The sequence below is a fragment of the Sebastes umbrosus genome, chromosome 13 (assembly GCF_015220745.1).
Source record: "Sebastes umbrosus isolate fSebUmb1 chromosome 13, fSebUmb1.pri, whole genome shotgun sequence".
Taxonomy (NCBI): domain Eukaryota; kingdom Metazoa; phylum Chordata; class Actinopteri; order Perciformes; family Sebastidae; genus Sebastes; species Sebastes umbrosus.
This window is the reverse complement of record NC_051281.1, coordinates 3,026,876-3,315,233: the sequence shown is the minus strand read 5'-3', so window position 1 is coordinate 3,315,233 and position 288,358 is coordinate 3,026,876. Positions and strand designations below refer to the sequence as shown.

Genomic DNA, 288,358 nt, shown 5'->3' with positions numbered 1-288,358 from the left:
GTCCCTTCCACACAGCAGCCCTGCAGTCTTTGTCTACATGGTCCGAAGACGATGATTTCCCTTTTCACCACCCTGTCATGCTGTTAGGTCTTTTATTAAACCTGTTAAAAAGAACTGGATTGAAGTAATTGAAATAAATTGATATCAAAATATTTGTTTACCAACTCTCACATACTTTAATCAAAAAGTAAGAACAACTGAAAGTCAAGTATATACCTCTCTGTAGGCCTATATCCCAATTGAAAATAACTTTAGACTTACAGTGTTCATGTGACCGCCATTACACGGATGTGGAACTTAAAAAACAAAACGTGTTAGTGGTGGATGATTTTTGTACAAGATATTCTCATCACCTCGCAAACTTGTGACTTCCTCTTTTTTTAAAAAAGAAGAAATTATAACCAACCAGAGTTTCAGCATTTACATGTAGTCTGTGAGAGCTGACCCTTTAGGAAACAGTTGGCCACCTTATGAGCGATGGAGGAAATATACGCCAATGTTGAATATGAGAAGCCTGTTGACCCAGGACCTTCAACCAATCCCACAGGTAAGACTGTTCAGTCAGTCTGTGTATCATCATCTGATCACTTTTGACTGTATTTCTCTGTGTTCAGGTCGCAGGAGCTCAGAGAGGAGATTTCATGGAGCTGTTGTTCTCTGTCTGGGTCTGCTGAGTGTTTTCCTGCTGGCTGGACTCATCGGCCTCGGTGTCCACTGTGAGTCTAAATCACATTCACAAGATAAAGTCAGACTGAACTCGTGCTTATAGAAGCATCCTTCTACTCTGAAAGATGTACATGTTTTCCCTAGATATGTCTATCACTGTTAGGACCGAACCTGCCAAAATAAAAATTAAATGAATACAAAAATGACTCGATAAATAAATCAATATGTCAATAAATGCAGCAAGGATGATATAAAAAAAAATGTAGCCATTAATTAACTGATAAAATGTGACATAAATTGATATTTATGTTTTAATTTGCTTCTTTATTTATTTATTGTATTAATTCCGTTATTTATTTAGTCTTTGTCTAATTTTTTAAATGTAATGATTTTTAAATGTATTTAATTATGCAATTACTTTTATTTATTTATATATTTATTTTATATATTTTTTTAAATAAGTGTATTTATTGATGCATTTACGCATTTATTTATTTATTTACGCATGATTTTCCCTTTGGAAATAAATACATATATACAAAAATAAATATAAAATAAATAAAAGATAAATAAGTAAATTTAAAAATAAATAGAAATAAATACATTTATAAATAAAAGGGAAAATTAAACAGAAGAGTATATAATTAAGGGAAATTAATGAATGGCTACATTTATTTTGAATACTATTTTTGTTACATTTAATGACATATTTATCTATTTATTGAGTCACTTATTTATTTATTTATTCTTTTTTTATTATTTTGTTCCATCTTGTGCAGTACATTATAGACATGAGTGCAGCAGGTGTTTTGAGTTTCTGAGAAATGTATCTTGATTAATTTTAGACTCACGACGTGATGCAGATCTGTCCACTATCAAAGCCAACCTGACTGAGCGTCTCCAGGCCAGTGAAAACAAGCTGTCCTCCGTGTCTGCAGAGAGAGACCTGCTGAACGCCAGCCTCACTGAAAACACTAAAGAGTTGGACAAGCTTCAGAGTTTGTCCAAAGAGAGTGAGTGCTTGCGTGTGCCGTATTTATTTATTTTTTATCTATTTATTTATATGTTCATGGACAATTCCCCTTTAAAATTAAATACATACATACAAAAACAAATAAAAAAATAAATGCAAAATAAATAAATAAAAGATGGAAATTAAACAGAAAATTATATAAATAAGGGAAATTAATTAATGGCTACATTTATTTTTAATATTATTTTGCTACATTTAATGACATATTTATCTATTTGTTTAGTCATTAATTGATTTTTTTTATTATTATTTTTTTTTCCATCCCGCATATTTTTTCACTTTTCATTTATTTGATTTATCTGTCTTTTCTCGTTTTTCTCTTTTACGTTTTGCTTTTTTAAAGCAGTTTTGTTTTCAATATTTTAGACATAAAAGAAACCAAACAGCCAAATTAACAAAACAAGGACTCATTTCATTTTGGTGGTGTATTCAAATTGAATTTGGTGCAGATCATCATCACAGCATTTATCCAGTATCAACTTATCATGGGGCAAAATAAGGAAATGTAGTCTTGTGCAATACATTATAGACATGAATGCAGAAGGTGTTTTGAGTTTCTGAGAAATGTATCTTGTTTCATTTTGACTCACTTCGTGGTTCAGATGCAGATCTGTCCAATATCAAAGCCAACCTGACTGAGCGTCTCCAGGCCAGCGAAAACAAGCTGTCCTCCGTGTCTGCAGAGAGAGACCTGCTGAACGCCAGCCTCACTGAAAACACTAAAGAGTTGGACAAGCTTCAGAGTTTGTCCAAAGAGAGTGAGTGCTTTCATTTTGAATTAATAGTTTACATGCAAAGATTAACTCAGTGAATACTTTATGTCATTTGCATAGAGATGCGCCCTCTAAATGTATATGCCCTCTCAAAGTAGTGCCATGATGTTGGATTTTACAGGGACTGTGATAAATGATTCAAATGTAGATCCCACTGTTCTGTTTGCAGAAAAAAAGTAAACTTTTTTTACTCAGATTTTATGCATATGGTGGTGTGTTCTTTATACCTTGACAGTTTTCCTAAAATTAGATTTTAAAAAATCGCAATATATCGCCTTACTTACAGTATCGCAATATATCACAACATATCGTATCGCCAGATTTTTGCTAATACACAGCCCTAGACTCTACAGTATATAGAAAGATGGACGACATGACAGCTCCCCAAAAGTGAAGCCAAAACATCTGGATCGCCCCCTGGTGGCTGGCTGCAGTATAGCTCATAAATCCCGCCCCCTTCCATGTTAGCAGATGGGACATGGGCCAAACTAAAAAGGATAAAGTACACGTCAGACACATTTTTCCCAAAGATGGTTTCTGTCATTTTAGTTAGTAGTTCTTTTCATGCTGATGTATGTTCAAGTGTTACATTTTCTGGTAAGTTTGGTTTTAATTTATTTGATGATATAATAAAAAGGGGATGAGACATCTTGATTGACAGCTTGATTGAGTCTTGTTGATCTGTATTGAATCTTGTTTGTATCTTACAGAGAAAACATGTCCTGCAGGATGGACGATGTTCAGTTCAGCCTGTTACCTCCTCTCTGGTGGGACTGGTTCCTGGGATAGAGGCAGAGAGGACTGCAGAAACAGAGGAGCACATCTGGTGATGATTGACAGCGTTAAAGAGCAGGTGCAATGTGTCTTTGTGTATGTGTGTGTTTGCAAATTGATATTGAAATATATATATTTTTTTACCATTATTCTAAAAAGGATTTATTTTATAAATTAAATTTCTAGAGAGAAAACGTAAGTTGCAGTTTAGTTGTATGGGAACGTGATATTTAAGAGACCATATATCTAAACAAATTAATAATTACTTTATCTCACTGTGGACAACGTAAAAACAAACCATTTTCTTTTCTTCTTCATCTTCAGATAAATACGTAAACTGCACATATTGTGATTAAAACTAAAATATAATGTGAGTTTCTTTATGTTGAACAGACGTTTGTTGCTGGGCTCACCAAGAAAAGGACTTAGATTGGTTTGAATGACAAAGATGTGGAGGGGACCTGGAAATGGATCGATGGAACTCCACTGACTCTGATGTAAGCCTTTACTTTGATATATAATATAGATATTAACATATACAGCTATCATTTTATATTTTTGAGGAACTGTATTTCTGTCAGAGATTTACAGTATTGTAATTCTTTGTTCATTAACCTGTTAGGAACTGGGAGTTGAACGAGCCGAATAATGGTGGTAGATATGGTGAAGAGGACTGTGCACATACCATACCTGAAACCACTCGGTGGAATGACCTGTCGTGTGAATCTGCTATGCCGTGGATCTGTGAGAAAATAGCTTAATGTTGGTTATATGTTAATGCAACACAGTCGCACAGCAGTTCGTGAAGTAGTCACGAAGTTTACTGATTCTTGTACTTAGATACGAATTCCTCATTTTTTTCAGGATGGTCAACAAGAAATCAATTCGTATGTAATCTACGTAATTGCGAGTCAGAAAGTATACCAAGTGGCGAACGCAGCATATGGAGGAGGTCGGGGTAGATGGGTGGGTGGAGAAAAACACAGGACTTTCACCCAGGAGACCGCTGTTGGTGTCCTGTGTGAAACTACAAGTCAAAGTTGATTTATTTGTCACTTAAGTTACAGCACTTCTGGAGTTATTTTAACCAAAACCACGATCTATTCCTAAAACTAACTAAGTAGTTTTGTTGCCTAATCCTTACCAAGTCGATCTATTCCTAAACCTAACTAAGTAGTTTTATTTTTAAAAGACTGGAGAGGAAATTAACATGTGCGTCAAAGCACAAACAATACGTTGTTGAAAGTCGTGCTGAGCGTCACGAAAAAAAAGGGAAATTTGTGTCTATGTACACAAATCAATTTTGCAACTTTTTCACGAACTGCCTTGAGACTGTGTTGGTAGATGTAATTGTTAATTAAAAAACGCTTTCTCCATCTACCGTCTCTAAATGGAGCACTTGAAGTAGTTCAGCATATTTGATGATGTTGATGTATTTGCATGATTCTTGCACTTTTTGGGGGTTTTACCAAAATGGTTGAATGCACTTAATGTAAGTCGCTTTGGATAAAAGTATCAGCTAAATAAATGTAACGTATCCATAATAATTTATTGTGGTGTATTATTTGATTATATTTTGCATTATTAATCAGAATCTGTAGCTATTGTACTAAGTAACTAGTAGCTAAAGGTATCAAATAAATGTAGTAAAAAAGTAAAAAAGTACAATATTTGAATAGAAGAAGAAGAAAGTAGCATAAAATGGAAATAAAGTACATCAAAAGTATACTGAATTACAGTACTTGAGTAAATGTACTCTTACTTACTTTCCACCACTGGTTTTGTCCAACTAGCATGAGAAGCTGGTTGTTTTTCAATATATTCTCCTCTATAGATATCTATGCTGTATATGTATACAGTGTGTACTGTATAAATCTTTATCACATGCCTGCACGGTGAACGGAGAATCCAAAAATGTAAAAAATTCCTGATGAATTGATGTAAATTCATATCAAAATCTTTGTTTAGAAACTCTCACACACTTTAATCAAAAAGTAAGAACAACTGCAAGTCAAGTATATACCTCTCTGTTGGCCAATAAGGCAAGAATACTTCATTATACTTTTCTTAAGTATATCTCGATCAAAAGATTGCGTACAAATATAAGCCAAGTAGACTTGTCTGTGTACTTGTCTGTATAAGCTGAGTATACTTAAGTATATCTCTGATAAGTACATACAAAATAAACTAAAAGTACAGTTTAAAATAAGTATACTAATAGCACACTTGAATAAACTTTTATTTGGTAAGGGGTCGTAGCTCCTGTTGAGTTCTTTCAAGGTCAGCAATCCGTTTTGAATCCCAATTGAAAATAACTTTAGACTTACAGTGTTCATGTGACCGCCATTACACGGATGTGGAACTTACAAAAAAAAAGTAGTTTCAGTGGTGGATGATTTTTGATAAGATACTTTCACCACCTCATAATCTTGTGACTTCCTCGTTACTTTTAGAAAGAAAAAAAGAAGAAATTATAACCAACCAGAGTTTCAGCATTTACATGTAGTCTGTGAGAGCTGACCCTTTAGGAAACAGTTGGCCACCTTATGAGCGATGGAGGAAATCTACGCCGATGTTGAATATGACACGTCTGTTGACCCAGGACCTTCAACCAATCCCACAGGTAAGACTGTTCAGTCAGTCTGTGTATCATCATCTGATCACTGTTGACTGTATGTCTCTGTGTTCAGGTCCCAGGAGCTCAGAGAGGAGATTTCATAGAGCTGTTGTTCTCTGTCTGGGTCTGCTGAGTGTTTTCCTGCTGGCTAAACTCATCAGCCTCGGTGTCCACTGTGAGTCTAAATCACATTCACAAGATAAAGTCAGACTGAACTCGTGCTTATAGGAGCATCCTTCTACTCTGAAAGATGTACATGTTTTCCCTAGGTATGTCTATCACTGTTAGGACGGAACCTGCCAAAATAAAAAAATAAATAATATTTAAATACATATAAATAAATTACTCGATAAATGAATAAATATGTCATTAAATGCAGCAAAAATAATATTAAAAATAAATGTAGCCATTAATGAATTGATAAAATGTGACATAATTTCATATTTCTGTTTTTTATTTATTTATTTATCTTTGTATTAATTCAGTTATTTATTTTGTCTTCATTTAGTTTTCCCTTTAATTTATTTATGTTTCTTTAATTCATCTTTATATGTATTTATTTTTGCATTTACTTTTATTTATTTATTTTTACATTCATTTTTTGATTTATTTTATACTTATTCTAAATGTGTGTATGTATTTATGTTCTCATTTATTTATTTATTCATTCATTCATTCATTCATTTATTATTTATTTATTATTTATTTATTTATGCACAATTTGCCTCTAAAAATAAATAAATACCTAAATAAATAAATTTAAAAATGTAAAAAATAAATACATAAATACATAAATACATAAAAGGGAAAATTAAACAGAAGAGTATATAAATAAGGGACATTAATTAATAACTACATTTATTTTTAATATTATTTTGCTACATTTAATGACATTTATCTATTTATTGAGTCATTTATTTATTTATTTATTCATTATTTTTTATTTTGTTCCGTCCCCCATATTTTTTCAATTTTACTTTGTTTAATTTGTCTGTCTTGTCTCGATTTTCTCACTTACATTTTGCTCTTTTGAAACACTTTTGTTTTCAATATTTTGACATAAAATAAAAAACCAAACAGCCAAATCAACAAAACAAGGGCTCATTTCATTTTGGTGACATGTTCAAATTGAGTTTGGTATAGATCATCATCACAGCATTTATCCGGTATCAACTTATTCGCTTTTTGTGTAACAGGAGTATCATTTAAGACATATGCAGCGGTGGCATGTTGTATCGCTACTGTGAAAAACCTGCAGCTCTTTGATATGTTGCTTCAGTGTGATCACAATCATGGGGCAAAATACGGAAATGTAGTCTTGTGCAATACATGATAGACATAAATGATGCAGAAGGTGTTTTGAGTTTCTGAGAAATTTATCTTGATTTATTTTAGGCGCACTTCGTGGTTCAGATGCAGATATGTCCACTATCAAAGCCAACCTGACTGAGCGTCTCCAGGCCAGCGAAAACAAGCTGTCCTCCGTGTCTGCAGAGAGAGACCTGCTGAACGCCAGCCTCACTGAAATGACTCAAGAGTTGGACAGGCTTCAGAGTTTGTCCAAAGAGAGTGAGTGCTTGCTTGTGCCGTATTTAGATTTACTTTCTGTAACATTTTTTTCTCAGGTTGGTTGCACAAGAGTCACACTGCATGATATGATCACTGGTAGATGATATAATCTATATGGTGCAAAACTTTTCTTTCTGTTTTTTACTTTTGTCTTGTTCAGTCAATCAGGTTAAAAGTTAAAGAAAAAACAAGCAGAAAAATTTCGATTTTGAGTCTCAAACTGTCCGACAAGGTTACACCAAACACATGATCATCATCATTAAAGGGACATTCATTGAAAAAGTTGACCTCTACAGAACTAACTTCAGACACATTGACATGAGTCTTGTTGATCTGTTTTGTATCTTGTTTATATCTCCCAGATAAAACATGTCCTGCAGGATGGACGATGTTCAGTTCAGCCTGTTACCTCCTCTCTGGTGGGACTGGTTCCTGGGATGAAGGCAGAGAGGACTGCAGAAACAGAAGCGCAGATCTGGTGACGATTGGCAGCGTTAAAGAGCAGGTGCGGTGTGTCTTTGTGTATGTGTGTGTTTGCAAATTGATATTGAAATATTTTTTTTTTTTACCATTTTTCTAAAAAGTATTTATTTTATAAATTATATTTCTAGAGAGAATACGTAATTTGCAGTTTAGTTGTATGGGAATGTGATATTTAAGAGACCATATATCTAAACAAATGAATAATTACTTTATCTCACTGTGGACAGCGTAAAAAAAACATTTTCTTTTCTTCTTCATCTTCAGATAAATACGTAAACTGCACATATTGTGTTTGAAAGTAAAATATAATGTGAGTTTCTTTATGTTGAACAGACGTTTGTTGCTGGGCTCATCAAGACACACACTTGGATTGGTTTGAATGACAAAGATGTGGAGGGGACCTGGAAATGGATCGATGGAACTCCACTGACTCTGATGTAAGCCTTTACTTTGGTATTTAATATAGATATTAACATATACAGCTATCATTTTATGTTTTATTTAAATAAATAGATGGATTTATTATAGATATTATATTATGACTCACCTCAAGCAGTTTCTTCCAATGCTGAACTTTTAACGTTTCTAAAACTGCAGCTTTCAGATAATAAAGAATAACTAAAGAAAATATACACAATTTTCAGATTAATTGTTCTCCGTAATGTTTTCTTGTTACCAAAACACTGTTTTCCTCACACACACAGGCCCAAATGCATGTATGCACAAACAGGACCTATATATTTACATTATGACTGCCCCAAGAGTTATTATGAAGTCAGTTGATTATATACAACAGATTTGCTCATGTGTCAGGCACTGGCTTTTTTTTTTTTAATGAAACCCTGTTTTCCTCAGTGGAAGTGTAATTTATTTCTGGGACATAATAATTTTAAACCATTGATCAGCCAGTAACAGAACAATTAGTCTGCAAAGTGATATTCATGTAAGTAAAATGATCATGGGGAATTGCGTGTTTATGTAACTATAGAAACAGCTCTAATGCTTCACTAGTAGCTGTGGCAGCATTGTTGCTATTTGTGCAGCGTGCAGTTTACTTCAATGGTGACTGTCAACTGGGTGAAAACTATCACAACATCTTCATGTCTTAATACCACTAGAGGAACGTGAGAAACTTGTTTTGTCATTCGGTTGAACTGCTGTTAAAACAAATGGTTAGCAGGCACTTCTTCGCCACCTAATTTTAACTTTTCACACTGAAGTAGAGACCACATACAAAGAGGTCCTTCCTCTTTTCTCAGTAATAATGTTGGGTTGTTTTTCACCTTTGAGTATGTTGCAGTGTTACAGCTTGTGGTACAAAGCGCAGTCCTGCGTTCTTAGACCAACAATTCACTGCAGATATGACACCTGAGTATCAACCTAGAGAGCCTTATGATCCACTGAGGAACTGTATTTGTGTCAGATATTTACAGTATCATGATTCTTTGTTCATTGACCTGTTAGGAACTGGGCGGAGATCCAGCCGGATAATGGTGGTGGAGATGAATATTGGGGTGAAGAGGACTGTGCACATATCAGACCTGAAACCACTCAGTGGAATGACTGGTCGTGTGAAACTGTTCTGCCGTGGATCTGTGAGAAAATAGCTTAATATTGGTTATATGTTAATTCCTAATTTTCTTCGGGATGGTCAGCAAGAAATCAATGTAATCCACATAATCATAAACCAGGAAGTATAAAGAGCAGCTAACGCAGCACTTGAAGTAGTTCAGCATATTTGATGATGTTGATGTATTTGCATGATTCTTGCACTTTTTGGGGGTTTTACCAAAATGGTTGAATGCACTTAATGTAAGTCGCTTTGGATAAAAGTATCAGCTAAATAAATGTAACGTATCTATAATAATATATTGTGGTCTATTTGTTGATTATATTTTGTATTATTAATCAGAATCTGTAGCTACTGTACTAAGTAACTAGTAGCTAAAGGTATCAAATAAATGTAGGAGTAAAAAAGCACAATGTTTGCTTGTGAAATGTAGTAGAGTAGAAGAAGAAAGTAGCATAAAATGGAAATAATAAGTGAAGTACCTCAAAAGTATACTGAATTACAGTACTTGAGTAAACGTACTCTTACTTACTTTCCACCACTGGTTTTGTCCAACTAGCATGAGAAGCTGGTTGTTTTCCAATATATTCTCTTCTATAGATATCTATGCTGTATATGTATACAGTATATACTGTATAAATCTGTCACATGACTGCACGGTGAACGGAGAATCCAAAAATGTAGACAATTCCCGATGAATTGAAGTAAATTCATATCAAAATATTTGTTTACAAACTCTCACACACTTAATTAGAACAACTGCAAGTCAAGTATATACCTCTCTGTCGGCCAATAAGGCAAGAATACTTCATTATACTTTTCTTAAGTATATCTCGATCAAAAGATTGCGTACAAATATAAGCCAAGTAGACTTTTCTGTATACTTGTCTGTATAAGCTAAGTATACTTAAGTATACTGTATCTCTGATAAGTACATAAAAAGTAAACTGAAAGTATAGTTTAAAATAAGTATACTAATAGCACACTTGAATAAACTTTTATTTGGTAAGGGGTCGTAGCTCCTGTTGAGTTCTTTCAAGGTCAGCAATCCGTTTTGAATCCCAATTGAAAATAACTTTAGACTTACAAGTGTTCATGTGACCGCCATTACACAGATGTGGAACTTAAAAAACAAATAGTGTTAGTGGTGGATGACTTTTATACAGGGTGTTTTCAACACCTCAAAAACTTGTGACTTCCTCTTTTTTTAAAAAGAAGAAATTATAACCAACCAGAGTTTCAGCATTTACATGTAGTCTGTGAGAGCTGACCCTTTAGGAAACAGTTGGCATTCTCATGAGCGATGGAGGAAGTCTACGCCGATGATGAAAATAAATAATATGTAAATACATATAAATAAATGACTCGATAAATAAATAAATATGTCATTAAATGCTGCAAAAATAACATTAAAAATTAATTTAGCCATTAATTAATTGATAAAATGTGACATGAATGGATATTTCTGTTTTAATTTGCTTCTTTATTTATTCATCTTTGTATTAATTCCATTATTTATTTTGTCTTCATTTAATTTTCCCTTTTTATTTATTTATGTTTTTTTAATTAATCTTTAAATGTATTTATTTTTGCATTTACTTTTACTTTTCTTTTTAATTGTATTTATTTATTTTATACTTATTTTTAAATGTGTGTATTTATTTCTTTATTCATTCATTCACTTATTTATTATGCATTTACCTATGCACAATTTCCCTTTAAAAATAAATTGAATACATTTAAAAATGTAAAAAATAAATACATTTATAAATAAAAGGGAAAATTAATGTGATAAACCTGCAGTAGAAAATATGCTCCACTTATTGAAATCTGCAGCAGAGTTTCACTGTACGCTCTCTGATATGTTGCTTCAGTGTGATCACAATCATGGGTCAAAATACGGAAATGTAGTCTTGTGCAGTACATGATAGACATAAATGCAGAGGGTGTTTTGAGTTTCTGAGAAATTTATCTTGATTCATTTTAGACTCAACTTGTGGTTCAGGTGCAGATCTGTCCACTATCAAAGCCAACCTGACTGAGCGTCTCCAGGCCAGCGAAAACAAGCTGTCCTCCGTGTCTGCAGAGAGAGACCTGCTGAACGCCAGCCTCACTGAAATGACTAAAGAGTTGGACAGGCTTCAGAGTTTGTCCAAAGAGAGTGAGTGCTTGCTTGTGCCGTATTTAGATTTACATAGAGTAACATTTTTTCTCAGGTTGGTTGCACAAGAGTCACACTGCATGATATGATCACTGGTAGATGATATAATCTATATGGTGCAAAACTTTTCTTTCTGTTTTTTTACTTTTGTCTTGTTCAGTCAATCAGGTTAAAAGTTAAAGAAAAAACAAGCAGAAAAATTTCAATTTTGAGTCTCAAACTGTCCAACAAGGTTACACCAAACACATGATCATCATCATTAAAGGGGCATTCATTGAAAAAGTTGACCTCTACAGAACTAACTTCAGACACATTGACATGAGTCTTGTTGATCTGTTTTGTATCTTGTTTGTATCTCCCAGAGAAAACATGTCCTGCAGGATGGACGATGTTCAGTTCAGCCTGTTACCTCGTCTCTGGTGGGACTGGTTCCTGGGATGAAGGCAGAGAGGACTGCAGAAACAGAGGAGCACATCTGGTGATGATTGACAGCGTTAAAGAGCAGGTGCAATGTGTCTTTGTGTATGTGTGTGTTTGCAAATTGATATTGAAATACATTTTTGTTTACCATTTTTCTAAAAAGTATTTATTTTATAAATTATATTTCTAGAGAGAATATGTAATTTGCAGTTTAGTTGTATGGGAAAGTGATATTTAAGAGACAGGGTTGTTGTATATATTCAATTCACCCATATACTGTATCTAAACAAATTAATAATGACTTTATCTCACTGTGGACATTAAAAAAACATTAAAAAGAAACATTTTCTTTTCTTCTTCATCTTCAGATAAATACGTAAACTGCAAATATTGTGATTAAAACTAAAATATAATGTGGGTTTCTTTATGTTGAACAGACGTTTCTCTTTGGGCTCACCAAGAAACATACTTGGATTGGTTTGAATGACAAAGACGTGGAGGGGACCTGGAAATGGATCGATGGAACTCCACTGACTTGGATGTAAGCCTTTACTTTTATATTTAATATAGATATTAACATATACAGCTATCATTTTATGTTTTTGAGGAACTGTATTTCTGTTAGAGATTTACAGTATTGTGATCTTTGTTCATTAACCTGTTAGGAACTGGGCGTTGAACGAGCCGAATAATGGTGGTGGAAAATCAGAGTGGGGTAAAGAGGACTGTGCACATATCAGACCTGTAACCACTCAGTGGAATGACCTGTCGTGTGAAACTGTTCTGTCGTGGATCTGTGAGAAAATAGCTTAATGTTGGTTATATGTTAAGCCAACCCAGTCGCACAGCAGTTCGTGAAGTAGTCACGAAATGTATTGATTCTTGTACTTAGACATGAATTCCTCACTTTTTTCCTCACAAGAAATTAATTCATATGTAATCTACGTAATTGTGAATCGGAAAGTATACCGAGTGGCAAACGCAGCATATGGAGGAGGTCGGGGTAGATGGGTGGGTGGAGAAAAACACAGGACTTTCACGCAGGAGACTGCTGTTGGTGTCCTGTGTGAAACTACAAGTCAAAGTTGATTTATTTGTCACTTAAGTTACAGCACTTCTGGAGTTATTTTAACCAAAACCACGATCTATTCCTAAAACTAACTAAGTAGTTTTATTTTTAAAAGACTGTAGAGGAAATTGACATGTGCGTCAAAGCACAAACAATAAGTTGTTGAAAGTCGTGCTGAGCGTCACGAAAAAAAGGGAAATTCGTGTCTATGTACACGAATCAATTTTGTGACTATTTCATGAACTGCAGTGAGACTGTGTTGGTAGATGTAATTGTTAATTAAAAAACGCTTTCTCCATCTACCGTCTCTAAATGGAGCACTTGAAGTAGGTCATCATATTTGATGATGTTGATGTATTTGCATGATTCTTGCACTTTTTGGGGGTTTTACCAAAATGGTTGAATGCACTTAATGTAAGTCGCTTTGGATAAAAGTATCAGCTAAATAAATGTAACGTATCCATAATAATACATTATATTTTTCTGAATTACAGTACTTGAGTAAATGTACTCTTACTTGGTACTATGGTTAGCAGGCACTTCTTCACCACCTAATTTTAACTTTTCACACTGAAGTAGAGACGACATAAAAAAGAGGTCCTTCCTCTTTTCTCAATCATAACGTACTCATCATTTGGTTGTTTTTCCCCTTTGAGTATGTTGCAGTGTTACAGCTTGTGTTACAAAATGTAGTCCTGCGTTCATAGACAAACAATTCACTGCAGATATGACACCTGAGTATCAACCTAGAGAGCCTTATGATCCACTGAGGAACTGTATTTGTGTCAGATATTTACAGTATCATGATTCTTTGTTCATTGACCTGTTAGGAACTGGGCGGAGACCCAGCTGGATAATGGTGGTGGAGATCCAGAATGGGGTGAAGAGGACTGTGCACATATCAGACCTGAAACCACTCAGTGGAATGACCGGTCGTGTGAAACTGATCTGTCGTGGATCTGTGAGAAAATAGCTTAATGTTGGTTATATGTTAATGCAACACAGTCGCACAGCAGTTCGTGAAGTAGTCAAGAAATTTATAGATTCTTGTACACAAATTTCCATTTTTTTTCAGGATGGTCAACAAGAAATCAATTCGTATGTAATCTACGTAATTGTGAATCGGAAAGTATACCAAATGGCGAACGCAGCATATGGAGGAGGTCGGGGTAGATGGGTGGGTGGAGAAAAACACAGGACTGTCACCCAGGAGACTGCTGTTGGTGTCCTTTGTGAAACTACAAGTCAAAGTTGATTTATTTGTCACTTAAGTTACAGCACTTCTGGAGTTATTTTAACCAAAACCACGATCTATTCCTAAACCTAATTAAGTAGTTTTATTTTTAAAAGACTGTAGAGGAAATTGACATGTGCATCAAAGCACAAACAATAAGTTGTTGAAAGTCGTGCTGAGCGTCACGAAAAAAAAGGGAAATTCGTGTCTATGTACACGAATCAATTTTGCGACTATTTCATGAACTGCCGTGAGACTGTTGGTAAATGTAATTGTTAATTAAAAAACGCTTTCTCCATCTACCGTCTCTAAATAACTTTAAAAAAAAAACGCGATGTTGTCCTGACCTCGATTTTGCGGACCTGTCCATCACTGCTCGGGAGAGTGGAGGTGACAAGACCCATTGGGCACTCGTTGCGAGGCGCTTGACTCTGTTTTAGCAACACTATGTCTCCAACCTCCAGGTTCCGACGTGCTGTGTGCCACTTGCACCTTGGCTGAAGAGTATGGAGATACTTGCTTCTCCATCATGGCCAAAACTCATTTGCTAGTGGCTGCACCTGTTTCCGCTGACAATTGAAAAGATCCTTTTCATAGAAGCTGCCGGCTGGAGCAAGTACACCTGGTTTTTGGGTTAGGAGCATAGCAGGCATCAGCAGCATTGGAGAAGAGGGATCAGTGGAGACAGGGACTACAGGTCTCACATTGACAGCTGTTTCAGGATCCACTAGTTTGAAAGACTCATGTGTTTCAGGCTGGTGTGGTTTGTGAAGGAACTCTGGTCCTGTAAACCACATGGTGTCAGTGAGTGTTGATGCAGGTACAGACCTGTTGGCGATCCAATAGTTTTGCTCATCTCTCTGGACCTCTGCTTGCATGATCTCCAGAAAGGTTTCATCCTCGAAAGACAAGGCAGGTTTGTTGTCGTTCTTTGTTCTCACAAGCACAACTTGTCCAAGTTTGTCTTTAGCAGGGACACCAGAAGCAGGACAGTTGGACAGATGTGTGGGGGTACAGTGTCTGTGCTCCCCGCCGTAGCCTACTCTCTCCTTCACGCTGATGTGATTCTGACAGGGCGTCAGAAAAGATGGACGTCCATTCTGCAGGACATTGGTCTTAAAAACAGATGCAGTGGGCTTGTAGGCACTGTCGATGCAAACCTCCCCTACAATCACCCACCCTAAGTCCAAACGCTGGGCAAAAGGGGCGTTGTGGGGCCCATTCATTTGTTGTCTCACCTTGTGAACACGTATGAGGTCTCTCCCCAGTAGGATTAAGATCTGGGCTTCAGGATCAATCTCTGGGATGTAAGGCACCACAGACCTCAAGTGAGCATGGGAGCGAGCGACCTCTGGTGAAGGGATTTCTGATCTGTTGCTCGTGATCTCGTTACATTCAATGAGTGGAGGTAAGTCCAAACACACTTCACCATTCATTGCTTCGATCTGAAAACCGACTGCCTTCCTTCCAGTCATTTCAGTGGTTCCAGCACAGGTCCTCATCAGGTAAGGTGCAACGCTACCATTGACATCAAAGAGCTGGAAAAACTAAGATCCGGCCAGCGAGCAATTGCTCTGGTCGTCGAGGACGGCATACATTTTGACTGAGCGTTCTCGTTGCCCTTGTGGGAAAACTCGCACCAAACATATCTTTGCACACGATCGCGCTGGGAGACCTTCTCCGCAGACCTCAGTGCACCTGGAGGTTATCTCTGGAGGAGAGCTGTTTTGCCGCTCTGTGTCTGACTCCGTTGCAGGAGACACTGTAGGTGAGATGGTAGTATCTGGGTGCATGGCTGTGCAGTGTTGATTACTGTCGCACTCATTGCATTTCAGCTCCACTGGACATTCTCTGGCCATATGAGTAGCAGAGCAACACCTATAATAACGTCTGTGTTCTTTTAGTAGTGTCTTGCGTTCTGTCAGTGGCTTCATTGTAAAGGCTCTACATTTCTCCAGAGGATGAGATGTATCATGAAGTGGACAGAACTTGGCTGGATCAGTACTATTTTTCCTGTCTGTTGATGTTCTGTGCATTGAGCTTGAATCTGCTGTTGCTGACACATCTGTCATTTTCACAGATATAGCTGTCTTCACACCATCATTCCTAGCTGTGGGCCTTTCATTGAGGTAATGGCTGCGGTTGCTGTTCGTCAAGACGAAGCTAGGATCATTTCTGGCTTTTGCCTGACGTCTGACAAAGTCACCAAAGAAAGAGAAAGGTGGAAAGGAAACCCTGTATTGTTCTTTGTAATGTGAACCAGCAAAAAGCCATTTTTCTTGTAAGCCTTGCGGCAGCTTTTCAACAATGGGGTTAATTCCTCGAGGTGTGTCAAGATAGCTCAGTCCTAGAAGGTACCCATCCTCCTTGGCTGAGAGTAGCTCCAAGAGCAGGTCGCTAAGTTCTCTTAGCTTGATGTTATCTTTCGAAGTGAGATGAGGAAAGCTGTCCAGTCGCTTAAATAAAGCACTCTCTATCATCTCCGGGGTAGCGTAGCACTCTTGGAGTCTGGTCCACGATAATTCGAGTGCAGCTTGAGGGTTGGTGATGTGGACAGCACGTATTCTTTTAACGTGTTCAGATGACTCCTTTCCAAGCCATTTTATAAGTAGACTTAACTCCTCACTGGCTGTTAACTCTAAATCCTGAGTGGCATTAAGGAAGGAGAACTCCCATGCTCTGTAGCTCTCAGGCTGGTCATCAAATTTAGTGAGCCCTGTGGTTACCAACTCCCTGCGGGCGAGATACTTAGCAAAGTCTACCATGTTAGCAGCTGGAGCAGTAGAATAGTCCTGTGTGTTGTTTCTTGTAAAACTGTTTGGATAGCTTACTTGTCTAAATGAAGGAGAGCCCTGCTCCAAATATGTTTTAAAGGAAGACTGGGGGTTCTGAGGGTGTGAGCTTGGAGGCTTAGGCAGATGTGTCTGGTGCTCAGGTGCTGGAAAGTACTCACTCTGCTGTGTATCTCTTGTGGACGTGACATCACAGTGGTATGCAGGGGTTAATTCAGGGGCTTCCTGCTTTGTTAGCGGCGTTGCCTCTTTAAGGAGAGGAGGGGCTTTAACTGGAAGGGGTGTGGCAGGTTTAAAGCTGACCTGAGCCTGATGTTCCAAATAGGCCTCTGTACGTTGTCTTATTGCCTGTGGTGAGACGCTACTCTTGGCGCTGCGCATATCCTCACATCCTGTCCCTGCTGCAGCTTCTAAAACTTCAGCCTCTGCGTTGGCAGCAGCGGCTGCTTTCTCCAATTCTAGTGCTTCCAAGTCTGCTTCTAATGTAGCCTTTTCCAAATCCAATTTGGCTCTTTGTTTTTTCAAATTTAACTCCTTTTGTGCGAATGTGACCCTGGTGCGGGCAGCTTCAGCTTTTGCTCTAGCTTTAGCAGCAGCGCTGGCTACAGAAGACTTGGAGGAGGATGTGTATTTGGAGCTGGACACTGATGTCACCTTCTCGTCTTTTTCTGTTGCTTGAGCTTCCATAACTGCAGCTGATGAATCCTTCTAATTCATGGCTTTTCACTGTACTGTTCTCTGTATGTGTTTTACTTCCAAAGTGTTAACATAAATAAACAGCCAGCCAAACTCCTTTTCAAGAGCCAGGAAGTGAGCGTGCTTGCTCCTTTAATGACTTCTTTCACAGCAGGTCAAGTCAAGATGACACATTGAATTGGAGTGAAACTAGAAAAGAAAATACAAAAGATGTACTTAATGAACTGCTATTACAAAAACAGGTAAATATAAACAACATACCATTAACTTATAAATTCCATAGGTATGTAACAGGTAAGTATAAGCGGTAAAGTTGTCTTATGAGCATTAACACATAAAGTTATTATATTTCTACAATCTTAGAAAAATGCCCGTCAAAGTCATTAATATCAATTCTCAAGCATGTAAAGAACATATATCACTTACAGCCATTGCTTTCTGAGGGATTCATATGCAGGATTACACTGGATTCAACATGAGAAACTATACAACTGCACCCATGTTCTCTCTCTGTTTTCAGGTCTCCTCTATACTTCCTACTTCCTGTTACCCGCTTCCTGTTTACACTATCTTTCCAGCCTTCAAAATAAAGCTCAACAATCTTTTCTGAGAATAACAATACAAACACATTTTTAACAGTCAACTTGGTCTTTTCAGCATTTTAAATGCACTCAGGGCAGAACAACATGCCTGCACGGTGAACGGAGAATCCAAAAATGTAGACAATTCCCGATGAATTGACGTAAATTCATATCAAAATATTTGTTTACAAACTCTCACACACTTAATTAGAACAACTGCAAGTCAAGTATATACCTCTCTGTCGGCCAATAAGGCAAGAATACTTCATTATACTTTTCTTAAGTATATCTCGATCAAAAGATTGCGTACAAATATAAGCCAAGTAGACTTGTCTGTATACTTGTCTGTATAAGCTAAGTATACTTAAGTATATCTCTGATAAGTACATACAAAATAAACTAAAAGTGTAGTTTAAAATAAGTATACTAATAGCACACTTGAATAAACTTTTATTTGGTAAGGGGTCGTAGCTCCTGTTGAGTTCTTTCAAGGTCAGCAATCCGTTTTGAATCCCAATTGAAAATAACTTCAGACTTACAGTGTTCATGTGACCGCCATTACACGGATGTGGAACTTACAAAAAAAAACGTGTTAGTGGTGGATGATTTTTGTACAAGATATTCTCATCACCTCGCAAACTTGTGATTTCCTCTTTTTTTAAAAAAAGAAGAAATTATAACCAACCAGAGTTTCAGCATTTACATGTAGTCTGTGAGAGCTGACCCTTTAGGAAACAGTTGGCCACCTTATGAGCGATGGAGGAAATATACGCCAATGTTGAATATGACAAGCCTGTTGACCCAGGACCTTCGACCAATCCCACAGGTAAGAGTGTTGAATCAGTCTGTGTATCATCATCTGATCACTGTTGACTGTATGTCTCTGTGTTCAGGTCCCAGGAGCTCAGAGAGGAGATTTCATGGAGCTGTTGTTCTCTGTCTGGGTCTGCTGAGTGTTTTCCTGCTGGCTGGACTCATCGGCCTCGGTGTCCACTGTGAGTCTAAATCACATTCACAAGATAAAGTCAGACTGAAGTCGTGCTTACAGAAGCATCCTTCTACTCTGAAAGATGTACATGTTTTCCCTAGATATGTCTATCACTGTTAGGACCGAACCTGCCAAAATAAAAAATTCAATAATTTGTAATTATATATAAATAAATGACTCGATACATAAAAAATATGTCATTAAATGCAGCAAAAATAATATTAAAAATAAATGTAGCCATTAATTTACTGATAAAATTTGACTGATTTGAATTTATTTAATGTATTAATTACGTTATTTATTTAGTCTTTGTTAAATCTTTTTAAATGTAATAATTTTTTTATTTATTTATTTATGCATTTACTTTTATTTATTTATTTTATATTTATTTTTAAAAGAGTGTATTTATTTATGTATTTATGCATTTATTTATTTATTTATGCATGATTTTCCCTTTAATAATAAATACATACATACAAAAATAAATATAAAATAAATACAAAATAAATAAGTAAATTTAAAAATAAATATATATATATAAATAAAAGGGAAAATTAAACAGAAGAGCATATAAATAAGGGAAATTAATGAATGGCTACATTTATTTTGAATACTATTTCTTTTTACATTTAATGACATTCATCTATTTATTGAGTCATTTATTTATTCTTTTTTTTATTTTGTTCCATCTTGTGCAATACATTATAGACATGAATGCAGAAGGTGTTTTGACTTTCTGAGAAATGTATCTTGATAATTTTAGACTCAACTCGTGGTTCAGATGCAGATCTGTCCACTATCAAAGCCAACCTGACTGAGCGTCTCCAGGCCAGTGAAAACAAGCTGTCCTCCGTGTCTGCAGAGAGAGACCTGCTGAACGCCAGCCTCACTGAAAAAACTAAAGAGTTGGACAAGCTTCAGAGTTTGTCCAAAGAGAGTGAGTGCTTTCATTTTGAATTAATAGTTTACATGCAAAGATTAACTCAGTGAATACTTTATGTCATTTGCATAAAGATGCGCCCTCTAAATGTATATGCCCTCTCAAAGTAGTGCCATGATGTTGGATTTTACAGGGACTGTGATAAATGATTCAAATGTAGATCCCACTGTTCTGTTTGCAGAAAAAAAGTAAACTTTTTTTATTCAGATTTTATGCATATGGTGGTGTGTTCTTTATACCTTGACAGTTTTCCTAAAATTAGATTTTAAAAAATCGCAATATATCACCTTACTTACAGTATCGCAATATATCACAACATATCGTATCGCCAGATTTTTGCTAATACACAGCCCTAGACTCTACAGTATATAGAAAGATGGACGACATGACAGCTCCCCAAAAGTGAAGCCAAAACATCTGGATCGCCCCCTGGTGGCTGGCTGCAGTATAGGTCATAAATCCCGCCCCCTTCCATGTTAGCAGATGGGACATGGGCCAAACTATAAAGGTCAAAGTACACGTCAAATAAATATTTCCCAAAGATGGTTTCGGTCATTTTATTTGGTTGTTTTCATGCTGATGTATGTTCAATTGTTAATTTTTCTGGTAAGTTTGGTTTTAATTAGTTATTTGATGCTATAATAAAAAGGGGATGAAACATCTTGATTGACAGCTTGATTGAGTCTTGTTGATCTGTATTGAATCGTGTTTGTATCTCCCAGATAAAACGTGTCCTGCAGGATGGACGATGTTCAGTTCAGCCTGTTACCTCCTCTCTGGTGGGACTGGTTCCTGGGATAAAGGCAGAGATGACTGCAGAAACAGAAGCGCAGATCTGGTGACGATTGACAGCGTTAAAGAGCAGGTGCGGTGTGTCTTTGTGTATGTGCGTGTTTGCAAATTGATATTGAAATATTTTTTTTTTTTACCATTTTTCTAAAAAGTATTTATTTTATAAATTATATTTCTAGAGAGAAAACATCATTTGCAGTTTAGTTGTATGGGAATGTGATATTTAAGAGACAGGGTTGTTGTATGTATTCATTAACCCATATATCTAAACAAATTAATAATTACTTTATCTCACTGTGGACAACGTAAAAAAAACATTTTTCTTTTCTTCTTCATCTTCAGATAAATACGTAAACTGCACATATTGTGTTTAAAAGTAAAATATAATGTGGGTTTCTTTATGTTGAACAGACGTTTCTCTTTGGGCTCACCAAGAAAAGGCCTTGGATTGGTTTGAATGACAAAGATGTGGAGGGGACCTGGAAATGGATCGATGGAACTCCACTGACTCTGATGTAAGCCTTTACTTTGATATTTAATATAGATATTAACATATACAGCTATCATTTTATGTTTTATGTGTTTAAATATGTATACATAGATTTATTATAGATCATAAAATATGACTCAACTGGAGTTACCTGTTAATGTAACTATAGAAACAGCTCTAATGCTTCACTAGTAGCTATGGCAGCATTGTTGCCCAAATGTGCAGCGTGCAGTTTACTTCAATGGTGACTGTCAACTGGGTGAAAACTATCACAACATCTTCATGTCTTAATACCAGTAGAGGAACGTGAGAAACTTGTTTTGTCATTCAGGTGAACTGCTGTTAAAACAAATGGTTAGCAGGCACTTCTTCACCACCTAATTTTAACTTTTCACACTGAAGTAGAGACGAAAAAAAAAGAGGTCCTTCCTCTTTTCTCAATAATAACGTTGGGTTGTTTTTCACCTTTGAGTATCAGAATTAGAATCAGAATCAGAATCAGAATCGTGTTTATTGCCAGGTGTAAGAGGTATGCACTAGGAATTTGCTTTGGTTATGTTGGTGCAAGTCAAACAGTATAATAACAAAAGAATAGATAAAAACGTTAGAATAAAAATAAGAATAAAAAAAATTAAATTCTACCAACATACAATATACAAAATAAGCTATAAACAAAAATAATCATGATATAAACAGATAGTGCAAATATTGCCGGAGTGCAAACAATCAGGTATCAGAGGGAGAGAGAGGGATACAGTAGGGGGGTGGTATTGAGAGTGTATGAAAGAGGGGGAGAGCCAGTGTCGGCGGGGCAATAGTGTGTGTTTGAGAGAGAGAGAGAGAGAGAGAGAGAGAGAGAGAGAGATAGTGTGGGGGGAGTGGGCAGTAGTGTGTGTGTGTGTGTTTGTGTGTGAGGGAGAAAGTCACAGGGGGGCAGAGGGGCTGTTCGAGAGCCCAACTGCCATGGGGAAAAAACTGTTTTTATGGCGTGAGGTTTTGGTCCTGATAGACCTTAACCTCCTGCCAGATGGCAGAGTCTGAAAGTGATGGTGTCCGGGATGGAAGGGCTCGGCCACAATCTTCCCTGCCCTCCTCAAGGTCCTGGAGGTGTAAAGCTGCTGGAGGGAGGGAAGGTTGCAGCCGATCGCCCTCTCTGCAGCACGGATGACCCGCTGCAGCCTGGCCTTGTCCCTGGCGGTGGCAGCGGCGAACTAGACGGTGATGGAGGAGGTGAGGATGGACTCGTTGATGGCCGAGTAAAAGTGCACCATCATGGTCTGTGGCAGGTTGGAGCTCCCACCTGAGTTCAGGTTTAGCTCCCACTTGAGGTCCTGGGCGATGGTCGTGCCCAGGAAACGGAACGACTCCACCGTGTTAACTGGGGAGCCGCGCAGGATGAGGGGGGGGGGGGAGCGGGGCTGAGTTCCTCCTGAAGTCCACTGCCATCTCCACTGTCTTCAGAGCGTTCAGCTCCATGTGGTTCTGGCTGTACCAGGATGCCAGATGGTCAACCTCCCATCTGTAGGCAGACTCATCACCTTCGGAGATGAGGCCGATGAGGGTTGTGTCGTCTGCAAACTTAAGGAGCCTGACAGATTGGTGTCTGGAGGTGCAGCCGTTGGTGTACAGGGAGAAGAGCAGTGGGGAGAGAACGCAGCCTTGGGGGGTACCGGTGCTGATGGTCTGGGTGTCGGAGACTTGCTTCCCTAGCCTTACGTGCTGACTCCTGTCTGTTAGATAGTCTGTGATCCACCTGCAGGTGGAGTCAGGCACGCTCAGCAGGGAAAGCTTGTCCTGTAGCAGAGCTAGGCTGATGGTATTGAATGCGGAGCTGAAGTCCACAAACAGGATCCTGACATAGGAGCCAGGGGAGTCCAGGTGCTGGAGAATGTAGTGGAGAGCTATATTTACTGCGTCATCTACAGATCTGTTGGCTCTGTAGGCGAACTGCAGTGGGTCCAGCAGGGGGTTGGTTATTGTTTTGCAATGTAACAGCTTGTGTTACAAAGCGCAGTCCTGCGTTCTTAGACCAACAATTCACTGCAGATATGACACATGAGTATCAACCTAGAGAGCCTTATGTGCCACTGAGGAACTGTATTTGTGTGAGAAATTTACATTATCATGATTCTTTGTTCATTAACCTGTTAGGAACTGGGCGTGGAAACAGCCGGATAATGGTGGTGGAGATCCAAAGTTCGGCGAAGAGGACTGTGCACATATCAGACCTGATATAACTCGGTGGAATGACGTGTCGTGTGAATCTGCTATGCCGTGGATCTGTGAGAAACAAGCTTAATGTTGGTTATATGTTAAGCCAACCCAGTCGCACAGCAGTTCGTGAAGTAGTCACGAAATGTATTGATTCTTGTACTTAGACACGAATTCCTCATTTTTTTCAGGATTGTCAGCAAGAAATTAATTTGTATGTAATCTACATAATTGCGAATCGGAACGTATACCAAGTGGTGAACGCAGCATATGGAGGAGGTCGGGGTAGATGGGTGGGTGGAGAAAAACACAGGACTGTCACCCAGGAGACCGCTGTTGGTGTCCTGTGTGAAACTACAAGTCAAAGTTGATTTATTTGTCACTTAAGTTACGGCACTTCTGGAGTTATTTTAACCAAAACCACGATCTATTCCTAAAACTAAGTAGTTTTGTTGCCTAATCCTAACCAAGTCAATCTATTCCTAAACCTAATTAAGTAGTTTAATTTTGAAAAGACTTGAGAGGAAATTGACACGTGCGTCACGTGTTGCTGGACATTCAGGAAAGCACGAAAAATAAGTTGTTGAAAGTCGTGCTGAGCGTCACAAAAAAAAAGGGAAATTCGTGTCTATGTACACAAATCAATTTTGCGACTATTTCACGAACTGCAGTGAGACTGTGTTGGTAAATGTAATTGTTAATTAAAAATCGCTTCCTCCATTTCCTACCATCTCTAAATGGAGCACTTGAAGTAGTTCAGCATATTTGATGATGTTGATGTATTTGCATGATTCTTGCACTTTTTGGGGGTTTTACCAAAATGGCTGAATGCACTTAATGTAAGTCGCTTTGGATAAAAGTATCAGCTTAATAAATGTAACGTATCATTAATAATACATTATGGTTTATTTGTTGATTATATTTTGCATTATTAATCAGAATCTGTAACTACTGTACTAAGTAACTAGTAGCTAAAGGTATCTAATCAATGTAGGAGTAAAAAAGTACTATATTTGCCTGTGAAATGTAGTAGAGTAGAAGAAGAAAGTAGCATAAAATGGAAATAAGTAAAGTACCTCAAAAGTATACTTGAGTAAATGTACTTTACTTACTTTCCATCACTAGTTATGTCCAACTAGCATGAGAAGCTGGTTGTTTTTCAACATATTCTCCTCTATAGATATCTATACATGCATATATGTGAACATTTTTATTGTTGATTACAATCTCCCGTAACGTTTCTCAAACTCCCAAATCCCCAGAAAAAAAGACACACAGGCACATGGCCTCAATCGCCTCAGTGTGCATGAAATCAGTTGTTCCTCATTGCACTCTTCATTCCCAACTCAGCTGACCGGTTTGTCTTTGTGCCCGGATGTGTGCATGAATCCACAGATAAAGGAGGACAAACTGGAGCGAAAAGCAGGAATTTATACCCAATTTATTTAAAATGAAACGTCGTATTAGACCTCTTCTTTTTCGTCAAATAGTAGTCAGTGATTCCCTGTGAACCAATTCAAAAAGACTGAGTTCTGGGGTCAAACCCGCTGGCCGACTAGGTTATCTGGCTTCGTCCTACAGTCCAAAGATGTGCAGGTTGACCCTAAATTAGGCGTGAATGTTGTCCGTCTCTATGTGTCAGCCCTGTGACTGTCAGCTGGGATCGGCTACAGCTCCCTCCGTAGAGGACAAGTTACAGATTAATGAATGGATGAGTAAAAAGACACACCACAAGACCAACAATATCAGACAATCGGCACAAGACGTAACCTCGACCAAACCGATTTCAAACGGCTGGGCCCTCATGACAAGCCCGTATAAAGTTGCAGTCCTACAGATTCAGACTCATCAGTTCACTCTCCGCCGAGTGAGCACCCATCACACTCTCAGGAGGAAGAAAGCTGCTTCATCGTCACCATGAGGACTCTCTGGCTGCTGGCCTCTACTCTGATTGCCGGACTGTTTGGCTCTTTATCTGCCGCCCCCTTCCCTGTCCCTTACCATGCTTTCTGCCATTCAATCTGGTAGGTAAAGCTCTCTGATCTACTGTAGAGGTTTTTTGTGTCATTAGAGAGGATTTTAAACGTGAAAGTGTCCAAACTCTTTTCTTCTAAAGGCTCATTGCCGAGCCTTGTGCAGACGTCGGCTCCAGACTGGTGCAACAGATTGAAGCCTTCAGCCTTCTGAGAGGCTGTGACGACTGTCAGTACACGGTAAGAACCAGTCTTCTGTTAACCCTCCGAGACCCACAATAGACCAGCTTTTAGTCTTTTTTTAGGGGGGTACAGGGGGTCTTTAGGGGGAGATAGCAGGTCAACAGTAGATGTCACATAGAAGTGGTGTGCATCATCTGAAAGCTGAGAACCTGAAGTTCAGATTTCAGATGCAGCTCAGCTCTGTGTGTCAAGTTGTTCTAGTCATAAATCAGAAATAAACATAAATTACTTACTTAATTAAATACACAGATTTGGTGCTAAATTTAACCATTTTTTACAACTTGAGAATTGATAGAAATGATCAATAATCCCTCCAAAATACCACATTAAGAGACCAAGACCTTGGGGACACCATAGAAAGAGCCATGCTGTGATTTGGTTTAAAAAAACTTTTGACATTTTGGAGATTTCTGCAAGAATTGCATTTTTCGGCAATTAGATGGCGAACACTTCTGTTGTCTAAACTGCTCAGAAACCCCCTTATTGTCAATCTAGCTATGAAAGCCATCCATCCTCTGAATGCTCTAGGTCTCTAGTTTGATCCATCCATCCTCTGAATGCTCTAGGTCTCTAGTTTGTGAATGTAAAGTTTCACGAGGATGTGATTATCCTAGAGGTCACCACAGGTCAATTTTATAGAGTGAGGTCAAGTTTCACTACAATGAAATGGCTCCTATGGGGACTAACATCATCGCACATGAATACAGTTGAGCTCATTGGATCCACAAGAATCTCAGCTTTACAGTGATACCCAATTTATGTAATTCCAACACTGTTTAGGGACCCCAGTATGCAGAAATATTCAAATATACCATTTTTAGAATAGACGAGAATAACATATTTATTCTGCATTCAAAAAAACTGCATGTGATTATCATAAAATGGGCATGTCTGTAAAGGGGAGACTCGTGGTTGGTACTAATAGATTATTTAAGTTTGCTAGTTTCATATGATATCTGTACCTTCACTATAGCTCTAAAACTGAACCTGCTACAGCCTCTGAAAGACAGTAAAGTCGGTCGGAATTGCAGGTCTCAAGGCATTACTGTACAGTAAATGGTGTTATAGATGATTAATTAATAATATGTATGTTGTTGTCTGTTCCAGCTTGTGTCCGTCACTCCTCTGAACATCAAAGCCAACCACACGTCCCCAAACAGCCTTCAGGCTGAGACTATAACCCTCACCTTAAGTCCCACCATGCTGCCTGTCGGCTGCCGTGTGTCTGTAAGTATCAGTGAAGCTCATTTTATAACAATGACCTTGATTATTCAAGGAGAGAAAAAAGAAGGAAAACATAATACAACATTTTGGCAACAGGGCATACTTATAAAAACTTCAATAACTTAATAGTTAATAAATTATATAATAACCATATGGATGATGCTGACATTATTTCAGCATTTCTTATGAAAAGAACAAATCATAAGTTTGTTCGTCTCTTTCAGAAACAAATAAACTTCCAGACTTCCTTTCTTCCTTGGAGATGTAAACCTCTAAAATCTGGTCAAAATTATAAAGTTTACATTTTTTTTAAAAAGGCTCAGTCATTTTTTGAGCACGGTAGTTTTTAGCAAACATTACTCAAACTGGAGAAAATAGTGCACTTGTTGAGAGCCATCTGCAGCTGTGGATTAATACACATTTTAGTGCTCTAGTGAGTGGGATTTAAAAGCTCTTTTCAATAGTTTTTGGACAACAATGGAGCTAAATTATACAGTATATTTCTAGACTTTGGCTACACTTTGGTTTCGAGAATTAATTCATTGTTGGTTTTGGTCTTTTCATGGGATTTACTAACATACATATATAAAATAAGGCATTAATTACTGCATAATGTTGTATTATTTAAATATTTTATGTGACTGCAGGCTTAATGGTTTATTTTAGAGTGTGGGATTACAATCTAGCAGCTCAAAATTAAATTTTATTCAAGCATATAATGGTAGATGAGCTTCTGATGCGGCTTAAAAAAAAAAAGACAATAGGTTGACAGCAGCCAAGGAAATCCTGAGCTTAAATGTGGATTTGCAACACAGCTATGGAGGACGGAACCTAAATAAAAAACAAAAATAAATGAATAACGTTGAGTGACAGCTCCCTCATTTGCATAATGAGGCAGAAATGCATAAAGAAAGGAATACAGGAATAAATATGTTTGGGGAAATAAAAAAGGGGTGAAATACAAAGGGAAAATTGTGCAGAAATAAATAAATGCATAGATACATAAAATACTTACATACATTTAAAAATAAATAGAAAATAATGGAAAATAATTGCAAATTTTTTTTAAAAATTAAAAAAAAAAAAATGCAGAAATACATAAATAAAATGGAGAATTAAACAGAATAAATAAATAACTACATAAGGAAATTAATAGATAAATACAGCACATAAATAAATAAATTAAAACAGAAATATCAATTTATGTCACATTTGATCAATTAATTAATGGCCACATTTATTTTTAATATTATTTTTGTTACATTTATTTATTTATTTATTTATTCATTCATTCATTTAATTTTTTATTTTGGCAGGCTCCGTCCTCGCTACACAGCATATATATTACTTATTTTTAAAGCAGTTATAAATGAGTTGGGGATCATGAATAAAATCAGTTATGGTGTCTGAATGCCCTCAAAAAAAGTTTAATTCATGTATTTATTCATTAGGGTCAGTCCGTTTCCCTCAGTTGGACCAGCCATCTCGACGCTAGCCTCAACTACTGCAACCTATACAACCTGATGGCAGGTGAGTTTACAACCAGGATTTTCCTCTTTTTTTATCTTTTGTAAACTTCACTGTCATCTTATTACTGTCATTTTGTTGTTGTCTTTTTGTTTAAAAAAACCCCCAATAAATAAATAAATAAATATATAGATGAATAAAACCAGTATGCTGCTCTGTGTTCTTTATACAAGAATAAGGAACATTTGGTCTGAATGTGTGAGGATCTAATTTCCATCCATCTGTGTTTGTGAATGAATGTTTTGGATTCTAGCGAGCGGACTCAACTCATCACCAGGCTTCATGGAGATGACCAACGAGTGGGCTTGCGTTGGCTACTCGCTCTCCACCTGTAATGCCTAACAAGCTCAGAGGATCAAATGACTTCTACAAATCTGGAGACATTTTACCTGCATTTTCATTTCTTGTTATTTCTTGTTATTTCAACTGCTGTAATTCCTTAAACGCTGTTGTTTAATCAGTCTTCCTGATCTCAGCTGCACAGTTACACATAGGCTGCTGCTGATTTTGAACCCCGCCTTAAAAATTTTACTGTACTTTGGTTAACTTGTATTATTTTTAAATGAGCAAACGTGATACTATGAAATAAAAATTACTTGGCTTGACTTGAGAAAACACGGCATGATTTAGATATTTGAATTGCCTTAATATGAGTAACAGGCATGGATGGATTACTGAATAGGCCTACCGGGCAGAAGCCCAGGGGCCCATTGTGTCAGACCACAAAGAGACACAAAACGACTACAAAGAGACACAAAGCAACTAAAGAGACTCAAAGCAACTAAAGAGACACAGAACGACTACAAAGAGACTCAAAGCAGCTACAAAGAGACTCAAAGCAACTTAAGAGACACAAAACAACTACAAAGAGAGTCAAAGCAACTTAAGAGACACAAAACAACTACAAAGAGACACAAGGCAACTACAAAGAGACTCAAAGCAACTTAAGAGACACAAAACAACTACAAAGAGAGTCAAAGCAACTACAGAGACTCAAAATGACTACAAAGAGACACAAAGCAACTACAAAGAGACTCAAAGCAACTTAAGAGACACAAAACAACTACAAAGAGAGTCAAAGCAACTACAGAGACTCAAAATGACTACAAAGAGACACAAAGCAACTAGAAAGAGACTCAAAATTACAACAAAGAGACACAAAACAACTACAAAGAGACTCAAAATGACTACAAAGAGACACAAAACAACCACAAAGAGATGCAAAGTAACTACAGAGACTCAAAAGCACAACAAAGAGACAAAGCAACTACAAAGAGACACAAAGCAAATACAATGTGACTCAAAATTACTACAAAGAGACACAAAGCAACTACAAAGAGACACAAAGCAAATACAATGTGACTCAAAATTACTACAAAGAGACACAAAGCAACTACAAAGAGACACAAAGCAAATACAATGTGACTCAAAATTACTACAAAGAGACTCAAAGCAACAACAAAACAGACTAATATATCTGAAACAAACGATGAGTGTGGTGTTGTCATTTGGAGACAGATAGACAGACAGGATATGGGTTATTCTGATAATAATGTTGCAGAGAGTTGCCATAAAGACTACTTTCAGCACCTCTGAAACTTGTGACTTCCTCAAAGGGCAAAGCGTTGAGAAATTGAAACCAACAAGACCTCAGTCATCATTTACATGTGCTGTAGTTTGTGCTGCAGAGCCGACCCTTCTAGGAAACAGTTGGCATTCTCATGAGTGATGGAGGAAATCTACGCCAATGTTGAATATGACAAGCCTGTTGACCCAGGACCTTCAACCAATCCCACAGGTAAGACTGTTCAGTCAGTCTGTGTATCATCATCTGATCACTGTTGACTGTATGTCTCTGTGTTCAGGTCGCAGGAGCTCAGAGAGGAGATTTCATGGAGCTGTTGTTCTCTGTCTGGGTCTGCTGAGTGTTTTCCTGCTGGCTGGACTCATCGGCCTCGGTGTCCACTGTGAGTCTAAATCACATTCACAAGATAAAGTCAGACTAAACTTGTGCTTATAGGAGCATCCTTCTACTCTGAAAGATGTACATGTTTTCCCTAGATATGTCTATCACTGTTAGGACGGAACATGCCAAAAAAAAAAAATGAATAAAAAAATGACTTGATAAATAAATAAATATTTCAATAAATGCAGCATGGAAAATATAAAAAATAAATGTAGCCATTAATTAACTGATAAAATGCAACCTAAATTGAATTTATGTTTTAATTTGCTTCTTTATTATTTATTGTATTAATTGCGTTATTTATTTAGTATTTGTTTAATTTTTTTAAATGTAATAATTTTTAAATGTATTTATTTATGAATTTACTTTTATTTATTTATTTTATATTTATTTTTAAATGAGTAAATAAGTAAATTTAAAAATAAATAAAAATAAATACATATATAAATAAAAGGGAAAATTAAACAGAAGAGCATATAAATAAGGGAAATTAATGAATTGCTACATTTATTTTGAATACTATTTTTGTTACATTTAATGACATTAACCTATTTATTGAGTCTTGTGCAATACATTATAGACATGAATCCAGAAGGTATTTTGAGTTTCTGAGAAATATATCTTGATTTATTTTAGACTCAACTCGTGGTTCAGGTGCAGATCTGTCCACTATCAAAGCCAACCTGACTGAGCGTCTCCAGGCCAGTGAAAACAAGCTGTCCTCCGTGTCTGCAGAGAGAGACCTGCTGAATGCCAGCCTCACTGAAAAGACTAAGGAGTTGGACAGGCTTCAGAGTTTGTCCAAAGAGAGTGAGTGCTTTCATTTTGAATTAATAGTTTACATGCAAAGATTAACTCAATGAATACTTTATGTCATTTGCACAGAGATGCGCCCTCTAAATGTATGTGCCCTCTCAAACATTCACAAGATAAAGTCAGACTGAACTCGTGCTTATAGGAGCATCCTTCTACTCTAGAAGATGTACATGTTTTCCCTAGATATGTGTATCACTGTTAGGACGGAACCTGTCAAAATAAAAAATAAATGTATTAAAAAATGACTCGATAAATAAATAAATAAATATGTCAAAAAAAGCAGCACGGATAATATTAAAAATAAATGTAACCATTAATTAACTGATCAAATGTGACATAAATTTATATATATGTTTTAATTTGCTTCTTTATTTATTGTATTAATTCCGTTATTTATTTAGTGTTTGTTTAATTTTTTTTAAATGTAATAATTTTTAAATTAATTCATTTTTGCATTTACTTTTATTTATTTATTTCATATTTATTTTTAAATAAGTGTATATATTTATGTATTTCTGCATTTATATATTTATTTATGCATGATTTTCCCTTTAAAAATAAAAAAAATATTTACAAAAATACATATAAATTAATTAAAAGATAAATAAGTCAATTTAAAATTCTAGTCTAAATCAGACATTTTAGGAGCATTATTCTGCTCATGTTTTATTAACATTTCTATTTTAGTTTTTCATTTAAGTTTTGTTGTCCTGCCTTTATACCCTTATTGTCTCCTTGTATTCTTAATGTGTTTTTGGTCTTCTTTTCTGGCTCACTTTTCTCTGTTTGTTTGTTTGTTTGTTTGTTTGTTTTCCATATGAGTAACGAAGTACAAATACTTTTTTATTTCACCCCTACATTTTAACACTAATCTGTTACTTTATACTCCTTACATTTTCAAAACAGGCTTGTTACTTCAGTTATAATACATTCGTGAGACATTATTGATTTTTTTTTTTTTTTTTAGGGCTGTCAAAGTTAACGTGATTACGTGTTAATACAAATTTGTTTTAACGACACTAATTTCTTTAACGCAACTTGTGATTTTTATGTTGTAGCAGGCTCAGTTTTAAAGCTATCGTGAAGATACTGGTATCATATGAAACTAGAAAACCCAATGAATCCATTGGTACCAATGTTTTTTTTACTCCTCTATGTAGTAAACTGAATATCTTTGAGTTGTGTACAAAACAAAACATTTGAGGACGTCATCTTGGGGCTTTGGGAAACACAGATCCACATTTTTCACCATTTTCTTGGGGTGTAAGAAACACATGAGTATCGCGATATTATGTTAATTGACCTATTTAGTAAACTGAAAAACCTAAGGAATCCATTGGTGCCAACCATGTCATACTAGCTTGTTGTGAAGGAGGTTAAATAACGCTCCAAAGTTACGCTAAATTTTGGCGAGGAAAAACTGTCATGGCCTATTTCAATGGTGTTTATAGCGACCGATAACGCCTATTTAATAGCCTGAAAACAGTCTAATCACCTCATATGATGCTAATTATCTGGTTCTGAGATCCTGTGATAAACATCAAACATGTCTCTTGGTTTATTTTAGACCACGACTCCATACGGCGTTCAGCTGCAGAGCTCGCCGCTATCAAAGCCAACCTGACTGAAGAGAGGGACCGGCTGAATGCCAGCCTCATTGAAACAACTAAAGAGCTAAAGAACAGTAACAGAAACAGTCTCAGCTAGTGAAAATAGATCTACATCATGTGGGAATCGGTAATTTCAGTTCTGCAAAATATATCTAAAATCAACAGGTGTGACCTTGTTTTCACATTTTGACTGTTCAAAATCACTCCATCAAAGTGAAACTAAAAATCTTATTTGCATCTGATTTACAGCTAGTTTGTTGTGTTGAACCAGTCTTTAATATGATTTTTGTCTATCTTGAATACTACTGTAGAACGCTGACATCCTGTTTATCATGATTGATCTGTTTACAGGAGGGTAGGGGTGTTGCGTGGCTTTGTTGACACGTGTGACACCTTGTAGTCATGAGACAGCTATTGGTCTATTTGTGTTTAAGTACATTCACTGTACTGGCAGCACTGTTAGCCACGATGATTCACAAAGCCACAATTAATAATGAATTACATATCTGCATGTATAAATTGAAAATCACCAAATGTGCATGTTACTGTATCTTTGGCACTTAACTCTGATTTTTAAAGTTTCATTGTTTCCTCCAGAGGGAGTTTGTCCTGCAGGATGGAGGGGGTTCAGTTGTGCCTGTTATCTCCTCTCTGAAGAGTCTGGTTCCTGGGAAAATGGCAGAAAGGACTGCAAAAAAAGAGAAGCAGATCTGGTGGTCATCGGCAGCTCTGAAGAACAGGTAGTGTGTAACGCTAACTTTTATACACAAATATATTAGGGCTGTCAATCGATTCAAATATTTAATCGTGATTAATCGCATGATTGTCCATAGTTAATGGTGATTAATCTCAAATTAATCTCACATTCACAACTGTTCAAAATGTACCTTAAAGGGAGATTTGTCAAGTATTTAATACTCTTATCAACATGGGAGTGGATAAATATGCTGCTTTATACAAATGTATGTATATATTTATTACTGGAAATAAATTAACAACACAAAACAATGACAGATATTGTCCAGAAACCCTCACAGGTACTGCATTTAGCATAAAACAATATGCTCAAATCATAACAATGCAAACTGCAGCCCAACAGGCAAAAATGGCCTGCACAAAATTCAATACAAATACAAATACAATATATCTATAAACAAATAAAATCTAAATACTGTGACATTATGTGTTTTGTGTTGAACAGATGTTCCTGTCTAACTTCACTGAGACAGAAACTCAGGCTTGGATTGGCCTGACCGACAGTGTCGAGGAGAGGAAATGGATGTGGATCGATGGAGCTCCGCTGTCTCTAAAGTAAGGCAGAAATGTGCTTCACTTATATGATATAAACAAAAATACAAATATTACTGGAATGTATTTGTCACTATATATACAGTATATACTGTATGATGCAATGAGACAACTCTGCCACTTTGCTGTTATATATTTTACCCAGTAAAACCAACAGATGGTGCAGTGGTTCTTTTAATCAGGCATTTTTCTGCCATCTCCAGTCAGGAGGCAGTGATCTCCACATATACACACAGCTTTAGAGATGTCATTGAACATAATTAACATAGAAACATACTGTATAAACAGCTGTATTTTAATTTTCAACTGACCATACTGGATGACTGAGACACAGTGTTGTAATACAAATACACAGCAGTTTGAAGACATCTCAGTGAATCACATTTACAGTATTAAAGGTAACATTTAAGACTCCTTCAAAAGAAAAAAAAGAAAAAAGAAACAGGATTTAGTTTTTGTGGTATTTGTGTACAAATATTAAAAAATGTAGAGGAAATATTCAAAATATTAAGAAACATCACCAGATATTTAAGTGTCTTAAAGCAACATTTATTTATTTATTTATTTATTTGTTTTATATTAAAAAACTCTTATTAATTTATTCATTCATGTATTTATTTATTCTTGTATTTATTTATTTATTCATTCATTCATTTATTTATTCATTTATTTAATTATGTATTCATGTATTATTGAGTCATTTATTTATTCATTTAATCATTCATTTATTAATTCATGTATGTATTTATCTATTTATTCATTTATTCATTCAAGTATTTATTTATTTATTTATGCTTCATGCTTCTCGATACCAATCCGATACCACGGTAAAAAACAAAAGTGAAACAACAAATCCCATTTACTTCAACATCCACTCCTTTATTACATACTGGTTAGTGTTAGGAAGTTAAACAGGTCATAATTCTCTCTCTATTATCTGTCTTTATACTGCTGTGAAAACATCTCCTTCAAACAACTTTCTCACCAACAACTACATTTTACAAGATTACATTTGAACACATCATAGTAACGTTACAATTTACCTTCACTCAATACTCATTTTTACTGAATAGAGCCTGCATGCATCATAATGTAAATTAATGGCACGTCCTGTTAACAAACTCTTGTCCTGCTGAGTTCAACATTTATTTTGATTTGTTGTTCACAATGTAGCCTCATCGATAGTGAGTTTACTGCGTCCCAAACAGTCTACCTACGGTACCGTCATTTTTATTATACCAATATTGCGTCGGTATAAGAGCAGCGTAATGTAATGTAAAAGATCAGCTGTTTGGCAATCATCAGAGTAGAGAATAAATTAGTGGTAAAGTTGCCTACATGGCGCAGTTTCACATTTACACTTCACAGAAACAGACCTGCTAAATGTCAGGCGTCACATATGCGACCAAAAATGGTTGCACTCTGGAGCCCTGAGTTGTGTTTGTTACCAACTAATGAATTTAACATTCGCTTGAATTGAGCTAAATGTTCCACTCTGTTCACCAGCTAGTCACTAACTTTGACTGTGTGATGTTTGGTGCTGAGCAGGTAGTGTACAGTCTGTGGGTTTATGACTGCAGTGGCTGGAAACGATGAACTGAATCCTGCTAAAACACTCTATAGAGCTGAGGGGAACTGAAGAGAGAACAAAAATATTGATGAATGCATTTTAAAACTTACTAGTACACATCCCAGCAGCAGTCCTGCTGAATAGATATTAACGACGTCCTTATTGTTGACCTGTTAGGTGCTGGCAGAAAACACAGCCTGATAACGGTGGTGGACACGGCACGCTCGGGGAAGAGGACTGCGCCCATATCATAACTGGAGGGAACAATTTCAACAACTGGAACGATTTGTCTTGTAACACCAGAATGAGATGGATCTGTGAGAAAATGGTTTAGCATTGGTGCAGAATTAGTTTTGAGAATAAACGTTTGTAAATGTATTTTAGGATTGGAGACTAGAGAGAGAGAAAGACATCATGGCTCAGTGAGGAATATCCTTTATAATTATATCATCAAACCACGCTTGTCGCTTTTTCATAAAACTTCTACCTATCTAACGAATGTTGTTATAATAATGATAACTTTATTTATATAGCACCTTTAAAGGCCCAGACGCACCAAATCAACATCAGAGAACTAACGGCGACAAAGGCCGACCCTTGCGTCACCTCACGTCGCCGTGTATTGGAAAGCAATAAACAACAAAAAAACGATAAAAGGATGACATCAAATAAAAGCAAATCTGTAAAAATGTGCTTGAAGCAGTGGACAACCTCCGGGGTCTGAGAAGTGAAGCTGAAGTGCCTTAAACTTGCATTCTCTCTAACAGCCAGCAGGGGGCGACTCCTCTAGTTGCAAAAAAAGAAGTCTGATTGTATAATCGGAATTAGAATGATCTTTATTGTCATTATACTCATTTTGCAGGCTTCTCTCATTGTAGTTAAGAATAAAAACAAATAAATACAAGCAGATTAAAAACAGTAAAAGCAGCAAAAAGATTAGAATTAGTTGACTTAAATTTAAATTTACAAATTTACAAAGGTTAAAAATAAAATATATAAATCTACCTCAGTAAACATCGTAAACATGAGTTTATGGTCTCAATCGCTAGTTTCAAGTCTTCTTCAACACAGCATGATGTTCATTTCGTAAATTATGGTCCCATTTAGAGTCAAATAGACTATAAAAAAAAGCCGAACTCGAGGCTTCAAAACGGCAGTCCACAAACCAATGGGTGATGTCACAGACTCCCTATTAATTTGCGATTAATCATGATTAAATATGGACAATCATGCAATTAAATATTTTAAACGATTGACAGCCCTAGTTAAAACCAGTTAGAAGCCTACACTTGTTAAAAACATTGCTAACATATCTTCATGTGAATCCTCTTGTCTCTCGGGTTCTATCAAGTAGAAATCTGAGGCTGAAATTTTCCCCCAGGCTTCCGAAACCACGTCGTCCACACTGTCGTTGCTGTCACATGTTCTATTAAATGACTGTTCATTATCCTTGATAGCAAGAAGGTAGGGCGTACAGATTACTTTTGCTCTTTCTGTTGCTATATTTGTCAGCTCGTCTTGCAAATGGCTACTCACTTGCTCCGCCAGAAGATCTTCATAAACCATCTTGTAGTAAGGAGGAGAGCTCGGCAGCTCCCGTTTGGGGCAGCAGCGCCATGTCTTGTGTCTTCCACAACAGAGCTCAACAAAGCTCCAAACAACAATAAGAGGACCAATTATATAAAAGCCATATTCCTGAAAAAAAAAGAGAAAAGGGTCAACTTTAAGAGAGATGTATTTAATAATTCGAACACAAAGCACAACATTTTTCAGTAAATAAAATTGTTTTGGTTTAATATTCGATTGCTGAGTGTTGTTACTTACAAGTGATGTAGATTTATAAGCGTTTTTAATGAGGTTCTCCTCGTAGCTCAGCTCGTCTTTGCAGGGAATCCCAGTCAGAGAGACGTTGCGGTTTGTCATCAGGCAAAAGTACCAATCTCCATCAAACATAACAGTGGCTACCCATACAGCAGTCAGACTGACATAGCTGATCACCAACTTAACAAAAAAGCAGCAGCCGTTGTTTTGAAAATGTCTCTGCCATCTGGTGAAAATCCTCCTTTTGTGGAAAGACTCAATGAGGGTGACAACGCAGATGAGGATCAGTGGAGGCACCAACAAGTACAGCACACCATTCGGATGGATATTCTTGCCTGTAACTGTTGTGCACGAGCAGACAAAATCCATGTCGAATATGTACTGCAGGATGTAGAAGATGACTAACAGCAGAAGCGTACTCACAGCAGTCGTTATTAGTTCAAACATTTTTTGAGGAAGATTATGACCAAAGTGAGTCATGATGGCTGAAAAACAACGGGTTCAGTGTGAGATATTCAGTCGTAGGGCCGCTCCAGTTGAATTATCTTCTTACTCTTCTTCAAAAAGGTGATGCTCTCTCTTCCACCGGCTGAGTGAAACGGTGTCAACCAGAGGAACAAATACTGTAGGACATGTTCCTCTACACATCTGATCACACAGTGGTTAACCACAATGTGCCACCCTGCAGCACTTTCATATTGATGGAACTGTATGCTTTCACTTCTCAAATAACTGAGGAGGATTTTCCCACATGCATTTTTATTGTGCATAAACGTCTAATAATTTTCACAGTTAATTTTTGTAGTTAAGGGTCAATATATACTGGAAAAACAAAGTTTGGAAACTTGTGTTTGGTTTACCATTGACGGAGCATTTTGGCAAATTTTTCTTGGGCGTTACCCACATAACCAGCTGTGCTGCTCATCCCACAAATGCATGATCCTTACAAGTTGGACATCATTGTGAAGGTAAATAAACAGGCTTTCCAACGATGTAAAATACAATGCCAATTAGCATTGTAACAACAGAGAAATAATCCACCAAACACAAGTTTCCAAACTTTGTTTTTCCAGTTTAGTTCAAGAAAAAATAAAGTAGCATGGGTGACAGTATCTATAATGAAGAGAATTCAATTTTTTTGTAAGGGACCATTTCAACCTTTTGGGAAATACACACTGAGATCCACAATAGACCCGTTTTTGTCTTTTTTTAAGGGGGTACGGGTCTTTGAGATGCAGCTCAGCATTGTGTTTCATGTTCTTCTAAAGAAATAAAACATGAATTACTTACTTGATTAATTAATACACAGATTTGGTGCTAATTTTAACCATTTTTTACCACTGGAGAATTGATAAAAATTAACAATAATCCCTCCAAAATACCACATTAAGACACCAAGACCTTGAGGAACACCATAGAAAGAGTCATGCTGTGATTTGGTGTCAAAAAACCTTTGACATTTGGAAATTTTTTCAAGAATTGCATTTTTCGGCGATTGGATGGCGAGCACTTCTGTTGTGTAAACTGCTCAGAAACCCCCTTATCGTCAATCTAGCTAGGAAAGCCATCCATCCTCTGAATGCTCTAGGTCTCTGGTTTGTGGCTGGAAAGTTTCATGAGGCTGTGATTATCCTAGAGGTCACCACAGGTCATTTTATATGCAGCTCAGCACTGTGTGTCAAGTTGTTCTGGTCATTAATAAGAAATAAACATTAATGAATTCATTATAATAAATTGTAGAAGTGTATCAGGGTTTAGAACATTATGATAAAAGTATATGATGGCCATTCCCATGCTCTATTATGTCTCATAAGTTGTTGCAGCAATTTTTGTGTTGATTTATTACAGGGCTTTGTTGAATACCCAATTCAACCTCAGCTCCTATAATATAATATTCTATAATAAACCAGCCAAAATACACTAAAAGTTCTGTGACAGAAGTGTCTTTACGGGAAATTAGCTCTCCGTCTGTGATCAGAATAAGGAAACTGAAATAAATGCCACTTCTTATTTCACACGGTCGTATTGTATCATGTACTTTTGTTTATATCACAACATCTGTCACATGCAGACTTGATGGTTGGCAGAAATCTGTCTGTGATTATTGGGGGGGTTTCTGTCCCTGGTTTACAATGCCCTCTCATGATGATGAAGTCTGTTTCATTTCTCTCTGATTTTGCGTACATCAGACCGGCACATACGGGAACTTTTCAAAAAGTCAAGGCCACGCCCCCTTTTAGGAGGTAGAAAACCGAAGATCACATAGACTTCAATGCATTTTGTGATTATAATTTTCACATTTCATATGCATTCATCTCTTGTTGTGATAACATTTGTTTTATACACATGTTTAATAATTATTTTGTGATTGTGCCTGAACCTGATCGTTCGTGATACCTTAATAAAAGAAGGTTGATCGCATCCATGTCCCTTCAGTCTTTCCCGTCCAACACAGTGGACGGATATTGCTTATCCAGACTTCTCTACATATCTGATTGAGTCACGTCAGGCTAAGTGCTGTCTGTAAATAACCAGCCAGTTAATAACCAACTGTTTGATCTATAGGCTGAGATTTAATTGGAGACGACAGTCTGATGCTGCTATAACGTTAATGTATGACTGTATTACTGCAAGCTAACGTTATCTAGCCATGCTAGTCACTGCCACCAGCATCATTTAGCCCACTGACAGTGAATATTAACGTATCGTATGAGCCTCAGATCTCAGTGTGAAAGCCTCGGTTAACCCGCTACACCACAGCTTTTCAGCATTTTCTCTCCTGTGACAGCGAGTTTCTTTAATCAGAGATCAGCGTTTTGGGATTTATTGTTGGTGCAACCAACTACACAACAACTCTTCAGCACAGCGTTATTACTATTATCGGTTTGTTTAAAGTAGAAGTTTGGAGACATGTTTCAACTTCTTCTCTTTACGCTGTTACCGTCTATGAGGGACATGGGGTTGGTTTACAATGGTCAAGCGAGCCTACTCTGGATGACGTATTGCCGGTCTGATGTATTCCTCAAAACAGTATAAACAGACTCAAAAAATTAACAAGATCAACATGGATTTGGACAACAAAAACACAGTAATTTTACCTTGCTGATTGTTAAAACACACTTCAAACTCGATAGAAATAAAATAAAACCATCTTGGTTAGTCTTTCCACTGTTCCAACAATCACCAACTCTGGTTTGGTCAAAATAAACCATCAATTCACAGAGTTAGATGTGAAAATAGGATCCTTCCTTGACTTTGAGAAACACCTATTGAAATGTACTCCACCTTGAGTAAATAGTTGGAGGAAACCCAGGTGGTACTTATCATTCTTTTGCCATTAGGTAATATGCCAAATGTCACTCTGGGAAACAGGCTGCTGAATTGGATCCAAATTTCTCTTGGTAATTAGCAGCTTGCACCTTTATTTTGATAAGATAAATAAGCTACTGTGACGACACGTCAACAAGTATGGAGCACACGCCTTAAAGGTAATATTTACTCTTGGTGTTGTGTGTCCTGTGAGGGAGGCGAAACAGCAGACAGTCATTCTGTGGAAGTAGAGGAAGTCAGTGTGGATTAATTCTGGAGGAATGGTGGATGTTTAGGAGGAATGGCATGACTGGACCTTAGACTCGAGCAACAGGATCGAATCTTCTGTTACTTCTCGAGAGGTTTGGTCGGCAGACATGGCGACCCTCGGACAGATCATCTTCTACAGGTGTGGCCGTGAGGTTTGATTGTGTTCTCGAACATTTAAGAAAGTAACTAAGTACATTTACTCAAGTGCTAAGTGCAATTTTGTTGTTACCTGTACTTTTTCTTCAGTATTTCTGTCGTATTCTAACTCTACACTTCATTTCAGAGGGACATATTGTACTTTTTATCCACTTTTTTGACAGCTACTGGTTTCAGATTTCAGATAATAAAATACAATGCATTGTTAAATATTAAACCAGTGATGTGACCCATTGTGAAAAAGCCTAGTAGGGCCCTTTGTCACATTTCAGATGTCTATGAGCTGTTTTAGACTTATAAGACAGTTTCATTTAAACAACAGTTAAAGGCCCAACGAGGTAAAATAATCCAATATTTCACAAAAAAAGGCAAAGATTAGAAATTTCTTTAGCAGATCATATATATTCGTCCTCTCTCATTAATCATCTCACAACCCAACAGATTCATTTTGTGACCTTTTGCAGGTGGGCCCGTCCCCTAGGTTGGGAATCACAGGACTAAACTACCAAACTTTGTATGACAATCTAAAAATAATGTAATATATAATAATATATTAGGGGATTTTTATGCAGAGCGTTTGTTGCCAAGGGCTGTCAAAGTTACACAATAATAACCATGCCATGTCATACTAGCTTGTCGCGAAGGAGGTTAAATAACGCTCCAAACGTTCGCTAAATTTTGTCGAGGAAAAACTGTCATGGCCATTTTCAAAGGGGTCCCTTGACCTCTGACCTCCAGATGTGTGAATGTAAATGGGTTCTATGGGTACCCACGAGTCTCCCCTTTACAGACATGCCCACTTTATGATAATCACATGCAGTTTGGGGCAAGTCATAGTCAAGTCAGCACACTGACACACTGACAGCTGTTGTTGCCTGTTGGGCTGCAGTTTGCCATGTTATGATTGGAGCATATTGTTTTATGTTAAATGCAGTACCTGTGAGGGTTTCTGGACAATATCTGTCATTGTTTTGTGTTGTTAATTGATTTCCAATAATAAATATATACATACATTTGCATAAAGCAGCATATTTGTCCACTCCCATGTTAATAAGAGTATTAAATACTTGACAAATCTCCCTTTAAGGTGCATTTTGAACAGATACAAAATGTGAGATTAATTTGCGATTAACTATGGACAATCATGTGATTCATCGCAATTAATTATTTTAATCGATTAACAGCCCTACTGATGATACTTCTCTACTTTTACTTAGTTGTTAAATGCAAAACTTCTACTTCTTAAAGAGTATCTTTAATGTTGTATTGATACTTTTACTTATATGCGTTGTTGATTTTAGCACAAGCTGGCAGTGTGTCTGTTTCCTAACTCTCCTGTGTTTGTGTGTCTCTTTCTGTGTAGCATGATTACCCTCATCGTCATATTCGCGGCCCTCATCATCCTCATCTTATCCTTGTCCTTCTCAGGTAAGACGACCATACATAATGGGTCGAGGTTGTGAGATCAGGTTTGCATTATGATGGCAGATAACCCTCTGTCAGGCCTGAGGGGGAAACACGGGTGTGTTCAGCACTTTGCTGTGTTTGTCTAAACTAAAAATCTGTTAATTCACGTGGTTGACAACACACCATCATGTGTTTACAACCCTGTGTATGTGTTTTAGTTTTATGTGTGATGTTCTATATGTATTTCCATCTTAGATAAATTATTTTGTAGAGACATCTATTCAGGAACTTTGGCACAAGGAAGATGAAAAAATACCCCCATACTGCTTGTTCCTGTTTATTCAATGTAGATATGATTGACAAGGTTTTGACCACAGATGGTAGAGTTAGGTTCAGGGTTCAGGGTTCAGGGTTCAGGGTTCAGGTAGAGTTACTGTAGGAGGGTTACCCCTTCTCCTGACACAAGGAGGGTTAGGTTGCTCGCCAGCGAGTTAAAGCCAAACCCAGATTCACTCTCGGTTTGAGAGCTTTGTCCGCTTTTGTTTTTTTCTGCGCTGCATCCACCATTTTTGTAGCTTCCTCTTGGAACAGTGCTTATAATCTGGCACCTGGTTGCCACGTTTTTATAGAGGTCGACGCAGAGAAGCGTCCCAAACACAGCAAAATAATAAAATCCAGGCAGAGGGCTGTAGGGTCTCTGCAGATACAGACACCGCCACACAAAAGGGTTATTTTTGTATGTGTCTATACATTGTGTTTTAGTAGAATCCTACTCATTCTGCCTTTAAGTAGTGGGATTAATAGTTGATGAGAAAATAGTGAAAATGTAAAAAAAACAACTTGCTAAAACAAGGTTCACTATTCGATATCCAGAGCATTAATATAGCAGCAAACAACTATTGTCTATGTAAAGATATTGAAGAGTAATGTCTCCCTGCATGAGTTCAGAGCTTCTCTGTGCTGTGTTTATATCGCCGGGCCGCCTGTGCGAGCTTTTAGTGCATGTTTGCGCATGTGAGCGTGCCCCACATGGTTAGCTCATGGCCGCCGCTCTGCAGTGCTCTCATACGGCGGTTACAGCTGATACAACACGTTCTAATCCCAACTCGTCACATGCTGACGCTTTGTCAGACCCCTCTCTCTTTTTTTGAGTTTGTCAAATCGAGTCTAAAGTCATCAAAATTGCAACTCGAGTCCACACTTCTGGAATTTTGTCCTATGAAGATGGTAATTTTTGGAAGATAGACGCTTGATGAGACCAACTCAGACCGCTGAATCCTCAGTGTAGCTTTGGCTGAACAACCCATCTCTTACATCAGAATCACGTTGGGAAGGGATCAGTTCACAGCCAGTGTGGACAAGAGGAACAATTACTAATAGACTAATAGCTTTATAGCCATGTGAGTGAGTATTGTTTTCACAACAGATTTGAAAACAATGTGAACCTATCCTTAAAGAAATCCTTTAGTTATCTTAGATTTGCGCCAAAAATGGGACTAAAATATCACTCGTGTTGAAGCTAATAATCAGGATCTCCATTATGAGTTTGTGTCCTGGTCCCCACAGGCACCTTGTCCGAGCTGATGAGCAGCAACACGTCGCCCACCGCCAACCTCGGCGAGGATGTGCTCCTCAGCTGCATCCTGAACAAAGAGAGTGGACAGACCAAACTCAGCAAAGTGTCAGTCACCTGGATGAGGGGCCTGACGGAAGAAGTTTACCGGTACAAGAACGGAGGTCCGGCTCTTGACGACCAGAACTCACAGTTTAAAGGGAGGGCTCAGCTCTTCCCCGATGCTTTGGTCACGGGGAACGCCTCCCTGCTGCTGAGGGACACGAGACGCAGTGACGAGGGCATGTACACCTGCAGCTTCAGCTCCTCTGGTGGCGGAGGATGGATCAAAGTTCACCTCAGAGTAGCAGGTACGATGACTCGTCTTTCCAGTTTCACTGTTTGCTTTGAGAATGAATCTCTCTGAGAACATTGAAACCCTTTACTTTAACCATCACTATTACTTATTACTATAAGCAGTATATAAACATAAGATAAATGATTTCTAACACACTATAATGTAGTTGTAAGCCGATATAAGCACAAAATATTTGTTAACAATTGTTCACTTCAGGTAATGTAAGAATTGTGACTCGTGGACCACCTTCCCAAATAACTGCCTGCCATGATGAATCCAAAGTATTCAGGGTCATATTTCCTCACCACACACGCTTTGGAGCTTTTACTGGTGCAGGATTGTCTCCAACATTACTCTTTCCTTTCATAAATCGCTCCATTTCTCCATTCATGCTTTTATTGTCTCAGCCTTTTCAGCCCCCACATTTAAATTCTCCAATGGCGTCCTGACTGCCGAGGCGAGCAGGTGGTTCCCTAAACCAAACGTGACCTGGACGGACTTTGAGGGGAACGTCTTGAGCGGAAGCACGAGCTTCGCTCAAAATTCTGCGGGGATATTCAGCGTAGTCAGCACGCTGCCGTCAGTAAACGTCAGCGACACCTACACCTGCACGATTCAAAATGACCTGGTGACCGCCGTCTCTGCAGCATCCATAACAGCAACAGGTAATCTAGTATCATCATGTTTTTACAAGGATAACTGTATATCTATAGAGGCACTTAAATCTAAATCTAATCTAATCTCTTATATTCTGCTGCCAGGTGCACAGGTAGAGTCTATTCTATTCTATTCTGCTGCCAGGGGCACATGTAGAGTCTATTCTATTCTATTCTGTTGCCAGGGGCACAGGTAGAGTTTATTCTATTCTATTTTGCTGCCAGACACACGTGTAGAGTCTATTCTATTCTATTCTATTCTAATCTATACTATTCTGTTGCCAGACACACAGGTAGAGTCTATTGTATTCTGCTGCCAGGTGCAGATGTAGAGTCTATTCTTTTCTATTCTATTCTGCTGCCAGGGGCACAGGTAGAGTCTATTCTGTTGTATTTTTCATTCAGACATTTCTACATAATAAAAAATCCAAATATATTCATTGATATAAACAGATTTTGTCAAACTGCAGTGCACACAAGGGTCAAAATCCAAACATAAAACCTAGACAAAAATTCAAAATCAGATCAAATAAAATGTAAAAAATAAAGCAAAGCTGATTGTATTACATTTAATCTCCTTACATATTTTGCAGACCCTGGTGTTTCAGTAAAAACATACTTCGTCTACAGCGCTGCATCATCCCTGCTGGCATCAACGTACCTGAGCATTACGACCAGCATCCTCTGCATCTATTATCTCATCTAATTATCTCTTTGTGTGTGCATGTGTTGCTCTTCGTTTTTTAATTAATTATAATGGGTGTTGTTACCGTGTAACAGAAATTTAACTCTTGTGGTGCATTTTCTCAATCAACATTTTCTTTTTACTTTCTCGGATGTATGTGTCATGTTTTAAGTGAAGGCATCTTGATTATTTATCAGTAAATGTTTTTAAATTCTTTTCAGCTTGAGTGTTTTTTATTCATTTATTATTTATACTTTCTGTACAACATAAAATCGGATGAATCGCCATCTATGTGGAGAAACCGCAGAAAAATAAGACAAATATAAAGAAATTAAACAATATATAACATTTCAGCGTATATAATGACCTTATGAAATTAGTACCCTACTGTTTTTGTTAATTAATAAATACAATGAATTTGAAATTGAATTCTGAAGTGGGTGGATTTGTTTCAAAGTTTGGGGTGTCAAAGGAGATAATGCAACCTATAAAAATAACAAAACATTAATATTAATTACCACCAAGGTGTTGGTGTGATTTTTTTTTTTAATTTTGAGAAAAGATACTTTAACTCAGCGTTGGTATAACAATTTTAGATTATTATTTCTTTAAGTTTAGGCAACAAAAAACTACAACTTCTTTAGGTTTAGGCAAAAAAAACTACAACTTTTTTAGGTTTAGGCAACAAAACTACAACTTCTTTAGGTTTAGGCAACAAAACTACAACTTCTTTAGGTTTAGGCAACAAAACTACAACTTTTTTAGGTTTAGGCAAAAAAACTACAACTTCTTCAGGTTTAGGCAAAACAACTACAACCTCTTTAGGTTTAAGCAACAAAACTAAAACTTATTTAGGTTTAGGCAACAAAAAAAAAATTTCAGAATAAAATATTTCAAAATATTTTCAGCATTATTATTTGCACTTTTTTATATATATTTACTTGTAATTGAGCTGTGAGTGGGACTACAAACAGACCACTGAGTGGGAGGGTGTAGGGGCCGGATTGGAACTGGGCCTAGGTCTTTGGACCACCCCTGAGGCTTCCTATTGGTCTGGCAGTGAGAGAGGTGTCGTATGTCCCAGGCAGCAGTGAACGCAACGAAGCACAACTTCTACTACGGGAGAAAAGTGAGACTTTTAATCAGTGAACCGGTGAGTTAAAGCCTGTTTGTTGCCACAGCTGGTTTAGTTTCATGCATTATGCAGAAGGAAGGTTCCGGAGTAGTTTTCCTCCTCTCCTGACCGGATTAGTGGAGTTTGTGGGACCAAAAACAAACCATGTCTCGGTGCGAACAGAAAGGAAAGTTGGAGCAGCCGACGTTAGACTCTGAGCACGAACAAAACGGAGTCCCGGTGAACCGGAGAGCGGTTTGTAACGCGTGCAAACGGTTGTACCGGGACCCTAAAATCCTCCCGTGCCTGCACACCTTCTGCTCGGACTGCATCGGCCAGCTGGAGCCCTTCTCCGTGCGAAGCCGCGTCGCTCCAAAGAACATCCCGAGCGAAGCGGCAGAGGGGGAAGAGGAGCGAACCTGCGTCACGGTGCTCTGCCCAGACTGCGACTCCGAGGTGGACCTCCCTCCGTCTGGACCTGGAGGGCTCAGCACCGACCACCTGGCGCTGGACGAGGTGTTCCTGGAGACCCTGGAGACGAACGGTCCGCTGGGATGCGACCTGTGCGGCGAAGGAGGCGCCGAGAGCCGCTGCGACGTCTGCTGCGTCAACCTGTGCGCGTTCTGCTGCCAGGCGCACAGGTAGAGTCTGTTCTACTCTATTCTGTTCTATTCTGTTCTGTTCTATTCTATTCTGCTGCCAGAGGCACACAGGTAGAGTCTGTTCTACTCTATTCTGTTCTATTCTGTTCTGTTCTATTCTATTCTGCTGCCAGAGGCACACAGGTAGAGTCTGTTCTATTCTATTCTGTTCTATTCTGTTCTGCTGCCAGAGGCACACAGGTAGAGTCTGTTCTACTCTATTCTGTTCTATTCTGTTCTGCTGCCAGGCGCACAGGTAGAGTCTGTTCTACTCTATTCTGTTCTATTCTATTCTATTCTATTTTGCTGCCAGGCGCACAGGTAGAGTATGTTCTATTATACTCTATTCTATTCTATTATGTTCTATTCTACTGTAAGGCCCACAGGTAGTAGAGTCTATTCTATTCTATTCTGCAGCCAGGGGCACAAGTAGAGTCTATTCTATTCTGCAGCCAGGGACACAGGTACAGTCTATTCTATTCTATTCTGCAGCCAGGGACACAGGTACAGTCTATTCTATTCTATTCTGCTGCCAGGTGCACAGGAAGAGTCTATTCTAATCTATTCTGCTGAAAGGGCCACAGGTAGAATCTATTCTATTCTATTCTATTCTGCTTCCAGACGCACAGGTAGAATCTATTCTTTTCTACTCTGCTGCCAGGGGCACAGGTAGAGTCTATTCTATTCTACTCTGCTGCCAGACGCACAGGTAGAGTCTATTCTATTCTATTCTATTCTGTTCTATTCTATTCTATTCTGCTGCCAGTCACACAGGTAAAGTCTATTCTATTCTATTCTCCAGTAAGACGCACAGATAGAGTCTATTCTATTCTATTCTATTCTATTCTGCTGTCATAAGCACAGGTAGAGTCTATTCTATTCTATTCTATTCTGCTGTCATACGCACAGGTAGAGTCTATTCTATTCTATTCTATTCTATTCTATTTTGCTGCCAGGCCCACAGGTAGAGTATGTTCTATTATACTCTATTCTATTCTGTTATGTTCTATTCTACTGTAAGGCCCACAGGTAGTAGAGTCTATTCTATTCTATTCTGCAGCCAGGGGCACAGGTAGAGTCTATTCTATTCTGCTGCCAGGTGCACAGGTAGAGTCTATTCTATTCTGCTGCCTGGTGCACAGGAAGAGTCTATTCTAATCTATTCTGCTGAAAGGGCCACAGGTAGAATCTATTCTATTCTATTCTATTCTGCTTCCAGACGCACAGGTAGAGTCTATTCTTTTCTACTCTGCTGCCAGGGGCACAGGTAGAGTCTATTCTATTCTACTCTGCTGCCAGACGCACAGGTAGAGTCTATTCTATTCTATTCTATTCTGTTCTATTCTATTCTGCTGCCAGTCACACAGGTAGAGTCTATTCTATTCTATTCTCCAGTAAGACGCACAGATAGAGTCTATTCTATTCTATTCTATTCTATTCTGCTGTCATACACACAGGTAGAGTCTATTCTATTCTATTCTATTCTATTCTGCTGTCATACGCACAGGTAGAGTCTATTCTATTCTATTCTGTTCTATTCTATTCTATTTTGCTGCCAGGCCCACAGGTAGAGTATGTTCTATTATACTCTATTCTATTCTATTATGTTCTATTCTACTGTAAGGCCCACAGGTAGTAGAGTCTATTCTATTCTATTCTGCAGCCAGGGGCACAAGTAGAGTCTATTCTATTCTGCAGCCAGGGACACAGGTACAGTCTATTCTATTCTATTCTGCTGCCTGGTGCACAGGAAGAGTCTATTCTAATCTATTCTGCTGAAAGGGCCACAGGTAGAATCTATTCTGTTCTATTCTATTCTGCTTCCAGACGCACAGGTAGAGTCTATTCTTTTCTACTCTGCTGCCAAGGGCACAGGTAGAGTCTATTCTATTCTACTCTGCTGCCAGACGCACAGGTAGAGTCTATTCTATTCTATTCTATTCTGTTCTATTCTATTCTATTCTGCTGCCAGACGCACAGGTAGAGTCTATTCTATTCTATTCTATTCTATTCTGTTCTATTCTATTCTGCTGCCAGTCACACAGGTAGAGTCTATTCTATTCTATTCTCCAGTAAGACGCACAGATAGAGTCTATTCTATTCTATTCTATTCTGTTCTATTCTATTCTGCTGCCAGTCACACAGGTAGAGTCTATTCTATTCTATTCTCCAGTAAGACGCACAGATAGAGTCTATTCTATTCTATTCTATTCTATTCTATTCTGCTGTCATACGCACAGATAGAGTCTATTCTATTCTATTCTATTTGTATATCTGTTGTCTCTCCTGTCTGCAGGCGTCAGAAGCGAACAGCGTCTCACTCCGTCCAGTGTCTGGAGGAGCTGAAGTCTCGCGGTCGTCTGTCCCGTCCCGTCCTCTGCCCCCTCCACCCCGGCCAGGAGCTCCGTCTCTTCTGTCAGCCCTGCGACCTGCCCGTCTGCCTGGAGTGCGCCGCCACGCTGCACCGCGACCACCGCTGCCGCCCCACCCGCGACGTCATCGACCGCCACGGAGACCGCATCCGAGAACTGGTCGCGGCGCGCCTGCGACCTCGCATGGAGCGTCTGAAGGACTCGCTGCAGAAGGTGCAACAGAGTCTGTTTGTAACATAAATTATTTACTTTTTTTTTATAAATATCAAGTTTCTTATATTCAAACAGGATTCTTTCTTTCTGCTCTGTTACAGGTGGAAGTTTCCCAGGATGCTTTGCAGGCCCGGGTGGATGCAACAGCCAATGAGGTGAGGGTGTTTGCGCGAGCCTACGCCAGCGTTGTGGAAGCCCACTGCCTGTCTCTGCTGCACCGCCTGGAGGAGCTCCGGGTCCAACGCAGGTACAGTACGACCAACACAGCTACCGACTAGTAGGCCATGTACTGATGAACAGTCTTCTGTGGTTTACGGTGCAGAGAAACCTCTCATCGAGTGTGCGGGAGATGCTGCTTGTCCTTCACTCCCGTCTTTGTCCAACAGGAACCAGCTCCACCTGCAGAGGGCGCAGCTGCAGCAGGCTCTGTTGGACGTCGGCGGCGGCGTGGAGTTCGCGGAGCGGCTGCTGAGCTGCGGCTCAGACGCCGAGATCCTCAGCGCCAAAGGAGTGACCCTGAGAAGACTGACCAGCCTGGCGGAGAGCAGCTACGACCCTGACCCGGCAACCGTCACCCCCGACGACGGCAGCGGCATCGGCTTCGTGGCCGGGGAGCCGGCGGGGGAGGTGGAGGGCTACCCGCTGGTCGGGGTGATCACCTCGAAGACGGTGGACCTCAGCAAGTGCACCATCGAAGGGGAAGGTAAACCAGACCTAATGCAACTATATTCAGATTTAAGAACGATGTCAGGATGATGTTGGCAGGTGTTTATATTTCGTATTGTCACCACGAAAAGTGTCGCAACTGTGCAAGATGCAGTCACGAAACATTACAGGTGTGTAGTTGAGATCAAAATGAAGTCCGAGCTCGAAGATGGGTGTGGTCTTAGTAAGGGGGGCGGAAGTAGAGGGGTAGGAAGTGCGGAAGGAGGCCCCCCTCATTTTACGCCCCTGGCCCGATTTGGCGTCGTGGCTGGCGTGATCCCATCACAAGTTGGTCTCTAGTTCTTAGCTGTTTCTTCTCTTTTTTGTAAACCACTAAGGATAAAAGTGTTTTATTAAAATGTAAATCATGTGTTCCAGAGATTTTCAGTAAGTGCTTACAAATCTATTTTATCTTCATTAGGTTAATACAAAAGTTAATACTCCAGAATAAATTGCAAAATTAAGTATTTTCAGGATCAGGTGTTCATGAGTGTTGCACTTTTTCTAATCCCTTCCAATTTTCTGTTATTTAATGAAAAGACCACAACCAACAATGACTTGATCTTACTGTACAAACAAGTTTTGTCTGTGTAGCCTGTTATTTATTATTGTTCTGTGCTATAGAGCTCCACTGTACAAAAATAATTACAAACACATCAATGATACACACTGTTGCACTAACTGATATGTTTTTTTTATTACCATGAACATGGCCACTATAGTTTATCTTAAGTAAATCCCTCATACAACATACAACTGCTTTTTTGTTGCCCGATCGGACAGAGCGTTTTTTTCAGTTTGCTGCATCTTTTTATTTTATATGTTGCTAAGCAACCACTAAACGAGTGCTACTAACGTTACCTTTTTACAAATGCGACCCAAGTAGTTATTAGTACAGTTTAAATCAATGAAAACAACTTACCTGAAATCTCAAGTACCGCACTAATTTGCCTCCTGCTGTTTTCTGTTCAGATCATGGTAACTACAGATGGTAAAGTCATAAACCTCCGGGTATCCAGCAAAAGTCACCACAATGAGAAAAAACGCTGATTACGTCAGGTGCTTTTCCGCTCTGATTTGAATTATTTTTCAACTCGAGGTGTTCAGGGCGTTCCAGTAAAAACGTGAGGCGCTCAGCAACGCGAAAGCAGCGCGCAAAACGCCTCACTCTCATTGAAAAGAATTACAAAAGTGTGCGACAAATGCGTATTGCGTGACTGAAAATCGTTCCAACAAATACTTTATTTACTCCTGTTTGAGTAACGTTTGTTTAAAACTGTTTTAGAGATTTACATCTTCAATAGGAACCAATTGGCAGACTGGGTAGATTTGTTGACAGCAAGAAAAATATAGAATATCACCGGTATTATCCTTAAAATCTGCTCCCTTTTCCTCATCATTATGGTATCCACTTTATTATTAACAGGTGTATCATCACTTCAGTTATGTTTTCGGTTTAAAAGCTGTGGGAGCATCAGTGATCCAGAGCACCTATTGTGTTAGATATTTATTTTCTACAGTGCTATTTAGCCACAACTATTTGTAGAGATCACCCTGTGGGAGTAGTTGCAGGCAGGCTGGTGGAGAGGTGGAGGGGGTCGGGTAAGGAGGATGTGGGGGAGGTCAGGGTCCTCCTGGAACACTTAAAGACTATTGTTAACCTTCCTGGGTGCTTTAGCTCAAAGACTCACTGAATTCCTGTGGCACCGGAGGAATGTTGAGGTGACTCAACAGGCCTGAAGGCAGCGAGAGCACTGAGGGGATGTTTACACACTAACACAGATGCTGTAAAAGAGAGAGGAAAAGGAAATACCTGCTATGACATTGCATTGTGATGGTAATCCACAGTATCACTACATCGGCTAAAGCAGCTTTGAGTTGTTTGTCCCTCCGAAGTTAACGTCTTTACGCAGCGTTAGAGACTCTTTCATTTCTAAAGGCCAGACTTCTGTGTTGACTATTAGAAAGCAGGAATCACCCAGGCTTTACTGGCGATTATCCCGTCCTCTCTCCGTGTGATAAGAGGGTTTGGACCAGAGCACAGATTACATGTGGGCCAGAACAGCTGCGTCTGTAACGGTGACAGCTGCTGCTGCGTATACTCGGCTTAGCAAGCAGACACACACACACACATGACAGATATTTCACAGCCATTAGTAGCAGCAGTGATAGTAGTAATAGACTACTAGTCCAAATGGTAGTAATTGAAGTAGTAGCAGGAGGTTTTAGTGATGGCAGTGGTAAAAAAAATCCTCCTTTATGTATAAAAAAAGGAACAACCCCTCCACACACACTCGGGTGTTTTCAGGTTGAAGCTATGTAGAAAACATATGAGCAGTTCAAATGATAAAAGTGTAATTTGCTCCATCTTAAGCTAACAGGAGAGTCCGGTAAACACACCCTGAACACACCAACACCGCCCCGAGAGCAGCTTTGATCAGCCAAAGTAATTAAAGAAGTCACCTGTGTGGGTGAACAATGAATAAATAAATAAAAAAAGATAAAGATTATTGTATTACTAAACGAATGGTCCTCTCCCGAGTGTTTAAATATGACGTCGTTAATGTCAACAACCTTTTAGTGTTTTAATATTATAGTTAGGGCTGCAACTAGTGGTTATCATATTCATATTATTTATTATTTTCTATTGATTGTTTAGCCTATAAAATATTACAAAATAGTGAAAAAGGTCTTGTTTGTCTGACCCATATTCATAAACTGAAAAACTGTTTTAAAAAAGTGATCACATTTGAGAAGCTTTTAGTCTTTTTGCTTGATAAATGTTAAACATTATTGATTATCAGACATCTATAAATTTATTTTCCGTCTATCAAAAGAAATCATTTTAGCTCTAATTGCAGTCTTGTTCATATTCTGCATCTTTAAAGCCAGCCTGTGTATCTTTTGCTGCACAGTGACACTTTTTGGGATAATAATAGACCTTTTCATTGCCATACTGTTGCAAGTGCAACAGCTTTGGTCCAAGTTCACTTCCTGTCAGCTATTGCATTAACAAACACTGCATTATTCTCGTAATGTGTCCATAATACTCTGTAGTACATTTGCTCTTTGGCCCTCACTGCATTAGACGTATATACTATATACTTAGACTATAAACTGTGTTACCTTCATCACAATGATCAAATGTTTTACGGCTCCAGACAGATTTTTTTTTTCTTTGCCTAAAATGTCTCTTTTGATAGTAAAGGTTGCTGACCCCTGTAATAGATGGAGTAGAACAGGATTAGTAAATGTAGTTTAGCAACAATAGCAACTCCAACAGCATCTAAACAGATCCGCCTGTAGCTGGTGGAAAACACTGAGTAATAACAGATGAATCCACAGTGCAGGATCATTACTTATTGAGCGGCTAATAGAGTCTGACAAGAAAACGCAAAGCAACATAAATCACTGATATGAACACAAATGATGTTGGCTTGTAACACGACAACAGCTGATGAATATCTTCAGCGGTCGTGTCCCCGGAGCGCCGCGGAACAAGTTAATGAAACACTAAAGTAATGATGTTAGAGGTTCTGGAAAAAGTCCGGTCAGCAGCACCGAAGCCCAGCTGAGCCCGGAGTCACACCACCACCACCAGATGTTCAGGGGGAAGGAGGCTCACGTCAGCGCTCAGTAGGAGGTTGTTCTGAGGGTGAGATGGTGCCACTGTAGTCTGTAGGGTGCACAAGACAAATGTCCAAGTGTCTCCATTATGAGGTGTGTCTGAATGATGAAGAGCCTCTTTTAATGTCAAACTTGGAGAGACGAGTCCTTCTGCCCTTCTAAGTTTGTCTGACTGCTTCTTGTTTGAGTGTTTGCTAAGTGTATGTATGTATGTATAGGTGTGTAAAAAGAGATTTTTCTGCCTTTAGAAGTGTCTTGATCTTTAACTCCGGCGAGTTTCAGAGGCTGTAGTAGGCTCAGTTTTAGAGCTAGAGTGAAGGTTAAAGAAAAACTGTGTAAACCTCCCTGTATAGAATGACCTCTAGGATAATCACAGCCTCATGAAACTTTACAGCCACAAACTAGAGACCTAGAGCATTCAGAGGATGGATGGCTCTCCTAGCTAGATTGACAATAACGGGGGTTTCTGAGCAGTTTACACAACAGAAGTGCTCGCCATCCAATCGACAAAAAAATGCAATTCTTGCAGAAATCTCTAAATGTCAAAAGTTTTTGATACCAAATCACAGCATGGCTTTTTCTATGGTGTTCCTCAAGGTCTTGGTGTCTTAATGTGGTATTTTAGAGGGATTATTGATCATTTTTATCACTTCTGGAGTGGTAAAAAATGGTTGAATTTAGCACCAAATCTGTGTAACAAATCGTATCAACCCAAAAGTTGCTGCAACAACTTATAAGGCATAATAGAGCATGAGGATGGCCATCATTTACTTCTATCATAATGTTCTAAACCCTTAAACACTTTCACATTTATTTTAATTAATTAATTATTTTTTATTTCTTATTTATACACTTTTACAATTTATTTTAATAAAGTAATTATTTTTTATTTCTTATTTATACACTTTTACAATTTATTTTAATTAAGTAATTATTTTTTTATTTCTTATTTATGCACTTTTTCAATTTATTTTAATTAATTAAATAATTCATGTTTATTTCTGATTCATGACTAGAACAGCTTGACACACAGTGCTGAGCTGCATCTCAAATTAATCTTCAGGTTTCCAGCTTTCAGATGATGTACACCACTTCTATGTGACATCTACTGATGACCTGCTATCTCCCCCTAAAGACCCTCTATACCCCCCTAAAAAAGACAAAAAAAACTGGTCTATTGTGGGTCTCAGAGGGTTAAAAGCAAAAAGCCCCAAAAAAGAATCTTAAAAAAAAAAAAATACTGTATATGTGTTTGTCAGCGCATCGTTGTGGCCTCTAACCTCTGACCTTTAACCCCCCTGGTCACAGGTCTACAGAGGGGCACGGCGGGTGAGCAGGGCCACTTCACCCTGGTGTGTCGAGACTCGTCCGGGGAGCAGGTGGAGCGAGGTGGAGATCACGTCCTGGTCAGCATCGTTCACCAGGAGAAGAAGAACTGGTGAGTGTCAGCGAGGCCGGTCTGCTGTGTCAGCATTTTGACTTTAATCTACCAGACAAGAAGTGTCCCGGAGCAAGGCGCTGATGGCTCTATATCCACGCTGGTGAAGTGACATTCCCACAGGGGGCACAGTGAGGTTTTATTATTCTCTCAGTCAGTTGGAGAGTCATTGACAGTCCAGCGGCACGCTGCAGGTTTGGTGTCGTCGCGGTTGATCAAGTTTTTCACCGTCTGCCACCCAGCTGCTCAGAGCAGGTCAACAGAGCTCTCCCCACCTGTGTACGCTGCTATTTCTGTCCCTTTGGTTGGAGGAGCTGCACCCTTAAAGACCTCTCCAAAATCAACCAGCTTGCATGCACAAATGCTGTTTAGTGTATTGACTCTTACAGCCACATGAGGGCGGCATATATGTTCCATCATAAAATAATAATAATAAATCCAAGAGAACTGTGATACACCGCATCAAGGGTTGAGGGTTTAGGCAGCAGCATGCATGTGAATTACATCTGCAGAGTAAAGCACTGATAGAAATGTTGCCTGTACAATCTGCAACCTACTGCTACAAGTGAGGCTTTTATTTGTAAAAAAGGAAGGAAATGTAGTCAGTTCTTCAACATGAGTTTTAAAAGATAATTGTTCATCTAACCAGATACCCGGGTACTTATAACCTGGGACTTTTTTTTATTTGAGCCCCAGTTATTGTACTGATTTTAAAACTTTTCATTTGGGATCAGTTTCTGATGATTTCTTTTCTTTTCCTTCAGCACGGTGGAGACGACAGTGGCCGACAACAGCGACGGATCCTACAGAGTTTCATACACACCCGAAGAGCCGGGAGCCTACTCCGTGTGGGTTTGTGTCAAAGCTCAACATGTCAAGGTACCAACACATCTCATTATTATTTATAGTTATACGGTATATATAAATAGTAATTAATTATGTGTTGCAGCTGAGGACGGCATGTTAGAATAGCTGAATATGAAGTTGGACTGAGCCGTGGTGTTGCCAGCAGCTCACAGCGTTCCGCCTCGGGGCTGTTAACATCATCCTGACACATTAAATCAATACGGACGAAATGAAACTGGCTGCCTGTGATAACTCTGATGTTACGTTTACCTACTGGGATGTTTGATAAATATAAAACAGTTTGAGTTGTCAGACTGCGGCCTCTTTTCTGTTTTTATTCAATGCGTCTCGCCCTGCAGGGTTCTCCGTTTCCTCTGAACGTGAAGAGGAAGTTGAGGCGTCACGGTGGGACGTTTCACTGCTGCTCTTTCTGCTCCAGTGGAGGAGCCAAAGAGGCTCGCTGTGGCTGCACAGGAACCATGCCAGGTAAACAGAAGATATCTTCAAACATGTCTGGTCAGAAGTGCAGTTTTCATTCAGTTTCTCACAACAAACAAACAAAAACAAAAACGGTACACTTTGTTTTTAAGTAGAACACGGAGACAGAACAGATGGAGGAACAATTTATTACCATCATCTGTGCTTTTTGAGTGGAATGACTTCTGTTTTTTGAGGGAAACAGGTTTGTTATTATGCGATAATCTGATCTCTTTACTCTCCTCGTGCAGTTCATTATATTTAAACAAACATCAGAGATGCTTAAGATTCAATTACACTTCTTTAAATAACTCACGCAAGGTTTTTTTTGTCTATTTTTTATGAATCATGCGGCCACAAGACATTTTGAGAAAGGAGGCGCAATTTTCTCACTAAGAAACTCCTACTGTCGTTATCGCAAACATCATTTCTCTCTCCATCTAAACCCAGCATGTCCACAAAGAGAGGGATGAGCAGAGAAGGAAGGATGAATTGGAAATGGCAACATACATTACAGTTCTTCAGAGCTTGATGATGATACACAACATTATAAGAATATTTGAAGCTGTAATCGTTCAACTGTAGAAGTCACCCTGTTCACTGCTATGAAGTAATTTACAGCTTCGTTGATATATAGTGAGTGATTAAAACATATTGAGCATATCAAGATTATAATTATACTTTATTTGTGTGTTCCCTTGTGTAATACTTTAAGACCGGTCTTTTTTTAACTGGCACCTGTTTCTACTTTCCAGATGTGGAACAAGTATTCAGATCTTTTACTTAAAGTAATAATCTTGAAGATTTTCATTTAAATAAATGTCCTCAATGTAAGTCACTTTCTTTCATATTTCTATTTATATATATATATATATATATTAGTGATGCGTTAATATGTAAGCATTAATTTTGCAGCTGGTAAAGGTGGAGCGGATTTCAGCTGCTTTGTATACGTCGATTAATCCATAAAAATACATCATAATGTATTAGTTGATTCGTATTTTGTATTAATATTCAAAATCTGCAAAGAAACTAGTAAGTAATACTGTCAAATAAATAGTAGTGGGGTAAAAAGTACAATATTTGCCTCCAAAATGTTATGGAGTAGAAGTAGTTGCATAAAATAGAAATACTGACTGATTGATTTTATTTATGGATAATCAGACAAAGAAAACTATCCAAAGGACAACATGTTAACGTGAACGCACTTATTTCCAACATGGTCCCAATATGTTAGAAGACAAAGAAAACACAACAAAGTATTATATATTCAAAACAAAAACTAGAAAAAAACAATGCTGAAATCTCAAAACACGTCACCACAATTCAAGAAAAAAACAAATTAACTCCCACAACAAAAAATAAATTAGTGCAAATTTCACTATAAATTTGTTATCCTGTTCCAAAGAAAAGCCCTACTCTGACCTCTATAGGCCCCTAAAGTAAAGTACAAGTACCTCAAAATTGTACTTAACAGTACTTGAGTAGATGTACTTAGTTACATTCCACCACTGCTACTTTCTGACTGCATATAAACAAGATACTGATATAAAACATATCTGCTTTAAATGATTAAAGTTTTATCTCAACACTGTCCTACCCCGGAGTTGTTCTTGATCTCATATCTGTCTGTCTTCCTCCCTGTCTGTCTGACTGCAGGAGGATTTAAAGGCTGCGGTCACGGTCATAAAGGACACCCGGGGAAGCCCCACTGGTCTTGTTGCGGCAGCACCTCGGAGCAGTCCGAGTGTTTGCCTCAGAGCGTGTTGGCTGCGGTTTCGCCCCGCGGACACCTGCGGACCGTGGAGCTCTGAGGTGACGCGGAGTACACGAGAGACCTGTCCAGATGATGCAAGTTAATAGAGGATGGTGGCAACCGAAAGGTTAGAGCAGCGGGGGGAGCACACTTTAAGATTGTTGGTGTGAATCTTAAAAAGGTCAGACGAGGAAAGTGAAGCTCCGAAGACACGGCGACTGGGGCAGGACATCAAAAGTCTCCGTGTCCTGAGAGCGATCACCTCTGCCAGACGGCGGTGTAGCTGTGAAACAGCAGCCAGCACAACATTAGAGACAAAGTGTGAGCTAAAGGCTCTGAATATAAAATGCCTTTTGTGTCTAAACTCTGCCTCCTATGACAAGATAGAAGAGAAGGAAGATGAAATGCTCCAATCACAGCAGCATGTACGGAAGCCCCGAGAGGCAAAGTGAGGACAAAACTAATTCTGGTGATCCATTTTCTGATCTAGATTATTTGGTAATGATTGTTATATAGAAACATTAACATCAGGTACTTACTTTTTTTACTATTTACTGCACCTAATATGATATTATTTCATGATACATTTGATTAGAAAATAAATAACAATCAATACTTAGTAAATATAACGTAATGATTATACTAAATTGATGAGTATAATATGGTGCCACACACTGTTTACAAATGAATTCCCCTGCTCTCTGAATCAAGACACTGTGCCAGTAAATAATATGAATCATAAATGTAAACCATAACATTTGGCTTTTGCTCCGTGCACGTGAAGACTTTACATATCAGTCTGGAGTGCTAATTACCGTTTTTAATGAGGAGAAAGTCCATCAAATGTGCACAGAATTGTGTTTTTTTTACTTCAGTTTCATCAGCAACCCAACTGGACCGTGCCTTCTGGTGAGGAGGGAAAACACTGTGACCTAGAAGGTGCAGCAGTCAGCCTCCTCTTTGAATACAAAGCTGTTCCTCTCCAGAGGCTGCGTCACAGCGCAGCGACAGGGAACTCACGATGAGCCAATTAATGCCTTTGTGTATTTTCTGTATTCTGAATATGACTTTTCTTGAGTGTGAGTGCAAATACATGTGTTTTTTACTGCTGATGAAAAGTAAAATAGACTTATACAAATACTTGAGGGTACATGGGGACTAATCTTTTTGATTTGTGGTCCAAGATCCAAGAATTGACACGTTGCTGCTGTTCATGCAGATTAAAGGAATAGTGTGTAACATTTTGGGGGATCTATTAGCAGAAATGGAATATAATATTCATAACTATGTTTACATTAGTATTTAATCACCTGAAACTAAGAATCGTTGTGTTTTTGTTAGCTTAGAATGAGTCCTACATAAGGGTACCGCCAACCGCTGTCTGACTTATGTTGCTCTTAAAGTAGTGTTATTATGGTAAGGATAATTTCTGAGCGAGGTGAACGGCGTTACCACGGTTTTGCACTCGGCGGGTCACCTTAACGCAGTCTTGGAAAGGGAGGAGTGAGCGGAGGGGTACTCAGTTGGTAGCAATCTGCAACCATACCACTAGATGCCATCAAATCCTACACACTGTCCCTTTAATCTAAGTAGTGCTTTATCCATTTTCACTGAAACATTTAAGCCTGTACAATCAAAATAAACACACTTATTCTTCCACAGTTTTTATTCATACCTGTCTGGAAAAAGTCGGAAAAATAAAATGTCGGAAAAATGTCCGGAAAAAGTCTGGAAAAACGTCAGAAAAATGTCAGATAAAAAAAAGTCCGAAAATTGTCCGAAATAAAAGTCAGAAAAAATACTGTAAAAGTCTGAAAAAAAAGTTTGAAAAATAAAATGTCTGAAAAATGTCTGGAAAAAGTCTGAAAAAAAATTCTGAAAAAAGAATTCTGGAAAAAAAAGTCTGAAAAAAAAGTCTGAAAAATAAAATGTCAGGAAAAAGTCTGAAAAAAAGAAATTCTGAAAAAAAAAGTCTGAAAAACAATTCTGAAAAATGTCCGGAAAAAGTCTGAAAAAGCAAATGTCTGAAAAATGTCTGAAAAATTTCCAGAAAGAAATTCTGAAAAAATAAGTCTGAAAAACAAAGATTCTGAAAAATAAGACTGAAAAATAAAATGTCTGAAAAATGTCCGGGTAAAGTCTGAAAAAAAAGTCTGAAAAATTAAATGTCTGAAAAATGTCCGGAAAAAGTCTGAGAAAAATAGTCTGAAAAATGTCTGAAAAATGTTCGGGAAAAGTCTGAAAAAGAAAAGTCTGAAAAATAAAATTCTGAAAAAATAAGGCTGAAAAAAACAATTCTGAAAAATGAAATGTCTGAAAAATGTCCAGAAAAAGTTTGAAAAAAAAAAGTCTGAAAAATTAAATGTCTGTAAAATGTCCGGAAAAAAATTCTGAAAAAATAAGTCTGAAAAAAAAAAAGTCTGAAAAAGAATTCTGAAAAATGTCCAGAAAAAGTCTGAAAATAAAATTCTGAAAAATAAGTCTGGAAAAAAAGTGAAAAACAAAATCTGAAAAAAATTCTGAAAAAAAATTCTGAAAAATTAAATGTTCTGAAAAATAAGGCTGAAAAAAAAAAGTCTGAAAAAAAATTCTGAAAAATGTCCGGAAAAAGTCTGAAAAAGAAATTCTGAAAAATAAGTCCGGAAAAAAAGTGAAAAACAAAATCTGAAAAAAAAGTCTGAAAAATTAAATGTCTGAAAAATGTCCGGAAAAAAATTCTGAAAAAATAAGGCTGAAAAAAAAAAATTCTGAAAAATAAGACTGAAAAAAAAGTCTGAAAAATTAAATGTCTGAAAAATGTCCGGAAAAAAATTCTGAAAAAATAAGGCTGAAAAAAAAAATTCTGAAAAATAAGACTGAAAAAAAATTCTGAAAAATTAAATGTCTGAAAAATGTCCGGAAAAAAATTCTGAAAATAAATTCTGAAAAAAAAAAAGTCTGAAAAAAAATTCTGAAAAATGTCCGGAAAAAGTCTGAAAAAGAAATTCTGAAAAATAAGTCTGGAAAAAAAGTGAAAAAAAAAATCTGAAAAAAAATTCTGAAAAATTAAATGTTCTGAAAAATAAGGCTGAAAAAAAAAATTCTGAAAAATAAGACTAAAAAAAAATTCTGAAAAATTAAATGTCTGAAAAATGTCCGGAAATAAATTCTGAAAAAATAAGTCTGAAAAAAAAAAAGTCTGAAAAAAAATTCCGAAAAATGTCCGGAAAAAGTCTGAAAAAGAAATTCTGAAAAATAAGTCTGGAAAAAAAAAATCTGAAAAAAATTCTGAAAAATTTAATGTTCTGAAAAATAAGGCTGAAAAAAAAAATTCTGAAAAATAAGACTAAAAAAAAATTCTGAAAAATTAAATGTCTGAAAAATGTCCGGAAATAAATTCTGAAAAAAATAAGTCTGAAAAAAAAAAGTCTGAAAAAAAATTCTGAAAAATGTCCGGAAAAAGTCTGAAAATAAAATTCTAAAAAATAAGTCTGGAAAAAAAGTGAAAAAAAAAATCTGAAAAAAATTCTGAAAAATAAGTCTGAAAAAAAAGTCTGAAAAATTAAATGTCTGAAAAATGTCCGGAAAAAAATTCTGAAAATAAATTCTGAAAAAAAAAAAGTCTGAAAAAAAATTCTGAAAAATGTCCGGAAAAAGTCTGAAAAAAAATTCTGAAAAATTAAATGTTCTGAAAAATAAGGCTGAAAAAAAAAATTCTGAAAAATAAGACTAAAAAAAAATTCTGAAAAATTAAATGTCTGAAAAATGTCCGGAAATAAATTCTGAAAAATAAGTCTGGAAAAAAAAATCTGAAAAAAATTCTGAAAAATTTAATGTTCTGAAAAATAAGGCTGAAAAAAAAAATTCTGAAAAATAAGACTAAAAAAAAATTCTGAAAAATTAAATGTCTGAAAAATGTCCGGAAATAAATTCTGAAAAAAATAAGTCTGAAAAAAAAAAAGTCTGAAAAAAAATTCTGAAAAATGTCCGGAAAAAGTCTGAAAATAAAATTCTAAAAAATAAGTCTGGAAAAAAAGTGAAAAAAAAAATCTGAAAAAAATTCTGAAAAAAAAGTCTGAAAAATTAAATGTCTGAAAAATGTCCGGAAAAAAATTCTGAAAAAAAATTCTGAAAAAAAAAGTCTGAAAAATGAAAAGTTTGAAAAATTAAATGTCTGAAAAATGTCCGGAAAAAGTTTGAAAAAAAAAAGTCTGAAAAATTAAATGTCTGAAAAATGTCCGGAAAAAAATTCTGAAAAAATAAGTCTGAAAAAAAAAATTCTGAAAAATAAGACTGAAAAAAAAGTCTGAAAAATAAAATGTCTGAAAAATGTCTGAACAATGTTCGGGAAAAGTCTGAAAAAGAAAAAAATGAAAAAAAAGTCTGAAAAATAAAATTCTTAAAAAATAAGGCTGAAAAAAAAATTCTGAAAAATGAAATGTCTGAAAAATGTCCGGAAAAAGTTTGAAAAAAAAAAGTCTGAAAAATTAAATGTCCGGAAATTTTTTTAAAAAAAATAAGGCTGAAAAAAAAATTCTGAAAAATAAGACTGAAAAAAAATTCTGAAAAATTAAATGTCTGAAAAATTTCCGGAAAAAAATTCTGAAAATAAATTCTGAAAAAAAAAGTCTGAAAAATGAAAAGTTTGAAAAATTAAATGTCTGAAAAATGTCCGGAAAAAGTTTGAAAAAAAAAAGTCTGAAAAAAAAGTCTGAAAAATTAAATGTCTGAAAAATGTCTGAAAAATGTTCGGGAAAAAATTCTGAAAAAAAAATAGTCTGAAAAATGAAAAGTTTGAAAAAAAAAAAGTCTGAAAAATTAAATGTCTGAAAAATGTCCGGAAAAAGTTTGAAAAAAAAAAAGTCTGAAAAATTAAATGTCTGAAAAATGTCCGGAATTTTTTTTTAAAAAAATAAGGCTGAAAAAAAAATTCTGAAAAATAACACTGAAAAAAAATTCTGAAAAATTAAATGTCTGAAAAATGTCCGGAAAAAAATTCTGAAAAAAAAAGTCTGAAAAATGAAAAGTTTGAAAAATTAAATGTCTGAAAAATGTCCGGAAAAAGTCTGAAAAAAATGTCTGAAAAATTAAATGTCTGAAAAATGTCTGAAAAATGTCCGGGAAAAGTCTGAAAAAAAAGTCTGAAAAATTAAATGTCTGAAAAATTTCCGGAAAAAAATTCTGAAAAAAAAGATTTTGAAAAATGAAAAGTTTGAAAAAAAAAAGTCTGAAAAAAAAATTCTGAAAAATAAGATTGAAAAAAAATTCTGAAAAAATAAGTCTGAAAAAAATGTCTGAAAAATTAAATGTCTGAAAAATGTCTGAAAAATATTCGGGAAAAGTCTGAAAAAATAAATGTCTGAAATATTTCCGGAAATAAATTCTGAAAAATGAAAAGTTTGAAAAAAAAAAGTCTGAAAAATTAAATGTTTGAAAAATGTCCGGAAAAAGTTTGAAAAAAAAAAGTCTGAAAAATTAAATGTCTGAAAAATGTCCGGAAAAAAATTCTGAAAAAAAATTCTGAAAAATAAGTCTGAAAAAAAAATTCTGAAAAATAAGACTGAAAAAAAATTCTGAAAAAAAGATTCTGAAAAATAAGTCTGAAAAAAAAATTCTGAAAAATAAGTCTGAAAAAAAATTCTGAAAAAATATCCGGAAAAAAATTCTGAAAAATAATTCTGAAAAAAAAGTCTGAAAAAAAATTCTGAAAAATGAAATGTCTGAAAACTGTCCGGAAATAAATTCTGAAAAAAAATTCTGAAAAATAACTGAAAAAAAAAATTCTGAAAAAAATTCTGAAAAATAAGACTGAAAACAAATTCTGAAAAAAATTCTGAAAAATGAAATGTCTGAAAAATGTCCGGAAAAAAATTCTGAAAAAATAAGTTTGAAAAAAAAGTCTGAAAAAATGTCAGGGAAAAGTCTGAAAAATAAGTCTGAAAAAAAATTCTGAAATAAAAAAGTCTGAAAAAAAAAATTCGGAAATAAGATGTCTAAAAAAAAGTTTGAAAAATAAAATGTCTGAAAAATGTCAGGAAAAAGTCTGAAAAAAATAATTCCGAAAAAAAAGTCTCAAATAAAAAAGTCTGAAAAAAAAAATTCTGAAAAATGTCCGGAAAAAGTCAGAAAAAAAGGTCAGAAAAAAAGGTTAGAAAAATGACTGAAAAAAAGTCTGAAAAATATCCAGGAAAAAAGTCTGGAAAAACGTCTCAAAAAAGTCAGAAAAATATATTCTCTAAAATAACGTGGCAAATTTACAAGAAAAAACTCACAAATTTGCAATATTATAAAGTCGTAAATTTACGAGAAACAAAACGTAAAAACCTATTTTAGAAAAAATATACAGATATGGATTCGTTTTTTTATGTTGTTGAAACCAATTTTAAAACATATTCCTATATTTATGTATTACTTGTAAATAGAGCCAATACAACTCAGCAAACGTACTAAATCCAGAAGTGCAATATCTTACTGTTTTTATAGGTCACAGCCATACATATTTTCTATTTATAATATATATATATTTCTACTTTTCTTTATGTTTATTACTGTACTATATCTGTGTGAATGCACCGTCAGGATTGCCAGTTCATTTTTTTGTATTTTGTGCAATGACAAGAAAGGATTTCTATTCTATTCTAATGTAAATTTATTTTTACAGAAGAGTGACATGCGAGTAATTCTCCTCCAGCGGTTATAACTCTTTGTTTCTATGTGTGTGGCAGTGCAGTCAGTGAGTGATTATAGCTAACATCTGGTTTTAAATCTAAAACAAAGTGCCAAGTTTCACTTTTTTTTTTATAAATACGTAGTTACAGACTTTGCAGAGATTTTAGTGAATAAATTAAAACTGAAACTTTAAAAGTGATTCGGACAAAAACAGGACAACTTCCCGCCACATCCCCAGTATAAATTACACTCTGACCTGCATTATTAACTCAAATTTTGTAACTCATTCATAGAGATTTGCAGAAAACATGGTACTAAACTGCATATTTTAACACTTCATGGAGGATTTTTACAGATCATTGAGCTTGATAATCCCTCTCTAACCCTCCAGGTGTCAGGAGAGAGCTTCTCTTTTTATTTAACTGTCATCTCCCTCTCTGCCTGTGACATTAACTTTTTCTTGTTCCTACAAATCATTCATAATCAGAAAGCCGTCTGAGCTAAGAGGCTCCTGATGAATTCTGCAATATCATGAAAAATGTCTTAAGCGGCTCAAGATCGGCTCTCTTTATATGAATGTTTGATGAGGAAGAGGAGGTTACATCAGCAGCGTTGGCACTGCTTAATATAACACACACACTTCCATTACGTGAGGGCAGGAGTGGGTTAAATATGATGGAGTGGTTAAAAAAACCCTGCTTTTATGATTGATTTCTCATCTCCAGTAGGAAGTAAGCCCACTAACACACACACACACACACACACACACACACACACACACACACACACACACACACCATTAAACAATGACAGTGTCAGGATGCTCACGGCGGCTGTGAACCCCGGAGAGAAGGACTGATGCCAGACATCATAAACCTCCTTCACCCACCATTGAGTTCTCCACTAAAGCAGCTTGTAATCGAGAGAACCAACGATCGTTATACAATATTGTCTCACAGATATCTTTTCCCTTTCGTTTAATATTTTACATTTGGTGCTTTTTATGTTTTTTTTCTGCCTGTTATGCTCATCCAGAGAGAGTTATGGAAAGTTCAGCTGCAGAAGAGACCTAGATTTGGCTTCCGTCGTCCTAACAGGCGACCAAAAGGAAGGATACAAACCATGTGACACAAACCAACATCAGATAATAATAATAATAATAATAATAATAATAATAATAATAATAATACCTGTTAACATTTCTGGCATTTTCATTGTTTATATTTTGTTTATTTGAACTCTTTCCCACTTTGTTCTGCGACTGCTGCACAACAATTTCCCTCAGGATAAATCAAGTTATCTTATATCTTATTATATCTTATCTTCTTAATAATGCACATATGAATTTATCATGTATATCTTGTTGATGATGTCACTGATTGCAGATTGTCAGGTGGTGGATGTTTAATTAACGTCCCAATCACACTGAGACTCGTCGCTAGAAACGCGTCGCCCGCAAAACCATTGCTTTCCTACGGTACGGCACGCCTGCGGTGCGTTCCTCTCTGGTGCTACACATCAGGGTTTTTTCTAGTTGCTTTTAGGCGCACATAAAACATTTCAGCGCCAGGCGCGGAGTTGCACCACTTGTACATGTCCACAGCCTCCGTCCTTTCCACGTTTCCCATTCATTGTGTATGTAAGCAGCTGTGCAATGCAATTCGAGAGATGGGGGCGTCACGTCGCCGGCTCCTCATTTGCATAAAGTTGAGTTCTAGGCTACTTTATGCAAATCAGGGGGCATCCGACACGACTCACCGCCTCTGAAAACTCCCGAGAAACTTTTAAACTAAACGTTGTTGATCCAAAGACAGATTGAGCACATTCATCGCTTATTTCTCTCATAAAATGTTTTCAGAAACACATTTCGTTGAACTATATTCGTAATATAAGAGAAGAAAGTTTCCAAACGAGTTTCCGCCATGTTGGTTCCAGTGTGAAAGCTATAGGAGCAGCAGCCCACGGAGGGAAAGCGTTCGTACCAATCAGGTGTCTAGTGGCAGCCCATCAAGCGTCCTATGCTGGGAAGTGAGGCGATCCCTCGTGATAAAAAACGCTCCTGTGGACACGAACCATGTTGGCCCGGGCGTTTTTTAAGCGATTGCATCTGTAGCGACGCGTCTGTCCGATCGGGGTAGCTGACACTTATGTTAAACTATGTTAATCTGTGTTGATGACGGAGATGCAGGTAACGGCATCATGTCTCCTCAGATCCAGAGTTGTGACAGCACCTGACATCTTTCTCTGGTCGACACTTTATCTCCGAGCTGCAAGAGAGCAGCGCTGGTCCATCATTGTCACACAACACACACACACTGTACACTGAAGGTCACCTGAAATGCACTGTGGGAACAGCAGCTCTAAGAATATGAACACACTGTTGGAGAATCCCTGTATGTGTCGAGTTGTGAATAATTCATCTTGATTTGTTAAAATTAGTGTGGGTGTCAATAATTAATGGGCGTCACAGATTCTAGTTTCCACAGCGAGTTATGTAACAAATGAAGCAAAACCTCCACCAGCACCAAAAGCAATTCTATTGTTATTCTATTACTGCTAACCGGTACATTTACTCAAGTACTGCACTCACTACATTTATCTGACAATGTTAGATACTTCACAAATTAAGATGTTTGTATATGAAACATATGAAGAAATATGAGGTTTTGATATAAATTAAACTACTCAGGAGCAGTGTTTCAGGGGATCTATTGGCAGAAATTAAATATAATATTAAAAAGTATGTTTTCTTTAGCGTATAATCACCTGAAAATAAGAATCGTTGTGTTTTTGTCACCTTAGAATGAGACGTTTATATCTACATACGGAACCGATCCTCTTTACGGAGCCAAACGTTTTCACAATTTTGCGTCAGCCACTGCAGTGCTCCAACACGCTTGGCACATGGGTGAAGTTTCAGTTGGTTGCAATCTGCAACCTCACCGCTAGATGCCACCAGATCCCGCACACTGCACCTTTAATATGGCAGCAACATAGCAAACTACTGTCTAAGTAAAGATATAGAGGAGTAATGTCTACCTGAGCAGAGAATGAAGTCTCTCTGTTGTAATCAGAGCTTCTCTGTGCTTTGTTGACATCGCCGGGCCAGCCTCGCGTGCCTTTTACTGCACTGCTCTCATCCAGCGGTTACAGCTGATTACAGATATGTGAATTTGTCGACCTCTTCCGTGGCTGGTCCCCCGACTGTATATCTTTTTTCAGTGCTTTTTTCATGCTGAATGACTTATTTATATGAAACTTATGAGCACATCTCTGGTAAACACCAAATTTTAAGTGGTGCTTTTGTGTGATTCTTTGTGGAGAAACTCAGTCTTACAGTTTTTTATATCGCTGTGAAATTAACTAATCAATTAGTCAACAAAATTGTGTTAGTCGACTACATTTTCTTTGGCTGAGGACCTAGGTATTAGTACTTAAAGTTAAGTAAAGAATGTGAATACTTCCTCCACTGCTGCTGACGCAGAAGTACATAATAAATCAGAAGCGTTTGTGACTTCAGAATGAGCTTGCAGTCAGTGTGTGTGTGTCATGCAAATATTTTTTCGCAAGTTATTTGTTCACCACGCAACAAAACTACGGCAACGTTCGCTGTTAGGTTTAGGCAACAAAACCATTTAGTTTTCCTAAACCTAAATACTTAAACTTAGTACATTACGTACGGAAACAACTTAAGATAGACACTGGAAAAACACGTAACAAATGTCCCCAACGTAACACCGGTCTCGTACTTAAAAGTCGTGTGTTTTGTTGGACCCATCCACGTCGCCACCTGCGCGCCATAAGCGGCCACTCTCACTTTTTAGTCTACGTCACTAGCTCTGATAGCAGATTTACGTGTAGCGTTTACATTGCGGTCAGTACCGACGACATGACGTACAAATAACACGCCCAGAAACAAGGAAGTCGTTCTTATTGCGTGCTAAATACACTTTTTCGTGCGAACGGGCTGCTTCAGAATAAGCCTCCAGTGTGTGTGTCTGTGTACATGCATGGCTGTGTGATCAACAGAGGCTGAGGGACTGCAGGTCATTCAGGTTGAACACTGAGTAACCTGATTATAGACAGAGACGTTAGGCCACAGTCACGACAGTAATATACTTACTGGGCTCTTAATGGAGCCTAACCAGCTCCCACTGGAAAATAGTGAAGTTGGTAAAAGCCAATGAAGCTTGTTTGTTTGGAGCTGCTGCTGTCTTTTAAGTTCACCAACACACTGCCGACGGAGCAGTACGAAGAACATCCACCATTATAAAAAGATTACAGCTACGTGAAACAAGCAAAGATGCTTTCTAAAGCTAAAACACTCACCGCCCGCCCGCCTTTGTCCTGAGCCTTGACTGTGGAGCTTTTAGCAGCATTTTGTTGCCAGACCTGAGGAGTCTTGGTACACAAATTAGAGGATGAAAAGATCAGAAATATATAAAAGGTGCCAAACCGTGGAGGGTTTAAAACGTAACCAAAAGAATCTTAAACGTGCAGCGTTACAAAGAGGATATCAACACCGTTCCTAATGCAGATGGGTTCAGCAGTATGAGAGATTAGCTGCGGACAGACGGACTGATACACACACTGACACACGACTGAACAAACGCATTATCCCCGCCAGACGTAATAAGTTTGACCGTTTAATGTAACATCTGTTTCCTGCAAGAAAAACTTGCAAAATATGATAAAATGTTAATTTACTTCTGGCTGGCTGCATCACAAAATATGGAGAGTCTGCAAAATAAAGTGAGTTTAAATATTTAATTGAATGCAAAGTAAACTTACAAAAAGCAACTCCAGAAAGTTACTGAGTCTAATGAGATTAAGTGTAATTTGTCCTTCCACCTTTAGCAGCCTATGAAGCCATACATCACTGACAACATGATAACCTTATCTCACTCTGGTTCCGCTACATTTTAAAGATATTGGAAAGGTGATATTATGGGTGAGGATGTGTTTTCAAATGGATATGTATCGTTTTCCAATAGAGAGCTGTGGTGCAACAGGAGTGATTGATCACAACCCGCCTCGGAGCAGAAACCAACAACAGACCTGATAAAACACAGTGATGCAATAAGAGGAGCTGTGTGTGATGATTTAGACGGATCAATATATTGTAGATCAAAGACAGATACCTATAAACAGACCGGAGGGAAACTGGGAAAAGAGGATGTTTTTGCTACTGAATTCGTTTTATTCATTTATATGTTTTGGTTTCTTATACCTAGCTCACCTGAATCTCTGCATGACACCTTCATTTTTTCCTCTTTTTTTATTATTTCAGGGTGTGTTTTTGAGTCACTTTGGGGTGTCTGATCTGCACAGATTGTATTTGAGTAGTTTTATTGCTAAATGTTGCTGCTATCAACTGAAAAATGATGGCTGGTATGAAGGTACAATTTACTTTTGCATGTTGTTGAAGTCACCGCGTTTACAAAATTGCAGCATTACAGCAAATGTACAAGTTTCTCTTCATCAAGCTAGTGTTGATGTATAATAATTTTGGCACTTTTAGAGACTTCTGAACTTTATTTTGAATTCTAGTGAAGTTTTCCCAAATATTTATGAAATAATATTAAAGGGCATGTGTACAAAATCATGCACAAGACATCAATCATTTTCCATTTAATGCAATAGTTCAGGCACACAAAATTATAATTCAATACTTCACTCAAAAGTGTGATAACGATTCCATGAAACCCATGAAAGGGAGATACTACAGGTGAATAGGGTTGAAAAAAAATGACTAATACATATCACCATGAAACTTCCCCAGTTGATTATTTACATTAAGATAATTATTTTTTGTATTACAAGTTTTCTGAAATGTTATGTTTAAATATACAAATGAGGCGTTCTCTAATGCAAAATTTTGGTGAATTTAGGAGAAATCTACAGACGCAAATAAACACCTAAATGTGTATTTTGGATGTTTTCTTTTCAACCAGTCTGAAAGAAGACACATATTCTCATACATCATACATTGTATGATATCTTACGGAAAACTTATTCCTCCTTTTTCTTTCGTTTTCCTACGAATGTCCAGCAACACGTGTCAATTACGCTCGTTACATACATACAGTCATTTCAAAATAAACTTCCGTCTTTGCAGGAAACAACTTACTTAGGTTTAGGCAAGAAAGCTACTTAGTTAGGTTTAGGAAAAGATTGTGATTTAGCTTAAAATAACTCAGGGAGTGGCGTTACTTAAGTACATAACTTGCGTTACAAATTAATCAACGCTGACTTCTGGTTTCACGAGGGACACGAACGCCGGTCTCCTGGGTGAAAGTCTGGTATTTTTAGACCCATCCGTCCACCCCCACCTCCTCCTACAAACGTTGTATGATACCAGCCTGGAAGAAGACATGTTAGGGAAGCAAAATAGTGCAAAATCTCAAAATTGACCGGTGTATGAGAAAAATATGTTTTTGTCTGGGGTGTCTCCCCTTAACAAGAAACTAGGAATCTTTATTTCAGTTAAACCTAAAATTGATTAGAGCTTTGGCGTTATCTGTCCCACAGTGACTGAGACGGGATCATCTCTCTGTATCATTTGTTAGATAGGTAAGTATCCATACGCTACTGCACAGAGCTGTGTTTATCTACCCATCATGCCACGCTGCCTGCAGGGAGTCGTGACCACTGCTCTTGGCGCTGCGTCGCACCATTAACTGGAATGTCAAAAATCAGGAGTGTGTCGTATAGAGCCCCCCGTCTCAGCACTATATGCAGTTATCGCCGCCAGAGCGTGGGATTGACACTTCACACACATTTCCTCTATGGACGCGCATACCAATGCTGCTGCCCACCAGAGCCCGAGGTTGCAGTTGACCTTGCCCGTGCTCTGACAGCCGGCTTCCCTCAGGTTCTCTAGGCGCGGCGCGTCATTCGTGTCATAATTCACCGTGTGATCCTGTCAAGCAGGGAGCTGAAGGACGGGCCGGCTTTTTGGTGGTTGTGTTTACCAGCTGAAATACAGCATCTGGTGTCACGCCGAGGCCTCCTGTAAAGATTTTGTGTCCCCTTTTTGTTTTGTTTTCTGCTGATTCTCCCTCCTTTCCACAAAAAGGTGAAGAATGAGTGTTTTGTCTTTGCAGCATTGTTCCTTGTGGGTGTGAAATGTGCGATAAATCCTTTCCCAGTCCAGCAATCCATCCCTCTGACAACGATGATCAAAGATGCATTGAAGCAAAGGACACCACACACCCTCCTTCTCTGAAAACTTGGCCGTGATTTGGGAGCTGTCAGCTTTTTTGTGTCTGCTCAGCTCTTTTGGTTTTTTTTTTTGTGTGTGGTGTCTCCTTTGCACCCACACCGGCGCTGGCATCACACCCAACCGGCGTGACTCATAGTGATGATGCCGCTCCGACGGGAGGACTTCACAGTGATTACGACACTGCACGCCGCAGCACTGCCGCTAATTCACTTGCTGAGGGGTGTCCTGTAAATCATACGTCCCGGCGGTCATGCTGTTGGTGCTGAGAGGAAGGCTGCAGCCGGTGGCAGCTCAAGGACCAGCTGATGGACTCGGCTGGCTGGCTGTCTCCACACTCAGCAAAAACTCTAGGACTGTCTTTATGGTTGAACTTTATACGTGGATAGATTACCTCAGAGAAAAGCTCACTTTTGTATGTGGGCTGACAGTGTCACAGTACCGACTAACTGCCTGCTAAGCTCTACTTCAATATGGAGCGCTCACTGTGAAAGACAAAGGAGAAGAAATACAATCCTCCATGAGTTATGGTCTCATTTGTTAAGATTGAGAAATAATAACGCAACAAGGTAACGCAACAAGGTAACGCAACAAGGTAACGCAACAAGGTAACGCAACAAGGTAATGCAGCAACGTAACGCAGCATCGTAACGCAGCAACGTAACGCAACAACGTAACTCAACAACGTAACGCAATAATATAACTACCATAAATAAATAGCAACCGCCCTTCACAGACTTTCTTACGTAACAAACGTTTACATTGTAAACATGAGTTTATGGTCTCAATCTCTAGTTTCAAGTCTTCTTCAATACAGCATGATGTTCATTTAGTAAATTATGGTTCTATTTAGAGACAGATAGACCATAAAGCAGGGGATGCTTTAGGGCAGGGCTACCTTGTGATTGACAGGTTGCTACCACGGCGTTGCCCGGTCTGGGAGTTGTCCGTGTTTTCAGTTCATGGAAGTTAATTGTGACATTTTGGTCACCCAGAACTGTACTTAGCTCCATCCTCTCGTGTCACTTTTGGTTGCAAAAATCCAAGATGGTGACGACCAAAATGCCGATCTTGAGGCTTCAAAATGGCAGTCCACAAACCAATGGGTGACATCACAGTGACTACATCCGCTTCTTATATACAGTCTATGGTCTAGACCAAAGTGGTCGATTGATCAACGCTGCCATTCCCAGAGCCACGATGCTAGCATGGCTTACTGCAACAGCAACATCTCTTTCCAGAAAGTGTTCCAGCTCCTCTGGATAATCTAGTTTTCACTAGAATTACTTTCTACCAAAGAAATAATCCCTTTGAAAACTGTTCAAAGATCACCACAGTGGTGTTACAACAGTACATTTGCTTTTCTTACACACCCACTCAACTCTGCCTAAGGCCTGCAGACCTTCTCATGCTCTCAATCATCCATCTCTGTATAATATGTACTTATGTTGAAATGGTGGGTTGTATGTTTATGTGGTCGCTTTGTGCTGCACACACTCGTTCTACCGGAGTGAGAGACGGAAGTTTGGTGCTCTAAGACTCAACGCTGTGGAACAAATCGTGGTCACCTTTGTCGGTGGCGTGTCTTTGAGAGTTTTGTGGTTCAGCCAGGTTCGTGGCCCTCGCCCAAGTAACACCACAGGAAAGCCAGCCATTCAGCAGCAGGAGAAGTGTCATCGTTGAGGTTTCTAACAAATTACACCCTTCACTTGCGGAGAAAGCCGAGCGAGCTTTTGGCTGGGAGTGTTGGCCGGGGGGGAGCGAAGAGGAAAACTGCTCTGAGAGTTGAAGAAACGCTCCTGAAAGCAAAGTGACACCTGTCTCACATTCAGCGGTGTGTCTCTGCTAAAACAGAAGATGGAGTACTCGTCATCAGTGCCAAGAAAAGGAAAGGAAGGTCTCTGCAGACACCGGGGGACTGATATATGATCAACTGTGTCCTTCTGGGCAGCACGGCTCAGGCTGCATTTGATAAAGGAGAGTGCATTTGATAAGATTTTTCAATTTTGTGCAGCAACCATTTATGATGTATATATTCAGGCTCTGTAGTGAATACAGCAGGGCGCTGCTGCTGCACTTAGTGAAGCTGCCAAAACATGACTAAGACATCAGCTGAATCTCTCTCTGATGTCTCATTTTCTTGTTTTAGTTCATCTGGTTATTTGTCTGATTATTATTCTTTTGCTTACGGATTTATGCAAGTCACTTATGTCTGTACTTGACTGTAGTGATACAATATATGCATGTCTTCAGCTTGGTGCTTAAGCCTTCACTTAGGGTGTATTTGATGTAAAGGTTAAAGGGCAACTTCGGTAATTTTCAATCGTATAAATATAATAAGCGTTTTCAGTCCAAAATGGTGGCAGCGGCTGTTGTCAAAAAAACACTTGAGTTTCGTCTCTTTGTATACTCTTTGACAGGGCAATGCTAACTTACGGGTTGGCCTACAAAAAAATACGTCATATGCAGCACTCTATTCTGGACTTGATAAATATGATTCTTACAAATGGAGTGACTTAACAAAAATATTAGAACTTAAAGGGGTACGACAAAAAAAATAATAATAATCAAAGCAGCAGTCAAGATATTTTGGCTTTTAGTCCCTGGTGCCCTGAAAACACTGAATCCTGAATGAGATTTTCATGTCTTTTATATTATAAAGCAGGTTTAAGTTCTATATAAATACTGTTAAACTATCAAAAGGGGAGGTACAGTTGATCCTACAGCAGGTTAGGGTGTGACATTTTTTTTTTATAAACCATAATAATACAGTAATTCTTCTTCTAACGGAATTGTTAGACGGTCCCTAACTCGGGCAGGATGAGTAGTTGATGCTGGATCAGCGAGCAGCAGCAGCCTGCAGCCTCTCAGTCAGTCCGTCTCTCATCAACAGCAGCAGCATGCAAGTATGCAAGTAAAAGTATGCAAGTATAATTAGGGAAAATACTTGCATACTTTTACTTGCATACTTGTATACTTAAGTAAAAGTATGCAAGTATAATCAGGGAAAATGCATACATGTATACTTGCATATTTGCATACTTTAGGACTTTTGCAACAGAGTATTTTTGAAAGTGTGTTATTACTGTAGTACTTGATAATCTAATGAACAGTCACAGGGGACATTTTTATGTATTGAGTCCTTTCACTTTATACGTTAAGCAGCCTATATTTTCTTTATTATACTTACAAACCTTTACTTAAGTAGCATTTTCAATGCAATGCATTTGCAAAAGCGTAATCCTGCAGTGAGTACTTTTACCTAAGTAAAGGATCTGAATACTTCCTCCACTCCTACATAAGGGGTGCATAATTTGAGCAAATTAAGTTAATATATGCACAGCATCATTCCAGCATTATAAATTATTAATAGTGATTTAAGAATGCAACAGAGTATTTTTACAATGTGGTATTACTGTAGTACTTAATAATTTAATGAACAGTCACAGGTCTCATATTTATGCATTGAGTGCTTTTACTTTTAATACTTTAAGGGCATTTTCCTGATTATACTTGCATACTTTTACTACATTTTCAATGCTGGACTTTTGCAAGAGTATTTTTAGTGTGGTATTAGTACTTTTACTTAAGTAAAGGATCTGAATACCTCCTCCACCACTAGGGAGGGCTACATCATTTGCATGCAAAAGCAGCATTACAGCATTATACATTATTCCCTCTACAGAGTCTTTCAAAGCACAGCTCAAGACCCACCTCTTTTCTTTGGCTTTTGATTGTGCTTGAATTGTGATTACTAATTGGCATTTTATAATGCTCATTATAACAGTCTTTTACTCCTGGATTTTATCTTGGTCTCTGTCTGTGGATGTTAGAGATTTTGCTGTCTGCTCTGTTGACCTGTTTTTATTCTGTTTTTATTCTGCCTATGTCTGTAAAGCACTTTGGTCAGCTCATGTTGTTTTAAATGTGCTATAGAAATAAATTTGACTAGACTTATAAATAATCTTAACTAATTCAAGGGGAGGTACAGTTGGTCCTACAGCAGGTTAGGGTGTGACATTCTTATAATAAACTATAATAATACAGTAATTCTTCTTCTAACGGAATTGTCAGACGGTCCCTAACTCGGGCAGGATGAGTAGTTGATGCTGGATCAGCGAGCAGCAGCAGCAGCAGCAACAGCATGCAAGTATGCAAGTAAAAGTATGCAAGTATAATTAGGGAAAATACTTGCATACTTTTACTTGCATACTTAAGTAAAAGTATGCAAGTATAATCAGGGAAAATGCATACATTCATACTTGTATACTTGTATACTTTTACTTAAGTAACACTTTCAATGCAGGACTTTTACTATCAACAGAGTATTTTTGAAAGTGTGTTATTACTGTAGTACTTGATAAGCTAATGAACAGTCACAGGGTACATTTTTATGCATTGAGTGCTTTCACTTTTAATACGTTAAGTAGCCTATATTTTCCTTATTATGCTTGCATACCTTTACTTAAGTAGCATTTTCAATGCAATGCATTTGCAACAGAGTAATTTTGCAGTGAGTACTTTCTGAATACTTCCTCCACCACTAGGGAGAAACTGTGCATTTGAAACAAGCCGTTAGGATTTCTGTCCATTTGTGATGTCACAAATGCGGTGCGATGCGATGCGGTGTGGTGCGGTGCGCTGCGCTGCGCTGCGGTGCGCTGAGGTGCGTTGCGCCGAGGTGCGTTGCGGTGCGATGAGGTGCGTTGCGGTGCGGTGAGGTGCGGTGCGCTGAGGTGCGGTGCGGTGCGATGCGCTGCGCTGCGCTGCGCTGCGGTGCGCTGAGGTGCGTTGCGGTGCGATGAGGTGCGTTGCGCTGAGGTGTGGTGCGGTGCGGTGTGGTGCGTTGCGGTGCGATGCGGTGCGGTGCGCTGAGGTGCGTTGCGGTGCAATGAGGTGCGGTGCGTTGCGGTGCGTTGCGGTGTGGTGCAGTGTGGTGCGGTGCACGAATAGCAGACAAGATGAGTGATGGTCGGAAACGAAGCGGCATGTAAAATTACGGTATTCTGGAAATTGTAAGGTTTAGTATAATTATATTGAATAATTTAAGTGATATATGTGCAGAATTACTAATCATAGGTCAAAACATCGCTAAATTTAGCTGAATTATAAAAGGCAGAAGTGAAGTAAAAGGAAGAGCCGTTTGGGAGCCGGCTCTTCTCTTCTTGGTGAGCTCAGCCAAATGAACCGGCTCACTAAAAAGAGCCTGAATTCCCATCACTAGTCTGCACAGCATCATTACAGCATTATAAATGATCACCACTCATTCAAAGGGAGTTCATCCTACAGCAGGTTAGGGTGTGACATTCTTATAATAAACCATAATAATACAGTAATTCTTCCTAACATAATTGTCAGACGGTCCCTAACTGTGTCAGGATGAGTAGTTGATGCTGGATCCTCAGATCAGTCCTCCTGCAGCCTCTCAGTCAGTCCGTCGCTGCAGTCCTTCAGAGCGGACTCTCTCATCAACATCCTCTCATCGTCCGCGGAGCTGCTGCTTCATACCGCTCCTCTGTGGCTCTGAAGAAGCTGCTTCAACCGGGGATAACGGTCCAACCGGAGCCAGGAGACTATGAGGACACCTGCTGCGGCTACGGAGACAACCTCTCACACCGGGAATCCCGACGACTGGCCTCGGTATTCACCGAGCAAATGAGAAAAGGTGATGCAGCAGCAGCTCAGACAGCAGCTCCTCTCTGCTAACATTAGCATCCTTTAACCAGACAGCTACAGGCTATAATGAAAGACCACAGTCTCTACCACATATATAGCTTTTAACCTTCAATATCAGCAAACAGAAACATGCATGTTTGAGTATTTATTCATCCTCTGGTAGTTTATTGTTCGTGTTTTCTCTGCAAGCCTCCATTAGCTGCTTGTTAGCTTGCTATGTAGCATTTTGTTGTATCAGAGACAGACAGACTGGCTCTGTGAGGATGAACTTGGTATTCTGGTGTGGACACGCAGAGACATACAGATGGAAAACTACCACATTAAAAACATCATGTTAAAAAGCCTTTAGTGCATTAATATATACCTGATTATGTTGCATCATTTTGCATGCATCCATGTCTTTCTGCACAATATGTCCTGCACCTTTATGATAGAAAGCCACATATGTGGTGTGAGGATTGAGGAGTTGAGGAGATGGGATGTGCACAAGATACTGTTATGTGCATGCAGTGTTATTTAGCTTGTGTTGCTGTTTTAAAGGGCTATTTGGCATCATTTTGCATCCATCCATCCTTCATATTATCATCTCTTTCTGCACAATATGTAGATATAAAGCCACATATATGGGTGTATATGTGCAGTGAGGATTGAGGATTGAGGAGATGGGATGTGCACAAGATACTGTTATGTGCATGCAGTGTTATTTAGCTTGTGTTGCTGTTTTAAAGGGCTATTTGGCATCATTTTGCATCCATCCATCCTTCATATTATCATCTCTTTCTGCACAATATGTAGATATAAAGCCACATATATGGGTGTATATGTGCAGTGAGGATTGAGGATTGAGGAGATGGGATGTGCACAAGATACTGTTATGTGCATGCAGTGTTATTTAGCTTGTGTTGCTGTTTTAAAGGGCTATTTGGCATCATTTTGCATCCATCCATCCTTCATATTAGCATGTCTTTCTGCACAATATGTTGATATAAAGCCACATGGGTGTATTTATGTGCAGTGAGGATTGAAGAGTTGAGATGTAATACAGAACAAGATACCGTTATGTGCATACAGTGTTATTTAACTTGTGTTGGTGTTTAAAGGGGCTATTTGGCTTCATTTTGCATCCATCCATCCTTCATATTATCATCTCTTTCTGCACAATATGTAGATATAAAGCCACATATATGGGTGTATATATGCAGTGAGGATTGAGGATTGAGGAGATGGGATGTGCACAAGATACTGTTATGTGCATGCAGTGTTATTTAGCTTGTGTTGCTGTTTTAAAGGGCTATTTGGCATCATTTTGCATCAATCCATCCTTCATATTAGCATGTCTTTCTGCACAATATGTTGATATAAAGCCACATGGGTGTATTTATGTGCAGTGAGGATTGAAGAGTTGAGATGTAATACAGAACAAGATACCGTTATGTGCATACAGTGTTATTTAACTTGTGTTGCTGTTTAAAGGGGCTATTTGGCTTCATTTTGCATGCATCCATCCTTCATATTATCATCTCTTTCTGCACAATATGTAGATATAAAGCCACATATATGGGTGTATATGTGCAGTGAGGATTGAGGATTGAGGAGATGGGATGTGCACAAGATACTGTTATGTGCATGCAGTGTTATTTAGCTTGTGTTGGTGTTTAAAGGGGCTATTTGGCATCATTTTGCATTCATCCCTCCTTCATATTAGCATGTCTTTCTGCACAATATAGCCCTCTGCACCTATTTTGATATAAAGCCACATATATTGGTGTATTATGTGCTGTGAGGATTGAGGAGTTGTAATACAAGATACCGTTATGTGCATGCAGTGTTATTTAGCTTGTGTTGCTGTTTTAAAGGGGCTATTTGGCATCATTTTGCATCCATCCATCCTTCATATGAGCATGTCTTTCTGCACAATATGTTGATATAAAGCCACATGGGTGTATTTATGTGCAGTGAGGATTGAAGAGTTGAGATGTAATACAGAACAAGATACCGTTATGTGCATACAGTGTTATTTAACTTGTGTTGGTGTTTAAAGGGGCTATTTGGCTTCATTTTGCATGCATCCATCCTTCATATTATCATCTCTTTCTGCACAATATGTAGATATAAAGCCACATATATGGGTGTATATGTGCAGTGAGGATTGAGGATTGAGGAGATGGGATGTGCACAAGATACTGTTATGTGCATGCAGTGTTATTTAGCTTGTGTTGGTGTTTAAAGGGGCTATTTGGCATCATTTTGCATCCATCCATCCTTCATATTAGCATGTCTTTCTGCACAATATAGCCCTCTGCACCTATTTTGATATAAAGCCACATATATGGGTGTATTATGTGCTGTGAGGATTGAGGAGTTGTAATACAAGATACCGTTATGTGCATGCAGTGTTATTTAGCTTGTGTTGCTGTTTTAAGGGGCTATTTGGCATCATTTTGCATCCATCCATCCTTCATATTAGCATCTCTTTCTGCACAATATGTTGATATAAAGCAACATGGGTGTATTTATGTGCAGTGAGGATTGAAGAGTTGAGATGTAATACAGCACAAGATACCGTTATGTGCATACAGTGTTATTTAACTTGTGTTGGTGTTTAAAGGGGCTATTTGGCTTCATTTTGCATGCATCCATCCTTCATATTAGCATGTCTTTCTGCATAATATGTCCTGCACCTTTTTTGATATAAAGCCACATCCAGGGTGTGTTATGTGCTGTGAGGGTTGAGGAGTTTAGATGTGCACAAGATACCGTTACGTGCATGCAGTGTTATTTAGCTTGCATGTCCTCTCTCTCTCTCTCTCTCTCTCTCTCTCTCTCTGTTGCCACACAACTGTGAATTGTCATTCTGGTCGACTCCTGTGTGTGTGTGCAAAGAGGATCGGTGATGTGTTGCTTTTCATCTCTTGTTATTTTATCATGTCTGATAGCAAAGCTGCTCTGCAATGCAATGAAAGGAAAAATAGAGAAGCTGGGTTTATTCTGCAATGTTAGGGATGCGCAGTTGAAGTGAAGGTAGTGATGGTGGTCATAGATAATATTGCTCTTCTTGATACCTTAAGCTTCTGGAAAAAATGTCATTTTTGTGTTTTGTGCAGGGAATGAAATTAGCACCTGCCAAATACAGGGTAAATGTTGGTTGTGGCAGGTAAAAATTCCAGGTCACCTGCCACCATACAATACACTGCAAGCTAAGTTGAAACTGGGAAATCTGATTACTTTTGATGAATTTAAAACATTAATGAAAGACGTAGAAGCAGAGTCAATCGGGAGCTGTTTGTGTTTCTGAATATTTTCACTTTAACGTTGTTTTCAAACACTTGATTTTAATGTGTTTTGTATGATATTATGCTATGTATTTATTTTGCATTTGTTTTGTGTTGTGGCGTCTGAAACTTTAATGTATGTTTAAATGCTGCTGTCTTGGCCAGGTCTGTCTTGCAAAAGAGATTCTTAATCACAATGAGTACTACCTGCTTAAATAAAGGTTAAATAAATAAAAAAATTAAAACCATGGCAGACAGATTTTCCTTATATTAAGAAATCTTTTTTTTAAAAAGCAACTCTAAAGCCTAAATGAAATATAGTCATGGATTAAAGTTACATGATATATTCCATAATTCTACGGTGACTCAGTGTTTACAATTTTAAAGCGTTCTACCTAGATTTCAGAAGTGGCAGACAAAAAAATTGAGTGGCCGGTAGAAATGTTCAGTGACCTGCCGACGTGGCAGGTGAGGAAAAAGGTTAACGTCAGACCCTGGTTTTGTGTCTCTGTGTGAGAGATTTATTTTTTGAGATGACATGTTATTAAAGTCACCATATAGCATGTGAGAGGATTGTTTATCGCTCTAATGTTTCAGCTATATCACTCGACACATTCTTGATTTGTCACACTACATGTTTTGATCGTAATTCAGTGCTGTTAGCCTGTCGCAGAGAGCGGTTTGGTGTGATGATAGTAGTGGTTACAAGGGACATGCTGTCAAGGTGGAGACATGACAACTAAAGGAAAGCGTATAAAGGGGTATCATCTCCTCTATTCTGACATAACACAGTAGTGACTGTGTTGAAGTAGGGTGGTTAAAATGAAAGGAAAACATCAGATTTTTAAAAAATTGTGGCAAGTCTTTGGTAACTACTACGCTTTAGTTGATAGGGATGCACCGGTCCGACTTTTTCAGTCCCGATAACGATCGCAATACCTGGGCTGATGTGACCAATAAATAGATATAAATGTATTTAATTGTTCTTTATATTTAAAATAATAAATCGTACACCAGCAACTTGGTAAGAAATCTTCAAAATTAACAGGAATTACATTTTTTAATGCAGCAACTGGATTAAATAAAATAAATTAAATTCCAGTAAATAAGGTATATAGTATAAAAACATAACATTGAATTGAATAGATCGGTACCTGATCCAGCTATTTGAATCCGTATCGGCCCGATATCCGATTCGGTATCGGTGTATCCCTAGTGCGCATGCCACTTCCCACGCAAAAATTGTGATCTACAAAAACAAACTTGATGGGAGAATGTGTGCACCTGTACGGAAACTCTGACCCATGCGTACGCACATTATTGAAGCAGGTGAAATTGGCGACGTAGATGGGGAATTGAAGCCAGATTGTATAAATTAAATGTGAGAGAGGCATCATTATGCGTACTGTATAATGATGCCTCTCACACATTTAGTTTTGCATCATATCGCCAACGGCAACGTTTAGTGTTGATTCCACGCTCTGTTTTATAAATGAGACCCCTGATCTTTCTAAAATGGTGGCAAGTCTCTAGTAACTACTACGCTATAAATGGATTTCTTAGACATAATGGTAACTCGCCATCTCGTCATTCAACGCTAACTCTTTGCCTGTAATGTCCCTTTTTTCAGAATCGTCATGACCGTTTTCCTGCTGGCCAGTCACTCCTTCACTGAGGGACCTCGGCCCTTTTTGGTTTCTGGACTTATCAAAGCAGGGATGAGATAATAAAGTCGACCAGCTCGTGCATGCTGCTACAACAACACCTGTGGCACTTGTAAACCCACCTAGCCCTGCCCCCTCCACCCCCAACCCCAACCCCCTCCCCAAGCTAAGTTCAAGTCAACAATCAAAACATGACGACGCCGGCTCTCCTGCCGCTGTCGGGCCGCAGGATACCCACTCTGTCGCCGGGCGCCTCCTCCTTCCCGCACCACAGGGCTACGTTGAGGCTCTCCGAGAAGTTCATCCTCCTCCTCATCCTCAGTGCCTTCATCACCTTATGCTTCGGGGCCTTCTTCTTCCTCCCGGACAATTCCAAGCACAAGCGCTTTGACCTGGGCTTGGAGGATGTGCTCATCCCTCATATTGACTCGCCCAAGGAGGGGAAACACGCTTCTGGACAGGTGGTCATACATGGACAGGGAGGACATGACGAGCACAGACACAGGTAAGGACCAAGTGTTTTTTATATTATCTGGTATGTGATACTACGACGGAGTATGAGGACCACATTGAGGAAAAAAACATAAATCCGACATGTTGAGAATAAAGTCATAATATTATGAAGTAGTAATTTTACGTGTTATTTTAGAGGGGAAATAGAGCAGCTGTGTGAAAATGAGGAACATGGAGCATCTCACAAATAACAAAATACTTAATCTTTTGGCACATCAACACCACATTATCATAAGTATCAGGACCTTGAAAAGGTTGTGCAAGGAACTGTGTTTATTCCAAAGAAAGAACCACACGGACCTGATGGGGAAATGGCCTGTTTTGTGGCGGAGGAAATTACTTTTTTTCTCGTAAAGTTATGACTATTTTCTCGTAATATTACAACTCTTTTTTTTCTTAAAATAGTATGGCTTTATTCTCATTAAATTACCTCTTTTTTCTCGTAATTTTATTACTTCATTCTCGAAATCTCCATTTTTTCCCCCCCTCAATGTGGCCCTAATACTGCCCCGTCACATTTTAAGAGATTATTTTTTTTTCTTAGAAAGGATTAACTATTTAATTACTAGGTTTATTTTTGGTTCTTTTCCCCAGTTACATCACACTCAGATATATTCCTCTAGGCGATGAAAGCAGGTGTACTGACACTCATCACTTCTTCAGCAGCCTGTTGTGACACCCCGGGGTGTTGCGGAGGTTGTAGAGTGGTGCACTGTCTCTTGAACGTTTAGATACCCGTCAGCACAGGTGTTTTTTTTTTACCTTTTGTGCAGCTGCTGTTGCTCTGAATACTCCCACCCATTGTGTTTCCATTGGGTGTAATTGTTTAAGTTCTTGTTCAACAGAAATTTGATCACCTTGGCCAAAGTATTCTCGTATTGTCCCACGGGCAAGCACGGTTGAACTTGATGAGCTAGAACACACAGACTGTTTGAAAAGCTTTAGTAACTGCTTAAACAGGCTCGGAAATTACTGCCCGCCACGAGCCAAATGTTGGTGAATTTTGGCTGCAGCGTTTACATTTTGTTGTTTGGTTTGTCCAACCTCTTTTTATCTGGTAGCCAGCCATCGCTCGGAGGCTCTTTTCCACCTCTTAAATCAAATTCATATTTGCTTATATGGCTAAGTGTCTTTGGAACCACTGTGCTGGACAAGTTTCATGCCCTGCTACCAAATGTTATTCTCAACTGACTCGAGTTACTTTAAAGTGCTTTCTATCATATTTACATCTTAATACATTTTTAATTACTTACTGTAAGCCAGTAAATAAACACTGGAGGCTATTTTGTAATGTAAAAGCCACATAGCTTAAATTTGCATGATGATCTAACAAAATGGACATTTTGAATGTCTGTGGGTGTTAAAAGCCTCTATTTGTTTATAAGCAGTTCATTACATACACACTGAAGAATTCAAAAATATATGTTTTTTTTTCTTATTACTAGGGCTGCCAATCGATTAAAATGTATAATTTTGATTAATCGCATAATTGTCCACAGTTAATCGCACATTTTTTTTATCTGTTCACCTTACAGGGAGATTTGCCAAGTATTTACTGCTCTTATCAACATGGGAGTGGGCAAATATGCTGCTTTATGCAAATATATATATGTATTTATTATTGGAAATCAACTAACAACACAAAACAATGATAAATATTGTCCAGAAACCCTCACAGGTACTGCATTTAGCATAAAGAATATGCTCAAATCATAACATGGCAAACTGCAGCCCAACAGACAACAACAGCTGTCAGTGTGTCAGTGTGCTGACTTGACTATGACTTGCCGAAAACTGCATGTGATTATCATAAAGTGGGCATGTCTGTAAAGGGGAGACTCGTGGGTACCCATGGAACCCATTTTCATTCACATATATTGCGGTCAGAGGTTAATGGACCCGTTTGAAAATGGCCATGCCAATTTGTTTCTTGACAAATGTAGTGCGAGTTCAGAGCGTTATTTAACCTCCTTCGTGACAAGCTATTATGACATGGTTGGTACCAATGGATTCCTTAGTTTTTTAGTTTCATATGATACCAGTATCTTCACTCTAGCTTTAAAACTGAGCCCACAACAACCTAAAAATCAGAAGTTGCGTTATCACATTAACTTTGACAGCCCTACATATTACATACAGCACCATTTGATTGGCATACTTATATGAATCATACTGCACTTGCGTTTGTGTTACCTTGTGATGACAAACTACTCATGGCTGAAATAAAATGCACAAAATGCCAAACAGTAGGTGGAAAGGATAATTTTATAGGAAAGGTCTCCTCCATGCTGGTAGGAGGTCATTAGTTTTACTGAGTGCTGGGCGAGGTGTTAAAAGCAATTTCTCAAACAGTTTCACAGTGGGTACCATTGAGTGTTGCCTCCACGTCCCCCGTGGTGCCACTCATTTTTCCAACCTGAAAGCCTTCTAGAGGTGGGGCTTCTGCCTGCTTGAAATAATTATTTTTTAGTCCAGCGACTCAGAAGGAGCAGACATGGGCTCAAGTGGTGCTGTGAGTCATAGTCGGAACCATAAGGTTTTTTCTTTTTTAAAGCATAAAGGCAGGAGGCTTGGAGATGTTTATGCTTCTCCAAAGGTGGTGGTTTATAGCACTGATGGAATACAGGAGTAGTTCGAGCAAATCGTGACCAGGTTGCATTTTTGGACACTTTCGGACTCAGTAGTGTGATCCCTGTCTGTTTTCAGTAAATCCCAGACAATGTCCTTTGCACACTTAAGTGAGCTGTCGTTGTTCTTGCCTTAAAGGAACAGTGTGTAACGTGTGATACCCAATTTATGTAATTCAAGACTGCAGAAATATTCAAATACACCATTTTAGAATAGGAGACAATAACACATTTATACTGCATGTTAAAAAACGGCATGGTTTTTGCCCCGAAGTGCATGTGATTATCATAAAGTGGGCATGTCTGTAAAGGGGAGACTCGTGGGTACCCATAGAACCCATTTACATTCACACATCTAGAGGTCAGAGGTCAAGGGACCCCTGTGAAAATCGCCGTGCCAGATTTTCCTCGCCAAAATTTAGGTTTAGGTTTTTGAAAATTGAAGTTTGCTGCGTTATTTAACCTCCTTCTCGACAAGCTATTATTACATGGTTGGTACCAATGGATTCCTTAGGTTTTTTAGTTTCAGATGATGCCAGTAACTTCATCATATGAGCCTGCTGCAACCTCCAAAAGATCGAATAGCGGCCGGGCCCGACGGCGGCGGCGGCTTTTGACTGCCGGTCAATTAAAAATCAAAAGCGTTTTGGAGAATCGATACAGTATCTAACAACATAATATCACGATACTCATGTGTATCGATAATATTTTCTTACACCCCTAATTTCTAGAGTAGTACAGAACGGACAAACCAAACACTGGCTCTAGAGAGAGCCTTTCACGTTTTTACTTTACCTGAAGGCCACCGTAGTTCTCCGACACGCTTGTGAAACTGCGGTAGCTGCAGAGTGAAAAACCGTGGTACCGCCAGCCACCGTCTGACTTCCGTTGCTCCTAAAGTAGTGTTATTATGGTAAGGATAGCCTCCCAGCAAGGCCAATGGCGTTACCATGGTTTTGCAATCGGCGGCTCACGTTACCATAGTCTTGGAAAAGGAGGAGTGAGCGGAGGGGTACTCAATCTGCAACCGCACCATTGTACCTTTAAGCATCCATATTTGTACACGATGTACTAATAGGTTCTGGCATAGAGGTGTTACTCAGGTAGGCAGCAACAGATAGCGGAAGGTATTTCTTCCTGTAAATAGGTTGGATCTGATTAGTTTTACAGCTCCTCTTTAGCTTTGTCATCTACTTCATGTATTTTTAATTGCAGGTTGCAACCAAAGCTCACCTTCTTGACATTTATGACATGCAATTCAATTTATTAAAAATAAATTAATATGGCTGGTATTATGATGTAAATTCGTGAGCGTGTTCATTGAGTTCAGTTTTCAAGGATGCAACAAGTCATCACGAATATCTCAGTACATGTCTGATTGAATTTAAGAGTTATAACTTATGGTCCAAAGTGGCTTGTTAAAGTGAGATAAAAGACGAAGTTACTGTCCCTGAGATGACAATTCAAGGGTTTGAGGAGGGGAAATAAAACCTTTGAGATCTCTTGAAATTAGTTTTATGCAAATGTAGTCTCGAAAGGCTCCCTGTGCATTTAACCTTACGTAAGCATTCATGTGATGTTTTTATTTTATTTCATATAGCGGCTTATGGAAATGTGTTCAATTTGCTTTTTTGGGTATGGCTGCCTCAGCTGTTCTTAAAGTCATCATTGTGTTTCTCCAGAGGACCAGGGTTCAAACAGCCCCCGGAAAATGAGGCGCGCTAGCATTTAAAGAGACCCTCAGGAGCACAGGCAGCCTCGTAATAATTTCACCTTTACTTTATTTGGCCACAGAAAAGCCCACAGAACCAGCTCTGTGTTCACAGGCTCACCCTGTTAATAGTCTTATGAAAGCTTTTCAGAGAGCAAAGGTTATTATTCTATTTGCCACGGGCTAATCCATCTATTCTAGTTAATCCCTAATTCACAATAATTTAAAATGACTGAGAATATTGTTAAAGGACATTGCACACATCTGGCCTGTGCTGTTTGGCCGTACTGTACTATATTTTCATTTTGTAGTTGACCATCTTTTTGTGTTATGAGTGGTTGTTTTTAAGAATTAGAGGCTGTTTACTCTAGCTGATACAAGGTTTTGTGTTGTGTTTTAAACATGAGCAGTGTCACACAGAGGCAGAGTGTAACACTACTTATCACGTCCTAATTTCTTGGAACATTTTATAAATTATTATGTAAAATTAAAAGACAATATCTCCTCACAGCTCAGATAGGAATTCACTCATTCTGTTTTTCAGTCACTTACTCTTTCTCAGGCTGTCAACATTTTAAAACTGTCTCTCTGTGACATTGTTTTCATGGTTGCTTGACGTATGACGTTGTCTAGTCCGAATCTGTTGTAAAGATCTCTGAAGATGCTCGCCAGGAATTTTTGTCCTTTTGTGACTACGTAACATGCAAATGGGTTGTTGGTTAAACTGGTTTTACTAGATACTTTACATACTTGCTAGCCTTTTAACATTTAAACTATGTAATACAGAAAAAACTCAAGAGTTTCACTCTGCGGTTGTGAATACATAAATGTCTAGTCCTTGAATATCATATAATCCCCACTATTTCAAACATAATTTCAAATAAAACATCATATATTTGGGCCAATATGGTGTTGCCTTTAAACTAAATATCAGCTTGCAAAACAACTATGTTTTCCAACGACAGTAGTGTCAGTTTCTTTGGGGAGGTTTTGACATGTCCAATGCTGAGGTTGCCAATCTAATACAACAAAGGTTGATGTTATTTGGTTTGTGTGTTTTGTGTAAAATCCATTTATTCAAGATAATCCTCAGACCTCCATTGCCAACCATCCTTATTGAGAACAATTTTCTACTTGAGTATGACCGACAACTGAGTATTTCTGCACAGCAGGAGGTATTGGAGGAGTATGAGTGCTGGAAAGTGATCTTCTGTGCAGAGATTATTGCTACTGGCTACTAGCCATGTATTCTCTGACTCTCCTTCTTTTGGGATGGCAACAGAAATCTCTGCGTGAGAGATCTCAAAACCTCTTTGAACCAAGCTGAAACTATCTGCATTGCTTGATACCACACGGGGTAGGTGGGAAAATGTACAATAAGATCAATATGTATCACCTGATTGCAATTCATCAACACTGGAATGATTTAGCAGTAGTGCTTTCTCTGATGTCGTCTATTGTTCAACGCATCAACTGGTTCAGTGAATGTTATTGAAATTCACAGCAGGCAGGATTATGATATCCATACAGTATTGGCAATCAATGAAAGTGACAGATTAGATGGAAATATACATATAGACTAGCTATTACAGAAGTTCCACATGTTACTTAATGCATATTCAGAATGAGAACGGTTTATTGTACAAGGTTTTCAAGTACAAGGAATTTACTTTGGTGTATAACCCTAAACATGATAAGAGAAAAATAAAAAATAAATAAAAGTAAGTACAAAAATCATGAAAAATAGAAGAAAATTACAATAAAAATACAAAAAATACTATAAAAAATTACAATGAAAGATGTATAGGAAAGACTGCAATGGAAATATGAAGAAAATACTAAATATGTACAATATCTGAATTAAAATGAAAGACCTGTTTAGTTTTTAGAAGTGGTAGCTTTGTACAAAAATCAAGAAAGAAAATCAGAAAATTACAATAAAAGTATAAAAAAATACTATAAAAATATCTACACAATATCTGAATTAATATGAAGTTGATGAGTTGTGCAGTTTTTAGAAGTGGGAGTTTTGTTTTATATTAAACTACTGCTGCATTTTTGCTCCATATTTCACAAGAAAATTTGATAAATCTGTTAACTAGTTGCTTAAATGTGACCATTTGTGTGATTAGATTGGTGCAACATTCAAGGTAATGGTTTGCATTTGTGTCTATATGAATGTGTATTAAGGGTCTTATACCTTGGCTGCATATAATTATTGGAAGGATGAAAGGCCAGGATACTATAGTCGCCCTTTAATGAGGTGACATGAAATGAATCCCCTTTGGATGGCTGTCTGCCCGGGGTGCTAGAAATCATTGGGTGTAATGCTCTGTCTAGCTCAACATACCGTGAGGCCATTAATGATTCTGCCTCAGTTTTGTTTTGGTCTGACTCAAACAAATAAAGGAGTAGCCAGGAGCAGTACTCTTCATCTGAGAAGGGGGGCAAGTTGACGTGTTGACAGAGGCAGTGACATTTCAGTAACAGAATAGCCATAGGTGGTGGCGGGTACAGCAGCAATAAGGAAGGCAGACAAAAAAAACCCTTATTACTACTATGAGGATTTACTGCTTTTCTCTGTTTACCAGCATTATACATTAAATATCTTTGGATTGCTGGTTGGTCTAATTTGCAGATGTCACCTTGGGCTGTGAGAAATTGTGATGACTTTTTATAGTCTAAAAGATTAATGGAAAAAGTAATTATTCATCAGAATTAATCAGATTAATTCATAATTAATGCAATTGTTAGTTGTAGCCTCACATTTGCCATATTATGATGCATCCACATTGGAAAGTTCATTAATATAATGCTTGAAATTGCAACCATATCACTCAGCCTTACATTGGTCTGAAAATCCTATATAAAGCATTGTTTCTTGTATTCTCTGACAATACAGTTACTTGTCCATTCAGGCTTGCGGCCGTCAAAACGAAGATGTCTGAATCGTTATTCTGTCCAGGTTTAGGAATGACAACATGAGCATTCATGCTGGGTACTTGCCAAAGTGCTCAGTAGGTTCGACAGGCGTGCCATCTGCCACCAGAATTAATCACAATTTGGCTGTTTAGTTGTGCTTTTCACTGAATCCGTGTGTGTGCGTGTGTTTTCTTTCACAAGCACAGGAAAATATGCAGTTTCATTGTGATGGAAGTTTTTTCTCTGCGGTGCAACTTCATTTGTGGGTTAGGGATTTTATACAGCACTGAAGTATTTAGGATTCTGTCTGGCTCATCTTCAAACCTGAGGGTAAAAAACATAGATACAAAACAGTAGATGCGACATTACATCATAACTAATGGAATAATCATCCGCCGTCTTATTGTTTACCATTGCTTCCTATGGGCAGAAACTGGTTGTCAGCTGTTCAGCATCTAACTGCTTTACCAAAAGAACCAAGGAGACCAGGGAGGCTGGCATCACTTTCCACTCAACAGTATGGAGTAGATGAGAGATTTTTTTTTTTTTTATGGGTCAACTGAAACTACAAAAACTTAGTGAACTGCAGGTAGATTAAAGTAATCCAGTCGGAGAAAGGAGATTTGTACTTCAGCAGTTCAGGTCAAGCTTGCAAGTTAGCAAAGTTCTCGCGATTTCTCTGCATTATCATCGTAAAATTAATTTCTATGAGAATGAAAGACAATTGCGACAAGTCTATCAGGAGATCTGGTGAAGGCATTAACAACTTTTCTAAACAAAACCTACTTTATAAACTAAATTAACTCCTCATTTACAGTTCGCAAGGCTCTTCAACCTCTCCTCTCATCATCCAAACAAACCAGTTGACCGGGCAAAACGGCAAAACAGGAAGTGACTGATTGTAATTGCCTGCCTATAATACCCATAATACTGAATCTATTTGGGATCTCTACATAAAAGATGCTGCTTAATGTAGTATATTAGCTAATTAGAATACCAAAGACAGTTCTTACATATTAAGTTCAGGCAAAATTGAAAGAATAAAATAATTGTCTGCAATATAAATGCACAATTATGAGATTATCCTCATGATTGAAAGCATGATTTGTTCTCTTGGCGCTATAACAATTAAAATTCTGCCAAAATCTATGTTGTTTTTTTATTCATTTTAGACAGACACAGTTGTCTTACGCTAATTACCTTGAATAAAAAACAGTATTGGTGTATTGGTTAAAAAAAATACAAGAACTAAAAGGACAACATAATAAGCCTCTTTCACCATAGGTTCCAATTACAGCAAGTTTAAAACTGGACCCAGGTAGGATGGCCGCACCAGTGTTTCGCCTCTTTGCTTCTATACTCTTTGACGTCACATCGACTGTTTTATATCTTCAGCCTCTTGCTGTTCAGGGATCGCGCAAGTCAATACTGCAATATCCTGTTTTCTGAATGATTATTCGGCCTCATGGTCCGATAAATATCAGATCATCTACCAAGTGGCAGAGTGAACTTGAGTATGAATTGCTCATGCAAGATGTAATAGTTGCCACTCTGCTCCTTCCTATCTGAAAAATAATAAGATGCTGATGGAGACTCTTGTGTCTGGAAGGTTTGAGAGTACAATATGTGAAGACTTTTCCTATCTCCCCTGAAGCTTTCAATTATTCCACCCAAAACCTTTTGTAGAAATTTGCCGCTCTGTCTTTACCAACATGTCTTAACCTCCTCACATCACATGACACCCGACTCTTAGCTACTGGCTAGACAGTCTCTGTGGAAGCCCAGGCCTTGTGCTATTAGATGAGCAATTTAAGAGAAACTAGCTTTGAGCAGTGTGACATTTGATACCGGAAAATAAGCTAAAAGACTTTTTTTAAATAAAAGCTGATGGCACTTTTGCTTTAGTACGCAATTTGACATTACTGTCAGTGAACCTTTTTTGAAAGCGAGACAAGTGGAACCATTGCTGATGACACTTAGAGCCATTATATTAATGTGCTTCTGCGGTTTCAGTGCATCCATGTTAGTGGCACATTAAGTGGTATACTACAACAACTGCCTCTGCAGCATTCATAACCATACTATCAGTATTATGGGTTCAATGTTCTGCTGTGGTGACCCATGTGTTAAGTGTGTGCACTGTAGTGTTGTTTGCTTGTTTTTTTTTGACTGTGATGAAAAGTGAGTCATGTTATGTTCAAACAGCCAGAGGTAGAGGAACCTTTTCACACTGCATCCCTCTCATAATGAAGTTTAGTGCTGTGACCGCAAATAACCTGGTTTCACTACTTATTGCCTTGCCAGTTATTGTTAGCGTCGCAGGGTCCATAGCTTTGCTTTTGCGCTGTGATATGGCCATAAATCAGCATCAAAGCCCCACAGATTGTATTTAAGGCCTGGGCCAACATCAAAGTGTGCTTATTTATCATATTTAGTGTGATCTTAGATATCATTTCTGTGTCTTCACGCTTCATTCGCCTGTCAGCTGCAAAGTAAATCTCGGTTGAGCCTTGTTTGCGTCTTGTGTGTGTGTGTGTGTGTGTTTCTCTATGTGTAAGAACCTCTGTGCTAATAAAGGAGCTCCAGCTTGTACGTGCACCTCGCCCTCACACACAAGCACACACACTGTCAAGCTAGCTCAACCTGAAAGAACACCAAGGCGCTGCAGTTGGTGCAGAGGGCTCATGAAACCCTCCATACCGGTTTGTAGAATCAACAGGGGAATAGCTATTTAACACCTGCCTGTGGTCAGAGCAAATGGAGGTGTGAATGTACCTCACCTACACAAAAGAGGCTTTTAACACATCCATCACCACTGTTGAGCTTTTTCATCTAAAGTCAGGTTATGGGGCTGAATGTATCAAGCTCGGGGTTGGAGTTTTGTGAACCTAAAATGGAGCTTGTAAAGGATAACATCGCTGCTAGTTCAGCTTGGCCCATCACCACGATTGCTTTTAAAGAAGTCTAACCACAGCGGTGCATTTGGTTTTTCTTCTATTCTGAAAATCAAAAGGCCCCTGTTATTTCCTAAAAAAAAAAAAAAAAAAAAAAAAAGGAACAAGGAATAAAAATGCTGTGCAGTCCCTCGTAAAGTGGGACACGTGGTGACCCCAGTCAAATCATCGCCAGTGACCCGCTTACTTGACTTGAAATTCTTGAAGTTTTTTAAGAGGCTAGATCTATGAAGAACATTGTGCTCTTGTAAACAAATGAATCATACACACATTGGTTGTATAGATATGAATGGTGATGACACAGCAAAAAAGTCACACCCAAGCATGGTAAACAAGACGGCGTCTGTGTGTCAACATGGGTCGGGCAGTTTGCTGACCTCGGTACAGACCGGTCGCAATGAGGATAGTCGCGCCGGGACCCACGTCCTTCCCCGCAGGGAGAGAGGGAACAGCGAGCACCACAGCCCTGGGAAGCACGAGGTCCGAGCGAGGGGTGCTGCAAAGCTCACGGTTGGAGCCGCGAGCCACCTTCACTCCAGGCCTTTCCAAGCCCAAAGCCAGTCGCGGCGCACCACGGCGCCCTCGCCCTGACCCACAGAGTTGAATCCTCTGGGCAGACTGCGTGGACCTCACCAGTTGAGAAGTGTAAAAAGATTTTCGTTTCATTATGAAACTGTGGCGAACCGCATTTGACCGCATTTGACTATGTAAACGTGTCAACACTGAAACTCAGGCCAGTGAATATGAAGAAAAATACGAATAATCAAATCTTGGTATTGAACAGCCGAATTTGAGTCAAATCAAAACATTCTGATTCGGGTACAGCCTTATTAAAAACCTCATACTTCTGCCTTGACACATGCTATTAAACAACATTTAAATGCTGCTAAGCCTGATTGCTACAAACTGCGAGGACTATCTTCATACTCACATTTGTAGTTCACTGTAGTTCATTGGGCAGGCCATGAAACAAATATGTTTTTCCCGCTGGGCTGGTAAATTATAAAAGACATGGTCCTTTTTTTGCTGTTTTACCTGCCAGCTAGAGTTTGAGAGGAGTACAGGGCCTCCAGATGATGTCTGGTTGCTTGCCCAAATGGCTGGCAGGGTACTCTAAATTCCAGCTGCACCAAGGACTTGGCTTTGGGTAGTTTTTCTTTCCTCTTTCTGGTGGTGTTACCAGCTGCGACAGCTATGCTGGTATTGTTTTCACTTATTGTGAGTCTGTGTGTGTGTGTCATCATGGCAAAATGAGGTCCTGGAGACACCTACTGTAGCAGGAACGACCACAGAGGAGGTTTAGAGTTCTTTATGGACAGATGTTGTCACTGCGATAGTGTCACAACCGTCCAAGTTGCAGTCACGAAACTTTACAGGTGTGTAGTTGAGTTCATAATGAAGGCTGAGCTTGAAGATGGGAATGGTCCGAGCAAGGGCGCCTGAAGTAGGTGGCAGGAAGTGGGGAAGGGGCCACGGTGCTTTACGCCCCTAGCTCGATTTGGCATCGCGGCTAGTGTGATCCCGTCACAAGATGGTCTCTAGTTTTACTCTGTTTTTCAATAGTAGTGTTCAGTGCAGTAGTTTCTGATTTGCGGCCAGTGAGTTTATTTCCAATAACTCAAACTTTGCCAATAAATGCCCACACATTTTAACTTGTTAAGTCAGAACATTTGAGTTACACAAGGAATGTTTCATTTTAGTGACCGTCTTCAGATGCCTGACCTTCTAAACAGATTGTCTTGGTGAATACAAAGGGAATTTTGAAAACATAATTGCTGGGTTTAAAACTTTAAGCACCAAGTGCACATCCAAGTTTATAAAGAGTAATTATAAAAAGAACAAAAATCACTATTACTGCAAGGCCTTTTTCCTAATCTGTTAAGAACCAGTCCTTATTACTATGCCCATTTCAAATCTTCTGTTGGCTTCAGAATAGATATCACTACATGCAGAATAAGATATCAATATAAATCCATCTTTCAGATCCATGTTCATAGTAATTTCACTAAGACTCATCCTAATTAATTTGCCTGTTGTCAGGAGATTTCATCTAGTACAGTCGGTATTAGAGCGAACAGCCGGCAGAATGAGGAGTGGACTTCCATCAAGCATAATCTCCTCATTAACACTGCTGCTTTTTTATTTATTTATTTGTTTTAATCAGATCTGCTCTCTCTATGTGTCTCATTTCCTGTCTTTCTTTCTCTTGTTTTGTTTCCATCTTTTTCATGTGATCATAATGTTGTTCTCTCTGACACAGCTGCAGCTGCTCACATTGGCTGAATAGACATATGTGTGTGTGTGAGAGAGGAGATAGAGTGCATGACATGTCTTTGTGTTTAGTTCTTGAACCAGGGTTTTTGCTCGTGCTTAGGTTTCAGAGGCAGTGCAGTGCAACAGTATAGGTTTTCATTCATTCTGTGTTTTCACACCAAAGAATAGAGTTTCTGGTTTAACTGATTAGTCTGCATTAAGTAAAACAGGAGGAACAAGTCGGTAAATCCCCTGTAGGAGTGTCCAGTTCAAACAAAAGTCTGTATACATTTAACTCTTCATGACTCATGGTTTTACAAATCTGTTGGGAATGAAACTTCAGTACTGACTGGATCAAAAACTGCCAGGTTTTGAAGGTTGTCTTGGTATTAATTCATCACCCATTAAAATTAAAATTTAGTTTGTTTTACACTGTGTTATGCAATGTAATAATCAGTGGGCAACTCCATGGTCTGAAAAGTGAAGCCAATGCAGAAGAGCCTTAAACTTGCATTCTTTCTAACAGCCAGCAGGGGGCGACTCCTCTGGTTGCAAAAACAAGTCAGATTGTATAGAAGTCTATGAGAAAATGAGCCTACTTTTCACTTGATTTATTACCTCAGTAAACATTATAAACATGAGTTTATGGTCTCAATCTCTAGTTTCAAGTCTTCTTCAATACAGCATGATGTTCATTTAGTAAATGATGGTCGCATTTAGAGTCAAATAGTGTGTCTTCAGTTCGTGAAAGTCAATTATAACCTTTTTGGTCACTTCTGGTTGGAAAAAAACAAGATGTGAACTACAGACTTCAAAACGACTACGACACTACGTTCACTTCTTACCATTAGTCTATAGTAATAATACAGTTCAGTGTTATTGAAGCAGTTTGAATCAACTTTTAACATTGATGCATTTCTGAAGTTTGACTTTTATTTGCAAAATGAAACAAAAAGGAATTTGTCTCGGTGAAATGAGACATCAAAGAATGGTATAATTCTGTACCATATTGGAATGAGTTTTGGGAAAAAAGTTTCAACAATACCAAGCCATTCCTTCCAAGTAGGGGTGTGCTGATGTATGATGTCATCAAGGTGTCACTTTTAGGCCAATGTTTTGCACCACGGCGATGATTTAACATAAAATTTACTTTTTGAAATGTACCCATTAGCCAGAATGATAGAATAAGGCTCTTAACCTTGTTCAAGGAGAGAGTAGTTGTGGCTGTGAATGAGTATTTTTTTACTTCCACTTCGCCCCACCAAGGTGTAAAAATAAAAACAAAAACATAAGAACTGGGAGAATAAACTTGGCTAAGAGTATGACAAAGCTTTAGTGTGAAAAGCAATATGTTTGGGCTGCAGTAGCCTTCGTCAGGGTTCAGATGAGCTCACCAGTCACTTTGGCAAGCAACCAACCATCATTTGGAGGTCCTGTTCGGTTTTAAATAAACTATCACTGATGCCTCCATTAATGAAAGAACAAAAAACACATTTTGATATTTATCAGACAGCGAATCCAGATGGTAATTTGTGTTTTGGGGTATTTATCAAGGTTAAAATAAAGTTAGGTGGCTGTAATATGGGGCTTTGACGTTGTATTTATACTTTGTTATTCTGGGAACATCAGGGCAGTGGCTTTAGTGCTGCAACAATTAATCGAGTAGTTGTCAATTAATAATTGTTAGTTGCAGCCCTACTTGGCTTACGTCTGACCCATGATGAATGGATCTCTCTCCTCTCTGAAATGCAAACTAGGCAATTTTTTTTGCCAGCTGGCTATTTAAGATGGTAAACACCAATATAATTCTAGTTATTGATTGTAATGCAATAATTAAACTACAATAATTGACCATACTTGCAACATGCTTTTAGTTCTTAACATGTTTAAATCTTTGTTTTTGTGTTGCACATTAATAAACCCCAGCTTACTGTGTGTTTGTGTGCATGACTGTCAAGTCCACTACAAGGACTTCATCCTCTGCTTATAAAGTCAGGCCTCCAGTACATCAATGCCTTAGAGAATGTAACTGTAGCAGCGAATTCTTCATACAACACAAAACTCCTGGGAATTGGTATGAAATTCCTAGATACTGAGATTGGAAAAGACAAAAAATCTCTCTATTTTAATATTTATGTATACAGTATAAAGAAGTAGAGCACTTTGATGTATGTACATACAAATGAAGATGTGATAGAGCAATAATGATTTGTGCCTATATACTATTTTGCTGCATTACATTACATTTATAGAAATAATGATGCAGGAAGTGACCCAGAACCGAGCGGAGTGAGCAGGAAAAAGTCAGTAGTGCATCATTATATCTCCATAAGGACACTCTGTCTGATAACTGTATGTGTTGTTGTGTGGGCATGTCACAATTCATTATCTGCGGTTAGTCACAAGGTCGTGGCATTTCTTCCACACGCTGTAGACGAGATCAGATGTCAGTCTGTTTTAAAAGAAATTCTAAAGCCATGTCACAACAAGGTATTGAGAAATAGACACATGATACATACAACACAAAAATACTGCTGAACAGAAAACTACTCTTTAGATTCCCAGTCAAAGAGAATATACAATAAGAATCGATGGGAAATGCAATCTGTGGGTGTTTCTGTCTGTGTAGTAACACTATCTGTAACATTAAGGGTTGTGTTTCAAAGTAATATCATGCCTAGTCTTAAAAAGGTTAATAGCACATTAGATTGTTCTGAAAATATAATAGAGACTTAATAATACCACAATCTCCAAATCATTTCGTAAGGACAGATTGTTTACTTTCTGTCCTTCAAGGCTGTCTGCTGAAGCGTCTAGTTTTACAAAAACACACCTTTGTCTGTCATCAAAAAATAAATAACAAGAGAGTCTCAACCTTTGTATACAGTATTTACATTTGGGTTATTTCTGCTACCAATGATCTTTTGAAAACAGGCAGACCTTTAAGTCTTACATTAACTACTTGGTATTTTATTAATGTCAAATGACAAACTAGTTTTTATTCCTGATCAAATTGAAGTCATCTTTGAACACCTGCAGTGTTGGGCATGCATGCTACGGCTGTGCAATTAATCACATTTTAATTACGATATTGGCTTCAAAAGATTATGAAAACAAGACAATCGCCATAAAAACATTATTGTGCCACGTTCTGTTTTGCTGTGATGCTCTTGTTTTGTCTTGTGTTATAAATCCAGCGCACCCCTCTCCTTTACAGCGGCGCACTTTCGCCCCCCTTGGTGGGTCAGAGATAGACACTCAGTGTGGGATGATCGCCTCGTGGGAGCTCTCCCTGGCGCCGGCTGGCCCTCGTGCGGCCCTCGCCTGGATGTCGCCGCTTAGTGCTCACTGTGCCCTCTCTCCTTGCGGGGAGGGACGGAGCTCCCTACTCTCGGTGATGTTGGCAACCCACCTGACCAGTCTTGAAAAAACAGACCCCGTCTCGTTAACCATGCTTTGTGGGTGTGACTTTTTTTGCCGTGTCATCACCATTCATATCTACACAACCAATGTGTGTGTGTGTGTGTATGATTAAATTGTTTACAAGAGCACAAAGGTCTTCGTAGATCAATCTCTCTCTTAATTTTGCTCTCAAATTGCACCAGATTGATGCATTTAACTTTAAAATGTAGTCTAAAACATTTTCTTTATAAGTGCATGATGTTTCCAAAGTCAATGAGTAATCGTGTTAAATAATCATGATCTCAATATTGACCAAAATAATCGTGATTATGATTTTGCCATAATCGAGCAGCCGTAATGCTTGCAGATGTTCCCTAAATACCGTATTTTATCACCTTTATTTATTGTTTTGCCATTAAATAGTTTAATTAATGAAGAAATATGATTGAAAATGGCAGCAATAAAATATATACTTAGGATATTTTTGGTATATAGGTTTTCAGGGCTCAAGTCCTTCATACTTTGTCCAAATAAAAGTAAGAACAATAATACTAGTCACAAACTTAATATAACCAAGATCTTGTGACTCTCATGACCCTTCACACAGAGGAGAACCCTGTAATTGATTTTAGCCGGATTTCCTGACTTAATAAGACGATGATTAACAATTTAGCCTCAACAACCATGACCATGAATGGCATCAGCTGATCTATGCTGTCATTTATAAAAAGAAAAAACAGTTCATTCAGCAAGCCTTGCAACACCATGTATGTTAAATCCAAAGTCCGTTGAGAATAAGCTAATCAGAGCTAACAGAAAATGTAAAAGTTGTTTTCTATAAAAGAATTGGGCTTTGATTTTCCGTATGTGGGACTGAACATGCAACACGTTCGGTGCCGTGTTACTGTTGTGACAGCGGCAACTGTGATGTTATCTCCTGCTTGACAGTTTCACTGTGTGCGTTAGAGATGTCGAGACGTCTGTTTGCAATATCATTTGATCTTTGAAGCCGCTTTGTGATCACTCACAGGGGCATGCGGCGGAGGGAGATGTATCCAGAATTGGGAAGATAATTGCAGATTTTGCAAGGCGTAACGGGATAGAGCAAGATGTAATGAATCACTGCTCCTGGTAAAATTACTTTTATAATGAGTTACACACTGGTGTAGAAGAAGGAAACTGCATGGGTAGCACCTTGACGTCAGTCATTCTCTTATGCGGGGAAATATATGGAAAGTAGTTTGAGAACAAATCCAGATTAGTGATTGGTTTGGAGCCTGAAACGGCCGTCTCTAATAGGCTAATCACTGCAGCTCTTGAGATTGAATTGGTGCACTATTTCTGGCCAGCGATTACCCCATAACCCCCAGGAAAGAAGTGAAGGGAGGAGAGAGGTGGGGATGAAGAACAGATGAACAGAAAGGAGAACAGAAGAAGACTGTTAGGACTGGACTATGGACTACTTGCTGTGAGCAGTTGTTATTATTAGGGCTGTTAAAGTTAACACGATAATAACGTGCTACTTTTAAAGCTACATACTGGCATCATACGAAACTAGAAAACCAAATGAATCCATTGGTACCAACCATGTCATACTAGCTTGTCATGAAAGAGGCTAAATAACGCTCCAAACTTACGCTAAATTCTGGCGAGGAAAAACTGGCATGGCCGTTTTCAAAGGGGTCCCTTGACCTCTGACCTCCAGATATGTGAATGTAAATGGGTTCTATGGGTACCCACGAGTCTCCCCTTTACAGACATGCCCACTTTATGATAATCACATGCAGTTTGGGGCAAGTCATAGTCATGTCAGCACACTGACACACTGACAGCTGTTGTTGCCTGTTGGGCTGCAGTTTGACATGTTATGATTTGTGCATATTCGTTTTATGCTAAATGCAGTACCTGTGAGGGTTTCTGGACAATATCTGTCATTGTTTTGTGTTGTTAATTGATTTCCAATAATAAATATGTACATACATTTGCATAAAACAAGCATATTTGTCCACTCTAATGTTGATAAGAGTATTATTTACATTTTGAACAGATAAAAAAAATTGTGATTAATCACGATTAAATATTTGAATTGATTAACAGCCGTAGTTATTATTAATTGAAATAATAAACAAGTGAGTGTCATCTTTGTTGGTAGCCCGTTATGTGTGCGTGTGAGAGAGAAAGTGTGTCAAACAAACCAGTAGTGCCCATTAGGAGTGTGCCTCTCCCTGGAGTGCAGCAGTGGTGACAAGACCTCTTGAAAGCCAGAGAAAAAGGAAAAAGAGACACTTGTTTGAATTGGCATGAGTGCCACACAGTATGTTTTTAGAGACAGAAGGACAAGAAGAGACCCAAAAATCAAGAACAAGAAAGCGGAGAGGGAATGGTAGAGAGGTAGAGAAGGACAGAGCGAGAGAGGCTCTCAGTCCTCAGGGACGATGTGACCGTGGTTAACTACAAAGCTTCTCACCAAATCCCATCCCTGCCAAACACTGGAGCTGCAGCCTTGCTCCACAATGGCTCCCTGTCAGTTAGAGCAATGGGATCAAAGTGAGATCGCTCAACGGCAAATTAAGAATTGGCCTTCAGGTTTCTGAGGCTTGAATTTCAAATAAACCTTTCTGAATTCCCAGGCGAATCCAACCCCCCCTCTTCTCCGAAGCCGGCACAGCCACACAAGCTGGTATTAGAGCCATACGGGCCGATAATAAATGTGCCTTGTACCAGAGCTGTAGCACGCCGGCTGTTGGATTTATGATTGGCCTGGGGATGGGAAATGGGATCTCTGTTCTTATGGGGATTTTTTTCCTCTCAGTGTCATGACTCTTTGGAAACGTTTTGAGGCAAATGCCTGCATGATGGCGGTTTACTAAAGAAGGACAGAATCAATGGGAATAATAGAGTGAAGTGCTTAATATTGTGTTAGTTATCAGTTAATGCTATTGCGCACCGGGGGCACTTTTTTCCTGCGTATAATTTGCACGTAAATATTTTTTTTGTCATGAATACTTTCACAGAGAACACGAATACTATGCGATGAAAAATACACCCTTTTTTCCGAAACAAAAAAGATTTTTCTGAGCATTTGCACCGCAAATAAAGGCATCAACCGGTTAACTGGAACCGGTTAAGTTGCACCTATATTTATGAAACAACAACAAGGAGGCTCCGTAGTCCGAACAGACCTCATCCACTCCTTCTGTTCTTACCTTTCACAACAAAAGCCCTAGGCATATAATATTTTCAGGCGATATTTGACATTTTTATTTGTCATGCCCCCGGTGTGTAAAAGGTCTTAAGTCAACAGTTTTGGGACCATTTTGATCTACATTTGTTCTGAATAATATCTACTAAAATATTTTTGTATGTTATTTTAAAGTTGCCAAAGCATCTGATGATTCTTTAAAATTGCATTGTGATTATTCACAACTGTCTGTAACAGCATTTAAAGAAAAAGATCAGTTTGATGGACATTATTGGCCTTTTGCAGCAGCCAGAAGTTCCTGGATATAATCAGGAAAAATGTCTCTTATGGCTTTTATTGCAGTCCTGTCTTCTAAAAATGACCTTCCCATACAACAAAACTACATTGTGAATTAGGCTACATTTCCTAGTGAAACATATTTTGTTTACTTGTTAACTTATTCATTTTAATGAACCTAACCAAGTAGTTTTGTACGAAGTAGGCCTAGTTTTGTTGTGTTTTTCATTTTGTTTTGTTTCAATTTACAATAGTAACTATGTGTTTAAAACTGCGACTATGATCCAGGGGAAAATACGTTTCCCTCGAAACGTAATTGAGAATGCAGTTTAGTTGTATGAGAACATCATTTTGTAGGAGACAGGATTGTTTATTGTTGACAAAATTGCTTTTGTGTTTTATTTTTGTCGGGTAGAAATGGGAAAACGGGAGCATCTTTATGGATGTTTCTCTCTAAAGGTTTTGGTGATTGAACCTCTCAATCATCAGACTCCTTTCCACCCTTGGAAAAACCTTATCTAGCTGGGCAGCAACCAACCGGGCTTAGTGCTTATTTGTTTTATGGCCGGCCTGTGCTATATAGCTGCAGGAGATTGACTCCTGTGTTTGGCATGAAGGCATTAGTCAGCCAGCCATGATGTAGGTCACAAGGGCTGGTTCGGGAACATGGGAACATACCGAGGGCTGTCAGGGCTCAGGTGTTTACCTGAAACATACAGCATGGAAGATAGATACATTATGTATGGCTTTATGTGAGAGAGAGGTACACAGAATGTACTGTAGTATGCATGTATTCATGGCAACTAATGCAGCTTGGTATAGTTTACATTATGGGGTTTGATGAGTCTATTTTTGCCTTGACAGTATCCAGATAATTCATACACACAACACTTGACAAGTGGGTGGAAAGAGGTTTGGACCAATAATTAGAAAAAGAGAAAGGAGGGAGGAATGCTAAGATAATGCAAAGATGGATGAGACAGCTAAGAGTAAAAACAGGAGACAAAGAAGTTGTGAATACACTTAAAGAGAAAGGGGGTGTGTGTGTTTGTCATCGAGAGGTTGTAGCTAGCTAGCGGGAGGAGGTTGTTAGGGCAGAGAGAGTATTGAAAGAATAAGAGAGGCAGGATGCTATTACATGTACACACCCACAGCTAAGCTTGGGAGAGCTGTTACACATACAGCAGTGCAGCTTCCATCTGAGCCAAGTGGGTCATGGGAAAAAAAAGCAGGACATGGAAGGAAGCTGTCTGATGGCTCGTGTTGAAGGGAAACCCGGGAGCTACAGCTCACAAGAAAATCCTGCCGCCTTACCAACCTCCAACACGGGCCTCTTCTCTCCACTTATGGTGTTTATGGGCTCGCAGGAGGCCAACTTGAAACTCAGAGGGACTTTTTCCCTCATGAGAGCTCTCGGCCTTAGAGATGCTTGACCTTTATCTAAGAAGCCCACCTTCATGCACTTGTCCTGATTAGGTTGTATACAGTCAGTGGCAATGGTTCTACTACCCCACCTTCATGCATTTATCCTAGAGGTCGACCGATTAATCATCAAACATCACTGTTTTGCACAGAGGCTACATACATATACATAATGAGGCCACTTCTGTTGAGAAGCATCTGTGTGCATGTGATCATAATCTAAACAACTGTTAAAGACCCAATGAAATGTCACTCGTACTTCGAGACTGGCGGGTGCTGGCATGCACGACAGACTTTAAATTATGTTTTAGATATTTATTTTTTAGATAGTTTGAGATGCTGTTTTTTTTCAGAAAGCAATTCGTCGGCAAATGTCGGCTAAACCTTTTCGATCCCGGGAACAGCTGGTTTTGCCGTCCCAGTGAACAGCTGCTTTTACACCGAGCAGACAAGTCATATCATATCTGACCCATTTTCAATTTATTCCTCCCCACAAAATGTAGCTCTCGAATATATACATAACGCAGCGCTGTCAGCTCTTTGTCCACGATACAAGACAGGCAGACCGGGAGGAAGATTAACGAGAGGAAAAAACTGTTAACCTACTTAACAATTTGGTGGCACGTAACCGCCCATTCATGATATGAAATCGCACTTTTTAGGATCCTCCTTACCCCGGTAATATGCACGAATATTAATGGTTTGTAAGAGTGGCATTTTGGGACGTGCAACAGAATTAATCGTGGCTAGTCATAAACCACAAAACAGCATCGCCCATTGCAAATAAATAGAACATATACCAACGATGTAATCCAAGAATGGACCTCTAATTTATCCTGCATTAAGACTGTATACAGTGATATATAGCTTTTTGTAGTTCTCCTTTCAAGGACTATCTGTTTGCATTAGTACTGTAGACTGTTTTGTAATAAGAGAGCAATATTTGTTTCTTATTATGTTCATTTGTCCTAGATAAGTCATCTTAGAATGACATGAATATTGTTTTTTCGTCAGAGGATTGTAGAATGGTATTCAAATGTTTTTCATTTGTGTTGAATGTGGCAGTCTTAAGCAGTTTTAATCAGCTGTGTGTAGTACTGATTGACGGGTAGGCGTTTATTAAGGACAGTTACCATGGCTAATCATTTTGTATGGCTAATCATTGTTTGCAGTGCCAGTTTATTAAATATACACGTTGTCATATTAGTCAATCTAAATCAGTTGCTAATCTAATCTGGCAAAGTTTGGCTGGGATACACCAATGTGGCCGTGGATGTTTCAGCTGGCGTTGTCCTTCTATAATAGAGTAATACTGCATTAAAGATTCACACCTTTTTCCCTATCTTTAATCCATAATTTAACATTACAATTAAGTCTACAAAAATATAACCTGGCTTTTGATTTAATCTTTTATTGTATATTGGAGTGGCGTACATTTTCAGGCAGGAACCTCAGATTTAAAACTACTAAAAAATGACAAAAAATTAGGAATGCAAACATTGAAAACAATAAGATTAATTGGATGTAAAAAAATATTAGCTGCTGAACTGCTGTCAAAAAATGTATTTCCTTGATATGTTCTTTCATTGGAATGGTGACGTGGGAGTAGTTCAGCTAATATAAAAGGTGGGACTTTTATGTTGGCAACAGACGGGCAATTCGAGCACAGTCAATTTGAATTAGTTACTCAGGTTCAGTATGAAAAGAGACTATTGCGTTTTTGTGTAGTCTTAAACAAATCTTCTCCAAATGGTCAAAGATCACAGATTTATGAAATCATTCATTTTTTAACCTTCAGCGTGTGACGTCTTTGCACCATTTTGTTCCATCCTAATTTCCATCTGCAGAGAAGAGGATGCCGATTAGCCCGCAGAGCACCTCTCAGCATTTTAAAAACGTCCCTCCCACCACTGGCTTTTATTCATTTATTCTCCTTTCAAGAGCAGATATGACTGTTGATGTGTGCTGATGGCACCAAGACCGCTCTACCTTTTGTGCTCAAAACACACGAGACAGAAGAGCTACAGCTGTGAAACCTCATCAGAAATCAGTTGTTGATTTAGTTTTTCGTTGGTTTGTCAAGGAGATGAAAACCTGTGTGACCGGTTGAAACGATAAATGATTCAGCAGAGGCCTCGGATCCTGTACACAAGCCCTCGAGGAACATGATATTCCGTGTGATTCAATACGGCTCATGTTTTGACAGGACAATGTGGGAAAATATATGTGATAAGGCTATTAAAGTCCATTTAATAATCGACTTTATCAGCTAATTAACTTCATACAGACTGTTATTCTTTTCTTTGGGCGTCTCACAATAAAACCATAATGAGTTGTCTGTGATAATGACAGTATAACCAAGTTCTGTGCGATATATTGCAATTATCTGTTCTGAATAAAGAGGAAATCATACCCCTAAAATGGCTCAATAAACTGTCAGTAAGCAAAATCAATTATGGACAACGGCCGTTGTCTCCTTAGATAAGACCCTGTGTCTCCGTCCCGTTGTGAGCCGAGTTGAAGAGGGGATAAAATATAATAATATAAAGATATAAGATGGCACTGGAGAGCGGGAATGACCTTTTGTGATAGTATTGTAATGACATAGTCGGCTGTAGTTGGATATATCCAGAGGATGTGGTTGTGTGTCTTGATTATAAGGGACACAATGTTCCTCATTGCATTTCATTTTGATACAAAGAAAGATCTAAATACTACTTTACTTAACATATTTCACATGTATTTCTTTGATGTAAAGGGTCTTCAGTTCAGTGTTATGTGATGGATTTCTGACCTTAGTGGGTGTTTTGATGTTGCCTCTGCCACCGGGTGGTGCCTGTGGGTCAACTCATCAATACTTGAGTAAAATACATACTGTGCAAGACTTTCGTAGAGCAGCCCCCTAAAAGTCCCAAGTTGATTCTCATGTTAAAAACGTAAACTCAAAAATTGCATATACATTCAGGTACATACATGAAATTTGACCTCTGCATTTAACCTTAAGCGCAGAGAGCTGCTGTAAAGCACCCGGGGAGCAACTTGGGGTTCAGTGTCTCGCTCAAGGACACCTCGGCATGCAGACAGTGGGAACCGGGGACTGAACCGCTCTACCCACTGAGCTACAGCTGCCTTGGGGTTGTTGGGTTGTTAGCTGTTGCGTCATTGTAAAACTACACAACACAGGATAAGAGCAGAGGAAGGTTTACAGAACTATGTTATCTCAGAAATACTTAGCTGTAATGGAAATAAAGAGAAGGGTGATGGACTCTGTGCTTTCTTCACCCTCTGCATGCTGCTCTGGCCACATTGTTTTCATATGCTGTTGCTTTTTCAACTTTAATTACTTAAATGCCCTCACATTTTCTAATCTGTCTGTTGCCAAGGTAGAAACTGATCTCTCTAATAGTTTATCCTCCTGCGTGAGCGGTGAAGGTTAGATGACGGCTAATTACGGTTAGCAGAAGGCTAAGCTATATTAGCAACGTTTTCTCTCTCCATCTCTGAAACACTTCACTGATATTGTAGCTGGCTATAGGGCATCAAATCATCAATTTGTCATCTCAAATGTATACAGTGTCAATTCTGGCACCCAACAACACAGCAAGACGACATGTTTGATGTGTAACTTTAGCCCACTGCTCTGAGGTGATCCGTGTTTGCATCCAGTCTTTCCTTTGTTTTGCCTCCAGCTAACACCGTGACGTAATCATGACGTCGGCTGTAAAAAAGGTTCCATAACCCAGCGGTCTTATTCCCTTGCATAAATGACTTGATTTGCTGTCTATGACCTCCTATGTCTCTGTTTGTTGCCATGGTTACGTGGCATCTCGCCTGCGCCGCTCTCCCCCCGAGCCTCGTGTTTCCACGGCTTCTCTTCGATACCCCACCAGGCAGACGGACAACTGCTGCTTCTCTCCGGTTGCCATGGAAAGGGCCGGCTTTTGTTGAGCAGCAGATTTCACCACTGAAGAAGAAATTCCAGTGGCAAGGCAGGGAGGCTGACACGGCTGAAACAACTAATTAGGGAGGTGGGGTTTTCCTTGCTTCTGTCAAATTTGGGGAGAAGATGCAAGTGAGCTGAAGGTGTGGTCACCTGGGTGCTCTATAGCGGCGGCCCACGCTCGTCTTCGTCGAGGTAATCGAGTCAGGCAGCTGTTGATTTGCTCTTAATTGCATGTTTGACATTATATGAGACTCGAAGGGGAATCCTAGCGATGCTAGAGTGAGTCTGATAATGGCTCGGAGGAAGAGAGACTCTCAAGAGTGACGTGAGACTAAAGGAGAAGGAGGAGGAGGAGGAGGAAGAGGAGGAGGCATGCACAGGGAGAGAGGAGAGGGTGCAGAAGGCTAATGCATGTTTGTCTGGGAATAAATTTTCACCAGATTTGCTGTGTACCGCGTTGAAACCTGCACATTTGCGTAATATGCATGACGGAGTTTGCGTTTCCGTGACAACGTGCTGACATACACATACATGGAGCAGAGTCAGCACCCATTAGGGATGATGGCGTCAGCTTAACCTCCTCATTTGCTTTTGTCATGCTCCCTCGCATCTCATAGACACACATATATGCAAAGACACGCATATACATCAGCACCATCTAAATATCACATTTAAATGCATGTTGCTGAGGGCACACGTACTCACAGAGGCGCAGAGGATGGCATACAGAGGAGGCGTGACACCCCCTGGGTGTAGACGCTCTCACGCACATATACACAAATTGCAAGATTGCACACAGAAATCTCATCACAGACCTCGAAATAGAGGACACAGATATGCACACACATTCAACACAGAATAGAAAGATGTATTATACACACGCACTCACATTGACGCACAAGCTGCACCACAGGCTAGGACATGCACTACACACACACAAGCACTACACATAAAGATAAAATCCCCACAGAGTAAAATACAGCACATTTGAAACATCCATACAAATGCATGCATTCACTGGCACTGCCATCTTGGTGTTGCAAAATATGTTTTCTATCAATTAAAGTCAGACACGCTGAGTTGGGATATGAATATTTATGAGTGGTTTCCAGGGCGATGTTGCGTAACTCGGAAGCTGTTTATTTTGGTCTCTGTTGGCCCCACATTCAGCGTCATGATAGAATTATAAAATGGATGCACATTGTGTTGTGTGAAAGATAATTAGTATAAAACGTCTGTCTCTCTCTTTCCTGTTTGTCTTGCGCATTCATTTCTGCGTCTCGTCGGCTTTCTGTCACAGTCCCAGTTCTTTATCTCACATTGCATTTCCTCATTATTCTATATATCTTTTACACATTCTTGTTGCTGCTCACTCACTGTGACAGACAGGTGAAATGAGCTGGGCTTACTCTGTCTCTTGCTCAGTGCATGCTGGGGAAGGCTGCAGCCCCAATTGAACCTGAACAGGATAAGCAGTAATAGCAAATGGATGGTTGATGCATGCTGATCACACATCGTCTTTTCCAGCTCTCTTCCTCTGGTTGCCCGTTCTTTGTCCTACATAATCTTCTCTCCATTTCTTATACATAATTTTCTCAGTTTTTATCTCTTTACTGCTTCCTCTCTGCTCTTCTTGCTGCTTTACTTTTAGTCCTTTTACTCTATTATATTCTGCAAAATCAGACATACAGTCACTGTTACAGCAGTGGTACATGCACTCACACACACACGTACACAATCCTGCATTCACACTAGTGTTGTCACAATACTGGAATTTCTAACTTCGATATGACACCCTTAAAAATATTGATTTTTGATACCACGGGCAAAAATTGACATTACATTGAATGCATGAAATTTGTATTAAAAGACAAGTATAACAAGCTATAACATGACAATAACAACTTTTCTTTTCTTAGCTAGTAGCAGAAAAACATCAGAATGACTGTAGTAAACATCAACAATTAGTAAAACGTTTTATTATTGAACGTAACTCTAAAGAAATCTAGTTGTAGTCTTGTAAATAGTGACCCTGCAAGATCCCCAGTCTTTACAAAATATTTTAGTCTGTGACTAAAAACTCTGAGACTAAAGACACATTGTCTTTAGATGTGAGAGGGGGTCAGACTTTAGTCTTTTAAAAGTCTTTTCAAAGTCTCCTAGTGTATGGTAGGGATAAGTTTCATCTCTTATCTACAACAGCTTCCGTGCATGAACACCTTTACTTTCAGTTGATAAACTCCCCGTACAGTCATCTGAAGGCGTCAGTCATGCTAAATCACATGCACCTGTTATTCAACTACTTCTTTTTCATGTTTGCTTTCCGGTGAAGTTGGCTCAGGCTGCACCATATAGGCTAGTCTTATCATACCAGGTCTACAATAAACACATCTGCTCCAATGTAGGCTGACTCACACCTCTCACTCTACCGCTCCCTCCCTCCTACCTTTTCTTCTGATCAGCAGTAATTTTAGACTGTGTATGGATGTACACGTGTGCATGTAAAACACGTTAGCAGAGGGCAAAATATATAAATCCAGTACAGGAAAAAAGCTTTGATGAAAACAAGAATCCACACAGGCTAAGAGCTGGATGGTAAAAGTTGAGTAAATAGATAATAATAAGTATGCACATGCATAACACATTGTCATTTTGCCGATTTGGCACAATTTGTACAGAAACTGAAGGTGGGATTGCACCTATAGTTTCTTTGGTCTTGCCACACCACATAGTTGAAATGTACAGGTATTTATTTCTCTGGTCTACATGCCAGCCCAGAAAACATTAACACATATTTAATAACATAAGCGCCCACAAAACCATCTGTTTTAATTCTTTTTTTAAATTAGATTATATTGCATTCTTACGCCTAACAACATGTTCTCTTGGAAGAGGACCGAGATTCACGTACATCTCAAATCCATTAATGGGTACAGTCTGAGTTAAAACATGCACACTCACATCCTCAGTATTGTTTTCTCAGAGATGTTGAGCTGTGTTTCTCTGTGGAGGCTTGCAGCTCTGCAGCTGAGTCCACATGGATCACAGCAGGTCGACGGTTCCTCCCACATTTCCTGTGTTTATCACACAGAAGGTCATTAATAAACAGGCTCACGTGTTCGCACTCAGATGACACACTCGGTTAGTTTCAAGATTTCCCATGTTTCTTGTACTCTGCAACTCACATCTAACACATTTTATGTTGTACATATTGGTCCTTGATATTTCACAGTAAGGGTAATTTTGGAGTTGACAACTTCAGCAATACAACAGGGTTGATGAGAACTTTAGGGACTGACTCAAGTGTCGAGGGAAATTAATCTTCTGTTTGTGTCCCCGGTTTCTTTCTTCCCTGTTCAGTTCATATCATGTAGATGTTTGGTCATTTAGTGTGTTGCCTTTTGCACGAGATCAAACACACGTTTACACTTGAAGGCGCAAATAAATGTCAGCTTCACTGACATCGACGAAACAAAAGCCATGTTAACATTCATGTCCTTCCACCCACGCTGCACCTGTCTCCTGAATGGCATTAATACAAAAGGTATGACCTACACATATAATGATGGTTAGTTAAAGGTGCAGTATACAGTACAAAAAGATGTGTACTCTAATATTTGTGTCTTCAACAGACATGGGGTGATATACCCAGCCTCCTGCCCTTCAGCAAGCTCATCAACCTGGAGCACAGCTGACATTGGGCCTCATGCAGGAAGCCACATAAGAACAAATTTCCTCTTAGTTTTGTTCATTTCCACAATTTTTTCTTATTTTTTAGTACCCATCTCATTTCTTCTCTTAGTTAAGAGAACATTTTACTTGTGGTCGAAAGCACTCTAAACAAGATAAGAGAAAAACATCTTGTTTTCACAGTCCACAAATTGTTTGTCCAAGGCAATGAAACATACATTTTTCAATTTGAGGAACATTAAAAAGCACATGAATATCATATGTTTACATTGTTTAAGTTTATTTAACAGTACCTCAATTTCACTACTACTGAAGTTCTTCTTCTACTTACAGCATTTTTTTTAGTGGCATCTCTCCAATTCTTGGGCATGTGCACAACACCTGCCCTTATGTAGTGTTTTAGGGCGTTACCCAAGCTAATACCTGCCCTTGCATTGTGTTTAAAGGGCGTTACCTACGCTAATATCTTTCCCTATATAGTGTTTAAGGGGCATTACGTATGCTATTACCGGCCCTTAAATAGTTTTTAAGGGGCGTTACCTATGTTAATACCTGCCCTTAGTGTTTAAGGGGCATTACCTATGCTAATACCGGCCCTTAAATAGTGTTTAAGGGGCGTAACCTATGCTAATACCTGCCCTTATATCGTTTTGAAAGGGCGTTACCTATGCTAATACCTGCCCTTCGTTTTTAAGGCGCATTACCTATGCTAATACCGGCCCTTAAATAGTGTTTAAGGGGTGTTACCTATTCTAATACCTTTCCTTATATAGTGTTTAGGGGCGTTGCCTGCCTATTCTAATAATAAACAATCGGCCACATGCCTACAATATATGATCAATTATGATTAATTTATGATCCAGTGGGATTCATCATTCAGCACACCTGGGTAAGAGCAGATTTGGATGGTTATGAACATGTGGTGCATCTGGAGTTGACTTCTCTTATTTTTTTCTCTTAACAGAAAATGAAGAGAATAAATAGAAGAGAAGTTTAAGAGAATGTTTTCTGCATGAGGCCCGTTGTGTATTATTTGTTATACGCCCACATAACAGCCAAGCAAGATGGAAAGCTGATTTTGAAACCTTTCTTCCCTCAGTAACGGCAGAAGAACCGTACAGCGTCGTCGCCCTCCTGTCACCTTTTGCTTCAGCATCCCGCTGCGTTTGTTTTTCATTACTGACCCACATCCTCATGGGGTAGAGCTGTGTCAACATCCTGGGGCTTGTTACCATCATGTGAACCCAGAGATGATGTTTCTCATTCTGGCACTTGTGGCCTTCTCATTGTGTTCCTCTACACCTGTCCTATTTCCTGGAGCAGACACAATTGCAGAGTAGTGGGATGGGGTCGGGGGAGTTGGTTTCCCATTAGAGACTGATGGTTTTATCTTCTCCATAATGATCAGAATTAGAGGTGGTTTATTGTGGAGTGACCTCCTCTACTAACATCATAATAATTTGATATTTTTTAGACCTTCAGTGTAAAAAATTGGCAGAGGTGCTATTTCACACAGCAAACACATGTAACATTTCCTTGTTTTCATCTCCAACACAGTCTATCATCTATTCCCCAGAGCTACAGTGTCTGTCTCAAAGTTCATATTTAATTAATTTAAAAACCCCGCTGCACACCTTTCTTCCCCAAAACAGTCAGACTTGTTTAAAATAACTCTTTGATGGTTCACCCGGGGAAGACTAGCAACCGCTTTGTGGAAGCTATTGGGGTTCTAAACAAAGAATGTAATAATAACAATAATAAACTCACCTCCTGTCTTTTTACCTGCCTCCTACAGGGAGGAGGAGGAGAGCCTGCGGGACAAGATTCGGGCAGACCACGAGCGAGCACTGCAGGAGGCGAAGGAGAAGCTGAGAAAGTCCCGTGAGGAGCTGCAGGCTGAGATTCAGACGGAGAAGAATAAAGTGGTGGAGGACCTGAAAAAGAAGGATGCGGGGCCTAAACCTCTGCCACCCGTCCCAATGCCCAAAGTGGTCGGCGTCAGTGATGGTGAGCCACCAGAGCCCGACGCCAAAGAGAAACGAGACAAGATCAGAGAGGTAAGATAACCAGTTTTTTATTTACTTCTGTGGTGTCATTTTGGACCGCGTACACGGTAACCAGGCATTCTTTAAAATAGCCAGCAGGGGGCGACTTGTCTGGTTGCAAAAAGAAGTCTGATTGTATAGAAGTCTATGAGAAAATGAGCCTACTTCTCACTTGATTTATTACCTCAGTAAACATTGTAAACATGAGTTTAGGGTCTCAATCACTAGTTTCAAGTCTTCTTCAATACAGCCTGATGTTCATTTAGTAAATTATGGTCCCATTTAGAGTCAAATAGACCATAAAGCAGGGTATGCTTCAGGGCGTGGCTACCTTGTGATTGAGAGGGTCGCTACCACGGCGTTGTCCGGTCTGGGAGTTGTCCGTGTTTTCGTTTTAGAACTTAAAAAATATCTTATTCAGCGTTCAGTTGTACTTAGCTCCACCCTCTCGTGTCACTTCTGGTTGCAAAAAAACAAGATGGTGACGGCCAAAATCCCAAACTCAAGGCTTCAAAACCGTAGTCCACAAACCAATGGGTGACGTCACGGTGATTACGTCCACTTCTTCTATACCGTCTATGATATGAACCCATCATGGGATTGACGCAGGTTATTTCACTGCTTCTTACTGATGGGGTCGGCTACACACTCCAGGGACTCGTATTAGTATGAGTGCAGCAAGAGCAGTCAAACACTGTGATAAAACTGCACTTACACTAAAACTGCAAATCATAGCCGTAGCCAGCTCCTGATATAAATATAATTTATTATTGTCAGTAAATCTATCAGTATCTGCTATCTATTATCATATAATAAGGACCTCTTCTTTTGGCGTACTACTCATCTGAACTGTAGAGCTTTTAAATCTTTAAACTCCGCATCCTTATTTACATATCTGCACGTTGAGCAAAATATCTAATGAGGGAAACTGATGAGAACTAATGGCTTTTATTAGAAAGAAAGTGCCGCTAATACTTTGTGGATTTCATGAGAAAAGTGCCATTGATATTTTGTACATTCAGTATAATAGGGCTGGAACGATTCACCTATCTCCCAATTTTATACTTTCACAATACTTGAGTGTCGATTCGATATGTATTGTGATTTTTAAGTATTGCGATTTTATTGAGATTTGTTAACTTTTATAACACTAGACCATGGGAAAAAGTTGAATCATACACTTCTAGGGACTTTTACTTTAGAAAATCTCTAAATGAATACAGTAAAAATGTTTGATTTCCAGCATGTATGTGGTCAGAGATGTCCTGAAGTCAAATATATCTGTCATTATCAGGAGTTATTTATTAAAATCTTTGCAGCAACCCAGAATAAAGACATTTCCCTCACAAATTAGTGGTATTTTCTTTTTAATTTATAAGGGACATGTAATGTTTTGTACTTTTGGTGAATTTAATCCAATCGATCTTAAATCCATATAATATTTAGTATATACAATTCCCTTTGTTAACACCTTATTTTGAAAACCGGACGTAGTCACTTGTGTCTACTTCCTCTAACTTCTCCAAGGTGGTCTCTAGCTCTGCCGTCAGCTCCGTTCTCTTTATACATCCATGGTCAGCTCCATCGGGGCCGTTTCAATGCATTTAACATAAATGTCAGTATATGGGTGCTCTACATTCGTAGCGTTGGCCCGTTTGACCACAGAGATGAGAGAGACGGCTGGCTCCACCGCACGTTACTGTGATACGATAACGTTTCCTGTCCGTGACAGAGTTAGCGTGCCGCTTTAACCGTGATGTCTAGCTCTGCCTTTCCTGACAATGTGTGAAACCCAAAGTGTTTCCATCCTTTACTGGATGTGTAGTGTTTACCACTTTGGGTTTAACATGTGAGGGTGCAGGTCGTACCCACGCAGACCCTCCGCCATTTTTTTACTTTCTCGTTTCGGCTCACTGTGGTTTGTTTTGGTTGACGGATACGGAACGGATATGACGTCACAAGTAATAACTTCCTTCTACGTCCGCATAGACTCAAATGAAGCAAATATATGGATTCTGGCATGAAGAAGTCTATTTCAAAATCGTGATACATAGGTGAATCGATTCCCCCCCCTAACCCCAGTACATATAACAGCATGAGACATGTAGGAATCTCAGGATTTGGGGCATTAGTCCACTGTGATAGTTTGCCAAACATCAGTGCCATCAGCTCCCCATTCCCATTTCATTCTATGAAGGCCATTTTACAATAAAGTGGGGTGAAAACTTGTTGCCACACAGTTGGTGAAATATAAATCCCAGCATGTGTGTGTGTGAGGGCCAGTTTGAGCTTCACTGTACTGTACGTCTGAATTGTGCTGTCTGTCTCGGCGGCAGCTTTTATTGAAGGCAACGGCGAGCCAGACGGACCGTGCCTGCGCTGAATGCAGATGGTGCTATCTGGTCCCGCTCTCTATAGACACTCGGCCAACCCCAGCCTATCGCCCTCTCGCTGCTCCTCTCCTTCCTTTCTCTCTCTCCCCCCTGCAAGTTCTCCTGCATAATTACCTCATATCGTCTCTCTTGAAACAGCACTTGGAGTCAGAACACTCGCCGCGCATGGGAGCTGGCCCATTCACTCCAAACCCGCCTTTGTCTGTAAATGCCCCTTTTGTTCCCTTCATAATTACCATTCAGAGAGAATGCCATACACTCCCAAATGAGCAAGAACGTAGCAGCTGTATGGGCTACTGCACAGTACAGCACACTCCCCTTCTCCTGATTGCCTTGTGGTTCCAAGGAGAAATCATAATCGCACACTGGCACACAATTGTGACTAAAGACTGGAGCTTTATTTTTCTTTTTTTTAAAACGCTGGCTACAGGCAGACGTTTGGCCTGCATTTCGATGCTGTAAAGTCCAGGGAGGAGTATCAGCATCCATCTTCTTGTCATCATTTATGTTTCATGTAGACAGTAAGATGTAATTCAGACAGTGGTAGTTGTTGAGCCAGTCTGTTACCACATTACTTTCCATTATACCATCTGTCTGACACTGTTTTAGGGTTATTTTGGTTCTGTTACAAATTTGGCCTCGTGCACAGCTCATCACTGTGAAGGATCAATGAGTTGCTTCTAGTTATAATGATTGGAGTGGGGTTGAATGATCAATTTAGATTATTTCTTAATTTTTTCTAGCTGTGAAGGCGGTTTTGTAGCTGTGCGGTGGCGCTGCCATTAAATAACAGCAACAAACACACTACATGTAGCAACACTGTTTAACAAAATGATGGAACAAATTGTACTTCTTTCAAAGTGCAAATTAAAAGTCAACCAACTCAAAATAAACCTTTCACACAGGCTATCAACTCTTCTTCTCTTTAAATATATGTAGTGATTTCAGTTATTGATTTTGACTGTGCAGAGCTGTTGCCACATTTTTGACAAGTTCTTCATATTAATTAGAAAATCCATATCGAGTCCACAGTTATTATTCGTAAGCAGTGTTGCATTGTGTTTTTGCTTCTGTTGGTTTAGTTTTTTGTCATGTCTATTCATTGTTTAAAGATAGTATTTCTGCACAGTAGCAGATAAAGATCAGGCTACACTAATATTGACAGTATTATACTGTTTGTAGAATTATATTTCAGTGGTGGCTGCCTAGGATGTTTTTCCGACTCATGTGATCCAAACATTTCCAATAACTCCAGATTGTTGTAAAGTTCAGAAGTCAAAATTTATAGAAAAAAAATCCAAAATATTCCCCAAATTATTCCAAAATTCACAACATGTTTTTATCTAACAAAATATTCAGTTTCGATCCATATTTGTTGGCGTTTAGCCTTTCAAAAACTAAACTTTCCCTGTGGTCAAAAAACATTTGCATGCACCGGTATTAACGCGGCGGTCTTGCAGCAATCTAACAGAACTATAAGTTACATTTACATAACAACAAATCTATTTTCTTCCATCTTTTAGGGTGAGGACGTCATACAATATGACGACAGAGAGTCGAATCATCATTCGAAAACCCCAAAAATGACATTTGGTAGACCTCTACTGTTGGTTGAGTTGTGCCAAAACATTTTGAAGTTGAAGGAAGATTTTTTTTTTCAAATTGAGGTGTGATCCAAAATATGTTAACCTTGAGTAGATAGTACAAAGACATATACTTGCACGAAGTGAAGACTAGAGGTATTTTTCTTATTTCCCAATATTTGATTCTTGGAAACTGAATGAAATGAATCTTGATCTTGTGATCAGTAGTTATGAGTCTTAATAACATTATTTCATGACACCTTTGCGTCTCTATATCAGCATCTTTTTAGTCTTCATCTGCACTGGGATTTGTAAATGAAATAACTGCTGGTTGCTGGTTAACCGTGGAGAGAAATCAGAGAAATCAGCAGGATACATTTGCTGCTCTGTGGACCAGTCATGCCACTCCGGCCCCTTTGTTCCTCCAGAAATAGAAATGACCGCTTTTATGCCTTCCGAATACATATTTCATAGACTGTACAGCACACAAAAAACCTTCCTTTTTTCCTCCACTTCCAGCTCTGTGCTCTTTTGCTATTCTGCTAATTACGCGACCCGACCATTAGTGCCCATTAAACCTTCGTCTGGAGATGGAGAGAGCTTTAGGGCAATAAAAGAAAAGGAATGGAATTAATTTGACTATTAACCGTTCCAATACTATTCACCTGTCACATCATGAAGCATGGCTGGCCCAGAGCTGTTGAAACAAGCTGGCTGTTGCAGTTAATGGGCCGTGGTACAAAGGCAGAGTTCACTTTCAATAAGGTTTGTTCATCAATAACGTTGGAAAAACACTAGTTAGTCTAGACCATTTGTAGAGTCGGTAATGCAGGAATCAAAGGAGTGTTTAATCTAATGAGAGAAGGTAATGCTTTCCTCAGGTTTTCATTACTTTTCAATGGAGAATTCTTAATATAACTTCATTGTTTATGCTCTATCCTCTCGTGTCTATTTGAGTCCAGCATGCTTTGTCCCTGCTTCAGGATAAATGCATAACCTCTTGAAGTTAGAAGCTAGATTGCTTATTGAAAAACACTCAACTGATGCGTCAGTGTCTTTTTGTATTTTGTCGAAACTGTTTTGACATTTTTGTAGGATATAAGTGATTGGTTGATCATCTTTAAAAGAAAGTACCGACATTATAGGTTAAGAGAATCCACACAAAAGAGTAGAGAAGTAGGTTTCACCAACAGATCCAGAGGCCTTCAGTAATGTGATTCCAGTGATCATACTTGCTTACTCTGCATCTTATATGAACTTCCATGCACTGTTGCACACAACAGGCACGTTGATAAATCTAAAGATACAGTTTAAGAGTAAGCTCTTCTCTAAATACGCTTGCTTAATGTGCAGTCTTTTTTTTTATTTAAAGGCAGGGTTGACGATGTTCTCCAGTCTCCACTATTTGTTATATTGGTTGAAATGGTCTTTACACCCCGACAGCGATCCATTACTGATGAGCTCTGAAAAAGGACCGGAAAAGAGCTGTAGCTGCTGTAATCCTGTAAAAACGTCTACCAATCACTGCCTCGAGGTCCGCCTGGAAAGAACCAATCAGATGCCTCCCTGCCTCCCTTCCATGTTAAAAAACGATGTCAAAAATGTATTATGCAAACTCTCTCCGACGTTGGCTGGTCAGGTATATTTCCTCAAGCTCTAGGTGACCAGCTGATCAGCTCTAGGTCAGCTTGGAAACCCCGGGGTAAAGTTGGCACGTTGCAGCCCTCTTGGCCTGGATCTCGTTGCTTAGTGCTCGCTGTGCAACTGTCAATCAGGACGGGCTGTCCTCAGTGTCTGCAGTGATGTCGGCAAACCGCTCGACCCATCTTACGCTTTGCGGGTGTGACTTTTTTGCCATATCATCACCATTCATATCTATTCAATTCAGCACCTCGATGCCCAGGCAACACAGACAGCTACAGCTTAATGAGAGGCCAGAGACTGCCTGCTATTTTCTATCTGTATGCGTGAATGCAGCGTAAGAAAGGAGGACCCCCCCTCTTCAGAAACTCAAACATCCTTAATGATGTATTGCAGGGAGATGACGCAGACTGCCTTCGACTGACAGCTGATCGGTAATTGCAGTGCAGAATCACCACAGACTTGAAAAGCAAAGAGGAGACTCTCAGATCTCAGTCTCGTGGCCTACTTTGGCTCGTCGGGAATCGGTACAATGTTCAAAGGGCCGTGAAACTGTCTGCCGACTTGGCTCGCCAATCACTCAGCTGTGACTGTTGAGTGATAAGCAAAAGATTACTGATTTGTAGCTGGCGTTGGAGAGAGAGAGAGCGCGGGTGTCTCCCTACAGAGAGCTATGGACTGTGGCTGTAAAGCTCAGATAAATCGATGGCCAAAGCAGTCCTCTTTAAGTGCGATCTAAATGGTGCTGCTATCCAGATGTATTGGCCCATAAAGACACAGCGAAGGTTTCCAATGGATACGTGGAATATCTGCAGAGATGGGCAGTGCCTATCCCCTCCTACATCTACTTAACTCTCTCTTTTTCTCTCTAGCATCGTCTCTCCCTCTCTCACTCCCTCTCTCCGATGCCTTGACAGTGCTTGGCAGATGGCCTTGTGTGTTGATTGCACACCAGGCCCATACAGTATGAGTGTGAGTGTTTGTAGCACAATCGCCTCCGGGGTAGGGCACAGCTCAGCTTTCATCATTCCCCTGCACTCTGTCTCTTTTTAATTCTCCCCCCTCTCTTGCCTTTTCTCCTATCTTTGTATTTAACCCTTTCTCTCCCTCTCGCTTGCTCTTCGTCGTGTCACTCTTTTCAATTTTCTTTCATGTTTTATTCCTAAGTATCTCTTTCTCACCATCCCCTCCTTCTCTTGCTCTCTGCAGCAGTCTCCTCCCTCAAGTCTCTCTTAGGGTTGTCAAAATGGGCCAAAAATGGTGTTTGAATATTTGTTCTAAAGAAGCACATAGGTTCGAACTATCAATTCAAATATTTAATAGAGATTAATCACGATTGTCCATAGTTAATCCTGATTAATCGCAAATTAATTGCAAATTTGTATCTGTTCAAAATGTACCTTAAAGGGAGATTTCTCAAGTATTTAATACTCTTATCAACATGGGAGTGGACAAATATGCTGCTTTATGCAAATATATGTATATATTTATTATTGTAAATCAATTAACAACATAAAACAATGACAAATATTGTCCAGAAACCCTCACAGGTACTGCATTTAGCATAGAAAATATGCTCAAAACTGCATGTGATTATCATAAAGTGGGCATGTCTGTAAAGGGGAGACTCGTTTTCCTCGCCAAAATTTAGCGTAATTTTGGAGCGTTATTTAACCTCCTTCATGACCAGCTAGTATGACATAGTTGGTACCGATGGATTCATTAGGTTTTCTAGTTTCATATAATACCAGTATCTTTACTCTTAAAACTGAGCCCACTACAACCTAAAAACCAAGTTGTATTAATGCCTTAAAGAAATTAGTGGCGTTAAAACGCGTTATTATCACGTTAGCTGTGACAGCTGCAGTGAGACATTTTGAGCTGAACTTTTGTCGGATGTCATGTTTCTATTTATTCCTGTCGCTCGCTTTGAAATCGCCGCAATGGCCGACGTGTGGCAGATTGGTGAAGTTGAAATGAGGGAGTTATCTGATACGATACCTACTGCTGTCACGGTCGTTATTCCTCTTTCAGCTTGACCTAACGTTTTAGTTCTTTTTCAGTTAATGAAAGTGACGTTGTGTGACTCCCGTCATGCGATGCATTCAGTGCGCGCGAGGCAGACAGCCGCGGTAGTGCTGCTTTTTGTTTCTCTTTCACAATTGAATATTAATTTTCTTATTCAAATATCTGTAGTTGTTTTTTTTAGCTATTCAAATATATACAAATTTAAAATATTCGTTGACAGCCTTAGTAAGCTCAGTGTCATTTGGCAGACTTCCTCATCCAGCCACAGTTACAAGGCTCATAAGATCATCTGTTTTCATAAGGATTGCTGTATTGATTTGTGCTGAACAATGAGCACTTCTCATCCGCAGAAAACACAGAATGTAAAAGGTTGGCATTGTTACATCCATTCCCCGGCTTTGTGTTGTTATTGTTGTTTATATGTTTTACGTCCTTTTGAACATGGATTGTGGCCTCGGCTACAAATGATTTTTTTTTGTGAGGCAATCATGTTTGGTCGTGTCATGCTTGATAGTCTCTTGTAAGCCAGCCTTTCATACCATGTGGAGGAACCAGAGGTGACATTTGACAACCAATCCCTTCTGCAGAAGCCATTAAATAGTTCTATACATTATGTATGATGCTATATGTCAACTGGGCTCCCAGCGGCTAAATGTATTCCTGAATACAGGTATTAACCTTTTAAGAAAGTGGACTTGTATAATGTGATCTATCCAGCGGGTTTGCATTTTTCACATTAGAGGTAAGATTACAGTAATGCTGCGTTCATGTCATATTGTTTAGGCCGTAATTAAGAGCAGCTCAGAGAGAAAAAAATGTCATATCAGAGCTGCAACGATTAATCGATTAGTTGTCAACTATTAAATTAATCAGCTACTGTTTTGATAATCGATTGATCGGTTTGACAAGTCTAAGTTCTCTGATTCCAGCTTCTTAAATGTGAATGTTTTCTGGTTTATTTTCTCCTCTGTGACAGTAAACTGAATATCTTTGAGTTGTGGACAAAACAAGACATTTGAGGACGTTATCTTGGGCTTTGGGAAACACTGATCCACATTTTTCGCCATTTTCTGACATTTTATAGACCAAACAACTAATCGATTAATCAAGAAAACAATCAACAAAGGCGCCAGGGGTCTGCGGCGATGTCGACAACCCACCCGACCCGTCTTGAAACATGGACCAAGGAGTCTAACGCACGCACGAGTCAGAGTGTACAAGCAAAACCCTGTGGCGCAATGAAAGTGAGGGCCGGTGCGCGCCGGCTGAGGTGGGATCTCGGCCCAGCGGGGTCGGGCGCACCACCGTAAAGTGGTATTGGTGCCGTTGTATCGGAGCTGTTTTGCGAGTACAAGTATGAGTATATGAAAACAGTATCGGACCCGATACCTGATACTGGTATCGGTATCGGTGCATCCATAGTTAGTTGCAGCCCTAAACTACAGTAAAACTACAACAAAGCCACCATCACTGGCATTTACATCTAAACGACACACAATATTGACGCTAAAACAATAAATTCAGATAATTTAAATGTTTGTTTGTATTTGGTTTCACTCGTTAACAAACCGCCATAAATAGGTAACACAACAAAAGTAGCTAATAGGCTATTTAAATGGCGTGACTACAAGGTTAACAGTGGAGGTAAACATCTTGGAATAATGCATGAACAGCTGGAGGAACTGTCTGCAGGTGTCCTCTTTCTTCCCCAGTCTGCACCTGCTGCCTGAATGCAGCATTAGGGCATTGTTAGCGAGTGTTACTCATATAAACCATATCACAAATAATCAAAAGAATTATTGATAAGGTTCAGAGCCATAATTAGAGACAACTTTAAGCAGAGCTTTTGTGAGATCATCCAGAGACAGCCGGAGAGAAATTGAACAAAAGTTCAGAAAGAATAAGGAAACACAAGGAGCTGGAAAGTAGAGCACATAGATCTCAAGAACGCAAACAGTTTTTTTGAAGGCTATTGTCCTGAACTTTTCAAGCTTGTTGTGAAACTGATTCAAAGGACTGAGCACGTCTTCTGCAATCTTATCAAGTTACGATCTGTACCTGTCCTATTAATCACACTTTTTTTTTTTTTAACCCTCTTATCTTATTTGATGGATAAAATGAAAGTACAGAAAAGTTGAAAGGCAGTTACACTTTTAACGTCACATTCTTCACAAAGTCTTGACCAATTATGTTCCTAAATGGTTTTCCTTTTTGCTCCATTATGTGACTTTTCTCTTCTCAACATTAAAGTGAACCTCAGCTGCCTTACTGTATTAAATCATCTCTCTCTGCTGTATCTTTATCCATCTTAAATATAGGAAAGTACTCCTTCCTTTCCCAGCTCTTTTCATAGTATTTCCATCCCTAGTCTTTCTCAATTACATGGCCATTCTAGGGTGACGGGGATATTATTTACAGCTGGTGTCAAGTATCCTGTCACTCAGACTTTTGATACACCTGCCAATGTAATGCAATCCAATGCAACTACACCACAAACTACTGCCTAAAAAACGACATAAAAGTGTCACCAGAGGCCCCACGATACCATATTATCACGATTTTAGACATTTTGTGATATGCTGAGTATTGTGATAAGATATATTGAGATATATTGAGATTTATTACCTTTTTTTCTACTGCAAATTATGCAGTTTGTCTACATCTGTTTTATCCAATAAGATAGTTTTCACTCTGTATCATATCTTAAGGTCAGAGGTCAGAGGTCAGAGGTCAGAGGTCAAGGGACCCCTTAGGTTGTCAGTTTTTCTTCGTCAAAGTTTAGCGTAACTTTGGAGCGTTATTTAACGTTCTTCATGATAAGCTAACGTGACATGGTTGGTACCAATGGATTCCTTAGGTTTTCATCAGGTTTCATGAAACCAGTATCTTCACTCTAGATTTAACACTGAGCCCGTTACAACCTCTGAAAGACAGAATAGCGGTCGGGTCCGCTGGCGGGCTTTTGCATTGTTGAAGAGGTTTATAGTTTATATAATGAAAGATCGATACTTGGCATCCGTGATACAATATCGCCGCACATAATATTGTGTTACTAAGCTTTATCAATGTTTTCCCTTACGCCTAATAAATAATACTGGAGCCCCCATTAACGTCATGGATTACACTTGTTAAGTAAAATGACTTGTCTTCCTCAGCTGACTTGCATCTTTCCTCCATTACAAGGAGGAACGTTTCTTTCTGGCATGAGGGAGACTGTGAGACTTTGCTGTGGATGCACCTCAGTGCACGCTAACAGTGATGCTGCTTCTGGGCTGATGCCAGATCAGTCTTATGACTGTAAATGTGTATGTGCACAGTCATTTATTGAGCTCAGTCTTTCTTTATTTTCTACAATTTCTCAACCCGGCGTTGAGAGTGTAGCTGTCAGACGGCAGCAGTTCTCTGTAAGCACAAACTGCAGCAGCATTAACCGACAGTTAATCACTGACAAACTAAGTAAAGTGCTATGATTATTCTCATATTCCAGAGGAAGACGCAATCTAAATAATTAGTTAATAACGTGTTAACACAAATTTTGTTTTTACGCCACTAATTTCTTTAACGCAATTATGCAACTTGCGATTTTTAGGTTGTAGCGGGTTCAGTTTCAAAGCTAGAGTGAAGATACTGGTATCATATGAAACTAGAAAACCTAATGAATACATTGGTACCAACCATGTCATACTGGCATGGCCATTTTCAAAGGGGTCCCTTGACCTCTGACCTCCAGATATGTGAATGAAAATGGGTTCTATGGGTACCCACGAGTCTCCCCTTTACAGACATGCCCACTTTATGATAATCACATGCAGTTTGGGGCAAGTCATAGTCAAGTCAGCACACTGACACACTGACAGCTGTTGTTGCCTGTTGGGCTACAGTTTGCATTGTTATGATTTGAGCATATACGTTTTGAGTATTAAATACTTGACAAATCTCCCTTTAAGGTACATTTTGAACAGATACAAAATATTAAAATGAACTTTATACATAGACTTTTGAACATCCACCCCAATACAATTCTTTAACCCCTTATGAATGATTTGTTATTTGTTTGTTTATACCTTTTGAGATATCTGATAGTAGGACAGATCTATCAGCTAAATCTAAAAGATTCAGTGTTTGACTGGAGAACTGGTGGTAAATTCCTTTACTTGGTGCAAGAGAGAGAGCCTCTCAGTCGTTTTAAGTACAGGAGAGGCGTAATGAGCCTCAACAATTAGAGTTCAGGTGATGGAGAGAGAGAGAGACAGAGGACAGGATCACCTTACAATGTCTCTCTGTCCCTCTGGGCTGCCGTCGCACAAGAACAGCTCTATCTCCAGCTTTGTTTCTTTTTCAACCACTCGTACAACAGATTAAATTAAACCAGGGCCGTCCTTTCATCCGCCTGGATCAATGAGCGAGATCACAGAACTGACAGCGAGATGTCTTATCTTCCCTGTTTGCAAAATGTCTATCTGTGTATGCAAGTGTGCACCTGAGTGTGAGCATGTGTGTCTGTATATCAGGAATTAATGGGATGTTCTGCCTGACAGCTTTTGTCATGTTAACTGTGCAGCGCTGCAAGAGATATAGTAAAAAGCAACCCGCATGCAAGGGCATCGTAGATCAAGCTATATATTTTCTCTCTCTCTCTCTCTTTCTCTCAATAGGCAGGGCAGAAAACATTTTTATGCTTTCAATAATTCTGACGTTACAGAATTGGCTGTCAGAGAGCCAGGTGGAGGAGCTGCTATGTGGGAATGAGTTTCTGCAGATCCTCGGGCCCAACAGAAACGTTGCATGTGTGTGTTTTAATATTTGATGTGCTATGGACGTACAGTATGTGAGGGAGTGAAATTAAATGAAGCCAAAACTATGTTAAAAGCAAAACGTTTTATTTCAATACTTTTTTAACTTTAGCGCAACATGAATTTAGATGTTTATTCAGGAGTTCACTTTGCGTGCGCTGCATTTCAATGTGAACAGGTTGATGACTCAACGATTGCCTTGCCATGTGCTTTCTTGCTCTAAAAAGAACCCCATTTTTTTTCCCTTTGAATAAGCAGAACAAAACTGACTTTGAATGAATCCCAGCCTCCAACCCTTTTTTGTTCATTTTCATCTGTGCAAGGACCCCTGTTGCAGAAAATGTTGCTCTCAAGCAAAAAAAAGCAACTGACAACTAAAGTTATTGAAATGCTTTGAATCGTGAAATAGTATTTCTTCAGTTCACGAGATGCTTCTGGTCAGTCTCTTCTCCAGCTTTTTTACACTCTCAATAACAGTGCTCTAAAAATGCTGTTTTTATGCAGTTCTGTGCTGATTGCAGACTTGTTGCCTTTGACAATGATTGTGTGTGATTGGCGCTGTCTTTCCATGCAAAAATGTTGTTTGCATGGCATTTGCTATTTGCATATACTCAGTAAGAGAGGGACAACAAACATCAGGAAAACCCCTGAAATCAGCAGTGTGGGTGTATTTTGGATAATGCACATGTTCAATTTGCAAAACATGTTAAGCACATTCAAACTGCCAAAACATCCTCAAGTTCACCATCAATTCTTGCTCAAGTTGAAGTGGTAATCTAAGTCGAGGGGAAATTATATTTTTTCCAACATTTGTAAATATACTTTCATGCAGGGTCCCTATTTTTTCGTGGAACAAAAGAAATGTGAAAAAACATATTAAAACTTAAAATGATTAAATAATTGTTTCTTAGTTTGAGAAAGTGAATAGAGACAATAGCGTATGTACAAAAACAATTTTTTCCCACCTCAAGCTAATGTAAGATAAAATAATATGATCTTTATTAGTCCCACAGCGGGGAAACTTGCAGTGTTAAGGCATTTCCACACCAAGGCCGTATTTTTTTTGTCCGAAATTGTCAGATGTTTAAAAGTAAATACATCCTCATGTCGTGTCAACCACATTTAAGCACCAACTCCGAAACTTTTGTCCGTCATTAAAGTTTCAAAACAAGTTTGGTTTTCTGCGTTTTTTTTTGCATCTGTCAAAAAGGCAAAAGAGGGTTGTTTGACCACTCAGAGCCACCGTCCGTGCAAACGTCATCATCCAAAATGGCATCTGATAAACATTCACTCCGTCTCCCAGCACAAAGCACTTTACCATAAAGAAATAAAAGTATACAGCTGTGCTGAATTTAAAGATAGATCGTGGCAGGTGGTTGCAGAACAGCTTGGAATCATAATTTTTGCAAGGAGTAGGATGATAAAACGCATCGGATTCAATGCAAGGTTTCTGTGCGTAACGTTTTCTATCTGAAACGCAAACGAAAAAAACAGACTTTGTGTTCAAATACATTTACAGATATAATAAGTAAAGATATCATATAGATAAGTAAGTAAACAGTAAAATTAGTAAGTAATTAAGTAAACAGTATTGGTTGAGATCTTAAATACATTTATAATATAACATAGGTAAAACCACTCAAAGCAACAGGATGCACTCAGTGATACCAGTGATGTACATGAACCCAGAATTCACTTTATATGTGTGATGACTCATCCTCTACCTTTCAAATTGGCTCACTGGGAAAATATCTTATTTTAGTTTGCAAAGTAATTGTGTGATCTCATCTTACACAGAGATGGATTGGATGAGTCATTTCTACCATATTCAGCTGAGATAAACAGGATGGAGGGATGTAGTATGAAACCCTTAAAGACGGCCTAGAGTCTTTGATGACCAGAGAACATCGATACGCTGCGTTATCGGCAATATACATTCTTCGGCACAATGCTCGGAGACATCTGCCACAAACACCGCTGTTCAGGGGGAGAGGGACCACAAACTTAAAACTTAAACTTAATAAAAAAAAAACTTAAACTTAAATGTGACTTTGAGGTACGTCGACACTCGCACACCCCGGCCGAAGCTTCAAATACTCGCTATTGACTGCTACTGAAGCTCCGGAGCCCAAAATATGGTCTTCGGGACAGCCCTAAAATCCCATGTACTTCAACATACACTCCTTTTTTATTGTTTTCATACAGTTTTTTGCAAATGTATTATTAACCCCTGATGATCCGCCTCAAAAATACAATTTTAATCCACTGTAACCATAACGTGATCCTGCTCACTGATATGAATTTCATCCACTATAGCAGGGATAAAGATAGATACCGATTAAATTGTGCCTCCTGCAAAACACAGTTAAAGATATTTATTTGATCCAGAAACTGATAGAAGTGACATCATGATTGGAGTAGCGATAGATTTGTTTGTAGGTTTCATATCTTCCAGCGCTGTGTGTCATTATCTGTTTGAACTCCTGGCTGTGGAGCTGAGCAGAAACAGCCTATCTAGACTCTTTTACTGTCTCCATTTCACGGGGAATTTATTGCCACCCTCTTGCCTAAGTGCCATGAATGTATTTACTGCAAGAAGAAATTCAGATGTCACACTCTCGCCACCCTCGTGCATCTTCTGAGAGGCCTTTCCGTTAAGCCAGATAGGAAGCCTCCATGGGGTGAGTTGGAAGGAGATGAGAGAGACGAGGGCGGGCGGACGGGCGCTTTAAATCAGTCAAACTGACTCTGGAGGTCACTCGGAGCGGCAAATAACTCCAGCTCAGCTCTCCAGCTCCCCAAACCTCCAAAAGCTTCTCACTGTGTGCCTCTTCTGTGGGAGCTAAGCTGATTTTTTAATTTTTTTTTTCAAACAATGGCGAAAGTAATGGCCTTGCTCTCTCAGCTGCTAGCTCGAAGGGGATTTATGAATATTTCACTGCCCTGTGGATGTGTGTGTCCGTACATTGTAATTTTCTGTGTGTGTATGAGGCACATCAGGGATAAGGGTGCATGAATCACGGCTGTTGGTCCTTTGGGGAAAGAGATGGCTGGGAGCAGATTGTGCTTCTTCTCCAGAACAGGCAGTAAGCAGACAATTGGTTGCCATTGTGAAGGTCACGGCTCCTAATAGACTGTGCAATCTTGTTGGACATCAAGAGGGAGGGCAACCTGTCTGAAAAAAGTTAGCTGATTTTATTTTAAAGGTATATTAAAGATCTGAGTGCTATGCATAAAATATATGCAAGAAAGCACTATTTAAATTTGCATTAATGCACAATTTTCAGCCTGTTCTCAGTCAACGCACCGGGCTTTCCATTTACTAAAATGTAAACCCATCCACGACAACAGTAAACGCTCAAGGATACTGCTGTGGTGATGTAGTTTAAAGAGTCCAACTTACACAAGGCTTTCATCCAGGAGACCTCTGTTTGTGTCCTGTGTGTTCAGTGACACTTTGACGTTATCATCAGCTTTTCTTTTGTGTCACATGTTCACGTCAAGTCATATTTTCACTGTACAAACGTAGTAATCTTAGGCCCAACCATGTTGTTTTCCTAAACCTAACTAAGTGGTTTTGTTGCCTAAACCTAAGCAAGTGTTTTTGTTTAATTCACAAAGTTAAACACATGTTTACTGCGACCAAAAAGTGACGCCAAGGGGTCTGACAAAGCGTCAGCATGTGACGAATCAAAGACCCGGCCGATGTTGATCCTAGTGTTAACTTTTCCTGCTTCAGCATCCAGACAGTGGTCAGAAGACACAGGAGACACCGTAGTTTTGGTCTCCTGGACCGGAGTCGATAATGTTACTCGCTCCAGAGTTAACCCCCGTTACTTCAACACTAGTTTTCGCCCGACATCGGTCACATTCCTGTTTTGCAAGACGTGCTTCACTCGATTTAACTTTGTTTTTTTTGTGCTTCCATAGAGTTTGTGTTGGAGTCTGAGTGATGGTGGGGGCAGGTCGTTTGTTTGGCGTAGTGCGCTTGACGTCACATCCGTTAGAAAATGGGCCCGGGTTCTTCACATTAAAAGCAGTCTACAGGCTGATAGAAGAAACCCAGAATGTCGCGGAAGGTCTTGTGTTTTAGGTTAAGTTACAACCTGTTCACACATTGGCAATAAAAAATGATTTATACATGTAGAAAGTTACATAAAGTTCCTTGAATGAAGCCTGCGTTGAGTGTTTACCACAGGTTGAGTGTTGTGTTTGTCCCTGGGAGCATTAAGCATCGAGAGATTTCAGCAAAGCATCAGTAAATATACGACCTAACTCATGCTGGCACATTATTGCACCATTCTGGCAGACTTTTAAATCAGACTGCACTTTTGGACTGCATTTGGACATTTTTGGAACCAATGAAATGGAAATAAAAACAAATGTTTTCGGTGGGCCGGCCAAGAGAAATTCATCAAATGAGAAACGCTGTTGCCTTCCTCATAAAAACCCAGCACCATATTTGAGGCTTCACTTTTCGCTCTCAAAGCTCGTCAGTCGATGGGGAGAGGGAGGCGAAGAGTGTTTTTTTCATCTCTCTCAGACTCTGACCTTAATAACACAGGGCCACTTCTGGGCTGCCAGTTCGTTCCAAAGCGAGCTCGAGCGTATAATGTGGCATGATTAATACATTTACGGTGGAAATATAAAGACTGGGCCACATGGAAATAAGCAGATTGCCATAGAAGGTGATAACGTACTTTTATAGCGACAGCCTTCCCAATCCTTTCGGGCACAGAATAAGAAACAATACATGATTTATTAAGTCCTCAGATACAGATACCACATGTGACTGAGTTTATGTGAGTTTATGTGTTTTAACTGCGACAGACGCGATTGAGAATGACTGATGATGATACAATGGATAACTCTGGGATCACCTCCAGATGTCAAAGATAGACTTCTCTTACACGGTGTCCTACCTGGATGTGAGCGTCCGACTATCACGCCACATCATGTAGCATCGGATGCTCTCTGAAGACGTTAAATATGCACTTCTGTTACGTCATGTAAACAAGTCACGTAAATATCAGCTGTGTGCTCCATATCAGACTGGAGATGTTACCGGATGTAACAACTTAAAAGATGGGTTAGTAGTACTTGCTACGGTTGTACTTTTTAAACAGGAAACACACGTTTTGTATTGTGATGATTACTGGAAATAACGTACAATACAGCCCGCCGTGCATCTTGCTCGTGCCCGGGATGCGACAACACCACAGGCAGTGACACAGACAGGTGGCGAGGTACGGTACGGTCGTCCCTGCTATGCTTCTGTATAGTGTAACATTACTCCGTCGTGTTGCACAGGATGCTTTCCTTACTCTCTTGGTCCCTGCATTGTAATGCATCCGTAGGCCTACTTTCTCTCAATTTATTTTCTATTGAGCTAGATTAAAAAACATGCAAATGGGAGCGGATCAATACGTACAAGACACTCTGAAATACTGTAATGACGGCCCACATTTCCCACAGTTGTAACTTTTGTGCTGTGTGTTTGTGTTTTGTTTAACCATTAGTTAGATGGCTGTTACATTTCTTGACACCAGAAATGTACTGTACTGCCTAATTAATATAAAGGAATTCAAAGGATGTGAGTAGTACATCAATGTATTTCCAAAAGTATGTATTATAAAGTAGCCCGTATATTTGTGGAAAGGATTACAGTGACTCCCAAACTCACCGAGCAGCTGCCACAGAAAAGATGATGAATCATGCAGAGGAACAGACTGTGTTTGTCTGTCTGTGTTACTTTGGAGAGTTGTCGGGGTTGAACAGGCTCTCTTCATCCTACATCACAAGCTGCTGGTTGTCGTCATGCTCCACAGTCCCAGATGTAGTAATTCACAGTGGGTCCTAACTGACAGGAGCACTAACCACCACCACCAGGACTCACTGGGAGTAACAGCGGAGTGTGACGGGGAAGGCAGCGGGGCACAAAGTGAGAACATAAAGGGATGCACGACCTTTGACACGATGGGGGTGGAACATGGTTTATTAACTGTAAATACCTTTCCTGCAGTGGCTTTGATAGGGGCAAGGATTTGTATTCGGTTTAGTTTAAAGAGATAGCTTGAGATATTTTTCTTGTATAAAACTGGAGACGATGGTTGCACAGTATCAGGGGAGTTGCTATATCTTCCTCAGCTGGTTGGAAACCGTTCAAAGGGAGTCATTTTCCACAGAATACAGGATATTGAGAGACTATCTGTTGTGCTTTTTGGGTCTGCACCAATATGGAAACATGATTTCAGTGTTATAGGAGAGGCATTTGACAGACTTGGAACCAATAACAATGCATATTAAATGGTAACTTCTGTATTTTTCAACCATGTTTTTGTGTCTAAGTGACTAATGGGGACAACAATATTTGAAATTGGTCGAGTATTGAGGGAGAACGCTGCAGACAGCAGCCACTAAATAGGTAGCAATGTAATGGCTCTGGGCAATTCTGCACCATCAATGTACATCCATTAAAAGTGATTGTTTTTGCCACTGACAGGCTCTGATTGTATTAAGCCATAGTCTGTTTAGCTAGTCCGAATCAGAGTGAAATTGATACTCTTGGTTCGGTTTCACAATGGACAGATTAAAGTGGACCAAATAAAAAAAAAAAAATTGCCCAGGGGCATGTTCAAAGGAGCGGATTTATCTTTTTTGTCTCGAGAGCTGCCACTTCTAGGCAGGGAATCGTGGACTTTGAAATATTACTGTCAAAGTTTTTCACTTCACTGACTTGTGCGCTCAAATCCCTCTCAAATGACTTTCTAAACGTCACTATTTTTGTGGACTTTATTTTGTATATTCTGTATGTTCTCTTAGGTCCAGATGTCAAGCAAACATTGGACTTCTGCAGAAGTCCAAGTCATTCCTCTCCCACTCATGTTAATCTGTCGTTTACCTGTGTCCATCTCAACAAATGCCCGCACAGGCAGCCTGCGTTTTGGTTCGCTTGGAAGCGGTCCGAGACCACCTCTCGTCCATTTCTTTTGGTCCGCACCGCCCAAACGAACTCCAACAGAGTTTCTTTAAAACAGACTAAATGTTGGCTTGTGAAAGCGCCCTAAGAACATGTGCCAACCAGCTGGTCATTACAGGTATTTTTTTAAAATATCACTGTCACAGAGAGAATGTTTCCAACTGCTTCAAGACAGCCGCCATCGTCATCGTCATGACTAAAATATATTTAGCTGCTTTAGATTTTTCAAGCAAAACATAAAGAAAAAAACATTTGATTTCTCTGTAGGGTCCTTTCCATAATGTTGTCAGACACTTATAATAACAATCTGAGCCTGTCAGTGTCAAAAACAAGCACTTTTAGTGGACGTACATTGATGGTGAGGAGATGCCTGATATGATTACGTTACAGCTCGTTTAGCGGCTGCAGCGTTCTCCCTCAATACTGGACCAGTTTCAAAAGTTGTTGTCACTTAGACAGTCCTGGATAGGTTAGTCCAGGTTGACAAATGCTGAAATTACCCTTTAAGTTATTCCGACACTGTGAATGCAGACTGTACTATCAAGTAATTAAACGTAACAGTATGCCTTAAAGCAATCAAAACAATCCCACAGTTAGGTTGGATAATGTCACAATAATTAAGTCCTTAACTTTTATAGCCTTGAGTCAAGACATTTACATTTGTTGCTAAGAATACACGCCCCGTTTATAGATATCTTAATAGCTGTGTGTGGGCTAACTTACTTCATTTGGGCAGTCATGGTAACACAAGCCACTTGAAAAGAAAGTGATTCGTCTTCTGAAATACATGTTATTGGAAAGTTCATCTTGCTGTGCTGGTGTCACATTTTGAGGCAACTCCACGAACCATCCTCTAACTGTGATTGCTTCTGTCGAAAGCTTGTCTCAGGGTAACACTTGGATAGCACCTTAATTTATTTATGACTTGTATCTCGGAGTGAACAAGGAAGATGCATCATTTAACAGAATTTCATAACCGCTCAGAGTTAACCATACAGCAGTCAATTAGCTCGCGCGGAGCTGGGGGGATAATTGTCTATGGTTTTCGGCGTTATTAGCCAGCTTTTTGAAATTACATTGCACCAGTTGCTCAGTGTTGATATTGAAATAGATTGTGATTGATGCAGGTTTAACTGTCCTTGTCAGAGATCACAAAAATGTTGGGTTTGGCTGCTACCTTTTTCTCTGCCGCCTCTGCAGCCAATTCTGCAGTCGTTGCTGATGCGATTCAGCTTTAATTGTGGGGTGAACTTCGGCCAATGCAAACCAGTTTTTCCCCTCTTTTCCTTGTGGCTCCCAAGATGCTGCGATGGCAAGAGGTGTATCTGTCAGAATCAATCGCAGATTTTTTGTAGTTTATTGTCCAATTAGTATTCCAAGGTCCTCTAAATAAGCAGTTTGTCAACATTGTCGAGCGCCCGGCACTGTTGCGCTCGTCCTCGGCATATGGGCCAATCAAAATTTGATGAAGCATCCAATCAACACAGATCACGTGGAGCCAGCCAACACTTAAGTGTCCATGTCATGATGTGTATTAATTTGATTTATAATCCTTGGTGTGTGCATGGAGTGCGTCATGGAAAGCCGTGAGGCCAGGAACACAATGGCGCTCCTGGCCCTTGTCTTTATTAGCTTGGCTGCCTGCCTGCTCCAAGGAGAGGAGGAGGATCTGGATGCTCATCCTCACATGGTGGCATGAAGAGGCAAGCAGTTAGTCACATGCTGGCAGGAAGGGAAACAAGGCACAATACAAGGTAGCTGATGGGCCACTTCCTAGTGTTCCTGGTGTGTGATACAGCAGTGCACTAGCTGTGTGTGTGTTGCTGATAGCTCATTTGGTTTCTTCTCTGCAGCCTGGTGCAGCACACACATCATGTCTCGTATACTAAGCTCCAAGGTGATCTCTCACCATACTGCAGAATTAAATAAATTATGGCTGTGGCTCAGAGGTAGAGCAGGTCGTCCAGATCGGAAGGTCGACGGTTCGATCCCCGGCTCCTCTGGTCACATGTCGAAGTGTCCTTGAGCAAGATGCTGAACCCCAAATAGCGGTGTGAATGAGTATTTAGATTAGATCCTGAATGGCAGGTTGGCGCCTTGTATGGCAGCCTCTACCATCAGTGTATGAATGAAATGTTTTGAGTGGTCTGAAGACTAGAAAAGCACTACATATAAGTGCAAGTCCATTTACTTTTGAGTAGGGAGGTCACCAGAACAGATACTTTGGTACCAAGTCGATGCCAACATTTTGAAAACGTGGCGGTACTCGTTTTTCTACAGTACCACAGGTACCGTAGGTATCGTCAGGGCTTGAAACTAAAGGCAGAAAATGTGTTTTGAACGCAGTAAACTCACTACCATAGTGAGTTTACTCGGCAGGATGAGAATTAGTTAAGGTTAGCTGTTAGCTCCGTGCAGGACTGTGCTGACGTTAACTAGCTCTCATCCTGCCGATTTCAACACGGGAGGTGCCATTGACTTACATTATGATCCATTCAGGCTCTATTCAGCCTGAAAAATTAGGATTAGGTGAAGGTAAAGTCTAACGTTATCACGATGTGTTCAAATGTAATCTTGTAGGTTTTGAAGTTGTTTGAAGGAGATCTTTTCTCAGCAATATAAAATGGATATTAGAGATGGAAATGTGACCTGTTTAACCTCCTAACAATACCCAGCATTCAAACGGTAATAAAGGAGTGGATGTTGGAGTACATGATGGGATTTATTGTTCTGCTTTTGTTTTGTTACCGTGGTATCGAATTGGTGTCGAGCCTGGCATGAAAAGGCTGCACACAACAGCCAGATAATGATCCAATATTACAGGTGAATAATGAAGGTTAAATAAGACAAAGTAAACACAATAAGAACAACTGTGTGCTGCGGGATGTAGGGCATCGGTGCCAACTCAGTTGTCATCAAGGTCATCGTGATGTGACGAGCTGACATGCATGTAGAGACAGAGAGGTTGGCAGATGGACAGATAGGACGGCTGCCAGATAGACGGACCATATAGAGGAGGGAATCAACAGATGTCCACAGAAGCAGACAGTGACTGACACGACGCCATATACAGGAAATGTACTTTTCTGAGGTTGTCGATGCCACTTGAGGTAAGGGGCTGTGGAGGAGGGAAAAAAACAGGGTTTGAAATTGAATGCGAGCAGCAGCGCTTCTGTAAAAGCTGGCACTCTCTTCCTTCCTCGGCTGTGTCATCTTCTCTGTTTGCCCGGGAGCGCCTCTTCTCAGCATCAGCCTCCATGTCAGGGCTCATCTCACAATCTCTTGCTCTTTTTTATCCTCGCCCTCCTCCCCGAGCCAATCTGAAGAATAGAATTTCGTTGTATCTGACAGACGTGTCTACAGATGCAGAGACAGTAATGCACTAAAACAAAGTACAAAGAGAGAGCTTCAAAACACATCCGCAGTCTGAGTTAAATGGGTTTATTGTCATACCTATATTTGTGTTTGTGTGTGTGTGGAGAGACCTGCTGTTTAGTGAACACTTTACGTCACGCTGGGGGCAAAACAGAGAACTTTGATTTGGCGGCATCATCTCCCAGATTAAAGTCTTTGGGGTCATGCCCTCCCGTCAGCTCTGCTAAACCACCACTGGTTCTGTGTGTTTTCTTTTTTTTAGGAATTTGTTTCAGCTTTAGTCTTAATTTGGTTCAGTTCACCGATTGTTGGAGGCAAGAGGGGACTCATTCTACATTATTATGTGTATGCAAGACATGTAGCTGTTAAAGTTGATTAATTAATTGATTGATAAATCGCTCTGGCCATGGCTAAGGTTGTCCCCGGTGAAGGAATTCCCCCTGCAGTGATAATGATTGGCTCAGCAGCGCGATATGCGGTACTATTACAAATTACTTTATTTATCCTGATTGTGGTGCTGTATAAATAAACTTTATTGTTAGGCTATTATTAGTTATATTGCTGCTTTGTAAATTATAAAGATGACAGTTTTAAAATGAATTAAATACTTGTTTATTGTTAAAGGTAGAACACAAGAGGACAACGAGGCGCAACGTTTTTTTCCGCTTTGGTTGCATCTCGTTGCTATGATACGGAATATCAAAATGTCGGCACAAGGTAGATTACTCTCTCTGGAAGAAGGGAAGGCTGAAGCACGTAGAGAGAGAGGACGGACCTGTCGGTTCTATGTGTGTTAATATCTCCTCCGTTATTGTTGTTGTTGTTCAGCACTTGTAGCTACATGTAGGATGTGGCGGTCGGTCGTTGTGGAGTTTTACCCAGAGTTGAACATTTTTCAATTCTCAACGGCCAGAAAAAAAACACCAACGTGCAGCGCTCAGCGCAGAATAGACGCTCAACGCCTCTTCACGCTGCCGCCGTTCGTGTAAAAATGCGGCACGACCATTACAAAGAATTCCAAAAATGTGAACATAGTGGTTGCAGCGGTTGTTTGCCATTATCTGCGGTTGGCTTGTCAACATTGCGGTTATTGTGACAGCTCTTGCCACGGCTCAACAATAAAGATTACCCGCTTGCTTGGGGTCTATAGTCAAATGCCGCATCGGGCGAATAAAATCTAGAAACTCACTTGCTCAATCGGGCAAGTGGCAAAAAAAGAATTAATCTTTTTTTCATCAGAGATGGTCGAAGTAGCGAAGGAGTCATTTTGCTTCCTCCTCATCTCTGTGGAACGTTGCACGTGCTCAGTACCGATCGGGCAGTTGCGAGAAAAGGCGGCGGATAAAGACAAAGTTTATGAGCGGAAGCGAGCATTTCAATTATCCTCGAAACAGGAGTTTAGTCGGGTAGCGGATGTGGGCGAAACTCAAGATTGATTTACTTAAATGAAGATTGAACATGACAATTAACTTTAGTCTTTGTTGTTATTTGATAACTGCTAATAAATAAAACAATTTGTAAAAATTGACTTTGGGCAAATAGATTTTCGTTGAACCCTGTCTGCCCTGAAGTGCCAATCAGTTTAAGATTGAAAGAAAGCAGAGGCCTAAATCAAAATAAATGGCTTTTAAACAGAAGCGGTCTTCCTACCTCACCAGCAAGGGTTAATGATTATGCCTATATGTATTATCTTGGAAAGAATCTGCAGTCAAATACAGTTACTTTTATTCATTTTGATTGTTCACTTGTTCTGCAGTGAATGTTTTTGTTGGTGCCTTAACTGGTTTTAGAACAACAGCTGTTGTAACTGAAATCACATTATGCCAAAATCCTAATTATATCCACGTTAAGTAAAATTATGATGCAAATTTAAACATCATTATCCAGCCAACTTTACCGAGCCGTTATCTTGGAGGTACAATCATGTGAGCTGCAGGATTTGTCGCTTTGACGTCACACTCTTGCTTTGCCAAGTCAGGAGACTTGACATCTTCTAATATTGTGTTTCTGTTGTTTTTATTCCCTCAGATGATGAAGCATGCGTGGGACAGCTACAGACAGTACGGCTGGGGCCACAACGAGCTCAAACCCCTCGCCAAGAAAGGACATTCCACAAATATCTTTGGTAAGCCAGACGAACCCCTCTCTCCCACTGCTGTCTGTGCCCATTGGCAGTCCACTCACACAGTTGTAAATCACACATGGATGCATGCATGAATGCACACTCACTCCATCTCTCTGCCTTTTCCCTTGTGGACAAGGTTATGTGATAATGCCTCCGGCAGGATGCATATCACTTTGGGATGAGTGTTTGCGAGCAGAAGCACAAGATCACGGAAACCACAAGCAGAGGTATCACTGAAACACCAGATAAAATAAAATAGATTGGACGTATTTGTAATATTACACAAGCTCTTACCCAGTAAGATGCTATACTGTTAGATTCTGCATTAGACAGCGGGAGCACAAACACTTATGTGAGGTCGTTGGCAGGGTCCAGTCAGGAGGGAAATTCCTGTTTGTAGAGAGAGAAAACGTTGCCACTGCCACAGAGAGGTCAGTCCTGTGCAGCCGCTCTTCATCTGTGATTTGTGTTTTTCGGAGGCTGTTTTTTTGGCACCCGCCTCTGCAGCTGCCGACTATGATCGCACAGGTCACACAACTTGGACTGCACTTGTTGATGCGAGAAGAATTTGCAAGTTTTCACAGAAGCACACATTTCACACACAAGTTGTTTTGAATTTTCAAATTAAATTGGAAAAATAGACTCTGAATATCGTAGAACTCAGTTTAAAGTGAGTGGAGACCACGGCTGTGATTTCGTGTGGACCACTTTCAGGTGCCGCCCTATTATTTGGTGAGGAACGTGTTGGCGCTGGTGGACATGACACACCACACGAGAATACACCACCGGCTTTTTCCCATCTTTTTTTCCGCGTGTCGACACGTCCAGAAAAAGCAGTATTTTATTTTTGCACACTTGCTCGTCTCCTTGGCCTACTCTGCTAATACACCTTCATCTCTTGTCAGGCGTTAGCATGTCTTCCTCTGTGGTCTTGTAGCTGTCACAGCGGATGAAGAAAGATATCCAGAGATCTACAGCTCCACAGTCCCAGCTTTATTAAGATAATATTAATAAACACATTTCATGGTGAGCGATGGCTGAATACTGTGTGTGCTGCAGGCATCCTTTGTATATTATCCGCCTGTCATTATTGAGAGGATCATTTGAACTTCTAATTAAATTATGATCAATATGCATATCAATAGATGCATTGGATATCAACCATTCAAATTCAGAATAATAAGTGCTGATAAAGATGCCCAGAATCCTGTATCATCTTCGCTTAGTGTGAATTTATGCGTGTGAAGATGTTGCTTTATGCTGCTTTATCTGAGTGTTTCAGTTGCCAGTTTGATTTGTGTGTTTTCCTCAGTTCCTGTGTGTGTGTGTTTATGCCTTAGGTTCCTGTGTGTGTGTGTGTGTGTGTGTGTGTGTGTGTGTGTGTGGTGTGAGGATGCATGCTTATGAGGCTTTTGTGTCAAATTTGAATGCTCCGTCTGGCAAATTGGCCGGAGGCACCTGTGTTATTTTATGAGCTGCTGCTAAATGGTAGATAGATGCTGTTTGTGTGTTTCCATTTGTTGGTGTTTGACTGTTCATCTGCAGAATGTCTTTGTGTGTGTGTTTGTGTTTTCTCCTGCCTCCTTGTAACGGTTGAGTCGGGGTATCTGCAGATTATTAGTCACAGGGTGGCCAGCAACACACAAACGAGACTCGAGGCAAAGAATCAAGCCTTCACAAAACACACTTCCATTATTGATGAGGCGTATCCTGTCCTCCTACAGAACTTGGCCGTATTGATTATGTGTGAGCGTGTGTGTGTGCGTGTGTGTGTGTGTGTGTGAGTGTGTGTGTGAGTGTCTTGGAAGAGAGAAAAGAGAAAGCAATACATTGGAGATGCAGCAGACTCTTGTTGCTGTGTTGCTGTAACTATTAGGAGCATTGACAGCTCGCGCCGAAGGGACACACACATTCAGAAAAAAAGGCTGAGTGATTGGATGGAGACGGGGATTACTGATCGACTGTGAATTGTTATTTTGTCAATTAAAGTGAACCCTACTGCCATGCATGTTGATGGTAAAGTCAATCCAAGACATTATACCCAGTTTAATTGAGTTTTGAGAGTAATCTCAGGCACTGAAGCAAAATGTGGAAAGATTTTCTTTATAGCGGTGTCACAATTTTGATTCTAAATCAGAAATCGATCGAAATGAACTTCTCTGCCTACTTGTGTGCATCCAAAGGAAAAAAAAACAATACTTTAAAGACGACACAGCGTATGTTATCATACGCACCTCTTCCTAACATACAGCGACCGAGCAAACTCTGGCGTATGGAGTGCAAAAAATTGTCCAGATACATTTCGAGTGATGTCACTCTCAATTACATAGAGAGTGCGACATTACACTTACTGTCAGCGTTGATTTTTACCAGTTAAAATAGGTGACATGTCACTTTGCCTGTTCGCTGACGCACAGAGCAGGTTAGAACATCTTCATCGGGAAAAACTGAAACAATCTGATGTTCGCTTGTTCACTTGTTAGCATCGCGTCCAGTTAGGACGAGGCTTGAGACAACATGGCCACTGCCGAAGTCAGATATGACGGAGACACAACAGAACTGGAAAATCCTCCTGCTTCCCCGAAGTCATCCATGGAAGTCACTGGTGTGGTGACATTTTGCCTTCCCCTGCGAGCTACTGTATGTAAACAACAGAAAAACTGCAGCTTGGAGGCTGCAAAAGATTTTTGCTCGTCGTAGAGTAAAGCACGTCGGCGCCAACAGGGACGTCATGGTGCATTCAGGTGTGCCTCGTAAACTCTGAGACACTCTATAGGGCTGACCCGAATGCTTCGAAGCTTCGACCGCTGCTACGGTAATCAACCTCCAAATTAGTATTCGAATGCTTTGTATTTCGTTTTTTTAATGTGTAGAGGTAAGTGTGTGTACAGTAGTGCGGCAGTGGCACTGTACCGGAGCTTCGAATACCTTCGAACATTTCAAACCGAAGCTTCGAAGCCCAAAAACTGGTATTCGGGACAGCCCTAAAACTCTAACTGTTGTTATAAAATACCGTCCTGCCATCTAGTGGATCTTCTTTTTGTTGAAAGTGTGAATGACAGTTGTCAGGATATGTCTTGACATCAAGACTCCATAGTCTTAACAATGGCATGTTTAAATTGAAAATGTGACCTTAAAATCGAATCGTGGATTTGGAGAACCGTGACACCACTTTTCCTTTTGTTGCTACAGTATTGTCCTGCAACAAGTGAGCAGTCTTCCTGCCTGACACGAGCATATATACACAGCAGTTTGCGTACAATTTGCCTCTGTTAAACATGCCTTCTGTAAAGTTGTTACAGACACAAAGGGCAAAGCTGTGTGTGCTCGCTCCACGCCTTACAGCTCAGCCTTAATCTGTCCAAAGAGAAGAGGGCAGGCCAGAACGGTAACAAGAGGATGAGGAGGAGACTGGGTCTCTCATTGTGGCACCAGGCTCAGATAACCTTGAGTTCACTGGCCAGCCCTGTTTAGTGTTTTTTCTCTTCTTCCTTCTGTGGAGAACGAGTGGAGCTGATTTTGAGTACAGATACAAACACAGCCTTTGTCTGGAGGGTAAGCGGTTCAAGCAAGGATAACACATGGCCTCATAAAGGAAATGCAGTTGGAGCTGGGCTGAGAAAAGCACGGTTAAGGCCGTGTCAGACACAGCAAGCTACCTTAAAACACACTCTCACACACTTAGACGGAGTGGTTGGCAGAGAAATGGATGATGTTTTCAGAACAGGAAGGAAAGAACAAAATGTAGGTACATGAAGCCAAATATGGTTCCTGCATATTGTTCACTACCTGCAGTTTTAGAATAAATCTTTTTAATGCATCATATTCATTAATATTACTAGTGCAATGCCCATTTTGTGGCGTGCCTGTTCAGAATGGGCCGATTGCTTGGCTCCCGGTATCCTCCCGGTATTGCTGCTTGCAGCATTGTTGGGGGCTGATTGCTTGGCCTCAAGGAAGTGCTGCTTGCAGCGTTGTGTAGAACCGCTCAATCGCTCGTTGACTCCAGAGAAGTGAAGAAGAGTTCGGTTGTAACGTTAGCAGCCTATATCCAGCATCCAGCAACAAAAGTGAACTGCAATGAGCTACGGTATGTGCCAGCTGCAGAAGATACGCTCATCTTAGTCTGTAGAGTCCTGATGCCCCTTCCCCATTGCTGAACAGAGCGTTGTTTGGTTGTTTATTTACATTTTGCGTGTCCAAATTGCACCAAATTTGATAAAGCACTCCCAGTAATCCCCAGTAATACACCCACCAAATGTGAAGTCGATTGGATGAGCGGTCCCTGACATATGTGAAGGACACACAGACAGAGATTCCTTGCGTTATAGTTAGATAAATGCAATAAACGGTAGTAAAAGTAGAAAAAAAGCGCCACCATGAAAATAACATACAAAAATGTGTCTTTGACGTATACTGTATATTTGTAAGTGACATATACCATGAAGTATTGGCATGCCACTGCAGTTCTACTGTATATGGCAACTATTTTGATGTGAATAGTTGTTGTGCAGCTTTTATTTGTCATATATTCAAACCTTTATTAGAACTTGAAAAGTTCACTGAAGTGACGTCAAGTCAAAAGCAGTTACACAACAAGATAAAATAACAAGATTAAAACAGGGAAAATCACACAAGATAAAAACAAAATATAACAGTTACACATTGATATACAGTGATTTGTGATAGGGCTGCCCTCTCTTAGTCGAGGTTAGAGGTTGTTTTGGTTTTATTCGACTAAGATTTCTTTAGTCGATTGGTCATTTTTTATGCGGTTTTCACGCAAAATGACTCATTTCCAAGAAACTTATGAGCACATCTCTCGTAAACAACAGATTTAAAGTGGTGCTTTCGTGTGATTCCTTGTGGAGAAACTCGTTCATTAGCAGACAAAATCGTATGAGTGTAAGCCAACCGGAATTTCTTTGGTCGAGGACAGCCCTAATTTGTCATCATGGTTTTGAGTATCGATCTTTAAAGTGAGTTGAAGGTCTTTCCATCAATCAAATTAAGCAATTTGAAGACGTCGCTTTAAACAAATAATCAGTTAACGGAGAAAATAATCAGCAGATTAATCAATAATGAAAATAATTGTTAGTTGCAGCCATGATAAAGTACATGTGTTAACTAACCATCACCACACACTGCTGTTGCATTACGGCTTTTTGTGTCTTGTGGCTTTGATCATAGTAACTGTGTCCTCAGAGGTTAGCCTGTTCAGTCAGATGATGGACAACTCTATTCATCTCTCTGTTGCTCTCTCTCACACACACACACACAAGGTAATAATACCCATGGGTAATTGAATGCGGAACATCAGCCACCATTGATTCAGCCTGAAAGCATTTGACCCTTGCTGAGGTTGTGGGTCAGTCAAAGCAAAGGCCGTGCCTTCACGGGCAGCTGAAGTGGCCTTGTTTATTGTAGATGGACGGCACAAGCTCTGATCCTTAAACACACTCCTCTCTGTTTGCTGGAAAATACTCTCGGGGGACGCAGGTCACTTTACATTGATCAGGACTTCAGTGTGAGTGTAAGTCCACACCGCCGTCTCTCCGTCCCTCTGCGGTCAGAGTCGCTTACAAACCCAAGGTTCATCCCTTTTTCACTGTTGCAGTAGTTTAGGCGAGATAAAATAAAGCCTGAGTCACCTTTTTTACAGCGGTACTGATGTGATTCTGGATATATCCTGAAGTTGAATGAGACATATCTCTCTTTAAATGAGCCTCAAAAATGTCTTTATCAACAGTAGAGCTGCAACGATTAATCTCCAGCTATTTTGATAATCGATTATAATCGGTTTGAGTAATTTTTTAAAGAAAAAAATAAGGAAAAATTCTCTGATTCCAGCTTCTTAAATGTGAATATTTTCTGTTTTCTTTACTCCTTTATTACAGTAAACTGAATATCTTTGAGTTGTGGACAAAACAGGACATTTGAGGACGTCATCTTGGGCTTTGGGAAACACTGATTGACATTTTTCACCATTTTCTGACATTTTATAGATCAAACAACTAATCCATTGGCGCCTTAGCAGCCTCTGCCATCAGTGTATGAATGTGTGTGTGAATGGGTGAATACTGACATGTAGTGTAAAGAGCTTTGAGTGGTCGGAAGACTAGAAAAGCGCTATATAAATGCAAGTCCATTTACCATCCATTTACCATGAAGAGAGGGAGCAGCGTTAGTGAGAACAAAGCAGTGAATCAGAGAAATAAAACGTTATTGCTGAAGCCCAGAAACGTCCCAAACACAGGAAAACAATAAGAAAGAGAAAATACAGGCAGACGGCAGTAGGGGTGGGGGAAAAAATCGATAGCAGCATAGTATCCCAATATTTTTTGCGTTGCAATATTGTATTTATACACAGACAGCAAGTACCAATCATTTATTATATAAACTATTAACCTCTTCACAATCGGACAGCCCGCCTAAGGAATTGATTAGTACCAACCATGTCATGGTAGCTTTTCGGGAAGAATGCTAAATAATGCTCCAAATTTACGCTAGATTTTGGCGAAGAAAAACTTGCATTTTCAAAGGGGTCCCTTGACCTTTGACCTCAAGATATGTGAATGAAAACTGTGAGATGAACAGAGTGAAAGCTGTATCTTATTCGATAAAACAGATGTTGACAAACTGCATAATTAGCGGTTGAAAAAAGGTAATTAATTGCAATGTATCGCAATATATCTTATCACAAAATATCTTATCGCAATACTCAAAGATCGTATCATGACTTAAGTTTCGTGATAATATCATATCGTGAGGCCTCTGGTGATTCCCATCCCTAGAGGGTAGGGTCTCTGCAGATACAGACTCTCATAAGTGATGATTGATTGGGATTATTTTTGTATCGGTCTAAACATTGTTTTTTATAAAATCCCTGCATAACCAGAAATCTTTTTCAGCCAACAATAGAGGATCGTGGGTGTTGTCAATTTCGAGACTTGTTTCTCTCTGCAGACTTCATTTGTGGCTTTTCGTGACCTTATTGGAGCTATTTTAGTGGATTTAATCTTGTCTGCACACGAGGGAATCCTCCGGTGAGGCTGAGGCGTGCCCTGCACACTCGACCTACTGATTGTTGCTGCTTTATTGGTTTCCCCCCGAAAAAGCTTTCCATCTGATGATTTTAATCTAAACTTACAAGTGGAGAATCTCTCACCTCTCCCACAGGCAGTTTGACATGCTCACAGTAAATGATTATCACAGACCGCCTCAGGCATGCAGTTGCGAGAGGCCTGTTCGGTAGGAGGCGACGGACGATGATGCGAAATCGGGCTTTGGTTTGGACACCTGGTGTCCCTGTCGACCCAGTGCTGCAGCACTGGCACCTGCTGTATCCATTATAAGATTATTTGGGTTGTTAGTGCATCATGTTGCCCATAGAGAGACGATCTGACAGCTTGTACCCAGTTTCAAGAAACGTACACATACTTTTGTAAGACGAACGGCTTTGTAAACTTTTCAGAAATGCTATTATTGGGTTCTTTAAATCACAGCAAAACTCTAAAAGTCACCATGTTGGATCAGGACAGAAATGCTCTTTTTTGGGCAATTATGTACCTCAGTCTGATCATCTCCATGATGCTCTGGTGATGAAGGGAGGATGCTCTGGTGATGAAGGGAGGCTGCTCCATATAGATTCTGTTCGATATAATCCAGAATCCCATAAAACCCACAATACCAGTTCAAACCTGCTTTGATTACCCAGCTTTTCTAATCAATAGACACTGCGGAGTCTAATCTTCTGTAGAGCTATTGGATATTCGTTCCTTCTTGCAATATCTCTGCAGGGTGCATGTGGATACCGTGATAACCATGAAGTCAGACGTCCACTCACAGCCGTGTACTGTAGCGTTACGCTTCCCCCCACCCCATTATCTAGGTCATGTCTTCACATGAATGGCTCCCACGGCGAAACAGAGCATTGCATCCCAGAAAAGGGTTATGTGTGGGGCAACATGGCGATGCACCCATGGGTGTGAAGACCAATTAAACAGAAATTACATGTTTATGTGTAGTGACAGAGTCAGGGTCCAAATCTAGTGCCATAAATAGACATTTTAAATGGCAACTTGAGATTTTTAGGTTGTATAGGGCTCAGTTTTAAAGCTAGAGTGAAGATACTGGTATCGTATGAAACTGGAGAACCTAAGAAATCCATCGGTACCAACCATATCATACTAGCTTGTCGGGCAGGAGGTTAAACAACGCTCCAAACGTTCGCTAAATTTTGGCGAGGAAAACTGTCATGGCCATTTTCAAAGGGGTCCGTTGACCTCTGACCTCCAGATATGTGAATGTAAATGGGTTCTATGGGTACCCACGAGTCTCCCCTTTACAGACATGCCCACTTTATGATAATTACATGCAGTTTGGGGAAAGTCATAGTCAAGTCAGCACACTGACACACTGACAGCTGTTGTTGCCTGTTGGGCTGCAGTTTGCCATGTTATGATTTGAGCATATTGTTTTATGCTAAATGCAGTACCTGTGAGGGTTTCTGGACAATATCTGTCATTGTTTTGTATTGTTAATTGATTTCCAATAATAAATATATACATAGATTTGCATAAAGCAGCATATTTGTCCACTCCCATGTTGATAAGAGTATCAAATACTTGACTGCAAAAACCAGCTACGTTAGTGATATCTCATCTTCTGTCCAGTGGATGGTCACCAAATAGTTTCATTTTGGTTCATTTAGCACAGAATGAGTATTGAAAGCATCTCCTCTGCTGCTCAGCTGGACTACATCCCAACGAGATGTTCAGAACATGAAGTCATGTCTCTGCAATATCTGTGGCCCCAGTTGGGTCGTGGCATGTTTGTAACCCTCCATCTGAAGCTCTGCTAAGTGGCTGTTAAAGTATGAATCAGGCCTAAGTATTCTGACTCCGTTCTGAAGTTAAGTGAATGAACATGACTCCAAAGGCTGAGTGACTAGGATGGGAAGAGTCAATTTCTCTTAATTCAGTTATTACGTCTGACAAAAGGAAGGCAGTGAGCAAACATAAATAAGGAGTCTGCAGAGACACTGAGGTGTTGATCTGCTTATTTGCAAACCAGCAGTGCAGTCAGATTCTTAAAAGCTAAAACGTAACAATTGCCTCAAGCTCAAGTATATTAGTGCACAGTGAAATAAAGTGCTCTCTGCCAGGATGGATTGATTGCAAGACGAGATATTAAATAACCTGCAGACAGTAATCCTAGAGCACTTCTTCAGTGATTATCTTAAACTTATAAAATACCGCATGATGTCGCGGCATGCTTTCATCCAAAGCACTTTACAGTCCCATTAATGTATACATTTTTCATCACGGTTGATTCCAGTAAGGACTAAAGCTTGTAATGTTTTCTTACACTAATGGGAGTTGAGAAGAATAGGACATAAAAGAAGTCGTACGACACAGTACGATCTATATTCAAAACAGTATTGATCAGATCTACTGTGGCTATGTCACCTGAAGTGGGAGCTTTTGTAATAAATACATTAAATTGTAAGTAAGCTGAACTATATTTCCATGGCTTACAATGGAGAAGCAATAAAACAAATATTTTTTTATCCTTGCTTAGTATAAAATCTTAATTTCAAAGGCAATATCACCATTATAACAAAGATCCCATGGACAATGATGCAACTGAATGTATTCCACTACTCTATACTACAACTGGGACTGTAAATTTGATGAAAATAGACTAAAGGTACACCTTCGCGACGAGCCAGTATGACTTTAGGTTTGCTAGTTTCATATGATGCCAGTATCGTCACTGTAGCTTTAAAACTGAGCCCTCTACAACCTTCGAAAGATGGATTGCGTTTATGTTGATTAATAGTTTCAGTAAATGTAAGGATTTTAAGCTTTTTATTTGTCATATATTCAAACTAAGGCTGTCAATTGATTAAAATATTTAATCGCAAGTAATTCCACAATTTTCCATAGTTATTTGTGATTAATCTCAAAGTAATCGCATATTTTTTATCTGTTCAAAATGTACCTTAAAGGGAGATTTGTCAAGTATTTAATACTCTTATCAACATGGGAATGGGCAAATATGCTGCTTTATGCAAATTTATGTATAAATTTATTATTGGAAATCAATTAACAACACAAAATGATGACAAATATTGTCCAGAAATTGTACCTCACGGGTACTGCATTTAGCATAGAAAATGTAGATCATAATAGAGAGGTATTCAGCCTCCTTTATGACAAGCTAGTATGACATGTATTCTGGATTCCTTGGGGTTTCTAGTTTCATATGATGCCAGTATTGTCACTCCAGCATTAAAACTGAGCCCGCTACAACCTCCGAAAGATTGATTACATTAATGCGTTAAAGAAATTAGTGGTGTTAAAACAAATTTTTGTTAACGCCTTATTATCGTGTTAACTTTTGTCAGTCCTAAGTGACCGATCGAGGCAGCGGTAGACCAGCAACTCCCGTGTTCTACAAAGGAAAATTACTGTTTTTGTCATTGGAGTCTGGTGGCTTTGAAGAGAGCATAGATGGATATAACGGCTTCAGTTCCCCCGTTGGAAAGGGCTGTCTGACAGCAAGGTAAAGCTGTGAAAATATTCTAAATATAGCGTACACTTAAACTGATATTGATTCTCTTAGGTGTCTAAAATCTGTTTTACTGCCTCCGTCCACAGCAGTACGTTGCTTTGCTCCCGTGCTGGTACTCCCGTCTGTTTCTCCAAACCACCATCTACTGTAGGTAATACACTGACTATGGAGAAGTACCTCATACAACCCCACTTCAAAAACACCCACACTATCCCTTTAACTCCACCCCAGGAACATTTCCTAATCTCTTTCATATTCATAAGCTCATAGCTACAGCTCCCCCGTCACCCCCCTGATTAAAGTCTCCCATTATTCAAATGTTCGTTTTTGCAACTAATGGCAAAAATTCAGTTTGGCTGGTTAATATCTACTTAATGAATGCAATGATTTCCCTCGTTGGATGAGATACAAAGCGACATGCTGCTAAACTGAAAACAATGACACGCTTGAAAGCACCACACATCGAGCTTTTTGCCTTTTTTCTTCTTGTCAGCCTGAGGTGTAGACTCGGATGTCTTCATGATTGTGGCAGTGTGGGTCGGTGTTGAGTGGGGTGGGAGGGTTCACTGATGATCACTTTAAAATGACTGCCTCAGGGCCCAAAGCTGCTTTCCATACGAGAGAAGGCTGGTATTAAATTGACCCTTATTTACTGTTGCCATGCTTTCCAAGCTTTCCAATCTAGCACTGCGCACATGGAGTTGATGCTGATGATGGTGGCAGTTTTACCAGATGAAATTTGTGCTGATTTTTGCGATAATGGGTCCCTGATTTCAGCCAAAAGTAGACAAAAGCAGCCAACTCATTTATTTACCACATTTATTGCACATCTGTTCGTGAATAAAGATCCCTCATTGTGAAGTTTCTCCCTTTTGTCCTGGTAAAGGGTTTTTGTTTTTCCCCTCAAAGGTATAAGGATAGAGGATGTCATATTTATAGATTGTAGGGCTGTCAAAGTTAACGCGATAACGCAAATTCATTTTAATGTTGCGAGCCTGGTTTTAAAGCTTAAGTGAAGATATTGGCATCATATGGAACTAGAAAACCTAAAGAATCCATCGGTACCAACCATGCCATACTAGCTTGTCAGAAATGAGGTTAAATAACGCTCCAAACTTACGCTAAATTTTGTCAAGTGTCATGGCCATTTTCAAAGGGGTTCCTTGACCTCTGACCTCCAGATATGTGAATGAAAATGGGTTCTATGGGTACCCACAAGTCTTCCCTTTTGCCTAACCCTAAAGAAGTTGTAGTTTTGTTGCCTTAACCTAAAGAAGTTGTAGTTTTGTTGCCTAAACCTAAAGAAGTTGTAGTTTTGATGCCTAAACCTGAAGTAGTTGTAGTTTTGTTGCCTAAACCTAAAGAAGTTGTAGATTTGTTGCTTAAACCTAAAGAAGTTGTAGATTTGTTGCCTAAACTTAAAGAAATTGTAGTTTTGTTGCCTAAACCTAAAGAAGTTGTAGTCTTGTTGCCTAAACCTAAAGAAGTTGTAGTCTTGTTGCCTAAACCCAACTGTTTTTGTTGCCTTAACCTAAAGAAGTTGTAGTTTTGTTGCCTAAATATAAAGAAGTTGTAGTCTTGTTGCCTAAACCCAACTGTTTTTGTTGCCTTAACCTAAAGAAGTTATAGTCTTGTTGCCTAAACCTAAAGAAGTTGTAGTTTTGTTGACTAATCCTAAAGAAGTTGTAATTTTGTTGCCTAAACCTAAAGAAGTTATAGTCTTGTTGCCTAAACCTAAAGAAGTTGTAGTTTTGTTGACTAATCCTAAAGAAGTTGTAATTTTGTTGCCTAAACCTAAAGAAGCTTTTTTGTTTGTGTTCAAAAAGTGACGTTTCATTCAGTTTTACAACATTAGAATGTGTTGCTTTTAAGTTTCACTTTCACTTTTACAACATAGTAGGCGTAGTAGGTCCCTACTGACCCACATCTATGGTGCTTATAGCCACTGATAACGCCTTTTTAATGGCCTGATAACAGTCGAATCGGGTGCAAGAGACAGGGCTGTATTTTTCACGCCATCATTTCCAGCTCTGCAGACTTTAGTTGGCACATTTGCAGAGTAAAAAGAGACTAAGGAGAGAATTGAATTCAGGTCCCAACAAGACGTCAAAATTTCCTTCAGAACTCTTCGACTTGGCCCTCCCTTACTCCCCTCTTTCCTTTCAGATTAAACTTTCAGCAGGGCTGCCTCTGCCAAATTGGACAGGAGGAAACAGGAGGATTTGCCTGCTGCTGAGTCCAGCAGGAATGTGCATAAGCCCTCAAACAGAGTAGAAAAAAGGGGGGACATTTTATGAAAAACATTACCTTGTAAGTTCATACCCACAGGCTTTACTTTTTTTATTGTTCACCATCTATGTGACCAGATGATGATAAAAAGCTGCAGTCTACAAAGTAGTGCCACTGAATAATTGGATGAGTCACTTTGGAGCCATTACCCACAATGCAGCTCCACATAACTCTGAGGCTGTTAGGGTTTCTATTAATATTGGCATAACTAGCCTGTTACTGACTCAAGGGAGCTGAACCATGATTCAGTGGCAGCGGGGAGCTGTGGAAAGGGAGTTCCCTTGTTCACCTGGTTGGTCCTCCTACCTGCTTCATGTTTATGTCACACCACTGTGGACATTAAAGAAGAAGAAGGTGACATATTTATATGGCAACTTTATTTGATTAGAGTTACAAGGTGCTTCACACAACACAACAGCATACAATGTAGGTGCAAAGATAGAGAATCATAAAACCCTCCACATAATCCACCGTGGTTAAATAAGATAATGGAGGAGATGGAGACTCAAACCAGATCGTGAGAGAGTCACATCGAGAAGGAAAAAGAACACCAGCAATGAGAGTGGCCAAAAACCAAGACAAGAGAGAGAGAAGAGAGAGAGGAATTTGGGCCCAGACACAGAAAGCCAGAAACTTGATAGCGAGAGAAAGGAAGCACCATAGTGAAGAGAGAGAATAGGCGAGTTAAAAGGAGGATTAGCATATCGAACATTAGACGAGAGGAAGTCGGGATGAAGAAGAACATTGTAATCTCCTTACTTTGTCAGACTACAACCAGTGAAGGAAATCAAAAATATCTTAAAAGTTGCTTTTTAAAAATGCATAAGGCATAAAGTTGCTGTTTTTTTTAAGGCTGCAATGATTATTTTCATTATCAATTAATCTATCAATTATTTTCTAGATAAATCGATTGATCGTTTGGTCTATAAAATGTTGGAAAATAGTGAAAAATGTCCATTCCAGTTCCTAAAAGTCCAAAGTGGTGTCTTTAAATGTCTTGTTTTGACAGTCCAAATCCCAAGGATATTCAGTTTAACATGATATAAAACTGAGAAAAGCAGGAAATCTCCGTATTTAATAGACTGAAAACAGACATTTTTTCATGAAAAATGACGTAATTAATTTTCTGTAGCTCCACTAATCGATTAGTCGTAATTGCGTTGCAGCTCTACTGTTGTTTAATGTGAAATGAGCCCAGATTAAAATGCAATACAGTAATCACCACCTTATGCCAAAATGAATAAATTAAAAAAGCACACGATTCCTGAGAAGTGCAATCATCTGTAAGTGAGAGAGAAAGCAGGAAACAGTAGGTTTATACATTTAGGAAAATATGTATTAGGGCTGTCAATCGATTCAAATATTTAATCGCGATTAATCACATGGTTGTCCATAGTTAATCGCGATTAATTGCAAATTAATTGATATCTGTAAAAAATGTTGTGGTTTTAGCTGACGTGTGTCGCCTCACTGTTTTGAGCGATGCTCGTTCATGTCTATGTAGAGCGAGCACAAGCGCGAGAAACAGGACGCTGACTTTCGTTGACTTAACGGCCACAGGTGTTGCTGTTAAGACATTTCTGATACTTACAAACAGTCCCTTTAATATATATACAGTATATATATACACAGTATATATATATATTTTAAGGCTGTCAAAGTTAACACAAATTTGTTCACTCAGTTTTAAAGCCAGAGTGAAGATTCTATTTTTATTAAATCAACTTTCTTTTAATGAATATAACTCGTCAGTTTTGACAGAATATCTCTCTTTAATTATCAATCTCATTATCATAACTCTTGATTTTATCATGGTAACTACGTGATGAAATGACATTATCAGCCACAGTAGTGTTATCCACTTATCCAGATATTAGACGTCACCACAACTAAAGAAAAGTAAAGAGGTTGTAGCTGGCTCAGTTTTAAAGCTAGAGTGAAGATACTGGTATCATATGAAACTATGAAACCTAACGAATCTATTGGTACCAACCATGTCACACTAGCTTGTTGTAAAGGAGGCTAAATAACGCTCCAAACTTGCGCTAAACTTTGGCGACGAAAAACTGTCATGGCCATTTTCAAAGGGGTCACTTGACCTCTGACCTCCAGATATGTGAATGTAAATGGGTTCTATGGGTACCCACGAGTCTCCCCTTTACAGACATGCCCACTTTATGATAATCACATGCAGTTTGGGGGCAAGTCATAGCATATTTTTTTGCTAAATGCAGTACCTGTGAGGGTTTCTGGACAATATCTGTCATTGTTTTGTGTTGTTTATTAATTTACAATAATAAATATATACATACATTGGCATAAAGCAGTATATTTGCCCACTCCCATGTTGATAAGAGTATTAAATACTAGACAAATCTCCCTTTGAGGTACATTTTGAACAGTTGTGAATGTGCCAGTCAGACGACCTTGTGTATTATTCGGTTGGATTTTGAAGCATTCTCTGATGTTTTTCTGGCTCGGCTGCTGAGTGCATTAACCCTCCTCCTCCTCCCCTCCTCTCCATCACTCACACTTTACATCTTGACCATCTTCCACTGTTTCTCCCACAGGACTTTGATCAAGTTACTCTTTTCTATTAATCTGTCAGCTCCACAGACTTACTCTTAACATCTCGCACTAGATATTCTAATCAAAGCAGCGGACCCCGCGCTACATGTGAGGGGAGCACAAATTGGACATTTCAAAGACTTGATCGCAGTAACACGGTGTACAAAAGGAAACAAGGAGGCCAATTACTTCCCCAGTTACCAGCTCAAAGCCCACATATTCTCTGTCACAGTTGGCCAGATGGATAATTTAGATGTCTTTTTTTTGGGCAAGTTTCTTTTTTCACAAAGAGGTAAAGAGATGGAGCGCATAATGAAAAATATTCTTTGTAGAGTTCTGCTTTCACTGTGTCCTTGTAGGAGATTCTTACCTTGAAGGAAAACATGATTTTCAGTTGATGGCAGTGCAAATTTACCTCGTTAAAATGTCCATATACAATAATGTCTCACACCGTTATATAGTAAACATTTTTAAAGTGCTTTTAGAAGTTGTTACATACAACAGTGTAAGCACCAAGAGAAAATAATACTGAGAGAGATGTTGAATAAAAGAAGCTGCCAAAGCTTTATTCTGTGAGGGAGAGGAAAACATTTTCCTTCGTTAGACTTTTGTTAGCTCGTCTGTTTGTCTCGTCTCCGGTGTGACACTTAAAATGTATCATTTAACATTTCAGCTTTTAATTGACAAGAATTGTGTAATAGTGTAAAAGCTGAAGTGATGCACTCATTGACTTTCTATCTATTTGAGCAGCAGTTCTGTTCCAAATAAACGAGGCAGAAACTCTGGAAGATAACAGTGCCACCAAGTTTAATATTGCAGATAAGTCCCGATCTGATCCATTTTCCTCGATAATTCAGTGGCACAGTGCACATTTTCAAGTACATTAAAGTTATTAAAACAATTCAATATATACAGTATGCTTGACGGGATAGCTTTGCATTGCATCAAAACAAACCGCCTGAATCCAAGCTGTTTCTTAATGTTTTTATTATTATTATTGTTATTATTATAGTATAATCTAACAGCCCCTCTCTGTAATCTAAAATATGTCGCTTTAAAAGTGTCCTCCAGTGTTTGTTGTTTCGGTGCAGCCTTTGCCTCCAGTTACCTGAAGGAGCTGTGTTACGTCGAGTGTTTATTTTTGTCGTCTGTACGTCACACATTAATAAATTACTCTATTTGGCTTTTTGCTTGCTGGGCCTTTTGTTACACTTTGCAGTGGCGTTGTGAGTGTGGTTGTCGTCGGCTCTGTGAAACGCCATGAGCTGACATGAGACCAGTGCACGTGCATTAGGTAAATAACATAAATAAACAGTCTCATCCTGCATTTTGAGTAGAGACAGACAGCCGAGAGTCGGAGAGTTGACAACGGCTGCACTCGTTGCGTTGGGTGAAATATTTGCAAGTAAAAACACCTTTGTGACAGGTTGGCTTAGGAAGGGTTAAATGCAGACTATGTACCTATATGTATATGATAATTGTTAAAATTTAAGTTTGATGTAAAACGAAGGATCAGATCGGGCTCAATATAGCCGATACCGATCAGTTAAAAAATGCTTTGATCGGGCCCAATACTGATCTTTGAGATCAGATCAGGACATCCTTACCAGGTATATTACACGTTTTAAGTTATTTATTATCACATGCACAACAATTACAGAAGCCGTCTTTGTCAATGAACAATTAAATATGTATATAAAGAAAATCACACAAGTAAAAACAAAATGAGAATCAAAGACGTAAAATAGTGCAAGTTAGAATCTAAAATACAACATAAATATGAAATAACGTACTTGTATTCAAGGAAGACTCTACAGTGAATAACTGTATCACCATAATGTGAGATGCATTATATGCATCGTTGTAGAAATAGTGTATGAGCATTGTATGAATTTACCCACAGTCCATACAGCCTGTGGAGTCGTGCTGTGTGATTCAGTCTAATCCCAGCTTGGCCTGTAGCGTTGGCATTCAGACGGACATACTGTATATAATGTAGTTCTACAGCACCAAATGTGGCTCTGAAATCCTTTTGATGCTCCAACTCTCCATTTTACAGACACATTTATTCTTTATAACACGAGGTACACGTGTCGCAGTTGGCTGAAAAGTTCCTTTTCTTTGTGCAGACGAGTGAAATGAGTCTACAGTAAGAAAGCGGCGCAGACTGAGGCCCCGTTGGCAGCGTGCCCTGAGACGGGCATTCAGGCAGGGGGTTTAGTGGAGGAGCTCATGTTGAGCGGAAGGCCCAGTCTGACCAGTAACCCTCTGAGGCAGAAAACACAACACAGCAGATGTTTCAGCCTGGTGCCAAATAAGTTGGTAACCAGTTGTCCACTGCCAGCCAGACTGGTCTGAATTGGCCCGAGGGCTGGCTTTGTTTATCGCTGCTGGGCTCATTACAAAACAGGCTGAAATGCCACGGTGGACCTGGAGCAGCAGACCAGGAGGAGGAGGAGGAGGAGGAGGAGGAGGAGATGGCTTTTACAAAACTGTGCTGCAGGCTGTGATTGCAAGTGCTACCAGTCTTTAATCTGACACGGGCTAACATGGTGGAACAACGGCTATAAGGTTGGGGCCGAATACAAAAGAATACAGTAAACATCTAGATCAAAGTTTCCATGATTATTAACAATGATAATTAATCTTTGTGATTTTGAGAGTACAGATGTTTTATGTCGGAGCTGGACTGATATATCATATGGTTGGTATTGTCAGCTGATTTTATTTTCTGACAGATTACAGGCTACCTAAAACAATGTCAGTGTTACATAGTTTGTCCAGCAGACTTCATTGTTTACAATAATCTGCACCAGCTGAGTTGGCAGAGAAGCACGGCAGCTGAGCTGATATTGGTGCAGAGGATGATAATCACAACTGTTTGATAACCAAATTTCACTGCTCACTTTCACTGCACACCAAATCAAGAACTAAAACGTGTATTTTCTCACTTCTCTCTGGTGATATCTAGTCACACAGATTGTTTTATTTATGGGATAGGCTATCTCTGCAGGAGGAGTGCTAGTTAACGTTAGCTGTTAGCAGCAGGTAGGCAGCACAGTCCTGCTTAGCTAAATAAGTTAAAATAGAATGCATTGAAATACATTATTATGCGTTAATCTATTCAGTAAAAAATTATATTGGGTGAATGTAAATTACAACTTTATCATGATGCATTCAAATGTAATCCTGTAAAATGTAGTTTTTGGTGAGAAACTTGAGTAAATCCAGTTGTTTGAAGGAGATGTTTTCACAGCAATATAAAATAGATAAGGGAATTATGACCCGTTTAACTTCCTAACACTGTGTCCTAACTTGATGTGACGCAAGCGAGCGTCAGCGACAAAATCAGCTTGATTGCATTGTTTTCTACTGGAGTGTCCTAACTGGCAGCGAGCAGCGCGGCGTGGCGCGATGCAGAGTAAGAGAGTAAGAAAAGCATTCTGTGCTCCTCTTACTTCTTTTACCTGTTTGGATATTTTGTTCAGTATTGTGGAATAAACAACGGACTAATGTTCCACTATACAGCAGGCTGAGCAGGGACGACAACTGGTGAATAAAACATCTGCATTTAGTCTTTAATAACTTAAACTGTGCTTATGAAGAAATCAGTAGAATCTATTTTTTTGGACGGTGCTGAAAAAAGTTAGTTTTGTATACCAGCTGCTATAACAAAACAATAACAAAAACGATCGGTATCGGCCAATACTCAGCGACAATCTGCAAAAAAACCCCATTATCAGGGCATCTCTAAAAGCAAATAGTGCTCTTTTCTCCCCCGTCTCCATCTCGGCTCAGCTTTACAGCTACAGTTGTGTTGGATGTTGCAGAATGTAGGCAGAAGGAAGAGGAGCAAATGTCGAGAGATTCCGGTGCAGATGGTTGTGTAGACTAGAGGGCATCAGAAGGAGCTCAACAGTAAAGACTAGAGACTGAATGGGATGGAGGAGGAGGGCCAGAGCAAAATCAGAGAGGCTGCAAGGGAAAGGTGTAAAGTGAATTCCAGAGAGGGAGTCATAGAAAATGCCTCTTGGAGCTCAGTCCAACTGTGATTCTGTCAAAAAAAAAAACCTTCACTTCCAGCCAGGCGTCTGAATCTGATCCTGCTGAGAAACCCACTCGGCAAGGAAGAAGCACGCACATGCATCGACTACAAACGCTCCCCTTTGCACATCCACGCACCATCCCTACACTTTCTCATTTCATTCAAACACAAAAACATCTTCTCCGACACACACCTGAGCTCTCCATCATCTCCCACTCTCCCCGAGCCGACGCTTTACAAGACGGAGAGAATGGAGACTGAATAATGACATCACGTTTTCCTGCCTCGTGTGAATTCAGACCGGGGAGCTCTGAAACCTGCCGTCTAATGAAACTGGCACAGGGAGTGTTTGAGGGAGAGGTAGTGGAAGAGAGCTGTGTGAGATTGTGATAGATGGAGAGAGGAAGAAAGAAGGTGTGTATGGTGTGAATTCAATCAAAGAAAGAGGAACATGTATCTATGTTAAGAGAGGAAGATTTTGCAGCCGAGGGTGTCTCTCTGTGTGTGTGTGTGTGTGTGTGTGTGTGTGTGTGTGTGTGTGTGTGTGTGTGTGTGTGTGCGTGAGGTCGTGGCGATAATTCCCCAAATAAATAAACCTCATTCCCGGCCAATTTGTCTCAGATAAGCAAAGCCTGGCACCCCTAAACCTACCTTTAGAGAGTGCCAAGTCAGCTTCAGTTGATGCAGTTGGCGTTGTATGAAAGGGCTGCACAGCACTCAGATGTAGGAAAGATGGTGGTTGTGTTGACAAGAAGGACTGTGAAACAATACAAGCCCAGATATGAGGTCTGAAGACAGGTAGACAGAGGAAAAAGGGAGATTTAGCCGACGGCGAATGCTCGGCAAGAGAGAAATGCACCCAAAGAACGTACTGTATATTGATAAGAAGTGAAAGCCAATTGGTTGTTCCATTGCAACGTCAGCGTCCAGCAACAGTCCGCGTACAAAGTGCCTTACTATTTAATGTGTTGACCAATAAAAATATTATAAATATACATATTATTTTAGCTGTTTACTTACTTATTTATCTATTAAACTTTTTTGCCTACAACTCCATTAAATTCTGTTGATGTCATTCTACTAGTGCTACTAGCTACTGGCCGATAGTCGGTTGTTTGAGACGTTAATACATCCACCACGGTAAAGGCTTACAGCATACAGCCCATGGGTGTATTATAAGATAATAAAAGTGATGAATTGCAGCCAATATATCCATTATTACAGCCGCATACAGCTAGCAGGAAGCTGGCAGAACCCGATATGTCATATGAGCGTGCATGGCGGTGCGGTCCCGTGGGTCTGTTTATTATGCCGAGGAAAATACCTCTGGATTCAGCTGCCATTTTACAACTTTTAGGACATCATGATTTAAATGAGGGATATTTAACTGTTCATACTGGGAAGTAGATTTACATCGAAAAAAAACGTATCCCCTGATTTACAGACGTCTCTTTATACATCAATGGCTACAGACTCATTGGCGTTTTCAGTCCAAAATGGCAGCAGCGCTATACCGCAATGCCATCTAGCAGCAGAGTTTCATCTCTTTGCTTCTACACTCTTTGATGCACCTTCAGAAGGGTGAAAGGAGTGTTCGTGCGTCGGGGTTTGAACGGAGAGTCGCAGAACGATTGGAAAGAAACAGTGAGACAGTGATAAATGAGAACAAACAGATGGTTAGGTGGAAGGAGGGGCAGATGAAAAGATGCAGGGTGTGATGGAGCAGAAAAAGAGGACGGAGAGGAGAAGACTGTAAGGTGTGATCACAAGGTTACATCCAAACATGAAAGTGAGCTGAACTTCTCAAGGTTGGGAAAACAAACATCCACATCAGAGTCAGAAAGAAACACAAGTAAACTGCAAATTAACATTTTCTTCTGCTTTGAAGTTGCAGCTGAAATTACAAATCGGAGCGGGGGATAAATAAATAAAAACCAGGTGTCAGTGGATAAGTTGTTACAGATAGATAGGATAAATAATCATAGTATTAGTTATGAATGTATGTATATATATATACATATATATATATTACCATTATTTAATTGATAAAATGTGACATAAATAAATATTTCTGTTTTAATTTCCTTCTTTTTTTACCTTTGTTTTAATTCCCTCATTTATTTACTCTTCTGTTTAATTTCCCTTTTATTTTTTTATATATGTATTTATTTTATATTTTTTATTCATGTATTTATTTTATTTATAAATGTTTTGATGTATTTATTTATTTTTTGCTTTTATTTTTTATTTATTTTTAAATGTATCTATTTATTCATGTATTTATGCATTTATACCCCATGACTAACATCGAGTGAAATACATAAAGAAATATATAAAGAAAGCTATATTTCCTACATTTAATGATTTATTTAGTTTATTTATTTATTGACTCATTTATTTATTTATTGATTGATGATTATTATGATATTTTTTATTTTGGCAGGTTTCGTCCTCCATAGATAAGATGATATATCCTTGGTTATACTCTACACTGTCTCAGAGAACAGGACTAAGTTGTGTCCAGTGTTTTTATTTATAGTGTCAGTTTTGCAAGAATGCACTAATAAGAGTTATGAGAAGTGATGAGAAGGGTTTCTAAAACAATTAGAAACACACTTCTTGGTATTTTTAGAAGGACAATCAGCTAAATAACTTAATGTCAGTATCACATTTTCATTTGTGGTGTATCATTGTTGTGAACACGTTTTGTTCAGAAGCTGTTACACAAAACCCGGACCTGAATGGGATGATATTGTGTAACTTTGACAGGCCTCTATCTTTGCCTCAATGGTGTCACATTGCTCCGACTGCCTGCAGCGTACCTGCGGGTGATGAAAGCGACAGACGGGAGGGAGATGGGGGTTAGCGCGGTGCGGCAGAGGGGGCTCCGCTCCACCAACAGTCGGGCCAATCTGTCAAGATCCGGCAGGCGGCCAGGGCATCTCGCTATCAGCCCGGCCTTGCCTGGCCGGCCGCAGTGTATTTTTAGAGTGATTTAGAGGTTCCTGTCTATAATGATAATAACGCCGCAGCTCCTGCATGAAGCCAGACGCTTTCCTTTTCAATGGAGTCAGAGATAAGAAGGGGATGGCGGGGAGGCTCAGGAATTCCAGCGGCACACGCTGGAGCTGATATGAAATGAGGAAGGATTTAAAGGGCAGCGCCGCTGACTTTTAGCACTGAAATATGTTGTGAATGTGTTGGACTGAACCAAATACAGCGAGCAGCGGCCGAGGGATAGAATATCTTGCTGTATTGTTTCACATATTAATGAGGAGATTAACTTAAGATATGTGGTTGTTTTGTTTTATGTAAAGGCAAGTATGTTGACATTTAAATTATTGTTTGTGTGTGTATAGCATTTCAGTGGATCTGCAGAAATGGAATATAACATTCATATCAGGGTTTACACTCAACTTTGTTTTTGACGGCCAATATGGCTGTAAACGTTACGTAAACCCTGATTCATATTTTCAGTCGTATCACCCGAAACTAAGAATCGTTGTGTTTTCGTTAGCTTAGAATGAGTCCTTCATATCTACATAGGGAGTGGATCCTCTTCACAGAGTCCTCCATGTTGCTCCTCCATGTTTCTACAGTAGCCCAGAACGGACAAACCGAACTCTGGCTCTAGAGAAAGACTTTCACATCTTTATGTTACCTGAAGGCCACCGTAGTTCTCCGACACGCTTGTGAAACTGTGGTAACGTGAGCTGCAGAGTGCAAAACTGTGGTACCGCCAGACACCGTCTGACGTTACCGCAGTCTTGGAAAGGGAGGAGTGAGTGGAAGGGTACTAAGTTGGTTGCAAACTGCAACTACACCACTAGATGACATCAAAACCCCCACACTTTACCTTTACAAAGGAAATACTTATCCAACAACTTTATGTCTAGAGCAGGGGTCAGCAACCTGCGGCTCCGGAGCCACATGCAAAAAGTTATGGAAATGAATGCATTTTTAACGGTATTTTTATTTATCATTGCTGTAGGTCTACAGTGATTCCTACATTCTCCAGTTGCAAAAATCTGTATCATATACACCGAATAATAATAAAAAAAAAAATTTCAGTCAACCAAAATGTGCGTCATCTACGGCCTGGTGCCTTATCCTCTAATTTTGCCGAACCTCAGTAGCTCAATTGGCTATCTATGGATTCTAAATCCCAAAAAAGAAAAGTCTCGGAGGAAAATAGAGAATTTAATAATGCGTGAACAGATTCGACAACAAAAAAAGATATTTCCAGAACAAGCACACTGGATTTGCTGAAAAGCCAGCAGCAGCAGCTTCCAGCTAAATGTCCTGAGATGTTTCTTCAATGTCCTGCCTCTCATTTGCACCTGGGCCCCTCACTGCATTACACTTAATAGGCTGTGTTACTTTCATCACAATGCTCAAATGTGCCAAATTTTATTTTATTTTATTTGGCCTAAAATGTCTCTTTTGATAGTAAAGGCTGCTGACCCCTGGTCTAGAGAGTAAACGTTCAATGGCCAAAATGTGGATTAAAGTGCCACGAGTCATTTTCATCTGTTGTCAGATTAGAATTAAGACAATATAATCAATAAATAATAAACATCCTTATAATAATAATAAAAGTAACCTTTGCCTGTGGTGTAGCAGAACATTCACACGACATTCACAGTGACTGCTGCTCGCTGAAACCGGTCAGAACTGACCTGAAAACAGTCGGCTTCTGTAGATGCAGGTACCGTTCCCGTCTTTGCTGAATATCTCTCTCTTTAAATTATCGATCTCATTATCATAACTCTTGATTATATCACGGTGACTAAGTGATGAAATGATGTTATCTGCCGCATTAGTGTTAAATGTGGGAACAAAATCATGCAGATATCCATCATTAGAGACAAAGGACGATAATGATGAACAGCACAAAGTGGTACATTTAATAAACCTTTTTAAAAGCAGCAAAATGAAATGATTCATATTCACTTATCCAGCTATTGGGCTTCACCACAACTAAAAAGAAGTATCTAACAATATAGATTTAGAGAACTGCCCAGGCTAAAGGACAAGGACTGTTTTTTAATTATTATACTCAAATCCCCTTACCTGAGGGAGGAGATTCAAAGCCGGTATTATTTTAAAAAGCACGTGGCCGCTCATTATGAGGAGATAACCGTCCCAAAGCTGGAGTCAGAGAGTGGTTGACCTCAGCCGTAGTAATATTAATATGATGAACGGTATTAAAATACAGCAGCAACGAGAACCAACAGCACTCAAGGGGTGGCAGCTTACCTCATCTAAAAGTAACGTTTTATTTCTGTGGTGCATAAAATAACTGTAATATATATTAGCAGGGCTTTATGGAGCGGTTGATAAATGATGAAGAAACAACTGTACTTTGCCACAATCTGAGATATCTGAGTGCTTCTCCTGTGTTATAAATACCTGAACAGAATCACGACAAGTAAGTCGTAATGTCCTACGATATCCAAACCACGGCTCTCATGTTAATGAGGCAAATATAAATTTTATGATGACACCTTTTGTTATTTTAATCTCTGCTCTTTATTAGCTCGATTTCTTATCTCTGTTGCCAGACATTGACCTGATTGTGTCTGGTGCAGACTACTGTAATTCAGAGGATGTAGATAAATTGAGGCACAACGATCCCCGCTGTGGTCAGGTTGATGGAGGTCCTGCATCATGTAAGGGCTGTTCAAATATTAATTTAAACCTTGATCTGAAAGATACACACCGAGCGGGCGGACTGAACATCCCCAGTGCAGTTGGGGGGGTGCTTTGGGCAGCTGAGCAATAGCTGCATGTCCATTTCTAGTTTCAGATGATGCCAGTATCTTCACTCTAGCTCTAAAACTGAGCCCGCTACAACCTCAAAATCACAAGTTGCTTTAATGCATTAAAGAAATTAGTGGCGTTCAAACGAATTTGCGTTAACGTGTTATTATTGCGTTAACTTTGACAGCGTTAATATTTACTATTGCTGTTAAACAATAAAGCAAAAGTATTTCTTATCCGATTACTTCATTATAGTGATGGGAATTCCGTCTCTTTTTAGAGAGCCGGATCATTTGACTCGGCTCACCAAGAAGAGCCGGCTCTTTCAGCTCCCAAACGGCTCTTCATTTTACCACTTCTGCCTTTTATAATTCAGCCAAATTTAGATCTGTTTTGACGTATGAGTAGTATGTGTGCACATATATCACTTAAATTATTCAATATAATTATACTAAACCTTATAATTTCCAGAATACCATAATTTTACATTATGTGTGGTATAAAATGACCTGTAGACCGTCAGCGCGCCGTGTGCCGCACCCCCGCCCCTCGCTGCTCTATTGTATGATCCTCGTCTGTCATCACGTGATTGGTCACAGGCGCGCATGTCATTAACACAACATTCAGTCTCAGTGCATGCATTGAGGCCCGTGGCGCAGAGAAGATCATCCTATCATTCTGCCTGTCATTAATTTACAAAAAAAAACATCTCTCGGACGGGAGCCGGCTCTCATCGTTCACTTTGAACTTGCTCGTTCGTGACCGACACATCACTACTTGATTAATCGATGGAATAACTGGTAGAATACTCGATTACTAAACAAAATCGACAGCTGCAGGAAACGGTCCGACACCACCTCTCGTAAGCGGTCTCGGACCGGTTGTTTTGGTCCAGACGAGAGTACGATTACTGCGTTCACAACAGCTCAATCAAACCGCACCACAGTTTGATTGAATCTAAATGTTGGCTTGTGATATTGATTAGATTAATTTCATTTATAACTAGAATGGAACTCGGAGAGCGCATACCTCCGCCAAGGTGCGTGACTTTAAGGCGGAGGTAACGATACTAAGGTATTCCCTGTTGAATGACTAAGATTATAGTCTTTATCATATGTCTTTAGCTTCTTCTGTCTCTCTGCTAGCCCTGCTTTGCTCTTCTTCTTTTCTGTCTACTTCTACTACATCCTTCTTATGTTTACTTTCATCTGCTAATATTTCTCTCTGGTTCTGGCCCACACTCACACTGATCTGTTCGTTCTCCAGCTCTCTGCTGGCCCTCGGGGATACTGGGATTATTGGATGGAGAGAGGAGAGGAGTGATTTTCTGGCCAGCTGTAACTTAATGAAGCATCCCAACACACTAGTGTGTCTTTCTCCTCCTCTGTACAACCAGAGAGGAAGAGGTAGAAAGAATATACAGAAATTATATATGCATAGATACGTGCATTGTTATAGAAGGGACTGAACAGACTAGTTTCCAGTATGTGCTCAGTGTCACAGCGCCTTCTACTGGTCGGAGGATAACATTGCACAGATTTCACTGCTTGGAAGAACTCTTTCTACAGTATTTATGTAGTTTGAAGTTTCTTCCTGTGTTTGCACTTTGCATGACGGACGTGCAGCAAAGTTTTGATTGCATATATTAATAATTCATCTGAGTAATTTCTTATTTTTCAATGCAACAAATGTCTTCTTCACAAATTAGGCCCATTGTGTTGTGTGATTAGTTTTCCCACTCATAATTCCCAGAGGTGCGAGGTTTTATGTGGAGCGTGACTGGACAAATGAATCTCATTGTCCTATTTGTCTTACCTTGTGTCTTGTGCAGGAAATTCCCAACTCGGGGCGACCATCGTGGACGCCTTAGACACCCTCTACATCATGGGTCTGCACGACGAGTTCAAGGACGGCCAGGAGTGGATCGAGCAGAATCTGGACTTCGGAGTGGTGTGTACCTAAACTTCCTTTTATACACATGAAAACGTTTGGAGCAATAGTTTAAAAATAACAACATGCTCAGGTGTTATTTGGATCTGCTGATGGTCCAAATACTGTGAGTTCCCACTCCATTCACAAGAGTTTGCCGGACAGAGACTCACAATTTAACAAATCTCTGTGTTACTTGAACGGCATTAAACACTTTATAGTTTGATTACGTGCTCCTGCTGTGAAAACACACTTAGAAGAAAGCCCTCAGGAATCCCAAATCATATCTTCTTATCAAGTTCAATAGCTGAATGCTTCATTTGACCAATCACTTTGATAGTCTGCCCTCTCTAATGAGAGCCATTTAGCACTGAGCATTCAATGAGAGACAAATAATAACGTAACAGGAACTAGAGGCTATATTCAAACGATGTATGGCGCATGGTCTTAAGTGCATTTAGGGCGTGTCCATCTCCACTTTTGCTTGTTAAGTGGTGCATAATCTGGGCGCAGAGTAAGGCGCAAGAGGCAAAGGGGTTGTATTTAGTCTCTTAATTAATAATAGGTGTGTTTTTGGTGTAACAGGAATTAAACCAATCAGAGTGTCATCTCCCATTCCCTTTAAAAGCATTGATATTTAAATGGTGGATTTTGCAAATTGGAGAAGCGAGCGGTTTTCTGCTGAGGTAACGGATCTGCTTGTACGCGAATTGAAAGCGAAAATGACAACAGCGTCGGTCTGAAGCTGGCGATGACAGTTGCGCTACACTGTGCGCCGCTTTGCGTCTGGTGGAAGATAGAACCTTAGGAGTTTATGCAGTTGATGCAATTTTCTTGCGAAACATGCCATCCAGCACCATTGGACCATAGATAATATGCAGGTATTGCTCAAGTTGGATTAAAACCCCTGACCATATCAGTGCTACAGTAACACCGTATTGTCATTAATGAGCTGATCTGGATCAGTCAAATCTTATCAAAACTAATTCAAATACAAACATCAGCTGCACTTAGTTCACGGTTTGTGCATCATTCTCTTGCAAATGTTGGAAAGGTCAAACATCAATCAGTATTGTCAGATTTGGATGCCCTTTTTTCAAAGTTATCTCAGTGCTTTATCTCAGCTTTATTCTCCACTCAGTGTCTGTTTACTCATAACTATCATCCCTCATCTTTCATTCTGTCCATTTCTATCTATTTTCTCTCCTCTCCTCTCCTCTCCTCTCCTCTCCTCTCCTCTCCATCTTCCTCTCCTCTCCTCCCCTCTCCTCTCCTCTCCTCTCCTCTCCTCTCCTCTGCTCTCCTCTCCTCTCCTCTCCTCTCCTCTCCTCTCCATCTTCCTCTCCTCTCCTCCCCTCTCCTCTCCTCTCCTCTCCTCTCCTCTCCATCTTCCTCTCCTCTCCTCTCCTCTCCTCTCCTCTCCCTCTCCTCTCCTCTCCTCTCCTTTCTGTCTTCCTCTCCTCTCCTCTCCTCTCCTTTCCTCTCCTCTCCTTTTTGTCTTCCTCTCCTCTCCTCTCCTCTCCTCTCCTCTCCCAGTGTTTTGGTTAACAACCTCCTCTCTTTTCTGTCTCTCTTGTCCATCATATTTGCAGCTCTCCTCATTTATTTCTCTGTCTCCGTCCTCCTCTCCCATTACCAGCTTCCTTCCTTCTGTCAATCACCTCTCTTCCCTTCTGTTCTATCTTTACTGTGCTCCCTACATACTGTTACGTTACCATTTTATTATCTTTTCTTTCTTCCCTACGTTGTCTTTATACTGCCACTCCTTCCTTCTGTCTTCTTTTATAACCTCTTTGTAGTCTCTGGACATTTGCCTCTTTATTGTCTTCAATCTCCCCTCTTTCATTACATTTGACAATCACAATTTTTTATCTGTCCCTCTATCCATCATCTGCCATGTCTATTACCTCTTTTTATCTTTTTACCCTCTGTCCATCCTCCTAGTTTTTCACTTTTTTCCTCCATCATTCTCAGTCTTTTCTTTTGCAGTTATTTCTCACCCTCAATCTTTTATCCCTTCACTTACGCTCTGTATCCATCATTCTCTAACTTGATGCCAAATTATATTTTTTCACCCTTTCTTTTTCTCCTCCAATCAGTTTATTCACATTTATTCACACCTAACTAGGCATCCTCACACATCCCCCTTTTCTTTTCTCTCTGCTTCCCCATTATTGCTAAGCTGTCGTCCCTACTTTCTCCCCCTTTTCTCACATCTGTCTCCCCTTAAAAAAACATTCCCTCGGAATCATTATTCTGTCCATGCCTTCTCCTCGCTCTCCCGCCTCTCTTTTCTTACTTTCTGTCTGACTCCTGAGCTTGTTAGTCCCCCTACTGAGGCAATCACAGGGCAGCCAGCAGGTAGGCAGAGGGGATCTAACAGTCTGACACTTGGAGGGCTAATTAACCTCGGGATGACTGTGGTCGAGCGGCGGAAAGAGGGATGCAGGGAGGAGGACGGGGGGACAGAGAGAAAGAGGAGGGGAAAGGCTTAGATTGGATGGAGAGATGGAGGGTAAGAGAGCAGAGAGGAGTGTGAAGGAAGAGGCATCGGGGATAGAGAGAAAGAGAAAGACCAGTGAAGATTAATCACAGACTGAGGAGGTAGGGGGGTTCGGATGGATAGATAAAGAAAGAGATGGAGGGAGAAAGATCTGCCGTGACGACAGATTGAGGGATACAAATGGGCAGTGGAGACGGCTACGAGAGAGAGGAAGAAAAGACAGTTTGTGGATAGGATGAGGTGAAAGAGAGGGAAAGTCAATTTAACCTTTGAACCATGAGCTTTTTTTGCTTTGCTGCTTTTATTGAAAGGCTTTTAACATTAGAACGGCCATGAGGGGCATTTTGACAGTTTTCAAATGAATATATTTGCAATAACTTTAGCTGCCCTGTGCAGCTGGGGCTGATTTATTAACGTTAGCTCTGCTGGTAAACAATAGATTGTGTAAATGTTTTATAATCTAGGAAAAGTAGTAGCGTAATTCTAGATTAATCTCAAATTGGATCTCTAATATTTAACGTTATTACCCTGCATAGAAATACTGCTGTGGATGTATGCAATATTTATGGTTTACTATAACTTATGCAGTGGTATGCATATTGATAAATACTAGGGCTGTCAGATACTAATTTATTTAACGCATTAACATGAAGATACTGGTATCATATGAAACCAGAAAACCTAATGAGTCCATCAGTATCAACCATGTCATACTAACTTGACGTGAAGGAGGTTAAATAACGCTCCAAACTTACGCTAAATTTTGGTGAGGAAAAACTGTCATGTCCATTTTCAAAGGGGTCCCTTGACCTCTGACCTCCAGATCAGTGAATGTAAATGGGTTCTATGGGTACCCACGAGTCTCCCCTTTACAGACATGCCCACTTTATGATAATCACATGCAGTTTGGGGCAAGTCATAGTCAAGTCAGCACACTGACACACTGACAGCTGTTGTTGCCTGTTGGGCTGCAGTTTGCCATGTTATGATTTGAGCATATTGTTTTATGCTAAATGCAGTACCTGTGAGGGTTTCTGGACAATATCTGTCATTGTTTTGTGTTGTTAATTGATTTCCAATAATAAATATATACATACATTTGCATAAAGCAGCATATTTATCCACTCCCATGTTGATAAGAGTATTAAATACTTGACAAATCTCCCTTTAAGGTACATTTTGAACAGATACAAATTAATTGCGATTAATCACAATTAAATATTAAATCGATTGATGGCCCTAATTTTTTTTTTTCCCCCCTAGACCGTTAGAAGTGGTTTGCCTTGTTATCAGTAAACTAAGCTAATAAATAAAAAAGAAGGGGGACACTATAGCAAGCAAAGCCGTGCTGATCGAATAACCACCAGACCGAAGCATGTGGAAGTATTTTGGGTTCTACACTGTAGAAGGCAAACATTTCCAACAAAGATAAGTCTGCTTGTTGACTTTGTAAGAAGCAGCTGCCCTACCCAGCCTCATCTTACAGCCTACACAATCCTCAGGACCTTTGCTAGAAGCTCATAAAGAGGCCACCACCAGTGAAATAGCAAGAACGATGACAGAACTGGAGCCACGATGTAAAATTCCAAGTTGCGCCACAATCTGAAGACACATGCAGTTTTAGATAAAACTGCAGTTTTATGACACCACATGGGAAAATATATAGACTGTACTGACGGGTAAGACACTCGCTGATCATTGACAGATAGCCATTGTTAATGTGTGTTTCAAATTACGCATTCATTTGAATATATATATTACCTCTACATTTCCACTTTTGGTACTGAAGAAAACTTCTAAACGTGATGATTATCAGGAAAGATCTGCAGTTAAGTGTAAGTCACGCTGAATCAAAAAATACATCTATCATGTGTTTGTGTTTTGACTCTGAGAATAGGTACAGTAGGTGTGATTTTTGACGCAAATTGGTTCAATCAGGTGTTTAAAGGGGCTGTCTGTAGAGATTTACAAAGTTTAAAAACATATCCATCCATTTATTAGTTGAACTGAAATTATAAGATTTGAGTTTTCCATATGGCTCTTCTGAAATTCTGAGATGGAGGACGGTTGAGTGGGAAATTAAAAGAGATAAAGTGCATTATTATGGAATGATAGTAGGGAGGGATATTTCTATGACTGGGGAGGAACAGATGAAAGTAGATTGGATGTTATTGGGAACTTGGGCCAGCAAAAACAAAAATAAACACATGCACCTGACCACGGCAACATTTGGATTCATTAAATAAAAGTGTTCACGTTGAAATTGTGCAAAAAAAAAGGCATGTTTTCTAGCACAGTGATATCCAAAAATACCTGCAGGAGCAGCCGCTGTAATAAAACTCGCCTCGGCAACAAACAATATGAGATTTGTGCCTTATGAAAGAGGTGGAGAATTATTAAGAGCATTACAAATGCAATAACAATGACAGGAATATGAGGCGATGAAAAAAAAAAAAAAAATGCAAATGTGTTTGAATTGAGTAATTAGAGTCAGAGGCGGGAGAGAAGAGGAGAAGCCCTTTGGTTAACAGGAGGGGAGAGATTAGAGGGAGGAGAGGAGGAGAGGATGAGACTTAACGAGCGAGAGGAGGAGGAGGAAGAGAAGGAGGAGGGAGGTGTGTCGCTATGTTTTCATTAACGGCTTGGTTTGATGCCTTTATACCTGCATGCTCAGGATTCAGGCTTTAGCTTCCTGCTACTCTAACATTCATGAAATGCTAAGAGAGCTTCGACTGAATCTTTGCAGTATGGCCGTGGCATTACTCCGGCTTTCTTCTTGCTTAGGTCTTTTATAAAACGTGTAATTCCCCGGCTCATTGGGGAGCAGTACTTTCCGAGCCTGCAGTGGCCTGGCGGTATAATTGGCAGCCAAAGTGTTATTAAGCTTGGCCCCCCCTTGTGAAAATCAAAGATTGGTTCAACTCAGAGGGTCGGCCACACCCAGCCTCTCTAGTCGCAGCTCCGAGGCAGGAATAAGGACATGTCCTGGATTTCCATGTAGGGGATTAAAGACATCACTCTTAGTCAAGTTTAATCACTCTCCTGTGCATGCATGTGTGAGTGCAATGTTACACTGACCTTAACTGCTTAACTGTGTGTGTTTGAGCTGTCTCTGTCAGAGACAGTTTGACCTTTATAGTGAGGATGCTTTTACCCTTTTTCACTTTTTCAATTTATATTTCAGGGCTGATTTTATTATGTTTAAATTAGTCTTTAAATGAGCAAGACTGTTGAGGTTTACGCTGTCCCGCCTCCTTTCAAGGATCATTCCTTCCTCTTATGATTGTAGTTTTGACATCAAGTTAACGTTGTACTCTAGGGTTGGGTGATTGGACAAATATATCAGCTCTTGGCAAAGTGCTTTTTTTGGGGCGATGTTTGTCATTTTATTTTGCTAATTTAATGGTCTGCCTCTGAAGAATGAGAGAGAGAGAGAGAGAGAGAGAGAGAGAGAGAGGGGGGGAAAACAGTGTGTAGAGCTGGCTGTCATCAAACCAAAAAAAATCTTAGTTGACGAACACTTAGTTGATTTAATCGACAGATTTGTAAAACTGAGTTTCTCCACAAAGAATCACACAAAAGCACCACTTTAAATCTGGTGTTTACCAGAGATGTGCTCATACGTTCCTTAGAAATTAGTCATTCAGCATGAAAAAAGCATAAAAAACGTCTAATCGAATAAAGAAATCTTAGTTAACTGGGACCAAAACGACCAATTAGTTGACTAATCGGCTAATGGTATGTGTCCACAGGGGCGTTTTTTCTTTTGATCGCGAGGGATCGCCTCGCTTCCCAGCATCAGACGCTTGATGGGCTGCCACTAGACACCTGATTGGACGAACGCTTTCCCTCGTGGGCTGCTGCTCTTATCTTTCAAACCGGAACCAACATGTTCGCTCGTTTGGTAACTTTCTTCTCTTATATTACGAAAATAGTTCAACGAAATTTGTTACTGAAAACATTTTATGCGAGAAATAAGCCGTGCAGATGCTGAATCTGTCTTTATTTTGGATCAACAACGGTTAGTTTGCATAAAGTAACCTGGACCTCAACTTTATGCAAATGAGCAGCGGCCAACATGACGCCCCGTCTCTTGAATCGTGCCGCCACGCTACCAGAATGAATGGGAAGCGTGGAAAGGATGGAGGCTGTGGACACGTACCATCAGAGGGGGCAGCGCTAAATTTTCTCTCTTGTGCACACGTACCCACAGTGTTTACAAATGTAAAAAATAATAACACAAAGTTTACAGATATTAAGATAGCAAAACTTTCTGAATTTAATCCATGTGATACGAACAAATCAATGGATATGTATAGGCTTATGTAACGTATGTTTTTATAAAATGTGAGCTCATTTATAATCTAATCCTATCCATGGTGTTTTATTTATGCCACGCATCACTTTTAATTATGTATTTTTTCTTTTATAACTGGGGCAGCCAGCATTTACTTCAGGACGCGCGTTGTCAACCCGCTTAAGACTCTTAAAAACTGCTTGTGACTTGTGTGACTTACTCCCACCTCTGCAGATTACTGTATCCAACACACTTAGTTTGGATTTAAAACTGGAAGTGAGTGCACCTGTGATGTCGGTAGTAATCCCTCTTTGCACAGGAAAATTGTGTGTGCACGAAACTACTTGTCTTTCTTCAATCGTCTGACTTCTGATTAGTGATAATACCTCGTCCCAAGAGCCCAAATATTACCACGACCGAGATCCAAGTTGTCATAAACTGTAATTATACTTTAAGATAATTTGGAGTCAACTCCCGGTGAAATTTAAGACTCAAGCGTGCAAGGTCTTTACATAATTTGACGTAACTAGATCTTGCATAAATGCAATAAAGTGTAGGTTGTTTGTTGTCCTGTTTGTATATAATAGTCCTGACTTAAAATCATAATTTTCTCTCATATCCACATTTTTATTGTGTGTGTCACACCCTCCCTCCGCCACCCACCTGCCTGCACCACCACCACCACCACCACCACCACCACATCCAACCAGCCACTAATGAATGATTAAATAGCTGCCATGTCGGGTTGAGCCAAGCAGTGAGTCACTGTTGGAGTCTCCCGTGTCCTGGTGCCCCCCCCGTACTGCAGCACTCCCCTCAGATGATGGATGTGTCGGCGTGAGGTCCGCATCCATCGACAGGCTCAAAGATCCACCAAATTAATGGACCCCGTTAACTGACGCATTAATAACTCTGGTTAAATTGAGGATTTGATCAGAGACGATGCGGCTGAGATGGAGAGATAAATTAATGCTCGCTGTCAAAGAGCCCGGCTTCATTAACCAGATTTAATCAGAGAGGAGCAAGAGTTCCTTATTCACATTTTTTTATTACAGTTTACACGGTGAAAACATCAGCACTTAAATGTGACGCTGTGTTCTTTCAGACACGAGACGGTCTCATGAGTAACACTCGGCTGCTTATTTTTCATGACATCGCCGAGCTTTCTTGCTCCTACACGGTGAAAGCTGTCATGTTTGTCATGATTAAACGCCCCCCCCCTTCTCTCTCCCATCCTTTCCTATTTCCCCCTTAGCCTTTAGCTGAGGGTGGAAGACATTTGACGGCGGCTTCCTCGGCTCTCTCTGTGTGTGTTCCTCTATCTTGTCACCTGGAATGACAAGTCATTTAATATTTCAGCCGGGTCGCGTGGGTGACATGTTTTTCACTTCTTCAAACTTCAAGGACTATCATCACATTTCTGTTCATGCTCTGGTGAAATATTTGAGCCCAACCTTGTGTTAGGGAACATACTGGAACACAGATACACACAGCATACTGGGAAGGAAAGAAAAAATGTCATATGTGTGCAGCGCTCGTTATAAAATACTTTTCAAGTACAAGTTTCTGCTGTGAAAATACAGGATATTCTGTATGAAAGAGAAGGGACTAATACCGCTGTATGAAGGATGGATGCTGAAGGTTTTTTAATGTATTGGTCTCTAATGTACCTTCACTTGTAAACAAGTAAGTAATGCACTTTATATATATATTTAGCACTTTTAGACCCACATTAGACCCATTTTTGTTTTCTTTTTTAGGGGGGTACAGGAGGTCTTTGGGCAGAGAAAGCAGGTCAACAGTAGATGTCCTATAGAAGTGGTGTACATCATCTGAAAGCTGGGAACCTGAAGATTAATTTTCAACTTTCATAGTCATAGTCAGTCATTTTCAAAGACTGTTTGGGATCCCAGTATGCAGAAATATTCAAAAACACCATTTTTAGAATAGGTAAAAAATACAGCATTCAAAAAACTGCATAGTTTTTACCCCAAACTGCATGTGATTATCATAAAGTGGGCATGTCTGTAAACGGGATACTCGTGGGTAAACATAGAACCCATTTTCATTCACATATCTGTAGGTCAGAGGTCAAGGAACCCCTTTTGAAAATGGCCATGCCAGTTTTTACTCTTCAAAATGTATCCTTACTTTGGAGCGTTATTTAACCTCCTTCCTGACAAGGAATTGTAACATGGGTTGGTACCAATGGAATCCTTGGGTTTTCTAGTTTATGATATCTGTAGCTTCACTCTAGCTCTAAAACTGAACCTGCTACAGTCTCTGAAAGACAGTCGGGTTTGCCCGCCATCCCGCGGATCTCAGGGTTAAAACATACTGTTACTAAGTGCTTCACATGCATACACGAAAAATATAAATTAACTAGAATGGCCTTCATTCAAACTGGACAGAAACTAAATAAAACTCACCTAAACCGTCGTCGTTACTCTTTCCAACAATCACCAAGTGTGCTTTGGTCAAACTCAACTGTAATTTCACCGAGTTTAATGTGAAAAAATGCCGAATCTACAGTTGTCCCCCCGCTCTCTTCTGTCTCTGAAGGAAAGAGGTCATGCATCATCAACGCGTCATCAGTTACACCGCGCATGTGTTATACCCAGAGGTCTTAATGTTCAGGCTGATTGGAATCCTGAAAAAAATTCCTGAATCCGGATCATGATCGGGACTGCCACCAAAATCTAATGGATTGTTCATTGTGCCACACCCCACCATCCATCACGGACTTTTGGAGTAATCCTGCTAACAGACAAACCAACAAACCAATGCCAGTGAAAACATAACCTCCTTCCTACGCATTCGGCCTTGCCGGAGGTAATAAAGTAAAAATAAATTACAATATGAAACACAGCACAATGAGAGACAACGGAAAAAACTCACGACAGGGATGGAGATTTGTAAAAAGGCTTGACGGGTTTTTAGAAGTCGCTTTAAACTGTCCAAAGATTCAGCAAATCTGATAGCTTTGGGGAAGATGGTTCCACAGGGTTGGGGGCTAAAACAGCACAGAGACGATCACCTCTTGTTTTGCACTTGGATTGATAAAAGGCCGAGATTTGACCGGGTTCCCACGCGTCTTTGAAAACCTGGAGAACAGATGATGATCAAAAATCAGAGAAAAACTAAAATGTCACATCCACACTACCAGATGTGTTTTTACTCACATCCATCATCCATTCTCCCGTCTAGAGATGACACAACCGATGGTCTAAGTGTGCTGAGACTGAAAGCTACTCTCTTCACCTCAGCTCCTGTTAGTGTTTTAATATGAAGCAGAACGTCGGTTCTATTATCTCACTGTTAAATCAAGTACAGTCTAATTTAGAGAAAAGTGGCAGATAGAGAACAAAGACACGTACATTAGATTAGGCACATGTCTTTGTTCTCTATCTGCGGCTTAATGGTGTTAGCAGAGAGGACGAGTTTAAACCTTACATTTTAAAAGAAAAGTTCTAATATGAGACGACTGGGGCTGAATTATTTTCATTGTCAGGTAATCTTTTTATTATCTCAACAGTTGGCCTTTAAAATGTCATAAAATAGTAATAAAACGCTCGTCCCAATTTCTCAAAAGCCCAGGGTGACGTCTTCAAATGTCACATTCTGTCCGACCAGCTGTCCAAAAACCCAAAAGATTTTCAGTTTAACATCATAGACAGCCACAAAAACCAGGAAAGTAACACTTTATAATAACATTCATTTATAAATGGTACTAATTGATAGTTAATTAAACTTAGTTCATAGTTATTTTACTGTTACAAACCATGACATTATAATTAACAATGTTTATTAATTCTTAGTAATGCTATAATTTGTTAACAGTTAATTGTTGCATACATTATAACATTATATATATATATAATAAGTATTTTGTAATGATTACAATTATGTATAAACCTTTAAGAAACAGTTTGTAAAACATCTATAAACAACACTTTGTTAATGGTTAATAATAGATTTGTAAATGTCTATAAACATTATTTTGATGCCTATTATAAAGTTGCAACTAATGATTATAATACCTTGTTAAATGGTTAATAAATACTTTGTAAAGCATCTATAAACATTATTTAGATATATATATTTAATATTTTATTAATGGTTAAAAATGACAAAAAACAATGTTAAGGTTTATAAATCATTAGGTAATAACTAACAAATACTTAATATAGTATATAAAATATTATGTGTACAACAATAAACTGTTAATAAATAGTTTACTAATGTAATCAGGATGTAATTGTTATCATCTCCTATCAGCTATGATACAATATTTAATTTATAAACTAATTATTTCACTAACTAATGATAAAATAAAATAAATTATAGCATTATATATTAATTTGTAAACATTATTTATTTTAATTCCATTGTTTGTTAACAGTAAAATAACTATTAACTTAAGTTTAATTAACTATCAAATTGATCGTACATTATCTGCACGTTTAGCTCACATGCTTACCAAGTAATAAGAGAATAATCTTCAATTAAATTAGTAATTAATACTTCAGAGTCAGAGTCACAGCGGACTAAACATTAACCAAAATATACCCGAGAGTGTGACGGACGCCAGGAAGAAGCGCTTTTACAGTATAGTGACAGGATCCAGTTGAAATAAACCACATTGATTTTCTACGACAGGAAACTGCAGAAAAAGAAGAGGATGTTGACAGATTTGTGTTTATTCTGGTGCGTGCTGGATATTAATAGAGAAAGTAGAACAAAGGTTGTAAAGTGGATGTAATTCTCAGGAGACAGCGAGTACAGTATGTCATTAAGAGCTCTCTCATGATAAAAGATCAGAGAAAGAAATGACTGCTGTCCTATCTCGTAGCTTCAGAACAACATTTTAATCCAAACATCTGTTCTTGTGCTGATTCCTCGCGTCATATCTGCGTTTTTTTAAATTAGGGCTGTTTTATAGCTCCTCTGCTCGTTGGAGGTCTGGGCTCCTAAACTCCAGTTGTAAATGGATAACGAGAGTGACTGACGGGGAGTTAGATAGATGGATGCTGCTGCCGAACAGAGCTGGCCTTGAGCTTTTACGAGAGCTTCCCATCACTTCATCACTCAACAGTTCAACACAACATCCATGACAAGCAGCCCGTGTTGTTTGGCTCTATGCCTCCTTTCATTCTTCAGATTAATTGTGCGCTTCAAAAAACAAAAAGGGGGGGGGGGGGGGGGGAAATAGGATATTTAAAGGGACTATTTTTAACTTTCAGAAATGCTTGTTTACAGAGACACCTGTGGCCGTTAAGTCAACGAAAGTCAGCGTCGGGCTCGCGCTTGCTCGCTCTACATAGACATGAACGAGCATCGCTCAACACAGTGAGGCGACACACGTCAGCTAAAACCACAATATCACTCTATATTTCAGCTGCTTGGCAGTAATGTTAGCTGACCAGACGAAGGTCTCTCCATGAATCACTGCTGATCCTAGTGTTGGCTTTTCCTGCCTCAGCCTCCGGGGCTGAAGCAGGAAAAGCGGGTCAGTGCCGGGGCTGAAGCAGGAAGAGAAACGTTATCGCTTCCTGACTGCGCCCGCAGGGAGACACCGGCACCCGTTCGGAGACAATAATGTTTCTCGCTGCGGAGCCCCGTCACTTCACAAGACACGGGAAACCTCTGTTGGTCTGGAGGAGCTGCAGCAGTTATTTCTGCACAAACATCCACTGTACATTCACTAGATATTCTCAGAGCTAAACTAACTCTTCTGCAGTGTGGAGTGAGCGCGCGTTCACGTCTAGAGGTGGAGCGAGCTGAGCGAGAACGCGCGCGCTGTCTGAGTGAAGGCGAGCAGGCAGTGGAGGAGAGGCAGCGGCCACACGCGAACGCGCATATGCAAGCGCGCATGTGTCCCGACCCGGTACATTTATACGCTTAGAAAGTTACAAACAGTCCCTTTAAATTAATATTGTGGTGCTGCAGAGATGTCCTGGCCTCCACATCCAGCAAAAAACCTGCAAGGCCAACATTTTATTCTGGCAGCTGTGCTGGTAAAAGTATATGTATTTATCAGTTTTGGCTGTATAGCAAATGCATTAAGTATGCAGATAAAAGACAGATGGTAAAAACAGAGGAGGGAACAAAGAAGCCCGAGCGGTTGAGATTCGCTCTCAGGGGGTTTTGGACAAAGTGGGATCTACTCAAGAAGAAAATAACGTAGGTGGAGCCGTGGAGACGACAGCCATTCTTCACCTCGTTCCTCTTCCAGTCGATATACAGACGACACGCTCTCCCTGCCAGCACAACTGCTCACATGGGATCTGAGAGAGGACCCAGCTGCTAGTGACACGGGTTACATTATCACACATTCTGACAGTGTGCAAAACCATTATAACTCAAGGTCGATTGAAGGTGCTCGTACGCCCTTTTACGCTGTCTTTTGCTGACACTCGAGTGAAACCAGTGTGTAAAGATGCAGATAGATTAATCCTCTCTGACCCCCTTTAGACCTGGAATTACAATGCATTTTTAGGGATTTCTTTTTTTAATCAATTCTTTATCGCAAATATAGTGCACATACAAACAAAGGAATCATTAATACAGACAATGTCAGAGCCAGGAGGAATGTTTTAAGTAAAAAAATATATATTTTTTTTAGTTGAAATGGTGTTAATGCACTGTTAGGTTTAAAAAACGTATAAATAAGGGTTAAGAGTGGCTAAATTTGGTTTCATAAATAATGAATCATCATAGCTACCAGCTTGTCGCGAAGGAGGTTAAACAACACTCCAAACTTGCGCTTAATTTTGGCAAGGAAAAACGGTCATAGCCATTTTCAAAGGGGTCCCTTGACGTCTGACCTCCAGATGTGTGCATGTAAATGGGTTCTATGGGTACCCACGAGTCTCCCCTTTACAGACATGCCCACTTTATGATAATCACATGCAGTTTGGGGCAAGTCATAGTCAAGTCAGCACACTGACACACTGACAGCTGTTGTTGCCTGTTGGGCTGCAGTTTGCCATGTTATGATTTGAGCATATTGTTTTATGCTAAATGCAGTACCTGTGAGGGTTTCTGGACAATATCTGTCATTGTTTTGTGTTGTTAATTGATTTACAGTAATAAATATATACCTACATTTGCATAAAGCAGCATATTTGTCCACTCCCATGTTGATAAGAGTATTAAATACTTGACAAATCTCCCTTTAAAGTACATTTTGAACAGATATAGCGATTAAATATTTTAGATCAAATCTGGTATGCTGGTGGAAATTAGCTCTAGACACTGGCACAAAGGGCAAGGAAGACAATGGATCCTCTGGGATGGATTAAGTGTAGGTTAGTGGAGGGTAGCTGGACGTTGAGGGCAAATGGGGCAGTAACTTGGCCGCCGCCACCGCTGACCCGAAACTGGAGGGTGTTACGGTTGAGCGTGGATGTTGTCTGTGGACACCTGCTCCTGACTAAAGACTATACAGTTACCTCCTCCGGGAACATAAGAGAGCACAAATCAGTGTGTAAGCTGCAATCAACATTGTTTTTGTGCAACCTACAGTAGTAGACAGTTCAACGTGTTAAAATTCAAACAGTGTTCCTGTTCTCCTCATCCACCCCTCTCTCTCGCTCTTTATCCTCTCTGGAGTGCATTTACTGTAAATCGAGGTCATACAGACTGACCTTTAGAGAGATGTGCAGGTAAAGTCCTCCTCTCTGGTGTGTTTTCATTTTATTGTGTGAAAATAATCAGAGCAAGGTCACATTGTCATTTGCAAGTAGCTCTCAGCATTTGAATGCACCGGGCTGCAAGGTGTGATCTGCATCAGGGTTGTCAATCACATCACAGACAAATGCACTCAATTTATGTTAATTATCTTACTGTGATAGTAAAGTTGTCTTTAGAGAACGCTTATGGTGGTTTCTGGGAAAGCTGACTACTCCATAAGAAGACTAGCAGTGGGGTGATTATCCGTTTGAGTGGAAAAATATAAGTTTTTGTTGCGATTTAGCCCCAATTAAGCCGTGGTTTGCAAACAAGAAAATTGGGGTGAACACCAGCAGACTTTCTCTCCCCTCCGTCGCAGCACCCCGAGCTACAACATAATAACCAGGGTGACAACTGTGGGCTTCATTAGTGGAAGAAATATGCAAAGACCTTGTGTGCAGTGTTTATCCACACATACTTGACTTCTAGTAAATGCCTGGCTTTAGTTTAAAGTTTTTAGGAGCAAAGAAGAAGAAGAACTTTTAAGGTTCTCACACATTTTTGTCAAAAACAGTCATTTAAACAGTAACAATCAGCAGGACAAATAACTCTGCAGTAGTCATGGTATTTATCTGCTCCAGCTCCGATGGGCAGTGATGAAAATATGACTAAATGTAGAAATAAAATCAACAGGGATTTGGACAATTTTTATAATTTATTAACATCCAAAACATACAATTAATTTGCTCTACTCAAAACCACCAGACTCTTGTCAGACAACTCTCATTTTATCTCGCTGATCGTCGTAAAACACACTTCGTTCAAACACTGGGAACAAAATATAACTCATCAAAACCGTCTTTGTTAGTCTTTCCACTGTTTCAACAATCACCAACTCTGGTTTGGTCAAAATAAACTCTTATTTCACCAAGTTAAATGTGAAAAGAAACAGCCGTTTATATGCGCTCCTCAAAGCCACCAGACTCCATTTACAGAAACAGTAATTTTACCTCGCTGATCGTCGTAAAACACACTTCATTCAAACTCGATAGAAACCAAAAACAAAACTCATCATGTTAGTCTTTCCACTGTTCCAACAATCACCAACTCTGGTCTGGTAACAAATATAAAAAAGAAGTAACCACCGTGACATTTTCACCGTATACTAACGCTGTTTTCCAGCGCATTTGTGATATTGAATGTGACACACAGGAAGGCATACTCGTCTATTGACAATGGGAAAAGAAGTCTATTGCCTATTTTTAAAGGGTTGTCCCGTGTTTAAAAAACCTGCATATATGTGCTTATTTTGGTTGAAACATTTCTCATATTTGTAGGTAAGGTATATTGAAGAGAAAACATCAGTAACAGTGTTGGAGGGTTTTATAAAAATGAAAGAAAAAAATCTGCAAATTATCATTTTACATAATTTACAGTTACTTTTTGCAGGCCTCGGCTTTAAATGAATAATGTCCTGGTTCAAAACTGCATCTGAAGTTGAGAGAACTGCAATTCCACATTAATTGTTGATCAACACCAGTGACATTCTTGCTTTCAAATGTCACCGTCTCATCCAGGATTTGTTTAGGAATACAAATTCACTTCCATTATGGAGTTTCAAAGCATTAAACAGCTGCACGGTGATGGAGAGCGTGCTACTAGCGTGTATCCGGTCAGAAAGCCGTGTTGCCGTGTGTTGCTGTCTGCCGTAGTGTCGTCTTATTTGATGGCACCGCTGTAGCTCAGTGAGTCAGACATTTACACAACTTAACCATCTTATAATATATAGCACTGAGTGAAATTGCTCCTCTGAACTTCTCCCTGAAAATCAATGTTCATTTTATAAGATGGCATTGATTTTTCTGTGTTGTTCTGCTATAAAACACAAACGCTGTTGTTTGCCGACTGTTGTAGCTAAAGAGAGTCATAGGTTATTTAATGCCTTTTCCTGATATGAACTGCTTTATTAATTTGATGGGGATACAGTGTGAGTTGTTATATAAATTATAAGCTGTAAAGGTGTGTGACTACCTTTGATTTGGCTTCTTTCTTTGGGATAGCCTGTTTTTTGATAGTCTCCTCCTGGTCTCCTGGATGAAAGTCTTGTGTTTAGCGGACTCTCACGCTATTAATACTCCGACCGTCGAATAACGCCGTGGGTGGGTTTACACTGGAGTTAGTTGAAAGCCTGGTTCGTCACAAACTGTTACTAAAAGGTGCCTCCGTGCGCCGGTTTCCGACGCCGAGTGGCACTTAACAAACAGAGGTATTTGACGAGTTGGGAGTGAGAACGGGTTGCAAATGGGAGTCTGTGATCTAATTCGTATGAACTTAGGGGTTGTTGACACAAAAAATGTTGAGAACCACTGCTGTAGGAAACAAGATGAAACAAAACACAATCTGTGCTGATGGTACAGAAACACCTAAGCAGCTTAGAAAACCCCTCGCTCTTTTCTTCAGAGATAAAACCAACAGATGTCCACATAAAAAGATAAATAACGCTTTAAAGAAATTGTTTGTTTTATCCTATCTGATGTTTTTCCTTCTTCTCTGTGCTCTCTTGTTTTCCCAGAATGCCGAGGTGTCTGTGTTTGAGGTCAACATTCGCTTCATAGGAGGACTGCTGGCCGCCTACTACCTCTCTGGACAGGAAGTAAGTACTCGCCTCTATGTGTGTTTTTATCACCTGTAAGAGAAGCAAGGAGGCTTTGCGTCCATCCTCTCCTCTCCATCCTGTCGTCTGTTCCCTTTAAGTCCAGCAGGCAGATTTTGGCTCTTGGTTTAAGGAGCTGATGGAAGTTGAATGTATTTTCCTTTTTTCTGTGTCCGTCCCATCCACTCCAGCTTTCATGCACAGCCAAGCAGTGCTCCCTCTGTAATGAGAGCAAATACATCAAATATGTGTTCAGTGCAACGCCCACATCCACTCTGCTCTCCAGTATAATTCTATAGTACCAACAGAGATATCATTTAAAATACTGCCTGAAATCACATTTACTGATTTTTGGTATCTGGTCTCTAAAGCCTGATCCATTTCCTATCTTGTTTCTTAGTTCTGGGTGCCACAGCTGTTAAAAATGCCCCATAGTGCACCAAATTTTGGTGGAAAAACTGAGCAGGGGTGTGAATAATATACGTATTTATCATATTAGTACGTAAGGTTTATTGACAAGTGTTTTATAAAAACAAAAAATATCTACAAATTATCATTTTACATCATTTACAGCTACTTTTTTGCAGGTGTTCCTCACCTTTTAAATGAATGCCGACCTGCTTCAAAACTGTATTTGACGCTGAGACAACAGTTTGTCTCGGTATTGAAAAGAGCTCATTAGTCGTTTTGCAGCTTAATTTCACACTAGTGAAGCAGAATATTTAATAGCAGGTATTTTCTTGCCAGTCATGATTTATTAAATAAAAAAGCTAATTAGAAATTGCAGACTTGAACAGCGTTTCCTAGGAAACAAGAATATTCTGACAATCAAAGTGAAAGTGTTCGTCTTGATTAATTAAGTGAGGAATAAATAATGATATAGGTTTGGCACAGAGTTCAATGGAGGCTCTGGAGACACTGGGTTTTCCTGAAGAGAACAAATAAACATAATTCATTTATTTACAGTTTTGATTTCAGTGGACAGTCTCCTTCATTCTCACAACAGCTGCAGTGTTGTTTTTTATCATTTGAATATCAGAAGCAGCGTAATAAATGTCCACATATAACAAAGCAGAGAACTAATTAGTCATCTGTCAGCTGGTAAAAGCAATAAAAATCTGTAAAAGCTGATCTAATCACCCACAGGTTTGGCTTCCTCCCACGAATACTAACGCCCCTAACGTTACCCATTAACACCCATTAAACTTTGCCCCGACCACACTGAGTGATGCAAACGTTGTGGGTTTTTCAAACAGAGATTTTAAATCACTCTGAATAACCGTACGAGTAAAACTTAAAGTCACTCCTATAGACCCTCTTTGTGTCAACATCATCATGAGGTCACAGAGTGTGTTCCAATCCGCGTACTTCTGTACTTACACTTACTACTTTGAGTGCATAAGTGCGTTCACACTGGGAAGTACGGCAAAATGCAGTGCACTCAAAGTACCTGGATGTTGTACTCAAAACGGTCAAATCGTTGAGTGTGGAACGCTGGACACTTTCCACACTCAACTGTCGCCATCTTGGCTACGTAGCGGAAGAGGCGGAGCCACGACCACTATTCAAACAAACGTAGATAACAGAATAAAACAAGACAGTACATAAACAAACCGGTGCATTTTCAGCCAACAGGAGGACACATCGTAGGTGCAGGCGACGACGTTGGAAACGTAATTTCCACTCTTCAGAAGATATTTTGGCGGGTAGCGAGCCGCGGTCAAATGTTGCGATCGTCATTTCCGGTCAGTGCGCCGCAGAGTATTCGATTTGAGACGACCCTACCCTGTTGAAATTTACGCACTACTCAAGTGAGTACACAGTGCACTACGCTGAAGTGTACTTCTGGAAGTACGTGGATTGGAACACACTGACAGTGTTAGCTGGAGGCAAAACAAAGGAAACACTGGAGGCTAACCAACACTAGCAGTGGGCTGAAGTTACACATCTAAAATGTCATCTTGCTGTGTTGTTGGGTACCAGAATCCAGATATCACAGATATTTGAGATGACAAAATGCGATTCGAGGCTCTAGCGAGCTACAATATCGGCGAAACGTTTCAGAGATAGAGAGAAAATGTAATGTAACTGCAGTCGTACTAGCAGAAGGCTAAACTATTAGCAACCCTTTCTCTCCATCTCTGAAACGCTTCTCCGATGTTGTACGACTCTCTTTTTGACTGACTTTTACTGAAGGATAGTTAACTATAGGTATCCAAATATAACAACAAAACTTGCTAGCCAGTGTTAACTAAATACGTCATCATGTTTCCTAACAGAAAAGAGGTCTATCTCCACTCTTTCCCTCCACTTCCCTCGTTCAATTCCACCTTATCCCCCCAAAAACAAAACTCAAACTCAGTCATTCATCACTGCTCACTGGAGCGATAATAGAAGCAGTGGGAGGTGAAGGAAAGGAGGGAGATGGAGCATTGCAGGGCTCAGAGGAGGGACAGTGATGGAGGGAACCGGAGGAGGAACAACTTGTGACCTGGACGGTGAGGATGAGCGGAGGGTGTGTGAAGGTGATGCTAACAGATAAAGAGATGGGAGTGGAGGATGAGGATGATGAATGGGCGAGGAGAGGAGAAAAGGGAGTGAGACTCATTCTTCACTCTCGTTGGACTCTCATGTCCTTGAGCAAGGCACTTAACCCCTCAACTGCTCCAGTCAACCAGCAGCAGCAGAATAAATGGTTGTTACTGAGCAGCTCCCCGGGGGAAGTTGTGTGTAAGTGTGTGAATATGAAGCTCACTCCCTGCAGAGCTTATCAGCATCTTTCCCAGCTGGGTCTTAGCATGTCGTTAGGGATGAAGCTGTGTTTTAGAGAGAGAGAGAGAGAGAGAGGAGGGAGAGAGTGGTGAGTAGACAAAACAAGAGAAGGAGCAGGGTTGAATTAGGGCTGTCACGGTGAAGGAATTCCCCCTGCGGTGGTAGTGATTGGCTCAACAGCTCAATATGCGGTATTAACGCAACTTAATTTATCCTGATTTTAGTGCTATATAAATAAGCTTTATTGTTAGGCTATTATTAGGTATAATCTTGCTTTTTAAATGACAAAGATGACAGTTTTAATACTAATTAAATACTCGTTTATTGTTAAATGCAGAACACAGAAGGGCAACGAGGCGCAGCGATTTTTTTTTTTTCAGCTGAGGCGCTTTGGTTGCGTCTGGTTGCTATGATACGAAATATCAAAATGTCGGTTCAAAGTAGAGTATTTTCTCTGGATGAAGGGAAGATCGAAGCACGTTGCACCCAAAGTTGAACATTTTTTTAACTCTTGGCAACCAGAAGAAAACACCAGCATGCAGCGCTCAGTGCAGAATAGACGTTCAGCGCCTCGTTCAGTGTAAAAATGCGTCGCTCAAGAAGACTGAAAAACCAGAAGAACGATCGAGAGTTACAGATGTAAAGATAGATGGGAGGCAGAGTAAAAGGAAAGGATAAAAACACATGGATAGAGAGACTAATGGAGCTACTTTATATACTGTATGTGTTACTTCTCGTGCTACCCTGAGCCCAAACTGTTAGATCATTAAACCACAGCTGTAGCTTTCATATCTTTATTGAATTGAGTTATCTTCACCTGCTTCTGTAAAAAGACAAAATATCTCTGCTGTTTGTCTTCTCATCCACATTTATTATTAACTTCAGTGAGTACATAGACATGCACACTAGTGCAGCGTACTGTAGATTGTTAAACTGTTTATGGTATTCTCCAGGGCTGTCCTCCACCAAAGAAATGACTACGACTAACAGTCATAAGATTTTTGTCAACTATTATTTGATTTAATCCGTCAGGTCTGTTAGAGAATTTCTGTAAATAAGGACTCAAAAATCAAGAGAGAGTCTTTTAAAGGTTTAATAAACACTTGCAAGTGGGCAAACAACCATCAACATAAATGTTCAGGGCTGAGAGCCCTGAGTCTCTCCGTTTCTCGACATTTATACCCTTGCGTTCATGCTCACAGTCGTATATCTCACATTGTCTGTCTGACTGACACGTCTGTCCATTTAGGGTTTCTTGTCCTCAAATAGGCGCGACAAGTTCGTTGACTAAGTATGCAACACCGAAACACAAATAGGCTTTAAGGGCAATGAGTGTCACCTGTCTTGACCTTAGGAATGTGCAGCATGTTTGCATTTTTCCAGCACAATCTGTAAAACTAAGTTTCTCACACGAAAGCACACCTTTAAATCTGGTGTTTAGCAGAGATGTGCTCATAAGATTCTTGGAAATAAGTAATTCAGCATGAAAAAAAAGCATAAAAACCGACTGATTGATTAAAGAAATCTTGATTAGTCGACTAATCGACTAATGCCGGGATCAGATTACACAATATCTTTGTATTTGACGATGGTCAACATGTCAGATCTAACGATCACAGCGCCATAAACTCTTGCAGTGTCTTTGGTCGGGTGACTGGCAAGGCTACACGTATGACCACGACCAATCATGGCACGTCGTGTTTCACGATCATGCGCAAGTTCAGACGTCATCGGGGAGGCGGGAGAAGCAATGGCGACAGAAGCGTTGTGTGTGTGATGCTGGCGGTCTCGTGTTGCAAAAAGAAAAGAAAGAAGAGAGAGATGTCACACTAGGCGTGTCGAGACACAAAAATTCTAACAGGCTAGACATTTTCCTCGGGGTGTCGTGGGGCGTCCCGGACGCTGCATAACAGGTCGTTTAGCATGTCAAACTACACGGGTAAAGACGACCGATTCTCGTTCATAATCGGCCAAGATGATGGGAATTCATCAGCCATTCAAAATCGGGCTAGGTTCGTGTAGTCTGATCCTGGCATAAGAGGGGTCTCTAGTATTCTCCCAAACTTGATAATAACAGGGGTGTTATTGTGCATGTAAATGTACTCCGATGCAGCGATGGAGAGCTGATGTACCACATAACATGCATAAAAACAAAGCTTGTCCTCCATGTCTCATGTCCACCACAGCTTCAGGTGGAGTCTGACTTGTGGTGGGTCTGTGCGATATGAGACTAGACCTGAGAGGACCACAGAGGACCCGATACTAGCTCCAGGCTCCCAGACAAAATGCAAGAAATTGTTGTGTTGGAATTAACGTCTGTCACTTTTTAGTTCATTGTAAATTATCAAGGAGTGTCAATTTTTAAAAAGTTTGAATTGCTAAAATCTGTAATATTGAAGTGAACCGGATGCTGTGAACGTAAGACCAGTTTAGGTCATTTTAATCACATTTCCCAGCAGCGGTACAGAGTTGAATAACAAAAGCCAGCTCTTAATTAACTGAAGATTTCAAAGTGAAATGAAGGCTGTGCTGCTGCAGCAAATGAGTTTCAAGAATGCGAGTAAGAAAAGCTGTCTGTAAAACGGCAAAACAATGGAAACGATAAAAGAGTTCCAAGGCAACAATCTTCTCATTAAAGCAACAGAATAAAGGACAAACAACAGGAGGACAATGAGAGAGGAAGAACAACAGATAAACATAAAGAAGAATGTTAATTCAGAGTCTTTAGATCAGCATTCAGGAGGAAGAGGAGGAGGAGGAGGAGGAGGAGGTGTTGGTCTAGGAGAGAGTGGAGGAAGCGGAGCAGCAGTGATGGATTGTGTTTACTCCTCTGTCTGTCCCCAGCTTTGTTCTTTTTAGTCTCTCCTTCTGTTTCTACCTCTTTCTCTCGTGTCCTCGCCGCCACCTTCTCCTCTCTTTTCACACTTTGTCTTGTGTTCTGCTCTCCGGCCACCTGTCTGCACCGATCAGCTCATCTCCATGCTGCTATTTCTCTTTGTTGTTATTCTCCTCCTCCTCCTCCTTCCTGATTAGTTCATCTTATCCTCGCCTCCTTCCTTTCCTCTCATCCGTGCTTATTATCTTGCATCTCGCCCTTTTCTTTCTTTGTTTTTAATCTTTCTCCTCATTCTCTCCTCCGTCTGTTCTTCTTTCCTCCTTGTCGTTCCCCCATTTCCTCTCTTTGCTTTCCTCGTTTTTAGTCATCCTCTCTCTTCTCTCTACTCCCTCTTTCTTCTCTTTTACCTCTGAGGCTTTTTAGACTTTTTGCCTATGTTCCTAACTTGGTTTCTTTGCTCCTTCTCTTTCTCACATTCCTCAACACATTTTTCTTTCTTGCTGCATTAAGTTTGTGTCCTCCTCCTTTCTAAAAATCTCCTCCCCACGTACGTAGGGCTATAGGCTATAATTCAATATGATAATTTATCATCTTTCAATGGAATTGTATCGTGATATAATCATATATCGACATATCGTGATACACAGTTATGTCATCTAAATTGATAACAAGCACATACTCAAATTTAGTCTAAAGATGGAAATATGTATTTATTTTTCTCTGTAATTTCACAATAAACTGTTTATGTTCATTTTGCACTAAAGTTCTTAATTAAATGAGAAAATACTTAATTTGTCAAGTATTTAATTCACAAAGGAGTATACCGAAATAGGCGTTACCATGTGGTTATTTCATTTAGACTATTTATTTATTGAATTACCAGAAAACATGCTATATTGTGATATATATCCTTATCAATATATGAAATGACTTATATCGAGATAGAAAACTTTGGCCGTATCCCCACATCAACCTTTTCTTTTACGTCCTGCTTTCATCTGTTTTCTTTGTCTTTCCTCGTCGTTTTACTTCTCTTATCTCTCCAGTGCATCCCATCCCTTTAATGCTTTACCTCCTTTAATCTTTACACCAGTAAATGTCTCTCTTCCTCTCTTACTAGTCTAGTTTGGAGCTTCTCATCTCGCCGCCCTGAGAACTCTATACCTCCTTGTCCTTTTCCTTCCTCTACACTTTGTTTGTATCTCATGTCCTCTGGTCTTTTACTCCACTGTTTCTCCTCTCTTTGATGATCTCTTCACTTTACTCACTACCCCACATTGCTCTTTTTTATTATTTGGTATTGTTATTTGCTTCTTCTTTCACACTCTGAAGTGAACTGGCCAATTGTAGGTGTTGTTTCTCTGCTAATCAGCGGACGCTCTAGGCAAGAGTTGAGCTTGAGCTGGTTTAGACTTTAGACTTCATTGTCTCCGAGGGTAAATTCCTCTCCACGACGATAATGCATACAACAGCACAACGGTAACAACATGACAGACAACAGTACACACAGTCTATTCACTCGCCTGTTGTTTAAGCTAGCTCTGGCTGCTGGGATCAGGCTTTTCCTAAAGCGAGTCCTTGGTCGTTGTTAGACAAATACTGCTGTATATCTATGTAGACAGTAAAGCTACATATTTTAATGTTTGTAGAAGATATTTTCTGTGTGACTCACACTCCACTTTTCTCTGTATTAACGTCGCACTGTAAAGCACAACAGATTTAAAGAATTAGCACATCCTAAAGTAGCAACCTTTCCTTTGCTGATTGTTGGAGTTATCGGCCGTAGTAATGTCTGCCTTCTCTACATTATGATGGAACTAGATGGCTTATAAATGCATTTAAAAAACTCAACAGCAACGTCTCTTTCCTGAAATCATGACCCAGTTACTCAAGAAGAATCCACAGACCTGGTTGTGAGCAGTTTCATGTATAAACTATTTTCTTTCTACCGAACTACACCCACCAACCGTATCACCGCGCAGAAGGAAGCGTGCATCTATACTCGATACTGCTAGCTCATTGATGTTTACATCTCGCTCTGTCACAAACCTAATGTCAATGAGTCGATGCACGTTTCCTTAAAGTTCATGGTTGTAACTTTTGACTTTTTTCCAGGACTATGTTTGAAGGAAGTGTTGATGTTTTTGTGTCTTTAATCAGTTTTGGGGAGCTAGTTATCCCTCCATTTACATCCAGAGCAGCAGGAAGTAGAGCTCGAGGGTAACGACAGATGAATCTACAAAGTCAGGTAGAAAAACTAAGACACAAGAAAGAAAGAAAAAACAGCTCAAACGGAAAGAGAACTCCTTTAATCAAACACAAATGTTGTGTCCGCTTTTTCTTCTCGCAGCTATTTTGGCGTCTTTTTCTCTTCTTGAGATTGTTCTGCCAATACCTGCAGCTCATTAGCACACTGGTGTGTTTACCTTCCCTTTCTTTATAAAACACAGAAACGTAGCAGCTGTAGTCACATTATATCCACATCCTGTTGATGTTTGTCCTTCCAGCCTGACACACACTATTCTCTGGTTGTTACAACAGATATGATGGCAAAGCTCAGAGGACTGTAAGCTGCAGCAGAGTGTCCTGTTTATAGGCAGCTCTGCTGGACACCAGTGTCAATTAAGTGGATTATAGTAAGAGTACTGTACATGTGTCACTCTGGTGTTACAGAAACAGGTACAGACGTCTCCCTCTCGCCATTTATGCCTCATTTGGCACCCGTTGCTGCAGGCGATATTTCACTAATGTCATACCCAATTTAGTGAATGGAACTAGCACTCCAATATTTTAGGACATATGCTTGTTTACGCTCTTTCCAACAGTCGGATAAGAAGATGAATATCATTTTGATCTCATATAGGAAGTGGCTCCTGAACAAGGTCCTCCGTAGATGGCGTGCGCACTACAAGCATGCACAGAGGCATTTATGCTCAGCGGGTTGTTTCGTTCCAATATGCTCCGAAAACGCCAAGAGGCGTACAAACTAAATATTCTGTGGATAAGCAAGAAGTCAACGAGTGGTACCGGAAATGAAAGTAGGCTGTCTGACAACAGTAGTAAATACCGACGTACCGCCAAACATTGCATTTGTGTACTGTAATTATTACCGTCGCTTACCTCCAAGTCTAAATGACTTTCTGTCTCTCGGTGCTTCCCCTCGGGTCGCCACTCTTTTTTTTTTAGCTTTTATAAAACGATTCTTTCTTAGCCTGCAGCAGAAAGCCTCTTCTTCCCCCAGTGTTTAATGTCATGTGACTGTCCCTGTGGTCTCTCAGTGAACAGTTGTAGAGATGCTCGGCCAGTCTTCCCTCGAAGGCGTCCATGTTGAAATGAAAGGCGCAGCGTGCACATGTCCGCCAGTAGTTACAAAAATTCAGAGGTGCACGACAGAGCACCACAACACCTTGCAGAGCCTTAGTTTGCACACCAGGCGGAAGCCGTGATGACGTAATTTTCTGGTGCATGCACCTCACACCGGCTTCACTAAGGCGACCATAAACCAAGCTTTAGTGCTCGCTGCTTCCTCTCTCCCTGCGGGGAGTGATGGGGCCCCCTGCTCCCAGCGCTACTGTCAACCGAGGCGGACTGTTCTCAGGGCGTCACGGTCTGTGGCGATGTCGGCATCCCTGCCTTGTTTACCACGCTTTTTGTGTGTGACTTTTTTGCCATTTCATCATCATTCATATCCAATGTGTTTGATTAAATTGTTTACTAGAGCACATAGTTCTTCATAGATCTAGCCTCTTCATTTTGCTCTCAAAGTACAAATATATAAAGTAGACTAATGCAGACTGACCGACACGTCCTGTATTTCAAATATGCACTAAATGACTTATACTGACCTGACAGGGATTCTTCAATCCAAGGCCCAGCATCACTTATAAAATAACTGCAGATTCAAGTGTACAAAGGACATTTTTCTCCATGTGGTCCCACGTTTGCCTACCCCTGGTTTAAAGTTGTCTTTTTCTGGCTAACGCAGGGAGGGGGAAAGGAAACTGTGTAGGACTGTTTCTCCTTGATTCCTTCAAACAAATATAAGGAGAAGGACTGTAACCACAGGGATGATGTGAGCGAGGAGCAGCAGATTGTGCAGAGAAGGGAGAAGGTCAGGGGAGCAATCCGAGCCCTGTAATGTAGGATAATGAGATGAGAGCATCTAAAAGAAAAGCTGCAGGCGTAAACGCTACAGCACAACCACCCTGTGGACGGATGGAGGGAGGGAGGGAGATAAAGAGATAGGAGAATGACAGAAATGGAGCAGCAAATGAAGAGGAGGGGGGAGACAGAGATAATGATGGTGATGGGTGAAGGATAACCAGAGAGGAAATAAGAGGGAGACAGTAGAACAGAAGGACGGACTTCAGGGGCCAAGGAGTGAGGAGAGCACGGAAAGAAGTGGGAAGCAGAGACGAAGGGGAAAAAGTTTGTGGACTGCAAGAGATGGAGGCGAAACAAAGAGGAAAGGAAGCCAGAGATAGAGGTGGAGAGAGAGACAAATAGTGAAACAATAAGTACGTTATAAGTGTTGTTATTAAGAAAATAACAAGTCTGTTTACACACATTTGTGTCTGCCATCAGGAACCGTGATTTGACGCCTCTCTCTGAAGACATCCTGTATCTTTCTCTCCTTCAGATTCTTGTCAGTCTTGCTCCCTTCATCCTCTCGGTTCTGTCCCTGTATGTCTTTCATTTACCCCCCACACTTTACTTTCCTTCCTGTCTGTCTGCGCTGTGATTCGGAGCTTAGCTGTCTGTTGTCCGTGGATTGATATGACTGCAGACTGCAGTATATATACACTAGGCGGTCTGTTTGATCTCACCGGGGAGCATTTTGATTCCCTCTCATTTTTTGTCGAAACGCTGAACCTGTCAAACAGATTCAGGGCATCGCACTTCCTCTGACTGACTGCCACTACGCCGCTGCCCAGCAGGAAGTTCAGAGACACACACATGGATAAAAGGGAAGAGGGGGGGTAGGCTAGCACTGCCATCTCTGTGAATTAGCTAAATCTTTTAGAGATGCAACACAAATCGTGCAAACTTGTGAGAAGGTGAATGTGCCGAGAGTTTCTCCGAGGAAAGTCAAAAAAGATGTAGAATGATTATGAAATGATCACTGCGTCCTAACGGTAACTTGAGCCTTTCTGGATCTGGTGGGTTTGTGAAGTCAAAATGTAAACAAATAAGACTCTCCTTATTCATTAGATTTGAACATAGACATGATATACATAGATATGTCTGGAGCGTGTAGGATCTGTCTGTGAACTTGTGGCTAAATTGTTACACAAATAGTCATAGGTCATGCCTATAATGTTAAATCCAGCGGTACATGTCCACCAGGTCCAGGTTCAAGCGGTGACGTACCCTATCATGAAATGCACCTGATTGGTCCCTGGTTTTTCTGCTCGCCGTTTCAAACAGGAAACAACGTGGCGGCCTGCTCGTAAACTTTCTTTCTTTATTCCGTCTAAACGATCCACCAAAATCTACTTCTGAAAGCATTTTAAGCGAGAAATAGGCGATGATGCCAATGCTGAATCTCGCCTACATGTCACGCTACCGAAGGGCGGGAGGGTCAATTTACAGTGCATTGCTTTGCGTACAGAATGAACAAAAATAACACAGAACCAATTAACTAAAATTAGAATTTTTCTTAACCATTTTACAGTTCAAAACAGGTCAAACTAATTCACCAATAAAATTCACTCACCAGAAAAGATCAATATTAGGCACAGACACTCCAACTTGTGATGGAGCACGGCTCACAAACTCCAGGTTTCTGTCCACTTTGCAGAGACAGTTGACAAGGGGAGCAGAGTAGATAGCGTTTTAAATATCTAACCTCACAAAACAACATCTTACTCGAATTTATGCAGCTAATTTCTAGCAAACATAGCAGCTTTAAAGTATGCCAAGACTCACGTTTTTCCTGCCGATACACTGCACAATAGCTTGTTTTAGATCGACGTACTGCCAAAAAAAAAGAGGACTTTCTCCACCGCACTCTTGTTTCTTCATCAAAAAAATAAAATATCCACTTTTCCAGCGAAATTCACCGCGTGATCCTTCGAGTAATTCAACATGCGTCTGGCTCTGCTCCTGTTTTCGCAGAAGAGAAACAATTGGAAAATGCAGAGTGAGTTAAGTGACGCAGTACGCAGGGTTCTGATTGGCTGCTGAGGTATAGCAGCCCTGTATCATGCGTATATCATGTGAACTCACCTATTTCAGCACTATCAACTTCAATGTCACCTGAATCTTTACAAATGTTGTAAACTAAACACATTAAGATTAAAGATCTACATCTTTTTTTTTTTTAAACTTACTTATTTATTAATACACTAGATTTTAGTCTTTTTAATCAACTCCTAATTTATCTCCTGTATGGATAATATGACTTTTATCATAATAATTTATTGCTGACTCTTACTTCACCACAGTCTCTGTGGTGAAGTAAGAGTCAGCAATAAATTATATTATATTATATCTAAGGCCGGTAACATGGGTTACAAAAGGACTTGATTTATATCCCTCTTGTGTCTATATACCGCTCAAATATTCTGCTTCAGTGGGATATAGGTCACAGTACGGAAGCTTAAAGACGCTCTAACTTCCATTTCACTGGGACTTTTGCCAGTAAGAGAGCAGCACATATGGAGGCCACACCAGTTGTTTCTAGCAACAGTCGTCTTGCCTCCCCTGGGAGTCCGTCTCCCACTCTGCAGATATGGCTGTGATGACATGCTCAGTAACTGGCTGCTGCTGTGCCAGCAGGCAGGCACGCACCGAGGGAACGAGGGAAAAAACCAAGATGGCGTAACAAACCGGGAGAGAAATTTGAATTTCATCACAGCTTTATGAATTCCACTCTGCAAACAAATGGCTCACCGTGCCCTTTCAAAACCGGGGGGAAATTACGACGTATCTATCTCACTTAAAAAGTAATAGTTTGATTCAACCACATTGCAAAAGTCGCACGGGGAGAAGAGTTGGAAGGACGACGAGGTTAAAAGACGGTCCAAATGAGATTAAGTCAGAGGGGTGTGGAGAAGAGACAGAAATGGATGTAGAGAGGGAAGAGGACAGAAAGAGAGAAGAGTGAGAGATTTTAGTAATGGAGATGACAGGAAAGATGTGGGGAAATGGGCCGTGCACTGAATACAGGAAAAAAGAGAATTAAGTTAATGAAGGAAAGATGAGAACGATGTAGAGGGAAATTAATAGTGAACTCATGCAGTTCTACTTTTTAGTGGTTCAAAAATTACTTGATTGAGTGTCAAAAAACTGGACACTAATGTTAAACTTAACTTCAACACAGAATGTTTGATAGTTGTAAAGTAGCACAACATTACGACGGAGCTTAAGGGCCACATTGAGGAAAAAAAATATCTGAAATTTCAAGAATAATCTCATAATATTATGAGAATAAAGTCATAGGTTTACAAGAAAAATAGTCGCAATATTATGAGAATAAAGTCATAATATTATAAAGTAGTAATTTGACGTGTTATTTTAGAGGGTAAATAGTGTGAAAATGAGGAATGTGGAGCATCTAGTGAAGTTATACTTTATTTTAGGTTTCACAAATAATGAAATACTTCATCTTTTGGCACATCAGCACCATATTATCATCAGTATCAGGACCTTAAAATTTTTTTGCAAGAAACTGTGTTTATTCCGAAGAAAGAGCCACACAGACCTGATGGGGAAACTGCCTCTTTTGTGGAGGAGGAAATTATTTTTTTCTCGTAAACTTCTGGCTTTATTCTCATTAAATTACGACTTTTTTCTCGTAATATTATGACTTTACTCTCAAAATCTCAGATTTTTTTTCTTCCCCTCAATGTGGCCCTAATACTCCGTCGTACAACATGGATGTGAAAGCAGCACTCTGTTTTTTTAAATGCAAAATTGCAATAAAAAATGTTTTGTCCCTAAAATCTTGAATAATCGTGATCTCAATATTGATCAAAATGATCGTGATTATCATTTTGGCCGTAATCGTGCAGCCCTACTTCTTATATACAGTCTATAGTAGTGCCATATGTTTCCTACCATTGAGATGTTATTAAAAAGCTGAACTGACAATATAAATACAATTTATGCAAAGTCTTTTTATATGAGACAGCAGCTTTAAAGACCCAGTGGAATGAAAAATCCATTTTCCCAGTTTTAATCCTGTGTCTCTGTGTTAATTGTTCATTTATCTCTTGTTATATCCCAAATATATGTCAGAAAAAAATCCCTATCAGGATATTTTTACATCAAAATCCCTTCTCTTTTCTCTTCCGGCAAAACTCAAGAATTGCTTGATTCCCCCAAGAGGACTCGATAAGAAAACTCCACATTAATGTTCAACTTAACTTCAACTTAACACCACGAAATCATAACATCCAATCGCAGCTTCTCACTTTAGTGGATGTCCTACATTTTTATTTTACTTACCGTTTTCTCGCACAGAAAAAGATTCAGCTTTGTTCTATTTTCAGCCGTCCTCGGGGGGGAAAAAAGACGGTAACATTCAAGGAAGGATAGTCTGGAGGACTAACGCAGTATCAGGTGGGAGTTCCACTGCAAAACAACGAGCCGCTGAAGGCAGAATAACTCATCAGTCATCTCCTCTTCAAGACTCCACAAGTGCACCATTTCCATTAATGATCAATGCAAAGTATCTGTCAGAGCTTGACAGCAGTCAGTGTGATACGGTGCGATGGCGACAAATGCAGGGATCATGCAGCTAATTTGATGATGGCAGCTCGTCTTTGTGTCTGCTGCCTTTGATGCGGCCCTGCTGGATGCTAAACAAATGGATCAGCTGATGGAGAAGTGGCATGACAAAGTATGGATATGACACACAGTAAGCACACACACACACACACACACACACAGCGGGTGACTTAATCCTGTCTCTCCTGCTGGCCCTCGGGGGCCTTCTTACCAAGCAGGCGCATTCAGCACATTTCACAGTCTACCCCTTAATCCCTTTAGGAGGCTCCATTACATGTCAACAGTGACCCACTGCTTACACCAGAGACGCTGTGTGTCTGCTGGTGTGCGTCTGCATGATGTTTTGTATGTACAGTATTAACAGATTCTTCATTGCAGTGTGAAAAATGCTGATCTTATTAAGTCATTTAGTTCTTTTCACATGGTGTATTTGTTATGGAGACTTTTCGGTCAGGAGGGACCAAGTTAGTGACGACACTGACTACGTTTACATGCACAAAGTATTCTGTTGTTTTTGTCCTTCTTCCAAAAAAAGACAATATTCCTACTAAGCTGTTTACATGGCTAATGAAAGTGAATACTCCATTAATATTCCTGGTTACGTGTTGCCGTGCATATTCAGATTAACGAAACCGGTGACGAACACAGCCTCCCTCTTTCGTTCCTTCAGCCACCTTCTTGAAAAGGTCAGCGTTGAGATATTTGCGCATATCCAAAAACCTGTTGATATCCAAGTCTTTCATAATGTTTCTTTTTCTTTTGGGCATGCATCTCTGCAAACTGTCGGCCAGCTGGTTTGTGTTCTACACACATCGCTGCAGACCGTGCACTGAGGACAGTCCGCCCTGGTTGACAGTCGCACCGGGAGCCCCATCCCTCCCAGCAGGGAGAGAGGACTCAGCGAGCACTAAATCCACGGACCCTGGGAATGGTCGAGGTCCGGATGAGGGGTGTTGTAAAGCTCACGTCCGGTGCCGCAAGTCAAATTCACTTCGGGCCTTTCCAGGCCGACCTAGAGCCGGCTGCGGCGCACCGCCACAGAGGAAATGCACGGCTCTACTCCGAGCACCCTCCCGATGTCTGAGCTCCTCACCCTATCTCTAAGGCTGAGCCCAGCCACCCTACGAAGGAAACTCATTTTGGCTTTTTGTATCCTCCATCTCATTGTTTCGGTCACTACCCAAAGCTCGGTTGGAACGTAGATGGACCGGTAAATCGAGAGCTTTGCCTTCCGGCTCAACTCCCTCTTCACCACAACGGTCCGGTACAACGCCCTCATAACTGCTGACGATGCACCAAACCGCCTGTCCATCTCCCGCGCCATTATACCCTCACTCGTGAAAAAGACCCCGAGATTCAGGCAAAGACGGGGCAATCCAGCGTAAACACTGGATTAGAATAATTGATATTACCTGTATTTATTGGATAGTATAAATTAGTATTATATTTGAGTATATTAGTATTTGTGTAGTTACAATTTGTTTTGCAAAATAAACCAATGACATTAATTCTTCAGAAGGAGTTAAAGCACTCTCTCTCTCTCTCACAATCTGATTATACAAGATTGAATAGAAGGAACACCCACACACTGCTGACAGGAATGAGTCAACAGATCATAATGTCTATGTATAAACACATCTGAGCATGTGCTGAAACTAGATCTACATTCACCTTTTCAAAGCAGAATACAGAGCCGTTTACAGTCGGCTACCTGTGTGTGTGTGTGTGCATGTGTATGTGTGTGTGTGTTTGTTGATGCGTGCGTGTGTTTGTCGTTTTTCTATATGGAACACTTTGTACTAGTGCACTCTCTGTTCTTTGTGTTTCTGTCTAGACTCTCATATCTATCAGAGCTTTCTCTGCTTTACAGCGATCCCAGTCTCCCAGCTGCTCACAGCTTACCAATGATATCCTCATGTGTAATAACTGGATCATTGGCTGAGTTTAGGACGTGTTTGAGTGGCGGATTACAGCTCTCCCTTTCCCTGGGAACGTAACATCCATGTGTCATTTGGCAGACGGTTTCATCCAAAAGCTCCTTACAGGGGCCATCGCACGCATTTTTTTTTAGCACGACTGGTCCCAGTTGTAGTCAAACCTCTCACCCCGGCTCTGTTAACGTCATTCTCCACCACGAGGGCCACAAAAACCAGCTTGCGTCCCCCTCTAACCTCCTCACGCTAAATCTTCTGTCTGGGAATTTGGCCCATCGAAACAAACAAGCGAGCGCCCTCGGGGCATTGCTAATCCTGAAAGAGAGAGAGAGAATGCAGAAAAGATTAATAGGAAAAGAGAAACTGGCTGGGGAGAGTGTTGAAAAAGAGATAGGACACTGCTAATGGGCGAATAAGGAAAAGAGAGATAAGTGGAAACAGGCTGAAGCAGAGAAGAAGAAGGAAGAGAGATTAGAGCTCAACGGATACTGGATTTATAGACAAATACTGGAAATGATATTTTATATTCTGGTTGATATTCAATTAACAAACACAGAACAAAAAGAATCTGTGATAAAGATCCGTTAAATTTGCATGTCAAAGTGAAAAAAAAAAATAACTATTACTACTACAGTTTAATTAATAATACTAAACAATGTAATGGTGTTTTCAGATTACCTCGTATCGGCCGTAGACTGTATATAAGAAGTGGACATAGTCAATGCGACGTCACCCATTGGTTTGTGGACTGCCGTTATGCAGCCTTGGTTTATTGACCGTAGCCATCTTGGTTTTTGGACATCACCACTTTGGTTTATGGCCATCGCCATCTTGGTTTTCAGCTGTCGTCATCTTGGGTTTTGGACGTCGCCAAGTTGACTTTTTGCAACCAGAAGTAATACGAGAGGGTTGAAGTACAACTGAACGCTGAATAAGACATTATAGACGACCAAAATGTAACAATTAACTTTTAATTTAACTTTTAACCGTTTTGAAGCCTAAAGTTCGGCATTTTGGCCTTCGCCATGTTGGTTTTTGGCCGTTGGCATCTTGGTTTTTGGACATCAACATGTTGGTTTTTGGACGACGCAATCTTGTTTTTTTGCCTTCGCCATCTTGGTTTTTGGACGTCACCATGTTGGTTTTTGGACGTTGGTATCTTGGTTTTTGGATGTCACCATGTTGGCTTTTGGCCGTTGGCATCTTGGTTTTTGGACGTCACCATGTTGGTTTTTGGCCGTTGGCATCTTGGTTTTTGGATGTCACCATGTTGGTTTTTGGCCGTTGGCATCATGGTTTTTGGACGTCACCATGTTGGTTTTTGGCTGTTGGATGTCACCATGTTGGTTTTTAGCCGTTGGCATCTTGGTTTTTGGCCGTTGGTATCTTGGTTTTTGGACGTCACCATGTTGGTTTTTGGCCGTTGGCATCATGGTTTTTGGACGTCACCATGTTGGTTTTTGGCTGTTGGATGTCACCATGTTGGTTTTTAGCCGTTGGCATCTTGGTTTTTGGCCGTTGGTATCTTGGTTTTTGGACGTCACCATGTTGGTTTTTGGACGTCACCATGTTGGTTTTTGGACGTCACCATGTTGGTTTTTGGTTGTCACCATGTTGGTTTAAAGCCCTAAAGCATCCCCTGCTTTATGGTCTATTTGACTCTAAATGGGACCATAATGTACTAAATGAACATCAGGTTGTATTGAAGAAGACTTGAAACTAGCGATTGAGACCATAAACTCATGTTTACAATGTTTACTGAGGTAATAAATCAAGAGAAAAGTAGGCTCATTTTCTCATAGACTTCTATACAATCAGACTTCTTTTTGCAACCAGGGGAGTCGCCCCCTGCTGGCTGTTAGAAAGAATGCAAGTTTAAGGCACTTCTGCATAGGCTTCACTTCTCAGACCATGGAGTTTCCTACTGGTATCAGCCAACATATACACTCATGTGATAAGTTAAAACTGGCTGATAATATCATCCCAGCCATGTGACCTTGTGTTGTTTCCCAAATCTTCATGCGTGCGTGTGTGCGTGCGTGCGTGCGTGCGTGCGTGCGTGCGTGTGTGTGTGTGTGTGTGTGTGTGTTCACTGAGAGAGTACATCCTTCAGAGATCGATTTTAAAGTGTGCTGTAATGCATTTTAAAAGGCTGAACACTAAAGCTGTCAGAGCTGGAGGGAGAATGATCGACACAAGTTGGGGAACGCCAGACAACGAACTGTCTGGGCTCGTCCTCCCCACTACCTTTAATATTGTAATCTTGTCTTCTTGCTACAGTGAATAAGATATCAACAGGATAGATGGGCCTTGTGGTTATTTTGCTGCAGTGATTTGGAGATGTGTCGAGGAGGACACAACTTCACTTTGTTTTGTTGATAATGTAACAGTGGAACATCATCATCATCGGTAGAAAAGGACAGAATGTCAATGGGAATGTTGAATAACTTTCATTCACTATGAAGAATGCAAGATGAGGATGCGCTCCTGGAATTACTCAAATCTCTCCACAGCCTGTTTGATGAATGTCGGATGTTGAGGCATTTTTGAATTATTCATCTTAAAAAACTGCAACCAGAATGAGATTTGGAGCCGCATGAGATTGAAAAAAATTCTTCTACTTTAAGTCCTAATGAGACACACTTTTGTTTTTCCCATTTTTTCTATTCATATAAAAGTACGCAGTTTTCTCACAATTTGTGTAAAGGGCAGGGTGTCGTTGTTTTTTTATTTAAAGAGGACCTATTGTGCTTTTGTGATTTTTTCCCCTTTCCTTTAGTGTGTTATATATATTTTTTTGCATGCAAAATGTCTGCAAAGTTATAAAGTCCACGCCAAAGGGAGATACTCTCCTCCACAGAAACACTGCTCCTGAAATGCCTGAAACGCTTCGCTTGAAGTCCCGCCTTTTCGCTGAGAATCGCCGATCCTGCTTTTGATTTCAAAGGTCAAAATCTAGAGCTCATTTTTAGCGATTTTCAATTTCGAATCGCGACATCCCTCAGCCAATACCATATAGCTTACTTCCAGTTCCCATTACCAAAATGTTAAATGTGTTTTGATGCCATACTCTAGTGACTAATATAAACACGTTTTCTACAAAAATCCTTTTTTCTATCCGACAAAAGAATTCATAAAAGGAGTTCTCCTAAATAATATAGTCAAAAATGGACAAAATGTTGTTTTTTATCTTAGATTTATCTGATCAAAGATTAATTAAACTAACTCTAACTGACAATTGATGCCATTATTTTGGTATTTGACAGTTATTCTGTGCCATAGAACTTATTATTCATGTTTGGTACACATGGCTATACTCATATTTACTCGTGTCTAACATCTAACATTGTATACATCTAAAGAGAATCAAATAATTAGTTTATTCTGTTAGTTAGAGTTAGTTTCTGGAAAAGAATACCACTTACCTAACCTGACCCGTCAGACGGTTTGTTACCCAGAACCATCTGAGAAGCCGTCAATGGATACTGTTTAGAAAAGGGGGAGGCACTTTCAAAAAAATACTTGGCAGGTGATTGGATGAACCATCTGTCAATCAAACTCTTGCCGAAGCCAGTCGGGAGAAGAGCGGACACATCTTTTTCATCGAGTAAAGACTTCAATAAGGAAATACTCTCTAGTTCTTATTTAACTGATGCTATTGCAGCATGTACGCTAACCTCTTCAGGAGCCGCCATCGTTGTTTAGAATGAACAATCGCCTCGCTGTGTCGCGTCCCACACACCTACACCACACTCGTAGCTGCCAGTAGCTCCTCACAGGACGCTGATTGGTCCGGTCCAAGATCGATTTTTGTGTGATATGTGAACCTGTGATTCTTGCGTGATCTTGCGACATTGCGAGAATCCAGCTACCGTGCAATGTAACCACATACCAACAATGCCTGGTGACTTGCAAAGAGAGGCTGGTTGGTAGTCAAACTGAAAATCAACAGCCAAAATGTACCTGTATTTGTCGTAGCTTGCAGCAAATTGTTCTCTTCACAACAGGTGCTGAACACCGAGTTCCACTACACAAGTGAAAACAGTCGGAGCGCGGCTTGTCTCCAGTGTGATAATGCCCCATAGTAATATAAACAAGATAAGGGAAATGTTGAGGCACTAATTAAGCCGACTCTCCGTCTCTCTGCGGGTTTATTTTTTTTTAACAACCACCAATAACACGATTGTTTCTCTAGAAGGCCTGGTAGCTTCTCCCTCTCATTCCTGCCTGTAGATGGAAGCAGCTCAGGAAGATGATCATAAACTGTAGAGTTTTATTTGTGAGGGCGGCTGGCCGTCTCCTCCGATGGGTCGTTTGGATCCCGTCCCTGCTTGATGACATCAGCAGCAGGATTGCCAATAAAAGGCAATGGAGTTTGTTAAAGGGCCTCGGTGCGGCCGGCAGACAGGCCACGAATCAACGGAGGGGTTTATGAGGACTACACACACCATGACCTTACACACACACTCACAAATGTTAAATGGATTTCAAGTCCCTACATAGACATTGTCAGTCTGAGGCGGGGCCATGAGAGGCTGGTGTCTTGTTAAAGGGTATCTTCGGTATTTTTACAACCCGGATCCTGTTTTCCCATGTTTTTATATCTAAGAGACTAATAGGGACAACAATTTTTTAAGTTATTGAGTCAGTATTGAGGCAAAAGCAAGCACTTTTAGTCGACGTAAACTGACGGTGAGGAGTAGCTCCAAGCAATTACATTACAGCTGGTTTAGCGGCTGCCGTCCTCAGCGTTCTCCCTCAGTACTGAACCAATGTCAATAACATTTTGTCCCCATTAGTCACTTAGACGCAAAAACATGAGAAAATAGGGTTGAAAAATACCAAAATTACCCTTTAAGACTTTGAGTTTCTGCCAAAACTGATAATTAAAGTGGATGCCTTTGCTCTGCTTAGTTGAAGAATCTGGTAGTGATGTTCTATTACTTAAAATATAACTTGTATATTTTAAAAATTGCAAACTGATGAAAGCCTTGCAAGTGATCATGTTTTTAAAATCCAGTTTTAGTCAAAAATATTTTTTATAATAATTATATAATATAATAACATATAATATTTTTATTTTATTTTTTATTTTTTTAAATTTAAAATCCAATTTGTCTTTTTTTTGCATTGCATTATTTTTATTTTTAAAATTAATATATATTTATTTATTTGAAAAAATAATGCAATGCAAAAAAAGACAAACTGGATTTTAACATTTAAAAAAAAAAATATATATATATATATATATATATATTATATTATTGTATTATATAATTATTATGAAAAAAAAATGTATTATAAAAATAAAATAATGTGTAATTTTATTTTCTCTCTGGCCAGGTTCCATCCAAATATATCTCAAATTTTAACTGAATATATTGGAAAATCTGCAAAAGAAAATGTGAATTTATGCACGTTTCTGTCCACTACTATTTAACAAATATTAGTAGTTGGTTCATCAAAATAAGCAGTAGTTGATGCTAATTCTCCAGTCAGGTACCATTAAACCATTGCAGAAGAAGAGGACGCAAAGAGATGACAAAATTTGGTCAAATATCAAATGATTGGAGAAAAAAATGTAGAAAACAAGATGGAAATGTGGCTGTTATCCTTGTTTCATGTGCTTCATGTACGTCATGATTAATTTGTTTCCATTGCACTTTCTCGCATTTCTCTTTTATTGATTCACCCATTTTTCCATTTTAACCAAGTGTAGAAACCTTTATGCAATATTTTGCTGAATTTTCAGCATTTCCACACTCAGGTTTTTTTATGCAGAAATTGAAAATGTGTATAAAAACAGATGGATGGAAACACACATTTTGATCCTCTCTCATCCTCCACACTAATGTTTCTACTTTCCCATTCATGCGCTTCACATCCTCCTCTACCTCCGTTCTCTCCCTCTCTCTCCCCTTGTCTCTGTCTGTATTTGTCCCATGTTTAACTCCCCTGTTTGACCCCCAAGTCCTCTGTAAGATGTCCCACTGGCTGCTTAAGTATTCTGCAAACACCAGCATGTGTTATTGCTCCCTCTCACTTTGTGAGACAGCAGGAATTTTCCATAGATCTGGTCTCTCTATAAAACTGCTCAGCCCTGACAGACTGTGTTGATGAATCAGCCTCCGTCTGTCCAGAGTTGAAGTGCTTCTCTCTGTGGTGCTGTGGTCTGCTCTGCCTGAATGCTGTCTGCAAGTTGTACAACTACCTCTGTGTGCATTTGTTCCACAACTGCCCTTCAGAAGTATGTACTGTAGTACTGTACTGTACTGTAGTTTTACATTACAAAAGTGGAAATTGAACATCTTAAAAAGGCAGAGACTGAGTCTTGAGCTTTTTGCTTCATGCAGACTGGTTGTACCTTTCTGCTCTCACTCTGTCATTGAGAATTCAGCCTTTTCTTGAACACTGTGCTGTAAAACTTTTTTTTGTCGGTTGGGAAGAGAGCAACACCAGATTTTTGTTTTTCTAAATTACGTATTGCTTCTTTATGATAACATTGGATTAACATGTCACTTGTTGCAACAAGACAAATAGTAACAGTAAACCGTTTTGTCTCTCTTTGTTGACTTTTATAAGTCGGAAGTTTGTCATGATGTCAAAAGTATCAAGTATTTTATCTCAGTTTTATGCTACTATAATACTGGAGAATAAGATGAAGCATCACAGTGGTACGTTACCATCAGCATTTTGGGGAAACACTATAGCAACTAACTTGATGTCAGTTTGGTGTCTGTCTTTATCACCTCCATCTTTGTCTCTCAGCTTTCGGTTTTAGAGCCAGAGGGAATTAAGGAATCCATTGGTACCAACCATGTCACGCTAGCTTGTCGGAAAGGAGGTTAAATAACACAAAGTTACATTTTGGCGAGGAAAAACTGTCATGGCCATTTTTAAAGGGGTCCCCTTGACGTCTGACTTCCAGATATGTGAATGTAAATGGGTTCTATGGGTACCCACGAGTCTCCCCTTTACAGACATGCCCACTTTATGATAATCACATGCCGATTTTTACATGCAATATACTAAAATGGTGTATTTGAATATTTCTGCATACTGGGCTCCCTAAACAGTCTTGGAATTATATAAATTGGGTATCAGTGTAAGCTGAGACTCTTGTGGATCCAATGAGTCCAACTGTATTCATGTGTGATGATGTTAGTCCCCATAGGAGACATTTCATTATGGTGAGACCATTTTTTTATTAAAACTTGATCTCACTGTATAAAATGACCTGTGGTCAATAATCACAGCCTCATGAAACTTTACAGCCACGAACTAGAGACCTAGAGCATTCAGAGGATAGCTAGATAGACAATAAGGGGGTTTCTGAGCAGTTTACACAACAGAAGTGCTCGCCATCCAATCGCAAAATAATGCAATTCTTGCAGAAATCTCCAAATATCAAAAGTTTTTGATCGAAAAACACAGAATGGCTTTTTCTATGGTGTTCCTCAAGGTCTTGATGTCTTAATGTGGTATTTTGAAAATTATTATTGATCATTATTATCAATACTAGAGTGGTAAAAAATTGTTAAATTTAGCACAAAATCTGTGCAAACAAATGGTATCAACCCCAAAAATGTATGAGACATAATAGCATGGGAATGACCATCATATACTTCGATCATAATGTTCTAAACCCTTATACACAATTTCACACTTTCACTTTGATCTACATCTCAAATGAATCTTAAGGTTACCAGCTTTCAGATGATGTACACCACTTCTATGTGACATCTACTGTTGACCTGCTATCTCCCCCTAAAGACCTCCTGTACCTCCCTAAAAAAGACTAAAACGGGTCTATTGTTGGTTCTGTTTTCATCTGTGTGACTGCTGTGTGCTTGTCAGCTCGTACAGTTAATGTCCTGCTGGGAGTGTTTAGTTTACTTTTATTGAGGTTTGCAGTTGGCGCTGTGAATAATTGGATTTTTACTGTTTTGTTTGGACATAAATGTGACACCTTCTGTAAGGCGTCATGTTTTTGTGGGTTTATTACACTCTCTACGGGTGTCCCTCAAATGAATAACACAAATTGTTAATAAATTCAGTAATTTTGAGCAAAGAAAATGTATCTCTCTCTGCTTTCTGTGTATGAAAATGGTGGTAAAACTGATTTACCGTAGACTAGTCATGAAGTCTGAACTGTCCTGTGTTTGTTTTGTCAACTTATTTTGCTGTTTGTCTTTAATCTTATCACGAGTTGTCTTTCCTCTGAGCTGTCTTCTACCATCCACAGTTACATTTCCGGCTTTCAGCAGCAGCAGAATAACCTTAGTTTCCTTTTATCTCTGTGATTGGCGTGCTGAGAAAAGAACAAGGACTTCAGCAGATTTTTTTCCTAGCCTTCATCTGTCAGACGAGTGCGAGAACTTGTGTAATCTCAAAACGAGCACATGTCCATTCCTCACCGTCGGTCTGTATAAATTAGACGCCAGTCCCGATGTGTACTTTGGTATCTCACTCTGCTGCATCGCTATAGTTTGACCTCCGAGCTTTTCTTCTCGACGTCTCAGTTAGCAGTATTCTGCATCATTTCATATTACTGCTGCACAGTTTGAAGGGAGTTTTTTTCTTTGCATATATTAGTCTGCTAGTGTCCTCCATAAATCTGTTCTGCTCTGACACGCTGTGGTCATCATTTAGCAATCGTTTGTCTCCTGACATCTCACTCTGCCCTATTTGTCTCCACCCTGCGTTTGTTTTTTCGTGGTTGGCAGTTGTTTTATGCTCGTAACTGTCAGCGCGGGGAAGAATATTAAGCAGGGAGGTTGATGGACTGCAGGATACTCCCAAGTGAACGTGATAAAAGTTAAAGCTAACCCTCTCTTGTATTCCTTTCCAGGTGTTCAAGCTGAAGGCGGTCCAGCTAGCCGAGAAGCTGCTTCCTGCCTTTAACACCCCGACAGGAATCCCATGGGCCATGGTCAACCTCAAGAGGTCAGTGACACTGAAAACCTTCATCCAGTAGCCAACCTGACATGAATATAAAGTGAGATGTGCCTCACAAAATCACTGACAGTTGACGGAGCAGCCTGGAACAAACTGGTGTTCTTGTCAATTTTAGCTTTTTTTTTCTCTATTCTTTATTTCTAAAGATTTTTCAATAGTCTGAAAAAATCTGTCTCGCTATATATTATCAAAATGTAAACCTGAGATAATAGATTTTTATTGGCGACTTAGGGGCAGCGGGAACAAGCTGTGAACAAAACAATGACATTATGATATGATATGATATGATATGGTGAACTTATTAACAAACAGTTGCTTATTTACAGATCCAGCAGTAGGGATGTCATGAGAACTGATACTTCGGTACCAAGTCGATGCCAAAATTTTTAAAACATGACCGTACTTGTTTTGGTACTCAGGGCTCGAGACTAACAGCATCCCATTGGACGATAGAAAATGTGTTTGGGACGCACCCTATTTTTTTACCTGATAATGCTACACTGCGAATAACAAATATGTGTTGAAATCGGCAGGATGAGGTAGTTAACGTTAGCGGTTAGCTCCGTGCAGGACTCTGCTGCTTACCGGCTGCTAACTGCTAACGATAACTAGCTCTCGTCCTGCCGATTTCAACACGGGAGGTGACCATAATCATTTACATTATGATGCATTCAGGCTCTATTCAGTAAAAATGAGTATTGGGTGAAGGTAAAGTCTATCGTTTTCATGATGTGTTCAAATGTAATCTTGTAAAATTTAGTTTTTGTTGAGAAACTTGAATGAATCCAGTTTGTAGGAGATGTTTTCACAGCAATATAATATAGATAACAGAGATGGAATTATGACCTGTTTAACTTCCTAACAATAACCAGTATGCAAACGTTAGAATATATACAATGAAATTAAGGAGTGTGTGTTGAAGTACATGGGATTAATTGTTTTACTTTTGTTTTTTGCCATGGTATCAAATTGTTACAGAGAATTTAATCATTTCACTGGTATTGGTATCAACTACTAAATTTCTGGTATTGTGACATCCCTACTCCAGCAGTTACAGAGAAACTTTATCATTTATTTGGAGAAGAACGTAAAAAATATCCATCCCAGTGTATCAACTTCCAAGGTGATGTCTTTATTAAATGTCTTGTTTTGTCCGAAACCCAAAAATATTCAGTTTAATCTGATATAGAACAGAGAAAAGCAGGAATTCTTCATATTTGAGATATGCCATTTTTGCATGAAAAATGACTTTAACAATTAATCGATTATCAGAAGAGTTGGCGATTATTTTTCTTAATCATTTAGTCGATAATCGTTGCAGCTTTAGTGTCAATACAGAACTGGGATTGTACATTATGTAGAACAGTTTTATACTGTATATCTGCCTCACAAATGCTCGGCTCAAAGTTTCTTAATATATACATTCTTCTTCTTACTTTACTGCCCATTTATTCTATAGCAACTCAATCTGGAAATGTCTTTTATAATTCAGTCTACCTACGCAGGTGTTTTAACTTTTGTTGCCTGATTAAACCTCTTCACAGAACTGTGTGGGCGTTTGTACAAACTGTACTTACACCTTTTCATCGTTATTATTACATAACTTGCTGCCCTCGTGTTATTCCCAGCGTGGCCTCGCTCAACTTCAACCTGAAAAGGAGTTGAATGGAGTTTGAGTAACTGAACATATCTCTGCGTTGGTGTGTGTGTGTGAGAGAGAGAGAGAGAGAGAGAGAGAGAGCAGGGAAGTCTTCAGGGTGAATTTGTCTTTTATCATGCGACAAAAACGTCTTAAAAGAAGTGTTAAACTCAACTTACAGAAACCTGTAGTCACCCAGTTACAGCTCGTAACAGTGGTCTACTCTCCTGTTGTAGCTTCAGCCTGAAGTCTAACATTACAATAATAACATTTCCACCCTTTTCTGTTCCTCTTATTCTTTTCATTATACCTGTATAGAGAGAGTATCTCCCCTCCGTTCCCCACCGCTCTCTGTGTTATCAATTTACGTATTCATTGAATGAAACAATGAAGTAAAATTGCTGTATTAACCTGCAGGCTGCTTTGTTGTGAAGAACCCTGGCTTGGTTTGTGTGATATCAGCATCCTGTTTTATGCATGGCGTTGTTGTGTGTAGTACAAGAGTGGGCCTCTCCTTCTATCGAGGTAATTTAAATTCGTTGGAGAGCGGACGCTTTATGTTTTGTTTCAATCTCCCACCAGACAAACACACACCGGAGAAAACGCAGCTTCACACGTTCATACATACACAAATACCCCCAGGAATAATTGCAGATATTTAATCTAACTCATAACACAACTCTCTCTTTTTCCAATTATTTAAACAAACACACAAGTATCAACCCATTAATGTTACATGCTCTGCACATCAATCCAACACCAACGCTGCCGTGTTGCACTAGATTTAAAACTATCTGGTTTGTTATAAAGATGAAGGAGTCCTGCTTGGAAAATTTCTTATAAACAGGGGAAAAAAGTTCGGAAACTTGTATTTGGTTGATTATTTCTCTGTTGTTACAATACTAATTGTCATTGTATTTTACATGGTTGGAAAGCCTGTTTATTTACCTTCACAATGATGTCCAACTTGTAAGGATCATGCATTTGTGGGATGAGCAGCACAGCTGATTATGTGGGTAGTGCCCAAGAAAAATTTGCCAAAATGCTCTGCCAATGGTAAACACTGTATTCTCCTGTTGGTGTTGACTCTTGTTTTGAGCTCCAACCTGTGTACATGGGGCCTGCTGGGTGCTGCGCCCTACTAAAGGGATCATTTGGTGTCCGCTCCAAGCATCGGCATGCCACTTTTATCTAATCTGGATAAGGCCCGTGCGATAGGGCAAGTTGAAGCTGGTGTAAATAATAAACAGGCTTTCCAACGATGTAAATTACAATGCCAATTAGCATTGTAACAACAGAGAAATAATCCACCAAACACAAGTCTCCAAACTTTTTTTTCCAAGTTTATTAAGACACAATTACATTTGCATTTTAAGGCGTATTATTTAGGCTGCTGTGATATGTAAACCCCTGTTATTATTTACAGAGATTACGTTTTTTATTATTATTTATCAGAAAATCAAACTACAGATTATTTAAATTTACAATCATCAATATTAATTTAATATTAATAAATTAATTTCTTTTAATGTTATTATTCTTATTTAATTCTTTTTCAGCATAGAATCGTCTCTATTTCAGAATCCAGTGGTGGAATGTAACAAAGTACATTCACTATTTACATTTTGTTACTTTATGCTTTTACTCTCCTCCATTTTGAAAGCAAATATTGTATTTTTTTTTAACTCCACTGCCTTTATTTGACAGCTTTAGTTACTAGTTACTTAGCATATTATTAATAGAAAATAAAAGAAATAAATCAAATAATACATTATGATGTATTAGCAGTATATAAAGTAATTAAAATTTGTTCCACCTTTACCAGCTACAACATTAAAGTGATGTACATCACTAATCATAATTCAATAATATAATGTATTATTCTAAAATGGGCAATTCTGCATAATAAGTACTTTTGATACTTTAACTATATTTTAATGCTAATACTTTTGTACTTTTACTTATTTGAACCCAGGACTTTTACTTGTAACAGAGTATATTTACACTTTAGTATTGATACTTTTACTTAAGTAAATAGTCGTAATACTTCTTCCACCACTGCCAGAATCTCACAAGTATGTGTTGAGACATCCGTCTCGATAACCCAGTCAGCGTCCGCAGATACAATATGGTCATTTTGTTCTATGCACCAGTTAAAACCTTTGTTATTCTTTTATATATCTTTGTTTCTTTGTCTTCCTCCTCCTCCTCTTCCTCCTCTTCCAGTGGCGTTGGTCGTAACTGGGGTTGGGCATCGGCAGGCAGCAGCATCCTGGCCGAGTTCGGGACTCTCCACATGGAGTTTGTTCACCTCACCTACCTGACAGGGAACCCTGCTTACTACCAGAAGGTACAGTAGCTCTGGGATTTAATATTGTTTAATATTGCCTTATTTCCACTGCATGGTTCGGCTCGACTCAACTCACTTTTGGTTCCAGGTCCTTTTCTCCATTTTGTTGTGACATGGCGTAGTTTTGTGGGCTTTAAATCTCGGTCGAGTGAATAAAAAAAGATTGCAGTTGCTATTGACAGTAGCTTGGTTTGTGCAGGATGTCCCAATAGTGACGATTATCTTTGACCAATCAGTGGTCTGCAGTGTTTTAACGTCTCAGCTCGCATCGACCGAAGTGGCACCAAAACCAGTAGCAGGTACCAGGCGCTATTAATGCACAATTAATCGAATATTAATCGCAATGACGATTTTGGCTTCCCACAATCACATGAACATGATCGACTATGATATTGACATTTAAAATGCTTCTCTCATAGAAAACTGAGCTGCATATGAAATCAAACTTTCCTGAATGTTGCGACTGCAGTCCAGAGTAGAAGATAGTGATGACAGAGTAGAATATAAAATGTATATTACTTGTTTTGACCGTCAACTCTCTGTTACTGAATTCAGATGAAGAAGAATAGCTTTATTTTAAATCTTATTTTGATGCAAAGGTTTGTTAATTAACAGAAAGTGAAAGCAGCGCTCTGTTGATTTAAATGTGAAAGTGCAACAAGAATATTTAGTCCCTAAAATCAATGAATAATCGTGATAAATAATCATGATGTCAATATTGATCCAAAATAATTGCAACTTTTGCTCATGGAAAACTAAAAAAGAGCGAGGTGAGTTGAGGAGAGCCGTGCCGTACCATGCAGCAGACATGCGGCATATGTGTGCTGGTTGTTTCTGGGTATGCTTTTGTACTGCAGCATGATCTCTGCTTTGTTATATCACTGTTTATGAATATATATATAGGGCTGTCCTTGACCTAATAAACTCTTAGTCGACTAACACTCATAGAACTTTGTCGACTGATCTGTAAAACTGAGTTTCTCCACAAAGAATCACAGAAAAGCTCCACTTTAAATCTGGTGTTTACCAGAAATGTGCTCATAAGTTTCATTAGAAATAATTCATTCAGCATGAAAAAAGCAAAGAAAAAACGAATGACTAATTAAATGACTAAAGAAATGAGCAATAAGGGTTGGCAGCCCTATAATTATACCAGTATTTCACTCAAATATGTAATAAAAAAATGACTGAGAGGTAAAGTTTCATGCCAGCAGTCATTTTTTGTTGTAGAAATAGTGAGAACGTTTCATTAACTTGTACTTTGAATAAGAGAAAACTGCATAAAAGCAAAGAAAGTTGATATTCTGTGTATTAAAAGAGAACAATACAAAAAGTCAAATCAATCGAGCAACACACATTACAAAATTAAAATCCTGAAATCGATTTGTCTATTGTGAAAAGATGACGGCTGTAATTTAGCATTTTTCACAGGGAATATTTTCTATTTGGATTAAAACTCTTGTGTGTCTGGTGTTGATCTCAGGTGATGCACATCCGGAAGCTGCTAGCCAAAATGGACCGACCCAACGGGCTCTACCCAAACTACCTGAACCCTCGCACGGGTCGCTGGGGACAACGTGAGTACACCTAAATCACTGCTTCACATTCAAGTGTTAATACAAGTCCTGACTTTACTGCCTCAACATTCACACGCACATTTCTGCTCTTTTGTGGCTGTAAATAAATGAAAATGTAGCTACAGTATAGGGTTAAAAAATGTAATTTCAGGTGTTGTGGAGATGCATTTTCAGCATTTCATTACTGTTGGATTCCTGGATTATTGCTCTACAAGCAGCCAGTTCGGGAGAAGAGTGAAAACGTTCTTGTGAGCTTTAAACGATCATGTTCTCAGAAGTGGAACTATATGAAGAGACACGGGAGAAATTAACACTAAGTGAAAGAAAGAGAAGGAGCCGAATGGATCGTCTTTAATGAGAACAAATTGAAGCGAGTAGAGGAGGAAGATGGGAGAAGGGGAACGCAGTATTCCCACTATATTGATTACATTTTGGCGGTCTGCCCGGGGAAATTAACAGCTCACTGAGTGGAGTTAGACGTGCAGTATAACACGCCGGTGTTGCCCTGAAACCTGTCATTTCTGGTTTAGGTAATTTAAGAACAAGTATATAATTAAAGCTGGTGAGACGCACCGCATGTGTTGGGTAGCTACACCTACAATCATGACACGTGGTGACGGATAAACAACCAGTTTAACTGTGGTCACGTCGAGGAAACGCCAACAATGACTGAACAAAAAGCTAAACAAACATGAAAACCAAGGCAACATTTATGTTGTCAGAGTTTTTGTTAATAGTAAAGTGTCACTGGATGTGTCACAATACAGTTTTAGAGTAAAATAGGATTCTAAATACAGATTATGAACACAGTATGATGTCAAAGTGTTGGGTATAGACCTGCTGACGTAGCTAGTAGAGTGATGTATGCGTCTGCATTTCCTCGGCCTCGTGTAACACATAGTCCTCTGCGAATCCTTTGAACTTGACACCCTGCACATTTGCATATTTATTTATTGTCATATGCACACAGAGAAGCAGTCGTTGGCAATGAAGATCTTACATCTCAGGTTCCCTACAACAATACTCATTTAAATATGTATAAAAAGAAACTCACACATGAGAATAAATTAAATTAATTCAATTAATTTAATTAATTAAAAATGAAATATTCCTTTTTGTCAGTGGGGAGAGTTCTGAACCTGAGAAAGCGTTTAAGTCTAAAGATGCTGGATGACAGATGTGTAGAGATTTGTGGTTTATTATTTTAACATTCCAACAGAATAATAAAATATTGTTGATATTAAAATGTTCCATAGAAGCATTTTTTTTTGGTTTTTTAAAACGGAGCGCCCGTCGATCAGATACAATACGACTATCTGCTCAGGTTTGCTCTTAAGTTCAGTGAGAGGAAATGAAAAGATGAAATCGGTTTTAAAATTGAATATATTGTTTTGTTTTCATTTGTCTGGGGGAATGAGTTGCAACATGAGAGAGTGCCTTATTAAGTCTATTCAATTTATAATACTCCCAAGTAAATTGGAAATAGGCAGCAATACACACACATAGACTACGCACAGGAGGAGAAAACTAAACAGGAGATGGTACCACTCTCAAAAATACAGACGTTTTTCTTTGCGGTCTAGCGAGATGTTTTATTTGTTTTACTTGTCGACAAAACAAATGGCGAGCACTCATGGGTGGATGGATAAATGGATGGGCTCATTAATGGATGGATAGGTGGCTCGGCACCAGACTGATGTTCTTGTAAGTGCACAGACTTTTGGGCCAAAAGCAGGAGAAAATAAATGGACGGAAGATGGAGGGAGGGCGGATTGATTGATGGATGGATGAGTACATTAACAGATGGATAGTTAGCTGGAGAGCTGCATGACTGGGCAGGTGATGACGGATGTTTTATGGTTTTTCTGTGTGTGTGTGTGTGTGTGTGTGTGTGTGTGTGTGTGTGTGTGTGTGTGTGTGTTTGTTTGGGTATATGTTTGAGTCATACAGATATAGTGTGTGTTAGGGCTGTAATGGTACACAGAAGTCCCAGTTCAGTGTGAGTTCGGTACAGCGGGAAAAAAAAAAACCAATGCTTTAGGATTTGTTTCTTTTCGTTTACAATGAAAACCTCTTCTAGTGATCCCGTCTGTCGAGCTCAAATCGATCACTATTGATGATTATTATATCCGAATGTTTGTTGTTGTGTATCATTTCTCATGCAGATTACCGTCTAATTGACATTTGTATATTTATTACATGAATACAAAGTCACCGCTTTGATATTTACTGGTTCGCTGACGATTCTTCTGACTTTTCCCTCACCGAGGGTGAGACATTACCGTTTTTTGGCGGGCTTTGCAGCGCGAGCGTGCACGCAGAACAGTGCCCCTTTGCTCCTCATTCTCTCACCCGATAGTGGCATGGAAGGACTCAGGCGCCGGTCTGCATGCGCGCCGCTGGTGCTGCGTTGTTTCACTTTTGGGACATTACGTGACAGGAAGTTATCAATCCATTGGATGAGGGCGGCTTCATCCACAGATGCTTTCCCCGTGCATATTTGTTATTTTTATTCAGAGAAAATCACTTTCTTTTCCCGTCATGATTTCAATGTGCACGCAGCATCAGCCTCAGGTATCCAGACGGAAAGCAGACGGTCCGCGAGGCGGCTTAATCCCCAGTTCCTGCTGTCTGCATGTCTGTCACTGTCTGCGGGCGCTTTACAGCAGCCCACTGCTTCTAAAATGCTTTAGATGGGTTAATTGCAGAAGTCAAATTCCGTGCATGTATATGACAAATGTAATAAAGTTAAAGGATGCATAAGAGATGGCGCCTATTCTAACTTCCGGGTTTACTTCCGGGGTATTAGGCGATCTGAATATCTGCAGTCTCCTACTGCAGATATTCAGATCTAAAATCTCTTAAATCTCTTTTTTTACAAATATAAATGGATCAAAAATTCATATTAGAAAGAGTCATAATCAGCCTTGTTTGCAGTTCGAGGTGTCTTGTCAACAGTTTTACAAACGTCTCTTTTACAATGGCGGTCCAGGGAGATTTTTCATGGCGATACCGAATTGGAAGCGAGGCTGAACGGCGGTCCCGTATCCCGGTCTCATTATTCATCCATGGTACTAACATGTGCGCACATGAACAGTGTCTCTGTGCTCTAATACCACCTGACACATCTATTGATCTAGCTGCATGTTTACCGTATGTGTGTTACGGTCTTAAGCCTGGACTCATTAATGAGCTGCCATCCCACCTTGTCGCCTTAAACCAGCTTCATTGATTACAGCAAAGCAGCACGTTTAATTAAAGCCCGAAGCTGCTCCGAACACCAACCTGAGCTGCTGTAGATCCCCGTGAGCATCACATGAAGAGGCTGGATCATACAGTTAGAAGGAGTGGGGGGGAGTTAGGTGAGAGGAATGTAATTAATGTGAAACCCAGAGGGGCTCGGAGCTAAAATGCCCTTCAATGTTGATAAATCCTTGCAAAAAATAACAAATGATGAGGCCAAGGTGACCCCGATGATGATGATGATGATGATGATGATGATTAGGAAACTTTTAATTTCTTCATTTCCAGTTCGTTCATTAAGCTATGAAGTAATCATGACCAATCATCGCTGTAACCTTGTCCAGGTTGTTTGAGGGTGCCGGTAGCTGGGCGACAATGAAAAAGAAAAAAAAAGAATAGTCGATGTGCTCGCTAGGTCCTTTTAAGGGTTTTGTTCACACCAAAAACATACCAAAAAACACCCCCAGTGTGTAAAAGCCTTTAGGATTAAAGGTTTTGTAAGAGGAAGGGCTTCACACCTAGAACGACAAACATCACTTATCTTGCTAAACATGTTTTTAATACACATATCGATAAAGCAACAACAGAGATCCTCCACAGTCGCCGCTCACGCCGCAGCGATGATGCCGTGATTATCGTTCACAGAGTCAGGAAGGCAGAAGATTGCACTACATTTAAAGTTTGTTTCCAGATAAACAGTTGAGTAAAACATGTTGTTGTTGTGTGAGCGTGGGTGTTATTTGCATATTTGTGAACACCTGTAACCTGTAGCTGCAGAGTGAAACAGGGAAGCATTTAAATTCATTACTGGAACATTTAGACGGAGCTTTCAGGGCTGGATTTTAGGCAGCGCGGCTGTCGCATGATTTATTATGCGCGCTGGTATCCAGACACAACATTAACACAAACCATCAGCCAGAATCTGTATCAGCTGCTGTGGCAAGTAAACAACCACCATTTAGAGGTTTTATCTTAAAAAATGTAATTGAAATATTAATTAAAATAGTAATAAAATAGTGAAATTCAGAAAACTTTATAATAACCATTATTATTAAATAATTTATTTATAGTTTATTCAACTTAGTTAAAAGTTATTTTACTGTTAACAAATAACAAAATGATTAATAATATTTACTAATTAGTAATGCTATAATTTATGTTAGTTTAACAGTTTATTGTTGCACACATAACATGTAATATATTATATATATTTATATTAGAAGTTAATGATTAAGATATTATTTGTAAACTTTAAAGAAATGTATTTGTTTGACTGTTATTAAGTTGCAACTTATGATTATAATACCTTGTTAAATGGTTAATAAATACTTTGTGAAACATCTATAAACATTATTTATATAGGTAGTTAATACTTTATCAATGGTTAATAATTGGTTTCTGGTCCATCTATCTATGTAATGTTTATAGATGTTTTACAAATGATTTCTTAAAGGTTTTAAAGGTTTATTTGGTAATCATTAAGGAACACTTAATATAGTATATAAAATGTTATAATGTGTGCAACAATAAACTAATAATAAATACTTAATTAATATAATCAGAATGTAAATGTTTTTATCTCTTATCAGCTATGATACAATAAATAATTTAAAAACTAATTATTTCACAAACTAATGATCAAATAACAGAAATTATAGCATCACTGATAATTTGTAAATATTATTAATTATTAATTCATTGTTTGTTAACAGTAAGATAACTTAACTAGGTTTAATTAACTATCAATTTACCGTTTATAAATGATGGTTATTATAAAGTGTTTTTTGTCTGTCACCTTAGTTATGGTTATGTGTGTGTGAGTGTGTTTGAATTCTGAACATTTGAATAGTGAGTCGTATTGTATTGGGTGAGAGATGTATGTGAGTGTGTGTTTGAGACGATGTGTGAAGTGTTTGGAGGGTGGGAGCATGTGTCGACAGTGTGTGTGTGTGAATGTATTACTGTGTGTGTTATTGTGGAGTGTAGGTGTGTAGACAGTAGTTAAGTCACACTAATGAGGAATGAGGCTGAGCTCCTCCGTCTTAATGAGATCCTGCTGTGACTGACAGCCTTATTACCCCACACACACACACACACACACACACACACACACACACACCACCCACTCCCTCGTTTTAACTTACTCTCTTCTTTGCTCAAACACACACGACAGTCTGTCAAACACTTCTTTCTTCTTCACTGGGTTTCCATACAGCAACATTAATTATTACTAAAACAGAAATAAAGCTCACTTGTAACATCGGATTTTTACAAAGGTTCAACTTCGTTAATGTACAGCATCGTAAAGTTATAGTATATATATATATATAGTGTCTATCCAAGAGCAGGCATTTAGGCACAAACTGTGTCCAAAGTTAACTTTTTGACTCGCCAGCGAAGAGGACTGGAAGAAGAAAGCTTATTTTTTACCGTCCAAAATAATAATTGTCGTCAGATTAGTGTCAGATATACATTTGTTTCAGTACATTTCATTGAGATAATAAGGTATTATGTTGAATACAAAGAAGAGGCTGCTTTTTTTAAGTGCTTTCTGCTTTTTTTTTGTCAGCGGATTATTGTTTTAAAGGTTGGCTTACTCCTTGTAAATATTAGATTTAGATTTATTTGTCCCAGAGGGATATTTGTCTGTAAACAGTGCCGCAAAATAAGCATGTGACGGTGAGGACATTATCCCACCGGTTAATAAAATTGTGACATCACCGGTGTTACCGATTACACCGGACAATTTACAAGAAAAAGATGACGGTTAATATGTGTAGAGCGCTGACTCTGATCTTTACCGTCGGGTGGTTGTCTGTGTGTCTGGCCTCTCCGGTCCAGCTTTTGCTGCGGGGCTGCAGGTGTCCACCTTGCGCCGCGCACACTGTCTGTGAACGCTCCGTCCTCCGCGCGGCGATCATTAACGTTATGGTTCCCTTACAGCATTGGGTTTAAATTAGAAATATTGCCAAATAGGCGTGTTTGCTTTTCGCTTTGACACCAAATCCTCCGCCATATCTCGGTCTGTCAACTCTCTCTCGTCCCGTGTGGTGTATTCTTTAGACAATTACAGTTTTCCTAAAATTAGATTTAAAAAAAATGCAATATAACGCTCTGCTTACGGTATCACAACACATCTCAATACATTGAATCGTAACCCCTGTATCATGATACGTATTGTATCGCCAGATTCTTGCCGATCCACAGTCCTAGTGGGTGATCTGTTGGTGCATCACTAAATAAAGATTAGTGTGATGCATGAACATGGACTAAAACATGGCTGACCTTTACTGTTGTGTTCTTCACTGGGTCGGGTGTTGCATAGAAATGACTCTTGTACATATATTGTTACCGCAGCAGCCTGACCTGCCCTTGACCTGCGTTTTAAAATGTGTTTGGAGCTTTGTGAAGACGTACATGCATGTTTGTGTCTGCAGTTTCAGTGTGTGTTTGAAGCCGCCCCCTCAGCAGACCCTGTCTTAGATTGACAGGCGCTCCCTGCGTGACCCGGAACCTGTGATTGGCAGAGAAATGATGGAGAGGAGAGGAGAGGAGGAAGTGTGTGTGGGCGGATGCTGAGTTGAAAGAGTGTGGGAGGTGATTGTGAAACAGAGAGAAGTAGTAGGACAACAGAAAAGTACAAAAAAGATCAGACAGAACTTGAATGAGCACTTCCTCTTCAAATTTGTATTTTAATCTGCATTGCCTTCTTATTTTCATCTTTACATTTAAAAACTGTTTTATGTGAAAGGCCAGTAAGAGCTGTGGGTGGTGTATTATCTTTCTCTGGTCTGATGCTGTGATTTCACTCTTTACTTGTTATCAGTGTTGTGCTCCCTGTGATACAACAGAGTCCACAAGGTGTTTATTTTCCTTTCTTGTGCGATCGCCTCAGAAGTGTTTTCACAATTTTTTTAATGTAAAAATCAAACGGCTCAGTCAGTCAAAGGAGCGATGGCGAGATAATGCAAGATGGGCACAGCAAAAAATGATTCAGAGTCTCTAAACTAGGCGAGAGTCTGGATATTTAGAGGTAAACATGTAAAAGTACCTCTCGTAAAAAAGCTTGTGGACTGTGGCAGCGAGAGGGACGCTTGTAGGAAACACCAGTGTTTTTGGCAGCTATTTTAGATTTAGTCTTAGCCTTAAGACAATTTGATTTTGGTCAAAATGTTTTCTATCTTAAATTTTGTCAGATATTTTTTAGTCCTGTTTAGTCATCAGATTATATTAAGCATTATATTGAGAGAAGGACTGAGTGCCGCCGCCCTGATATAATCATCAGGTCGTCTCACATTTCAACGTCTTTATGGTTAAAACTACCGTTAAATTGCAGCTGCGTTACGGTGAAATAGTTCCTACTGTATTGTGGGAGATTTACTGTCACTCTCTCTCTCTCTCTCTCTACTACTACTAATGAATTATTCTGAGCATGAAGAGAAGGGTATTGACTTCCAATCCAAATCCAAAGAGAGAAGATCTCTGTCCTTTAGTAAGAGGGCTTCACCCTGCAAAATAAGTTAACTTTTGTACATCTATTATCTACAGCACCGGGTCATTTCCAAAGTTTGTCCAACCATGTTCACTATGTCAACATATTTAATAGAAATAAGCTTTGTAAATGTAGCTTAATGTGTCTTAAGGGCTGGTGGTAATTCCCCTCTCTGCTAGGAACGGACATTAACTATAGTAGAAATGATAATATAATGTCATTCAGCTCACTTTATTCATCCTTCCATCCATTATTACTGCATTCCTTCATTGGTCGCTATATCCTGACAGTAGTACATGAGACAGGAAGTCCTCCGGTGTCCTCCGGTGCTCCTAACTGCAAGATTTCACAGACCGGAGGACAACAAGCAGTAAGAGCTGATCTGAGGTCTGCTGTCCATCTGCCATCTATGAGAGCCGGCTGTCAATCACTCGCGATCTCCAACCAAACGGTCAAACTAGGCAGCGCTGATCAAATATGAATCAATATTCTGTTACGTTAATGCCTATTTCTCTCCTCAGATGTTCTCAGAATCATCTTGTAGTGCACGGTTTAGCTGTAAAATGAGAAAGTTTGTGACGCCGCCGCCATTGTGAAATCCGGTGAAGGAACACCAAGTACCAGTCACATGACCGGAGCACAGCCAATAGGAACGCTCTCTCTCTGAAATGACCTGTGATTGGTCAAAGTCTCCCGTCACGGGCTAGATTTTCTAAAGCCTGAAAACAGAGCCATGAGGAGGTGAAGAAGTCTAGTTTTTACAGTATGCTGAAAGGTTATTGTGAAATTTGTGCCCAATGATGCCAAAAATAAACCGCCTACTGCCACTTTAAGTAATAAAGGCTGGGGTTATAGTACCGGCAAGAACTTCAATCTACTCTCACCCCCGCTTATAAGAGCTGGTCCACTGGTCCGCTACCAGGACTGAACCCTCACTGCTCGTCCTGAATGTGACGCTGAACAGTCGCTCTTTTCCATCATCCTGGTAGACGCTTTTTCTGTGTGTGTGTTTACCATAAAAGGAAATGAAGTTCGACAAAGGCTGTGATTTGGGTCCAAAAAAAACGGCAGCAATGCTGTTATAACCAGGATGTGAAAGTGGTTTTCTTTCAGCCAGCACACTCCAAAAAAAATGCCATTTCAGTACTTCACCAACCAAGTATGATAATTTGGCGTGAAGCGGAGCCACCAGAAGAGGGCTGGTGACCTGCCAGACGCCGGCAGAGCAGAAATACTCCAGATGAATACATAAATACAGCAGCATTCATCCAGGTCTGCCGGTTATTTTCCACCCAGGATAGAAGAAGAGGGAGCAAGGGGGAATTATTAAAATGACAATTTTTATTCTACGTTGAGAAAGAGAACATTTCATTTCGTACAAATGCGTCGTTAACTGCCAAATAACACCCTGGAGAAAGTCGTGAGTGCTTTAGTGCTGCATGAACACTCTGCATAAAACATGTGGAAAGCACAACATCTGCAGCCAAATGGCAGTGAAATGAGTCCTGAAAAAAGTTTAAATAACAAACACACAGACGTCCTATTGCTATCATAACCGTACTACGGGTCTGTTTGATTGAATCACCAACAGTAAATGATGTTATTCCACCAAATTGGCTTATTTACAACAACAAATTCAAGAGGATTTCTACTCATTTATTGATTCATTTTGTTTCCAAATGTGAGTAAATCTGCACCAATCAGTGGCAAACTGCCTCTCAATGTTTCCTACAAACTAGTCCTCAATCACTAGCAGGCATTTACCATATCTAATGCCATGATGGTACAATATTAGATGCACAAATGTCTTTTATTTGCTTATATTGTCAATAATATTTTATAGGTCAATGAAGTTGTCCCTGAAATAGACCAAAGTGCCATTAAAAACTTAGATCAAGTTGGATGAAATCTCCCTCTAGTTATTTTCATAGTCTGATCAGAATGAGCGCTGGCTGGCGTCCCATCATCTCTACGTGGCATCTTGCAAATCAGGACAGCCACGAGAGCTGTGTAAACTTTCATGAGGACGATTGGGGACATTGAAATGTGAGCACACCAGGGAGACGGTAAACAGAAACCAATATATATTGTGGGTTTAGAGGGTTTCCATAGATGCTTCTGATGCCATATATTTATATCTGAATGAATAATTCACGTTGGCTTTCTTATTTATCTGTTTATCCTCCTTCGTTTCCCCCTCACTCTTCACTTTTTAACCCCTTTCTTTCCTCTCTCTCTCTCCAGACCACACCTCAGTTGGAGGACTTGGGGACAGCTTTTACGAGTACCTGCTGAAGGCGTGGCTCATGTCCGACAAGACGGACACAGAAGCCCGCAAGACCTACGATGACGCCATCGAGGTAGAGCACAATCAGAACATTTGTCTCGATATGTTGAACAGTTATTTCCACATGCAGCTTCTGACCAAAGAGACACTTGTCTGTTGTGTTTTGAAGTGGGGTTGTATGAGGTGCTACTACATAGTCAGTGCATTACCTACAGTAGATGGAGTTTGGAGAAACAGACAGGAGTACCAGCACGGGAGCAAAGCAACGTACTGCTGTGGACGGAGGAAAACGCATTTTAGACACCTAAAAAAATAAATAGCAGTTTAAGTGTACGCTATATTTAGAATATTTTCACCGCTTTACCTCGCCGTCAAACAGCTGTTTCCGACGGGGGAACTGAAGCCGTTGTATCCATCTATGCTCTCTTCAAAGTCACCAGACTCCATTGACAAAGACAGTAATTTTACCTCACAGACCACGGGAGTTCCTGTTCTCCCGATGCCTCGATCCGTCAGCTTGTTTGTGTTATTCTGTGAGTTTTGTTAGTTCGGAATCACCAAAGTCACACAATTACCCAAACTATTTATTTATTTATTTATTTATTTGTTTGTTTGTTTGTTTGTTTGTTTGTTTATTTGTTTATTTGTTTATTTTATAATTTTTTATTTTTTATATTTAATTGTTATTTTTTTTAATTTCTTTTCCTTTTTCCTTTATTTGACTAATTAATACAATTATTTGATTATCTTATGTTTTCTGTAACCTTTAGTCCTATGGGTTGGTGGCAGGGATGTTAATGAGGACTTCAATTTGTTAACGTATTTGTTGAATGGTGCCTCTTTGTAGTTGGGAGTTGAGTAAGTGAATTGAAATTTAAGTCTAATATATATGTTTTATATGTTTTACTCTTGTGGTATAAAAACTTTGAATCTCAAAAAAATATATTTCCAATAACACAAACGCAGCGGTCGACCAGCAACTCAAGTGTTCTGAGAGGTAAAATTACAGTTCTTTCCAATGGAGTCTGGTTGCTCTGGCGAGAGCAAAGATAAAAACTCAGAAACATTGACTGTTTTTTTCTCCAAACTGTGGGCGTGCAGACCTCCGTCTACTGTCGGTAAATACACTGACTATGAAGAAGTAAAACAACTGAACTATCCCTTTCACACAGTGTGCATAATCTGAAGAAATATTTACATATTTAAAAATTACTTTCTTGGCACCAGCAGTAAAATAATGACCTCCGTTAGGAGACGACATTTGCAGCCATTTATTCTTGCACTGTATAAAAACACTACTGCTGCAGAGAGAGATAAACCATCACCGTAACGGCAAACTCATAACTTGATTATATTTCACTTGGCTTCCTGTCAAATCACCACACACCCACAGGGAAAATTAAAATGTCCTTCAGGAAGTAATATATCTGTTTAGTTTGGTAGGTAGGTTACAAAAAAGAGCCGTGCTTTTGTTTTTCTAAATAAAGTGAGAGTGGGTTTAGCAGGAAGCAGATGTTAGAGGTCTGTAGCTGATGAAGATGTCTGTCAATCATTACGAGTGAGCAGGACAGATGCTACGGAGCGAAGGGGCGACGGATGTGGCTGCATTTTAAACTCACCACTTTGTTCTGTTTTCTTCTGTTTGACCCTCAAACACGTGCTCTCAATGTCACACAACTTAACCCCGTGAATACATTCACACACACTCATACACTTCATATTCCATTCGTAACCTTCATCCACATTCCTGCTATTATAAAAACTGTCATTCCCCCTTTTCTGACCTTATCTCGTCATTCTCACCCACACAAATACATTTCACACATTCTGTTTCAACCTCTACCTGCATACAAATACACTCACACACACACATATGTGCATTCTCACTGAAAACATACTGCTTCATTCCACTTCTTCGGGCCGTATCTTCTCACAAATGTCCAAACTTTAAATGCATAAATCACACACTTCCTGCCTCCCTCTAGGCCATCGAGCGCCACCTGATACGCAAATCCAACGGCGGCCTGACGTTCATTGGTGAGTGGAAGAACGGCCACCTGGAGAGGAAGATGGGCCACCTGGCCTGCTTCGCCGGCGGCATGTTTGCGTTGGGCGCCGACGGCTCGCCCGACGACAAGGCCGGACACTACCTGCAGCTGGGAGCCGAGATCGCACACACCTGCCACGAGTCCTACGACAGGACGGGTGAGGAAACACACACACACACACACATGTGACTAAAACTGCCGTGATAGCACGGTAATGATTTACCTGTAAAGTAATATATTTACAATAACAACCTGAAGATGATATTACTTTACATTTTATTACAGTAAGCCATTGTTATATTCTTCGTTATTGCAAAGATGCCTTGTAAACACACTCCTATGACTTCAAAATGAACTGCTTCAAACCAGACTTTCATATTTATTTCATTTATTTTCTTAAAAACGTTTAATATCACAACCAATAAAACACTGTTAACAACCTAAAGCACAAACAATTCACTCTATCTGTCTTAGGAATGATAGTTTTTTTGGAGACTGGCAGGCTGTGTTGTGCATTTAGCGCATTCATTGACATGTTTTTGGTATCTGTTTGCAACTAGTGAACGTGACCGAAACTCACGCGCTGTGTTTTACGGCAACCCAACATGCCAACATCTACTGAAAAAGAATAGCTCAGAGCAGCTCATTAAAACTGAAAAAATGGTCATGAACTAGTTAATTTTAATGTGTATGAACTGTGAACTTGCACAACACTTCTGGTGGGTTGATTGGTCACGTTTTTGTTAGCAGGTTTTAACATTCTCAGTTGCTGGAATCGTGAATATATTTCATCCATTCGAAGGAGACCTTTCAGAAATACCTGCTCGGGATGTTTTCCCTACGAGGATCGATAGTTGTCAGCTAAGAAACATGAGTGTGTGTGTCTGTGTGTGTGTGTGTGTGTGTGTGTGTGTGAGCTTGCATCATGATTGTGTGTGGAGTCAGAAATCGTGAGGTTGCTCTGAAGAAAGAGGAGAGGTTGCCGTGGCAACAAATGAAGATGGAGAGAGAACTTTCTGGTTAGGTGGCAGAGAGTTCGATAGCGACAGTCGGGCTGTCTAAAGTTGGCCTGTTAGTTCTTAATGAGCAGTCGTTCCCATCAACCATTAAGAGTGTGTGTGTGTCAGTGTGTGTTTTTAATCCTTTCAGAGGAAACTTCACAGTCATTTTCCACAGTCGTAATGCCCATCACGTTTAATTGGCAGAAAATAGTGGTTGTAAAAAGTGTAAATCCAGTAAAATCAATGATTTGGAGGCTCCAGTTCATATCAGCTGGGACCTTTAATCACCAGCAGCTGAAGCGTAAAGACAAACAAGCAGCAAAAGATAATGTTTATCTTTACTTTCTTCGCTTTGTCCCTCCAATCACTTTCATTTACTCCTCCTTTTCCATATTTCCCTCCACCTCTCTTCTCCCCGATCTCACCCTTCCTTCTTTTCTTGTCATCTCTTCTCTCCTCCATCCTACATTTTCCTCTTCCCCTCTTTTCTTCTCCTCCTCCTATCCGTCTCTTCCCCCCTCCAGTGTTGAAGCTCGGCCCGGAGGCCTTCAAGTTCGACAGCGGCCTGGAGGCGGTGGCCGTGCGGCAGAACGAGAAGTACTACATCCTGCGGCCGGAGGTCATCGAGACCTACTGGTACATGTGGAGGTTCACCCACGATCCCAAATACCGGCAGTGGGGCTGGGAGGCAGCGCAGGTAAATAATACACGTTTAATCATTTTAACATCAGTAAATAAACCCCCAGATTTTATTTTGTGTTGCTTCGTACAACGTGAGCCACCAGGAAGGATCTGGTAAAACATGTGTTGGGATTTGCTTTGCAGCACAAAACAGTTATAAGAGCCAGTTCTCCCACAACGAGACGGAGATAAAGCTTTCAGAGTTGCTGGCTTTGTTAAATGGAGGACAGCCATGAAAAAGAGAACGTCTGATGGAAAAGTTCACGCTATGAATATTCAGCTCTCGCTCTCGAAAACAGTTGCACACAGAGGAGAGAGAGAGAGAGAGAGAGAGAGAGAGCAAAATCCAGTCTGGATTTATGGGAAATGTAGTCTAATAATGATGCAAAATCAACCTGAAATAGAGATTGAGAATTAATTGCAACGGCTTAAATGAGACACGATTCTCTAGTTTATCAGTGAAGGTTGTGAACTACACTGTAGACTGGAGTCTCTGGACGGGTCTACGCAAATTGAATGCACATCGGCAGGTCGGCTTTGCGTTTAATACGTCTGATGTATGGAATGTCTGTATCCTCACTGCGCTGCATTTTTATAAGATAATTTGGTCATGGGTCACATCTCATTCTCTCTTCCTCTTCTTGCAGTTCTCGAGTCTTTCTTTGTCATTTGACCGCTTGAAGTACCGGTACTGTAACAGCAAGAATAGACGTGCATCAAAATCCAAGCGGCGGCTCGCTCACTTGACCTCAGTGTTTACGGTGCTGCTGCGGCGCTGGTGATGCTCGGTCTTGTCCGTCCATTCGCTGTCAGTGTCCTCTTGAGAAAATAGCTGTGAGATAGAGCTGCTACGATTAATCGATTAACTATTAAATTAATCGCCGACTATTTTGATAATCAATCAGTCATTTAAAAATTCTCTGATATCAGCTTCTTAAATGTGAATATTTTCTGTTTTTTTTACTCCTCTGTGACAGTAAACTGAATATCTTTGAGTTGTGGACAAAACAAGACATTTGAGGACGTCATATTGGGCTTTGATCAGCCCTAGTGTGAGAGCGTGTGAAAAGTCATTGCGTAGGAAGCTGCCAACGCCCTGCTTCCCGTACGGATCTAGTTTTTTATATAAGATTTAGATAAAGATTAAAAATGATTTCCTTTGCACCATTAAACTCTGCATTTTCTGGTTAGAAAGGAAGTATTTCTATATCATTTAATGCATTTTAAGAGTTTCCTTTTCTTTGTTTGATTTGGGTGTTGAGTTTAGTAAATGTCGAAGCCTCCTGAATATATTTATTTTTGTATATTCTTTCATCATCTTTGTGTCTATTGGCAAGTGGAAGTATTTAAACAGTGAGCTGAGCTTGTTTTTGCTGCTGAAACTGTGATTTCATATCGTCTTTCGAGTCAGAAGGTCAGACGGAGCGTAATTGCAAGTCTTCATTTGTCTCCAGCAAAATAACAAAAGCTGTTTTCATGCCGTTTCCCTCGTGCCTATGACAACCTGTCGCAGAAGGCTGTTTTAAGCTTCATTTGAGCTCCTGAAACCAGATTTAGTGTCTCATCCAGCTCCAGGCAGTTTCTTGTTTCTTGTGGTCTATGTATCGTAGAGACTGCGGCAGATTTTGACCATACAGCGTACGGAGGATGGAAACTGCCAAAATAAAAACTGAATAAATAAAAATGCCATTAAATGTACCTAAAATAATATTAAAAATAAATATAGGCATTAATTAATTGATCAAATGTGACATAAATTGATATTTCTGTTTTAATTGGCTTCTTAACCTTTTTTTACATTTATTTTTTATTTATTTTAAAATTGATTTATTAATTATTCAATTTTATTTATTTATTTATTCATTCATTTATTTATTTATATATTTATGCATGATTTTCCCTTTGCATTTTCCCCCATATTTATTTCCCCACAACTATTTATTTATTTATTCTTTTCTTTATGCATTTTATGCTGCATTTTATCAATTAATTAATGCCTACATTTATTTTTAATATTATTTTTGGTACATTTAATGGCATATTTATTTATTATTGAGTCATTTTTTTATTTCCTTATTCATCGTTTCTTTGACAGGTTCCGTCCTCCATAACAGTGAAGCACATATAGGTAGAGAACCACCATTGTGTATGTTTCCGTGTGTTGGAAACATACCTGGAGGTGAATGTGTGAGCTTGTGAGTCTTTCAGGTGTTAATAGTTATTTATTATGTCTTTTGTGTGTTAATAATAAAAGCTTTATGAAAGTAGAACAGGAATGAAAGCCCTCTTCGCTCCGCTGCTCCGCTCCTGACAGAGGATTAAAGAGCTCGTCTTCGTTGTGTCTTCTTCGTCTAACTCTCAACCGGCCTGCTCGTCTCCCACTCTTTTCATACTCTCCGGTTTTTCCTCTTTCTCCTGCCAATCTTCTTGTCACCTATTTTTTCCTCCATTTTGAAGCGGTGAAAGTGCTTCTCTTTGTTTTCCTGAGTGGGAGTAAGTGTCTACGTGCTCCTGTGGAAAAGCAAATACATTTGTAAAGTGTGTTTGTTGATTGTACCGAGCGTGAGTGACACTAAAGAGAGCTGCTGCTGAAGGGCTCGTCTTTGCCTCTCTCACATTATTTAATATTGCATCTATACATGCATACTAATGCAGATGACTGTTCCTATACGTTGTACTGATCCTATTTGATTTTACTCATCTGTGTAGCACATTGATGTTCAGAAGTCACTTAGTTCAAGTCAAATTCAAGAAAAAGATGGTGTCTGACTGAAGCTGGGTTTTGTTTCAATTTAATCTTCTTATTGTTATATATTTGGATGAGAAGAGAAAACAAAAAACAGCTTTACTTTCTGCAGATTTGGGATGCCACAAACTGGGTTTTTGTCATTTTAAAAATGAGGTGTTTTCACCATGTTCTCATCCCAACTCATCACATACTGACGCTTTGTCACGACCCCTTGGCATCACTTTCTACCGCACTGGGTAGCAGTATTTCTCCTATATGCAAGAAAAAATATGGCCACCGCTTTTTTTACGGGAGGAGAGGAGAGAGCTCCGTCTTATCTCTTTATAAACTAAAGTTATATTATTTTGCCCTACGGACGCCGGTGGAGCGGTTTAAACTCTCGGTTAGTAGACAGCACAGACTTGTGTCATTAAAGCAGTCTTGTCTAGAAGGTAACCCCCAATTTGCGAGACTCGCTGCCCAATGACCTATCTAACCTTAAAGGTCCAGTGTGTAGGATCTGGCAGTATTCGTTTGTTATCTATCGGTGAGGTGAGGAGATTGCAACCAACTGAAGCCCAACCCCTGTGACAAGCGTGTTGGAGCGCTAGGGTGGCCAACGCAAAAACGTGAATGGCGCTCTCTAGAGTCATTAGGAGCAGAGCCAGTGCATAGTGAGTGTGTGTGTGTGTTCGTGGGAAGTGAGCGTCAGTGTTTGGTTTGTCCGTTCTGGGCTACTGTAGAAACATGGCGGTGCAACATGGCAGACTCCGTGAAGAGGACCCGCTCCCTATGTGGATATGAACGGCTCATTCTAAGCTAACAAAAACACAACGAGTCTTACTATCAGGTGATTATACACTACAGAAAACATACTTCTATTCCATTTCAGCCAATTCTTTGCACGTGTGGTACAGTATCACAACCGCTGCTACAACTACATCCTATGGGAAACACTAGGGTAGCCCACACTGTAAAAAAAAAGTGTAAAATATTGGAAATTTTCCGGCAGCAGGAGCGCCAGAAAATGTCTGTTAAAAAATGGAAAAATACTGTCCGTTAATTAACATAAATAAACTGTAAAAAAAAAAAAAAACAGTAATTATCTTTATATAGTTAGCCTTTATTACTGTAATTTTACAAGAAATATTTTACTTTTAACATATATTTGTTGTTAGAATACACCGTAAATCTAAGACCATTTACATATAAATCACAAATGAAACATGTAATTTTACATTGCAAAAGCCCAAATTTACATTAACTCAGAAGTTTTGCAAAAAAAATCTGTATTTTTACAAGAAATATTTTAAGAATTCCATGAAATACTTTTCTTCTAACATAAATTAATTGTTAAAATAGAGTCATAAACCTCTAAAAAACTGAATAATTATCTTTAAAAATGATCAAGAAAAGCTTAAATACAGATAATTACAATTGTGATTACAAAAAATACTGTAAATCTAAGACCATTTACATATAAATCACAAATGAAACCGGTATTTTTTACATTTTTTTCTGTTATTTTGAAATACAGACAAAAAATTTAAAATTTCTTGAAAAAAACTGTATGCAACTTTTTATGCATTTTCTTTCTGCAGCGCGTCAAACTATGACTATGAGTATTTTACCAGTTGTGAGCAGCTCCTCCATGTCCATTTGCATTGCATTGTGGGAGAATAGTGTAATACAACACTAGGCATACTGACTTTCTTTTAGTATACTTTTATTGTGTTACTTTTCCAGTTTGCATAACCCGTCTAGATTTAGTGTTTAGTATGGATTTGGGCCATCCTGGAAACTCCCACTTATTTCCTGCTTTTTCTTCTCTCTCTCTCTCTTTTGCAGTTTTCCGTCTCTTAAAATGTCCTCTTTTTCCTTTCTGTATCACTTTTCATGTTTCTTTCATAACTTTCTCACACAACACCCGAGGCTCTCGCTGCGTTCACACGAAGCTCAGCGTCCTCTTCTCTTCTTCTATGGTCTCTTTATTCCCCCCCTCCCCCTCACATGCACACACTTCTCACAAACACCTGCCATCTATGTACGTTGCCTCAAAGCTCAGCTCCTCCCGTCACTCCTCCAGCTGCATCCATCTGCTCCACCAAACCTGCCTCGGCTTGTCACGCTTCCTCTTTTCACAGCAGCCATCATCACCGCTGGCTGGTTGGCTTTTACCTGGGAGTGTATGTGTGTGTGTGTGTGTGTGTGTATGTGTGTGTGTGTGTGTGTGTGTGTGTGTGTGTGTGTGTGTGTGTGTGTGTGTGTGTGTGTGTGTGTGTGTGTGTGTGTGTGTGTGTGTGTGTGTGTGTGTGTGTGTGTGTGTGTGTGTGTGTGCACGTAGACCATGCATGTGTGCGTTATTCGTTTGTGTACGCAGTTTTATTCGAGTGTGTGTGAAGGTGAAGCCCAGCTCCTGTAATGTGAAATGTGTCCTCACTGCAGACAGCTGCAGATACACTGCTCCTCCTCCTCCTTCTCCTCCTCCTCCTCCTCCTCCTCCTCTTCCTCTTCCTCCTCATCCTCCTCCTCCTCCTCCTCCTCCTCCTCTTCCTCTTCCTACTCCTACTCCTCCTCTTCCTCTTCCTCCTCCTCCTCTTCCTCTTCCTCTTCCTCCTCCTACAGGTAGACTTTTTTGAGACTTGATATGGGTGTGTGAATATGGAGGACAGAACCTGCCAAAATAAAAAAAAATAAATAAATAAATGACTCAACAAATAAATAAATGTCATTAAATGTAGCAAAAAAATAATATTACAAATAAATATATAAATTGATAAAATGTGATATAAATTGTTATTTGTTTTAATTTTTTTATCTTTGTATTAATTCTCTTATTTATTCACATTTCTGTTTAATTTCCCTTTTATTTATTTATGTGTTTATTTTTATTATTTATTTATTTTGCATTTGTTTTTATTTATTTATTTTTGCCTTTTTTGGCATTTATGTTTTATTTATTTTATATTTATTTTTAAATGTATGTATTTATTTTTGTATCTATGCATTTATTTATTTCTGCACAATTTTATTGTACAATTATTTCCCCAAACTTATTTATTTCTGTATTTTTTTTTCTTTATACATTTCTTTAAACATTTGTTTTTACATTTCTTTATGCATTTCTGCCTCATTATGCAAATGAGGGGTCTGTCAATAAAATAAATAAATGCAAAATAAATTAATTAATTAAAAAAATAATACAAATAAATACATAAATAAATAAAAGGGAAAATTAAACAGAAGAGTAAATAAATAAGGGAATTAATACAAAGATAAATAAATAAAGAAGCTAATTAAAACATACATCACATTTTATCAATTAATTATTAATGGCTACATTTATTTTTTATATTATTTTTGCTGCATTAAATTACATATTTATTTATTTATATCGAGTCATTTATTTAACCTTTTTTTATTATTTTGGCAGGTTACATGAGTGTGTGTGCATGTTGTGTGTGTGTTGCACAGGCTGTTGCGGGACGCTGCAGTGTGTATCCAGAAGGGCAAACGCACGTCGCGCGCAGCAGCCCGTGAATAACAGGAATTACGGTCTAAACTCCTCACTACAGAAAAATCTGCTGACAGCAAAATGGTCACTGGAGGGCGGGACAGAGTGAGAAGACGTGTGTGTGTGAGAGAGACGATGAAAGACAAGGACAGAGATAGTACTTTCAATTACATGCGTTAACAGTGAAAGTCGATAAGGTATGAGCGGGAGTGAAATGCAGCCAGAATTTTTTTTATGGAGGCACCAATTTCACTGTAACAAGTCCTCATTGCAAATCAATAGAGCTCAGAGGTAATAGCGTACATACTGTCAGTGTCACCGGCTGCACCATCGCTGCATTTTTAATGAGGTGTGTGTGTGTGTGTGTGTGTGTGTTTGTGTGTGTGTGTAGATGGAGGAAGCACCTGCTCACAAATTAAACTTGTTTTCAAGTGGAGGATGAATTTTTACTCCTCAGAGCCAAAACAGCACTCGACGTTCAGTCAGTAGGGCGTCATTTGAATCTTTAAAGCTTCAGAATAAGCATTCTCAGCTTCACTGTGTGCTAATTAATCCTAAAAATCATCAGTTAAATAATTTATTAATGTATAAATCTTTAATATCAAGTGCTGCTGTGATGATATAAGAATGGAAAAAATAATACATATTTTTGCTAATTTTATTCAAGAAGTTAGAAATCAATACCTAAGGTCAGTTATGTTACAGAATATGTTAAATTAGGTTATTGTTTGTTTGTCTTCACTTGCTGTCACTGCAGCATTCGTTGTCATAGCAACACTGGATGCAACAGGCCAGTAACTTGATATTGTTCACTGTTGCTTATTCTGGATGTTGTAGTGAAGAGAATGTGATCATGAAGCCGTTTAAATGTCTCTGCTCGTATCCGACTGGCTGGACGTCCTCCATGTTTGTTGTTTTTTTGTTGTTGTCGAAACATCTGTCGTGTCGGGGAGGATTCAGAGATAAACCCTCGAAAGCCCAAAGTGAATGGACAGAGAGAGAGAGGATTTACATCACAATTCAAAACCACCTACGAAAGTGGCTTAAATGTGTCCTGAAAAGACTGGACACCATGTGTCTTTTTTGTTAAATCTGACGTCCAAACAAATCCGATTCAACCTCGCCCTGAATGTAGATTAAAAATCCATGCGTGCACAGATTACATGTTTCTAAAAACAATAGAAACATCTTCCAATCAATTCGCCGTTCATTGGAAATGTGCAAAAGAAGCTGCTAAGACAACCTGATTAAAGCTAGTCACATGTTAAAAGACAGTGATGCAAAACAGCACTTTACTATGGACATAAATGCACTTTTCTCTGCTGCTAAACACGACTGCAAATTGAGTGTATGACTGCAAATTGTATGAAATTGTGTCTGAAACATTTACTTATTTTATTCTTCTATTGTTATTTTTAGGTATGTTAATTTTAATACTTATTTATTCTATCCTTTTTAATGCACTGACGGGAGCTGGGAGAAACAATATTTAGTTTCGTTCTGTGTATGCAAATACTCAGTGAAATGACAATAAAGTGAATCTTGAATCTTGAATCTGATTAGGAGACCGTCACCGTCACCTCCACCGCCACCGCCAACAGCTCGCTTAAAGAAAGACTTTTACTGTCCCGGCTCAGTTGCAGCGTTACATGAGTCAAATGATTGTGTTCCCTGGTTCTGAAGCTGCTCCGTGTAGAGGAGGAGACCAGAAGAGATATTTTAAAGAATAAAAATGTAAATGCAGGGGAGGCGTTTGTGTTAATCTTCTTCTCCTCTCCAGCTGCTGTTTCCTGTACGGGTCTCCCCAGGACTCGCTCTAATCTGTCACAAGCAAAGAAATTAATTATAGCATGCTTTGTAAGCTTATTAAAAATTGTGCTCTCCATCCCCTCTGCCCCCCCACCATCTTTTCTTCTTCTCTCGTTTTCTCTGTCATTCTCTTCTTCTCTCTCTTAACTTCCTTCCCTCCTTCCCTCCTTCCTTCCCTCTTTCTTCGTCTCCTCCAGGCCATCGATAAGTACTGCAGGGTGAGCGGAGGTTTCTCCGGGGTGAAGGACGTCTACTCCTCCAACCCGACCTACGACGACGTGCAGCAGAGCTTCTTCCTCGCCGAGACGCTCAAGTAAGCAAAACACCTGATAGGTTGATTCATCAGCACGTTGATTTCTCAATCATCGGTACATTTGATGATTAATTAATCACTTAAAAATTGACTTAATTTGGTGGGTGGGTCGGCTGATTGAAAGAACTTGTCAGCGAAAAGTGATTGCAACAATTACTGGCTTTTTTTCTTAAATAAATGTGCAGAAAAGTCTTTTGCAAAGATAAAAGCAGCAGCAGCAGCAGCAGCAGCATGTCAGTCACAGACCTTCAACAAGCTTCCTTTTAAAACAGATAATGAAAAGTAAAATGACTTCCAACTTCAAAAGCAAGCCTCGGGCGATACGGAGAGAATCAAATATCACAATATGTTTTACCAAATACCTCGATATCGATATTGCAACAATATTATAGGGTTGATTATTGGTGCTTTTACAGAATATTTACACAATGAGATTGTAGATAACATAATTATCAGTAATGTGTAAAAGGCAAATAATAGAGCAGCTAGAACAGTTCAGAAAATGACATCACTTTACTGTAATGCAGCCTTTAAAACCAGGAAAAGACACTTATGTCATATTATTATGATATCTGAAATCTAAGACAACATCTAGTCTCATATCTCGATATCAATACAATATGCACCTTCACTAAAATCATACTATTTAAAACACTTTTGCACAATCAGTCTTACATTTATTATTATTATTATAGAGTCAGTCACCTTTCTGTACTGTTGTTGCACATCAGCATTACTCCTCTGTAATGAAACTAAACACACTGGCATCTGTTGTTATTTCTATATCTATTATGACCACAAAGTGTTTTAAAGGCTGATTAATGTCTCTGAGGCTCTGATGGTGACTCACTAATGTGGCTCTCTGATTCCCCCTGCTGGTGAATGTTATCTCCTCCTGCCAGTACACATATAATTCAGTGTACACAGTTGTTACTGCCAATCTAATATGATCATAAAACAGAGCAAACTGGCCTTTTGTTTGATGCTCTTTCAGCCCTTCTGTTAGCAGGAAGCTACTTATCAGCCCTCCTGGTTTAACTTAAATGAAATTACCGCCCACGTCTTTGGTGTCGTTGAAGGTCAGCCGCCGCCACCGCCGCCACGCTGGCTGGTAACTCTCTGAGATGATGACATTTGAACGCCTCGGTGTTATGAAGCTCTTTGGTGTCTTTGTCCCCGCTGGCTGCGAGCCAATCACATCAAAGCAATACAGCAACAGGCTGCTGATTGGCTGCACTGATATGAACAAAGATGTAGCATCCAAACGTCTGTTGATCCGCTGTGTGACACTTAATTACTTCAGCGCTCAGTGTGTGTGTGTGTGTGTGTGTGGGTGTGTGTGTGTGTTTGTCAGATTCATTTTAATGCTAATTAGATTTCATAAACCGAGTGAGCAGGTTTCAAATTAAAGCTCCAAATCTGAACTTTATTGAATGTTTCATACACACTGGAGCCTGCTCACACAAATGCATTAAACAGGTTGGGTTTTCTTTTGCAGATTATTTACAGTAAATATGAATGAATACATGTGAGATAATATGCAAAGCATTTAAAGTTGCTGAGAACATCAAATATGAGTCCAGACACAAGGACGTTGCTGTACGGGCATTACGATTAGATGCCGTTTGAACGAGGCTGCTGTAATTTATCAATACAATGTTCGCGTCCTTTTTGTAAAATAATGAGAGAACTGTTCGTTATAACTTTTTTAATTTTTAATGAAACCCCTATAATGTTCCAGCTGGAGTATTGTTGGAGTATTATAGGCCGACTATAGAAGATGCTCTTTGGCCCTCATTGCATTAGACTTATATACTATATACTTAGACTATAAACTGTGTTACCTTCATCATAATGCTCAAATGTTTTGCGGCTCCAGACAGATTTTGTGCACCTAAATTGTGTGCATATTTTGTCATAGTTTTCATTAAAGAAATGAACACCGTCTGTCGGGTCCTTTCCATAATGTTGTCAGACACTAATAATAACAATCTGAGCCTGTCAGTGGCAACCACAAGCACTTTTAGTGGACGTACATTGATGGTGAGGAGTTGCTCCGAGCGATTACATTACAGCTGGTTTAGCGTCTGCTGTGTTCTCCCTCTCTACTGGACCAGTTTAAAAACAATAGACACAAAATCATGGAAATAGAGTCCAGGTAGAAAAACACCAAAGTTACCTTTTAACAAACCACAGAAATTGTTTTTGGTTTTATCGTGGCAGTGATGTCATTCACTTCTATCTTCTTCTTCAACTTCCTTACCCAATCCTCCTCATCCTCACCCCTTGTTCCTCCCTCCGGTAATCCCTCCCCCCTCCTCAGGTATCTGTACCTGTTGTTCTCCAGCGACGACCTGATGCCGTTTGAGAGTTGGGTCTTCAACACGGAGGCTCACCCACTTCCTGTCCTCCACCTGGGCAACATCACGCTGCCCGGCAGCGAGCCGGCTCAGCGGTAGACGGACAACGCCATCTTCCTCCGCCGCGGCAACCAGGGGGGGGCGCCACCTATATGCCTGCCCGCCTGATAAAAAAACACCACCCGCCAACCAACACTGGACAAACTTACATTCAGCTCTACAAACTGCTTTTGGACTGCGGACATCAACCTGAGGAGACGGAGGGAGGCCGCCGCCGCCGCCGCCGCCGCCGCCGCCGCAGCGTGGAGAGTCTCCCTCTCTTCTTCTATGTTTTACTCTTTGACTCTCTCTCTGTCGATCTCTCTGTCTTCTAAATCAGAAAGACGGTGGGTGTGCTGCTGCTCAGCCTCACGACTGAACCGACTCTGAAGGACCGAGCTCCAAAAAACCCGGAGGCTCGATTTAGTTTTTTTGTTATTATTATTATTTTTAGTGTTGATTTGAGATTTGACCAAACTGTCCTCCCGTACAGACTGAGGCACTCAGAGTGCATTATGGGGATTCTGTGAAGGATTACGCAGTCAGTTTGACACTGATGGATTTTGTTTCCCAGGCAGACAGACTTTGAGGACTTTACAGGGTCTGTTGATTTGGTTTTTGTTTGGACGAATCGTTACTGGGGACACAGGGTTGAATCAAAGCCCTTCGCTTCCTTCTCCCCCGTTCCACTTCCTGTTTAATCATCAGATGAACTTTGAACCGTTAGCAGCTCCTCTTCCTCCCTCTAATCCTCCTTCTTTCAGAAAAGTGGACCATTGTAAGTGGATCAGTAAACTATACGGGGACAGCAGCAGGCCTCCCCATCTTCACCATCTTTCCAGTTTCTCTCCGCCGCCGAGACGCAACCCCGAAACATTCTGCTGCTACTCGTTAGGATGCTGCTTTCTCTTTTCAACCACCACCTTTTTCTGATCACACATCTCGTCCGTTCTCTCATTTCATAAATCATTTTCAGCTCATACATCGTGAGGCTTCTGTATGAGTGCGTGTTTGGCTGAAATAACCTGCTGTAAATCGTTTTATTTGTGCACTTTGTTTGGGACGACTACGAAGAAGAAGAAGAAGAGGAAGAGTAGCACTGAAACGAGCCGGATAAATGAAAAGTCTCCCTGCTGAGCTCCAACGCCACATCTGCTAACCTATCCTGACTTAAAGTTGCATGAACTCATCATCATCTTTACCACTTTTCAACAATCCTGCTCTTATTTTCTGCTTAACGCCTTCTCCTCTCTCCTCCATTTAACCTCTCCCTGTCCACAATGACAAAACAAACTCGGTAACACTTCATTTTACAGGTCTGTAAATTTCATGGTAATTAGTTGATAATTAACAGGTAAACTATTTGAAATTTCTTTAAAATTAATGCCAAATTTCCCCAAAATATACCTCAAAATGTATCGAAAATTACTTTATCATAAACATTATTTCATAATGATATGCTAAAATAGCATCTAATGGTTAAAATAGGGCCCTAAAACTAATAGAAGACACTTCTGATCAGACACAAACCTCACCATTGTGACTTATTATCTTCACAAATGTAACCTGGTAGCTAATGTCATGATTCAGGGAGTTTTAAAAATAAATTTCTAATAAGTTATTTGCTAATTATTATTTATTTAGTAGCAGGCATGGAAATAAAGCATATCAATTAACTGGAAATTTATTAAATAAATGATCAGCTATTGGGAAATAGTCAAATATAATTATTAAATACTGTTCATAACAAAGTAATTTTCGATAACAAAGAAATTTCAAATAAGTTATTTGCTAATTATCACCTAATTATCAGCAGACATGGAAATAAAGCATATCAATTTTGTATTCTTTTCCTGGTAATGTATTAAATAAATTGCCAGCTATTGGGAAATAGCGGAATATCATTATTAAATAGTATTTATAATAAAGGGATTTTCGATAACTTTTTGAGGTAAATATTGGGTTAATTTGGCAGTAATTCCAAAAAGGTTACTTGCTAATTATCACCTAATTACCATGCAATTTGCAGACCTGTAAAATGAAGTGTTACCAAAAACTCTGAGGCCTTTAGTCTCAGGTTTCCCAACACGAGTCTGAAAAGTCTCGCAAAGTTTGAAACCTTCGTTTCATAATGTCCAAGTTGTGGATAATCTCTCAGTCACAGAACATTCACCTGTTAAATCAACAGCTGCAAACTTGTGAGCGATGTGAAAGTGAACAACCGTGACTGAAAGCTTCTGTACAGACTGATTCGACCGACCGTTAAATGCCGACATCATATCATCAAACAGACGTCGAAACGTGTGAAGAATTTGACGTCTGGGGAAAAGTCGGAAACGGAACAAATTTGTTTACAATTTCCAACAGACATCCTTGGCTGAGTCTTTATATAATTTCTCCTCTCTGTAAGTCAGAATAATAAACCCGCTCCGTATGGTGCGATATATCAAGAGCTTGGCCTCGTTGAGAGAAGTCAGAGCCGCCAGAAACCGACGCCGTCTGCTCAGCTACCAGCTCCGCTCTGCCTCCGGTTATTGCTCCCAACTCACAACTCTCTCTCTCTTTCTGTTGCATCCTCCAAAGCAGCGCTGCTCAGAGATTCACTGCTTTGATAATAGATAATACAGTCTGTTACAACATATTATGTTAGCAAACAACAACTCTGAAACACTCCCAGACAGATTTACTACGTGAGCTGCTGCATCTATCCAGCAGTTATTCTCTCTAAAAGAGAGACTCATAACCCAAAGTGGTGCTGCAGAAGACAAAAGCATTTCATTCCTGTTGACGTAAATGCTGCAGCGGTGCACCTTTGCAAAGGTAGTTCAGTATAGTCTGATGATCCTGCATGTGACATAGGAAGGGGAGCTTGAATCTGTATCAAACTGGCTTGTTGAATCACATGTTTTCTGATCTAGACAGCGAAATGTATGAGAACAAGCTCTGAAAAAGTGAGCTTTTCATGATATGTCAACCTTTAAAATGAAAAGTAATGATGCAGACTTGAAATATGACAGCAAATTGTAGCTGAAATGTTAACAAGGAGGGAGGCCCAATGGCACTAGAGGGGAGGACGTGACGCTGAGTGACGCATGACTGCCTGTTTCCTGTTGTAATGAGTGAGACTGCAGGTTCAATAATCCAATATTACAACAATAATTTACTTTATTAGAGGTCACATCTTCAGTCAAACCACTTTGTGTTGTTGCTGCAATGTCAAAAACTGCATCCTCCATCAGCTCAAAGCTTTTCATTTTGTTATTTTTCATTTTGTGTTTTGTTTGATCCATACGACGGCGTATTAGGGCCATTATAGGTAAAATAATAATAATAACAGAGCCGGGATAGGGGGTAATATTCCAAGAAAAAACTCAGAAGAAAGATTAAAGTCTTTAAAAAAAAAACTTGATTATTCTCTGAGAATTAAGTTACAAATTTACAAGCTAAAATGCACAAATTTGCAAGATTATAAAGTCATAAAGTCATGGGGAAAATTTCAGATATTCTCTGAAATTTAAGTGGCAAATTTACGAGGAAAAAACACAAATTTGCGAGATTATAAAGTCATAAATTTATGAGGGGAAAAAAAGGATTTTCTATGGGATCAAACTGGCAAATTTACGGTAAAGAACGCACAAATTTGAGAGTTTATAAAGTCATAGATTTACGAGAAAAAACGTGGGTATTGTCTGAGATTAAAGTGGCAAATTTACGAGAAAAAACTCGTCTTAAATCATAAATTTTCGTTGTAAATCCACAATCCATGTTTGTAGAGATTCATCCAGGATGTTCTTAAGAAAAAAAGGTCACTTAGTTTTTAAAAATCCAGACAGTAGGCTTAATGATGGGCTCGATAAACCTGTGCAATGACTGAGTGTGTGTGAGAAAGAACGTGAGTGTATTTTGAATGTTTGGACGTTTCCTGTGAGCTCATTAAGAAGCCTGTTTGTGTGACTCTGCGTATGAACTGACCGGTTTAGATAGAGAGAGGAAACTGATTCGACTACTAAAGATGATTTTGAGTAGGAATTGCACTAAACCAGGAAGATTTGTTTTTGTGTGTTCGTCTGTTTGATTCGTTTCAAGCCTTACTGTCAGATGTGTGACGCCTCGGCCGACGCTGTGCTCTTTTCACGCCCTTTGTGTTTTGTAATACATCGTTATGATACACATTTCCTCTTATTGTTTTTGTTTGCACAAACGTTGTCTGTCTTCTGGTAAATGGATGCAGATCTAAAGATGAGCGAAAAAGGCTTTAAAATTTTGTTTACCGCCCGGCCACATGACTAAATGTTCTCTAAAGACGTATCAATATACTGACTGACTAAGCAGAGTGATCGATTCATTTAAAACCATCGTTTCCTTTGCTTCAAAATGCTGCTCATCTGAAGTGAGCACAAAATGTTACTGAACACGAAGTCAAAGTTAAGATTTAAGGGATAAGGCTGGAGATATTCTTTTCTTTTTCTCATTAATAATATAATAATAAACTTTATTTATACAGACAGCACCTTTCAAAACAAAGTTACAAAGTGCTTTACGTGGTTGAAACATAATTGTCAGGTCTTTTTCCATGTTGGTCAAAATAAAATATAATAAATAAACACAAATATGATCAACAAACAGCATCATAATAGAATAAAAGTAAGAAATAAAAAACATATATAATAATATCTGCCTTATATTTATTTAAATATCTTTGGAAGTTGTTGTCTCCTTTCAGAAATATGTCGGTCCAGACTTGACAAACTGATGTAGGAAAATGTCTTAATATCAAAATGTTATTTGGGTTTAAAGCCAAACTTGTGGCCAACGTTCAGGTCAATGTTAGGATGAGTTTATATTTAATTAATTCTTAAATAAATGAAACAGTCGCCCTCAGTTTTTAATTTAAAGTTTATTAAGTCTCCTCTAGAGCGTCGATCAGTGTACATACAACACGTTATTCCCTCCATCATCCCTCCAGCATCATCCTCTCTTTCCTCTCCGGTGGCAGTTAACCCTCAACAGTCCGCTGATGCAGTACAGTCTCATGGCTCTCAGTATCTATCCCCCCGTCTCTGACATCACGCTGACATCACGCTGACATCACGCTGACATCACACTGACATCATCACCACCTATATCCGACAGGGGGAGGGGGGAAGCCATCGAGTCGCTGGGAGCGACGACGTTGATTTTGAAAATTGAGTGTTCTGTATTTGTATTTTTACTGAACTAAAAAAAAAAAAAGATCAAATTAAAGTTATCTGTAAATATGTTTAAAAACTGAGACAAATTCAATAAAGATGTTATGAAAAGTGATCAGAAACTACGAGGATATTACGTGTTTGGTTTGAATTCATCATGTGATGCTTTGTGTAGCTGTTGCTTTGACAGCGTTGCTACCAAGCGGCAACCTCCGGGTCTGAGAACTGGAGCCAACGCGGACGTGCCAAAAACTGCAGTTCCTCAAATGTCCACTTGAAGATGTCTCCAAAAGTGAGTCGATCCCCATTGACCTCCATGTTAAAGGTCCCATATCGTGCTCACTTTCAGGTTCATACTTGTATTTTGTGTTTCTACTAGAACATGTTTACATGCTGTAATGTTAAAAAAAACAACTTTATTTTCCTCGTACTGTCTGCTGAATATACCTGTATTTACCCTCTGTCTGAAACGCTCCGTTTTAGCACATTTCAACGGAATTGCGTCGCTAGGCAACAGCTTGGGTCCATGTTTTACTTCCTGTCAGCTGATGTTATTTACATACACTGCAACAGGAAATAAACTGGGACATATTTAGAATATTTACCTTTAAAACCGTGTAATAGTCTAAATATTGTATATTTGTGACATCACAAATGGACAGAAATCCTAACGGCTTGTTTAAACGCATAATTTCTGAATACGGGGCTGTGTGTATTTCTCCGTATATTGAGCATTTTGATAGTTAAACAGTACTTTATAAAGCACTTAAACCTACTTTATAATATAAAAGACTATATGGAACCTTTAAAATGTCCAACTTTACAGCAGAAATAAACATGTTTACAGCCTGATACAACAGTTTTGGCCTCTATCGCTAATTTCCCCATTCATGACAACAGTACGGGGGGGGGACTTTATACAACTCACCCGTTTAAATTATATTAAGGCTTAAAGGCTTATTCACTGATATTAAATTGGCAAATTTACGAAAAAATAAAATAAAATTGCGAGATAATAAAGTCATAAATTAACGTGGAAAAAATATTTTCTCTGAGATTAAAGTGGCAAATTTACAAGAAAAAAAATCACGCCAGACGCCCCTGATTTGCATAAAGTAGCCTAGACCTCAACTTTATGCAAATGAGGCTGACGCAACGTCTCTTGCCTCGCACCGTGGCAGTTCTACCAGAATGCATTGCACGGCCGCTTACATAGACAATGAATGGGAAGCGCAGAAATTACGGATTTTGTGCAGTCTTGTTTTTCAATTTTAACGTATCCTCATCTTGAAGAATTTAATTTAAATACATTTCTGTCAAGTCACTATCTATCGCCAAATGAGGTAACACTACGATGACTGAGCTTATGCATTCCAGGAAAACACACCTGCAATTACCGCTTATCGCCATAGGTGCCGCCAAAGAGAACAAAACAGAGATCTCCGAGATTATAACTTTAAATTATAATAATCTTAATTGCTCATCTGAATCAAATCAGGTAAACATGCTGAGTTTTTTGTTGCAAATTGGACGGATTTCAGTGATTCTTTAATGAATGGAGCCAATGAGAAGCCACGAAACTCCAACTGGAACTGCTCGATTCAAACAATGGCTCCTAAAACTGTTAATTTATCCACGTAAACATCTTGATTAAACGCTGACTTGTGTATATAAGAGATATATGAATTGTTGTTCATCATTATAAATGAAGGCGGTGTTCTCCGTCAGCGCCGTTGAAAGAACAATGTGTTGTGTTTTGTGCTGCTCAGCCGGCTGTCGCATCACTCCGGGACGCTGGCAGAGAGCCGCCCGGCAATTTGGACAAAACACACACAGCAGCTTCTTCTTCCAAGTTGGCAGCTCACGTACTAATTAAGCACCTTTCTCTGCGGCAGGTTTTGTTTATTCACAAAAAAAAGAAAACATTTTCTTTTTGTTTTTGCTGAGACTGCATCTGTTCATGTTCCTCTGAAAGCACTCGCTGTACTTCGACTAAAGATAATTTCATTACATAATCATTTATACAAGAATTCATCTGATACGGATTTTTCTTTTTTAAAACATTGAATCTCCTCAGGGTCAAAACAACATATTGTTCAACTTTTTTATGCCAACAATGACACATCTTCAGTGTTTATATCTCCAGTTTATCTCCTGTTATCGCTGTGACAAATGACAGCTCTTTAAAACACACTGACTCACTACATTCAGGGAGATTTTATTCCTCATTTAGCCATTTTTTATGGTATTAGAGGCGAGTGGCATGGGCTCTATGTTATTAAATATCATTATTAATTTCAAACTGAGTATTATTGAGCATAATGGCATCATTTCCCATGTGTGATATTAATTAACTGGCATGAGATCAATACGTCACAAGAAGGTGTTGGGGCTTTCCTTCCTTCGCCTTTAAGTTTACGAGTTTATATCATAGTCAGCTGTTTAAAAAATGAGCAATAATAAGAGGGTAGGGTCCATAAATGAAAAACAATCAATAACTTTAAAACAATAACTTTTAATACATCACATACTGACAGTAACAATCGTTCTTTAAATTGTAACTGAAGAGGAGTTATGAATGAATCCTCACAGGTAAATTGACATTCCCCCTCAGTTATTTACATGTCCTCTTTGGGGTCAGGGGTCAACTACAGTATATTGATAACGACACCACAGGGTAAAAAAGTATTTAAACTCCATCATGGGATTCAGTCAAAGCTTCTACTTCAAATTTCTGGATTCTCAAATGTCTCTTAATTGCTCTCAAATAAGTTTTAAGATGCTGGTAAAATTGAGCAAAATGGTAAAGAAAAAAAAAAAAAAGCGTAAAGGCAAAAAACATTGTTTTTCATGCACTGATCAATTTTAAGATTTTACTCCCATATCATGTCTTCTTTCAGACTAGTGGAAAGAAAACATCCAAAATACATATTTAGCTGTTTATTTTATTCTATTTTGTCTATTTGCGTCTGTAGATTTCTCCTAAATTCACCTAAAGTTACCGTTAGATAATGCCTCATTTGCATATTTGAACATAACATTTCAGAAAACTTGTAATACAAAAAAAAAATTGTCTTCTTGTAACCAATCAACTGGGGAAGTTTCACCTGTAGTGTCTCCCCTTAAAACTGTGTACTTCCAGTTGGTGATCAAGGCAAACGTTAGTACTTTGTGTTTAGTGCTTGTAGACTCTGAGACTCTACTGCTATGTAGCGATAATAACCTCATGATTAAATGTTGAAATGAAAAATGGAAATGGAAAAGCTTAAATTGGAAATAGAAAGGAAGGAGCTCATCTGTGTGTTCTGCTTTTTTGTTTTGTTTTTCCTTTTCTTCTTTTTCTTTTGCATTCACTCTTTGCAGATGTCATTTGGCTTTTGGAGTTGTATGTAAGTTGTTAGGACACCGAAAACTAATCCTACAAAACTATTTATCCGGTTTTGCAAGGCAACAATAAATGACACCATAAACGAGCATTTTATACCTATAAACACTCAGCCAGTTGCATAAAAGTAGACCTCGTCTTTGCCTTAAATATAACTTAAGTCAGATTATAGACACTTAAATGTACCTGTTGCATAAAGCTAACCTATGAGTGACTAATGTAAGACTGACTTAGATAGCGTGTCACGTTATGGGAGAAAATAACAGAAGAGGTAAACAGCATTAGAACTGTTAAAGATGTTCACAAACAATTCAAGAATATGGTACTAGAATACAAAAAAGTAATGGATAAACAGTTGAAATAGTTAGCTAAAGGTTAGCTTAAAGTTATGGTTGAAATAGTTTAACTATAACATGGTATTCCTCATGGAGGATTACATTAAGGACGGTGCTGCCAACACTGTCGACTACATCAAGAAGAATATAGTGGCACCAAAGTTTAATAAAGAGTGTGTGCTAGTTTAGCATTAAATTTAGTCTACTAATATAAAGAAAAATGAACTACATTTACACTCTGATATTGTCTTATCTCAGTCTCAAACAATCTACAAATTTAACTCTCTCATCACCTAACAGAGATCTCAAGTGTCCATGTTCTCAGTGTTTGTGTTCATACTGAACCTGTAGAGCAACTCAGGAGTGTTTTTTTTATGTGTTTCACTACACTGAGTACAGACTGATGGAATTTAAATAAATTAACGTCTGTTTGATGCCTGCAGATGAGGCCTGATACCAGCTCTGAATTTCCTTATTAATGAAGGATTGATGATGTTCTGTATGTACTGTTTTATGTCCGTGTTGTTCTGCCAGAAACGTCTTATTTCATATTCAGATGAAACATGAGCTTCATGTGTCAGTGGGGATTTTATTTTTTTTAAACCTCACAACCATCATCAAAAATGAAACCACGGTGACGTCTGTTTGTGAGGTCGCTTCCCACAACAAACACCTGCAACCAGGACTTCAACTTGTAGAAGAGTTTTGAAGACACTTTGAGTTATATGTGACTTTTCTGTTTGACATCCTGTTGGGGGTTTAAGTGCCGACTAAATATATGAGAATAAAGGATTTGACATAACCAGCTGGCAATACAGTTAATAATAATAATAATGAATTTAATTTATAAAGCACGCTTTAAAATACACTGAAATCTCAAAGAGCTTCTCATAAAGGATAAAATCAATCATAACACAACAATTTACACAAAAGAATCATGCAATTAAAAGTATTAATTAAAATAGAATAAATAAAATTATAGACACAATATTTCAAGTTTAAAAGTAAATTAAACTAGAGACAGAAAATGTAGAGACCTAAGTTAAAAAGAAAAGTTATATAATGAAGTTATGTTCTTAATATTTGTGACAGAAAATATAACGTGAATAAAGGTTTTATTTTTTTATATTTTGAAACAAATAAAAATAAAAAGTTGGAGTAATAAATCTTGATTTTTAAAGAAAAGTTATATTAGAAAATTAAACAACTTTACAACATCTTGTGTATACAGAAGAATTTGGATTCATGAATATAAAATGTAGTCAAAATAATAAGCAAATTAAACAAATAGAACTGCAAACAGAGATTCCTGTGATATTTAGTTGGGCGAGAACAATAATAATGGACCAGTTTTTTGGATGTTTTATAACTTTTTTGCTGTCTTTTGTTCGTCCTTGGTTGAAGTCTGTTTGCACTGATATACTTTCATTTTTCAGGCGCTCCACTCTCCTTAACGCCATTTGATTGAATCTTTTTCTGTGACCACAGAGAGCCCTAGAGGGAGGTGAGTACTGTTTACAATTTATATTGTTTTTGGGTGAACTATTCCTTTAAGTCTAAAGTTCTCTTTGTTTGAGTCCAGCTCACCAAGATCATGTCGAAGTCAAGAGCTTCACCTGTCTACAAATACGCAACTTTGCTGTTTCCATGCAGCACCAGTATCGTTGTTTTATCTCTCTGGAAGATAACGGTTCACCAGATCTCTCATTCAGCTTAAAACTGTTTCCAAGCTGCTGCTTGAAAAGATATGAAACCATCTGGTTCCCAGGTTCAGGTTGGTCTGAGTCAACAGCGAGGTCTGAACTAACAAATTGGTCAAAACGAGACTCCACAACATTTCAAAACGCACTGCACAAGAGTGAAGAACATCTGTACTTTACGGCAGACCGACACCTGTCATGGTCTAGAGATCATGTTGCAGGTTATTTGGTACTGAAGCTTCATCACTTTTGTTCTCGTACAGTAAATTATGTCATGACTCTCGGGGCTGATTTGTTTGGCGTCTGTGTGTTCAGTTGAGATAAAAAGAATGACGGTTGATTCGGTGTCCTAAAGGAGGAATATTTGAATATTTATGACTTTATTTATGACCTGATAGCTAATATTGAGCTTGTACACCTGCCAGTGCTTTGATCAAACGCACACTCAACACGTGTGTGTGTTTGAGGCCGTTTCACACTTTTTCTTGTTGGACAAAAAAGGTGTTGTTGACCTAAAGTCGAGGTCACCTTCAGCTTTGTGTGAAGAAAACTTTCCTGGCAGTTTGGTGCATTTTGTGTGTTTGTCTGAGATAGTCGGAGGGAACGTGAACAGGTGCTTCCTGTTGCAAAGATCGCTGTGAACTGGAAAGCGGTGATCCCAGTACACACACTGGTTCCTGATAAGTGTACCGTTCATGCATATCATGAACACAATATTGATTGTTCCGTCAGTGTGTGAGAGGCTTTGTATCAACTTTTACATTTCACTGTAAATGTGTATATACAGAGTATTAAACAGGCGTTGATGGGAGCCACTGGGTGTTAGTAAAGAGAAAGGTAATGCCTGCACACTCAATATTTGCTACAAGGTGTTAGCAAACATGAGTAAATACTTTCATGTGGCTGCCCGTAGCTTTGTCAAATATTAATATCATGACACAACTCAGGGTTTTAAGATGTGGCCGACTGAAACTGCGTTTGTGGCGTTCGTTTGTACTTAGCTCCACCCTCTCATGTTATTTCTGGTTGCAAAAAAACAACATGGTGACGGCCAACAACCAACACAGTGACGGCCAAAAACCAACATGGTGACGGCCAACAACCAACACGGTGACAGCCAAAAACCAAGATGGCGACGGCCAGAAACCAAGATGGTGACGGCCAAAAACCATGATGGCGACAGCCAGAAACCAAGATGGCGACAGCCAAAAACCAACATGGTGACGGCCAAAAACCATCATGGTGGCAGCCAAAAACCAAGATGGGGATGGCGATGATTGCGACGTCCAAAAAACAAGATGGCGACGTCCAAAAACCAACATGGCGACGGCCAAAAACCAACATGGTGACTGCCAAAAACCAACATGGCGACGGCCAAAAACCAACATTGTGACTGCCAAAAACCAACATGGCGACGGCCAAAAACCAACATGGCGACGGCCAAAAACAACATGGTGATAGCCAAAAACCAAAATGGTGACAGACAAAAACCAAGATGGCGACAGCCAAGATTGCGACGTCCAAAAACCAACATGGCGACAGCCAAAAAATCAACATGGTGATAGCCAAAAACCAATATTGCGATGGCCAAAAACCAAGATGGCGACGGCCAAAAACCAAGATTTCGAAGGCCAAAATGCCAAACTTGAGGCTTCAAAACAGCAGTCCACAACCAATGGGTGACGTCACGGTGACTACGTCCACTTCTTGTATATACTGTATGATTTGTACCTGTGTTTTTCACTTTCCTGTCGTGGTCACAGTATGTTCTCTCTACAGTAACATGTATTTAAATACAGTATATGTATTGTATCTAGTTTCTGTATGTCAACAGACAGCTTTCAGTTTTAGTGCTAAATGAGTGTGTTGATAGTTTCTGTGAACACCGCTTCCTGTTCTGTTTAGGGAAAAATGTCAAACATAACACAAAGCTTATGTTGTACAACCACATTACAGATAGTGCAGCGTCACTGAATGACATTCAGCGCTTACATCACAACCACAACTATCAAGACGTCCAAAAATTGGCACAGAAAAACCCACCACACAGTTTCCATCAGTCACAGGAAATTTCTTGAACTAACCATGACTTGTTAGATGTCATTAAGTTATTTCCTCTCTGATAATTAGCTTCTCTTTATTCATTCCCTAAATGAGAGCTGTGACGCGGTGACGTTCGCACCACTCAAACTGTGCTTTTATTTTTTACGGACTCGTTTGCAATCAGTCTCATCATTCCTCAGTAATCCTCTCCATTCCTCCGCTTGTCATTTCAACACATGTTGGCATTGTGAGCGCGTCGAGGCTGATCTCCAAAGCTGTTCTGTTATTACAATGATTTCAGTAGAAAACACTCAATGACTCCACTCAGCCAACAGACGGAGTTTCCCTCCGTACATCAGACCAAAAATACATCATCCAGAGTAGGCTCTCATGACCACGGCCCCTTTTTGGGCGAAACCAACCCTGCGTCCCTCGTAGATGGTAACAGAGTAAACAGAAGAAGTTGAAACATGTCTCCAAACTTCTACTTTAAACAAAACCGCTAATAGTTATAACGCTGTGCTGAAGAGTTGCTGTTTAGTTGGTTGCACCAACAATAAATAAAAAAAACGCTGATCTCTGATTTGTTCTCCTACGATGGAGTATTAGGGCCACATTGAGGAAAAAAAATTTAAATCTAAGATTTCAAGAATAAAGTTGTAATATTATGAGAATAAAGTCATACGTTTAAGAGAAAAAAAGTCATAATATTATGAGAATTAAGTCAGAAGTTTACGAGAAGAAAAGTCCAACACCACCTCAGGGGTTAATTTATTAAGGTATTGCGAACGCGCAGGTTCGGGCAAGATCCCAAAATATTTATTAGACATGTGTATAAAACAAACTTTTGTTTAACAAGAGATGAATGCATACGAATTTGACAAAAATACAATCCAAACATACATTAAATTGCATTGAAGTATATGGGATCATCTGTTTTTCATCCCCCTAAAGGGGGCGCGGCCTTCACCTTTTGTGAAGTTCATGTGCCGGTCTGATGTATGAGGTGAGACTGAGATCAAAACAGCCCAAAAGGTTTCATAGAACACCATGTTCAGGTTTGTCTTTCCACAGTGGAGTCAGTCCCAAAACATTGTATTATTATTCATATATGCACACGATGAATTATTTGGGAAGTGACTCTGTAGGGCGACATAAATCACGGTAAAGGACAGGAGGAGGAAAAGAGGGAACTTTTTCTTTTTAACTGCAGGCTAGAGTGTAGTAAAAGTAGTGCACCAGCCAGACCGTCATGGAGCAGGATTTGACCTTCCGATGAGGTTCGATCATGTAATAATGAGCATATGGAGGAGGAGGAGGCGGCGGGCGGGGGGGGAGTAATGTGCCCTCCGATAACCAACAACAACTAACTGATGTCAGAGGAAGCGCAGGGCTTTTAGAAATATATCCGCTTGAGTCATTCTGAAAAGATTAGCATGTTTTCGTCAGCAGACGTCGTGGAACCTTTAATGGCACTCTAGTGTGTGTGTGTGTGTGTGTGTTTGTGTGTGTGTGTGTGTGTGTGTGTGTTTGCTTACATGCGTGCAATACGTGCACATGCAAATCAATTGTGTCTGCGTGTCTCAGTGTGTGTTTAATGTGTTAATGGCGAGGGCTGCTTACCCATCCGTGGCGTGGACACACTGAGTCACTTCTCAGATGGCACGGCGCCCTGAGAGAAGCAGGTGGCAGCGCTCCAGCTGCAGGATAAACACACACACACACACACACACACTTACACACACACTTACACACACACACACACACACACATACACACACACACACATGGTTCAGGTAGACTGAGCCTCAACCACAGAGAAACTAACCTGCTGCCGTTCATCCCTAAACAACAGCATCATGTTGATGCTCCGTCGTCACCTCAGAGATACTTTATTCAGGGTGTCCATACATACTGGATGTTTTCACAGACAGGAAGCAGATGGCTCGACACAAACAGCTAAAATAACAACACCTCATACATAGACACAGGAATATTTTGTTCTGTCAACAGACATCCACCAGCAAACACTTCTTGTTGCATCATGGACATTCAGTTGAGAGTCGTTATGTACTGAAACACCTGAAACAGATTGTTGTGTGTGTTTTAGTGTCAAGTTAATGTGAACTAGTTAACTTGGCCTCTTCCCCAACAAGCCGTTCTCATAAGCCGGGTTTACGCCAAAAGAATCATGAAATAACTTTTAATTTCTTTCATTCACGGCACCGCCGCGATGTTTCCGTCTTCTAACGTTACCGCTCGCCTTTCGCAATCTCTCTCTTTCTCTTTTACTCTGGGAGGCCGACAGCAGAGCCAAACTCTATTTTCACTGTTATCAAACAAAGAGAAATGTTCTCCCTTCATCCTGAAATGGTCCTAAATCAATGCTAGAGTACTTCCTTGTTTTATGGATGAAGCGGTACGGGAGTTGAAGCTGTTGAAGCAGCGACGCTCTGTGTGTGTGTTTCACCGATCAGCGACGTTCATCCCTGCAAACTCCACCACGAAAGTTCTGGTACTTTCAGAGAGCACTACCTCTCCACCGGGGCCTTTTCAGAGGTAAAATGTCCCCAGAAAATGTCCCCAGAACATAAATAAGACCCTGGTCCCTGCTAGTTGAAACGCAAATGAGTTCCTCAAAAGGTTCTTAGTTCTCAGGGAAAGTTTCTGCAGTGTAAACAGGGCTATACACCGGCTATCACAGCAGTTTTCAGCAAACAAACTCCTGAAACTGAAGTGTCTAGTATGAGTCTGGAGCATTACATGCCAGCAGCAGGGAGACAAAGTTAGCGTTGTGGAGCATTAAGCATTTAGAGTGATTCATCACCTGGGGGCCAAAGCGTGACTCAGACTGAATGCTAATGTCGCTCTGTGGGTCCGCTGGATGTTTAAATAAGCTGAGTAAATAAATGACTGCAGGATGAAGTTTAAGACTGTCCTATCCTATTCACTGCAAGTCAATGCAAAGTCCTCACAAGTATAGCAATACCAAGTAGTGTTTAAATGTTCTGGCAAACTAAACAGATGAAAATCCAATGACTATTGCAGTCCAGTCTGGTTCACTTCTCAAGGAAATGTCCCGTGGAGAGAGAAGAAGCGTTAGATTTTTACTGGATATCCAGCCTTGATGCTTTCCTTCACTACACACAGTGAGCAGGTCATAAGTTTAGCCCGTTTCCTCGAGAGCTTTTCTCTCCTATTCGTAGACGATCGGCTCCTCAGAAACACATATTGAACTAACTGTAGTTTCCGTGTCGGTGCTTTTCCTGTCAGCGGTAACTAACCACTCAACCCACCACGTCCTCAGTCTCAACCTATAGTCATCTTTGTGTCATTTGCTCCGTTCATCCTCCTACTACTACCGCTCCACCGCCTCTCTTTATACAGTCACCAAGTTATTAAAGGATCAGTTCGCCATGATATCATGTTTATCTAGATAATCAGCAGACCGTGAGGTGAACTATGGAAACCTGTATCTGCCAATGTGATGAAAAAAAAAAGATTCTGTTATTAATTATAATAAGAAACCTTCTTGAAATGACTTAGTGTCTCAAAGTAATGACTTAGTATCTCAAAATAATGACTAATATCTCAAAATAATGACTTAGTATGTCAAAATAATGACTAGTATCTCAAAATAATGGCTTAGTATCTGAAAATAATGACTTAGTGTCTCAAAATAATGACTGTATCTCAAAATAGTGAGTTATTTCCTCAAAACAATGATTTTTTGTCTCAAAATAATGACTTAGTATCCCAAAATAATGACTAGTATCTCAAAATAATGACTAGTATCTCAAAATAATGAAGTAGTATGTCAAAATAATGACTTAGTATCCCAAAATAATGACTAATATCTCAAAATAATGACGTAGTATGTCAAAATAATGACTTAGTATCTCAAAATAATGACTAATATCTCAAAATAATGACGTAGTATGTCAAAATAATGACTTAGTATCCCAAAATAATGACTAATATCTCAAAATAATGACGTAGTATGTCAAAATAATGACTTAGTATCTCAAAATAATGACATAGTATAGCAAAATAATGACTTATTGTCTCAAAATAAGGAGTTAGTATCTCAAAATAATGACTAAGTGTCTCAAAAATGACTTAATATCGCAAAATAATGACTTTGTATCTGAAAATTAGTTTCTCGTTATTTTGAGATGCTAAGTCATTATTTCGAGATAAGTAAGTCATCTTGTTATTTTCCTTTACTGGTGGAAATGGTCTTCTATAGTGAACACAATTACTTTCTACTGAAGAGATAGTCCCTATGAACACAATGCTCTGTGGATTATCCACGGTAACGTGGACATGGTTTATAAAACTGTTGTGGAGTTTTTCAAAGGTAACCTTTCCATGCTTTTGGCAGAACCAAAAAAGATCCCAGTAGTTTCAGAGACAGATATCTCAAAAATTGAGATATCTCAGATATTTTAAAACTACCAAACCCACCTGCATTGCTACATACATGTAGACATTAGCAGGAAAATACGTTGACCCCCTTAACGTTGTGTAAAATGAGTAAGTCTAAAAACGTTGACTCTGCAGTGAACCCAGTTTGACGTGGCAAGAGCAAGAACCATATTTTGAAATATGTGTTGCTTCAGAAGGTCAGCAGCTGACAAGATTAGGGAGGATTTGGTTGTGGTTGCACAAGAAAATGTTTCTTCACAATTAACCTTTATTGGAGCAGAAATCTTGGCGTGAATTGGAAATAAAATCCAACTTGTTGCCAGTAACAATAAGCAAAACGTTCTGCTCCACAGATTCTAGATCGGACCACATCTGCCTGTATCCTCCTTCGTGTCATCTCATCATGTTGGGGGGAAAAACGTGCAGTACTTCTCGCACATTTCATGTAAAGGGTAGTTATAATAATAACTTTTATTATAACCTTTAGGCTCTTTACAGTAGATTTATAGTTTCTGCAGAGGTTCTCCTTGGTGACGGCTTGCAAAATCAGACATCAAGAATTTAAAGTTAGTTTTTATTTTCTGCTTTATTTGTTTTTCTCTTTAATACCTAAAATGCTAATTGTACATGACACCATCAGTACTGCTACTTACACTGCTGTCCACATACTTTTGTGTATTTTTAGTCTGGGTCTGTTTATGGTTTGTGCACGTCTTCATAGTCCAAAAGGGAAATCTTGATGCTACTGCATTTTTTAGACAGATAAAAAATGTGATTAATTTGCGATTAATTACGATTAACTATGAAAAATAATGCGATTAAATATTTGAATCGATTGACAGCCCTATTATTATTATTATATACATATAAGATCTAATAAAAAGTATATATTATATTATTGTTATTATTGTTATTATTATTATTATTATTATTATTATTATTATTATTATTATTATTATTTATGGTAAGTCTCTGTGTTGGTCCTTTTCTTTTTATTAATATTAAATTGAACATATTATATTCCCCTGAGAGAAAGCGCAGCACTCCAAATTCACTTTATAATCCTATGCATAGTTGACCTCACCTTTTAGTCCATTTAGTAGCTGTTCTTGAGCTTTCGATTATATCACATGATCTTCATCAGCAGATGGAGTTTGCTAGTTGTCATTCTAACTGTACATTCATATCCTTATCTTCCACTTTTACTCCAAAATGCAACGAGAAATCCTTAAAGTGCTCTGAAAAAAAATGGAAATTTGAACATCTACATTTCCATGACAACTTGGCATCTGCTGATGAAGATCATGTAATATAATCAAACGCTTTAGACCAGTTATTAAATTGACCTTAAAGTGAGATTTATCAACTATACATAGGATTATAAAGTGGATTCGAAGTGGATTCATAAGTCTTTTAGCTGTTTTTCACTTGGAGTGCGTCAGCCGCGGCTCAGCAGGCAGCGTCTTGTTTATTAAATTTATACAGTGTTATGTTTATGACGCCAGATCCATATGTGTCCTGTGATAAAAGCATCACATTGTGTCACTGCTGTTTTGCTGAGACAGCAGAAAGCCCACACAGATTGGGTAATATCTTTGTGTTTTGTAAAAGAAATTCTTTAGAAAATTGTGTAATGTGTGGGTGTATGTGATGGGGGAGTCAAAAACACTGTGCAACTACTACAGTAAACAACGTATCGTCATACAGCGGTTTGTATGACATCTTACAAAAAGTTACTCCTCATTTCTCGTGCGTTTCTCTGCGAATGTCCATAACGTGACGCACATGTCTGTATAAAAGTTACAAATAAATCAACGTTGACTACTGGTTTCACACGGGACACAAACACCAGTCTCCTGAGTGAAAGTCTGGTGTTTTAACCACCCATCCTCCCCACCTCCTCCCTACGGAGGACGGAAAAATAAATGAATAAATAAATAAATAACTCGATAATCAAATATGTCATTAAATGCAGCGAAATAATATAAAAAAATAAATGTAGCATTAATTAATTGATCAAATGTGACATTTTATTTATTTATGTATTTATATTTTATTAATTAAAAAAGATAATACTTATTTTTGCATTTATTTCTTTTTTATTTTTATTTATTTTTAAATGTATGTATTTATGCATTTATTTATTTATGCACAATTTTCCCTTTGCGTCTTACCCCTTATTTATTTCCCTAAACTTATTTTATTTCTGTATTCTTTTCTTTATGCATTACTGCCTCATAATGCAAATGAGGGGTGCTGTCTAATATTGTGTTTAATATTATTTTTGCTATATTTAATGACATATTTATTTATTTACTTATCGAGTCATTCATTTATTATTCATTTATTTTTGGCAGGTTTCGCCCACCATACCTCGCTATGCAACGTTTGTCCCTCTTTATACTTCCTGGTTAAAGATTACATGGATTACATACGAATTGATTTCGTGGGATATATATATGAATTACAGTGCATAACTTTTCGTAGGTACAGCTAAGAACGGTGTATGAGAGCAGCCTGTACTACATGCGGTGCAAGTAAGAACCAACTTAGTGAAAGTTGCTTCGCCTCTCAGCCCACTCAGGTCAGCCGGGGTTCAGAGGTCAAAGGTTAATATTCGTCCAGACAGTTCACCAAACACACTGAGGCCATGTGTTGACAGCTAGCAGCAGGCTAACTAAACGTCTGGTCCTAGCAATGCTCTGTCTAAACCTAAAATCACAACAAAGGTAGGCGATGCATCTAATGCAGCTTCAGTCTGTTTAAATCAGCCTGTGAGGTCACGTTACAGATATGCACATTATAGAACATCTATTTCATAGTCTTGTGTATATTTATAGCTTCAATGCTACCCCATATGATATCGCATTCTTTGAGTTTGTTTAATTTACTCCTGAAACTAGAGTCTGAACCATACTGGTATTTTGAGGTTGATACTAACATTGATATTTGTGGGTTTAAAGGTACATCTATACAACATATTTGATAAGGATCCCTTAAATTTGGTTACTAGAGTTGTGACCAAGATGTTAGTGACTCATTTTGCAAACATATGCAGACGTTTCAGTTACTTAATTCCCATCACATATGATGATATGTTATTGATAAGCTAGAATTTGGCCAGTACTTTGAGCCCAGAAGATCAGATATTTGCTGGTTCCAGCTTTCCTGTTTTGAGGATTTGCAGCTTGTGTCAGTTTTAAATCACAATAAATTGAATATCTTTAGGTTTTGGAATGTGATTTGAAGATGTCATCTTGGTTTCTGGGAAGATGTGTCGACATTTTATACTCTATTTCCAAGTGAAAAAAATCTTATTTGCAGCTCTAACGTGTCTTTTTTCAGCTACAAAGACGATCAAGGCCTGATCTCAGAGCTGTACTGAGAGAGATTTACGTATAAAAATCCTCTTGTCTCATCAGCCTTTCATCACATAGACATGCTGCTATAAAGTAAATCTTTCTGCGTGAACTCTTTTTCTGTTGAAGAAGAGTCCTTCGCAGGTGTTTCTCCATCAGTTAAGCTGGACGTCCCCTCTGTAAATTCAGTTTTAATGGAAGTACGATGCAGACACACGAGGGAATTCCCTCTCTGCTCTACTAGTTTCCTATCAGCGTTGCTGCTGACTCATTGACACTGATGTACAACCCTTCACCTCAGGGGCTCCCCCCCCACCACCACCAACACACAACCACATCCGTACAGCTGACACTCAGCTCAGCTCCACGCTGTCGATCGGTGGTTTCATCTCGTTTTCCCTCCAGTGATGCAGCAGAGAAAAGGATAAATCTCCTTTTGCGAGAAGCTGCATCTCGAGTCAGATCTGTTCCCTTTAACCCACAACTCTCCTCGTCACTGACTCACGTATTGATGTGTGTGTGTGTGTGTGTGTGTGTGTGTGTGTGTGTGTGTTTGTTTCCTGCAGCTATCGAAACACATCTCATCACGTTTTCCAGTCAAGCAGGAAACACACATTCACAGCCAGTTACACACCTTTAGAAAACATACTGGCACTCTAACTAAACAAAACCTGCCTGAGGTGATGCCATAGTATTTCACTCCATTTTTTTACATTTTATTGAGTTCATTTGACAAATGTATGTGATCACTGCAGGAAAGGACCAGTTTACACAGGGCTGATTTACTGTTTCACTGCAAAATGAAAATGTTTTTCAATTATGTTTCTAATTTGTTATCTTTTCCTGAAGAAGTGGAGAATATTGAGAATACACCAAAGAAAATGCATATTAAAGTGGCAGTAGTAGTTTATTTTTGGCATTATTGGGCAAAAATCCCATAAAAACCTTTCAGCATATTGTAATTCAAATGTTCTGAGAGATAACTAGACTTCTACACCTCCTCAAGGCTTTAGAAACCTATTGGCTGTGTTCCGGTCATGTGACCAGAACTTGGCGTTCCTTTACCAGATTTCACAATGGCGGCGGCGTCACAAACTTTCTCATTTTACAGCTAAACCGTGCACTACAAGATGAATCTGAAAACATCTGACGAGAGAAATAGGCATTAACATAACATAATATTGATTCATATTTGATCAGCGCTGCCTAGTTTGACCGTTTGGTCGGAGTTCGTGAGTGATTGACAGCCAGCTCTCAAAGACGGCAGCTGGACAGCAGACCTCAGATCAGCTCTTACTGCTTGTTTTCCTCCGGTCTGTGAAATCTTGCAGATGCCGTTAGGAGCACCGGAGGACACAGAGACACATGATTTTTTCAGGTTACCTGTCTGATATAGCTGTAACGATATAGCGACCGGTTTATAAAAATAACTTTTTTTAATCACATTTGCTCTAATCTCGCCTACTTCAGTTTTAACAATCATGATGTTGGATTATAGCCACTTGCAGAATAGATCATCAGATTACAGAAGGTTTTTTTTCCATTGACATGACTGGACTTGTCCATGACTAGCAGACCGGGGGCACATTTGGAAAACGAGTAAAAAGGTTTTACACTCTAATTTCCATGTTTCACGGGACGTCCCCCTGCAGTGATGAGACACCTAGTTGCTACCGCTGAGCCGTCCCCCCCGTCTTCTCTAGGGTGACCAGATCCCAATAAACCAAATGTGTGGGCAAGTCTGTAAAGGGGAGACTCGTGGGTACCCATAGAACACATTTTCATTCACATATCTTGAGGTCAGAGGTCAAGGGACCCCTTTGAAAACGGCCACGACAGTTTTTCTTTGCCAAAATTTAACGTAAGTTTGGAGCGTTGTTTAACCTCCTACACGACAAACTAGTATGACATGGTTGGTACCTGCGGCCTGTTGGAATTTTAAGAGTTTTTTTTATATTGAATATAAATAATTAGTGGTGTTAAAACGAATTTGCGTTAACTTTGACAGCCCTGAATTCTGTTAATAATGTTAATTAAGTTTTTTGAATGTTTTGAACTAAAAGAGATCTCACACATTGCACCTGTTCTTTTCAAAATAAAATCACCTTTACAAGACAACAAGCTCTTATTGTTGCAGCAGGGGCATTCTGCGGTCTCTGTTTTACTTTCCAAAGAATGATCACACTCACATACACCTTTCGTGGTTTCCCTGCATCATTCACAATAATACATCTCTCGCTCACTAAAGGGAGGAACTCACTTCCAGAGTTTGTCACAGGGGACTTCTACGATGCAGCTGTGCTTATCAACGTTGATTATGTGCAACAGACAGACGTTTCCAGAGGATTTTTTTCGTGTTCTGGTGAAATGATTTCCATAGAAATCTAAGACTTCCATAGAAGTGTAAGGGAGGATACCCCCTGCTGTGTTGGTGATATTCAGCATATCTATCTGCAGTGTTTCCTGCAGTAGAACGGCCTGTCAGGACCATCAGTCTCTCGCTTCCTCTGCTATTAAACAACATCCTGTTCTTCCATTTACAAAACATACCACATGATTTTACAGCTCTAACCCAATGCAGAGGACTTCAACAGGAGGTTCAGATATTATGTTTTGATAAATTCAGATATATAATGAGATTGTTCTGGTACAAGATGACGTCTGGTGACCTGTCGGTGACCTGGTTTTTGCTCAGATCAGTGTGCACCGCGTGACTGAGAACGCTCTCATCGCTTTCATTGGAACTATGATAATATAATCTAAGTAGAAAATGGGAGATATCATGTGACAGTCCTGCAATATAGCGAGAACAAGACTCATCGTAGAAAAAACAATGCAAGGTGTAATGGAAGACATTACGCCACTGTTAGCTCTTTTTTTTTAGCAGCTTGGAGTTAGGTTGTTAGTCAGAGGATATTCAGATAAATGGAAGTTATGTAAAAAATAAGCTGCACCTGTACAGGTTATAAAGTTCAGTTTGGGTGAAACTGTTTTAATAATTCAACTTTAGGATCAATTTAAATAATGTTTGTGGTGCTTTTGAGCTGTGTTGTGTTCTATTGAGAAGTGTTTCTAATATATTTTGTCCTCATTTGATATCAATGTGGGTAGACAAAATATTAGAAACGCCTCTCAATATAATAAACTGACTACTTAACTCTTATTTAGTGTTGATAATAAATAATAAATAAATAAATATTTATCATGAATGTGGTATATACCTTGCCCACCATGTGTTTAAAATACATTTAAACAAATTTAAAAAATAATAATTTACACTTTGTTTGACGTTTGAGGGTCTGGTGGTAAACTTGTAATTTATTTTTTTTATCTATTTTTCATTCTTTAATGTCTCTTACATTTATGTGTGAGAGTTTTTTTTTGCCTTTTTTGGAAAGAAAAATGTTTGTTTATACATATTTGTACAATTTTGGGTCAAAAAAAATATAGAGTAGAACCTAACAAGAACATTTTAAAGTTAAATTAAACCAGTAGAATCTCAAATGAGCAATAACAACAACGAAGAACAGATTTTTTTTCAATCTTAATGAAAAAACATTGAAATATACAAACATTGCAGACATGTACTCAACATTTGAGTATGTGTATAGGTTTATCATTCATTTAATTGTACTGTTATTTACAGAGAAACAAGAATATTAATTTAAATACATAATAATATTAATAATAATAATAATAATAATATAAATGATTATTAATATTATTATGAATAATACCAAAGATACAAACAAGCATAATGGTACAGAGTAAAACAAAATATGAATTTAAATAAATAATAATAATTAAATGGATTTGAGATTTTAAAAAAATGCATTAATATAAAATTATAAGAAAAGAATGTTATTCTTTAAAGTGTTCACTTTACAGTTTGACATTTTATTACTGTATTAAGTGTTTATAAGTTTGAGAGTCTTAATATATATTTTGTTAATTTCATTAATATGAATTAATTGATTTGTATTATTAATATTTATATAATATTCTTTAAATTCACATAGAAATCCAGTGAAATTTTGGATATCTTTTGTTATTTTAACATTTTTTTTTATTATTATTAATTCAATTCTAGATTTATCATGTTTAAAATGTAAAATGACATTTTTACACTCATTCTTAATATTATGATTAGTTTTACCCAATATATAATCTGTAATAATAAACTGATTGGCTATAAAAAAAAATTGCAAAAATAACATTTGTTTACACTATGTAAGAATTTGAAGAAAATATATATTTGATAATATATATATATATATATATATATTATATAATATTCTTTAAATACACATATAAATCCAGTGAAATTTTGGATATCTTTTGTTATTTTTTAAAATTTACCACATCATTAATTTTATTTTAATTAATTTAATTCTAGATTTATCATGTTTAAAATGTAAAATTAAATTTTTACACTAATTTTTAATATTCTGATTAGTTTTACCCAATATATAATCTGTAATAATAAACTGAATGGCTATAAAAAAAACTGCAAAAATTACATTTGTTTACAATATGTAAAAATATGGAGAAATATATATATTTGTTGTATATATTTCTCCATATTTTTACATATATATATATATATATATATATATATATATTTGATGTCCACTTATTTAATCTTATACAACAGAAGAGCAGGTAACTTCTGCTTTTCAACTGAACTGCCTCCCTGCCTGGAGACGGGCTCCTGGTTACTTGGCAACGCAAAAAAACTCGTTGACCAATCAGATGCTTCGCTCGGCGCATTGATACAATCAAAAAAACTCGGGACGATTTCACGACTTTTGTGACGAAAGTTTGGACCTTTTTAAGAGGTAACTATACAAAGTTTGTGTTTAATTTTCATCACACAACGTTATATATTGTTAATATCGTGTTTTTAAATCGTGAAAAGTCACTTTACATAGACAGAGGCGGGGGGACTGTTTTGTGTCTCGGATGTGTCAGCGGGGTGGTGCTTTGGCTTTATATAAAGGCAGGCGTGTCTAGAGCAGCTCAGTTCACACAGAAACTTCTCATCCTCCCAGCTGCTGCAACATCACACGTGTTTCTGACTCCCAGCTGGTGGATTATGTGGAAGCTGTTTTCACGAAGTTAACATCTTCTTTTTTCTAGACTTTGAATGCTTTCAGAACACGCTTTTGGAAAAGTACGTATACAGCTTTTCATGGTTTAATTTAAGTAATATTTAACTGTAATCTAGCTAGTTTTATCCTCATGGCAACGTTAGTTTTTAAAACATGTGATGATAGCAGTTAGCTAGCTAGCATCGAGTTAAAGTGAGCAGTTAACTTTATAGATAATAATGCAAACAGTGCACCAAGTTACTATACTGCACTAGCACTAATAGTCCTGTATCACAGCTGTTACTCTGCACTATATTATATAGTTTTAACTGTTTTCTTCATCTCCTTGTATTTTTATATCTGGTATATTTTTTTTGTGCTTTGCACTTTTTTTTTACTGTCACTTTACTAACATGTTTTTGCACTATGGAACTGTGATGCTGGAAACTTGAATTTCCCTCTGGATCAATAAAGTTACTATCTATCTATCTATCTAAATATCTATCTATTTATTTATCTAAATATCTATCTATATATATATTTATCTAAATATCTAAATAAATATCTATCTATCTATCTAAATATCCATCTAAATATTTATCTAAATATCCATCTATCCATCTAAATATCTATCTATCCACCTAAATATCTATATCTATCTATCTAAATATCTATCTATCTACCTACTCCATCTATCTATCTATCCTCTTATATGTTTTAGTCGTCCTCAGGGGGTAAATTGATGAGTCAGCTGGAACTAATGATTACTGCTGGTGATGTGTTAACAGTAACTGTTAGTTTTACTGCTTTTAAAGTGTGTTTTTATTTAGAAAACACGTTTTTTAAGGTGTACTTTAAAGCTAAAGCTAGCTAGGTGTTTGTCTCTCAGCTGTTCTGGAATAAAAAGCTCCAGGCTCGAGCTGTTCTAGAAACCTCACGAGCTCTGTCCTTTAGTGTGTGAGTGAGTGTGTGTGTGTGTGTCAGTGAGCAGGTTGTCTCGTGCTTGCATTATGCAGTGCTCGTGCTGAATGATGCTGCTGCTACTGTTTCATGAGATATTTTAACACCAGTTAATTTATAACATTTATTTGTGATTAATATTGTTTATTGTGATTTTTGATTTTGATTATACACTTCTAGGAACTCTAAATTAATACATTAAGAATGTTTGATTTTCAGCACATATATAGTCAGAGATGTCCTGAAGTCAAATATATCAGTCATTGTCAGGAAAAACAATACCTAAATTAATACAATTTTTAAAAAAAAAAAAAAAAAGGCTATAAAAATTGCAAAACTGACATTTGTTTTCAATATGTAATAATTTGGAGAAATATAGATTTGTTGGATAAATATTGTGTAACATTTTGATGTGCACTCATATAATATATTTTATAAAAATAATAATGGGACGATACACCTATCTGACGATTCGATACTATCACGATACTGGGTGCGGATTCGATATGTATTGCGATCCGATATTATGATTTATCGCGATTTTTGTTAACACTAGACCATGGGAAAAAGTTGAATCATACACTTCTAGGGACTTTTACTTTGGAAAATATCTAAATTAGTACAGTAAAAATGTTTGATTTTCAGCATGTATGTAGTCAGAGATGTCCTGAAGTCAAATATATCAGTCATTGTTCAATTAAATTTTTTCCAGCAAGCCAAAAATAAAAGAATAAAGACATTTCTCTCACAAATTAGTGGTATTTTCTTCTTAATTTATAAGGGACATGTAATGTTTTATACTTCTGGTGAATATAATCCAATCAATCTTATTTCCATATATGTGTTTTGTATATACAGTTCCCTTTAACACCTTATTTTGAAAACCGGACGTAGTCATACGTGTCTACTTCCTCTAATCAAGCCAAGGTCATCGCTAGCTCTCACGTCAGCTCCGTTCTCTTTATCCATCCATGGTCAGCTCCATCGGGGCCGTTTGAATGCATTTAACATAAATGTCAGTATATGGGTGCTCTACAGTTGTAGCGTCGGCCCGTTTGACCACAGAGATGAGAGAGACGGCCAGCTTGACCGCACGTTACCGCAATACGATAACGTTTCCTGTCCATGGCAGAGTTAGCATGCAGCTTTAGCTAGTATTTAGTATTTTCTAAAGTCTGATTTGTGTCACATTTAAAAGCCACAACTAACATCTGTTTTCTCTCCTTCCATCCCAGTTAATCTGAACTTTGTGAGAAGATGGATAACAAGGAGGAATCAAAGAGTTGTTCTGTCAGTGCCCTCACCTGGGAGCAGGTGAACCGGCTGAATGAAGTCCTGACGGAGGTCGTGCCCGTTCACGGACGGGGGAACTTCCCGACCTTGGAGGTGCGGCTGAACGACATCGTGTCCCGGGTGCGCTCCCGCCTGGAGCTGAGCGGCATCCCAGTAAAGGACGTTCGTCTCAACGGCTCCACGGCCAGCCACGTGTTGGTGCAGGATGTTGGCTGGAGCTACAAGGACCTGGACGTCATCTTCAGGGTGGATCTGCCACACGAGGCCGAGTTCAGGCTCATTAAAGACGTGGTGCTGGGTACCTTGCTGGACTTTCTGCCTGAGGGTGTGAACAAAGAGAAAATTACACCCATGACTCTCAAAGAGGCGTACGTCCAGAAGCTGGTGAAGGTCAACACAGAGCAGGACCGCTGGAGCCTCATCTCCCTCTCCAACAACAACGGCCGCAACGTGGAGCTGAAGTTCGTGGACTCAATACGCCGGCAGTTTGAGTTCAGTGTGGACTCCTTTCAGATTGTGCTGGACTCCATGCTTTCCTACTACGAGCTGGCACAGACGCCCATGTCGCAGGCCTTTCACCCCACGGTGAGCGGGGAGAGCGTGTACGGGGACTTCAACATGGCGCTGGGCCACCTGCGGAACAAGCAGATCGCCACCAAGCGGCCCGAGGAGATCCGAGGCGGCGGCCTGCTGAAATACTGCAACCTGCTGGTGCGGGACTTTCGGCCCGCCAGCGAGGAGGAGCTCAAGGCGCTGGAGCGGTACATGTGTTCCCGCTTCTTCATTGACTTCCCTGACATCGGCGAGCAGCAGCGCAAGGTGGAGGCCTACCTCCAGAGCCACTTTATCGGCGAGGAGAAGAGCAAGTACGACTACCTCATGATCCTGCGGCGAGTGGTCAACGAGAGCACGGTGTGCCTCATGGGCCATGAGCGGCGGCAGACCCTCCACCTCATCTCACTGATGGCCTTCCGGGTGCTGGCGGAGCAGAACGCTATCCCCGATGCGTCCTGCGTCACCTGCTACTACCAGCCAGCGCCGTACGTCCGAGACCACAACTTCAGCAATTACTATGTGGCGAACCAGAACATTCCAACGTGGCTGCCATGCAACTGACACAGACACAAGTGGAAGGATGTACAAGAGGGCACCACTGCTGCTGAGAAGAGAGAAGGAATAGAAAAAAACTCCCCAAAAAAAATATTATTGAGGCAATAAATACAATGTTCCTCTCAAGGCACAATTATATTTAAGTGGACAAGTGTTTTGCTTTGTTTTTTGGAATCCTTTCTCATTCCTTATCTACAGAGTTGTCTAGGTCATTGAATAGAAAGCGATATTTTTAAGTGTTTAGATTTTTTTTCTCATCATGTTTGGTTGTATCCCCGTTTATCAGAGTTGTGTTTTGTGCCTTAACCTCCAGGTTTACCCCCCAATAATTTAAGTATTTTTTGAAGAAAGGGAAGAAAAAAATGTTATAGCCTTGAATTTGTTTTTCTCCTGTGATTAGAAAAAAATGTGAAGAAAAAAAAAAGTAAAATATTGAAAAATAGTATTATTGGGGAAGGCGTAATATAATAGGTGACGTCCCCCCCAAAAAAAATAGAGAACCAGTGTTAAAGTTTAGTTCACTGGGGAGGGAAGAAAGGTGGTACACTAATAACTTTGTAGAAATGAAGGGGAAGCGAGATTTGTTTTAATTCATTTTGACATCTCTCGCAGACGTTTGTGGTCTCCTTAATATGCCGGCAGTGCCTGTGATTTTGTAAACAATGCAAGAGGAAATATTTTTATTTTCCACTGTGAATTTCAGTGTAGGATGAGCTCCCCTCCCTCCCCTCTCTTTATCCAGTTTACTCAGCCCTGTACTTTTCAGTCGGGAGCGGAAATCTGCAGCGAGACAGTTCCGAACCTCAGATCGACGGGCTCCTGTGTGTCTGAGGAGTTTTTTAAGTCACTTCCAAAGCCTCGCCAGTGACCTCCAGATGTCACAATCCTCTGGCTATTGTGGGAAGCTGGCTGACGGCAGAGAGCATGGCCTCGCCGCCCGGAGCGAGAGCTGGCTGGGAGTCCTGGAGTGACGGGCTGACTGGATGTCCCTTCCCTTAAAAGGAGCAGCACATGACGGAGCAGCACATGGCGGACCCGCCATCCCTCACAACCATTGCAGGCTCGACAGCAGCCCTGAAACGGGATCCTCCTCTGACGCAGCTCAGCAACCGGCTCTCTTAACTGCAGGCTGTCTATAATTATCCTTTTTTTCCCCTGCGGGAGGTATCTTGGGAGCAGGGCGCTGGGGATGGGTGTGCGAGCAGCAGCAGCCTCGCCACCTTACATGTGTGGGGAGCTGAGTCACTTCCTGTCCTCTCCTATCCGGTGTTTGAACCCCTTTTGTGGTCATGGCAGCACAGACGCCGAGGAGTGCGAGTGGTATGTTAAAAGAAATGCCAGTGGGATGTCGCTCCCCTTTCGGACTTGGAGTTTGAGATATCCTGGAAGCTACAACTGACTTGAGTCACAAGGCCCCCCCGTTCCCATGAGTTGCCCCCCCAAAACCTATTATTAGCTGTTAATTTTGAACATTGCAGTGAGGCATTACTAGCAGATGGCCTTAGCTGTGACTTTAAACCTGTCATCACTCTGTAGCATCCAGGTCTGAGAGGAGAAAAGTTGCTCTTATCTAAGTGACAACTGCTGCGTCTCAGTTATTCCTGCTCGCCGCTGCTCATCTCACGGCTGCTGTTTATACCAGATAACCAGGAGCGTCTCTCTTATCTGTTCTGACTGGATAGAAGAATTATTAGATGGTCAGCGTGGCCTCCCCTGCATGTCACACCCCGGGGTCAGGGCATGCTCTGCTGGCGTAGCTTCAAAACTTTGGTATGGGAACTGCCGTAGCCTTTTTTTAACAACAAGAGGTGCCACACACACTGTCTCACTCTGGACCAAAGTTACAACCAGCAACTCAAGCACTCAAGTGCCTTTTGGAGAGCTTTTTTAAAGGGTTTTTTAAACGGTGATCAGGAGGGAAAGCTTTTTTTCAACCCCTTTAAACCTCGTGAAACTTGGCTTTCATTGTAGTTTATCTGAGAATACATACATCTCTAGTTGGGGAGCAAAATAATTTTGGTTTGAATTTTCGTATTTTATGTTTTTTCCCGTTTTTGTCTTTTAGGTTCAGTCGTCACAGTCGTTTCGTTTTACTCCCTTCTTTGTCTTTTCCTACAAGTTTGGGCCTTGCTGTCACTGGCAGCCATGTTGACCTCAGTCGTGCCTGAATGCCTGCTTTTTTTTAAACAGACATTATATATTTAATGGACTGCCTAGCTCCACCATTGTAGCTCCATCTGCTCCGAAGCAACCTGGCTTGATTTGTTTTGCCGACAGTTTTTGTCCCCCAATCCAAACCAAAGCAATACCCAGTAGTGCACTGACGAGCCATACTTTTGGCACAGTAGCTGGAGGTCACCCAGCAGAGACCCCATACTAAACAGAAGCACTTTAAAGAGGCCTTGTTTTACTCCAAACCCAGTCACCTGAGAGGAATGTAAATAAACTAATGTGGTCAATTGCTGGAGGGAGTTGAGCTGGTTCTCAGGGACATAATGTGTTTTTGAGGGCTTTGTTTTGTCCCCTTTTTTTATTTCGGGAGGGTTTAATCTGCCCTTGACATTGAGACGTCCCCTCCGAATACTCACCTTCGTTTTCTTTTCTTCTCTCTGTGTTAATTGTGACTCTTCTTACCCAGAACTGCAGGATCTTATTGGAGTAGATCCTGCCTGAAGGTGAAGGTAGCCAGCAGACTTTAGCGCGCTGACAGCTTGACAGCAGTGCTGGGTTTTATCTGTGCATCCATTTGCTCTGAAACCTTATCATCACTCACTCTTAACTGGATTCATCACCACACTCTTAACCCCAACATGAGCTTTTCTTTGTTTGAAAGCCAGGGGACAAAACATTGATTTAGCGCTAAAGAATCTCAATCATTCCCCAGTTTGTTTATCCCCTCTTGAGTGATGATAAATTGGTTTATTATTAAAGCTTAAAGCCACGTTCAAAAACCAGCAGCTGCAGGTTGAAGTCTGCAGAGCGAGATGAGTCCCTTCTTTGGGCTTTTTGTTGACGTCGCTCACTAAAAAATAGCTTTGAGCGGCATCAAAGAAGATGCAAAAAAACTTGCATTTTCTAGACAGTCGATGGTGAACGCAGCCTGGATTGTAAATCCTCTGCGTTTTCTCTACCTTCATGTGTTTACGGTTGTTTTTTTTCTGATGACTGAAAATGTGTGCCTGTTAATGAGAGCTTTACCTTCCCCCACTGGATGAGAGTGGGGCGCAGCACATGCTAAATCACTTCCTTCATCAGGGTTGATGTATGTATGTCGATGTATGATGTTTTTGTGCAAAAAAAAAGGAAAAAAAAGAGGATGAAGTGTATTTTGCCTTTTTTATTTTCTGACCCCCACTTTTCTTTTTCTGCTGTAAACTACGTATTGATGCCGTTGCTGCTCTCACTCCCCTTGCCTTTGGTTGTCCCACTTGTTTGGGCTTTTGTTTATTAGTACAGCGTGTTTTTTTTATTTATGACACCTGTAGATGTATTCTTTGCTGGAGGGGGTGCAGAGCAAGCTGTGGATTCAATATTTAGTGGTTGCGCTTGTCTAGAGTACAAGTCTTACCGTAGGAATGTGACGGAGGCTCTCCTACACTTTCCTATATGATGGATTTATTTGCAGCAGATTTGTGTTTACGTTAATGCGTGGAGGTGTGTGTGCTTGTTTGCATGTGTGTATGAAGGGATGCCTGTTGCTATACGAGTTTAAAAAAGTGAGGGGAAAATATGAAATTTGTCGCACTATCTATATATTTTTTTGAAATAGTTAATGCAAAAAGAGCTTTTTTGTCAGCTTCGTGATTGTGACGATGAGTTTGATGGTTACAACCATTATACTATTTCATTTTTCAGGACTTTTACCTCACTTGAGTTTTTCCTTTTGAATGGAAATGTACATCAGGAAAATGTGTTTGAAGAGGAAATAATGAATAAAAAAAGAGTATTAAATGCAACATCTGCTTCAGCTGTTTCTGTTTATTGACATCTCATGTCAAGCTGTGTCCTTAACAGATTTATCCCAAACTAGCATTTCAAGGGAGTTATGTGTAAAAATGTTTGATTACGTCTGACAGGCAATACTGCATTTTCTGTTAAAACCCAAACGCATCTTCCAACATTGAACTGCCAGACCTGTCGCACTAAAATAGGTAAAGAGTGAAAGTTTAAAACCGTAGTTAGTTTGTTTGTGGTGTTGAGTGACTTTGGTGAATCCAAAATCTTAGGGCCCTTCATAACGACTTCAGTTCCTTGTTGGAAACAGACTGTATAAGCTGTCTCAGGTAAGCTGGCCAGGTAAACTGGTGAAGTATTTCAAATATAGTGTACATTTAAACTGATATGGATTTATTTCTTTTAGGTTTTGCTGCTGCCTCCGTCCACAGCAGAACATTGCTTTGCTCCCGTGTTGGTACTCCTGTCTGCTTCTCCAAACTGGGAACGTGCCGAACGCCATCTACTGTAAGTAATTCACTAACTATAGGTAAGTACCTCATACAACCCCACTTCAAAACACCCAAACTATCCCTTTAAGTCCAGGTCCACCTTCTTGATTAAGGTATTTCGTCCACAGAAGAAGACATTTTGACAAATGGTCTTGTTGATTATTTAAAAACAGCTTAACAAAACTTGTCTTTTTGATGTAAGTCAAGTAGATTTCTTTCGTTGTGAACTTATTCAAATACTGCTCTCTGTATACAATGAACTTAAATTAACTCCAGGACCACACTGCAACAACAGCAGCGTGTAGGACTGCAGTACATTACCATGTGGCAATAAAGCAGCAGGACAAATAAAAGCTAATACAATACAGACTCAATAAAATGGTAGACAGAGCAGCAGGAATATCCTGAACAATACAGCACCATATAGTTTGGAGGAATTGTGAAAGGAGTCAAGGGGTCATCATGACAACTTCAAGAATTATGTATGTAGGAAAAGGGTCATCAGAGCCTACGTCAGGTCACGTGGGAAACCGTTTTTAGAAGGGCTTGAAGGGAAAATAGCATTTTGGTGCTAAAACATGTACTTTGAATACATAAAGAAAACCACTGTGAAGCTACAGAATGATATAAAAACCTCCAAAAACATAAAAACCTACCCTTTAATAAATAACCCTCAGGTCTTGCTTGATGATATTCTATCTACGTACATTTACGCCACAGTAAAAAGGCTCATACATAACCGAAACATTAACCTAATTGCTTCATCGTAGTTGGAATGAATATTTAATCTTTAAATGGACCTACAGCATGTGCTGTTAACATATTTCTGATAGCTTTAGTTTCACCATCCTGTGCACTTATTATGGGCTTTCCTCACTTCAGCCTTGTGGGCATCCTGATGATGACTTTAGATGTTTTCCATCTTCATCACCGGATGGAAAGCGGTTAGTGGGGAAATCAGTCAGCTCAGCATTCAGAACTTTAAATCCTGTTCTTGCTGATCTGAGTTCAGTGGAAAACACTCTCTCCTTCTCTCTGCCAGAGTTTTTTATTGGGTAATAAAAGCCTTGGCATTGCTGTTGTGAACAGGAGTACATCAAAGCATTTAAGCCTATATGTCCCTTCAGCCTCGCCATACATTTACATCTGCACACACTCACTGCTGAGAAAAGAAAAGAAAAGGAAGCTGCAACTTGTCATGTGTGGTTTTATTAGTTATTAATTCCTCTTTTTCTTGCTGCAAATGTAAGAGTATGTGAAAATGTGTTTTCCCCTTATCACACCCGTATGTTGTCTGCTCATCCATCCTCTGATGCAGGCCATCAATTCAATGCTCGTTATCTGCCATGTCATTTCCCACCTAGACAGGACGCCTCCCTTCACAACCCTGAGTCAATAGCTGCCATTCATAAAACACACTGACTTATCTGCAGAGGAGGACTCACTAACCGTGTTGACTTAGATGACGCAGCAATGTGCTCTCAAAAACCTCTTTTTTCCATCCGCCTCCGTCCACATGCTGACGCTGCTTTACGGGACCGTATTAACCTTTAATTTTTTCAACCATGCCTCATTTTATTCCTCCTCCTCCCCCTCCTCCCCCTCCTCCTCTTCCTCTCTCCACTGTGGTTTGTGGTTTCATAAGGCTGCAAAAATCGAGTTGTTATCTTCCATCCTCTAGAGAATGGGGTTGCTTCACAAATTCCATACTAACACTAATACTAATACTATTTAGTACGCTAAAACAGTATGTGAGACTTTTTAGTATGTCTGCAACCTTAGTATGAAACTAATAGTATGTGATTTGCACACTATTTCTGGTGAAATATTACAGTATGCAAACATTAAATGTTATTGAATGTAGCAAAAATAATGTTAAAAATATTCTTTATTTATCTTTGCATTAATTCCCTTATTTATTTCTCTTCTTTTTAATTTTCCTTTTTATTTATTTTTGTATTTATTTTGTATTTATTTTTGCATATATTTATTTATGCATGATTTTCCCTTTGCGTTTCACCCCTTATTTATTTCCCCAAAATGTCTTTCTGTATTCTTTTCTTTATACATTTCAAGCCTTCAGAGTCATAGCAAGCAACTTTTTTCTTTGTCACAACTCCGTTGAAGTGAAAGTGACCTTTGACCCCTGAGAGGCCACACAAACAGCAGCAGGTGAAACTTCAGACCGAGAGCATCAAGCCTGATCCCCTTCAGCGCTCTCTGTTTGGTGCACGATCAAAGGTCGGGGTCATGTATTATTGAAATGTTTCCCATTTGATAATGAAAAATAATTAAATGTATAGGAGATTGAAGTTTGTCCGAACTGTCAATCTCTTGTTCATCTTCGTGGAATCTCTTTGTTTTACTGAGAGACGTGATGACCTGGCGTATACTGAGAGATCACACGTGGCCTGGCTCAAACACTTTTCCTTCCGTCTTTCTGTCCTTTACGTTTTCCCTCTTTTTTTGATATTTATCTCCTTCCTTCATGTCTTTATACCTCTGTCCCTTCTCCAACTGATCTTAAAGTTTGTGTCTCCCAGATTACATAATGACATAATTTCTCTTTCCTCTACTGGTATAAATAGTCATGCAGATCATTTGCCTAAGTTTTGAGGTATCAGTTTCTACACAAATATTATTATTATATTAAATTATTATTATATTATATTATATTATATTATATTATGTTATATTTTATTATATCGTATTTTATTATATTATGCTATATTTTATTATATTATATTTTATTATATTATGTTATATTATATAGAATTATATTATATTATACTATATTTTATTTTATTATATTATATTATATTATATTATTATAATTCACATATAAAAAAATGGAAAAGACTGGTATTTTTGTTTGTGGTGTTGACAATCACATTTATTACTCTGGATGACAGAACGTGCCGTCATCAGATAAGCCCTGCCCCGGAATGCCAGCTGTCCAATCCTACCTTAGCAACCGTAACTAGGGGGGTCTGTCAATCTTTCACCCTGATTTTAATGTCCTCTTTATTCACAATACTCCCCCGACAAATAATATTGTTAATGTAGCTCTCAAATGCATATTGGTCCAACGTCAGCACCCAGCTGCAGAGCTACACTTCTGCCATTTTGGACTGAAAGCTACAACCAGACGCCAGTAAAACATCCGCCTACAAGTGACAAAAGTAAAACAACATTATTTCTATTCTATTGTCATAATTCGAATGTCTCTACAAAAAATCCCTGTATACTATATAGTATTTGTAATATCCAAACAGAATATGCCGTTTATCAGATTCTATCCCATCACCTTGTCATACTTATTGAAGCTTTCTTGTATGTTTCCAGAAGCTCTGGATATCTGTACGGCTGGTCAAAAGCCTTTTTTCAGCAGGTGGATTTTTCATCATCAAGAGACATGTCTTGTATACGGGTCAATTCTTCCTGGTCGGTAGTTTGATTTGGGCAAAATGTCTGGCCGGAAGGTCGATTCTTCCTGGCTGACAGGTCAATTTCTCACATCCAAGACAACATTTCTGGCTTGCGGGTTATTTTTCTCCCTCGTAGGCAGGTTGATTTTTAGAGGCAGGGTGAATGTTTTCGGCATGGCAGGTCATTTTTCAGTTCAGACTACCTCCTCCCTCCTTGAGTGTGACGGTTGTTGTCGTATATGGTTTTGTTCACATCGCTGCATCTGGACAACACAGTCTGTGTTCATTCTAGTTTTATGATTGTCTTCCTGTTTTCACATTGACGTTTAGAGCAGTGGTTCCCAACCTATTTCCCTTGAAGCCCCCCCTACTTAAATCTAAGAAAAGATTTAATTTATTTAATATAATAATGTTGGAGCTAAAATAGATTTTTTTGTTATTGTGGTTAAATAAATGTAATTTATGGTGCTGTTAGATCCGCCACGTTAATACAGGTGCAGGCCTCCCTTTGTGTGCGGCGAGCGGGAGAGCAAACAGTTTTTATGACCGCAGTGAAATTGTTGTTTTTGAAAGGCTAAACGCCAACAAATCTGGATTGAAGCAGAATATTTCGTTAGATAAAAACATGTTGTGATTTTTGGAAGTGATCTTTTTACAATGAATGTTGTCTTTTGGACTTAACAGCGCTCAGGAGTTATTAGAAATGTTTGGATCACAAGAGAAACAATCCTACGCAGCTACCACTGGAATCTAATTCTAAAAATACTAATAATACTAATTATATTAGTGTAGCCTGATCGTTATGTCAGATGAATTTCTGACATGTCAGATGGTCGGCCGTCAACAGGCTCTCACACAGTTGAAGCAGAGCCACGAGCCGATTCCCCAGTTTTTCTACTTTTCTTACAGTAATCAGAGCGTAGCTACCAAGATAACAATGTACGATAGATATAGTAAAACATACAGTAGGTAGCTTATCTTCAATTCTCTCTGCTGACGATCGGACCGTACAGTGTGAGCACATAAATCGTGAGCTTTGGCTTCACATCGCAAACAATCTACTCGTCCAGTAGGAGCAGGAATTACACAACAATATTTCTAAAATCGTGTGTGCCCAGCTTAGGGGGCCCAGACCCCAGGTGGGAACCACTGATTTAGACCATCACTGCTAAACCAAGTGAGAGGCATTTATAGCCAATCCTTTACCATATTACAGTTTCTATATAATCTGCTGTGAGGTTGAGGAGAGACCAAACTGCTGTTCTCATCCATATAAACACACAAAAACAACAACACAGAGCAGTTTGTGTATAAAGTACATTCATATTTGTCCACATCTCATTTCCTTTTCCTTTTATTGAGCTGTCACCTTTTTTCTCCGTCACAGTTAAGCGTCTCGTTTCCTAAGTTTCAGAGGCGGAAACACAGACAACTGGCCTCCATGAGGGAGTTTCAGGGCCTCAACAAAACCACACAACCGCCCTCTCCCTCGCTCCCTCCCTCTACACACACACAAAACCCCCTCCAGCAGTGGTCGGCCAGGTCAAACAATGCATGATTTCTGGAAAAATACTGATACAAGTATGCAGGGGAGAGAGAGACAATGGCCAGTGAACACAGAGCAGAGGGCATGTCAGGGTGGGGGGAGTCACACACCTGCCACTGCTCTCGCATAGCAGCTGGATTTGTTCTTTTCCTCTCAGTTTTTAGTGTTGGACTGTAGTCATTTTGATTTTATCCCCTATTTAATGTCTGATTCTTGAACATAACTCATTTTTTGCAAGTCCTAACACTATAACTGAGTGGCTTATCTGAGTAGCCACACTGTGTCGAGTACCTTGTAAACTCGATTTTCTCAGGAGACTCATGTTTTTCATCGCCCTCTCCTGGTTTCCTCCCGGGGTCACCATTCTCCTGTATTTCTCCCGATTTATGGCAGTTTTTCACACTTTTTTTTCCTTTTCAATGGGATTTATCCATTGGGTTTTGAATTATTGCAGAAAAAATAAGCTCTGTGGCAAACAAACGTTTATCATACTTACATTTTTTTCTTCAAGATAAACTCCACAAATGAACACCACTTTTATGATCTTTGAATGCAATCACCAGAAGTAAAAAGCTAACGTTATGCTATAAACGAACTACACCACAGTCGCATGAACGCGAGTATACACAAGGCTGTAAAGGAGGACGAGTCGGCGTGATGACGTTTAGTATGGTGCCTTAAAACGGGGTCGTGTTTACCGCGTTCACAAGTAGAGTCCATATGAACGCCCCCCCTCTTGTGGTATTCACGACCTCGTAAGTGGAAAGTTTCTGAGAGCTCAAAGTTCACGACGTGTTTGTAGACGTTGTCAGAAATGGCGGAGGCCATTGAAGTTAATTTTTCAGTGCATAATAAGATAATATATTGTAATTTTAGTCGTATATCGTTTTTCTTCGTAATTTTACAATATGTCTGATGAAAATGTCTTTATGCCTTTGCATTTACTGCATTATTTTACCCACTTTCTAGCCTGCTAAATTGTTAGTATGTGGCTTCCAGATGCCGACAGTAACGTTAATATCGGCGTTGCTTAGCAGCGGTGTTCTCACCACTTCACCACTTGAATGCCAAGCATATCGTGTACACAACTTCCCATGTTGTAAACACAAGCTCACGAGTTTCATTTTAAGGCACCATTAGTCTCATTTAGCCACTTTTAGCAACGTGTGCCTTATTTCAGACACATAACGGCTTCAAAATTCACGAGTGGGATATTTACTGACGTATTTTATGTCGTAGAACAAATCGTTAAAATCTCCTCAGCTTGTGTTAAACACAGATCTTATTTCAGGCATCTCACTAAAAACCCATTGACTTCGAGACGAGGGAACAGAAAGTGCTAAAATGTGAACTCATTTCTGGGTTTTAGGACTCATTCCTGCGTTATTGCAGCTACTGAGGGAACTTATATTCTCTGTTTTAATTTGACTTTATTGACAACATTGCTCTGGTCATAGGACATTGTCCAACTGTTTCTGTCATGGACCAAAGCCATTACTACGACTTTACTATCTGTGTGTGTAGGAGGAATATTTACTGAGGGGGTGATGCTTTTTTCTGTTTCGCAACACCCGCTGCTGTTAGACTGTGTGGGGCCGAATGCAGTTAGCATGATTAGTCATTATCGGAACCAATTGTGTTCCTGGAAACCATCATTATAACCGTGAGGCTGTTCTGAGCCAATGTTCTCTTAAACTTGTGAGAAGCATAAACAACGTGGAGGATTTCACCTCGTTGATTCTCCACATCAGGCACCAAATGTTGTGCAGCTGCTGCTCATTCACGTTGGCCTCGCAGCTGAGGAGTCAGTTGCCACCAGTTAAATGGAACTAATTTGTTCGGTAATTAATGTTGAGAAATGCTTTCATATCCTTCCTGTTTTCAGTGTGACTGTACGGGGTCCTCGGGGGTCAGGGCGGATTAATTAGCCTGATGAACGGTTCTGTAAGATCCCTGAGAAACCTCATCAGCATCCAGGCGAACCATCCAACAGTAATGAGCTGTGGCAGCGATAGCATCTGTTTTTCTGGGATGATGATTTTGCTGATTATGTCTTGTGTGTGTTTTATTGGTTCATGTGAGGTTGTTAGTGAGTTACAGTGCAGACGGGGGAGCATGTTGACAAACCTGCCTACTCATGACGGTTGTCTGGCAGAGGATGAAGTGTTGTAACACCAGGAAGGTGTCCTTTTGACTGAGCCAGCCGGACGTCCTTTTGACTGAACCAGGTGGGCGTCCTCTTGACTGAACCAGGTGGGCGTCCTCTTGACTGAACCAGGTGGGCGTCCTTTTGACTGAGCCAGCCGGACATCCTTTTGACCGAACAAGGTGGGCCTCCTTTTGACTGAACCAGGTGGACGTCCTTTTGACCGAGCTATCCGGACGTCCTTTTGACTGAACCAGGTGGACGTCCTTTTGACTGAACCAGGTGGACGTCCTTTTGACTGAACCAGGTGGACGTCCTTTTGACTGAACCAGGTGGACATCCTCTTGACTGATCCAGGTGGGCGTCCTTTTTTTTTTACCTATAAGTACTTGATGTGATGGAGCAATAGTTCAGTCAGTCAACTCAGGTTTCACTGCTACAGTCATGCATGACATGCCCCCACCGTCTGAAACACATATTCAAAACACCTTTACAGTTTGGAGCTTTGGACATGCTCACTTTATGATAATCACATGCAGTTTGGGGCAAGTCATAGTCAAGTCAGCACACTGACACACTGACAGCTGTTGTTGCCTGTTGGGCTGCAGTTTGCCATGTTATGATTTGAGCATATTGTTTTATGCTAAATGCAGTACCTGTGAGGGTTTCTGGACAATATCTGTCATTGTTTTGTGTTGTTAATTGATTTCCAGTCATAAATATATACATTCATTTGCATAAAGCAGCATATTTGCCCACTCCCATGTTGATAAGAGTATTAAATACTTGACAAATTTCTCTTTAAGCTACATTTTTAACAGATCAAAAATGTGCAAAAAGAACACAAAAAAACTGATAATATAAGATTTCCCTTAATTGGAACAGCCTCAGACTAAAGGGGCGTCCAACAAACAATAAACATTAATCCTTTGCAGCACCATTTAACCCTTGTTGAAAGAAATTTAATCAGAATTGATTGCATGAAAACACTCAAGATCCCCTCTTGGAAATGCACGAGGATTTAAAAGCAAACTCTACTTAAGAGCAATCCATCACATCCTGCAGGTCCATTAGACCCACTAGACTTCCTCTCCATGTGCTCACTGTCTGGACTTTGACCTGTGAAGGAAACAGATGATCATTAAAAAAAGAAAAAGTGTGAGAAGTTGAGCAGCTCATGTAAACTGTCTCAGGAATCAAGCAAGCTGCGCAAACATCAACACCCCCCTCCTCCTGCACCATGCAGAGCCCCAGAGGAGAGCCATATATAGGAGGACAGCAAGGTCCCGAGAAACGGGTGGAGGGTGGAGGGTGGAGGGCGAGCGAGGGGATGACCGACCTGTGGCTGAAACAGAGAAAGAAAAAAGAGAGAGAGGATTCGGCATGGTTTCATGTACCTTTCCACGCTTCGGTGGTTGGTTTCCCAGAAAGACTTCAACACACACACACACACCACCGTCCACCCATCAATCTATGTAAAACGTACACCCACAGCCCTACAGATCCTGCGCCAAGCATGATTAGATAGGCATGCCTGCATGTCTGTCTTCTGAGGTCCTGTGTATGTCTAACCACCAGATTTACGTGACATAACATATGCGTGTTCTGCATCCTGCATATTTTCAGAATGTGTTTCTGGCTGCAGACGGCGAAGAACCTCAGCATCCGTCTGAGTGCGTTTGTGTCCATCTGACCTAAAGTCTGTGAACATTTTGTTGGCTCAGAGTGTGTTTCTGCACTTTCACTGTACTCTGACATGCTGTTCCCATTATATTCCTCTCAGATGGAGCCCTCTTCTATCAGGGGTGTCTGATCCGCTGCCAGGCGAATAAGAAAATGGGCCTTTCTGTCAAACAGCACGTCACTCACACAGCGCCTGGACTGCAGAGTGGAGAACGGAGGTCGGATAAGGTAAAGCCTTTAAACTATCAGGCTATATGATGTGTACTACATTACCAGGACACAGAGTCTAGTTCAACAAATCAATTATCTTGTAAAATTCAAACTGCAGAGGACAACATCAGTGGTTCCCAACCTATTGTCCTTGAAGCCCCCCTACTTGTATCTGAGAAAAGCTGAGCATACCCCCCCATCATAACCCTAAAAACGATTACAAATCCTCGAACAAAATCCTCAATTTGGATAAAATGATTCAGTGTATTAAATGAGATGGTCTTTTTTTAATAAACCAACTTTCTTTAATGAACATAACTCATCAGTGTGAGAGCAAACAGTGAAAATGTTGTTTTTGAAAGGCTAAACGCCAACAAATATCCACTGAAGCAGAATATTTTGTTAGATAAAAACAATTTGTGAATTTTGGAAATGACTACGTCTATCTTTTTTCAATACATTTTGACTTTTTGACATCTTCAGCCGTCGCCATGTCGCCAAGAGTCATGTGGAGACAATAGGTAGGCTCTGAATATCACGTTTAGGACCTTCAAGTACAACTGCATTCAAAATTCTACTTAAAGGACCAGTCCGTAACATTCCAGGGGATCTATTTGCAGAAATGGAATATAATATTTATAAGTATGTTTTCTTTAGTGTATAATCTCCTGATAATAAGAATGGTTGTGTTTTCGTTACCTTAGAATGAGTCGTTCATATCTATATAGGGAGCGGGTCCTCTTCACGGAGTCCGCCATGACAAACCAAACACTTAATTTTTCCTGCTTGGGCTGGAGTCGATTACGTTACTCGCTGCTGTTGCTGCCGCTTTCTCTCTCTTGCTTCACCACTCACTTCCCATGTACACACTCTCATTGACTCTGCTCCAGATGGCTCTAGAGAGGGACGTTCGCGTTTTTGCGTCGGCCACCGTAGCTCTCCAACATGCTTGGCACACGGGAGAGCCTTCAGTTGGTTGCAATCTCCTCACCTCACCGCTAGATACCGTCAGATCCTATACACTGCACCTTTAAGTAAAAGTACAGAAGAATTATCAGCAAACTGTTGATAAAGTATCAAAAATAAAAGTACTTATTGTGCAGTAAAATGACCTCTGGGACTGACATTTTTAGATTGTTAATACTGATGCACGGTACACAATACTGAGTCCAGTGGTTCCCAACCTAGGGGTCAGGCCCCTCCAAAGGGTCACAAGGTTATCTGAGAGGTCCTGAGATGAAAGAAGAAAAAAGTTCTGATACTCAAATCTGCAGTTTTTGTGGTAAAACATTGGTTAATTTGACCTCTTTGAGACATAAACTGTTTTCTAAAAGAAACCATGTGAGAAGTTTAGTTGAGAAATCTCTATTTGATGGAACTGCTGACAACTCATAGACATCTGCAACATGACATAAATGTAGTTGAGATGTAGTGGAGTAGAAGTATAAAGTTGCATAAGAGCCTTAAAATTGAGTAAATGTACTTAGTGGTTTTCCACCTGGTGATGACAAACATCCAGAGAGCCGAGACGTCCAAATGATTTGCATCCTCTTGTTAGTATTTTCATTACAGTTGCACCTGCTGAGTTCAGTATCAAGAACAGACAGGAAATATGAAACTGGCTGGAATTTAAAAAACAACGTGTGAGTGAAAGAAGAACATGTTTCTCTGTTTCTGAGTTTCTTTTCACCTCACGCTCGCTTTCTTTGCTCTTTTTCAGTTTTGCATGTGGAAATACACTAAAGTGAAACCTGAAAAAGCTGAGTTGAGCTCTTTGGAAGTTATGAAATACATCAGAAAACTTGGCAAATGATGCTGTTTAACATAGCTCCTAATTCTGAAGTTTACATTTCAGCAGAGGAAGTTGAAATGAGTGTGCAGGTGGAGGTTCAGTTTTCTTTCTCACACACACTCTTTTAGTGCCATTAAATGTGTGACCTTTCAGCTGAGCACAGCCACCGGGGCTGTTCATGCAAAATACACTTATCAACATATACCAAGCAGTAAATGTTGTAGTATTCAAGCACTAAACCTCGTAGCTCAAGGAAGATAACTCCTGCTGAAGTATTCTCTTTAACACTTTGCATGTTTCACTTGTTTCAAACCAGTCAGTGATGTCACAACAGGTGTTCTCCAATCAGCTGTCAAATGCAAACCTCAAACCTCAAATGCAAACCTCACAGTTGGAATTGAACTTGGCATGTTTTCACTGGTTTTGCTCTGATCCAGTGAGAACATGTCAAACTCTTTGCAGTAAGTAAAGTACTTGAAAGTTAGGTAAAGTTGGGAGACAAAGGTCGAGATATCCTGACTTTTATTCCCTAATATGGGTCAAGCTCCAACCACCTTGGATCTTACATTTCCCATCATGCAACTGGATAGCATCTTCCTTTATCCCTTTCCTGCTAAGTAAACACCTATCTTTCAAACTCAGTGTGGAAACTAAGGACATGTATTCAAGTACTGTACTTAAGAACACATTTGAGGTACTTGCACTTTACCCGAATACATCCATTTTATGCTACTTTATATTTAATTTAATTTATTTTGTTGCTCAGGACCATGATCACATGGTACGGAGCACAAACAGAACATGCAACAATAACAAAAAAACGGCACACGGCATGGCTAAAGTACAACACATGTTACGAATGTCTGGATCACACTACAAGACTTTACCCCGGATTTTCCGCTCCCTGAACGTATTTGGAGCTCGCCGACAAAAGCCCCAGATCAGAGAGGCAAAACGGCATTGGCTCTCCGCTCGCACATCGGTGCTCAAGCGGCATGTGTGAACTGCTCAAAGATGCTCGCTGATGCCTCGCAGACAAGAGAAAATGAATTCAAACAATAATATATAAATAAATAACCTTTCTCTATAATTCATTACGCTTACATTCTTACATTCAAACACAATATGATAGGCTGTTTGTCATGAGATGTAAACTACGAAGGTTGCAGATCCTCTGGTTTCTGTCCAGCTCTTTATATCTTCCAGTGACCTTCTGCTGCTGCTGTTCACTCTAAAGTCACAAATAGCCTGCCTGTACTTTTGGTTTTCATACAACAGATACTTTTCCAATTTAAGCTCTTGTTTAAATTCTACATAAATGTCACATGACGTCATACTTCTGAGCCACTTTTGCATGAACAGATCTTTCAGCGTCTGTTGTTTTAACCAGTTGATGTTACCAGAGGCACGACAGACCACAGTCCTCCAGTATCTGTTTAATAATACACTCCTGTTATGCAGGCTGAGCAAACACTTGTACAGTATTTGACTGAGTTTAGTTTCTTTACCTTCTTGCAATAATTAGCCAATAATTATCTTTCTAACTGCGACACAGAGTGAGTATCTTCCCAGCTCCCTATAGACCACATCATTGCAGGTTGTCACTTTAACTTGTAGGGTATACTTAAGAAATTTGAGGTATAGTTTTTCCCAATATATCATGTTTGTTTTTTGTTTTTTAAACCCCCACACTTTACATGCATACTGTATAACATAACTGGTGTAACAACCAACTTTGCAAACAGATTTAGCATGATATCTACAGGTATATTAAATGTTTCTACATTTACAGAACATGGCAAACATTGCATGGGAGACTTATGCAACTTTTCAGATGGTTAAATTCAAATAACTATTCCCAGTAAAATGTTGCTTTCACATTGTTGCATCAGTATTAACAATCTAATAATGTCATTCTTAATAATATATCAGTGACAGCGCCAATTTTTCTGCCGTAAGTACTCTTGTTTTTGATACTTAAAGTACATTTTGTCGATAATACATATGCACTTTTATTTAAAGGTCCCATATCGTGCTCATTTTAACATTCATACTTGTATTTTGTGTTTCTACTAGAACATGTTTACATGCTGTAATGTTAAAAAAAACTTTATTTTCCTCATACTGTCTGTCTGAATATACCTGTATTTACCCTCTGTGTGAAACACTCCGTTTTAGCTCATTTCAACGGAATTGCGTTGCTAGGCAACAGTTTGGGTCCATGTTTACTTCCTGTCAGCTGATGTTATTTACATACACTGCAACAGGAAATAAACTGGGACACATTTAGAATGTTTATGTTTAAAACCGTGTGATGATCTATATATATTGTATATTTGTGACATCACAAATGAACAGAAATCCTAACGGCTTGTTTCAAACGCTCAGTTTCTGACTACGGGCTGTGTGTATTTCTCCGTATATTGTTTAACAGTATTTATAAAGTACTTAAACCCACTTTATAATATAAAAGACATGAAAATCACACTTTTTACAATATGGGACCTTTAAGTAGGATTTTCAATGCAAGACTTTTACTTGTAATGCAGTACTCTTACTAAAACTGTGACGGTGCCTTGTATTTTATAAACTTATCACATGTTGGGTTTTTTGATTCATGTAAAATCTTAATCTGGAAAGTAAGAAGTAATTGTAGCTGTGAGATAAATGTAGTAAAGTAAAAAGTACAGTATTTCCCTCAGAGATGTAGTGAAGTAGAAGTATAAAATAGCATCATATGGAAATACTCAAGTAAAGAACAGATGCTTCAAAACTGTACTTAAGTACAGTACTTGAGTAAATGTACTTAGTTACAATCCTCAACTGAATTAATGCATGTTGCAGCCACCATAACCTTTTTTATTGTTTCATTGCACTAGTTTTTTGTCTCTTTTCTGATGTATTCTAGTAAAGCTGCATAGAGTAGAGGAAGTTGGTTATTTATAATTGATAATTTGTTGTGTGGAGGAGTCTCCATGTTAAGAAAACATATTAATAATCAGTTTGTCAGTAGGCGTTTTAAGGTTGCGTTTGTTATTAGGGAAAAGCTGTTAACCCTGCTTACAATATAAATGTATTGTAAACAAGTATTTAAATGTTCCAAACAGACATTAACAGGGATAATGACTTCACATGCCTCAGTGTCTCAGCTAGTATCAACATACCACAGATGTACTGGAGTTTCTTTTACTCGGTACGACAGCTTATCTGCTCTCTGTTGATAATGTTACTGCTCGTGTGCTTCATTCAGATTCAACATGCCGGAGTATCCTGAGTGAACGCTGGTCTGCATGTGGACACGGTCAACATGTTAATTCATACGCTAACACAACACAGCTCTCAATATGATAATCAGCGGTGGAGGAAGTATTCAGATCCTTTACTTCATTAAAAGTACTAATATCAATCTGTAGAAATACTCTGTTACAAGTAAAAGTCCTGCATTGAAAATGTTCCTTCGGTAAAAGTATGTCAGTATATATCAGTAAAATGTAGTTAAAGTATTACACTGTGACTGTTGTACTATTATATATTCAATCAATAGATCATACTCATTATACTCATACATTATTTAAAAAACAAATTCATTAATCTGCTGATTATTTTCTCCATTAATTGATTGATTGTTTGATTTGTAAAAATAGTGAAAATAGTGAGAAATGGCGTCACAATGACCCAGAGTCCAAAGTAAATGTTTGTTTTGTCCAACCAACAGTTAAAACATCAAAATTATTAAGAATAAAGTAAAATAATTAAAATGAAAAGCAGCAAATCCTCGCATTTGTGAAGCTGGAACCACTTAAATGTTTCACATCTTTATATTAAAAATGACTTAAATGCTTTTCAAAATAGTTGGCAATGAATTTTCTGTAAATCGACTAATTAATTAAGCTTTACATAAGTAGTACTTTAGTACATTAGTAAATGTACTTCCACCACTGATGATAGTAGCGTGTTTATGTTGCTTTACAAAATTACATGAAATCAAGAACATGCATAGATCAGAGTAAAATTAAATATAAATTCCATAAAATTAAATAAAAAGGGGACCATGAACATCCTTTCCTCGTTCTGAAGTATTGTTTCAGTTTGACCCCTGCAGATATAAACCATCCCTCCACTCTGTGCTCCTGTAGCCCATCTCGTCCCCCTAGTGGCCTTCACCGCACCCTGACCCCATCCTACCCCCCCTTCGACATGAGGCAGACCCAGGACGGGTGTTCAGTTTTAATCAAACGAGCACATGCTCACTTTGAAACCCTGCCACATATCTGGGCTGTGATATAAGACAGACCGGACAACTCTGTTGACCAGGGCTCACATGCACACACACACACACACACACACACACACACACACACACACACAGAGAGATGCCAGCTGAACTCCACAACTCGTGTGTTCCATGAAATGGTTTTCTGTGATAAGATATTGGCTCCAGACGCAGCTTAAACACCATCTGTCTTTGTTTATTTCCCATGCGTAATCTGTGTTTGATGGAGTGCTGGAGGTGGATTGTGGTCTTCAAGGCTCAGTTGGGGTGTTCGGTGGATTGAGGGGCTATTTTTTGCTACATTACCTTTCTCCTGTTTATTTATCAGTCTGCTGCTTTGGTCTAGACTGAAACTATCAGATGAAGGGATGCACCGATACCACTTTTACAGACCAAGTACATGTACTTACATTCCGGCACTCGCCGATACCGAGTACCGATACGAGTACTTCTCTGTGCCAAAAAACCCTAT

At 39.3% G+C, this 288,358-nt stretch overlaps 7 protein-coding genes and 1 long non-coding RNA gene across 15 annotated transcripts in view; 5 read left to right on the top strand and 3 right to left on the bottom strand.

Moving 5' to 3' along the window:
* The window catches only part of LOC119499822 (trace amine-associated receptor 13c-like), a 978,627-nt gene extending 960,100 nt beyond the window's left edge, over nt 1-18,527 (bottom strand). Inside the window, exon 1 of the mRNA XM_037789032.1 lies at nt 18,284-18,527. The gene's annotated coding sequence lies outside the window, so the exon portion shown is untranslated. The remainder of the gene's footprint in view (nt 1-18,283) is intronic.
* On the top strand, nt 224-14,195 carry LOC119499833 (C-type lectin domain family 10 member A-like). 6 transcript variants are annotated; one of them, XM_037789047.1, is made up of 6 exons: nt 224-716; nt 1,512-1,679; nt 2,302-2,457; nt 3,183-3,325; nt 8,273-8,352; nt 9,380-9,882. In XM_037789047.1, the coding sequence occupies exons 1-6, from the start codon at nt 497-499 to the stop codon at nt 9,525-9,527; spliced, it is 915 nt and encodes a 304-aa protein (XP_037644975.1). In that variant the 5' UTR covers nt 224-496; the 3' UTR covers nt 9,528-9,882. The 6 variants fall into 6 exon arrangements, with proteins under 6 accessions (XP_037644975.1, XP_037644973.1, XP_037644972.1 ...); XM_037789045.1 differs by lacking the exons at nt 8,273-8,352; nt 9,380-9,882 and adding exons at nt 12,504-12,607; nt 13,966-14,195 and having other exon boundaries at nt 227-716; XM_037789044.1 differs by lacking the exon at nt 9,380-9,882 and adding an exon at nt 12,732-12,953 and having other exon boundaries at nt 228-716; nt 8,249-8,352.
* Nucleotides 5,656-46,739, top strand: vtcn1 (V-set domain containing T cell activation inhibitor 1). The gene is made up of 15 exons (XM_037789015.1): nt 5,656-6,038; nt 7,259-7,432; nt 11,491-11,646; nt 20,208-20,363; nt 21,089-21,231; nt 21,570-21,673; nt 23,800-23,930; nt 30,692-30,793; nt 31,429-31,602; nt 33,816-33,958; nt 34,420-34,529; nt 43,016-43,080; nt 44,626-44,982; nt 45,377-45,634; nt 46,219-46,739. The coding sequence occupies exons 1-15, from the start codon at nt 5,819-5,821 to the stop codon at nt 46,329-46,331; spliced, it is 2,406 nt and encodes an 801-aa protein (XP_037644943.1). The 5' UTR covers nt 5,656-5,818; the 3' UTR covers nt 46,332-46,739.
* LOC119499837 lies at nt 29,546-30,030 on the bottom strand. The gene is made up of 3 exons (XR_005209451.1): nt 29,991-30,030; nt 29,912-29,919; nt 29,546-29,637 (listed from the first exon to the last, which is right to left on the bottom strand). It is a non-coding gene; the product is annotated as an uncharacterized LOC119499837 (long non-coding RNA).
* Nucleotides 37,242-38,548, bottom strand: LOC119499835. Its single transcript, XM_037789048.1, has 2 exons — nt 37,921-38,548; nt 37,242-37,791 (listed from the first exon to the last, which is right to left on the bottom strand). Exons 1-2 carry the CDS (start codon nt 38,395-38,397, stop codon nt 37,372-37,374), a joined length of 897 nt encoding a protein of 298 aa, XP_037644976.1. The 5' UTR covers nt 38,398-38,548; the 3' UTR covers nt 37,242-37,371.
* Nucleotides 46,740-47,137: 398 nt separating the features above from the next.
* trim45 (tripartite motif containing 45) lies at nt 47,138-61,160 on the top strand. Its single transcript, XM_037790683.1, has 8 exons — nt 47,138-48,065; nt 50,362-50,650; nt 50,752-50,897; nt 51,037-51,353; nt 56,291-56,420; nt 57,185-57,299; nt 57,626-57,752; nt 59,403-61,160. The coding sequence occupies exons 1-8, from the start codon at nt 47,590-47,592 to the stop codon at nt 59,555-59,557; spliced, it is 1,755 nt and encodes a 584-aa protein (XP_037646611.1). The 5' UTR covers nt 47,138-47,589; the 3' UTR covers nt 59,558-61,160.
* A 17,506-nt stretch (nt 61,161-78,666) lies between these two features.
* Nucleotides 78,667-241,101, top strand: man1a2 (mannosidase, alpha, class 1A, member 2). Its single transcript, XM_037789840.1, has 14 exons — nt 78,667-79,034; nt 83,948-84,486; nt 114,692-114,953; nt 139,762-139,858; nt 166,933-167,051; nt 184,077-184,157; nt 209,284-209,378; nt 213,256-213,379; nt 214,863-214,956; nt 224,936-225,051; nt 226,964-227,183; nt 228,552-228,724; nt 236,957-237,072; nt 239,396-241,101. Exons 2-14 carry the CDS (start codon nt 84,173-84,175, stop codon nt 239,529-239,531), a joined length of 1,947 nt encoding a protein of 648 aa, XP_037645768.1. The 5' UTR covers nt 78,667-79,034; nt 83,948-84,172; the 3' UTR covers nt 239,532-241,101.
* Nucleotides 241,102-264,622: 23,521 nt separating this feature from the next.
* tent5c (terminal nucleotidyltransferase 5C) lies at nt 264,623-272,319 on the top strand. 3 transcript variants are annotated; one of them, XM_037789396.1, is made up of 3 exons: nt 264,642-264,748; nt 264,962-265,083; nt 267,196-272,319. In XM_037789396.1, exon 3 carries the CDS (start codon nt 267,218-267,220, stop codon nt 268,367-268,369), a length of 1,152 nt encoding a protein of 383 aa, XP_037645324.1. In that variant the 5' UTR covers nt 264,642-264,748; nt 264,962-265,083; nt 267,196-267,217; the 3' UTR covers nt 268,370-272,319. The 3 variants fall into 3 exon arrangements, with proteins under 3 accessions (XP_037645325.1, XP_037645324.1, XP_037645323.1); XM_037789397.1 differs by lacking the exon at nt 264,962-265,083 and having other exon boundaries at nt 264,623-264,748; XM_037789395.1 differs by lacking the exon at nt 264,642-264,748 and having other exon boundaries at nt 264,800-265,083.
* The last annotated feature ends 16,039 nt before the right edge of the window (nt 272,320-288,358 follow it).

What these genes read in the sequence shown, in the direction of transcription:
- LOC119499835 (XM_037789048.1), bottom strand. Translation starts at nt 38,397, where the DNA reads ATGACTCACTTTGGTCATAATCTTCCTCAAAAAATGTTTGAACTAATA. An exon ending in CTTATAAATCTACATCACTT is followed by an intron (nt 37,792 to 37,920) that starts GTAAGTAACAAC and finishes TTTTTTTTTCAG; the next exon opens with GAATATGGCTTTTATATAAT.
- tent5c (XM_037789397.1), top strand. Translation starts at nt 267,218, where the DNA reads ATGGATAACAAGGAGGAATCAAAGAGTTGTTCTGTCAGTGCCCTCACC.
- trim45 (XM_037790683.1), top strand. Translation starts at nt 47,590, where the DNA reads ATGTCTCGGTGCGAACAGAAAGGAAAGTTGGAGCAGCCGACGTTAGAC. An exon ending in TTCTGCTGCCAGGCGCACAG is followed by an intron (nt 48,066 to 50,361) that starts GTAGAGTCTGTT and finishes TCCTGTCTGCAG; the next exon opens with GCGTCAGAAGCGAACAGCGT. An exon ending in TGAAGGACTCGCTGCAGAAG is followed by an intron (nt 50,651 to 50,751) that starts GTGCAACAGAGT and finishes GCTCTGTTACAG; the next exon opens with GTGGAAGTTTCCCAGGATGC.
- vtcn1 (XM_037789015.1), top strand. Translation starts at nt 5,819, where the DNA reads ATGTTGAATATGACACGTCTGTTGACCCAGGACCTTCAACCAATCCCA. An exon ending in TCAGAGTTTGTCCAAAGAGA is followed by an intron (nt 20,364 to 21,088) that starts GTGAGTGCTTTC and finishes TGTATCTCCCAG; the next exon opens with ATAAAACGTGTCCTGCAGGA. An exon ending in CATCGGCCTCGGTGTCCACT is followed by an intron (nt 30,794 to 31,428) that starts GTGAGTCTAAAT and finishes GATTTATTTTAG; the next exon opens with ACTCAACTCGTGGTTCAGGT.
- man1a2 (XM_037789840.1), top strand. Translation starts at nt 84,173, where the DNA reads ATGACGACGCCGGCTCTCCTGCCGCTGTCGGGCCGCAGGATACCCACT. An exon ending in CATGACGAGCACAGACACAG is followed by an intron (nt 84,487 to 114,691) that starts GTAAGGACCAAG and finishes TGCCTCCTACAG; the next exon opens with GGAGGAGGAGGAGAGCCTGC. An exon ending in ACATTCCACAAATATCTTTG is followed by an intron (nt 139,859 to 166,932) that starts GTAAGCCAGACG and finishes TGTCTTGTGCAG; the next exon opens with GAAATTCCCAACTCGGGGCG.
- LOC119499833 (XM_037789045.1), top strand. Translation starts at nt 497, where the DNA reads ATGTTGAATATGAGAAGCCTGTTGACCCAGGACCTTCAACCAATCCCA. An exon ending in CATCGGCCTCGGTGTCCACT is followed by an intron (nt 717 to 1,511) that starts GTGAGTCTAAAT and finishes GATTAATTTTAG; the next exon opens with ACTCACGACGTGATGCAGAT. An exon ending in TTGACAGCGTTAAAGAGCAG is followed by an intron (nt 3,326 to 12,503) that starts GTGCAATGTGTC and finishes TATGTTGAACAG; the next exon opens with ACGTTTCTCTTTGGGCTCAC.